Source organism: Onychomys torridus, chromosome 7 (assembly GCF_903995425.1).
Source record: "Onychomys torridus chromosome 7, mOncTor1.1, whole genome shotgun sequence".
NCBI lineage: Eukaryota > Metazoa > Chordata > Mammalia > Rodentia > Cricetidae > Onychomys > Onychomys torridus.
In genome coordinates, this window is record NC_050449.1 from 104,473,582 (window position 1) to 104,761,939 (window position 288,358).

Below are 288,358 nucleotides of genomic sequence, written 5' to 3' on the forward strand. Positions count from 1 at the left end.
TGAGCTGGAAATGTGCACCATACTTCTTGACACCAAAAGCAGTTATCATCAAATTGTCAAATGTCAAAGATAGCAAAGATTAAAGGCAGCCATAGGAAAACAACTCTTTATATCCAACAGGTTCCAGGTGGAACCAGCAGATTTCTCAAGTCCCCAAAGCAGCACAACAACCAAGTGAAAACTAAGTCATTGTGTAATGATTACTTCTCAGTGACAGAGAACAAGTGTAAGTCTGTGGAAACATTAGTTATGAAAAGCAAGTGATGATAGGACAACAGGGGACAACAGAACCCAAACCAGGAGATTTAATTCCTCAGCTCTCAGCAATTGCTAGAACTCTGAGGCCAAAATAAAACCACCAACTTTACAGCAGAAATAGCATCTATAATAAACGAATATTATAGGACAGAAGTGTGTGTGTGCATGTATGTTTGTATGTGTATGTATACATATACTCTTCCATAAACAGCAGGTTATACATTATACACTGTTACATAGATATAAAATACTTTCCAACATGCATGAAATGATCACAAGGAATCTTTTAGCAAACGTAAGGATGTTAAAGTCATCCTGTATCTTCATCGTCAAGGAGGCCTACAACAGTTAGAGAAGGAAAAGCTGATGTCTGTGTGGACATTGTACACTGTACCTTTGAACAGGTAGGTCAGAGAAGAAATCAAAATAGAACTAGAAAATAATTCAAGACAAGAATAGAAACACAGCATCTCAAAACTTACATGGTATAGTAAAAACAGAAGAACACTAAAGATGATAAGCTATAGCAAAGAATACAAACAGAGATCTCAAATTTTCACCTCGGGGAACCAGAAACATGAAAAATGCAGTCCACATTTCACAAGGTAGTAAATGATGAAGATTAAAGCAGAATAAGGCGAAATAGAGCAGAGGAAGAATGAAAAATGAATGAAAACTTCAAGCTTTGTGGAAAAAGGTTTAAAAATCAGCAAACCTTTTGCTTGACAAGAAAAAAAGGAGAACTATTTCAGTCAATACAACCAGAAGTAAAAGGACTTTGCAATGGCTGCCACACAAAAAGGAACACGGGAAACATACCTATGTGACACACGTGATAACCTAGGGCATTTAGATGAGTCTGTAGGAATATATGATCTTCCAGGACTGAATCGGGGAAGTACAGAAATTCTTCACAGAATAATGATGATTAACAAGATGAATCCAGTAGTCAAAAGCATCCCATCAAAGCAGAGTCCAGGACCAATGTCTTAATGGTTCAAATGTACCCAAACATCTTCCATTATTACAACATTTAGTCAGCAATTTTATTTTCTGAAAGTCATTGTATGAGTTTAAGATTATATACATATATAATATAATATAATATGATATAATATAATATAATATAACATATATAACACACATATATATAAAATGGAATGGCTCTGGTTTAATTTTTGGCCAGACAAATGCTCTGAGATACATCCATAACTTGAATAGTAGAGGAAAAAAAATCTGTGTTCTCAACTAAAACTACTAAACTAAATTGAAATCTCCAATTAGTGTTTTAGAAGTGGGAACAGTTCTCAATTTATTTCAGGAATGCCATTTCACCCTGACAGCAGAGCTAGACAGAGACAATGCAAGATAAGGACCATCACAAAAAAAAAAAAAAAAATCCCAATGAATGTAAATCAAAATCCTCAACTATATGGCAGCAAAGAAAACCCAGCAGTGCATTCAAAAGTTTGGATACCATGACTAAGTTACCTTTTCATGGAATGCATTGATGGTTCATCATATAAAACAATGCATTGAGAGATGCAGAAAAAATATTTTACAAAATTCAAATCCTTTTGTCATAAAAACTCTAAACAAACTAGGTTTAGAAGGTAGTGCTTCGTTATTTAATTTTTTCATCTAGTAAATAGGCCTCTTAACATCCCCCAAATAACCTTTTCAGGATAATGGGTGCCAATCCCAACATTTGGGTGACTGAGGTACCAGGGTCATGAAAATCAGGCCAACCTGGCTGAATTATAAGATCCTGTTTCACAAACCTAACAGAACAAAAGAAGAGCATGGCACAAAATGAGTTCCCCATTAAAAACAAGTAGATAGAAGATTCCAGTAAGGATTGAAACCAGCCAACTCAGAAAACAAGCAATAGACAAATTATTTATCCTCTGAAATGTCAGCTAGAGAACATAAATTATATGTCTGTTTTAAAACAAACTTTCGTAGTGTTTTAAGATGTGAAGAGAGAAACAAATTCTTTAACAAGGAATAATATATAATGAATATGACAGATATTTTGGTAAAGGTGTGTGGAAGATTTCTATAAATTAAGACCTGGGAGATAGTTCAGTCAATAAAGACTTTGTCACACAAGCATGGGGACCAGAGTTCAGACCTCCAGCATCCAGGCCAGAGACTGAGCTTAGAGGCAGTGTGTCTGTTGCCTGACTGCTAGGTGTCGTGACAAAGCCAGAAGCTCATTGAAGATCATTGGCCGATCATCTCAGTCAACCAGTGAGCTCCAGATTCAAAGAGAGACCCTGTTTCCAGAAAAGGTGGAGAATAATCAAAAGAGACACAAGACATTAACCTCCAGCCTCTACACTTATGAGCACAAATGTGTACATGCATATGCTCACACACCATGCAAATGTATATATATCTCATACACATCTACACACACTAAAAAAAGATATTTTTGTAATGTAAAAATATATCTGTTGTAGTAATTCATAGAAATGGTTAAAAAAAAAAAAAAAAAAAAAGAGTGAATTAGCTAAGGACCAGAAGGAAGTAGGAAGAAGTTTCTAAGGAAGTTGTATCAACTGCAATGGTTAAAATCGGAGAGAGATTAAACATCATCTGAGGCAGATCAGAAAAGCAAAACATTCATTTACTCTGGAAATTACCAGAGTGATATACATATGCAGAGCATATAAGCCACAGGAATTTAAGCCACAAAAACTCATACTAAGAAATCCCAGAAACTCTAGACCTGGATAAAGACAAAGAAGCCCACATCTAGATATCTGATTGCAGATCAGCACAAACTTAATAAAAGGAAAAGGCCCCAGCAGCAGGTAAAAACAGTACAATTGTCTGAAAGTGGAAGAAAAAGACAGCTAACTTTTCAGTAGTAAAAATAGAAACTAAAAAACTGTCAGGAATGTCACAGAAGTGCTGAAAGAAGCCTTAAGTTGTTTAAAGAGCCTAAGATAAAGATGTGTCAGGGAAACAAAAATGAATTTTCTTGGCAGACATCTTCATTAAAAAGCCTGCAGAATGAAAGAATCTCTAAGTGACTCCATGGTGCCAAAAGAATAAGGAACAAAAGGAATCATGGGTAAATGTTAATAAGCCCTGGCAGTCAAGATGGATGTTTTTAATGTCTAATTTACAAAGAGTAAAAAAATACAAAAACTATAGATTTTAATGTCTAACCCATATATTACCTAGGAATAGCACAAGATAAAAGATGGAAGGCAATGTGGAGGTAAAGTGTCTGGTGTTCTTGCATTGTTTGAGAAGAGTGCAGGAAAGGTGATCTGAACATTTTTGGAGTCATATGCTGTAGATTTTCAAAAGTGAATGCTGAAGGACTGCTCTGCATATTTAAACTTTTCAACCCATTGAGGAAGGAATGTAGCAAGAAAAACCTCCATGAATTTAAAAGGATAAGAAACCATAAGAAGTTGAAGAAATATTAAAAAAGGAAAAGGTGGGTACTCCTGTTACCCCAGTAATAATAATCTCTCAAAAGGGACCGTTAAGGTGTTTAGGTGGCCAGATTAAGTGAGAATGCATTTCTATAGGCAATATAGGGAAACATGAGTTGTAAGCCAACAACCAAAACACTAGAAAAATAAAGGGAGATGCCACCTCGAGGTGGTGATGGGCTAAGTGATCCTGGCATGTGTGCACTGGGCGATCCACTAATTTTAGCACTCAGGAGGTGCACACGGGAGGATCAGGAATTCAAAGTCATTCTCAGCTACATAGGGAATTTGAAGCCAGCCTAAGTTATTTGAGATATGTCTCACATAAGGAAAGGATGGGCTGGGAACACAGCTTGATAGAGTGCTTGCCTAGCAAATGAGCACAAAGCCTCAGGTACAATCCCCAGTAGGAATAAACTGTGCATGGTCATGCACGCCTGTAATACTAGCTTGTGAGGTAGGGATATGATGATCAGGAGTTCATGAACATCCTTGGCTATGTAGGAAACTTGAAGAGGTAGAGATACCAAAGACCCTGTCTTTAAATAAAAAGAAAAAGAAAGGTCAAACTGCATCATTGTGATACTTAGGAATTCACCAAATACTGTCAGTTTTGTTGTGGGATATTTAATCATGCTGTATGAAGATACTGCCCTTCTTCACCTGCCTAAGGCACTTTCTGATTGGTTAAATAAATAGCTAAATGGCTAATAGTTAGGTAAGAAAGGATAGGTGGGACTTCCAGGGAGAGGGAGAAACCCAGGGCAGGGGATTCTGAGAGGTAGAGATTCACCAGCCAGACATGGAGGAAGTGGGACATACTGCACTGAGGAAAAGTAACACGAAACAGCACCAGTGTCCCTCAAACAATTCTCTGAAATAAAGAGAATGGATGCTTCCACACCCATCAAAATGCCAGGATTGCTCTGACACCAAATCTTGAAAAAGAGCAAAAAGAGAAAGCTATGAATATGAGTGCAAGAAGCTTGAATTCATAACCCTAAAAACCTTACACTGTGATCAAGTTGATTTCATTCTGTACATGCAAGGATGGTTCAACATATTTTACTCAGTAAACACCACACATGAAGAGGAGATGAATCTCCTCTTAAACATATTATATTAAATTATTTTATTAAATTTATTTTATTTATTATTAAATTATTTATTATTAAATATATAATACATAAAGCAAAGGTAAAAATCACATGATAACTCTAACAGTTCTTGACACTAGATGATCCTTCTTCCTTCCTATCTCACAGGAACATGCACAGCCACGATTAGGGAAAATCCTAGCCCCACTTAAAACTTAAGGCAAAGGTTACAACTTGAAGTCTGTAAGTCCCTATGTGTTTCAAGGTACCTTTTGTATAACCCTTTTTATTCAGTTTGTGAGTTATGTATTTCTTGTACAGTGTGGGAGTGTCACAGTGTCAAGTTTTGTCTGATTTGTTCTTCCACCTTCAGAATTTGACTTGGTCCCTAACACACAAAATAGCTCAATGATATGAATTCACAGAAGTACATATATATGGCCTTATCAAAATCAGTCACATTTTGGTCTCATCAGAGTCATTATGCTTCCCAATGCTTGAGTATTACACTCTCTTGAGATGACAGGAAGTGGTTGTTCTTGTTTTATATCTTGTAGGCCACCTTCATGAAGGTTAGCCAGCTCATCTTGGTAAACACTCACAACAGAAGGGATGTGATCATGTCACATAATAACTGAACCCCAAGGCATCTCTCAGAGACTTGCCAGTCAGGAAGAAGTCATGGGATGAAGCTTCAAACTCCAGACAATCTGACAGCTGTAGACCCTTGTCTGCCTGTCACACTGGAGTCAAGGACCTTGGGGTCTTGGCTGAGAGTCCTGCTGACTGATGTTCCTGGAATCAGCCCTACTGGCACCTGCTCAGATGTTTCATTACAAGGCACATGCAATACAGCTGCACTTGGTTCTGAGATTGCATTCCACATTTCCTTTATTTCTTCACAACAGATGCAAACCTTTTATAGCTCCGAATGTAAGGTTGTGGGAATTCAAAGCTGACATTGTCTAAGTCAGGCGTAAGTCCTGGAATGTGGTAGGAAATTTCTGAGGAGCTCCAGAGTTCTGTGGCATGAATCACTTGGTTCTTAAAGCCCCTCCCTCTCAGCGCTGTACTTTCAGCTCCTCCAGATACACTGACTCAGTCACCACTTTCTGCATCTTTCTCAGCTTCCAAATTTAGCTACAATGGCATTATAATTCTCCATCAAGTTCGTAAAGGAATTGAGAGCAGTGGCAATTACCTGCAATGTTTGGAGGGGTCTCTTGGACCAAAAAACCTCTAAAGGAGGTACAACATGCCAGGAACTAGGCCTTTTGTTTGATAGCCAATGGCTTTGCGGGGGACACTAACTCCCTATGGGGTAACTCTAATTAACTATATTTTTATCTATGTATTCCTATGTTACTAACTAATAAAAAGTGCAAAGTACAAGCCCTTCACCAAATCCAAGTACTCAATGAAAGGTCACTAATAAACCATGGCTCACACGGGCTAATTTGTTTGCCATGATCTGCACAGCAAATTATACTTAGTGTGTCACATGATCACATTTGCTTTTAATAAAGCACTCCGAACAGACATCAGACAAGGAAATTTCACTGAGAAATGTAAGACTAACTGTGTCTGCTACTGCAACAATAAAATCTACCCAGCAACCGTTTACTCACCTCATTTTATGTTTTAAACTGAGCTTCTCAAATTTGAGCGATGCTCACAGAGAGCAACACCCTTTCATTTAGAGCGAGGGATTTCAGAGGCTCCTCTGAAAATATAAGGTATTGGGAATTCCATAAATGCCATCACAAAGACACTAAATGCAGCAGCAGAGACACTCAGTAGCTGCTCTGGAAGATCTCTACAGGTTGTAAATAGGAGTTACTGTCCATGGATTGCTATTTAGACACATGATAAAATCTGTTGCCATGAATGGTTCCAATATTACATTTTCTTTCCCATATGGAAAGCAAACAAAAACAAAACAATCTTGTTTTGTATAGAATAGTATTAATGACTCTAAAATGAACTCAGGCAGTAGAAGCATTAACAGGCAAGAAAATGATAGAAATATCTATATTTCTTGGAAAGCTTATAAAATAGTAGCTTTATTATGGGGCTTCCAGAGTTCATAGCATTATTTATCCTTCCAACCCCAAGTTTATGCTCCCATCTGCTCTCCTTTGCTTTACATGTCCACCCAGCCCCTGCCTGCCCTTTACCTTGCCATCCATTCCCCATTTAAGTCTCCTACGGTTCTTCCTGTCTCCACTTCCTTAGCATTGAGATCACAGGCACATGCATGAACACCTGGCTTTAAAAAAAAAATCTTTTATTTTTGAGATTATAATTACATCATTTCTCCCTTCCCTTTCCTACCTCCAAACCTACCCATATTCCTTTCCTTGTTCTCTTTCTAATTTGTGTCCTCTTTTTTCATTAACTATTGTTAATGAAATACACAAATACAACCTGATCGGTCTGTACAATGTTATTTAGATGCATATTTTCAGAGCTGAGCATTTGATACTGGATAGACAATAGGTGGATTCTTCCCCGGGGATGACTTTGTTTCATGCTCTCAGTGTTCCTTAGTTGCATGTAATTCTTTTTGTAGGACTGAAACTCACAACTGTCACTTTACTAAACCAGTGTAATTCCAAGCATCTACCTTTTTCTTGTGGCTCCTGGGGATCATGCCTGTGTGGCAAGCACTTTCCTCGCTGAGCTGCCTCTTCAACCCAGTGTTAAATGTTTCAATTCTCCTTTTGCCTCCTCTCTTGTTCCTGCTCCTCCTCCCCTTCCTTCCTGCCTTTCTCTTCTTATAATACCTTGGCGTGACCATAATAAAAAAAAAAAAAAACTGCTTGTGTAAAGAAGTTACTTAAGTCAACTTAAATCTAAAAACTATAAAGAGGCAGAGTAGTTTTAGCTGTTGTATCCTTGTGTTCTAAATAAAATGCTCCTCTAAGACAACTCTTTTCTTTCCTATTCTTCTTACAGATCCCAAAATGTCTTTATCAAGAAGGATCATAGTATGTTTCTATTGAGGTTATTGCTTCTTAGGGTGCACACCTTTTACAGAATAGGCAGCTTGTAATGGTTAGCAACAAGAAAGCACAATATAGTTTCACTATGGTTTGTAAAGAAAACAAAGGGTGGCATGTACCATTTTCTTGGTAAAGAAAAATCACTGTTTTGATTTCACTGTTTCTACCATACAGTCTAGTTTAATATCTTGACTTTGTTGGAAAGGCAAGGATTCTCACATTCCTAATTCTTTCTTTCCTATCATACAATGGAGTGCACTGGTAGCCCAGCCTTCAGCAGCACTTCACAGACTTACTGATCTTTCTGGCAAGATGATGTAATAATTGTCTACATGAGTATACATCCAACGAAACAGGGGAAATGGAAGGTTCTCTGTCAACCTCATTTTAATCGGTTTATTTAACATATATATATATGTATATATATGCATATATACATATATACAACATTTAAATACATATGCACATACATAAAATTTTATGTATGTCTATGTGTGTATGTAGGGAGAAAAGTAGAGAAAAAGTAATAAAAATGGTAACCAGGCATCATGGCACTCACCTTTAATTCCAGCACTCTGGAGGCAGAGGCAGGAAGATCTCTGTGAGTTCAGGGCTAGTCTGGTTTACATAGCAAGTCCCAGGACAGCAAGGGCTCTATAATGAGACTCTGTCTCAAAATTAAAACTGTAGTGAACTGAGATGAACACCTATGAGAACATATATCACAAAATTTCACTGTGTCATATATAACCAAAATTAACCAGGATTTTATCAACATGACAAAAAAATCTTATAAGAAATATTCCATTTATCTTCACAAGGACAGTGAGTAACACAATAGACCTAAGGCAAATATACTGTTATTGTCTTATGTTCAGATGTGAACATCTCATAGAAGACAGCATTAGGTGTCTCATTTGAATATATTATGCAATATGTGCCTTCTGAAGTCTATGATACAAATGTGCTCAGGAATTAATGTCACCTCTTGTTCTCCTGATGCTGTCAAATGCCTATCACTCTTTTATTTTTGTATTCAGTTATTTGATGGGAGTGGGGAGAACTTAGTAGAAAGTACAGTTTCAGACATTAAAACAGTCTATGTTAGCTTTGGTGTGTGTGTGTGTGTGTGTGTGTGTGTGTGTGTGTGTGTGTGTGTGTGTGAGTGTGTGTGTGTAGTATTCAGGGGGCATACAATATTAAATCATGTTTCACATCATAAAAGTGTGTACTTACAAAATCAGCCTTAGGGCATTTGAGCAAGAGATATGAGCAGCATTTTTTGTGTGTGTCTCAAAAAACAAACTGTGGACAAGAGGATAACATGGGTAAATCTTTTATGATTCCTTTGGATCATAAATGGAGTCAGCACTTTATAAACAGACCATGGCCAGTCTACGCATTTATTTCTGTGCCTTTCATATTATATGAGGTAGAAAATAGGCAGAAGAAGCGCCCTTCCAAAGACCCTTCCTAGGGGAGCTGCAGGACCCAAACCATCATTGTCACAGACTCCACTCCATGTGCAGCAGAGCGCAAAGGCTTTTGTTTGGGGTAGAGAAATAAAAACGACCACGGACGCAGAGCACAAAGGCAGGCCAGACTGGGACGGGGGATGCATTTGAAGGATTTTCTAAGATTGGGAAAGGAACAAATGCAGTAGTTTTTCTATGAACAAGAGACAATCACCCCACTGCAGGGCTCCTTCAAAGCACAGGACCTGATACAGGAAACAAGAGGACTATTCAGTGTAGATAGAAAGAAGAGAGTGTAGAACTGTGGCTGTGGCCTTGGAATCTGAGATAAAAATCCTCCATGATCAAGATTTGCACAGGTATAACTTCACCTGAGCTGTTCTCCTGAATAAAATTGTTAACAGCAGGATTCTGTCACTTGCCTAATAAAGATGGATGCCCCTGTTCATTCTTTCTTTTTGGCATATGTGTATTTGTATATGAAGCTGTTCATATGCATGTGCACTCATTTGCATAAGGAGGTTATAGGCCAACTTCAGGTATCATTCCTTTGGATACTGCTAATGAGCCCCAGAATTCTGCTTGTCTCTGCCTCCTTAGTGATAGTATTGTAAGTGCCTCACTGGGCCTGTTTTTTTGTTTTTTTGTTTTTTTTTTTAATGTGGATACCCAAAACTTATACATGAGACTAAGATCTTCTAGAAGATGAGCCACGAAGGACCTCAGACATACTTTAGGTAACTTGGTAAAGTGAAGGAATATGGTGTTTTTATAACTGTGATTGTGAGGCAAAATGTGTGGCAATGATAATATTTATTTTGCACCTACGCAAATCTTCTGGAGTCATACTGAATTAGATACTTTTACTAAGGAGTGTGAATGTGGTGGAGGATCAAACTATCACACGAGAGTTACTGGACCACTCATAAAACAGAAGTCAGTCCAAAGTACCATGCAGTAAAGTGGGGATCAGTGAAGGGAAATGATATGGAATGGATTTTGGAAGACAACTAAATGAAGGCCAAATTCCATCATGAGAAGTACAAACCTGAGGGAAGCTGAAGATGATGATGAAGAGTTAGGTGAGTGTGTGTGCACTATCTTGAAAGACAGAAACTCAGCCCAAAGATATTCTTAATACTGACCATGTCTCTGGGATGCTAAAGATAGACTAGCCATGCTCAGACATAGTTCTTTACCATGACTGACCTTCCCATCATCTGAAATTGGAACTAGATAATCTTTCCTCAAGTTTCTGTCTACATGTGAAGGATCTGAACACAGCTGTTAAATGTCTCAGGTAATTCAGTCTGGTGAACGATCCTGCTGGGTCTCAGGGCCACCAGATGTGTCACTTAGCAGGACTCAGATATGAATTATCAACCTTTACAGCACTGTGATGCAGCTGAGAACAGCAAGATGATCAGGATGGTCCATTAGCATAAATACTCTACCCATGGCTTTCAGAGCCACCCTACAACAAGGATAGGAGTCTTTATGTTATTCTCTCTCCCTAGCCCCCAGTGCACTCAGTAGCAACTGGAAGCCTATAAGAAACAAGAATCATTGGTTCTAACTTGACGCCTCTTCTCCGTCTTTTTGATGGAATCTGCTGGTTCTATGATGGAAGAGCAAAAGATGAAACATCAGTGTTATTTTTCCTGTCATTCACACTCAAAGTAATACAACTATTGGGGAAATAAGTATATGTAGTTACTAAGAGAAATCCCTTAAAAAAGATAATGTGCTTAAGACATCAGGAGAGATAGAGTGAGTGAGACCTTTAGTGCTAAATGTTACACATGAGCACATGGGCAAGGCACATGAAAAATCACTTTTTATTGCAAGTGAATCTCAACCAAAGTAGAGTGTTGCAGGAGATGATAGAGAGGGGACCCTGAAAAAGCCCATTGTGCATTTCCATTTATTTTCATTATGAAGTCTACCAATCTAAAGCCAGACAAAAGTCCTCTAGGCGTAAAGCTTGTGCAGGAATAGGAGAAATGATTGATCTGGAGGGATAAGCAAGACCAGGCTGTAAATCACCTTGAGTGCCAGTTTTAAAACTTGGTGATTTCTTTGATGGGGAAGTTGACAAGAATCAACTACAGAGGGAAAAGTCTATTTTGACTCACAGTCCATCATGGCAGGGAAGGCTTGGAGGTAGGAGTATGAGACAGCTGGTCACGTTGTGTCTGCAGGCAGAAAGCAGGGATAGCAGATAGGAAGTGTGTCCTGGACATAAAACCTCAAGGACCACCCCCCCCCCCAGTGACTCATTTCCTCCTCTACCTATTACAGGTTCTACAATGTTCCAACACAGTGTCACCAGCTGGAATGGAGCATTCAGATGAATCTACGAGGAACATTTGACTTCACACCCACACTCTATCAAATGATCATTGGGTGCTAGCCAACGGATAAGTCATTTACAAGCTTACTTTAGTTCTCACAACAAGCTGAAAGGGGGTGGATCGAGCCTAAGTTTATTCATAAATGAAATATGAGTGTGCTTGACTGCCTTCCCTGATGTCCTGTAGGTAGCAGCTTCACACACCAAATTGCTGATTTTAATGGAGTTTTATTTGTGAACACCAAAGAGTTATTTCGGTGAAAGTGTGGCTGATCCTTGACTGGTTATACCTGATGCCCATTCATCTACTTACCTGTCACTCAGCAACAGTTATTGAAAACACATGACCTATGAGCAAACTCTCTTACTCAGTCTGTCTCCCAGCTCGAAAAACCAGGTTCCCGCTCCATTGTGTTTATTTTACTTGAGGTTTATATTCATTAATGTGCTTCCCACTCTGGCCCAGAGGTCTATTACAAGTATATGCTAGTTATTTCTAACAGTAATACAGGCTGAACAATCCTAACCTGAAAATTGAGATCAGCAATACACTCAAATTGCAGACCATTAAAGATTTTGAGTTTGAGGATTAGGAATGTTCATCTATAAAAGTCTATAACAAGTATTTCAGAAATACAAAAGGCTTAAATTGGAAACAGTTATGGCTCTAAACATTTCAGATATGAGGTATTTAGCTGGTAAGATAGAAGCAATTGTGACCAAAATAGACACCCAAAGACTTCTATGTTGGCTGTTGCTAAAAATTGCACACTTAAACTGAAAATTATAGAAATGCAATCTTCTGGTCCAGAAATGGACATCAGAGTGAGGCTTTGTTACTCTGAGAACCACACACTAGACAGGACGTGACCACACTCTTGAATGTATGTGTGATTAAATGCAGGGGTGTCTTTCACATACAGTTCCATTTTCAAGAGCATCTGGGCAAGAGTATAAGAAGGAGAAGATGACACCTCACAGTTCCCACAGTCCCTCTATTCCATTTTCATTGTCTTCTCCCCCAAACTACACCTCACTGTGACAATGTCCCACCAAAGGAAGAAGAGACAGTGCTTTAAAGTCTCAAAAAGTTGCACGTGGGTATCAATATAAACACACATCTCTCACACCAAGATGTGGGTAGATAGTTTATTCTGGAATCAAATAGGAGGAACCATGGCTTAGGGACACTATTTTTTGTTTTCTCAATTCCATATTCCATTGTGAAAGTTGTTAAATGAGGTTTTATTAGTTACGGAACAGAGAAAGTAGTTGGTCAAGGCATTTATCAAACCCGTTAGTGCAGGTCACAGGTAGATGGTTACAGTGGAATGGATAAAACTGCTACAGGTGCTTCATGCTGTCGTACTGGTAGCCACTGATGGCCACTAAGACCAAATTTTAAGGTTTTGATAGCCACAAGAACGGTAGATCAGACATAGGCGTGGACAATGAGTAGCTCTCAAAAGTTCTAAAGTTGCTCATGATAATTTATCTGTGTTCTGCGATGTTTAACATTATCTTGAATTTAGTCATTTGACCTTGTAGAATCTTTAATACAGGTTCAACCTGCCTATCTCCCTCCCTCTTTCCCTCCCTCCCTCCTTCTCTCTCTCCCTCCCTCCCTCCCTCCCTCCCTCTCTCCCTTCCTTCCTTCCTTCTTTCTTTCCTTCCTTCCTTCCTGTCTTTCCCATTTGGGAACTTTAGTTCTCAGGGGCTAAAAATGAGAAGATCTAGCAGAGGAGGTACCTAAGTTTGAACCCCATAAAAGAGCAAAATAATTTCTACAGCTTACCTGCTGTTACTCAGGTAGCATGATAGATATTAATTAAACATATTTTCAAGTTGAACAAGATCGAGATTATAACTGAAATTCTCTGAGTGTTTTTCAGTATGTACCTTTGGGTTGGTATGATGTTGTCAAGATAGGGTGCAATAGATGACACATAGAGTGAATCACAAGCCTGTATGTGCCATCACACAGCTCATGATTATTACTGATGGCAACAACCTCAACATAACCTGTTATGTCTGCTCTCTGATATTTTGAGGCTATAAATGAATAGTGGCTTGGCACTTCACAGAGGAAGAAGTTCTGAAGGCTTTATCTTATGCCCTGGATGGAAAAATGCTTTCATCTCACAAGTCTGCCTGAGTTCATGTTCCCATGGTAACACATCCTGAGATGAAAAGCTGTAACAAAAGAGTAAAAACATCTGGCCTAACATCTGGCCTTGCACAGAAAATAAATACACGACTATAACCATACATATGTGTGTGTAGATTCATTGATCTGTGTGCCCACCTGGACACCTTCCTTGCTTCCCTCCTCCTTCTCCTGAAGTTGTATATTCCTGAATTTTTCACTGTTGACCTTCACGACCATGACCCCTCTATTCACCCACCCATTCAATGAGCTTCCTTCAAGTGGCTCTTTGAAGCTTGTTAAATTTGCTTCCAGTGCCTGTCTTTTTGATTCTCCTCTCAAATAGCCTCCAAACCTGGAGGTCCCTGACCTTGCTCTTTCTGTTGACTCTAAAGTGGGGCCTGCAGATAAGAGAACTCCCGATAATGAGTTTTAGCTTAATGATTCCCCAGTTAATCAGACAGCCAGTCCATCTCACAGTTCCTGTAGGAACTCTTCACCCAGATGACTGAAGTCTAGTGCATGTGAAGCTCAGGCCTGGGCTATTTCAGATGGGTATGCCTTGCATGCTATGATCTTGGAAAGCCCCACTCATGTGGTGAATGTGGATGATTATTTGCTTTAACAAGGTATTCTGAAAACCAAATGGTTCATAGCCCGATCACCTCTTAAAGGTTTCACTTCCTAATAGCATTATAATTATAGCTAAATTTCAGTCTCATTTTAGAGGGAAAATGTTCTCCCTGTACATACCTGTCTATCCTCATGCCATGTTAAGACTCAGGGTTAAAGCTCTCGATGAAAGCCACTGCCGTGTTCTTGCCCCTTAAATCAAATAAATTTTCACCATTTATTAAATAAAAAAATATATAGCTTGGGAATTAGTGACCTTTGTTTCTTGAGGTGGCAGACTAGGCAAATTAAACCAACACTCTTTCGGAAAACAGTTACAGTCTCTGGAAATGAAGCCTACTCAGAGACACTAAATTGATAACAATGCTAAGAAGTTTCACCAGAAAAGAATACCTAGAGAAAGAAGAAACTGAGAGAGGTAAACACTGTTATTCCAGGCTTTCACCTCAAAGTCTCGTGCAGAAATCAAAAGGGAACCAGAAACAATACCACAAGCCTATAATCCCATACTCGGGAGGCAGAGGCAGGAGAAGGAAAGGCTGCAAGCTTGAGGCCAGTCTTGGCTGAGTAGAAAGTTCTGGGTCAGCCAGTACTACATAGTGAGATTTTTGTCAAGTAAAACAAATTAGAGAGAGAGAGAGAGAGAGAGAGAGAGAGAGAGAGAGAGAGAGAGAACGAGCCACTCATAGGATGGACTTTGTCTATTTGTAAGGTCTTTTAAGCAAATTTGTAGTTGTGTTGAAAAACCAAGTTGTCTGCTGTGTGGCTGGGAAGTTGGGGCCAGATGGTTATGGTCTCTGCTCTGCTTTATGTAACTACAGAAAGGACAGTCCTAGTGTCCCTAGGGAGATTTGGAGCAGACTAGCCTTTTACAAACTTAAGATGATTTTTAAGACAGGGATGGGGTAAAACCTAGCTCTGCCCTGGAGTTCCTAAAGGTAACTAAGAAAGACATCTCTGGCCATTTCGTTTCTACATTTCTTTCCTTGGAATCATGGTGTATTGAACACAGAGATTGTGGCTGTGGCCAGTGAATGTGTGAATGAGCAAGAGCTCCTTGGGGTGAATTTTGGATTATATAAGAGTCGTTTCTTTTTGCATCTCTGTTTTTCCCTTCCTTTGAAAATGAAGCTATGTAAAATGCAAAAGTTTTGGCGAAATGGACTAATGGAAAGCCAGGTTTTAGGCTGACCAGTCTCAGGCTATATAGGCATTAAGTGATAGAAACATCAGTTGTGAGTTTCCTTGCTGGTAGAATGCCTTCTTTGCTAATTCTGGAAAGTGAGACAGAGAGAAAAATCTTATTACAGGATTTACAAATTATCTCATATTTTAAGGCAAGATTTTAATAGCCAAAAATGCTTTATATTGATGAATAAAATAATTCTAAGTGGTATTCATTAAAATTTTCTTTGATTATCAGTATGGGTTTGTTTAGCAGAAACATTTTTTACATAGAAAAAATGCATATTGACTTTTATTACATAGATGACAGATAAAATGATGAATATGTATATATAATATTATATATGTGTGCTTGTTAAAGACCTTTCATTAAATTTCCTTTTCAAAATAAAAGTTGAGTAACTTTTTTGTTGCTGTGATAACGTGTCATGACCAAGACAACTTAGAGAAGAAAGAATTTATTGGGCTTAAGGTTCTGAAGGGGTTAGAGTTGATCATGGCGGGGAATCAATGCAGGAACTGGAAACTGAGAGATCACATCAGGAAGCAGAGATGGAGCTGGTAGTTGGGCAAAGCTTTAAAGTCTCATTGCTCACTCCACTGACGTTCTTCCCCTAGCAAGGATGCACCTCTCCATGATCACCAACAGGGAACCAAGTTTTCAAGTGCTTGAGCCCATGGGGGCCATTTTTCATACCAATCACCACGCCTGTTACTTTGAGGCTCTATGTTAGTCTACTCTGTGTGCAATAAGGAGGCCTATCTCATTAAGTCTTACCAAAATGAGAGAAACTAATGTCTTACACTGAAGGAGTGCTTCAAACTTTAAAATGAACTTTTATTCAATGGTCAAAAATATCTCTAAACTGTTAGGCAAACAGTTTTTTTTTAAATATTTATTTATTTATTATGTATACAGAAGGGGGTGCCAGATCTCATTACAGATGGTTGTGAGCCACCATGTGGTTGCTGGAAATTGAACTCAGGACCTCTGGAAGAGCAGTTGGTGCCCTTAGCCTCTGAGCCATCTCTCCAGCCCAGACAAACAGTTTTTTTTTTTAAGGAATTGGTTCTATATAGACATACTTTTGTGTTATTTTTAGACCTTGATCTAGTCCCAAATGGAACTCACACACCTTGTTAATGTTAAAATGTGATAATTTTACATTGGCTTACTCACTAATATATTCAATTATATAATTAAGTATCTTTATATCTAGGTATGTAAGCAGGGACCAGGTTTCTTTTGTCATACCTTACTTAGTCTTATTCATGGGGAATTTGGAAATGGACTCAATTAAGAACCCTCCAGGATCATTTATTTTTTATATTTAAGAAAGGAAAATTAAAATAGAAAGGCATGCTTACATAGCTGCCTGCAGCTGGACATTCTCCTGGATCAGGGGGAATCTGATTGGTCAGTCGGTCCTGAGAAACCCCAGCTATGCCCTGGTCAGTTAGGCTGCTTGGCTCCACTGCCCTGAACACATAACATGTGTTGTTGGCTCCCTCCAGTCTGGCGGGGTGGGGGGAACCAAACTGTTACTTTCCACAAGATGAGAGGGAGTCCTGATAGCTGCTGAGTGGAAAAAGGTAGGAGATCATTTATTTAATAAAATAAATTAAACAGGGCCAACATAAGAAGTATATATAAAGAGCTTGGGGAAAGGGGTGTTTTTCAGAGAGAGCTAATTTTAGGTGTAAGGGATTCTGGCCTGCATTCCCCCCGCCCTCCGTGCTTTGCTTGCTTTTATATTCTGTCCTCAATTATCAGAAATTTTAGGTAATAGTTTGAATTCTTCCTCTCCACATTCTATGACTGGGTGTTGTTCAACTGTTTACTTGACAACTTGCCTGGATAAAATTTATGATTTATGTCTTTCCTACCTTGTGACTCTGACAGTGTCACTCTTGGGACATTCCTGTTCTTACACATTCACCTGACATTGTAGTGACTGCTTCTGTGACTTGGGTGCATTGGGTTTTCATCCACAGACTTGTTAGAAGTTGTACTCACATACAGAAAACCACTAAGGCTTTTTGTTCTCAGCTAAGTGATCTATTTGCTTGTAGGTCTGGGATCACATTCAAATTTCAGGTCATTTCCAATCCTCCCTAGATTCCTATATCTACCCAGTACAAGGTAATATGAACTAAAGATCCTAAGAGAAGCTGTGGTCCATTGGATCTTCTACAAAGGTTGATTGATGAGAACACCTACATTGTAGAGGTGTTGGAATGTTGTAGGCCCAGAACCTAATTACAGTTATCTTGAGTTACCTTGGCGCCTTGAGCTTCATTGTCTACCTTTATGTGTGACCGAACACCCTGTAATTATCAGATAGATTGCCCAAATGTATATTGAAAGATCAGTGAGAAAGAAAACCAGACAAGGGAAGGAGGTACTTCAGACAGTTTAGGCCTTTATTTAGGGAAAAGCCTACAGAGTGGATGTAGGGGATTGGTTGGAGAACTCCACAGAGCTGGCTCAGGACATACCCAGACATCAAATTCTCAGCTCAAAGGAAATTTATTATCCTGGAGGGCAGGCATATGTGCAGGGCCAGCAGGTGGAGGTGGGAGGGTAAGGGGTGCCTCTGGATCTGGCAAAGGCAGACAGCAAGCAGCAGGTGTTTTTTGTTTGTTTGTTTGTTTTCTTGCAAAGGCGGGTTTTTAATGAGAAAGGGGGAAATCTTTGCTAGCGTGAGTTGGTAGTCTTGATTGGACATGTTAGCTAGTGTAGCCAAATAATGAATTTTGGTTGCTGGATCTTGGTGTTTAGTCTCAGGAATAAGTCAGTGGCCAAATAAGGGAATGGGCCTTTGTGCTAGCTTTAGGAATGTAATCTAACATGTATTACATCTTTCTTTATATCACTAGCTTTCAAATAATGACATAGAGACTTTTTATTAATTATGGAAGTTTGGCTGTAGCTTAGACTTGTTCCTAACTAGCTCTTAAAACTTAAATTAACTCGTTTAATCTATGTTCTGCCACCTAGCTCATCACCTCTCCTCAGTAATGTACACCTGATTTTCTCAGAGTCTGGCTGGTGAATTTCCTGCCTCAGATTCTTTCCCAGATGTCCTCCCTATCCTCTCCTGCCTAGCTATTGGCCATTCAGCTCTTTATTAAACCAATCAGGCAGGTGAGGTAAAGCAGAGACATATCTTCACATAGTACACAAAAAGATTATCCCAGCATCAACATTTTAGCAAGGGAGAGGAAAGGGGTTTGGCAAGACCTGTCTTCATTGCTTGGACCTGTTTAGTTCCCACACCCCAAGTCCATGCCAGTCATGTATTAAACAATGTCAACCTTGGAGATGTAGAAGAAAACCAGTGTATTTTTTGCCAACATTCCACAGAGCATTAGTTGGAGCAGGGCTCAAGAAAGTAGTTCTCCTGTCTACAAAGCTGACCGAGTTCAAGAAAGTGTCTAGATTTAGCCAAAAGCTCAGATTGGACCATAATGCCCCAGATGGGCTCTGTCATTCAAGGTCTCTGCAAATGTTCTAAAGCTTATTCCAGCTTGTCTTTTCTCAGACATGGGAGAAAATCTCCAAAGAAGAGGGAGCAGAAACTGCCTAAATTCATAGGGCCTGCCTCAGAAGTTCTGGACTGCCACTTCTTTCTAATGATCAAAGAAAGACAGAATGCTATAGCCCTTCTTTAAAAGGTAGCATTTACATCAGGATAAAAGAGATTTATTCTAAACTGTCTGGAGACTTTCTATTTAAATATATACTCTAGAAGTATTGCCTTCTTGAATCATTGTTGGCACACTTCCAAACAAAGTGCAAGTCTTTATCCTCAGGTTGTATCTCAAGTTAATCTTTTCAATGTATATTAATTTCTTAGGGCTTCTATAGCAACACAACACAAACTTGGCTGTTTATAAAAACATCACTTTATTCTCTCATAGTCTAGAGGCAGGAAATAAAGTCTCAAGCTGTTAGAAGATTAGCACTAAGGCTCTAAGGGGGAAGGTGTTTCATAATTGCCTTGGATTACCTCAGCTGACAGACACACGTCTCCAAATTCTTGTCCATGTTCACAAAGCTATGTCCCCTCATCTCTGAATCCATACATTCTCCATTGGTTGGAGACACAATCTTGTTAGACTGCAGTCTATCTTAATAGACTTTTGGTACAAAGATGCTATTTCCAAGTTAGGGTCACATTCTGAGGTGCTGGGAATTATAATAATCTTTTGTGGGGAGATCATAATTCAATTTGTCATGTATTAGACCAGCAGATATGGCATTAGGATGTGTGTATCATCTACATCTAAAAATGTTCTTGAACATGCACCCACATTTTTTTTCCTTCTTTATAAAGTTGTTCTTCAGAATCAGGATTTGGGGATCTCATATAATATTTCATATCATTTAGCTTGGTGCTAAACAAATTAGAAATACCTGGCTCTGCCTCTCAAGTGCTTAGAAATTAGAAGGAAGGTAGTTATTTATGATCAAGTGACTTCTGAGTTCCTATGTAACAAGAAGAACAGATTTTCCCAACCCTCACTGCAGAGATACATAAATGCACACATGTAAAATTCTCCATTTTCTTGATTGATGATTAATGTGGGTGGGCCCAGATTACCTTGATGGGTTAGTAGTCCTGAGTGCTACAAGAAGGCAGAGTGTGAAAGCCATGGGGATAAGGGTCAAGTCAGTAAGAATCACTCATCCATGGTCTCTGTGTCAACTCCTGTCTACAGGTTCCTGTTCTGGTTAGTTTTTTTCCTCACTGTTTTTGATGATGGACTGTGAGATAAGGAAATGTGAGTGATATTAATCCTTTCCTCCCCAAGTTGCTTATGGTTATGGTGTTTCATCACAGTACTAGAAACCCTAACTAGGACATTTTCTAAGATTATATTTCTCACTGGCCTACAACTCCCTAAGTAGGTGAGGTTCTCTGGCCAGCAAGTCCAAATGATCCACTTTTGTCTGGCTCTCCATTTCTGGGGCTGCAAGTGTGTGACACCACATCTAGCTTTTCTATGTGGCTTTTGGGGGATTGGAGCATGTCCTGATGCTTATATGAAAAGTACTTTGCAGACTGAGCTGCCTTCCCAGCACCCATAATGTCATATTTCTTAATTGGTACCATCAGCCTTTTTCTTTCTCTTTTTTTTTCTTTTTTTTTTTTTTTATTAAGAGATTTTTCTATTCATTTTACATATCAACAATGAATTCCCCTGTCCTCCCTCCTCCCACCCCCCAGGCTTCCCCTCAAAAAATCTACCCATTACCACCTCCTCCGTGGCAAGGTCTCCCCTGGGGAGTCTGCCGAGACTGGTACATTTAGTTGAGGCAGGTCCAAGCCTCTCTTCCCTGCACCAAGGCTGAGCAAAACATCTCAGCATAGGCACTAGGTTCCAAAACACTGGCTCATGCACTAAGGACAGGTCCCAGTCTCACTGCCTGGGGGCCCCCTGTACAGTTCAGGCTAAACAACTCTCACTTATCCAGAGGGCCTAGTCCAGAACCATGGGGGCTCCTCAGCTATTGCATCACAGTTCATGTGTTTCCACTAGTTTGGCTAATTGTCTCTGTACTTTTGCCAATCATAGTCTTGATAACTCTTGCTCATAGAATCCCTCCTCTCTCTCATTGATTAGACTCCTGGAGCTCCACCTGGGACTTGGCCATGGAGCGCTGCATCTGCTTCTATCAGTCACTGAATGAGGGTTCTATCATGACAGAGTGTTCGGCCATCCAATCAGCAGAGTAGGTCAGCTCAGGCACTCTCTCGACCATTACAAGTAGTCTATAGGTTTGTAGGCTAATGGATGGAACTAGAAAATAACATCCTGAGTGAGGTAACCCTGATTGAGAAAGACAAACATGGTATATACTCACTCATAAGTGGATACCAGATGTAAAGCAAAGGATAACCAGACTGCAACCCACAGCTTCAGGAAGGCTAGCTAGTAAAGAGGACCCTAGGAAAGACACAGGGATCACCCAGCAACAGAGAAGGGGATGAGATCTAATGAGCAAACTGGGGGTGAAGGGGAGGTAATGGAGGACAAGGGTCAGGGAAAAGAGCTTAGGGGAGCGGGAGGTCCTAGCTGGATCAGGAACAGAGTGGGAGAACAAGGAAAGAGATACCATGACAAATGAAGACACCATGGGAACAGGGAGAAGCAGAGTGCTAAAGAGGTCCCTAGGAATCCACAAAGATGACTCCAACATCAGCCTTTTTCTTAAGAGTATAAAATCTACTTATTTTATTATTGATTCAATACTGATTTAAGAATCGCCTTTGTAAGAGTCTGTTAGTTTGAAAATATACAAAGACAAAAGCACAATCCTTGAATTATTAAACAGAATCTCTTGAGAATCAATAATTCAGTACGTTTTCCAGTAGAAGGTGTTGACCAAAGGCCATTAGCGCTTGAAAGATCTGAGTTTAGCTTGAGCCAATTTGACATTCACATGGTCTGATATTTAGAAATTCCAGCTGTTTATCTTGACAAGTATGTATGTGAAAACACACCCTGTTTAAAGTGATATAGCTGTTTACTGGTCTCTGCAGACTTATTTCCCCATGCCACAACATATTAAAATGAGCTCAGTGACCTTGGAGAAACAGCTATCCTCAGATCAGGCATTTGCACACTGATGAACCTCAATAAAATCAATGATGACCAAACACTCTTTAATTCCAATGCCATTTGTAAATGTGTCCTTTTATTTCCATTTGAACAACAACAAGACCTCTTCTTAATTACCCCCTAGTGGCTTTGAGTACAGAATGGGAGGTCACGTTTATTAAGAGTGGAAAGATGATAGTGTCGGGTTCACCATCTCAGGCTTTTAGGTCCAGACTCACTGCAACTGGGAAAGGTGTACTGGGAAAAACCATGGTCTGAAGAAATAGGGTAGAACAAGGTTAATGTTCTTGGCTTACTCATGGAAGTAGTTCCCTAAGGTTCACTGAGGTAATCTCTGCAACATTTCCCCCTCAGTTCAAGGCACAGGATCTCAACAAGATCTGGCAAAGGTGGAAAGAATGAGGCGTTCAGTTGGATAGCCTGAGTAATTGGTGCATAACTGATTTTCCTGAGGTTGAGGATACGTTGACCTGTTTTGCAAGGCTGTAGTAGCAGGGAAAGAAAGTTGTACTTTTTCTAAGGAGGCACGCTTTCAAGTGTGGGGCTAATTCGTTTGAGCGGCAGTGACTGTTCATGGAGAATTTAGCTCAGCTCAGAGTGTTCAGGTCTTGGGTAGAGATAGCATTTCCAAGGTCCCAAGGAGATGCATACTGGTCACTGGTTTCCAGAAAGCCTTGATCTTCTAACTTCATTCCTCACTCATAGAGCACAGGAAGCATGTTTTTAGGACAATTTTTTAAGGCAGCATATAGATAATCAGTTACTTCCATCCTGAAAGCTCATCTAGGTCTCTTGTCCCTTTCTGTAGCTCTCACTGCTGACTCCAAACACATTTTATTATCACTGATTAGAACTGCCATCCATCCCTGAGGTCTCAAAAGGCATTGAGGAAATTATATTTGGTGGCTGTCATATATGAGACAGCAGATGTAAGTATTACCTTTACTTTGCATCTTTTTCAGGGTAGGCCACTGCACCTTGCTCTTCCTGTTTCTTCTGAACTCACTTATGCATCTCTGTTTATTGTTAGCACCCATACTCTCTGTGAGGGCAAGCAGAGCAAACAATAATTCCCAGACACGTATGAAATTATTGTGGGAAAGAGAATCTAGGTCACTTTCCTCACTGTTCTAGTTTGGTTTCTGTCACTGTGCTAAAACACTGACCAGAGACACTGGAAGTAAAGCGTTCATTACATATTGCAGTTTACAGTTAGTTCATCTGTGAGGGAAGTTGGAACAAGAACTGAACACAAACTTTGAATTCTGCTTATTGGCTCCCCCATGACTTAATTTCTTTCTTAGTGTCCCAGGACTACTTGCCCAGGGGTGCCATTGAACACAGTGGACTGAGCCCTTGATATCAGTCATCCATCAAGACATGCCTACATGCCAGTCTATGGAGACAATTCCTCATTTGAGGTTCCCTCTTTCCAGGTGACTTGACTTCATGTCAAATTGACAAAAACTATCCACATATCCAACTTTGTTCACAGCAGTGGTGTTTTGTTATTATTTTTTATTACATTTATTGATTTACTTGTGTGGCAGACAGAGGCTAACTTTCTGGATCTGTTCTCTTCCACCACATTGGTCCTGGGCATTGAACTCAGGTCCTCAGTCCTGGCTGCAAGAGTCTTTATCTTTCTGCTTCAGGAATGGTGTTTTGTCACTGAAAAATGATACAAAGCCACTTAGTGACAGGAAAAAGATACTGACATTGTTAAGAATAATGCTACCAATGTATTCTGGTTGCTGTTAAATTTGAGGCATTTAGGGCTAGAGAGATGACTCAGAGGTTAAGAGCACTGGCTGCTCTTCCAGAGGTCCTGAGTTCAATTCCTAGCAACCACATGGTGGCTCACAACCATCTGTAATGAGATCTGGTGCCCTCTTCTGGCCTGCAGACATGCATGCAGACAGAACACGGTATACATAATAAATAAATAAATCTTAAAAAAAAATTTTTGAGGCATTTGTAGGCTCCAAAACAAGGGTGATTGCTTACACCTAACCTTTGATTACAGTATTGTTAGAAAAATAGGTTCAAAAAACCATCACCAATTGAGAGCTGGGAGTAGGGCAGCCTGCATCCTATGTCTGTGGGTGGAATCATACTGAGTCACACCCTTTATGTCTCTCAGAATCTTCTACATGAATACTTTTTTGATCAGTATGTATGTGGGGGGAGGGGGAGGAGGGTTGTGTGCATGAATGGGGTGCATGTGTGCCATGATACACACTGAAGCCCCAGGACAAGCTCAGCTGTTTGTTTTTATTTTCTAATTTATTCTGAAATAGGACTCCCTGTTGTTTTTGCTGTGTATGTCAGGCTAGCTATCCTGAGAGCTTCTGAAAAACTCTCTTGAGTCCATCCTCCATTGTGACATAGGAGCTCTGGGTTTACATGCTCTGCATCTGGATTTCTATGGCCTCCGAGGATCTGAACTTGGGTCCTCAAGGTTTCATGGAAAGATCTTTATCCACTGAGCTGTCTCCTCTGCTCCTCCATAGTTATTTCTGAGTCACCAAATCCATAGGCATTCTCTCTCTGAGTCAAAAAGAGAATCATTTCTTCTAAGCACATTTTTCAGTGTCTTAGAGACATAAATGTACTCCCTACCCATCCTCCTGATGTCAATTAATATATACCTCTTAGCATGGTTTCATATAACTGTCAATATCCAACATTGTATAACTTTACTGTCCAAAATCCAATGTTCTAACTATGGGAAGCAACCACAGTTTTCTGATAACCCATACACTTTTTGAAACTTTGATATGACATTTTTTAAACAATCTAGTTCAAAATTGGGTTAATCTATTTATTAGCCTTTATCCTAAAAGTACTTAGAGTCAAAGACTGTATCTCAATCATCATGTTTCATTTTGACGCCTGTTGATGACTTGAACTTGATCAAAACCAGTATATCCATGGCTTTGCTCTTAGTAATATTCACTCTTTATTCTAGGCAGACGCAACATGAGCCTTCCTATATCTTCATTCAGTTGCAACACACCATTGCTGAGGCAGACTGCTGTGGGGTGGTCTTTCTGTACACTACGAACATAGGTTGCTACCATTGGCTAATAAAGAAGCTGCTTTGACCTATGACAAGACAGGAGAAAGTCAGGTGAGAAATCCAAGAGAGATACTGGGAGAAGAAAGTCTAGATCAGGGGAGACACTGAGGGCTGCTGCCTGAGAAGCAAGATGTACTAAACACAGCTAAAGCCATGAGACATGTGGCAATATATAGATTAATAAAAATGGGTTAATTTAAGATATCAGAGCTAGCTAGTAATAAGCCTGAGCCATAGACCAATCAGTTTGTAATTAATATTAAGCCTCTGAGTGATTATCTTATAAGCTGCTGCAGGACCTAGTGGGACACAGAAAAGTTTCCTGGTACAATTGACACCCATCATCAGGCATTGATCCACATAGACCTGATTAAGCTTAAAAAGGATTCTTAATGAATAGAAATGGAGCCACACTGGGCTTCCTGGTCTTGTAGTCTCATGCCATCAGCAGTGCAGACACATCTCCCAACATCTGCCTATGAGATGGAGCTGGCCACCAGTTGCCAAGAGCTAGGTGGTGTGACAGAGTTCCACTGTCTCTCCCACATGCTATGATACAGAGAGGCTTCTCCCAGCTGCTGCTTGTAGGGTTGAAAACACAGCTGAGGTCATAAAAGGATGCTGCTTAATACAGCTTCCCAGAACTGGGGAGGTAAGCTTGACTTGTTGGTACCTTGTGCCATGTTGAAAAGCCAAGCAGGGAGGAGCCAGCAGCCAAAACTGGCTTTTGTCCTAGCTATGCATCTTAACAGTTTAAAAATCTCTCCTGGTCAGAAAAGGATTAAATATACATAATAAAGACAGACTCAGATAGAAGAGACCTCTAAATGGGTTAAAAATATACATAGGCTTGAAAGAGAAAAGAAAAAGGGTAGAGAAAGTTCTTAAAATTGAATAGAGTAATAAAAAATATAATAAGCCACATAAAGCTGGAAAATACAGGGAGTCTGGATACTATGTATTATTGTGTTGTCTTTGGGATTTTTTAACTGCAGAGACACATTTAATTGTAGAGGTTGCTAAGTCAAACACACACACACACACACACACACACACACACACACACACACACATCTTAAAGGTATCTTAACTTCAAAATTTGGGTCAAAGGATATGTTGCTTTGGAAAAGAGGTTCTGCTTTTGTTTCCACAGAAGATGAGAAGCTGTAGATTCCTTCCAGATTAATATGGTTCCATCAAGGAAAAACACCTGAGAGGTGTCCAATGGGATCTATGTCCCAGAGAAGCCAACATCCAAAACAGCTTCAAGGCAATGGGCTGAGATGATGCAGCCTCACAGACGGCTACAGTCAGGGCTTGACCATAATGCTAAATTTTCTCAGGACCCCACAAGGTTTCCAGTGCTCCAGTCAACAAGAAGTATATGAAAAGCTATGCCCAAATACCCAAAATATTGTTTATACATGTTTGTTTTTATTTAAAGAGGGTTGCTTATAAATGCAACCTCTTTCCTAAAAAAAAAGGAAGATATGATATAGAAATGATAAAAAGATAGATTATTGAATATACTTTGATCCAAAAAATAACTATTAATCTCAAAATAGCTTGCATTGATATGGATTTTGGCTTATTAACATAAATTTAAGGTTAATTTTGTTATGCTGTATGTATATTTCTACTCTTGTTTAAGGTATTATGTTTATGCAACTAATTTAAAATTGTAATGTATCATTAAGAAATACAGATTAATAGTCATCTATGATAATCAAACGTATAGTCATGTTAGTTAAGTTTTCTAGGTATACAAAGATATATTTCAATTAGATAATCTTCAAATACTTCAAAGACCTACAGAATATGGCATTTAAAATGTTTAAAGAACTTAGACTTTTCTGGACAGTGAGATACATTTGCTCCTGGCAGCACCAGTTACTTCAAAGAGGATGATGGGCATTGAAGAAACTTGTTATGGAGTTTGCTTACAATATGAAAAAGGCTAGCCATTTGGGCAAGAAACTGCTCTTGCCTTGACTGCTTGTCAATATATTGCATAAACTGGACATGGAGGACCCATAGGAAGGTAACCACTGAACTTTACCAAAACAAGATGGTCCTTCAGGTTCCTGCTTCACAGAAGAAATTGCCAGACATTCTGAAAGACACAGAGAAAAGCAACTGATGAACTTTGCCAGTAGGTGGAACAGTCCTTCAAATTTCCTGCTTTACTAAAAGATGTGCTGGCGACTCTAGGCCTGTAGGCTGAAGATATATGTCCCACTGTTACAGAGGAACATTGAGTGACTGTCCAGGCAGCCAGCTATCTATGTCATTTCTTACATATTCTGGAAGTTGCTTGCTTGAATTTCCTGTTCACTCAGATAATACTATTTTCCTTCTCAGGTCTTTGATGATGTTGAAGACTAGATAGCTATAATTTTCCTTAGTCATGATAAAAGATAAATTAGATATAAAACTTTAGACTTAAAAATAGAATAGATGATAAAATATTTTCTTTACCTTTGCCAAATACAAATTAGACTAGATATTATAACTGTAATTCTTGCTTGATAACTGTTTTGTTATATGTAATTTTACTATGTAAAAATGAAAACCTTCCATTTTGATTAGACAGAAAGGGGAAGTGCTGTGGGATGGTCTTTCTGTATGATGTATATAGGTTGTTACCATTAATAAAGAAGCTACTTTGACCTATGGCAAGACAAGAGACAGCCAGGCGGGAAATCCAAGAGAGATGCAGGGAGAAGAAATGCAGGGTCAGGGGCGACACTGCATGCTGCCTTCTGAGAAGCAAGATGTAACAAACACAGGTAAAGCCACGAGACATATGGCAATATAGAAATAATAGAAATTAATAGAAATGGGTTGATTTAAGATGTCAGAGCTAGCTACCAATAAGCCTGAGCCATAGACTAAACCGTTTGTAATTAATAATAAGCCTCTGTATGTTTATTTGGGACCAAGCAGCTGCAGGACACAGGAAAACTTCTAGCTACAGATAACTTTTTGGAGAATCCAATTCAACCATAGCAGTAGTGAAACAAAACAAACACCCCATCCCCCTAACAAAAACAACTACATATTATTTTGGAACAGGAAAGTTCATCCTTCTAAATGCTATGTATGGTAAATGGCCTTGGGATTCTGATGATAGTTTCAATATATCTGGGAATGGACTTAGATTCTGACATTTTGGTGCTGAGCACCATGCCTGGAAACATAGAATTATCTTAGTGAGGGCAGAGGATCACTGTTGTTTCATGCCTGCTGCTACAAGTGACTGAAACTAGTTCCAAGATTGAGTCTCAGCCTGCAACTGCTACCTTAGTAACTAAAAGTATATCAGAGTGTGGTCATGCCAGAAACCAAAACTGTATGCCGATTTTAAGTTAATTAACCAATTAATTGATTTTTATTTTTGTGTGTCTCTGTAGTGCATTTGTGAATGCCTGCATGTTCATATGTGTGCATGCCAGTGCATGCATGCATGCATACATGTGTGTGTGTGTGTGTGTGTGTGTGTGTGTGTGTGTGTGTGCGTGCGTTTGTATATTTAGGCCAAAGGTCAAAGTTGGATGTCTTTTCTATCATTCTCTATTTTATTTTCTAAGACAAGGCTGTTCAATGAACATGACTTCCTCAAGACTAACCAGTAAGCTGCTGAGGATGTCTTTCTGTGTGCTGTGAATGTGTTGCTCTGATAGGTTGATAAATAAACTGTTGATTGGCCAGTAACCAGGCAGGAAGTGTAGTATAGGCAGGATAAGCAGAGAGAAGAATTCTGGGAAGTGAAAGGCTGAGTCAGAGTTGCTGCCAGCTGCCACAGCCATGAGAAGTAAGATGTAAAGATACCGGTAAGCCACAAGCCACATGGCAACTTAAAGATTAATAGAAATGGGTTAATTTAAGATATAAAAACTAGATATCAGGAAGTTTGCCATGGCCATACAGTTTATAAGTAATATAAGTCTCTGTGTGTTTGCTTGGATCTGAGTGGCTATAGGCCTGAGTAGGACTGGAGAAAACTCCAACTACAGTGAGCATCAGGGATCTTCTGGTCCCTGTCTGTCCCTTGTCCTCAGCAGGAGGCTCACACATGCAGCCATCATACCCAACATTTTACATGGGTACTGGGGACCTGAACTCAGTTCCACATGCTGTATGTCAGGCACTTCATTATTGAGCCATCTCCTCAGCCCACTATGCTTAGAAGCAATAAAGACAGGCATATTCAGATTGGCTCTGACTGAGACACAAGGGAAAAAATCATACCTTACATACCTAAAGATACTAGGTTAGTTAATTCAAGTCCCCAAAGAGCCCTACTGTCTTCTTGTTTGGTTCATGAGATGCAATTATCTTGCCAAGGAAGTGTTGATTATCATTGACTTGGACTGGGAAAGTGGGGTGGAGAGAGCAGGGGACACACAAAGGCTGCCAAGGCTCAAATCCAGCAAAGGCTATATTGCTGTACATCTTGCAATCCAGTAAGAGCAAGACAGGTATCTGCTAAACACACTAATTTACGAAGTACATCTTATCTGACACAGAAGAAAAAAAAGAATTCTCCAGGGCTTTAAAGACATGCATTGCTTCACTCAAGAACACAGAGATAAAATGAAAATTTCAACTGTTGGTGAGTGGCTTGTTTGTTCAGGCTCACAAAGTCCATTTTATCCCCTGAGTGACCCTTTTTACAAGTAGAATCATCACATGTTCCAGTGTAACTACCGAAATTGAATATGTGTAAGCCACAGACATGGTTACATAGCAGTCTTTCAACTCCAGAGATGGAACTACTAATTTTATCATCATTATAGGTGCTCAGCCTCCCCCACCAAACATCCAGAACTCATTTTTTCTCATCAAGAAATAAAATTACTGACCACTTGTGAAATCAAAGTGTAAGATATAAAAACTGAAGGGAGTGTAAAATATAGCTTGCAGGCATTCAAAATTAGTTTTCTAAATTTCACTAGCTGGACTGCTCCCTTGTCATGCACTTGTTCTGCATACCTGTGGTGGGATTATGTTCCCCAAAATATTGTAATAAACCCTAATAAACTTATCTGGAGTCAGAGAACAGAACAGCCACTAGATACAGAGGCCAGAAAATGGTGGCACTCACGCCTTTAATCCTAGCATTCCAGAGGCAGAAATTTGTCTGGATCTCTGTGAGTTCAAGGCCACACTGGAAACAGCCAGGCATGGTGACACATGTCTTTAATTCCAGGTAGTGATGGCAGAAAGCAGAAAGGTATATAACGTGTGAGGACAAGGAACTAGAGCTGGTTAATCTTTTAGACTTTTAGCAGCAGTTCAGCTGATTAAGCTTTTAGGCTTTTGAGCAACAGTTCAACTGAGACCCATTCAGATGAGGACACAGAGGTTTCCAGTCTGAGGAAAGAGGATCAGCTGAGGAACTGGTGAGGTGAGGTAGCTGTGGCTTGTTCTGCTTCTCTGATCTTCCAGCATTCACCTCAATACCTGGTTCTGGGTTTGTTTTTGTTAATAAGACTCCTTAAGATTCATGCTACACATACCTATTTCACAGCCATGTTTCCAAGGCACAGTCAGAAGTTGTTTTCCATTTTGTCTTACTGGGAGTAAATTGCAAAAATAAGATTTGAACTGGCTCCTAGGGAACTGGTTGGATATGTATGTGATGGAGCCATGGAAGTGATAATTCAATGAAAGGGATACAGTGTGAACAGACAGGACAGGATGAATTTTGGGAAACAGTGAGTAACTCTTCACTGTTGAGCCATAGAGTCTCACTAGTCAAGCTAATGCTATAAAAGATACAGGTGTAGAGATTTGCTTTTGGAGATGTTTTAATGTGTGTGTGTGTGTGTGTGTGTGTGTGTGTGTGTGTGTGTGAGAGAGAGAGAGAGAGAGAGAGAGAGAGAGAGAGAGAGAGAGAGAGAGAGAGTGTGTGTGTGTGAGTGCAGAGAGGTTCACTATTAATATGGAGAGAGATGGTAGACAAAGACCATAAATATAGCTAGATGAAAGATATATAGCTGATAAAAGATAGATAGTGGGCTGATGATAGATTTATGAAATATGGGATGTGAGGTGATATACAGGCAGATTATAGGTAGATGAGATAGATATAGGTGAGATATCATAGCTAAGAAAATAATAGATACATAGACAGACAGACAGATGGAGAGAAAGACAGCTGAATTTAAAGCAGAAGGGAAATGTGAGAAGGGCAAAGGGAAGAAGATGGAAATGAGGGATATTAGCCATTTTTCTGTTGCTGTGATGAAATGTCATGACCAAAAGCAACTTATAGAATAGTTCATTGTGGCTTATAGCTCTGGAAGGCTATATATAGTCCACAGTAGCTGCAAAGATGTGGCACTTCTTTCCATCAGGAGCAGGAAGGTGACTGGTCACATTTTCATCCACACATAGGAAGCAGAGTGAACAGAAAGTGGGTCCAGACTATAAACCCTCAAAAGCCACTATAGTGATATTTCCTCCAACAATGCCATGTGTCCCAAAGGTTTCAATATCTTCTCAAATATCGTTACCAACTGGGGACCAAGTGTTAAAAGCTATGGGCCTATGAGAGATATTTCTCATTCAAACCACTATAGGAAGGCGGCAAATGATGCTTTAAAAAAGTTTAGGATTGCATATATGCCCCTTTGATTTTATCTGACTCTGTCTTCTTCAGATGATACAGGTCGTCGGGGTTATTAGAAATTTAGGATTATGTTGTTGGGGAAAAACAACATTTTTGAATAATTTTCTTCCACAATTTCTAGTCAGTCTACCTTTGTAAATGTTTCAAAGTAAGGAGGGGAAGTATTGTAATACAGTAGAAAACATTATCTAATGTCATTTAACATACATGAATCTCAATCAAGTATGAGGGTTCTTGTAGAGGCTCTATCAACCAAGACCTCAGGATCACTCTGACCCCAACATCTTCTAAAGTTCATTCTCTCTAAAGTCATAGCACGTGTCCTTGCCCATCTTCATTAGCGTCCAACTTTACCAAAATCTTCTCCATTCTTGGTTTGACCAGCATCAACTATGGTGGCTTTTCTGGGTGTGACAGTTAATACTGTCAACTCGATGGGAGTAGAGACACCTAGGAGATACACTTCTGGTCACTTCTTTAGGAAGTTTCTAGGTTAGATTAGCTGAGGTTAGAAGACTAACCCTAGATGTGGGTGGCATCATTCCATGAGCTGGAGTTCTGTGTTGAATAAAAAAGAGAAAATGAGCCCAGCACCATTGTCCATCTCTCTCTGCTTCCTGATTGTGGATGCCATGTGGCCAGACACCTCATGCTCCTGATGGACTATATTCTTGCACTATGAGACAAAACAAGCCCATCCTTCTTTCACATGCTTTTGTCGGGATTTTTGTTATAACAAGAGGAATAGCAACCACTTCAGTGGCACACTTGGTGCTATCTACAGCCCTCGATTCTCTTACACCTCTCATTGGATATTTGATTTCTTGATCTTTTCAGAACTGGCTTTCACCCCATAAAAGTCCTCTGCTGGCATTAATATGATAGTAAGGAAATATTCTTAAGAGATCTATGTCCATATGGCTGATACTTTTAGTGAATGAACAAGTTCCCTGAATATAATATGTTATAAAATTTAGGAGCTGCAGATAATTTAATAGAATGTTACTTAGTTTCGAAGGGTTGCCATTTCAAATGATCATAAACTTGGTGTCAGCAACCATGCTCCTTCTCTCCACTTGCTAGAACCCTGTGTTAGTTACTGTTCTACTCCCACACAGAGGCATGATGATCAAGGCAACTTATAAAAGAAAACATTTAGTTGGGGGATTGCTGGAGTGGTAACTGAGAGCTTTCCATCTTGCTGTACAGGCAGGAGAGAGAGAAAGAGAGAGAGAGAGAGAGAGAGAGAGAGAGAGAGAGAGAGAGAGAGAGAGAGAGACAGACACAGAGACACAGAGACACAGAGACACAGAGATTGGGCCTGGCAAAGGCTTTTGATACCTAGAAGTCTACCCCCAGCAACACACTTTCTCCAACAAATCCATACCTCATAGTCCTTTTAATGATTCTCAAACAGTTCCACTCCCTGATGACCAAACATTTAAATATATTAGCCTATGGGGACATCTTCATTCACAAACTTGGATGTCTCAAATGTACAGGGCATCCTTCCCTTCAGTTTCTAAAGGGAGGTTCTTCCTGTCTATTCCAGGCTGTGGAATCCTAAAATGGCTTGTGGATACATTGCTTGTTCTACTGTTTTTCACAGTATGATATTACCAGCATATATTTGCTTGTCCTTTTTTAATAAGAATGCTTACATTAAAAACAACATTCTCATCTTGTTCTTTACATGAATTACTTATGCAAAAGTCATATTTTAAAATAGAGGCACATTCTGAAGTTCTGGATAGATATGACTTTTACAGGATACTACATATTCACTGCAGTGCTCTGTTTAAAGGACTGGAACAATTATAGGATATGTTGGTCCAAAAGAAAACACCAGACTATAGTGATATTTTATTTGTACTGAAATGTGATTTTATTTGTATATTAATGAAGTTGCCTTGGGGTCAGAGCAAGCCATAGCAGAAGCTGGGTGGTGGTGGAGCACACCTTTAATCCCAGCACTTGGGAGGAAGAGCTAAGCAAGATCTCTCTGTGTTCAAGGATACAGCCAGGATGGCGACACACGCCTTTAATCTCAATATCAACCATAGAAGACCTGGAGGTCTGTACAGACAGGCAGTGACGAGGAGGTCATGTGGCTGGGTTTACAACCAGTGAAAAGCCAGAACAGAAAGTCTATTTAAAAGACAGGACACAGGAAGTAGGTCTCTTGCAGAAAGGAAAGTCAGAGCATCAGTGAAGGGTAAGGTTTTCAGCTCTCAGCTATTGTTCTGACCTCTTGGCTTTTAACTCTGCAATTGGCTCTGTGTTTCTTATCTAACAAGATGGTTACATCTACACCAGACCCAATGATTTTAATTCTAAATGATATCACATATTTAAGGAAAACAACATGATGTCATTTCTCTACACTTCTTCTAGAAAATAGGGTCAGAGAGAAAATTTCCCAACTTATCTTACAAAGCCAGCCAATAAAGATGTCACATGAAAATTATAGACAAGTACTTGTCATTGAAATGCATTCACATGCTCATAATATAACATAACATTAGCAATTCAAATACATAGGATACACAAAAATTTTATACTGCCATTAAAAAAACTTTATTCAGGTATGTAATACTGGTTCAATATTTGAAGTTAATTGATGCAAACATCCCATCAACAATCTAAAGAAGGAAAATCATAATATCACATTGAATGATGAAGAAAAATATTTTACAAAATCTAACAATTAATTTGTGAGAATGTTCTGAACTTTAAATTGAACTTGTACAATAATTTCTATAGCTGATGTTTTTTATTGGTGGAAGGGAACACTATGTATTACCTACAATTAAGAATAATTCAGCCAGGCAGTGGTGGCACACGCCTTTAATCCCAGCACTTGGGAGGCAGAGGCAGGCGGATCTCTGTGAGTTCGAGGCCAGCCTGGTCTCCAAAGTAAGTTCTAGGAAAAGCGCAAAGCTACACAGAGAAACTCTGTCTCAGGGGAAAAAAAAAAGAATAATTCAACAATAGTTTTCCATCACACCAATTCCAAATGTGAACTCTCATGTAGTGTGATAAAATAAGAAAGGAAAGGAAATGTACAACTACCAGACATGAATACATGCAATCATATTTACTTACAGATAGCATGATAATCTATGCTAGAAACTCAAACAAAAAGTCACTCCTGTAACTAATCAGCAAACATAGAAAGGTCTTTTTGTTTTATAAAATTTATATATTTTTATTTCATGAGTGGTTTGCCTGAATGTGTATATATATATATATATATATATATATATATATATATATATATATATATATGCACTGCACACATACCTGCTACCTGCACAGGTCAGAAGAAACCATCAGACTTCCTGGAACTGGAGTTACAGACAATTGTGATAGACAGTTTACATGGTAGGACTTGAACCGGAGTCTTCTACAAAAGCACAATTGGTCTTAACCTCTGAGCCATCTCTCTAGCCCCATTTCTATACCAAAGACTGACTCATCTTTGTCTTTTATAAATCCTTATAAAAATTCATTGTACCATTTGCAAATCCTTAAAAAGGCAAGTTATTTGATAGAGTCCATGCTCATTATATGATGGAAAAGAAAAAAAAAAAAAAAAAACCACACAGTTCAATTCCACTAAATTATTCAGACAGTCTCACTTGTGTCTTAATTTCTAAGCACATATGATAGCTAGACCCTGTGAGATTAATTTTACATGAGTGAGGCAATTGATGTCAAAGGAGGAGAAAAAAATCAACATGGACTTCACTTCTGATTTTGACACATGTATTTTTCTTGGGCCTGTGGGCATCAAAGCCTCCCTGGCAAGCTTTGATGCTCCACTTCCTCACTAATGAAGATCTTCAAACTCTGCTTGTTCACACATCCAATCTCCCTCAAAAGATGTGAACAAATGTCAATTCCTTCTCTCTCTGTTCGTCATGCAAGATGTCTGGGAGCATACGGTTTTAATGAACACCATGTGAGCTCCTGGGCCCAGGATCTCGGCTCTCTCCCTTTCTTGGCTCAGGGCCCAAATGAACATTGCCTGGATGGTGTGGATACAACAGAGCCTGTTGAGCAGATGTAATCACAGACCACCCTCCATTTAGCAGTCAATCAATTTAGCTGACACCAAATCCTCTGGGCTAGATGTGCATGGAGGTGTGAGCATTCTTGACTGTCTGTGAAATTCCTTATCATATTGATCTGTTTTTCTAAACACATGCAGGGCTTATGTTTCTGAGTTCACCACACAAATCTTCTGAAAAGTCCCACTACATATGAAAATCAAAGTCCATTTCATTCTGAATTTGCATTTTTCTGGGTGACAAGAAACACAAACTCAATCCTGTTGGTGGTTTCCATTTTCTGGGAATACTGTTGGGAATTATAAGCATTTTTATGGGTTTGTAGTTTGGGAGAGTGGGGCTGGGAGAGTTTTGTCTTTGATATAAAGTAATATTATTAGGCTCTTAAATGCTCATTGGAACTTAGGAATCACCAGTCAAATATGAATAGCTTCTTTTTGATTCCTCTCAAATGCACATCTGTTGAGGTGACTCACAACTAGGATGCTCTACATGTTATAATTTATTAAGTTGGATGTAAAATAAAAACAAAGAGTAAAGCCCTAGTTCTAATTGATTAAGAATTTCATGGTGTGTGTGTGTGTGTGTGTGTGTGTATGTGTAGAGATCATTAAGATATGCTGTGACATCATAGGGACTGAGTGCCTATATAATAAGCTGAGTAATTTACTAATGCCTTTTATTCCAGCTCTGAAGGACACAGTGCCCTTTTCTCTTTTCCCATAGGTACACAGGCACATGCACCTCTCCACACGCCTGCACATACACTCACACAAACAAAGACACATGTGAATAAATAAAAATTCTTTTTTTTAGAAAGTAATTTCATAATGGGAATGTTTGGGATATGGCTTAGTGGATAAAGCATTGATGTCTAAGCATAAGGTTCAGAGTTTAGATCCTCAGAATCCACTTAAATGCTTAGCAAGCATAGGGGTATCCCATTGAAAGGACCAAGCAGACACCGTAACAGGCTGCTCAGTCTTCTCTCAGAGATCAGGCCTCAATTTCAGTTTCCTGAGACTTGAGCAAGCAGTTTCTGGGAGGGCCATGACATAGTCCTTGCAGTAGCTCCCTTTCTGTACGTACTCTGACTGCTCAAGGTTCAAGGAATTGTTTACTGTCTGGGACCCCTCACCAACTTACAGCTATGTACATGGGTCAATGTGAATTTGTGAGGCCAACCGGCCTCATGGCAGCTCAAGGACAAAGCCTGAGACTTGTCCAGGCCTGCTCAAAATGGTAATTGTAACCCCCAACCAGTAAATTCAAAGGTTACATTCCATCACCCAATAATATGATGCAAAGGTTTGTGCCACCCTGTTTGTGGTTTTTCCCTTTAAAAAACCCTCATGCTGAGAGCTCAGGGCTGTCCTTCTTCACCTGGCTAGCCAGTGTGTTGGACACAGATCAAGCCTGGGCTTGCTTGTTATCAATAAACTCCTGTGTGTTTTGCATTGGATATTGGCTCTGTGGTGGTCTTGCTTGGGAGTCTTGAGATGTAGGCACAATATCATCTCTCATCCCAATACCCAGGAAGTAGAGATGGGGTTAATCGCTTGCTAGTCTGGGTGAGTCACTAGCAGTAGGTTCAATGGAGAGACCCTGCCTCAATATACAAGGTGCGGAGTGAATGAAGAAGATATGCAATGTCAACCTCTGGCCTCTATACCCATGCATACACCCTCATACTGGTGTTCTCTCACACATGTGAACAGGTACACACATACATGCATGTAACCCACATATACAATTGAAAAATAAATGCATAGAAATAAAAGTACATAAACTAAAAGGAGTTTTATGATGAGCATGGCATCTCTTTAAACTTAATGCAGTTTCATTTATGCCCAGGACTGTGGGCAGATTGTGTGACCCGGAAGTCTGCCCTGTGACTTCTCTGCTCATTAAAGTGTTCCTGTGAACCCAGAGAGTTTGTTCTCCATGGAAACTCGTCTCTGCAAATTATAAGATTAATGAGCTTGCCAATAATCAGTTGGTTGGGGGTTCTTTTTCTATATCTGGATTGATATCATGAATAGGCAATAAACCCTTGCAGTGCCAGGGCCTGCCATCTTTTGCTTCCCTCCATGTTTGGCAACAGTGAGATGCAGCAGCCATAGGCAGGTGGGAGCAGTAGCAAGAGGCAGATCTAATGTCACAGTCCTTGTGCAGGCCTGAGGTACTGGGACTCTTGGCTCTGATGACTTGGCAGCTTTCTAGAACTCCTCTGAGGACCAGGTCCTTCGGCTTCTCTTCTCTGGTTCTTACTGCCTTTTATTAACATCAATATCTTGCTGTCTCCCATAGCCTCTGCTTCTTTTTGCCCTATCTTCTTGCCCTGACTGCTTTTTCAATGAACTCTGTTGACCAATATCATGTCTTTGGGATGGGAAGGTGTTGCATTAGGGAACTGTGGTCTGAGTTCAGGCTTCACTGCTGCTTAGGAGCCAGGGTACCAGGTAGGCCTCAAGAATTGATGTGGTAATATTGTATCCCACAAAATATTGTGTACCCTAATAAACTTATCTGGGATCAGAGAACAGAACAGCCACTAAATAAACATAGAGCCCAGAAAATGGTGACACACACACACACATACACACCACACACACACACACACACACCTTTAATGCTAGCATTCCAAAGGCAGAGATCCATCTGGATCTCTGTGAGTTCAAAGTCACACTGGAAACAGCCAGGCATGATGACACATGCCTTTAATCCCAGGAAGTAATGGACGTAAACAGAAAGGTATATACTGTGTGAGGACCAGTAACTAGAATCTAGTTAAGGTTTTAGGCTTTTAGTAGCAGTTCAGCTGAGATTCCGGATGAGGACTCAGAGGCTTCCAGTTTGAGGAAACAGGATCGGCTGAGAAGTTGGCAAGGTGTGGCCAGTTCTGTTTCTCTGATCTTTTTTGGGAGGGTGGGGGTTAAGGGTTTCTCTGTGTAGCTTTATGCCTTTCCTGGAACTCACTCTGTAGCCCAGGCTGGCCTTGAACTCACAAAGATCCACTTGGCTCTGCCTCCCGAGTGCCAGGATTAAAGGTGTGCGCCACCACTGCCTGTCTGTTTCTCTGATCTTTCAGTGTTCACCCCAATACCTGGCTCCAGGTTTGTTTCTATTATTAAGACAATTTAGCAATTCACATTACAGATTGAGACTCTGTTACTCCTGCACAAGACATCTGAGTCACCTATTGGTAGGTGGGGCCAGTGGGCAAATGGAAAGGAGTAGTAGGCAGTTTATGGCTATCACTCCACATTATTAGGCAGGGTCAGTCCTGTTAGTGTTAATAGTAGGAGGGTCTACGGCCTTGAACACTTCTTGAGCAGTAAGACACTGTTGCTGAAGCTCTGTGCTGGGATGTGAAACAAGTAGGGCTGTTAGGGAACCCAGAGTTCAGGAAAAGAAGCCACGCTGTTGTACTATGTAGTGTGTAGTATGTAGTATGGTCACAGCCCATGGGGGTTGCTGTTGAGACAGCAGACATGGGCGTGAAGAACTCCTTGCTGCTGAGCTTGCTCCCTATGACTCCAGGTCCGCCCTTTGGGGCATAGATGGTGCTAAAGAGACCCTTAGTTGTTACTCTTCCTTCACCACAACAGCTGCAGCTAATAGTGTTAAGTGCTTTGCCCACACTACTGAAATATGTAAGCACAAAACAGCAGGAGAGAAGCCTATATGGGCCCTACTGTAGTTCAGGGGGAATGACACAGGAAAGTGCCTCTATCCAGCCTGAGGTGGGGTTTGGGGGCCAACTGCAGCCTTGCCAATTAGCACTAGTCATAAAGTCACTCCACAGGGGCAGTGCTCTCTCTCTCTCTCTCTCTCCTTCTTTCTCTAGCTAACCAGGTAATGATTCAATGAGGCTCTGACTGCTGTTCAAATCTCTGTTTAAAACTGTTTCACACAGCCTTAATTATGAGTGGGCCTTAAGGATCATTGTATGGCTCTCTCATGGAATGTTCTAGAAGAGTAGTCCAACTGACTGTTAAGTTCATAGTCTTTGACTCAAGGCATCTCAGGTAGCAACGACTGCTAATTAAGACATCAATTGCTCTACCCCTGAGTCTTTGCTTATTTAGAAGAGAAAGCACACCAGAAGTCATGCTCATGCTATAACTAGAAAATACTTACCATAAACACTAGCAGTGACCTTAACAACCTTTAAAACAATGCTTAACATCAGCATGATGCCCAGGGAAAGATGACTCCTCTCATCTTTCCAAGCTACAGATTTCTTTGCAGGCCAGAGGTCTGTCCTCCATGATGGACAGTTCTTCCTTTCTAATCTCCCATTATCTGCACCTGCAGCCCACCTTCAGGACCATCTGTCACTTTGGCTTGTCAGGGGATATTGAGACCTAAGGATTTTGCTGTTCAGAATGAGGCCTGCTCAGGGGGAGGCATCACCTGAGAGCTTGCTAGAAATTAAGGTAGGTCCCTGTGTACCAGACAGGTCCATTGAAGCAGAATCCACCTTGTCACTAAGTCAACACACCATGAAGGCTTCTTAGAGCATAGTGAGGTGGGTAACTAGAATTGACTGTGATGCTAAGACTAAAGAGAATGGAAATTAACCGGTAATGCAGTAACAGGAAAATAGAACCTCCTTTATAGAGCAGAGTTGCAAACTGAAAGTTTGGAAGGCCAAGATGATGACCTAAATGAAGGGAAGCTATTGTGGAGGTGGTGGGATGATGGCTCCAGGGTTGTCTTGCAGAAGTCTTCTCATCCAGTCTTTCGGTGCAGCAGCAGGTGTTAATCCTGAAGATGGAAAGACCACTGACCCAAATCATCATGGCCAAATTACTTAAGCCAGCTTTGTTATTCATGTACATGGGCTGCTTCCCTCTAAGGCAGGGTTGAGAGCTCAGGGTAGCAGGTTTCTAAATGGGGAACTTGGCAGGCAAATTAGGCAGGGTTAAGAGGAGCAGAATATAAGCAGAACAAGTTGGTCATAATGGGCCCGAAACAAAGAGGCGGGCCTAGTTGCAAGATAAGCATAATAAAGCAGTCATAACAAGGCAGTCATGGATGGTCATATGACCTTTTAAAACAAAGGTAGGGTTGCAAGATGGTCATCAAAATTTGAAACAGACATGATTGTCATTTCCTGAAATGGACAGTACAGAACCATTTGTAGCTAAGGTTACAGGAGGAGCATAGCCCAATCCTTGAGAAACAGAGGTTTAATCATAAACAGGAAAGAGTCTAGTTTGTCTTTACTATAATATGGCTTTTAAGCCTAAAATGGAGGCAGGCTGGTTCATCACAGGTACCACTTTGGCCTGATTCTGATGAGAAGACAAGGTTTAAATATTGTGTTGAAAGCTCCAACAACATTGAAAACTTTAGAAAGACCTAATCAAATAAAACAAGGGAGTTATCACTCAGGAGAAGCTTTGTAATAAATGTTTGAGGTAAGAATTCAAAAGGCAGAATATTAGAAAAGAGTTGAATTGAAGTCAATTTTTTTTTTTTTTTGAGATGGGGGTTCCATGTATTCCAGGTTAACCTTGACCTTCCTACACAGCCGAAGTTGACCTGGAATTTCTAGTCCTTCTATCTTTACCGCTGCCCCCAAAGTGTTGAGATTAAAAGTATGCACAGCTATATGTAGTTTATGTAGTGCTGGGGATTGAACCCAGAGCTCCAGCATGCTAGACAAGTGCTCTCTACAAAGCCAGCCCAAGAGTTAAATCTTAATCTCATATCCTGAACTCTGATTATATGGCATCCTTTGCTGTTGGTGTTCTCATTTATCAAAACATAACCCAAACTCCTACCACATGTGGGAGTTCCTGCAAGCTCTGCTGCTGGTGGAGAAATGAACCATGAGAGGCACGGAGAAAAAAAAAAAAAAAGGCTCAGTTAACCAGGTTGGTTCAAACTTCAGGAGTCTGCTCCCAAGCAGTTTATTTTTGACATAGTTAAGGACAATATAACTTTGTGGAAAAAAGTTTCCTTGTGACAATTATCTCAACAAAGTTTATAAATCTCTTTAACCAAGCACCTGTAACCTCTCCCATTAGAATGGGTTCTATTGACTGAGAAACAATGTTCAGGAGTCTGGGGGATTTGGTGAAGCCTGGATCTACAGAATAGAAAGGATCACCTATTAACAGCATCCACTCCAACCATCTATGAGATGAAATGGTCAGTGTGCTGGCTAATTTTGGTTGTCAACTTGACTACATATGGAATCAGCCAGAACCCAAGCAATGAGCCACTCTTGTGTTAGATTTTCTTAACTGTTAAGAGACACCATGACCAAGACAATTCTTATAAAAGATAACTGAAGGCTTGCTTACAGTTTGAGAGGGTTAGTCAGTGATCATCCTGACAAGAAGCAGACAGGCATGGCACTGGAGCTTTATATTTTGACCAACAGGCTATAGGCAGATATAGTGATATTTTATTTGTATTGAAATGTGATTTTATTTGTATGTCAATAAAGTTTCCTTGAGGTCAGAGCAAGTCAGAGCAGAAGCTGATGGGTAGTGGTGCACACCTTTAATCCCAGCTCTTGAGAGGCAGAGCTAGGTAGATCTCTGTGTGTTCAAGGACACAGCCAGCATAGCAGACACATGCCTTTAATCTCAACCATAGAAGACCTGGAGGTCTGTACAAACAGGCAGTGACGAGGAGGTCATGTGGCTGGGTTTACAACCAATGAGAAAACAGAACAGAAAATCTATAAAAAAAGATAGGACACACACAGAGGTAGCTCTCTTGCAGAGAGGAAGAACAGCAGAAGCAGTGAAGGGTAAGGTTTTCTGCTCTTGCTCTGACCTCATGGTTTTTAACTCTGCAATTGGTTCTGTGTTTCTTATTTAACAAGCCAGTTACATCTACAGGCAGAGAGAGAGACTGAACCTTGAACAGGCTTTTGAAAGAAACCTTGAGGGCTACCACCAGCAACACACCTCTGCCATACCTCATAATCAATCCAAACAGTTCATCAACTGGGGACTAGGCATGCAAACATGTGGCACTACAAGGGGTGTGAGGTGGAGCATCATCCTCATTCAAACCACCACCAATCATTTGAGGGGGAAGACCCGCTAAATCTGGGCCACATCTTCTTGTGTCAGGCCATGTAAAAGGACATAGAAAGCCATCCTGGAGTTGTGTAGCAGTCTAGTCATCTTTGTTTTACATCTAGTATCCTCCTATGAGTGAGTACATACCATGTTTGTCCTTCTGAGTCTGGGTTACCTCACTCAGGATGATTTTTTCTAGATCCATCCATTTGCCTGCCCAGGGATCACCCAATGACAGAGAAATGGATGAGATCTACATGAACAACCTGGAAGACAGTGGGAGTAATGAAGGGCAAGATTTGAGGGAAAGAAAGCTTAGGGGAGCAGGAGATCCCAGCTGGATCAAGAACAGAAAGGGAGAACGAGGAATAACAGACCATGATAAATGAAGACCACATGAGAACAGGAATAGGCAGAGTGCTGGAGAGGTCCCCAGAAATCCACAATGATATATCCTCTGTAGACTGCTGGCAGTGGTCGAGGGAGGGCCTGATCTGACCTAGTCTGGTGATCAGATGACTAAACACCCTAGCAGTCATCTTGGAACTCTCATCCAATAACTGATGGAAGTGGATGCAGAGATCCTCAGCCAGGCCCCAGGTGGAGCTCCAGGTGTCCAACTGTCGAGAAGGAGGACGGACTGCAAGAGCGTGAATTGTTGAATCCAAGATTGCAAAAAGCACAGAGACAAATAGCCAATTGAATGGAAGCACATGAATTATGAACCAACGGCTGTGGAGCCCCCAGCTGGACCAGGCCCTCTGGATAAGTGAGACAGTTGAATAGCTTGATCTGTTTGGGAGGCACCCAGGCAGTGGGATCGGGACCTGTCCTTGGTGCATGAGCTGGCTGTTTGGAACATTGGGCTTACACAGGGACACATGCTCAGTCTGGAAGGAGGGGACGGGACCTGCCTGTACTGAATCCACCAGGTTTAAGTGAGTCCCCAGGGGTGTCTTGGTCCTGGAGGAGATGGGAATGAAGGGGAGGGGTTGGGAGAGTGTGGGGGGGAGGGGAGGACAGGGGAACCCATGGCTGATGTATAAAATTAAAACACATAATAATAATAATCATAATCACAATAAAAAAGGACATAGAAAGAGGAAGCTTTTGCTTTTGACTGCTTGCCCTCACTCTTGCTGGCAAGTCCATCTGTCCTGATTGTGAGGCATTACTTTGATGGTGTTAGACTTACTTCTTTGGGATTCCAATGTGTAATGAAGACCAACAACTCTTTAGGAATTCCCTGGGACTCCAGAACTATATTGGTACTGCTGAGACATACAGTCTCATGGATTTAACAACTATCATATTCTTGGACTTCCAATAGGAAACAGCTATTGTTGGGCTACCTGGACCACAGCCTGTAATCCATTCTAATTTAATATTTTATACACACACACACACACACACACACACACACACACACACACATATATATACATATAAACACACATGTACACATATACATATATATACACATATACACACATACACACACACACACTCACACACACACACACACACACACATACACATGTACACATTCTCTCAGTTCTGTTCCTTCAGTGAACCCTAAAGTTAGTATCTGCAGAGGGCTCTGGGTTCCCTGGTTAAACATCAGTACAGTATTCACAAAAGGTGTGATTATTCTCATGCCCATATCCAGTCTATACATGTAATTCTGTAGTTCACTCTACCAAGAAGTGAAGACTGTTTTCCTACTTTCAGAGTCTGGCCTGGGCCCTGCCTTTTTCTATGGCTGACAGAATGTGCTAGATAGGACACTGAGAGCTGCCTTTCCCGAGCCTTCCTCTTTGTGAATCCTGAGTTGTTGCTGGGATAATAAGCAAGAGAGCTTCCTCTCTGAAGATGAAGATGCACACAGAGCAGCCATAGTCCACCCCAGTTCAGATCACGTGGGCCATCAGCCATTCAGCGGACCAAGCAGCTGGTCATGCAGATCCGTGAGTGGGCGTAACCGATAGCAACTGGAGTGCAGCTGAGCTCTACCCACACAGCTTGTGATAGTGCCATTCTGTTGCTTTGATAACATGTCTAGACAAAAGGCAGCTCAGGAAGAAAGGGTTTGTTTTAGCTCACTGTTCTAGGTGACATTCTATTATTGAGGGAAGTTAAGGTGAGGAGAATTTGAAGCAGCTTGTCACAGTCACACCTAAGAGCAGAGAGGAACAGCACCTTACTGCTTAGCTGCCTTTCTCTTCGTCAACTCAAAACCTCAAAGCAGGGAATGGTGCTGCCACTTTCTGTCAAGTTGGTCTTCCCACATCAACAGAGGCAATAAAGACAATCCCTCTGGGTCATTCCCACAGGCCACCCTGATCTAGACAACCTCCGAAGGAGATTCTCTTCCAGGCTGATTCTAGGTTGTGTCAAGTTGACAAAACAGATCTCCGTGGAACCCAAACAATCATAAGAACTTTAAACGAAACTTCATTAGATTTTAATCAGCTTCCTCACTGTGTTGATGATTTCAGCTTGTTTAGAATACCTAGTGCTGTTACTCCAGTTATTACTGACTCTTTTCATCCTATTCTAGTACCAGGTTCCCATGCAGAACATCTGCGTGCCTGTCTCCTGGGCCACTCTGCTCTGTCATCAGCTTCTTGCCTACCCCTTCAATTCTCTTTTCTCTTCTCCCTCTCCGACTTCACCAATTCCATCTTTTTCCAAATATCTCTTTCTACCCATCCAATAGCTTTCAAGTGCAGATATTATATTCCGTTTCAATTCGTGACATTCATTTAATTTTTGTTTCAGGGCCCAGGCTTCAGGGAATAGTCTTCACCTTGCCAGCCCCTTAAACAATCTGCATTAGGCCAGTGACTCTGATATAGCCCTTTGAGGGATGTGCAGGGGCAGGGGAGAGTGTTGCTGCCTAGATTATTTACTTTGGTCATTATAAACTTTTCTATCAACACCTGTATATTAATTATCTTTGGATTGACCCTTTTCTCAACATAATTTTTTTCTTCTTTGCATCTCTTAGGATTTTTAATTTTTAAGCTGGCATTTTCAATTAAAAGTATAGAGGCTATTTCATTTCTTTTTATCTCTGAGAGGATGGTGGGACAAATTCATTTTGGAATGAATGAAAACTGAGAGACAGCACAGGACATCAGCATTCCAGTCCAACTCTCACCAGGAGCCTTCCAAACCTACCCTCAAGGCTTCTCAGCTAAAATGAGCCACTCTCCACTATCTTGTGAGATATGAGAATTTACAGTTTAATTATTTCTGAGGACTCAGGAAACTACAAAATGTAGGAAGGAGAGCTGTACTGTGCTCAAAACCAACATCTTTCCGTGATAAGGAGATCTGAGCTCCAAATTGATTAACTTCCTTGGAATTATGGAAATGGTGCATAAATGCCCAATTAACTTCACCAGTGGACATTTGGAGTCAGCAAGGGAAATGATCCAGATATCAGAGAAGCAGAGAAGGTACATTTTGGGGTTAGAGGGCAGACTGGTCGTTTACATAGTGAGAGGATATGTGTTTTTCTTCCTTTCTTTTTTAAAAGCCCAACAATGAAATGCTTAAAACTATATATTTTTTGTTCAGAAAATCCTCCATGTAGATCATTGGATTTGAGGTTGTGTTGTTTCCTATGATCTGTTTTATCTAGGTTGTGAAACTTGTATTGATAAATCTTAAAAATACTATTTACAACAACAATAAACTAAAGTTGACATGTTCATGGAATTGTGATAACTGGTTATAAAGTTCCAACAGTACACCAATGAAGAGAAGGTTCTGAGAAGTCTAGCATTCACCTTATCAAATAAACCAGATCCTAAAGTGAAAAGAAATATCACAGGAGAGAGAGAGAGAGAGAGAGAGAGAGAGAGAGAGAGAGAGAGAGAGAGAGAGAGAGAGAGGGAGTTTTTTCTTTCTTAAATACAATTCTGCCTTAACCTGTTTTGCTTAAACATTCAAATACCAAAAGAAGTAGCCACTATCAGGAGCAGCATTTCTTCTAAAATAGGCAAAAATAAAATCATATGAAATAAAGTAAAAGTTGGCAGTGCCCATGGATGAACCATCAGATCACCACACCTTCTTCTTCTTAATCAACTATCCTGTTTACAAGAGGAGAAGTAGGCCATTTCTCAGGGCAGTCCACCATATTGAGGGGCAGGAGGGCAAGGAAAAGCAACCTGTTTAGCTATGTGTATGTTAAAATACTGCACATGGGGTAACAAAGAGGCATTGCCTCCTTTCGACTTCCCTCAGGTCCCAACCAGCAACTGTATCTGTTCTCATACTCCAGAAGGAGAATTCACACCAGTGCCAGTAAGTAATCAAGCTTTATTTCTGGCAGATGAGAAACCAATTACAGGGGACCCTCTAGAGCAGAGAGTGGACAAAGCTAGGGCGCAGAACCAAAGGGCTGCCTCTAGGGTCTGGACTCTTCTCCATCTACAATTTCTCCCATCCCTGCCTTCCTTGGAGTAATTTGGGGTGCTCTCCCTACCAGAATAGGTAGAGGCTTTCTCAGAAGCTGTCTATACTGACAATTCAGGCTGCCAAAATGCTGTGGACAAAGGTTTAGCTGTCCATGAAGTTGGGAAGTTATTGGGGAAAGACTTAAGAGGTTGAGATCCATGAGCTCAAGGGCAACCTGGGCTCCAGAGCGAGACCATTTATCTAACAGAAGAGAAGGCAGGGGATGAGAGAGGAAAGAAGGGAGGGCAGGAGGGAGGGAGGGAGGGAGGGAGGGAGAAAGGGAGGAAGAGAAGGAGGATTGAACCACCTAGGTTTGGAAAGAACTGTTTAGAAAGAATTCAACCATCTGGATTTTGTAAAATTATTACTTTCACATTTATTTCATGTTACTTTTTAACTTTCATATTTGTTTAACTCTTCGGTATATTAAAAAGCTCTCTCTATTCTTCATTTTTATCTCCTCAAGATTAATCACTGGCCTGGTATTCAATACTTATTCTCTCCATGCATATTTTAGTTCATATTTTAAAATATGTGCTATGTATCAATATTTATGAGCCATTTGTGGAGTTACTCTGAATGTTTTCAAATTTATACAAGTATCACATTTTAAATATTCATCTTCTAGTTGCATGTTTCATCACAGACTTAGGGTTGTTTTTTTATAGTTTTCTGTGCTAGTTGCAATCTCAGCTTCTAACAATCATTACTGTCGAATTATATTTCATTGTGTGACTATATTAATTTACCCATTTTCCTACTAGTTGGCATTTAGGTTGGCTCGCTCCCCCATTAAGCATTCTTGCAAGCATGCTACTATTCCCTCTTGCAAAATTCAATCAAGAAACATTCCTGTGGGTGGGGTTGGCACATCCTGGGTTGTGCTTATTTTGAACTTCATAAGTTATTGCCTTCTTTTACCAAAGGGTAGTTTTAATTTACACCCCACCAACTCTGAATGATCCTCTATCATCTAGCATCCCCACCCAAAGTTTGTGCTGCCCAAGTTATTGGTGGCTAATGTAAATATCTGTCATTGAAAATTTGTCCTCTCCCTCAACATTGGGGACAACCCTCATCACTATGGTTAGAGAGTCCTTTATAAGTCATGCTGAAATTTAATCTATGTAACCATGCTGACAGCTGGTGGTCCTCAGAGGTGGCAGTTCATAGGGACACAGCCCTAGAAGTTCATATTGTCACCCCAAGAATGAGCTGCTCATCTCAAGAATGGGCTTGTAGTAAAGACTAGCCCTCCTTCCCTCTCTCCTGCACACTCTCAGAACATGGATTACATGCCTCCATAAGCCCATGACAGCAAGAAGACTCTTTTGTTGATTTGCCAATATCCTTTACATACGTTAATAGATATACTACATATATGAGCATTTGTGTGTATGTACATGTGTACACGCCATTGGTCCTAATCACAATCCTCTCTTTATACCTTGCCATGGTGATATTTTATAGAGGAATTTTAAACTTCATGGTGATCAAATTTTATTAAAATTTTTTGTTTTACTTTTATCCTGTGTGTTCTCTAGAAAACTCAATATATACCCTGGGGTTGTGAGGATACCATTTTATTGCTCTTCTGACACTTCATGGCTTTGCTTTTTTCATTTACAATTTACTCCACCTCAAGGTCATTTCCCAATACTTTGTGAGATAGAGGTCTAATTTTATTTTTCATAGAGAATTTTTCAATATTGTTTTATTCCTTTGGGTAGGTAGTTTTTTCTACAGTTTGAACTGAAACATTTTCATATGCATCTATTTCTAGATACTGTGGTTTATTTGTTTGGCTATATTACTTTGTTAATGTGTTGATACTGTGAAGCTTGTGCGTGTGTGTGTGTGTGTGTGTGTGTGTGTGTGTATGTGTGTGTGTGTGTGTGTCTGTGTGTGTGTGTGTGTGTGTGTGTGTGTGTGTGTGTGTATACTTCTAAGGATCAAACCAGAACTTTTCACATGTTAGGCCAATGCTCTACCAATAAGCTACACTCCATCCCTACCTGTCTTAGAAAGTGTCTTTTATATTTAATAAAATAATTTCTTCATCCTGTTTCTAAAAATTCATTATCTTTGCTCATGACAATTCCTTATAAATATGAGGATACAACACATCTCAAGTTATGATATCAGCTATGCAGGATGGCTCCAGCTGCTGCAATTAAACATCAGTTACCAGTATCTGATATTTAAAATTTGAATATTCTGTCATGATGTTTGACTTTTCATTTATTTTCAAGTATTGTTAATATTTCTTTTTCCATCAATTCCATCATAACTAAGACATTTTATTAACCTGTTCATTTAGCCCCAGTTTATCTTAAGAGACAGAAAACATCCACTCTTCACTGAAGTTTGGCATTTCCTTTTACATATTGTAGAGTCATGGTATCCAAGTAGCTCTCTTCCCTGGCATGTATCTTCCATGTAGTGAAGTGTATTATGTGACTGGTCCTCAGCAGTATGAGAAAGACCATGATGATTGGCATGAGAAAGGAGGAAATTCACTTTACTGTGAGAGGGAGTCAATGGAGGAGGAATCAGGTAAGGGAATGTCTAGTTGGCACGGGTATGTTACAAAAGACCTGCAAAAGATATCTTCCATGGGTAGATCCTGGGATGAGATATCACAGTGGCTAATGAAGATCACCATCATCATCGAGGTTGGGCTATTGAGAAGACATCACCCTCAAAAGACCATCAGTGGCTGGCAGACGGCAGGAGCAGTAGAGAGCTAGGTGTACCAGTGAATGGACTTAAGAATAACGGTACTCTGGGATGATGGCACCAAGTGTGGTGCTTAGCTCCCAGAAGTTAAAGGCCGTAGGTGCCGCTGTAACAGGTATGTGGGGGAGGCCCAGGACATTGTCTGATGGAAGATTTGAAAATGGTAATTAGGGCATGATGTCTCTTAGAGAAAAATGGATAGACCAACTAATCTACCATTAGAAACAGCAAGAATGGAGCTGAAGGCACTCACTTCAGCAGAGGATAAACGCTTGTGCTCGGTTCCCGGACATGAACCCAGTTCTTAGATCCAAAAATCACTGAGTGAGCCCACAGATTTGTAAAACTCTAGTATATACGTGCAGTGTTTATTAAGACCAAATCAAACAAACACAATGGTCACAATACTTACACTACTGTGCACTTCTGTACAAGACTGTCAAGTGCATGCTGCATATTGATTTGCACATTTTGATTCAGGCCACAGGAGGAAAGAGCCTGTCTTTGTCCATGCTGCCTGTAGTGAACAGAACCTCCTGCACAGACACGTATCTCTGCACTTCCTCTATAAAGAGAAAGTAGGCTTTCATGGCTAAGATGATTTTTAACTCCTGTTTATTCTTGGTGTTTTATTGTTTGCTAGTTTGAAACCTTGATGTCCTCATTAACCATGTTACATTTCCATATCTCATGACTTAATTTTGTCATGGTTTCCAGGGATACTTTCTCTATTCCAGAATCCAGTTTCTGTGTTTGCTGTTCATTTCAACACAGTGTATGAGTAGGATAATCAGCTGTGGTTTAACGTTTGTCTTGTGGTTCTCACTCATCCTCTGACTCTGAGATGAAATAGCTCTGTGATTCCTTCTTTCCTTCTGATTAATCTTCATAGATAACTGTTCTCAAATAAACTACCAGGAAGATTTCATTTTTCTTCCCAAGGAAGTAGCATTCTTCTCTCTAGTGTACACAAGCTGTATGTGGCTCATCATTTTTTCCCTTTTTGCTTTGGCTGCTGGGAAGCCTGGTGTTGGTGTTTCATTCTTAACAATTATCCTAGCATCCCTCAACAAGAAAATTTTAATTTAGTTTAGTTTTCATTCTAGGATTACCTTTAATGTTCATTTCTCTTAAGATGTATTTTTATTATGTGTGTATGAAGCAGGAACTGAAACAGACACATTGTAAAGGGCAGCTGCTGACTGGCTTGCTCCTCAGGGCTTGCTCAACCTGCTCTCTTACACAACCCAGAACCACTTGCTCAGGGTGGGACCACCCACGGTGCACTGGGACCTTACACATCAATCATTAATGAAGAAAATCCCCAAAAGACTTGCTAACAGACCCAGCCGGTGGAAGAATTTTCTCCATTGGTATTCCCTTGCCTTAGATGACTATGGAATGTATTCATTGCCAAAATAACAAAACAAAGAACAGAAACTAACTAGCACAGTGCATGTGAAAATCTAGAATACTTAGAATTTCGGCTGTTGGGGAAAGGATGTGACATAGAGAGATATGAAGGAATAGGTGTGTGTGCACCTCTCCTCCATGTAGCAGGGAATGGTCGATAGTGACTAAAACAAAGTCCATCACTACTGCCTGTGAGGGCATTTAAATGAGATTGAACATAGACATAGTAGTCAATCAAAGTCGATATTATGTAAGACAACATGATGCTCATGTTACATATTCGTGTTCATATGTATGCAGTCATGCCAGAGTATTCTACCATACCATCAACACAGCTTCATCACAAATGCAGGCTCCACATCACCTCTTGCCTTTTCCTAGCATGGTCTGAAAGCTTTAGATTTTGCATTGAAAAGAGTAGATCACAGACATCTGAGTCTTCCAGAGGCCGGATGAGTGCTCCCTGGTGTGACCAATCTCTGTGATTATTACATCAGGGAAGAAATGATGTTGTCTGAGTCAGGTAAATCTCCAGGGCAGATGACATTCAGGCCACTAAGGCAATCAATCATAAAATGATCTTCTGGCAGACTCAGCTGCCAGGGTTTTCATCTATTTCCACTTAAACAACTGCTTTAAAAGCATCTCACTGTGTCTCCCTTAGGAAATTATTTCATTGTATAATTGCCCTTGCTTCAAGTGAAATTTTCTTAATGTCCAATTTGAATGGCCTATTTTTTCAGTCTCAGGCCATTGCTCTCTATTACATTACTATTAAGCACCTTTAGTAATTCCTATTCCTTTCGGAGAGGGTGAAATTGGCTCCCACATCTCATTTGAAAATGTGGCCTCATGCTTCTAGACAAAAAATGGACAACATGGGAGAGTGACAGGGGATCGTGCCGTCTGTGAGAAAGGCAGGTGATTTTCTTGCTTCTGAGATTTCACCCACTTTTGAAAGCAATTTGTGGCAGTGCTGCAGGGAGCCAAGGGTATGTCTTGCACATGCCCTTTTTCTGAGCGTGCTGAAACGGCAAGGCAAACACCCTGAGCCTGTGTTAACCTCCACTCATGTTCTTCAATGAACTACTACTTTCCTTTCCCAGGGTGCAGGAGGACCAGCTGCAAAGGGAAACCAGAAACTAAGGTGGAGAGAGATGGCGAGTCTTTGGGCAACACTATGGCAACCAAAGCTTGAGAACTTCAAAGTTTTCACCACATTCAAGTTCTTCTGGGGCACACAGATTAAGCTGAATGTCTCTTTGTTTGTCTTTTACATGCATATAGATCTGTCACTTTGGGACATTTTTATGGTGTGCTGGAAGTAGAAACATGATTCTGAACTTAATAGTAAGCTTATATATAGTGTGTGTGTATGTGTGTGTGTGTGTGTGTGTGTGTGTGTAGGTGCATTTGCCTGTGTAGGTCATGTGGACACCAGAGAGTAACACTGATATTTTTCTCAATTGCTTCTTTGTCTTTCATTTTCAGACAGGGGTTCTCACTGAGCCTGCAGCTCACCATTTTGGATAGTCTGGCCAGCTAGCAACCCCCAGCATCCTCTTGTCTCTGCTTCATTGCATTGGAGTTAGAGGCACACACATGCTGCCATGCCTGACTTTGACATGGGAGTTGAGGATGAGCATTCAGGTCTTCATACTTCTGCAGCAAATGCTCTACTCACTGAGATGTTTCCTCAGTCCCTTGCTACCTTGTTCTTAGTTTTAGGACTTTTGTGATTCCGGCTCCCAGTTTCTCTCTACCCATGTTCTCTGTGTTCTCAGTGTCTAAATGCCATCCCATCCCTACAATGCAGCCTCAGAAACTGAAAGGATGAGGCCTCTAGATGAAATAAGAAAATGGCATTTCTTGGTAGGAGGTGCAGTTCAGGAGTACAGGGCTTGCTTATTATGTGCAAAGTCCTGGGTTTGTGGTTCTTAGTACTGACAGTAAATAATAAACAAATAAATTGAATGAATGAGAGAATGAATGAAAAAACTAATTAATTAATTAATAAGCAAAGAAATAAAATGTGGTTCTGTTCTCAGCCCAAGTAGCCTAGGCCTATGCACAATCCATCCGTGCATTCATTAAGCACCTTATGAATCTGGGTTTCTTCCCAGGCTGCATGCCAGATGCAAATAAAATCTCCTCCTGATTGACAACTCCTGTCTGTTCCAAGTCTGACCTCTTTTCATCCTGAAGAGTAAAATTCAATAAAGACTAACAACACAAATCAAGTAGCAAATGTAAACATCAGGGCCTTCTCCTTGGTGCTGTCCTCAGGGCTACTGGCACGTTGTCTCAGAGGAGTCCTCACAGAGCACAGGAGAGTGATGAAGATAGCTTTGAGGGCAGATCTTCCTCTACCAAAGGTGACCATCAGCTCTCCCAACTCCATGTAAATCAATGTCAAAGAGCAACAGGGCACCTGCTCCTGGGGTTACGATTTTTGCCATTGATGGCACATAAATAGTGGCAAGCCTTTCTATATTTATTTGAGGTTTGGGACCTGGCTAGAAGTTGGTAGAGATTTAAATTTGAAACAAACATTAATAAGAACTATTGGAAAAGAGAGAGGGTTGATGGGGGTGAGGAGAGAGTGGAATAAAGCAAAGAGCCCTGATCTTATGTGGAAAAAATTGTGCTCATAGGAGTAAAGAGGCAAAATCCTGAGCTGTGATGGGTAAATATTCTCATCATTTTCCAGTACAGGATCGCAGAAAATGGCTACCAGATTTCATTGTGTATCAGCAATAATCAAATTGTGCTGGAGGCTCCACTACCCTCCCATGATGTCTCCAGTTCTGGCTCAGGCTGTCTCAGACTCTGACAACTTACTTTCTCTGTGCTCTGACATGCAGCCTGAGGTAGATTTTCTGTTGCTGTTCCCTCTGGGTCAGATGTGTTCTCTCCCATCTTGAATGAGAACATCTGGAATCACGGGCATGGCAACCTCAGGAGATCGGTCCTATCAACATTCCCATGGGGGAGGGGGTCAATGCCTTTGAGTCACCCACTCTCCTGTAAGTCACAGCAATAAACTCACTGGGTCATTAAGCTGGACTTGGATGGAATCTTTTCCATGGTCTGTCAGGGCTCTGTGCTCTGTTGGTGAACAGACATTGCTTTGTGTCTCTATGAAAAGTCAAACAATTATAGGACATTTTAATGTGCTGACTCAGAAGGCTCTAAAACTTTGTTGTGCCTATGATAAAACTGTTGAGGCTTCCAAGCCTGGAGATGAAATGCATTTTAGTTTGTTCCTTGATACCAGTAGTAGCTGTGGCATGAAGGAAGACCTTAGCTATTTGTGTTATCTATGGCTTCTGAATGAAGACTTTTCAAATGTATCCCTTCTTATCTTTGGAGGCATATATTCTTTTAGGAACTGTGGGTGGTATTGTACTGCTTAAGATTGGGAGATTTTCCTAAGGTGCCTGATATCTGTTTATTCTGCCTGCCATTCTTGGTCAGGCCAGCCAGAACCACTGTGCATTTCCCCAGGATGCATTCCTCCATAGATTTTGCTCAGTCACCCCCCACTCCAAACACCCTAAATCCTATTTCATGTTTTCTTGTGTTTCTTTTCTCTACAGTCATTTCTCTTAGCTGGGGTTATGACACATCCACACCCATCTCTGCAAACCCAAATGCCACATATCCAATACAGTACAGGCTCATAGAACCACAGCTAAATAACTTGTCCCATTCTTTGAATTGCTATTTTTATGTTATTCTGTGGATGAGTCCCATAGCTAATGTATTTTTATTTACTGAAACTTAAAGGTAGGGGCTCCATGAGCAGTGTCTCATGATCTTGAAATTATGGAGTAGCATCCCAGTTAGCTTTCTATTGCTGTGACCAACACCATGACCAAAACCAGCCTGGGAAGGATTTTTTTTTCTTATACTTCCACATCACATTCCATCTTTGAGGGAAGTAAGGGCCAGACTGTGCACTGGAACCTATGGAACCTAGAGACAAGAACTAAAACAGAAACCATGGAGGAACACTGCTTACTAGACTACTCCTCATGGCTTGCTCAGACTGTTTTCTTACAGCAGCTAGGAACCTGCCTAGGGCTTGCACTAACCAAAGTGAGCTGAGTCCTCTCACATCAATCATTAACCAAGAATATTCTCCATAGAGAACTGGCCCACAGGCCAAGCTGATAGACATATTTCCTCAGTTTAGAACTCCTCTTACCAGATAATTCTAGCTTGTGTCAAGTTGACAAAAGCTGACCAGGGCAGTGAGGATGCAGTAAGAACATGGTAAATAAATTGTACCATAAATCTCTGTCATTGCATTTGATCACATAGAGGGGAGAAAGACTCATCAGAGACAACAATATTCACACACTTTATATACCTCTGTGACCACGGACTCATAGATATAAATGTAGAGATAAAGTCCTTCAACATTAGGAATTCAAAAGTGACAATTCAGAAATATGATATTACAACATTTCCCTCCAGATTCATACTCCATGTTACCATGCAAATGCAGCAACACCAGAAACTGGCAGAGTGGTCGGGGTATTGCATTTAGACATAGAACGTTGTTCTACTGAAATTAAAGCAAGTTCTAAATAGGTTATTATTTTAGGATTTTCACATGTATAATATATGAATTATATGCAAACATATAATAATATATGCAAATATGAATGATCTATCTATATCTGTAACTCTCTATACTTACCCATACATACATATGACAAGGTCTCACTATGTAGATCAGGTTGGACTTGAAGTCAGCAATCTGCTTGCCTCTGCCTCCTCCAGTGCTGGATGTGAGCCACCATGCTGACTTGTGATGCACACACACACACACACACACACACACACACACACACACACACACACCTGTTTAAATGGAGGCCAGAAGAAAGCATGAGAGTCCCTGGGACCAGAGTTACTGATAGTTGTGAGCTGCCATGTGTATGCTGGGACCTAAAACCAGATCCTCTAGAAGAGCCACAGGTGTGCTTAACTGCTGAGACATCTTTCTAGTTCCTTCCTATGTATTTTCTTAACTAGTTCCTCATAAAATTAGTCTTTTGATATAGTCCGTGACTGAAGGTGACTTTTTGGCAAATTTATGGAAATTATGGCTGCCCTTTGGAAATTCTTAATATAAGTTAATATATTAAAGGTTTCCAGAAACCATGTAGCTTTTAACAATATTAATTCACCTTTATCACCCCTTCCTCTCTATACTTGCCCTAGAAACCACCTATTTCACATAACAGCTGTAAGTAGCCTGGAGCAAAAAAAAAAAATGTTCTGGGCTCAAGGAGATGTTCAGTGGTTGAAATGTTTACTGTACAAATGTGAGGACCTGAGTTTGGGTCTACAACATCCACATAAAGCTTTGTGTGGTATTGCACATGTGTAATTGCGGCACTTTGACAGACTGCAAGGGTGGAAGTGGGCACAGGAGAGTCCTCAGGGGCTCTCAGGTCAGTTAGCCTGTCACTCTCAGCAAGGACCAGGCTTGATATGTAAGGCGAGGCCTGACCCCTGAGGTTGCCCTCTGATCTCCACACGTGTACCACAGTGCATGTGCCTGTTTTATTATTTTAGAATTTATATAGATGTATGAGATTGGGTAGGGCTTGAATTCAGAGATCTGCTTGCCTCTACCTCCTCCAATGCTTGGTTTGAGCCAACCAACATGTGTAGCTTGTTAAAACTGGGAGCATGTATGCATGCCCCTACCTCAAACATCACATGTATACAGATTTAAAAAGCAAACTGCTCAAGGAAAATATTTTAAGAAATAAGAAACTTACATTCTGCTTATTTAAAATATTGTGTCTACTACATTTTGAGAATTCCCAAAGATCTATTTAGCTTTACTTTGAAGGTGAGGCATTTCCAGTATTAACTTTGGTTTGTAAATGATCAGGCACCTATGATATAAGTGCCAGGGAACAGGTGAATGGTGAAGCTGAAAACCGTGTCCGCCTCATGGACCTGGGTGTGGCACAGATGGAGGAGGAGGGTGGAGTGCCCACATATCCATCACAATTTGACTATTGTCAAAAGTAGGTTCAGAATCTAAATACACCCTCTATGAAAGCTCAAAACTCCATTTCTGTTGCCTCCTCACTGTATTTGATTTTTCTAAGTCATTCTTTTTAAAAATGTGTTTTTCACAAAGGACTAGCATTTTTAATGGTGATTTACAGCTCTATTTCAGTCTTCAAATTATATTCACGGTTATGTAATCTTATTTCTGTATTGCTGGTACACTCTCTCTTGCCCTACCTCATATCCTGCAGAAATATATTAAAACAACAGCACCTTAATATGCTAGTCAGAACATTTACTACCAACTCTCAGAGCATAGTCAAGACAGAAGCCACAAGAGTAAGGCAAAGCACCTCACTGTGTTTGGTCCTGAATAACTAGGATATAATCAACCATGTAATGAAAGTTTGCATAAGTTGTCAGTGGGCCCCTTTACATTCATATAGAGGTGTAGGAGATCATTAGAGATGCCTTTAATTATCTGTCCATGTGCTTATTTTTCTAAGTATCTGTATATTAATATCTCCACCTAAAACTTATAAACCAAATAATCTATAATTAAAACATGATGATAAAATTATTAACCAACCTGAAAAACATTTTGAATGTTCTCTTGACAATAAATTAAACTCTGAATATGCTTCACTTACACAATCATTATTCTACATAGCCAATTTAAATATTCTAATGCAGGAAAATAGAGGCAAGGCATGGAAATAAATTGCATTTAATCCCAGCAAGGAAGGCAGAGGCAGAGACAGAGGCAGGTAGATCTCTGTGAGTTTGAGGCCAGCTGGTCTGCATAGTGAGTTCAAGGACAGCCAGAGCTACATGATAAAACTTGTCACAAAAAAAAATTTAGTGAAGACAGGAGGAAAGAAGGTTTGGCATTAAACAATATTGTAAAAAGAATAGATAAATACAAAACCTGTCTATACTATTAGCATGTATAAGGTTTAAATGCGCAGAACCACAGAGTCTCAGCAATTCTAAGAACCATAAAACAAAGGCCCAAATTTCTCAGAGTTGTATTGAATGAAGGTAAACATTGTACCTCAGAATGAGAACACTTGCCTTTAGAGTCAATGTGAAGGTCTGAAGACTAAGGGAGATGTGTTTGCAAAGTGAATCTGGGCTGGTGAGATGTTCAGATGTAAAGGTGGCTTGCTATCAAGGTTGGGGAGCTGAGGTCCATCTCTGGAACCCCCATGGTAGAAGGGGGGAAATGGCTCCTGCAAGAAGATATGCTATGACTTTCACATGTGCACCATAGCATGTGTGCACATGTGTGTGCATGCATGCACACACACAGAGTAAATAAATACATGTAATTAAAAAATGAATCCACATTGGTCAAGACCCTCCTTCCATTAGGAAAAGAGATTAGCTGGGAAAATGTACTGTCCTCAGTGTGGTTATAGGTTCGAATGGCTCAATTAAAAAAAGATATATAACACTTTTTACGGTCAGGGATTAGCTTGATGAAAAAATAAGTAGACCCAGATATGGAAAAATAGAACAAACTTCACAAGGAGTGAACTTAATTAGACTATCACAAAAGCTCCCTTTGAAAGGAAAAATAAACAATAGACAGAAAGAAATGGTAAGCTACTAAGCAGGGTTTCTAAGTGCTTAAGTCTACCCATAATAAACAACATGAAAATGGAAAACCCAATGTAGAAAATGTGATCAAATGAAAACCAGTGAGAATTTTCCTGATACCATTCCTATAACTCATTTTTTGGGGGGCAGGAAATACAAACCATGAAGCAATTATTATACAGTGGTATTAAGATAAAAGCTATGAGGTTTTATTCCCTCAAATAAACATTTTCCCAAGGGTCAATCCTCAGAGTCTGGAGTTCAGTTATTATTTTTGAAATGTTGTCCTAACTCAGTTTTTTCCCATGAACTCCATAGGGAATTACACATTAGGAGAATGGTTAACCATCTTGTATCTATGTACAGATGTTCTAGCCTTTGTGATTAAATCATTGCTATGTACATTCTTTTTCAGTTACCAGGTCAAATGTTAGCACCTTGGAGTTGTTGGCTTACTGTCAAAACCAGTGGTAGTTTGGAGTGCATGCTCTAGTACCTCTTCCATATTACTATAAACAAATTTATCTTCCAGGTACATGGTCGAACTCCAGTAAAGACAGAACAAGACTAGGTGTGGGGTAGGCATTCTTACTAACATTTAGAATTTCCTAGTAGGTACAGTATTTCCAATATTCCTATAATTAAAAGCAATGGCACAAATATCATCTTATGTTCAGGACCCTTATAATAATCTCAAGATGAGGGGCTATTGTTGGTAAAGTGTTTGCTGATAGCATCTCTTGGAGAGACATCATTCAACTGTATATGCCTGGGAGCCACTTTTCCATTCAGCATTTATGAGATGATGCCCAGAAAGGACAATGGTGACACTAATAAGACACAAGCTGATATTGAATGCTCAGTTGTAAATGTATCTTCTGTATCATTCCTCTCAAAGCACAGTGAACACCACAGAGGAAGGGATGCAAGAACGCAAGAGCTGGAGGAAGAGGTGGAGTGTTCTGAATACCAGCTTCTAGGCATGAAAGTGGGGCACAATTGATGTCACAGAAGCTATGATTACCTGCACAAAATGGGGCCTGTCAATATCCTATCACAGGAGAGGGAGGCTTATGAAACCCTGCTCCCCGAGGATTTGTAGGCAGTTAATGGTTGATGGGATGGTGACTTTCCCCTAAATGAGTAATCATGTAAACTCCTATAAACAGTCCCTATCTTTGCTTCTGTAAGAAGCTCTGATGAAACCCATTGATTCATTAAAAACAAACAAGCAGGCAAGCAAGAAGTGCCATGGAAGTAGTAGAGCTGATTTAGAAGACAGAGGGTATGAGAGTGTGAGGAATCACTGAGGTTAAATGTGATCAAAATGCATTCTCTGCAAATATTAAAATGTCACAATTAAGCTCAGTCTGTATAATTGACATCTGCTAATAAAAACATTCAATAAATAAGTAATTAACATATCAAAAGAGAGACTGAAACAAACTGGTGGTAAAAACATGACCTTCCTCCACAAGGTCAAATAAGCTTTTATTTTGATTAAACACTACAATACCATATATATCCATTTAAAAAAGAAAACTCTATAGTGTATATAAATTATTCCTTCCATTCCTTAGCTCTTTTCTTTTCCATTACAGCTTTGGTACAATGTGATTTAGTTTATATATTTTTAAATACTTTAGCATCACAAACTCAACACAAAATACAAAACTAATCCGAATCAGGGATATTGTAATCTACACAGTGGTATTCAGTGGTAGGAGAAAATCTTACCTTGATGAACTCATGTCACTAGCTAAGCTAGAAAGGCATACCTAGCAGACATGACAGAAATATGCACCATTAACCAGCTAATGTGTGTATTAGTCTTTGATTAGTTTGTACAGAACACCAGCAGCAATCATTTGAGTGTTGAGTGAATACAGAAGTCCTTGGCCAGTTGCCCTAGTCTCCTCTTCCTGTGAAGGCCATGAGTTAACATCTGATGGAGTGGACTGCAGGCAGCCTGAGTTCTCAGAACTTGACCTGCCAACTCGCCTTGCTCATGCTTGCACAGTTTGTCCTGCAGCTAGCAGTCATGACAGGGACCGTGCTGGAAGGGCAGTGTGGACCCATCAACCTTAGGTTGTTCTGAGGGCTTGGCGGCGTGACATTACAGTACACAGGCATTCCGGTGGCTGGGAGTGACCCTTGGCCTGCCTGATTGGGCAGCATGATTGGCGGTTGGTATGTCTGCTGGGGCACTGCTTGAGAACCTTGGGTCATTGGCACCTGAGCAAGACACAAACAAAAGTGTATGTGAAAAGGCTGCTTTGATGACTTCAATGAAGGGTACGATGTCATAAATATCACTCAAGTGTTGGAGTTGGACATAACAGGTCTCTAATCCTATATTTATCATTTATCAGCTATTTCACTTGGAGAAAGTCATTTGACCTTTCTGACTTTACAACTTCTGATATTGTTGCATGCTGTCACTACTGATGATATATTATGCTACATTCACAGGTATCCTGGGATGCAGGTAGCCTGTGGGCCATAGGTTACACATGCATGGATATACCATTTGTATAACTTCATCTGTGTCAGCAAACCAAAGACCTACTGGAAGTATGGCAGAGACAGATCCCAGGCTGCAGCAGATGTTTAGGTTCATGGACTCTGAGAGTCTCCTTCTCTCCTCCCTCCCCTCCCCTCTTCTGTCTTCTTCCTTTGCCCCAGGACAGCCCCTCCAGCTTTCTCTCAGCATGGAAAACCATGCCCCTTTCTGGTTTCATGAGACGTAACTTGGAACCTACTTTAGTAAGGAGAGGGTTGTCCGAGTAGATGGGTTGAGTACAGTTTCTTTAAAGCTAGAAGCACCCAATACAGCTAGTTTGAATGACTGAATCATTTTACTCACTCCTCATTTCTTCTTCTAGAAGGCTTCAGGTTACCAACTACAAAAGCATACATGATATGTGTTAAAGACTCAAGTTGCTCTGATCTGGAGAATGGAACTGTGCTTGTATTATTGGGCTTCAAATGCATCTGAGAAGCCATTTAAAAATCCATGATAACTTCAAACTATAGTAGAATAAAGTTTACTTGGGTGAATACAAAATATACTTAGTTTGCTACCAAGTATCATTTCAATAGAGTGCACGAAGGGTCTTCCTGTGCAGAATATTAAAGAATTTTCTTCTATGAATAGAAAGTTTATATGGAAGTAAATTCAGCCCAGACATTTGGAATGGCACCTGCACACTATTTTCTCCTTCTATTTCTCAATTCAAAGTCAACTAATGAATGGGTGGGTCAAGCATCCACAGCCCTACTAACCACCCAACACAGGGAACTTCCTATAGTGTTTACTTGGAAAAGTGTGAGTTTGTGGTCGGGGCTTTCCCTGTTGCTGGCACAAACCTGGTAAGAAGACATGGTTGGGTAGGAGACCATCACGCCCTGCACTGGGGCTCCTTGCTGGCTGCTCAACACACCCTGGCTGTGAGGTGACTGCTGTACTCCCATCAGGCCTTGGAAACCCTGCTGACCAGACAAGACTGGCTGGTAGCCTGTAAAGGAAAGAAAAAAAAAGACCCTTCTGAATAGATTGTAAGAAGTTATAACAGAGAGAAACTGTGGCATTGCTTTGGGTGTGAGCACTTGTTCCAAAGTGAGTCTCAGACATCTCAGTCTCCATGCTGTGAATATGCTCTCCCAGTGTTTGCTTTCTAAGAATGAAAAGTTTTCTAAAAGAAATATTGAAGTATGACAATATTATGATTTCAAAAGGTCTACTGACATTTCCATTGTTACATAAAACAGTCCAATAAAAATCTTCTGATATTTCTATTGTTACAAAGAATGATCTAATGATAATCCTCTGACATTTCAATTGCTGCATAGTATACTAAAAAACATTCTGACATTTCTATTGTTACCCAGAATGGACTAAAGAAAAGCTGGTATTTCTGCTGCCACACAGACTCATCCAATGAGCATATGTGACTATGATTAATTCTTCACTACACAGAGGCCTCTCTTGACATCATAAATTATAGCTTTCATGTTTGGCTTCCTCAGTGGTCTCAATAATTTCAGATGGCTACAGATGTTTTAGCTTAAATGACTGCTTTACTTATTTTCCCACTCTCCTGAATTAGCTTTATGTATGAAGGGACCACAAAACAGTTTATTTACATAGTATGGATTCTGCTTGGTCATGTCCTAGTGAACAAGATGACTTTCTATGCTGAGTAATTGAACATCCACTGGGGAAAATAAAGTGTTTTTATTCTGTTCAACAATTAGCTCCTAAGATAACATTCCAATAAAACAGTCAATAAATAGTCATGAACAAATATTAGATAATATAGAATACAGTCATTTTAAAATTTATACATTTTTTATTAATTTCTTGGTTGGCCTCCTTTTCTTTCTTTTTCTGAAGTGATAGAGAGGATTTGATTCATTTATTTTTTTGTCCTCAAAACAAGTAGTTGAAAATGCATTGTAAAAATATATTGATAACTGTTCTTATAAATGTCAAAGAAAGTTACAACTTAGATAAGATGATACAGTAGTAAATAAACACAGCAGCTTCAGTTCCTGCTGTAAAACAAGGTGTGTCCAGAGCTTACATAGTATACTGCCTGAGAAATTGAGGAGAAGAGAGGAGAATCTTACCCCAGACACTGAAATAAGTTGTACAAACTGAGTCTAAAAATGCAACAACAACACAGGATGAATATACATTGTTAATAAACACCAAGTATTGAGTAGTTGTGAAAGCTGTAACTTCATAGTGAGGAAAAAGAAAGTGATAGCCTTTCACAGAAGGAAACACTTGGCTGGATAAATATACATCTTCATTGGTATCAGAAATATCCTGGAAACATGGTCACCGAGAGTCACTGCATTGTGTTCTCCAAGTCAATTTGGAGCAAGTTGCTAGTATGGAAGGCAGCAGATAGCAAGTTTAGGGACTAAGTTTGGAGGTCTGGCCAGTGACTACAATTAGAGGTTGAATCAGTGTCTATTCTAAAGTTACCTTTTAACCTGTCTTGTATACCCTCCCACTGCACAGCCTGTTCATTATTACAAAGGTTTTTAATTTATTAAGTTATTTTAAATTCTTGTAAGGACACCACATATCACCAACAAAATTAAAGGCAATGGCTGCCTTTCTGCTCTGTCCCCACCACAATGCATACTCAAAGCTTTCCTTAAAGTGCTCAGAGTCCTACATAAACCTCAAGTCCTATGTAAGCTGAGTTAGCATCTTGAAGGGCTCACAGCTATATAGTGTATGTAGCTTAAAGGCAAACCCACCTGACTTGGGTTAAGGAATACCACATAATACCTTGCTATTATTAACACTACTTCTCAAAAGGTCTTGGATGAAGAGGTGCTTGAATACATTTTCTTTTAAATGCTTTCTGTTGGTTGTTAGCATCTGCATCCTCCATTCTAATCCATACATTAAGCCACCATGAAATTTCCATCATGGGGTTGGCAGAGGAGGTGAGTGACTTAGCAAAGCGCTTGCCTTGGAAGCATGAAAACCTGAGTTCAGTCCATAGAACTATTGTTTAAAACACACGAATCTGGCTGTGATGACACATGCTTGTAATCTCGGTGCTAAGGAGGCAGAGAAAGGCAGAGCCTGGGTGTTGCTGACTTTCCAGCCTAGTCTGAGGGGTGATTTCCAGGCCAGTGAGGGACTCTAAATTAAAAAGAAAAGTGGTAACACCTGAAGAATCACACCCAAAGTTATTTTCTATTCTCTAACCATACACATGCGTGCGCGCGCGCGCGCGCACACACACACACACACACACACACACACACACACACACAGAGAGAAAGAGAGAGAGAGAGAGAGAGAGAGAGAGAGAGAGAGAATCCACATACACAAAAGAAATATATATCCTGAAAAAAAAAATCTGAGACTATTTCACCATTTCATCTGAGATCTTTGTAGCATGCACTCTTGTGCACATAAGAAAATATCTTGATATGGTTGTGGGAGAGTTACAATCAATTATTAGCTGGATTCTCTCTTACCATTTGCTTTTGTAACAGAGAGCAGCAGGAAATGTGAACTCACTGTCAAGGTCATGCCACTGTCAAGGGAGTATTATAACAGAGGAGAATTTATGATTGAAACCTGAGGGCAATCTTTTAATATTTGGGATCTCAATGGATCTTTTACTGACCTCATGTAGCTGCTAGATCAGTGGTTCTCAACCTGTGGGTCATGCCCCCTTTTGGGTGTTGAACAACCCTTTCATAAGGGTAGCCTAAGACCTTTGGGAAAAACAGACATTTACATTATGATTCACAAGAGCAGCAAAATTAGTTATGAAGTAGCAATGAAAATAATGTTATGGTTGGGGTCACCACAGCATGAGGAACTGTGTTAAAGGGTCACAGCATTGGGAAGGCTGAGAACCACTGCTCTAGACAAATCAAATGAAAAGATGAAGAGGAAAGGAGAGGTGAAGAAGAGGTGAGGAGAATGAGGGAGAAGGTGGCCTGATGTCTGAAGCTCATTTGCATGTTTGTTGATGGAACACTCATCCTTCCACAGAGTCATTGTGTTAACAAAGTGATGTGGCTGAGAAGAAATTCATGTACCAGCACAATCTCTAAACCAAACTAAGGTGAAGGGGAAAGAATAGAAGTATAAAGATGTTGAGTGAGACACACACACACACACACACACACACACACACACACACACAGAGAGAGAGAGAGAGAGAGAGAGAGAGAGAGAGAGAGAGAGAGAGAGAAAGAGAGAGAGACAGAGAGAGAGAGAGACAGAGAGATGGAATTCCTTTGTAGAAGAATATAGGCAATATCCAAGGCCAGGCAAAGCATGTGGGGGCTGAGTTGCCTCATCTCCATGTAGGGCACAGCCTGCTGCAAAGCAATACATCCTTTCTGGGTGCACAGGTGCAGCAACATATAGCCTCTCCCTCCCCAGGCCTCATCCCAGGATGATTTGTGAGAGTTAGCATTTGGTTATGCAGAGCAATATGCTACCAGCTCTGCACCAGGGTCCCACAGTAAACACACTTAAGGCAAATAAGGATTTATGTTGGGAGGGGCGAATAGTCTTCAATTTCAAGATGAAAACTGAAGTGTAAGGGAGGCTCAATTTATATTCATGAATCCCATTCGTTTCTCAATTCGCTCTCCAGGCAAGAAATTTACATCTGGAATGGTTTAATTGGAGGTACCCATTTCTTTAAATTATGTCAGGGAAGGTGGGCCACAGAGGGGTCCCTAAGACAGGAGGCTGCTGGGAATGTGAGCTGAGCTCCCGTGCAGATGCATAGAACTAAAAATAACATAGTGGTGACCCAAGAATGAACCAGCAGCTGCCTGGGACAGCCTTTGTCTGAGGCAGAGATGGCACAGCCCCTGGCAGCCTGCTTATCTTGCCTGCTCAAATGAAAAATGTGTTCCAGTTTGTCAATGGGTAGCTGTGAAATGATCACTCTTTCATATTTATTGAGGATTAGTCAGCTATAATATGTCTTACAAAATAAAAAAAAAAAAAAGCAACACCCTGCTGCCTGATGGGCTTGCTCAGGAAATGATGAAGACATTAGCTGTTTTTATTATTTTATACTCAGTCAAGATTGATTCAATTTTCAAGTCACGTGTGCCATTTATTTTTCTGAAAGTGAAAAGGTTAAGGGTGGTTAGATGCCTCCTGGCCACTAAAGAACCAACTCTACTAAGTGGAGACTTTGCAGAATGTACAATGTCTGGTCCTTGTAAATCTGAGAAAACCAGGCTTAAATTACATGCAAGGTTGAATGCTGTGGGCAGTTTGAGGGACTTGGTTAATAGTCAAACAACAAAAGTTTGTCCCGATGCAATACAATGAAAAGTCAGAACATGATACATTGTTGCAATTGCTATTTTAACTCTTACTTAAAGGATCTGTTACAGACAACACTTGGGAAAGAGTGAGAGGCAGCAGTAGTCATCATTTGGGGATTTAGGTTAAGCTTGCTGCTGTTGGCTGTGGAAATTGAAAACCAGGAGAGTGGTAAGAGAATGGATTGCATACAAAGTTAGTTCTGGCTATCTTAATTGGTTAGAGCAGTGTGATTTACATGTTAAGCTATTAGTGAAGCATTCCTAATGTGGTAGATGTCTTTTTCTACTATTAGTTAACAATCTATGTAATATAATGATTTTTTTTTCTATCTGGAGTGATAGCTTAGTGAGTAGAATGCTTGCCATGCAAGTGTGAGGACCAGGGTTCTGATCCCCAGAACTTACACAGATGCTGGGTAGGCAGTATTCTGCCTATATTTTAGCATTGGGAAGGTAGAGACAGGGGATCCCCGGAGCAAGCTGGCTACTGAGACTAGCCATATCAATGAGCTCTGGGTTCAATAGAAAGGCCCTGCTTCAATGAGTAGAGTGAAGATCAATTAAAAAAGACTGGTAATGTTGACCTTAGGCCTCTATATGTACACAAACATACACCTACACCCACACAAACATATACTCATGCACATATACCACACAGTTATCAAGATGAGCCAAGGTACATATATCCCTGCATTCCCAAGGAATTATCTCTGGAATAGCTTGCTTCTGAATTCAAATTCTGCTCTTTTGTCTAAGGTAGAAGGTAGGATCACGGCAGTTCCTAATTATGGAAAAGCTGGTTAGGAAACTGAAGACAGATTGCTGATCCAGGACTGGCTCCTCCTTTTGTAGGTTACCATTATCTGAGGGTTCTTGGCTGTGATGACTCTGCTTAGAAATCTTCCATGGTGCACCACCCTAACTACCTAGGTGTTGCTCACCCTGGCTCAGACCCGGCGTGAATTAAGTGCTTTTGCATGATGCTGCAGAATGCAGAGAAATAATAACTATCATGAAACGCCTTTTATGGAAAATGGTAACTTTGAAGGATGCAGTGAACCATTAAAGAGTCAAAGCTACTAGGAGAGACTAAAATTTATGCCATGCTTCTGACCCTGTAGCCGTTTGCTTTCTTTCTCTCTCTGGAAATGCTATTTATTACACAGGCCTCTCCCTCTCTTGTACCTAATATAATCTCTCTCATGTGGCAGGTATTCAATGAACATTTGATACATTAATTATTTTATCAATAGTTAAAATGGTTAGATGAAGAGGTGAAGAGATATGGCCCACAGTTTTTAACCAAGTTCCTCTTCATATGAAAGAAAGAAAATCAAAGCTGAAACATGGTTGCCTCGTAAAAGCTAACTCTTACCCCTTATAACTGCCCTGAAGGATAGTTGTGCAGATGGTGGAACAGTGGGTGGAACTTCAGGACGTAGAATGAGGTTGGTGGCTGTTCAAATAAATGGCTTATACTCTGAAGATCTTGGGAGAGCAGGCAGGGCCATCTTCACTCTCTTGCCCTGACCAAAAGCAACTCAAGGAAAGGAGTTGATAGAGCCAAGTTCTGTCCACCACTGAGGGGAAACTGAGGCAGAAACTCAGCAGCTAGTCACATAACACTCAGTCAAAGCAAAGAGAAGGGAATGCACCCATGCTGCCTGCTTGCTTGCTGCTTATGCTTAACTAGCTTTTGCATTCTTAACAGCCCATGAAAGGATACTGCCCATATTTAGGATGGGTCTACCTACCTCAGGTAACAATCAAGATAATCTCTCACAGACTACCCACAGGATGAACTGATCTAGGCATTCCTCAGTTGAGGCCCTCTTCTTAGGCGATTTTAGCTTGTGTCAAGTTGACAGTTAAGACTATCCCAGATAGCTCTATTCTATGAGATATCAACTCAGTCAGAACTCTCCTGAACAACTGGCCAACTCTGCGTAGAGTGCTTGACTGTTGGAGATGGAAGCAGTATTCATAGTATACCATAGTGTGCTATATCATATTCAGAATATATTCATAGTGTATTCATCTGGAAAGCAATCTAGGACCTCACAGGGAGGGCTTGAAAAAGCAAAAGTCTCTCTACTCCAGGCCACTTGAAGAGCTCTGTGTTTTGGAGCATATGCCGTTGGTATGTGTTCTCACTGTGCAGATACTGTGTGTTCCTTAGTTTCATTTCACTGCAGAGGCTACATCTCTAGTACATGAAGTCCTTGGCAACTTCAGCAACCACAGCCTCTGTTGTTGCAGGGGGCTGTGGGGGAGGAGTGCAGGTACATAGCTTTGTATTGCAGCATCACTGTGGGTTCCTGAAGTGGACTACTACCTTATGCCTCAGAGAGCAGCTTTTGCCACTTCACTGACAGACATCTCCACCTCCATCCTGCATGAGGAGGTCAGCAGTCCTGAGCTTCCCTTATGCATCTTATTTCACTGTTTTGGATGTCTCTGTACAACTCTAACACAAGCTCCAGATGGTTGATCCCTGGTCTAGCAAGCTAGTCCAAGTGAAAAGCAAGGTTTGAGTCTCTAAGACATTTTGCTCCATGCCAGGCTGGTAGTGCACATGATTCAAAGCCCGTGCCTGGCCTTTAAGACAAGGAAGCAGAGTACACAAGATTGCCTTTTTCTTTTGTTGTTGTGGAAGCCCATTAGGAGCGGTTTCTTCTTTGATGGAAATGCCCTCTTTCACCTTACTTATTGGTAATCTCTGCATCCATTCCCTTCTTTTCCCTTGATATTTATCATCTAGTGGCTTTAATTCCTCAGGAAGGGGGTGCCTTGGCCTGGGAGGAGCCTGCATGGGAATGTGCGAGGCTCAGCACACTCCTGCACAGACCCACCAGTCCTAATGACTTTGAAGGGAGCCATGACAGGTCTAAGTGGAACCAGACTTCCTGAAGAGCTGCTTCTCTCCACACTTGCTCCTTTCCTCATTAGCTTTCATCCTTCACAGTGAGTAATTCTTAAAAGCCTCTTTACTGTCCCCTGAGAACAACCATGCACAGGTCATTGTCTGATGGCAGCACACATCAGAGGAGCCGTCCTATTACTCCCAGCCTGGGGGCCTCCTCACTACAATTACACTACCCTGATCCGCGTTATCACAAATACAAAGCTGGGTTCCTTTCTCTCTTTTCTTTTCTTTTCTTTCTTTCTTTCTTTTTTTTTTAAATCAGGGCAAACATGAGAGACATTGTTAAATGACTAGAGGAGTGGATCATGCGTGGAATTTCAATGAAGGCTCTGAGGGAAGCAGAGCTGAATCCCATTTTAAATGGAAGAGGCTGTCATATTATTGAAGTAATTCTCTGAACTTTCCTGGCCCAGAGTGCTGTGCTGACAGCCGAAGATATCCAACAATCTGGAGGGAGGAAGGCTGCCTGCAAGGCTTACCAACATTTTACTTTCTTAATGAGGGTAAGGGCTCAGAGGACAACGTGGCATTCCTGTACCTCACCTGGCCCCGTTAATTTTATGATGCTGCAGACTCACCTGGTGGGTAGCAGGGCACTGAGCCAGACAGAAGGAGCATTTTCCACAAGCAAGCTGGGAGCAGGGCAAAGAGGGAGATGGAGGAGGCTATGGTGACTGGCTCTTGGTGCCTATTTCCATAGATTTAATCCATTTCACCAGGAGGCTGTAAGCCATGAAGTCAGCATTAGCAACCTTCTGTATGGCTACAGGGTGTAAGAATGTAACCAAGCCTAGCCAGCCACCTCAAGATAAGTACTACAGTTGCAGATTCAATCTGTAGATAGCTATCTATGTCTACAACTGAGAGACTTTTTCATAGGCAACAGATAATGCCTCAAAAGTACCCTTTGGGGCTAAGAAGATGGCTCAGTCGATAAAGCTTTTTTTTGTGCAAGTGTGAGAATCAGAGCTCAGATTCCCAGAACCCACATATAATCTGGGAGGGCATGTGAAGCCCACCTGCAATCCCAGCATTTAGGATTTGGAGGCATGGAATTCTCTTGGCAAGCTGGCTAGCAAAGGCTACAGAAGCTATAGTCTCTATGAGGGACCCTGCCTCAGCAGATAACAACCTTGGAAAAACAACCAAGGACGATACTTGCCATCAATGTCCAGTCTCTACAGGCACACACACACACACACACACACACACACACACACACACACACACACACATACACATACACACACAGGGACATCATTTGTGTGGAAGCACATATGCAAAAATAATGCCCTTTTGATATAAGGAATCTTTGTATGTTGTTATTTGCAAGCAATCAAACAGACAATCTTGTTCATTTCTAGACTAATAGGACTTGGTCCCAAATGCTAAACTTAGATTTAGCAATAACATTGGTTTAGTGTTACTGGGCAGCTCCAGCAATGAGCAAGGGTAGAGACAATTATGATATGAGCTAATGTAGAGATGGCACTAATCGGGCAGGGGACACAGAGACACACTCAGTGAGTGTCTGATCAAGAACCATCATCTATGAGATCTGCCATTGTTGTATGCTTGAGGAACATGGAAAAGGACTAACGGGCTTCATTTTAATCCCAATTACCAGTGGTCTTTAGGAAGCTCCCCCAACCACCCTGCCCTCTCTCCCTTTCATGTGCTGGTGATTGACTAAACTCCTGGCCTTGAGCTTGCTAGGTAAGTGCTTTGCCACTGAACTAAATCCTCACTCCAAGCTGGGAAGTGTCTGTGTGTTCAAGAAAGGGAAATCCCTGTGGACGACACTTGCCAATTTCTGTGGTGCAAATATTCTCACAGTTGCTGTTTTTAAACTACAAAATCCTTTTGAAACCAGTTGGCACAATTTCTGATTATTTAAAAAATGATATTTCTTGAGCATATATACACATATATGTACATGCATGCATATCTGCATTCATGGGTGCATGTGCGCTGCACACCTTATGCGTGTGAGCATGAGTGTGGTGGCTAGAGAACAACTTCAAGAGCAGTTCCTCAAGAGCCATCCACCTTATATTTGAAAGAGGATTTTTCAAAGACCTGAAGTTCCTCAATAAGGCCACTCCAGCTGATCACTGAGCTCTGGGGATCTACCAAGTTCTCTCTCTCCAGGACTGCGATACCAAGCCTATGCTAAGACATCTGGCTTTCCGATCTGGGTTCTGGAAGCTTGAACTTGGGTCCCCATGCTTATGGAGTGAGCACTTTTTGAGCTCATGTGTCTCTTCAGCTGTACGGTCCCTGATGTTTTAACAGTGGCTCTTTAAGCTGACAGGAGATACCTCTGGCTCACCCCTATGCTAATAGTCAATGTCATGCAATCTCATCTGACCTTCACTTTAATTTCTGTTCTTTTTATCTTCCTTCCTCAAATTTGTTCTTTGCCATTTAACATCTGAGTGACCGTAAAGCCATGCCAGGGCTTCTGTGCAGGCTGGAGATGGCACTAATCAGACAGGGCAAGTGGGAAAGGAAGACAAGTGGGAACATGTCTTAGGCTGTGGAGAGCACGGAGGAAGAAACTGCTCTTTCAGGCATTTTTACTTCAAGCAGGGTGTGGGGATAGAAGGCAGTGAATGGAAGGCTTCCATGTGATTCTTTGACAATCCCTGATTCATTGAGGCTTAAAACTGTTCCCTGAAAAGTCCTTTTCAACTGAATTTTTTTTCCAGGCTTGACTCAGAACCTACAGGTATATAAAGTCAGTACACCAAACATCTATTGATAACAAACCATAAATATATTTCTTTAAAATTATTCATTATATAAACAACTTTAATGTGGATTACAGATAAAAGAAAACTTGCATACTGATGATATGGAGTGCTTATTTATAAAAACAATTGAAAGATATTCTAATGCCATACCTGTAACCTGAGGAATGAAAACAGAAAAATATTCAAAGTCTTTGTTTTCCATAATTAAAGCATCATATTTCTATAAAAGCCGATAAAACTTTGTATATACAAGCAAAATACTGTCACTCATAACATGCCATAGTCTAGAATTGGAGCCAAAGTGTAGCAGTGTGATTGGTGTTGGATGGGGTGATGGTGTTCACAGTGTGAAGTATAAATGCCATCCATTGACAAGCAAGCCTGCAGTGAAGTTGTGTGAGGCAACATGGGTGAGCATGCTCAGGAAACTCTTGGATTCACTCCGTAGTTGATTTTGAGTTCACTTTTGTCCTCATGCACTCATCATTTTTTTGCTGCTCATTATTTTCACAACCCACCCTCACAGTCACTGATGGGATGACATGATCCACAACTTAAGAAGCTTCCAATAGGAAGATGAGGAGATAATGTTAATGGTACAAGATGGGAAGAATCAGGATCCACATATGCAAAGGCTAGAGATGTGAGAAGTTCAAAGGTGGTCAGGTGGAGGCAGGGATAGTAGAAGATGACAGAACTGGAATCAGGCTCAAACTGTAGGGCCTTAAATAATATCCTATAAAATGAGATTTACTGCTGAAAGATCTGATCAGCTGCAAAATGGTCATGTAGATACAAATGGAATGGTGGAATGATGGGTAATTTTGCAAAGAAACCCCTGAATTCATCAAAGATGCAAAGGTGAAGTTTGGGAGTCTGGGGACAACAACAATAGCTCGAGAGGAACAATGAAGACATACACTGATCCAGGGTAGTTGTGGTAGAGATAAGGAGCACACCAAGAGATACTTAGAATGCCAGCTGTTGTAGCCTGCCATCCAGGGGCAGAAAGCACATAGAGAAGGAACCCCAGCCCTAGGGTACATAAGGTTTGGCAGCCACTTAGTTGGAGGCACAAAAAGGACCAGTGCATATTAGTTATCAGTAAACAAATGAGCAAAAGGCTCCAAAGTCATTTATCATGCTACATAGATTTGGAAGTCACTAGGACATGACTGCTCTTGGTGATACTACATTTATGAGTCACTGCCACCTGAAATGGCGATTGAAATGGACCTATAAGTCGTGGTCATACTCAAGCATTGAGTTGTGGAAATGAAAACTCAATAGAAGTGTGAGGAGAGGTAGAAAAGCTAGAGAACCAGAAGAGACTGGAATCCTGAAACAGAGCGGGAAGGGTGTGTGAGGACAGAGAAGAGGGAAAGGAAGAGAGCTGAAGAGCTACCATAAAAGAGAAGTATCAAGCCTGAGTTCAGCAAATCTAGTGACCTGGATGGAAACAAAGGCAGCAGAAGACAACTGTTCCCATGAGAAGAATCACAGTCAGGTCAGGTACAGGGCAGAGGGCCAGGCAGAGCCAGACATGAGGGCTTGTTTGGACTTTGAAGGTTTATTTTCCATGCTTTTGAAACATGGGATAAAGGTAAGGGTCTTTATATTTTGAAAAGGGGATACATGGGAAATGGTTAAAAATCAAGGAGAGAGTAGAATAGACCACTCTTCTAACAGGCTCTCTGTGGTAACACACATTACACACCAAGGGCCATATACAACCAAGAAGGTTGGGGGCTGGCAACAGAGAACCTTCATTTTTCTCTCTGAGTGATCTGAACTCTCTCTCAGTCTCATTCTCAATCATGCAGGGAGCTTTCCTGGCTCTTTCTTCTCTACCAGGTTGGGTGAAGACACTAGACAACTCAAAAAACTTACAAGGAGTACAAAACAGCGCTGCATGATAATTCTAGGAAGTCAACACAAAGCACCCAAGACAAGCTCTTGCAAGAATATGATGGAAAGCATGCTTTTTGTCTAATTTGGGGATATGATTAGTGTTCTTTGATTCATATGAAATTGAGATAACTCCCCAAATATTGAGCAGAGATCAATGAAAAAGTCCATTTTCAGATGAACTCTTCATTCAGAATCAATTCACAGGGCTTTTGACTTGATGGGACATTCTATAGTTGCTATGAAGTTGGATAGTCAAGTTAATTTCCAAACAGAAACTATAGAAAGAACTGAGAATATGTTATCAGTTATGGCATAGACATTTTCTTTGAATATATATTTTCAAACTAGGATCTGGCTTCTTCTCAATTTTTGTCACGGTTCAGGGAAGTACTTTTTTCCCCATAGGTTCTGGAAGGTTTAACTCAGGTATGACAAGCATTTGACCTCCTGAGCTGTCTCCCCAAGCCAAGGCTGAACATTTTTAAAGTTGTCATTACAGTTACAGATGGAAACATGACTTCTGATTCCTTGTGATTTTGTAATTACATCGATATCCCAATAGACAGGACCCCAAAGCAAATGCTTCTGGACACCAGATGATATCATACACTCAAACAATAGTCAAGAGACAACTTTTGTTCTTCTGTATAACCACCTAACTCATAACCATCACTGATAGAACAGCAGTAATGGAGATCTTTCATCCTTTGGATGAGAAACTGTTGTTTACAAGTGTCCATCTGTGTTTATCTGGATCAAGGCAATCACCAGAAACCCACAGACTTGCCCACACATATACAAATTAGTTTGTCTTGCGCTGGTGAGATGGATCAGAGGGTAAGTACACATGCCATATAAGCTTGATGACATGAGTTCGGTCCCTAGAGCCCATTGTGGAAGGAGAACCATCCGATGAATGTTGCCCTCTGACCTCCAATCATGCATTGTAGCATGCAAGCACCAACAACAAGCACACCCCTGCAGGACTCTCTACTGCATACTGAGCAGCCTCACTTTTTAATGGCCTGCTCCAGGGTAGGGAGAGAAACTGTTCTGATCAGTCACTTGTTAACTCTTGCTGTCACCCCAAGGCATTTAAGGCTAACACCAGCCTTCCATCATGGTTAAAAGTGATTTATAAGCTTCTAGCTGGAGCTTCTAAAGATGGCTGCAAGCTCATTGCCTGAAGTTTTCTTTTAGATGGCAGAGTACTTTCTCCACAAAGCACAGGCAGATCTATCAATTTTGAGGATAATAGAGGCATCTTTTGGGTCTAGTTTCTTACTACATCATCCTAGATGGGCACCCAAAGGTTTTCATGTGAGGTTTATTGTGCTGGGCCCATCCATCCAGAGGCTTGAGACTGACTTCTCAAGCAGTTCTTCGTTTACTACTCAAGCCAGGCTCCCCATTTTGCTTTTGTTTTTCCTGGTTAGAACATTGCTTCCTTTGGGTCAGTGGTCTGCAGGTTGGCCTGTTTCCACAGAACCTCAAATGCCTGTTGAAGGGCAAACTGCAAGGTGCTGGACCTTAGTGACTCTACTACAGTCAGGTTATGCCACCGCCTGAAATGCGGTTTTTCAGAAGTTGATGTTGATCTTGAGATCTCATTTTGAGGGTTGGGGAAGATAGTTCAAAAATGCTTGCCCTACAAATGCAAGGACCCAAGTTTGAGGCTCCAAATCTACATTAAAAATGCTGGGCATGGTGGCCTGCATTTGTAATCCCCAGGCTGGGGGAATGTATATAGAAGGATGTCTGGGGTTCACTGGCCAGCTAGTCAAAATGATTGTTGGGTTCCATACCAATGAGAGATTCTGCCTCAAAGGCATTTGATGGTGTTCATGACACCCAGGTTGATCTTTGGCCTGTACATACATCTACATCTATGAACACTCATGTGCCTTAAAAAGAGAGAGAGAAGAAAAGAGATCTGATTTTGATATTCACTGAACCTTCATGACTTACATAGTTAGTAGTTACCTGAATTGAGAAAACAGTTAAGTTCCAATACACACTTCTGCCTTGAATTCCTACCAGTTACTATTTATTAATTTTCTGAAAACAAAATGAAACACAAACAAACAAGCAAACAAACAAACAAGCAGAACAGCTCAGTTCTCTCTAATTTCATCCCTTCTCTCTAATTTCATTTTACTTCTTTGTAAAATAGGCCCAGTCTTTGTGTTGAGGAGATCTGGGTAGACTTACAGCCCTCTTGTGAGACAGGGGCCAATGGAGAATGGTGGTCAGTGGTCAACATATGTCACTGCCTTGCTTTCCTTTCTGTATTCCTACTGTGCATGATCTTGAACCACTTTTTCACTTCCTTGGAGAAATATTCCTTCTTCCCAGGGATATGTTGGCCTTCTTAACAAAGAACTATATCCTTCCCTCCCTGCCTGGCCTTGATTCTTCACTTAACATGATGGTTTACTGTTAATTGTCAACTTGACAGAATCAAGAGTCACCTGGGAGATGGTCCTCTGGGCATGCCTATTGGGTATTGGTTTTATTGCATTAATTAAGGTGAGAAAACTACCCACTGTGGGAAGCATCAATCCCTGGTTGGGAACCTGAATTTTGGAAGTTATTTGCCATCAGGCAATCTAAGGTGATCATATTGTAGGTGAGCAGAAGCCACACTTTGATATGCTCTATGGAGAAATTAAGCATTCTCCTTTCTGTATCCTGGTTGATGTGTATTCATGTACCTTACCACCCTCACTGGCTTACACAGTTTATGAAGTAGGCATGGTCATTTTTCTCATTTTACAGGAAATAAAAATGATGCAGAATAGCATGCTAAGGTCATGAAGAGTTGAGCAGAGGACTCTACCAAAAATGACTTATTTCTCTCACCTCAGGACCCTGTCCGGCAACTGAAAGGCTAGAACAAAGTGAGAGCTGGAGGAAGGGCTGCCTGTGAGAATGAGCAGCATCCCACTACAAGAAGGTCTGCTGCCTTTCACTGTTCCTCTGCCCTTTGACCTCTGTCAGGGCATGCCTTAAACTAGCATGATTTACCTAGAAGCCACATGGCAAAATAAGCTGAAAGAGGCACTCCGTGAGGTTAGGAAAGAAGGAGGTATTGGCAAGTAGGGTAACTACCACACTTTTTCCCTTCAGAAAGCACAGAAATGCCACATGAGGAAGTGTTTCCCAAGCTAGTGGCCAGTCTGTACAAATGAAGCTATTAGCATACTGTGTTTGCTTTCTTTTTTTTAAAAAAATAAAGATTAATTCATTTTATGTCTATGGGTGTTTTGCTTATCTGTCTGTCTGTGTATCACATGCATGCCCGATGCCCATAGAGGCTAGAAGTTGGATCCCCTGGAACTGGATGTATAGACAGTTTTGAGCCTCCATATGGGTGCTGGGAACAGAACCTGGGGTCTGCAATATAACAAGTGTTCTTCACCTCTGAGCTATCTCTCTGTACTCTATTTCCTGGTTTTATAGACCTTTCCCTTTCTCAAAATCCAACATATTAATATCCAATAATATGTTAGACTGCACTTAGCATGACTGCTTCAGCAATTAAATAAATGTTAACTCTCAAATTTATGTGACACTCGGCGTTAGGGTAGAGTATTTGACTCCTTGTCCTAGAGCTTGCCTCTCTCTCTGGAAATAGCAACATCAGTAGGGAACTGACAAAAATATAGGGAGTATTACTAAGTAATGTCACTGTCTAAATATCCTAGGGGAGAGAGAAAAAATATATTATGACTCAACTCAAGTTGCACCACTTGTTTTGTTAAATTCGACATTTTCTTTCACTTGCAGAAGCAGAGGGCTGAGCAAATGTTAGCAGTGGGCGAGGTAAAGAAAGGATGGATCATGGTCTCTATTTCTGCCAGCCTCCACCCATTCTTTGATTTCTGCATCTCTGCTAAGAAAATGTTCTCTAACTTAGTCTTAAGCTTATAATATATTTAGCCAAAATTTGCTCCTTGTTTACTTATTTACTGGTGCTCTGGCTAGACTCCAGAGTCATGTGCTAAACATGCTCTACCACCAGATTGCACTTCCAGCCCTGGTCAACCACCAGCAAGGTGAGACTGTATGAAAGAACCCTTGCATGCAGCGTGTTGACTCTGTAGTCCAAGTTACCATGTGTTTACCATTGGAAAAAGTCACAGACTAATTCCCAAGTTGTTTGTTTGTTTGTTTTCCTACAAACCTGAAGCAAATGATTTCCCAACCTCTACTTCCTGGGGCTTTTGTGAAACTCAGGGTAGAATGCAGAGTAAATAATTTCCTCAACACATGGCTTTTTCTCCACAGTGATGGGCCTTATCAAATGAGTCGGTGGAGGTGCTTTTACTCACTCCATAAATTACACTTTTAGTGAGAATCAAACTGGGTATCGGGAGTATCCAGTGCAGGACCTCATCTTTCAAAAACAAACCAACCAACAAAAATCCTATAAGTATTCCTTCTAGCTTCCAGCATGCAGGTTTCAGCCTACAAAAACGCCATGGGACACTAAGCAGTGCCAACAGAAGGAAGGGACTCTGACAAACTCAATGAACATGCTGCTTTGCTTATGAATGATAAGAACTTGTTCATCTTAAATATTTCCCTGGTGTCTAACTCAATGGAACCCCTCTCACCACCCTCTCCTCAGCTTTTCCAGCAGCTGTGCTGGCCAAGGAGCAGTCTCCAGCTTCTGCAATGCTTCTTGTCACTTAGCTTGCCAGGAAACTGGGTCAAGGTCAGACTTTCACTTCACAAGTCATTCCTAATCTATTCCCTTTGCAAAGTTTTGTATGAGAGGAATAATTAATCTTTAAAGAAAACATAATGTTTTCAATTAACATGTTGTACATTCTCTTTTATTCAACTTGCAAATGCAGCATTAAATAATACTCATTATCTGCATGAACCAGATTTACTTTTTCACATCTAGCAAATGATCTGTGATGTTTTAATTTACTTTTTATATATTTTTTTAAAAAGTATCATGAAGACTGAGCAGATATATTTTGAAATGTTGGCCTTGGGAACAGATGAATAATAAATGAACGTAAAGAACTTTGAAGAATAAAAATATGATCTTTTAAATCAGTTTCCTTGAGACATGATTTTGCTATTTTCTTGGCTACTCTAAAATTCACTATGTAGCCCAGGCTGGTCTTGAATTCACCCTGGTCCATGTACTTCAGTCTCCTGTGTGCAAGGGACAATACCAGACCCAAACAAGGCTCTTGCTAATGCTATGCTTTGTGCATTAGAAAAGCCAACTGGTTGATTCTGATGGATTTCGTGTTTTGTTCCTAATTCATAAGCAAAGATAAAAGGATCCATGCTGCTCACTGTACAGTTCATGCTGCATTATGGCTTAGAGACAGCCTTCACTCCTTCTAAAGAGAAGCCACATGGTTGTGTCACTGTTTTTCTCTCTTGAACTTCTTAAACATTTCTTTAATATTAATCATTATCCTCTGATTTAACACATTAAAAGATACATTACATAAAATGGAGATTAGAATCTACATATCTTGGTTCTGGTGCTTTATTTAAATGTAATTATCAGTAGCCTGCCTCCTCTTGGGGCTGGGAAGTTGCCTTGAAGTTTGTTGCTCTTGCGGAGGACCCAGATTCAGTTCCCAGCAACCAGATTGACAATCCACAGCCATCTGTAACACTAGTTCCAGGGATCCAATGCTCTTTTCTGGCCTCAATGAGCACCAGGTACACATGTCGTGCACAGACAAACATGTAGGCAAACACACATACACATAAAATAAAAATATGTCTTTTAAGAGTCCCTCTCAACTGTGTATAGTTCAGAGAATAAATTACACAGTTACTATATAGCATATAGGCACATCACACACACATATGCACATATTTGCACATGCAAGTATATTTACATATATGCGTATGAATGATTATATGAATACAATAAAATTCATTGAAATGCTATTCATTTTGTGATTTTCATAAGTTACATTACAGTATTTGCTTCCCTTTATCCATTTATTTATTGGTGTTTCTGAGATGGGATCTCATTACACAGCCTGGACAAGTGGGGTTTTCAACCTGTGGGTCATGACCCCATAGGGGTTGTATATTAGATATTTATATTGCAGTTCATAACAGTAACAAAATTATAGTAGTGACAAAATAATCTTTTTTAAAGATTTATTTATTTATTATGTATACAGAAGAGGGCACCAGATCTCATTACAGATGGTTGTGAACCACCATGTGGTTGCTGGGAATTGAACTCAGGACCTCTGGAAGAGCAGTCAGTGCTCTTAACCTCTGAGCCATCTCTCCAGCCCATTTTTAAAAAAATTTTTTTAAAGATTTATTTATTTATTATGTATACAGCATGTATGACCAGAAGAGGGCACCAGACCTTATTACAGATGGTTGTGAGCCACTATGTGGTTGCTGGGAATTGAACTCAGCACCTCTGGAAGAGCAGTCAGTGCTCTTAACCTCTGAGCCATCTCTCCAGCCCGAAATAATCTTATGGTTGAGGTCATCACAACACGAGGAACTGTATTAAAGGGTCACAGCATTAGGAAGGTTGAGAACCACTGGCCTAGACTGATCCCAAACTCATGATCCTTCTGCCTCAGCCAAGATTGCCATCCTGTGACACTAGACTAAGCTCTCTTTCAATCTTAACTCGATTTAGTATGTCAAAAAACATGTGTGGGGGGAGCTGGCTCAGGGGCTAAAATGTTGGCTGTGCCAGTAGGAGGACCTGCCTTTGAATCTCCTAAGCCTACATACAAGCTAGGCAAAGTAGGTAGTGCATGTCAGTGACCTCAGCACTCCTGAGGGGATGGAGACCGGAGGCTAGTCTGTGCATTGGGCAGCAAACAACCTGTTCCAAACAAGGTAGAAGATGAGGAAAAACAGCAGGAGTTATCCTCTGACCACTAGTGTGTGGCCTGGCAAGTGTGCATCTGCTCTCACACTCAGGACTGTGTGTGAGCATCTAGCATGCACACACATGTACACACACTCACATATACACATACACATTCACACATACATACACACACCTACCACATGCAAATATACTTATGCACACACATACACACACTCACTTATATACATACACACACATAAACACACACACACACACACACACACACACACACACACACACACACACACACATACATGTTTGGTGGCTGATTAGGTGGCAAATGGTGCCAAGAAGGTTAAGTGGTGGAGTCAGTGCTGGCTCATCTGACTTCCATTTACTGGCTACTCACTAAGAACACATCTTCAAAAACAATGTTCTTGACTGTATGATGTTATACTAATTTAATGTATTAATCCCCTTTAAATTGAACAGAAATTCCCAGCAAGACTTAACCTTAAGCACGGGGCTAGTAATCACTGCCCAGTTTTCTCACTAATCTTTGAAAGAGAAGAACAGGATTATTAAAAAATAGGTACCAATGAGAAAGGGCAGAGCCATGACACTGCATGCTTAGGGAGGCACACAGGGATTCAGTGAGCTCTGGGAAGTGTCATTTCTCTACTAGTTAGTTACACTCTGGGTCCTATGCATGACATTTCCCTGGCTTTGAGAACCCCACAAGTTCAAGTGTCAAAACTGGAATACAGAACACCTAATCTAAAAGGAAAGATGAGGAGTCCACATTTTGTACCTTTCAAATGCAGCATAATTCTTTTTAAAAATTGTTACTTTAAACTATTTTTTATTTTATTGTTAACTGTATATACACAGAGAGAGGAGGCCACCTGACTTGGGACTAGGAATACAACTTGGTTCCTCTGCAGGAGCAGTGCATGTTCTTAATCACTGAGCCACCTCTTCAGCCCCTCCTTTGCTCTTCCACAGGCTCATTCATATGCATATACTGTTCTTTGCCGCCTTTATCCTGTCTTACCATCACCCTCTCCCACCAGACCCCCTTTTCTCAAGTCATCCTACTTTCATGCTTGATTATTTTTGTTGTGCTCTTTTGCATTTAACTGCCATTGCCTGCACAAGCAAGGGTGGTGTTTATTTGTTTAAGGTTATTATTTATAACCTTAAATAAATTTATAATGAAGGTTATTATTTATAACCTTTAACTGCCGATAGCTCCTTAGGGAGGGATGGGGACTTACGATTCCCTCTCCTACCTGTGATGAATTATTGACTTGGCTTGGCCTAAGTCTTGGGCAGGTCTCACGCATGTAGCTACCATGGCTGTGAGTTCTTGGATGCCACAGCCCTGTGAGGGGAATGTAATGTAATGCAATGGAGACTCCCACATTTGAATATGAGGCCTTGCAAAACTCTTAGTGTTAGAATGGAGTGGGGAAGAGAGCATGAGGAGGAAATGAGGAAAAAGAGTAAGGGATGGAGGCAAGGAGGGAACCAAGGAGAGCACAGGCTCCAGGAGAGAGAAGGAATACATTTGCAACCATAACGAGCAACTCACTGTTACCAAGATGAGTTTTGGCATCTATGAGACTCAGGAGCGACCGTGAACAAAGTGAATGAAATGTACACGGGGAGTTTTCCTGAGAGAAAAGACTCAAAATACAAAATACATCACTTGACATTTTCTCACATTTAGTAACATTTTCAGTCGTGTTGTTATTTTAATTTTTTTTTAGAGCTATCCCTTCTCCTAGATGTCACCGTTATTAAATCTATAAGCACTTTTCCAGGAATGCTTTCTGTCTTCCCGAAGCTACATTTACAAAGAATACATAATTGAGCAGTTAGGCTTTTAAAGATTGCCATCAATCTGACCTACAGGGGAGACAGGATGCACACCCTGCCTTATGCCTGAAATCCTGGCTCTTGGGAGGTGCACACAGGAGGATCAGAATTTCAAGGCTAGTCTTAAGGAGTTTGATGCCACCTGGGCTATACATATTTTACTGGAGACAGCAGAATCTTGAGCTAGACTTCAGCTTAGGGAACTGGGGAAATGGTCCAGTGGGTAAGAGAGCTTGCTTTATCAAGAATGAGGACCTGAGTTCAGATCCTCAGCACCCATTTAAAGCTGGCTGCATGTGCCTGTAACCTCATCACAAGGAGTAGAGTGCATTCTGTAAGTTCTTTGGCCAGTTAGCCTCCCCCAAAAGTTGCACTTCTAGTTTAGTGAGAGACCCTGCCTTCAGGGAACAGCCTGGAGGGCCACAGAGGATATCCTGATCTAGCCTACCATTGTGAGCACAAGCACTTACATATGGGCACCATATATACATATACCATGTAACACTCACCATAGAGCATGCACACACATAGACACACACACACACACACACACACACACACACACACACACACATACACACACACACATACACATACACAAACAAGAACCTCTGCTTCACGGATACTGCCTTGGCAATGACTTGAGACAACACAAAGCTACCTGTGTCCACATCTAAAGAGATGTAGCCACAGACGAAGCATATTAATTACCTGTGTTATTATCTTACTAAAACACATATAGTGACTTCTTTTGAGAATCAAATTTTAATTAAGGAAAGCTGGTATTTCTGCAGGTGAGGCCCCTTGGAAGGCTCAGAAGATGAAATTTCATCAACAGTAATTCCTCAGTGGCCTGGCATTATCAACAAGACTGTGATGAAGGTGGGACAGCTTAAAAATAAATGTTGGCAGCAATAGCTCCCCTCTGAGTAAGTGCGGCTACTTGATACTCAAGAGCCACCACAATGTGTCTAGTGGTGTCCATCAGGACGCAAGCATCTGATGGACTGGCCGAAGCTTGTTGGGGAGTGGAGGGCAAGCATAATTCCTGTCTTTGGTTTGGTGTTTTTTGTTTGTTTGTTTTCCTTTTGAAGGCCCAAACTGTCTTTATGAGACATAACATGTTAAAGACTCAGCCTTCTAAACAGATAACTTTCATATCCTGAGGCAATGACTCACCATGCTAGGCCAAATCTCTATTTCCATAATCTATACTCAGACAATTGATGGCCCCAATCTGATAGGGTCTAGTGAGAATCAACTAAGGTAGCAGCCTTACCTGTACTATCAGCTATACAGAAAGTGCTTGATTTGCTTAGGATGTTTTCATTCTTTTTAAATATGCTTGAGGGTTTGCTAAATATATGTATGCACATGACATGCATGTACTGCTTACAGATGCCAAAGGATGGCATATGATCCCCTGACACTGGAGTTTCAGATGGTTATGAGAGGTCACATGGGGGCAGAGAACCAACCCTGGGTCCTCTATAAGAACAGCAAGTGTGTCTTTAACCCTGGAGCTGTTTCTTCATCCCTGCTAGATTATTTTTCCCTCACGCTTTGAAATTAGTAATTTGATTACAGCTAAGAGTATACCATGGTCAGGTTCTATTCCAACTAATAGGTCTTATCCTTGAGGGATTTGCTCCTTGGTTTGGTTTTGTGGGACAGTGTCTCTCCCAGGAGCCCAGACTGCATTCAAACTGGTGATCCTCCTGTCTCTGCCTCCATCTGCCACCACAACCAGTTGAGGGGATTTTTAAGGTACCATTTCAGTATCCCTAATAGTAAGCAGCATTATGCTTATGGTGAGGATATGCCAAGAAAACCGAATCCTGTCTTAGCTAGCTTCAATAAAACCTCAAGTATTTATGAAGGGCAGACTGCTGTAGGCAAAGCAGTCACAAACTAATTGATGTCAGCCTCAGTCACAGCAATCAAGTACTGGAAGGTCAGCCTACCAAGGTCTTGGCACGTGCCCTGCACCCTGAGGCTGCTATCAATCCAGGAGTTCAGGAAAAGCCTAGGCTGCTGTTTCCAGGCACCCAAAGATCTTTAATTAGCATGCATGTGGGAAGTCCATGACTGCTCTGTGGAAGATTGCCTACAGTAAACCGAACAACAAGAAGGGGTTATTTCCTGGGGAGCAGGTGCACTGGACAAATACAAACATGCTGGCTTTGGATGTTTTTTTTCTTTTTGAGACAGTGGCTCTATAGCCAAGTCTGCCATCAAACTTCTGGCAATCCTCCTGCCTCAGCAACCGAGTGTTGTGGTTATAGATTAGCATGGTTTTATAAAAGGCATGATAGTAGTGATATGGTGAACCTGAGATTTAATGGCCACTCAGGAAGGTGTTGAATCCCCTATGAATGAAGAAATGAACTGAACTGCTGGAATTGCATCATTGAATTGGCCGCTCACGAAATACCTGTCAACTGGAGTGTCATCTCACACATGACTTAGAGGTATGTCCGTGTGGGTCTTTTTGGTTGATTTCCTCACTGTCAATGGGATATAAATTCAAGTATCTGGGCCATGAATCAGTTTGTGATCACTTCTGATTAGAACTTCATAAAGTCCAAGCACAATAGCTTGGACAATTAGTTTCTAATAAATTAGAATCAATTTCGTAGACTCTTAGAAATCATTTCCACTTAAGAATCTTTTTTTTTCTTACATCTAGGAATATATGCTGACATTTGATACACAAATGATGCCCACCCCTTCCTCAATGCTGACACTTAAACTTGTCAAACCGATCAAAGATCCCATTTGTGAATGGGAGTAGATGACAGCCACCATCAAAATAAGAACTTTAGTAATGATTTAAATATCATATACATCTGTTACCTACCTGAACAAAATTTGATATTAAGTCATTTTAAAAGTTTTTTTTTCCTGATATAAACTGGATTTTCATGGAATCTATTGAAGTTCATCTATTTCAGTATCATTCATCAGATAAAAAACAAAACAAAAACTTTGATCTAAACTATATATAGCCTAGAGGACATTAAAAATGTTTTGCTAGTATTTGGCTATCCAATCATTTTTAGAAGTTTCTTGACTTTAATTCCCTTCCCATGTAGCTTCTTATTCCTGTTCCCTTTCTGCTTACCTATCATACCTGCCAAGTAGAATAAGACTGGCATAGAACAGATGAATATAAATGTTTTGCCTTGCATAACAACAGTGTTCACAAATGAAGCAGAGTCCCTTACTGAGCAGTAACTTCTTCCCAAAGAGTAGAACCAGGTTGTAGCAGGTGGAGGGGGCATAGGACCCTAGCATGTCTCAGGGCCAAGAAAACTGACCTGAAGGCCAGGGTAGGAAGAACTGCCATCATTCTGCCTCAGTTTCCCAACTTCGAGGATAATTTACAGCCCTATAATATTACCAGACATCTTGGGGAGTACCAGTAGAGTCATCACATATTACTGAGGAAACCAAGGGTCCCTCTGGAATTCTACTTCTACCACGTAAGTTCCAGGAGTTAAGCTCAGGTCATCAGGTTTAAGGCACATTTACATGCTTCACCATTTCACTCTCCTCTAGATGTTGTGTCCTTAGTTGATGAAACTCCACACAGGCCACTTTGAAGTTCTGTGATAAGAGGGCAGACTCTTTTAGTGAATGGGTGGGTGAGATGGTGGTCACACTTCCATGGTATCCTAGAACTGGAACCTGTTCTTATGAGAACTGTTGTTTCTCACTCATTGTGTTTCAGGCTTTATCCTTGTTGGCCATTCACACTTGAAGAATTGCTGTGCAGGCTTTTCCTTCCTCAAGACTCAGCTATATAATCTCTATCTCATACACACATGCACATGAATACATGAGGAAAGGAAAAAGGAAGAGAGAGGGTATATGTGTATCAGGGAAGGGTTTCTTCAAGATTACTGATCATTGTGGAGAAAAGGCTGTGACTCAAAGATCAGAATGTGAACAAGTCCCCAGTACAAAGCTGGTCCATACAGCACTCCCAAACAAAAACCTTGGTCCACTCTACCTAAAGAGCAGAGCAGCAGAATGGCAAAACCAAGCAAACAAGTTACAATATGACACCCCAGAGCTTCTTTCATTTGCATGCCAGGAATTCCATGATGGGGAATCACATACACCTATAGCTCACCCAAATCAATCCAGTACTCATTACAAATGAAGATTCCAGCAGTTTTTTTTTTTTTCATGCCATAGGTGGTTCTGCTGTTCATGATATGTTTGTTGCTCAGTGAAGTATACTATGTAAGTTCTCCATTGATCTAAAAGGTGAATCCTTTTTATTAACCACTCAGCCTTCTTTGGCCCCAATTATCATTTCCCTCTATCTTCCATATTGGCTTAGAAGAGATTGACATGCAAGACACAAATTTTGTTATTTTATCCCTTTGGAATTTTACTTATAATATGATATTACTAACTCTTCAATAAACTTTCTTTTAAAAATGAATTTAGGATTGGAAAATGCCATGCCAACAAAGAACATGCCAACAATTTGACAATAAAGTAGTGTTTAATGATAAAAACTTTTTTGTAATAATACTATAGTTTGTCTTTTCACAAAAGGGCCACCTATACTGCCTCTAAATGATAACCATGTTAGTCATGCCCAGTTAAACACTTACAAAATGTAGAACTCAGTATGCCAAAATAACATTCTTAGCAAAATAGTCATCCCCAGAAGTGTTAGGGATTGAACCTTGGGCCATGTGCACTCACAGCAAGCACTCTACCACTAATCTGCACCTTCAGCCCCTAAAGCCAAGTTTTGGATGGGATTCATAATTGAAGACCACAATCCTCTACAAAGTAACCTCATTATTTTCAGTATATAGTTGTCACCCTTTACCCTCGGGCTCCCTTTTTGTAGTTTCCATAGTTTCAGTTACCCACAGTTAATTAAGTTCAAAACTGTTAAATGGAAAAGTCCCAAGAATACCTAATTCATGCATTTTAAACTGCCTCCTGTTTTAAGTGGAGAGACACAGACTTACACTTCTCCTATCTCAGTGTCCAGCATATCTGTCACCCTCTTAGCTGAGTTTCTGTTGATCAGATCTAGTACTGGGTGGGAGTGGTGGTTCAGGATCTGTGATCAAATGCTCTAGCTTGCTTTCTGTTGCTGTGATAAAACACTGATGAAAACCAACTTGGGGAGCAAAGAGTTTATTTCTGCTTACAGGTTACATACAGTTCATTACCTAGGAAGATAGGACAGGCACTCAGGCAGGATCTTGAAGCAGAAACCATTGAGGAATGATACTTATTTTCTTGCTGCAAGATTCATGTTCACCTACCCTTCCTGTATAGCCTAGAGACTCCCTGCTTGGGAATGATACCACCGACAGTGGGCTTGGCCTTTCAAATTAAATTTAGCAATCAAGAAATGGCTATAAGCCAATCTGATGGAGACAACTCCTCAGTTGGGGTTCCCTCTCCCCATTATGTCAAGTTGATAACCAAGATTACCATGACAGCAAGTGACCTGCATTTGACTAAGACATGTCCCCAAATGCAAGAGCAGTGAAGCCTGAGATTTAGACATGCCAAACAGAAGCCATGAAGTGCTTCTTCCATATGAAATGAGCAAAGATCTAGACCCAGTAAGAAAAGACAGTCATTATGCTGACATTGCTAAGATGCATGTAAAAGGACTCTCTATCCATGCTACTCTTAGGAAGGAAAAGGAAGTCTTTGCTGGTTATACTGCACACCTCAACCTGCAAAAGGTACCCACTAGGATGCACAGCAAGTGCTTACTAGGAGGGGAAAGGCATGATATCTGTGGGTGAGAGACATAAATAGAAGACATGTTCCTGTTACAAACACCTTGGGAGAAAGCGTTCAGCTTAGAGACGACTCCATCTAGAGGTCCCTGAAATGAGTGACAATAATCCCATTAGTGTGAAGAAGCCATTTTGCACAGATTCAAAAAGAGGTTTTAAACTACTCACACTATAAAAATGGTTGCTGGGTTGGGGATTTAGCTCAGTGGTAGAGCACTTGCCCAGCAAGCACAAGGCCCTGGGTTCGATCCTCAGCTCAAAAAAAAAAAAAAAAAAAAAAATGGTTGCAAAGGGTTTGGCTACTTGTGAAGCCAATGGTATGTTTCTGACTGAGATGATATGTTTAGCTAATTTACACATTAAGATCTATCACTGGTATGGGTTTAAGGCAGGGATACCAATTCTATGGGGTGAAGAATGATTTTGTCTATCTACTGGACATGTTACAATGAATCCTCCAAAGGTGGGCATGGGATGTTCCTCTTTCTTCTCTTTCTTGCAAAGATAAATTCCTATTAAAATTAATGACACTACCATGAACTAAATATTAGCCCCCCTTTCTCTCAATAGATATAAAATAGTGGTAATCCAAAATAATTGGTTTATTGGGCAATGCCATGCTGCTGTGGGATGTTCTGTATGTTAAATGTGTTGCTCTGATTGGTTAATAAATAGAACACTGATTGGCCAGTAACCAGACAAAAAGTATAGGAGGGACAAGGAGAGAGGAGAGTTCTGGGAAACAGAAGGCTGAGACAGAGAGCCCCTGCCAGCCACTGCCATGAAAAGCGAGATGTAAGGTCCTGGTAAGCCACAAGCCACGTGGCAACTTATAGATTAATGGAAATGGATTAATTTAAGATATAAGAACAGTTAGCAAGAAGCCTGCTTCGGCCATACAGTTTGTAAACTATATAAGACTCTATATGTTTACTTGGTTGGGTCTGAGCAGCTGCAGGACTGGTGGGTGAGAGAAATTTGTCCTGACCATGGGCCAGGCAGGAAAACTCTAGCTACACCATGCTTTGTTATTTGTAATTAAAAATTGAAAACAATAATTCTTAATGTTTGGGATAATTTTTTTATATTGAATAACTTCTAGAAAACAGGGATTCAGCCCATAGCATGCACACATGAGCACACACACACACATGCATGCACACACACACACACACACACACACACACACACACACACACACAGCACCCTGCAGTCTGCAGGAGCATGAGCTCTGTTTGACTTAGACTTTAGAGATAGGAAGCCTCAGAGAGAGCCAGAAACTCTCCAAGGAAGCAGAAGAAATGGAAAGACAAAAGTCATAGGACAGTCCTGATTGTCCATGGAGCTGTGGTGCTGGCATTTATGGTCTAGCCATTTAAAGGTAAAGGCAGCAAGCACCCTGTCTGTCTTGAAGAATTCTAAGATGAGGCAGGGGAAGGCTTGTGAGGCTCTGAAGTTCTTCATAATGGCCACTGAGCGTTTTGATGTAAGAATATGCATATTAAGATGTGTCAAGACCTGAAATTCTGTCAGGCCACATGTGTCCATCTTGTTAATAAATGTAGAAAGAATTCAAAGTAATTCAAACATACTATGACTGGAGATACTCTTATTTCTCCATCTCTTTCTGTTTCTGCCAATCTGTCTCTCTATCTTTTCCAGTGTCTCTGATTCTCCTTCTATTTCTAGGTCTCTGTATCTCTTGTTGTCTCTGTCTCTATCTCTGTGTCTCTTTGTCTCTGTTACTCTTTATCTGTTTGTCTCTCTATTTCTCTCTCTCTGCAGTGGTGGGGATTGAACTCAGGAGATAACGCATGCCAGTCAAATCTCTAACACTCAAGTCTCTTACACTGAGTGGCATCTTCAGTAGAATGAAATAAACAAAACAAAAACAACAAAGACCAAATCAACAGAGCAAATGGCTTCAGAACAGATACAGCAGTTGCTCATTCTAAAAGCTAGCTTGTTTCATTTTCTCACAGTGAGCTATTGGTGCAATTACAGGCAAAACCACTTTCTTATCACGTACAAAGTGATGGCAGATTAGTTTACAGATACCAAGCAGCTTCCCAGTCAATCCAATAAAAAGAACAGACTTTATTGTCCATCATCCTGAATAGAGTCCCCAAACAATATCAAAAGTAGATTGCATTTTCCTTATTGGGAAGCTCAGACACTGTGTTGTTATGTAATACATTTATCTTCCCAATCAGTGATCTCAAAGATTCAAATCAGATGCATTCTGAATCTAAGTTTGGTGAATAGGAATGGACTGAGAAATTCAGAGATGGTTCCAGATAACACCATGGGAAATAATTTGATTCTATAACTTGACTGATTGCAAAAGTTGTCTAACAGAACTGACAAGGGGTAAAAATATGTTAAACAACAATTTTTTCAATCTCTCAGCATAGCATATCTAAGTGAATTGTGTGTGTGTGTGTGTGTGTGTGTGTGTGTGTGTGTGTGTGTGTCTACTAGGAGTTAATGATGGGTGCTTTCCTCAATCACTTTCCAGTTTGTTTTCTGAGACAGGGTCTCTCACTGCAGCCAGAGCTCAGTTGGCCAGTGAGCACGAAGTATCCACTTGTCTCCACCTCCTCAGGGCCAGGGTTACAGGTGTGCATGCCATACCTCACTCCTTATGTTGGTGCTAGGGATCTGATCCTAGATCCTTACAGAAGGCAGAGCTACCTCCCCATTTTCTAAGGTGAATGCCCTGTGCTTAGTCATGCTTCCTTGTCGGCTGTTTCCACAGAAACACTGGGGCAATAAAGAGCCAGACAAAATTTAACCCCAGTTACAGGCATTTAATGTCCACATCACCATGGTAATAATAAAGAAATAAAATACTGCTATAAAACAAAGCAGAATCAAGTGTTCTCTTTCTTCATTGACTCAGACATTATCTTTGGTGTACATTCTTCTGTGTTAAAAATACACACATCGTGGGCTTCCTAATTTCATTTTAGGAAATGGGTTATGATGCATTATAATTTACACAAATAAAAGTCTTGGAGAGCTTGTGTCTCCAAAGCATGAAGATAACTTATTGTCCTGCCAAATGATAAAGCTGCTTACACTGGCAGCAGTGATTTATTGAAGCAATTCAAACATACTTGGAAAGTATATTAGCTTTGCCTCTGCCCACAAAGGGCACATTTGAGTGGGGTAGGACACTCCTATGATAAATTACAGAGCAGAACCCCAAGTGAAAGCAATTGGCACATTGGTGGCCTGGAGGCTCCAAATTCCAACAAGAATATATGTTCCATGGTGATCCGGCACAGGCAGAGACATCTGGGGCAGGCCAGGAAACAAATTAATGCCTGATTGTGATTGTTTGATTTCACAACAGTGATGCTTCCTCTCCAATGGCAAAACTGCTTTTGTTTCCAGCCTTAACGAGATTGGCACCTCTGACAGTATTCAACATTACCTGCAGGCTACTACAATCCCAGCTAGTAGACACCTACATGTTAGTTCCAGGTGGGAACTTGGCAGAGCCGTGGCTACATCTTATCCAGTGGATAAAGCCCCCAAACATCCACTTTCCTCTTCAAAATATAAAGTTAAAACTCAAGTTGTTAAACATTTGAATGACCATAAGTTAAATTTTTATTATCATTTTGTGTTTATATATGTGTGTGTGTTCATTCGTGAACACACATATGCAGCCAGATACCCATGTGTGAAGGTATGTGTGCTTATGTAGATGCATATATGTGGAGGCCAGAAGTTAGTTCATAACATGTTTCTAAGGTACCACGCACCTCTACTTCACCACTTTTGATTTTTTGGCCTGGAAATGAGTAAGCTAGGACTCTAGGCTGAGGAATCGCTACCTGAGTGCTGGGATTACAACTGCTTACATGCCTGGATTTTTTTTTTTTTTTACACGTGGGCTTTGGGGATAGATCTTAGGACCTTATGCTTTTTGGTCAGTGGATATTTATTTTCATAAGTAGGAAAGAGGGCCTTGGAATGGGAGGTCTTCAGAATCCCTCTTTTTCTCTTCAAAAGATGTTCTGGGGCACTTGGGGCTTCATTATTCTCTAGGCATTTCGCTCTCTATGTCAAGCACTATGTGCCAACAACTTAACTAAGCAATTCACTTGCATTATTGCATTTAAGCGCTGAGGAGCGGGTCTTAAGATCACTTTCTTTATGTGTAAGAACACTGAGGCAAAGTGAGATGGATTTGTTCAAGGTCACACTGTTGGACATGGCGCAGGTTTGATCTCGGGTCATCTAATGCCTTTGTTCTCAGCTTAACTATTCCATTACATAGGGTAAATAATTTATATGTAGTAATTATTGAGGCCAACCTATCTAAAGGACATATTTTTGTCTTTCTCATTTTTTATCTCAGTAGGAGGTAACTACTTACTTGCAATTTAATTTAATAAGCATTGAAAGCACTTTGCTGAATTTGTACATTTGCATGTCACCTCTTTGCTTCTTGGAATGGTTGAATTTTGTTCCCTAGCAAGAAAACATGAGTGAAGTTATATCCCAGCTATACTCAACCAACAAGTTTTCTCCACTGACTTCAGTACACAGATGCCTGCTTTTGCGATAAACAAAAGAAAATCCAGTTAAGTGCATGTTACAGCATATCATACTGCCCCATGCCTTCTGCTCATCACTCAGATCCCACCTCAGACACATTTCTAACAGGCTTTGCCATGGCTCTCTCAACCCAAATTACAGTAGAAAGAAAGAGACAGATAGGAGATGGTCCTGCTTTAACATTTGACATCTGGACAGATGTAAATCAAGAAAAAGGGAGTAGAGCATCAGGAAGGATTGGCAACTGACTTCTGAGCAAAGAACAGGCAAAGTGGCAGAAGAAAGAGATGCCACAAGGATGCATGAGTGGGTAGCGCAGGTGCTAGTGGACAAGCACATGTACCTGTGGGTGATGATTGCAAGTTTCAACTTTAAAGCTGACTATTCTCCATTTGGAAGAAGCTCTTGGTTCTTTGAACATGCTGTAGAATCCTGGACCATCTGAAAGGACTCTGGGAGGAGTGGTGGAAATAGCTTCAGTGTGTAATGGCCCCTGGGGCTCTCTCAGCAACCATCATTGGATTCCTGCCTGGCATTATTTGGGGCTCAGTATAAAATTGGTGTTGTGTTTTCATTTAGAAATAACACCCTCAGAAACAGGGGCCTGCTGTGAACTTTTTACTTGGTAGGTGAACACCATCAGGGGCCAGTTGCCACAGTTCAACAGCTCTATTCTTTCTTGGCTCGATGCCTTAGAAATTCATTTTCCCATAGGTTTCCTTTGCTATCATCTAAGAATAAAGAACTTGATTGGTTCTTAAATCTACTGAGATTATTTTTTACTTGGAGTGATAAAAATATGCCTCTAAAGGTTGGGTAAGGAAAAAAAGCAACAGAGTGGAACCTAGCTTTGCTGCCAGCCTCCTTGAGTGTCCTCCACCAAGGAACCCAGCACAAGAAGTAGATGTTACAGGCACTTCTTGGACTTCCTGCTGTGGTGATGCTGTATAAGGAAGTGCCCATGAAGACTCGATAGCTTATGAATGACTTGCCTCTTAATAACCCAAGCCTGCTACCAGATCTCACTTTTTACTTACTTTGTACTTTGCTTCTACCTGACTGCCCACCTTCCTACCCACCAATGTCTTTGAACACACTCCTAAAGCAAGAAGGCAAATAAACATTTGCTGTATCAGATGATATTCCTGGCAACTGGAAAATGCTGTTGAAAGCGTGGGTGAAAATTCATGCTCAGTTTGATCCCCATGGCGTTCCCTCCAATGGGGGCTCCCTTTGAACATTTGAAAAGAAACAAAAATCAGAAAACCTTTAAAAGTCGATTTCCTTCAGGCCAGTGGTTCTTAAATATTAATGCCATATTAATTGCTGAAGAATGCATTTTAGAGAAACTGACCAGTGTGAGTTTTAGAATCCATTAATTTAAAGAGAAAGGAAGCTTTTGAAAAGAGTGAAAGAATGCATCTGCCCCACCCAAACTAAATCATTTTTGGTTAGACGTTGGTAATTGGGGGAATTTGGGATTCCCCAAATCCCCATTTATTAATATTCTTTATAATCCTTCCACACACCAGTCTGAAAGCAGATGCAGTATGTTTTGAGGAGCCGTTATTTAGGAACCATCAGATAACATTTTTCTCATAGTTAATTTCTTTAATCATTGATGGGCATGGGGGTATGGGGGTGGGGAAGTGAGGCCGTGTGTGAAAGCCATCAGCTGGCTTGTGTGCCTTGCTCTGAAAGTCAGAGGACAACTTCTGGGGTTAGTTCTCATCTACTTTGAGACAGGAACTCTTGTTAGCTACTGTGTAAGACAGGCTACCTAACTCTCACGTTTCTGGGTATTTTTTCTCCACCTCCCATCTCACTGGAGAAGAACTGGGATTACAGATGCACTCTACCATGGCTGTCTTTATGCGGCTTCTTGGGATCTGAACTCAAGTCCTCATGGTTGTATGGCATGCACTTTACCCACTTAGTTCTCTTCCCAGCACTCTAATTTATTTGTTTGTTGGCGCTGTGGATTGAAGCCAGAGCATTGCACATACTAGGTGAACATTTTACTACTGAGCTCCATGCCCAGCTATGCCTTGGTTAATTGGTATCCCATTAATGAGCTCTGCCAGAGGATGAGTCCCCTGTCTGCAGGGTGGTGACATGCTCTTTTATTTCAAAGTCTTCACAGTTTTAATTTGATTCCACAATGTCTCCAAATTCTTCCATGTACGTAATATAGTTCCAGTCAATCATGAAGTTCATATCAAGTTCCTTTAGGACTAGCATGCATACAACTCCCAGCTGGTGTGTCTTTCTACTTCCTGCTTCTACTCCCACGTCTGTTAGCTCCTCAATAAAGCCATCTGTCGTGATTCCTCAGAGGCTCATCCTCCCCACAGGCTTTCCAAATCCAACCCAGGCTTCTGCTACAACTATAACAGCAACAGCCACATGGCAGCTGTCCCTTTACAAGTGCTACCTGTCACTCAGAGGCAAATGGAAATAATTCAAGTAGACAAGTCTTTAGAACAATGTCACAAACCCTCGGGGCTGGAAGCTGAGGCAGGGGGATAGTTCTTGGTGAGGCTGGGAGCTGGCATTACTGAACTACATAATTTATACCCAGCTACTGTCACACAAGCCAATAATAAGGAGCAAAGGGAGGGGGCTTGGAGTCTTGTTAGCCTGCTTCTCATAGTCTCTTTGACAAACCCTGACTTAGTATCTTTTTTTGTAGGCTTCTGAAATCTGCAGTACACAAGCTTGAAAGGATTTTTTTTTTGTAAATAACATCTGATTACTGAGGTGGAAGGTGATTCTTACAGTACTGCAGTGTTCCTGAACAAGAGGGGACATGAGTTCACTCTTCCTATTTGGTTAATTTAAGTTGCTGACATTTTAATCCAAAAAACAAGTGCTTGTTGACTACACTGGAAGGATACTTAGCCAAAATACACATTGATTTTCTACACTGAGTATCTTTCTTCATTCACAAAGAATGGGCCCACAGCAGCAAGTCGAGACACTTTGGGAGACACCAAATCTGACAGCAGACTCTGAGCCATAGCCTTGGACCCTCAGAGTCTGAGAAAATAAATTTCAATTGTTTAATCCACATGCAAAGAAAGGTAGGGATGGGGAGAGAAAGGAAGATAGGAAATGGCTATAACTAATTCTCTTTTTCATCTCATTTTGTACTGAGAGGTTCTGCAAAAGAGTCAATAGGTGTCAGCAAGCTCGAAGTCCTACAGTGGCAACCTGAGCAGGTGGTAATTCCACCGAAGGGAAGAGAAGGAGTGGTAACAGCTGTCTTTGTTAGATCTTGTATTGCTGTGAAGAGACACCATGACCACGGCAACTCTTATAAATGAAAACATTTAATTGAGGGGGTTTGGCTATAGTTTTAGTGGTTCAGTCTATTATGGCAGAAGCATGGTGGCATGCAGGGCAGACTTGGTGCTAGAGTTGAGAGTCTTATATCTTGACTCAGAAGCAACAGGAAGTCTACTGACTCTCTAGATGATATCCTGAGCATAGGAAACCTCAAATCCCACCCTGACAGTGACACATTTTTCTCCAATAAGGCCATACCCACTCCAAAGAAGCCATATCTCCTAAAAGTGCCACTCCCTATGAGATTATGGGGGGGCAAATACATTCAAACTACCATATTCTGCTCCTTGACACCCGTAAGCCCCCATAACAATATCATAATGAAAAGTGCATTTAATCCAACTCTAAAAGTCTCCCTAGTCTATCGCAGTCTCAAGAATGTTTAAAAGTCCAAAGTTCAAAGTCTCTTCTGAGATTTATGCAATCTCTTATTTATAGTACCCTATAAAATCAAATCAAAAAATAGATCACATACTTCCAACAATATGATGGTATAGGATATACATTACCTTTCCAAAATGTAGGGAAGGGAGCATGGTGAGGAAATACTGGACCAAAGCAAGACAGAAAGCCAGCTGGGTAGACTCCAAAGTTTGCATCAAAATGCTCTTCAGCTTTCCAACTCTGTTTGGTTTTATTGACTGCAACACATTTCTTTATCTTGGGCTGGTTCTAATCCCTGTTAACAGCTCTCCATGGCAAGTATCCCATGACTCTGGCATCCCTAACATCTTGGGCTCTCCAACGCAATCCAGGCTTCACCTTTACAGCTCATGCAATGGCCTCTCTACTAGGCCTCCATTCAGGGACACCCCTGACACATGCCTGGCCCCAGTGGCATTCCATAGGCACAGAGAAAGATTCTGTAACCTGTTCCTTCTGTCCTTAACTCTAAAACCAGAACCATGTGGCTGAAGCTGCCAAGTTCTGCTTCTTGCTGGGACTGGAACATGGCCCCCTTGTTCAATTACACCTTCATGTGCTTTCTGTTTTCCACCCTCATTGCCTAAGCTTGGCTGTTATTGAACTTTCCCTGTAGACCAGACTGACCTCAAACTCAGAGATCCACCAGGCTCTGCTTTCCCAGTGCTGAGATTAAAGGTGTGCACCACCTCATCTGGCTCTAAGCTTTTCTTAAATTCCTTTTCACAAGTTGGACACTTAGCTGGATGAGATCTGCTTGCTTCTGCCTCCTGAGTGCTGGGACTAAAGGTGTGCACCATCACACACAGATGAACACTTTTCTTTAGTTCCTTTTCATTACAAATCTTCATTAAAGTTATCACCAAAAACCATAGGACCGAGTCTATACTAGACCATTTTGAGATTTCTTCTGCCAATGGAATTAATCCAAAATTCTTCACTTTAACCTTGGGCAAACTTTTCAGACAAAGGCAAAAAGCAGTCACTCCCTTCACCAAAATATCATAAGAATGATCTCTAGGCAACATACTAAAATTCTTCTCCTCTGAAACCTGTTGAGGTGGCTGCCACAGTTCATCTGATCATACTCAGAGCCACTGTCTTCCATGTTCCTACATGAATGGCCCATTAAGCAATGCTTAAAGTATTCCACTGCTTTTATAACCAAAGGTTGATTATCACTCCCAAAAAAAAAAAGCATGGTTAGGCCTATCAAAGCAATGCCCACTCTTGGTACCAACTTCTGTCTTAGATTTTTATTGTCATGAAGAGACACCATGATCACAGCAACTCTTATAAATGAAAGCACTTAATTGAGAGGCTCACTTACAGTTTCAGAAGTTCAGTCCTTTATTGTCATGATGGGGAACATGGCGGGTAGTAGGCAGGCAGACTTGGTGCTGGAGCTGAGAGTCTTACATCTTGACTCAGAGGTAAAAGAAAGTTGACTGACTCACTGAATAGTATCCTGAGCATAGAAAACCTCAAAGACACCTCCCCTCCCAACCCCTGGCAGTGACACATTTCCTACAACAAGGCCATACCCACTCCAAGGAAGCCACACCTCCTAATAGTGCCACTCCCTATAAGCTTATGGAAGCCAAATACATTCAAACTACCATACCCTTCTGTGGCTGACAGGCTCAGTAGTGGGGTACCAGAGAAGCCAACAACCTTTTGTGCACATCTTCTGAGGAAGGAAGCAATCAGAGTAAGAAGGATCAATACGCTGGAATGAAGTTGAACTTCAGATCCAAATGATGTGGGTTTATTGATTTCCCAGTATTCCCTGGGAGTTGAGTACTCCAGATCACTCCATTGGTCTGCAAACTTGCTGTGCAGAATTGGAATTCAGTAAGTTCACCTTCTAAGAATGTTCCATGTCTATGTTTTCTGTTTGTCTTACTGTATTTTATCTTTTTTTTTTTTTTTTTTTTTTTTTTTTTTTTTTTTTTACCATATATCCCAGGCTGACCTCAAACTCTTCACAAAGCCAAGGATGACCTCAAATTTCTGATTCCCCTGCCTCCACTTCTTCAGGGCCAGGAATATTGTATATCCACCATACCTGGTTTGTATGATGTTGGGGTTTGAACTCTGGACCTCAGGCATGCAAAGCAAGCATTCTTCCAATAGATCTATATTCCTAGAACCACATCTTATCATTTTTAATAGAGACAAATATGTAGAGCTCATTTAGAAGCATGCTTAATAAGTATGTTGTGAGTATTGGCAAATTAATACATTATTTTCATAGCAGTCATCAAACATGCCACTCTATCCCATCAGAGTCCAAAACATCTTTTATACAAATTTCAGGGCCTGAAAATAAATGTAAAAAACAAATTTTATCTATCATTTAAAAGCAATCCATCTGGACCATCACATTTAGATTTGTGCACACACAAACTTCACTGAGCCCAGTTTTTTATCTCTCTACTTAAACTCTATGAAAGCCAAAGAATGAAAGAATGCCAATTCTACCACTGAACTGTTTTCACTAAGGAACAAAGCAGAATCGGGGATTTGTAGGAGAGTCTTTCAGTCAGTGGCTAAGCTAAGGACCATGTAAGCAAGGGAAGTGTTGAGTCTGCTGAACAGAAGTGCATTGTGAGGAGGTAGGTACACGTTTCTGCATGTATGTGTGTGTGTGTGTGTGTGTGTGTGTGTGTGTGTGTGTGTGTGTGTACATTTCTATGCCAAGAAAACCACCTTCCTGTAGTAGATGCACAGAGGCACTTGGAGTAGTGTGAGCATTCCAAATGCTACCATCCTAACAATAAAAAAGATTTTAAAAACAATAGCTTTTGACAGAAATAGAAAATTACCCTGTAACTTCCATGGACTTCTCCCTGTTTGAGGGGAGACTGCCAAGCCAATAATGACATTTTATGAAATATTCACTCAAACTGGAAGCTGAAGAATCATAAACAAAAGATTTCCAAGCTCAAGTATCTTCATACTGTGTATAGTGGTATAAACATCCAAAGGCCACCTGGAGAAGCATCTCTCAGCAGGAGTGCTTTCACTCCTTAAGATTATTGTGTGGAAGACTGGGGGGGTTCCCTTGAGTGGTACTCATTTGAACAAGACCTTCCTGGACCACGAGTCAGAAGGACTATCACTAATACTGCCAATAAAAGCATGCCATGATTATAAATTGATTAAAAACCTTCCTATTTGTCACTACTGAAAAAAAAAAAAGACTGCTGGTATTCATATATGGTTTTTGTGCTCTGCAACACTGTAAAATTATTCTTACTAGTTCTAGAAACTTATTTGTAGATTGCTTTGAATTGTTTTTGCACAAACCTTGGTGGAACCATCAAATACAGTTTCACTTATTAAATAGTTGAGTCAGAAACATTGGATGAGTCAGTACACATACAGTGTAAAAGGTTAAACAAATAAACACTATAAGTAGTGTTGTAATTAAGAGACACAATCCATTGTTAAAAGCAGGTTCCATCTATGGCATGCACATAGTCTCAAAGGCAGAAAGGAAGAGAAAACAACAAGTCCATTGCTGTGTTAAGATGGAGATTTCTGTCCTTTACTAAAAGTGTTCTTTCCCCCTCACAATGTATAAAATGTTCTGCCCATCAACCAAAACACTAGACAGTACCATCTGGGTCATCTTCTATCTCTCCTAATTCTTGCACAGTTTTAAGGGATACTGGGGTTCTTATAATTTGCTTTTTGTCTTTGTATTGCTCTTCCTGACTCATCTCCACACACCCGGGGTTCGGGACAGCCAGGGCTGAGCCTTTGTTTAGCAGGCAGAACTATCTGATCTCAGATAGGGTCTCCATCTCACATCACTGGAGAAGAATCAAACACTCAGAACTCTGAGGCTTGTCCTCTCACATGACTGCACAGACTTTGAAGACTAGTTTAATGGCATGCCTTTAGAATTTGATTTCCTTAGGTAAGAAAAAAGAATGAAAAACCACGTGGAGCCATGTTGACCTGCCATAGGCATTCTTACCATGCTTCAAGACTTGGGCTTCTCTGAAGCATGGTGAGTTTTGCAACGTGTTTAGGGCTCTATTCTGCCCCCTTCTTTCTGTACTTACTTTTATTCCCAGAACAGTTATGATGTTATGGCTTATAACTCACATCTTTTATGAGCCATGGATTGTTCTCTTCGACTCATCTGCATCTCCCTAGGTCTGGGACAGCAAAGCTGAGGTTTCTCTAATGAGCAGAAACCAACAGCTCATAAAATGTTCCATGGTGCTAGAATAAAGAACTTAAAAAAAAAAAAAAAAAAAAAAAAAAAGCAAAGAGGTAGGAATATTTTGAAGAACTTTAAAAATCCATTTTTTAATGGATCTCTAGGAACCTTTAAGGAAACTGTTTTGGAAGTCAAGGACAATGTGTCACCAGGACATTATTGACTGATGGGAATCTTTGGGCACCATAGTCATCTCTGAGGACCCTGCAGAAAGCCATGGGGAAAACCTGTTGAGGCTTCCAGGATCAAGTAAAAGCTTAAATGTGGAGACTGTCCAGGTTACCCACACCCCCTGGTGGGCAGGCAGGTGAGGGCTCTGGGTGTGAACAATTCAGTTAGGCTTCTCTTCTGGTGACCAGATGGCCTGGGGCTCACCAGCTAATGACAGCGTGTGAGATAAGGTGTTTCTCTCAGTGACACACATGCAATTCTGTGGTCTCCCTGGGTGGCAGTGACTGACAACTATCTCTGCTGGTGTGGAAAGACAGCTATTCCACTTCCAACCTGGAACTGGAAGGACTGGTTAACACTTGGGTGCCATTCTGGTGGTGGGGAAGGAGCAAGCTGGGATGTGATAAATGAAGTAGGTTCTATCACTGGTTTTGCTGAGATGACATTTGTGTCCCTGCAGTGCACATTCACCTGTTACCCCTGAAGAGAGTAGTATGAAAAGGATTTTTTAAAAATGCATCTTTCATAACTACTTAATTCTAAGGAACAGCCCTTTACATCCAGTGATTTGCAAATTACTTTATACTCAAAGTGGGAAGACCACCAATAATTTTAAGCAACAGTGAATTCAGTGGAAATAACAAACATGACCCTTTCCCCCAATCTAACAATTTTGTCATGGGTACCTGACACCTCTGAATGTAGGAAGGAAGATAAGACTCATCCCTCACATTTCATAACTGTGGCTCTCTAAACACAGTCACAAACACAAGGGCCACTTTTCAGCTGGATCTAGGGATGGCCAGGCACTCAGAGATGGTGTGATAGGGCCGAGTTCTCAAAGTAAGGAAGAGTATGTGGGCTCCAAAGGCACATAGTCAAATGAGAGAGAGGAGAGAGAGAGAGAGAGAGAGAGAGAGAGAGAGAGAGAGAGAGAGAGAGAGAGAGAGGAGACATAACACAAAGAGTGTCTAGAGTTCCCAGTGAAAATCATGCCTAATGTAAAAAAGAGAAAGCAAAACTCTGGTGAACTGGTCCGGGTTTGGGTGGGAGGAGGAAGTGATGATTATGAGGGATTTCTGAAAAGCTGTTTGGAGAGACCCTTGGGACTGAAAGTTCATAATGCAGGTAGTATCAGAGCCAAAGACATGGTCAAGAAACTACCAAGAAACCAATAGAGGAGGAAAAGGAAATAGACGGTCAGGCTGTACATGCTCAGAATAGCTTATTTTCTCTTAAATTCCTTCACTAAAGTCGTTAGTAAGCCAGGTTCTTCAAACAAGCACATGTCTATAAAGCCTTCAGAACTCACTCATAAAAACACATTTATTTTTCCCTTGTTGCATTTCCTTCCTTGTTGCCCAGCTCTCCTGCCATTCTTTCGAAAAGCTGCTGCTCTGCATTTTCTATTGTGTAATTAAAAAGCAGAAACTGCATGGTTTGTCATCCTGTGCCACACACACACACACACACACACACACACACACAACACACACTCATATACACATACCACACTCACACACTCATGTACGTACATTACACACCACACACACACACACACACACACACACACACACACACACACACACAATCAGCGAAACATCTCCACACCCATGATAGAAAATGCTTAACAAATGAAAATACAGCATCTAAAGATAAGACAAAGGCAGAGGGCTAAACTGTTGTCATTTACTCAACAAAGTCCTTTCACTATAAACTCCTACTGGGGTATTGGGAACCCAGACATTTACATGTGGAAACATGTAGGATTTTTCATGCCTAAAAATAATGATTCCTGTCATCAGCTCTGAGACCTGTTAACCTGTCCCCTAATCCCAATGTGATACTTCTCAACCCCATTCCTGCAAATCTAATAATTAGGGCAATTAATGAAAGAAACATGGGGACATTTCCATAGAAACCTTTCCAAACTATTATTTTTTTGAACAGTATGTTCCACAAGGATTTATCCATGTGACTCCTATGGCTGTTAATAGAAATTGGACAGACCATTAAACCCTCATGTTATTCTCTTGTCATTTATCTTTCTGCTTCTGAAATCACAAGGCAGACACAAAAATCACACAGCATGTCCCTAAGGCTGTCAGGTGTGACAGCCTTCCCATTGTTTCTCTGAGTGATTGTGAACATACTATTTTCTCAAATTAAATATATAATATGTATATACATACATATAAATTGAAGAGTTTTGAAAATTGAAATGTATAGAGATTATAGATAAAATAAATAAAAACCCTTTTTAGAATCATCAAATCCCAGGGAGGAAAAATCCAAACAGAAAAATAAAATCCCAATGGCTGTACATGTACATCAAATTATCATTTTCTTTGTCTTTTTCGGGTGTGTGTGTGTGTGTTTGTGTGTGTGTGTGTGTGTGTGTGTGTGTGTGTGTGTGTGTGTGTGTGTGTGTGTGTGTGTGTGTGTGTGTATGCATACAAGGAGGCCAAAAGTTGACTTGGTGTATCTTCCTTGACTGTTTTCTGCCTTATTTTTTGAGGCAGGGTCTCTCACTGAGACTGATCCTCACCACTTTGTCTAGCCTGGCTGAACAATGAGCCCCAGAGATTCTCCTGTGGCAGGCTTTTTATGTGGGTTCTGGGGGTTGAATCCAGGTCAGTATGCTTGCATGGTAAGCATTGTATGACCATGCCACCTCACTAACTCCAAAAATGATTGTATCTTGTTTATCACACCACATCACACCCGCTTCTGCCACTCTGTAGATCCCTCTTCTCTCGCTCCATTTCCATCCAACCCCAGGAGCAGAAAGCCCAGGCATGAACTGCAATGAGTAAACAGAATGAGGAAAGAGACTTATTCAAAGGCAAAACCTTTCCCAAATGACATTGGCACCAGTTGTTAAGTAAGTTAGACTGAACATACAGGATTTGCTGTCAGCCCTGTTTTAAATAAGCACATAGATTCCATGGTAATGTAATTTTCCCAATTGCAAATGTACTTCAGAACATTAGGGAGGCAATAACAGTCTTATTAGGGCTGATAACAGTAACAGTATGCCATTACAGTAGAATAGCACACCTCAAGGAAGCGACCAATAAAGCAGACACATCCTTATTTTTAGAGCTTTCATGCAGGCGTGTTGGGAAGGGGACTGTGGCTTTGGTCTATTTTCAAACATACTCATGCAACAGGTAATTGGATGTTCTTGCCAGAATTGCCACTAAGATGGTCCCATCCATCATTCTCTCCCACAGAACACAGAGTGATTGGAGGAGGAATGAGGGACCACACATTGACCGTATGGGTTCTCAAGATCCAGTCACTTCCTATCGTCTCAACACTCAAAATTACTGCTTCCTATTTTTTAGTTTCCTCAGTCTCCAGGCACTGCACCCCTAAAAAGGTGCAACGTGTGTATTTGCTTGTTGAAGGGAACTGATTTGCTCAGCTGTCATTCTTTTCCATTCAACAACATTTAATTACAGCGATAATCTTGTTATATCTGAATTGAATGGCTGAACTGTTTCCATTTAGCTTTTAAATATTCACACTTTTTCTACCCACCCCACCCCCAACCAATCCCTCTGTAAGACACACGTATTCCCTGTACACACCAAAATGAACACAGATACACAGAAGTGCTGCTATGCCTAATCTAATGGGCTATCTTTAAACTAGTATTTCCTATAGGCTGACTCCCTCCTACTCTGCAATTCTTCCCCAAAGAAATCATTGCACACCAGTGGCTCCTCAGATGCAGGGTAGAGGTGTAATCTTTGAGATGTCCCCAAACTTCAGAGCACCACCTGGAGATTTCTGTGTTATTCTATTATCATATTATTAACTGGCAAGATCAACAGAATATACATCCCCTGGCCTGGTTCTCCCTTCCCTCAAAATTCCTCAAGAGTCTGTTATTGACATAAGCCTACAGTCAAGTGTGGCCACATCTCAAAGGCACTGGGGATGTTTTCCTACTCTCATTGGCTCCTCTCATTGCTTGTCTGTCTCAGTGGTTTCTAGTTCACAGATTCTGGGACTAGGTCATACATAGTAAGCCTGCATGGTTTTTGAAAGCTACATTTGGTTTTCAGTCTGAAAGTACTGAAGTCTCAGGAGCTTCCCACCATCTCAGACCAGGAGGATGACACTGGGCAGAAAGCTGATCTAGGCTCAGTGTCTTCACTGAGCATCATCAAATGTTCATGCTCTGCTTCGGGTGCATACTAGTCCTGTGTCCTGATGACTGGTAGGCAGTATGGATGAGAAACTCCAAGGGAAATTTATCTCAAATTTGAGGAGGCTGAGGTAGAAAGATTGAGAGTTTAAGGCCAGGCTAGGCTGTAGATTGAGATCGGCCAAGGGACAGAGGGAGGGGAGAGGAAGGTAAAGAAAGCCTTCACCATTGTCTTTGAATATTTCCCTAAATATTTCAAGGAGTAGTATTTATTCAACATAAAGGCTTAAAAACAAAGCAGAAATGCAGTAAATAAACACAAAGAATTCTTGCAAATCTGCTTGGGTTTTGGAGTACAATACATTTTCTCCCTCTTTTTAAATTATTTGACAATTTTATACATTTTCTGAGCTTTGAATCTCCTATTCTCCTCACCCTGAATTTTTTTCTTCCCAGCAAGGCCCCTCCTATGTTGATATATTTATTAAAAAATACATTTATTTATATTTTATATGTATTAATGTTTGTCTGCATGTGTGTATGTGTACCATGTGCATGAAGTTCCCACATAGGCCAGAACAGGGCATCAGATCCCCTGGTACTGGAGTTGGCAAGGGTTATATGGCACCATGTGGGTGCTGGGAATGGATCCTAGGTCCTTTCCAGAAACACTAAGTACTCTTAACCTCTGAGCTATCTCTCCAGCTCATTTTTTTTTAACTTACTGAAACTGGTTATGGTTGTGTAAGTCTAAGTGGGGAGATATTTACTGAATTTAACTCCATGTTTTACATCTTAACTATAATTTGAAATAAAAGGCATTTTCATAGACAGATCTCTATCTGCAGGGTAGTTTTGGCTCCAGAAAAGTCATTCAGCAAATAGTTGGCAATGAGGAAAGTGCACAAAGCAAATGATTTTACGGAACAGAGGTGAACAACACCTAGAAGTCAGCATTTGGAAAATGGAGACAAGAGGATCAGGAATTTATAATCATCTTTGGCTGTAGAGTGAGTTTGGAATCAGCCTAGGCTATAAATAATGTCTATCAATACTCCCCATCCAAGGCTCAGGGAGCATCATGGAAAGTGGGGCATGAAAAGATATAAGAACTAATGAATGAGGTGGAGATCTGTGAGACCCTGTATAAAAACAAAGTAAAAACCAGGCAGGAAGTATCTCCCAAGGGACAAAGCTCAAGGGCTAAAAACATATACTGCTTTTATAGATGACACAAGTTCAGTCCCCAGTGTTCACATCAGGGAACTCACAATAACACCCTTTACTGGTCTCCACAGAGAGCTGCTCTCACATGCAACATACTCCACACAGAGAGATAATTAAAAATAACAAAAATAAACCTGAAAAAAAGAATCATTTCCGTAGCTGTGAAAATCTAAGGGGAATCACCTGTAGTGGTTATTAACATAATCTCTCGTTTTTTGTTTTTTTTTTTTCTCTTTCTGTTCTGCAACCAGGAAAGCCTACGTTTCGTGACATGCAAGAACATAGGCTTTCCTGGTCTACTAGGTGAGCAGAACTGTGGACTGTCGGTTGTTGTCATCTTTATCATTTTATCTAACCCTGAAGCATATTACTACCATTAACCAACAATGTGTAAAAGCCTATGAGAGACTAGAGACTTGTTTTGCTAAGTGTTCATTCTGTCAGACTTCCTTTTAAATATTTACACTTGTGCCCATGGATTTGTGTTCCCCTCAGCTTCTGTTGGGGAAGCTTCCTTTTTGCAATAGACAGTAGTTACTGTAGCAACTCACAGCAGTTAAAAGTACTGAGATGAAGTCATTGCAAGTACTCAGCTGCAGATCAATTACATCCTTCAATACTTCCCCTTCAAGGCTCAGGGAACACTATGGAAAGAGGAGTGGAAGATGTGAATGTTAATGACTGAGGTGGAGAGCTCAGGAATCAGGTGCAATGGCCAATGAACATATAAGCTTATAGCTGCAATGGCTGTCTGCAAAAGACCTGAACATGGTGGCATCATGGATGGACCCCACAAATGGTGATGAACTATTAGCAGTTGACAGCTGAGGGAGCAGGGTCTCTCTCCTTTGGGGATGTGCTGTGGGTATGCTATTCCCCTACCCCATTGTTAATGGCCCCATACCTGTTAGTATACGAGTATTAATTGGTCTCAGGGCTTCATGATTAACGGCAACAAAGATATTAACTTGGGAAGAACATGGGTATGAGGGAGAAAGGTGGTGGTGGTTGGATATGATCAAAACACATTGTATAAATTTATGAAATTTTTTGAAGAATAAATAAAAATTATTTTCAGAAGTCTGACACACATACAGAGAGTGAGACAGAGAGGGACACAGAGAGACACACACAAAGAGAAAAAGAGACTAATTTAAAAGAACTGCTCTCTCAAACCTCACTGACCAGAGCCTTTCCCTTCCAGACTCTGTGGAATGTTCTCATGTTCTTTTTGAAGGGAATGAACTATGTCTCATTTGTTTGGGAAAGAAGCCAATTGACAGCAAGCCCTGTGTACCTCGAAGGCTTCTCCCCTGTGCTTGGATGCTGGGGAGATGGGGTATCCCTCCCCTGGGTGTTTATTTCAGATCTGTAGGAAATTTTATGCCTGGTGTGATTCCACCTTTCAGGAACTGTCAGAAGTAGCAAACACAATGCCAAGAAACACGAAACACAGGGGAGAGCGCACAACAGCAAAACAAGCCAGCAAGATCTAGATGTCATCTGTAGAACATGGTACCTAAACATCGGCTATCCAGTTTCCCCAAGAGTTCACAGAGCGCCATGAAGGGAGAGTATGGCCATCAAAGCAAAGCCACCTCCAAGATTCTAGCGGAACTAGAATCACACAAACTCTCTACCAAACGGTAACAGAATTAACTTACAACCAATAGCAGGAAGTCAAGAAGGAACTCCAAATCCTTGTACATTAAACAACATGGCACAAAATAATGCATGGGTCAAAGAGGCAATACTAAAGAAACTTTAAAAATAAGTACAAGGGTAGAGGTACAACTTGCTGATCAAATGCTTGTCTAGCATTCACAAGATCCTGGGTTTGATCCCAACAACATGCAAAAAGACCGAAACCAAATCAAACCATGAAAATGAAAATATAACCCGTGGAAACAGGAACATAGAGGCAGTGCTTCGCTGTGAGGGGAGCAGAGCACCTCATGCTTACAGTAAAAAGAATGAAATGTGCCCAGTTAGGTGAGTCTCCTGTCTCAAGAAAACAGAATACAACATCAGAACAAACCTGACACGAGCAGAGCAAAAAACAGAGAGAGCAGAAATTGAAATGGTAAAATAATAGAGGAAGAAATCAATGAAATGATGACAATTTGAGTAAATTTGGTAAATACAGAAAGAATATTCAAAAATAAAGAGAGGAGTTGGGAATGAGCAGAGCATGAGAACGGTGGGGATGAGAGTGAGGAACTATAGCTCAGGGCCAGAAAGCTCGCTCAGCATGCTCACGACCCTGGGTTCAATCCCTACTGCTCCAGACACAACAACAACAACAACAACAACAACAACAATAATAATGATGGAATACAAATAACAATGTCAATTTTATGTTCCTGAATTTCACAGCTTTTAAGAAATGACCTAATTCCTTGAGAATAAGCTTCCCAAGTGTGAAGTCTGAGTAGAGTAACAGTCTGAGTAACCCTCTAATCACAAACAAACACAATTATGGAGCTGGAGAGATGGCCCTGTAGTTAAGAGCACTTGCTGATCTTGTAAAGGCCCTGGGTTTGGTTCCCAGCACCCACATCAGAAACTCACAATCACTGCAGCTTCAAGGGATGTGACATCCTCTTATGGCTTCTGTGTGCACACACAGTACACGTACATACACTCAGGCATGCACACATATACATACAAATTTTAAAAGAGATACAATTTGTAATTTAAATTCTCTGTTATTTCCCATAAAATTATTAGGAAAAGATAATGAACCTGTAGACTGAGTTGACTTCACAGCAGAATTCTGTCAACATTTGAAGAAAACATAACACCAAACTCACACAGTCTCCTCAAAACAAACAACAAAGCCCCAAGCAAACAAATAAATAAACAACAACAAAAACAGATGAGGAGGTTCAGTTCTCAATTCCTTTTAGCAGGCTAATGCTTCTCAAATGCCAAACTCAGATTCTTTTCAAATGCCCATTTACAAATATGCACAAAACACATAATATTCCCATAGGAGAGATTCTGTAGTAAAGGTTTATAATTTCCAATATAAGTAACTATGAGATCCAAATGTCATTTTGCAAATATCCCCATTTGACTTCTCCAAAACTGCTCCCTATCCCTGGTCTGCATTAATCACCATTGCCAGCCTGGGATTCTTCATTTTAATAGTGCCCATCAACAGGGCAAAATGAAGGAAATCATCAAGAAGAATCTTGTCCCCAGTGTGACTAATATCTGTGCACCCAGTGTCCTGCTCTGTCAGTTGTAAGGACTCCAGTTTTCTTTATAAGAATTCATTTTTTGTGTTGGGGAGATAACTAAGTGCAGAACATACCTGCCAGGCAAGCATTGGAACCAGAGTTCTGATGCCCAATTCTCCAGTAAATGCCAGATAGGTTGGCCTGTAATTTCAGCGTTGGAAGGTGGGGTCCAAAAGATGCTGGCTAGTAAGATTAGCCGTATCCGAGAATAAGGCAAAAGAGTGATGAAGGATTCCCAATATCAGCCTTGAGTAGCTGCTTGCCACGTGCACCTACAAACCAGTTTGCCCACACACATGCATATGTGCACATATAAACACATGCATGTATGATACATACACACGCGTAAATGAAAAAAGATACAAAATAAATCACTACATGGAGTTTTAAGGCCTAGGAAAGACATAGTAACTGTCAGGAGGATCCAAGAAGGTGGAAAGGAGAGAGATGATTTTATTACAATTAAATATGAGTGGCAGAGTATCTGGAAGCAGAATGGGGATGAATCTCACTGGCCTTAAAGGACCAAAATGTTGCATTATGTGAGAGCCCAGAAGACAGGAGGAAGGGTGAGGGAGCATGTCTGTAGAGTGGCACTGGGTCAGAATTAGTCCAGAACTTTTCTCAAAGATGGTAGGAGTGTGGTGGGGGATGAGGGTCAGGGTGGCATTTCACAGCTCCTCCAGAAAACATAGCTGTCACAAACCATCTAAAGCAGTGGTTCTCAACCCTCCTAATGCTGGGATCCTTTAATACAGATCCTCGTGTGCTGATCACCAACCATAAAACTATCAATTATTTCTCCTGGGCTGGGATTACAAACTCAAGTCATCACACTGCTTTTTCATTTTTGACCTGGGTTCTGGGGATCAAATTCAGATCTTTATGCTCGTTTGGCAAGTATTTTAACAACTGAGCTTTCTCACAGCCCTAAAACATAATTTTAAACTAAACATTAGGAGACACTAGGAGACAAAGATGGGAGAGTTCAGCATGCAAATGCTGTCCTGCAGGATTCAGCAGGATGAACAGCACAGTCCCTACCTAACACTGGAGATTTCCTGGCAATTGCAAAATGTGTGATCCAAAGCTTTCCTTAAAAATAACTTCAAACTCTTTGGTTTTTACTTCTACAGAAGTACAAGGGCCACTCAGAGGTCCCAAAGGAATACAGCATTTAAACAAAAACTGACGGTTGTAGGTTCCTCTAATTTCTCTTCCAAGACTTTAATTAGGCCATAATATGAACTCAAGAACACATAGCCATCCAAGGTGCAGAAGAATTCGGTCTCCAATCTGGATCCGGCAAAGCTGTAACATCATCAGCATTGGAGATCTTGGGATGTTTGTGTGTGTGACTAATCCTTGTCAAGGATTATGAAGTTTTTTTTTTCTTAGCTTATAAAAATGGCACATATCTTATCCATGTCACCCACATGTGTCTGTATGTATTACATATTTGTGTACCCATTTACCCAGTGCAGAAATCAGATCTCAGAGCAGGCATTCATGGAGGAGCGCTGCAGCAGCAGGAGCCCGCTCTTTAGTGTGACCTACTTACAGAGGCAGAGTCTCCAAGCAGGCATCCTCAGCATGACAATTAGCAGTTTCCCCCTGCAGTTTGGTCAGCAGGAATGACAAAGAATTCTGCCTAGTGGCAATTCCCTCAGCCCTGCCAGGCGCCTGCTGCTCTCTGGATAACGGCCTTCCTTAGGCGTGTGACACAGCAGGGAAAGAGACCGGTTCACTGTGAGACCTGCTACTCACTCTCTTACAGTGCATCGGCCCCCCTTCCCACTGCACAGTGGCTGCTGGGGCTCTGGGTGGCAGGCATGTGGCCATCGCGACAGTGAACCATGGAGTCAGAGTTTCCGTCAATGCATGCTGCATAGTCAGGAGCTTTCTTCTAAAGACGGTGCTGAGTTTTAGGACAGTATCAAAACACCCTGATTTGGCTTGTTGAGAACTGGGAGATACTTTCTTTAAATTGAAAAGGAAACAAGAATGCACAGGCTGGGAAGATAGGGATGGATTTGTCTTGATGCTTGAAAATAACCCAGAGGATGTAAGAATAGCTTGTGGGGAACAACTGCACATGCATAGGCAGGCATGCACCTTGGCTCCTTCTCGTACCTGTTAATTTCCCACACAGTGAATCAAATGCTTTGTTAGCGTCCCCAGGTAGGGAAAACATGTGGCTTAAATTGTCTCTTTGGGGTACTCTTCCAGTGAGTACACCTATGAAATTCACCATCAAAAATAACCAAGCCAGAGAACAGAAAGAAAACAGATTTCACCTACCTGCCTGCTGTGCTGTCTGTGGAACTTGCTGACTCCGCTGAGCGCTGTACTGGACTGAGGCCAGGGGTCGGTACTGCTGTGTGGTTGAGGTAGGGTACTGACCAGATGGGTAGTAATAGATGGGCATCTGTGGGAAGTGATGGGAGGAAAAGCAGGATGAGAGCTGTGCACCGAAAATGTATTTTTCTCATAAAACCTACTTCTGCTATACAGTGTCATTTAATCGAGGCAGATGGTAAAGGTGGGCCATCATCTTCCTCTTCCACACCTGTTTCCATACGCAGGCTCTTTCTCCCATGACGGGAGACAGCTCCTGTCTGGAAGCTGAGGAACCTCCATGACCTGCTTTGATCCTTGCAAAGAGGCAGAAGTGAAGTCTGGGATTCCTAAGCCAGAACTTGAAAGGGGCTTGCAGTCTGGCTGCTGGAGGAGGGATGTAGTCACCAGGGAAACACATATCTACCCTGCAGCAAGAAGAGGCCAGAGGCTCTCCACTACTGGTGACCCTCAGTCTTTATGGAATAGAAATGAGCTTCTTGGGAGGAGTCCTGGCCACTTGATGACTGTGTTGTGAGCAGCAAAAGGCCACTTGATGTCTAGCAACGGCTTCAAAGAGTGATTTACATAAAACCTGTCTCAAAATATGCAGCATATATAACACAAATGGAACCTGTGTTAAGATATTGTTTATGTATCTTCTGCAAACTTATTTTTGGCAATGGGGATTGAACTTAGGCCTCCATGCTTGCCAAATTAGAGCCCTAGCAATCACCTAGCTATACCCCCTGGCATCTTATAGATGTGTATGTATATATACATGTTCATGTATGTGAGCACGAGTATAGAGGCCAGATGTCAACCTTAGCTATATTCCGGGCATCTTATAGATGTGTATGTATACATACATGTTCATGTGTGTGAGCACGGGTATAGAGACCAGACGTCAACCTTAGATGTCATTCCTCAGGCACTGTTCGTCTTTTCTGAGACAACAGTTCCATAGACCTGAAACTTGCTGATTGAGTGAGAGTGACTGGCAAGAGAAACCCAGGGAACTTACCTCTGTCCACTTGCCCAGCTCTGCGATTCCAAAGTGAGTCACTATGTCTGGCTTTTTAATGTGGGTTTAGAGGATCAAACGCAGGCTGTCATGCTCGCATGGGAAGTGTGTTACTGACTGACTGATTTCCCCAGTTATTATGGGGATCTTTATACTTTTCATTTTAAGAGAGTCTTGTATTAAGTTGCCCAGTCTTGGTTTCATTCTGTAGCCCAAACAGGCCTTGAATTCATAATTGTTCTGCCTCATTTCCCTCAGAGGGTAGGGATATAGGTCTGTAACCCTAGGCCTGTCTACCTTCTGTATATCATTTAATGCCTGACAGCTAGTGAAAACATCCGAAATCTTCCCATTGGAATCAAATGTTTTCTGATGTAGAAGACTTCTTTGCCTACCTATTAATGCTATGTTATGCTGTTTTCTTGTGGATTTCAGCTAACTCCTTCTATCCCCAGGCCTCTGGCTTTTCTCTTATCATCTTCCTTAAAGGGAGAACAGTGGCAGACTGTTTTACACCCAAGTGTTTACAAGCTGTGCATGTAAAATAAGATTATGAGCTGGGCAGTGGTGGTGCACACCTTTAATCTCAGCACTTGGGAGGCAGAGTCAGGCCAGCCTGGTCTACAGAGTGAGATCCAGGACAGGCACCAAAACTACACAGAGAAACCCTGTCTGCAAAGACAAAACAAAACAAGATTATGAACCAGTTGCTTCATAGCTCTGATTTTTCTGCCTATTTTATTTTCTGATATGCTTATGTCAATGAGATATCAATTTTCCATCTTTCTACTAAAGTGTGTCATATGTCCCCTACCTTTACCCCAAGGTAGAAGAAAAGAAAACACTGTATGGCTGTGGTTCTGGAATGTCATGGAATCAACATGAAATTTATTCTCACTTTCTAGTATTGTAGATGACCAAAGGAAGGAGCTGGAAGAGCCTAGAACTATTCCGCCTCAGTGACCAACAAACATCTTACTAATTGTGTGCATTGTGCATGGTGATTTAGCCTTCCTCTCTCTCTCTCCCTCCCTCCCTCCCTTCCTCCCTCCCTCCCTTCCCCTCTCTCCCTCCATCTATCCATCCACCACCCCCTCTGTGTGGGAGTATGGTGGTAGTAGTGGGGGGATGTTTGTGGATGTGTGTGTGCACATATGAATGGAAGTACCTGTGTATTGTGGAGACCAGAGTGTGATGTTGGGTATCTTCTTCAGTAGCTCCTCCTTTAAAAAAAATGTTTACATTGCTCTTTGTGTATGAACACTTTGCCTGCACATGTGTATGTGCACCATGCTACCATGCTTGTGTCTTGTATCTGTGGAGAGCAGAAGGGGACATCGCATCTCCTGGAACTGGGATTATGAATAGTGGTGAACCACCAGGTAGGAGCTGGTAATTGAACCTGGCTCCTCTGCAGAAGCAGCAGGTGCTCTTAACCAATGAGCCATTTCTCTAGTCCATCCACCTTACTTTGACACAGGGTCTCTCACTAAACCCTGAGGTCAACAACTCGTTTAAACTGGGTGACTAGAAAATCTAGAAAACTAGGGATCCACTTGTTCCTGCCCTTGGCCTTCCCCCAGTTACTGTGTGGCAGACTGCATAGCCACACCCATCTTTTACAGGTCCTGGTAATCCCAACCCAGGTCTTCACACTGTCATGGCAAGCTACACCATCTCCACGGCTGTTTGCTCTTTTTTATAAGGTAATTCAAAACAATAAAAACATAAGGAATCCCTGAGTAAATGGATGTAGTTAAAAGTCATATATTACATAAATGCCCCACAATATGAAGAACAAGGGCAACACTGTCTAACTTATCCATCAGCATTGTATGTTCCCATCTGTTATTCTTCCATTTTTGTTTCTTTAGAAAAAAGATTGTGTTGTTTAAATTATAAGCTCATGAATACAATTTCCATCCTTTAAGGATACTTATTATTACTGTGTATTCATAAGTATTTTGTGTTTGCGGGAAAGTGGAGACAGATGTGGGCATCTGCATGCCATGGCATGGATGTGGAGGTGAGAAGACAATTTGTGAGAGTCAGTTCTTCTCTCCCAGCGTGTGAGTCTCCAGATCAAACTCAGTTTGGCTTGGTGGAAAGAACATTTACTCCTTGAGCTAACTCGCCAGCCTATGATATCTATTCTGTAGTCTTCTAGCATTCAATATAAAACAAAAACATTTTCAGAGATAAAGGGTGGAGTTCAAATGCTTGAAAAATTCCCAATGAGCATTCATAATCTGAAAATCGTTGAACTTCACATGTGTAATTTTTAGAAGCTACTCGTTTTTGTTTGTTGCTTATTGTTGTTGTTTTTCCTCTTCCTCTTCCCATTCTTATTCTTTGAACCTAGCAGAGGTCTGGACAGCTGTACCTAGCACTTCTCCATTGTGCGTGGGTCATTGCTTACTTCTTAGGAATGCTAACATCAAACATGAGAAGCTAATGAGCACTTGGCCCATCCTGATCCCTCCATTCTAGCAGAAGGAAAGTGAACTGAGCCCAGAGAAATATTTTGAAAGACCAGTATGAAAGCTTTGAAGGGAGGAAGGAATAAAGATGGCCTCAAGGGGTATAAATGTATGAACTGACCCTATTAAGATGTGGGGAATCCAAAAGTGTATAAAAATAGGAGAGAAATAAATCATAGGAAGAAGTAACCAGGAGTAACAAATTCTTCTTCCATGTCTGGTCCTCAGGTTGCTTTTAGCCTCACTCCTACATCTTGATGAATCCTTCTAGTGGCATTCAGGAAGTATATGCAAGCCATGGGAAACAAACATTCAAAGGTTATCCTCTGAAGAAACTGAACACATTTCCATAACCATCTGTAGACTGACTTGGTTGAACTCTTCCCAATGTTGCATAGTTGGCTAGCTAGACTTTAAAATATACATTGGAAGTCACTATGGGTTGTGACCTACATCTGTATCTATGGGTCTGTTTGTTCCCAATAATAAAGCTTGAAATATTTAATTTATTAGTAAAATAATTAATATATTAATGAAATTATTCTCCTATTACCTAAAATTGTTTTAAACATCATTTAAATCCCACTAGGAAAGAAGTATCACTGAGGTGGTGACTGGAGGTGCACTGTTAATTAACCACTCAGAATGAACAACGGAGGGAAAATCATTTTCTGGTGTAAGATTTTGTGTGGCTTGAAGAGAAAATAATTTATTCAAGATGTGAAGGCAGCGGAACAAACGGCACCATGGTGACATGCACTTTAAACAGCACCTTCCAGGCTATACTTCATAATTAGGGTGGAAGCTGGTTGGAATGTGTGTGCCTTGAAAATGGACCAGAAAATGCTGGTGTGCGTTTTCCATCTTGACAGTAATCACTTCCAATATTCTGCAAGGGATACTCAGGAGAGCCCCAGAGATGTTTGGGGCTGAAAAGGAACATGTAATCAGTCTTAGAGAAGACAGTAAAAAGCAGTGATCTGTGGTGTCTTACATGCTCCAGTCAATTAAATATGATTAATGGCTACCTGTGAGGTTGGGTATGGGCTCTGTCTCCCCTGGGGAAGAGGAAAGGACAGTGGGTATTGGCTTTCCTCTGTCTTTTGTACTCACAGAGACAGGCCTGTCTGCTGCTTAGATCCAGAAGGTGGGTATGAATTGATGAGAAGGGAAAACAAATTTCTTGGGCAGCAAGGGAGAGAATGTAAAGTGTCCTGGTTCAGGATATTCCCTTCCTGGCTTCCCCCATGTAAACATCACTTAGAACCCAATCCCCCCCCTCTCCCTTTCTCTCTCTCTCTCTCCTCTCTCTCTCTCTCTCTCTCTCTCTCTGTGTGTGTGTGTGTGTGTGTGTGTGTGTGTGTGTGTGTCACATATACATGTAGAGGTCAGGAGCCAACTTCAGGTGTCATTTCTCAGGAGTCATCCAACATATCTTTTTTGAGATAGGGTCTCTAACTGGCCTGGAACTGGCTGATTTGGCTAGACTAGCTTGCTAGTAGGTCCCAGGGATACACCTGCTTCTGCCTACTCAGGTCTAGGATTACAAGTGTGCTCCACCATATTCATCTTTTTAATGTGGGTCCTAGGGATTAAACTCAGGTCCTCATCCTTGTGCATAAAGCACTATCTAAGTGAACCATTTCCTAACCCAAGTCAATTATTTCCATCCTTAAGCCAGCAGAATGGAAAATGGGTCACCTCTGGGTTATCCCCTCTGGGAGGTTCATTTGACTCACTTTCTGGACCCCAGGACTGCCTATCTGGTGAAGTGGACAAAACGTATTGGTGATGGTGTCATTAGTATGATCAAGACAGTAGGCCATCTGTGGTGAAGGAGGGAAGGAAAGCCCACACCTACCTGTGCAGGTGCAGGCTGCTGTACAAATCCCTGGGGAGAGGGTGGGGCCTGAAGGACTTGCTGGGACATTGGAGGGCCAGAGTCTGTGAAGCCCCCTGTGGAGAGCTGCTGGCCTGCAGAAGTAATGACGTAGCTTGGTGGCTGAGCTGGTTGTGGCATGAGGGAAGCTGGGTAGACTGTACCAGAGGGAGGTTCAGGGGTGTCTCCCGAGGACTGCCGGCTCATGCTCAGCTGGCTGAACTGTGCGGCCACCTCTTCTCTCTGTGCCCCAGGAAAATAAAGGAACCACTGGTGAGGTAAACCGAACCTGGCTGTGAGTGAAGCAAACTGGGACAGTCACACACTCACACTTGAGAGTAGAGGAAGGAGGAGGAAGCACATATTGGAAAAAAAAAAAAAAAGGAACAGAAGAATCCCTCAGTCAGATATAACGAGAAAAATCACGTAAGAAACCAAGCTTTGTTCAAGAGTCCGGAGATGGGAAGCAATTTGGCTGAATCTTCTTCCTTTAATGGAAGGAAGTTCCTTTATGAATTCCTTTATGGCTGAGGGGTGGGACTCCAAAGAGGAGGCACTGCAGTAAGGGGAGGTTGGGTGTCAGCTGGTCTCCCAGAAGCAAGCCTGGATCTGCCTCCTTGAGAAAAGACAAGCCCTCCTTCCAGAATGGGAATGGGATCCACATACTCATCTCACAGAACATTGGTTCAATGGACCTAACCTGATACATATGGACTGTGTGCTGTTTCCACAAGGACTCACTGCTAGTCAGGGCAACATATAAAGGAAATAGGGGGTTGGATTCCTAGGGAGACCAGCATCAGGAGCTTAGGGTAGTGATGGCTGTATCCTGCCTCAGAGTTTTAGATAATTCTGATAACTTTACAGCAAGATCATATAACCTGTTTGCTAATGACCTCAAACTCTAAGGACAATGTAGATATGCTTAGCTGGTAAACTTTTTGTTTGTGTGTACATATGCAGGTGTACATATGCGTAAGAAGTCAGAGGTCAATATTGGGTTTCTTTGCCTGACATTTCTTCAGCTTATGATATGAGACAGGGTCTCTTACTGAACTTAGAGCTTACCACTTTGGCTAGACTGGCTGTCTAGGAAGCCCAAAGGGTCCTCCTAATTTTTGCCTCCATTGCACCAAGCCTACATGTACTCATCACATGCCTACCTTGTTGTTTGGGTCCTGAATATCTGAACTTAGTTCCTCATGCTCAGCAAGAATTTTGCTGACTGAGTCATTTCCATAGTAAACTTTAAAAAGGGTATCAGATTGCAGAAGTATTTAACTTAGGGAAAACAGGTGGAAAAAGAAAGGAAGTTGCTTAAAGGGATGGAATGTGTCAGTCAGGCAAGAGACATTCACAAATATTCAATGACTTCACAGTCAGCCCAGGCCATGCATCCAGTGTCATCTATAGCTGAACAGGAAAACTGCAGAACCCATGAAAATTCTGTGTGTGCATGTGTATGTGTGTTATGCATATGATACAGTACCAGGGGGAAGTGCTGTGTTGGCGACACAGGCAGGAGATGCTGGGCAGGGAAAGAGACCGCTGGATATTGAACAGACTGGGAAGATGGCTGCAGGCCCTGGACAGACTGGAGGGAAGAAAACACTGGTCAGGTAACAGGAGAGTGTGGGAGGAAATTCCACACTTAACAGGTTCTCTAGGATCTCTCATTGCAGAGAGGCACATCAACCACACCAGCAAGCCTAAGGCTGTGTATGCCAGAGCCAGGGAGCCTTGGTCTCGAGGGAGCTCAAGAAAGCACACCTTTACAAAATCAGTGCTGGGCATTTGATGTCTGTTAGATGCTCTGGACCTACATACGTTGTTCAAGGACTAAGAAGTAAAAGCATATAAAAAATGAGGCTCACCCAGGGAGCCTGCTCAGAACCCCAGCTTCTGTTGTGCCTCTCTAGGGATGGAGGCATCTCAGGACCTTTCTCAGGGGCCCAGGGATGAGCATCCAGGTCATTTTCGGCTCAGCTGATTCCTGCTCTTTCCACTGAGGAAGAGCTCAGCACTGATTCTACAGACGTGAACATTTGCTCTGTGATGGGTAGGAATGAATTAGCTCAAAGTCCAGGAAGGGATTATAGACTGCGTCTGTAGCTTTACATCAAACAGCACTTGGACCTAAAACACTGTGCATTCATTTCCCTAGTACCTACTCTCACTCAGTAGACGCTTGTACTGGGTATGAGCTCTTAATATGAGGTCAACCAATGATTATACTCTGGGAGATTTTCCCCCAAAGCCTGATGGGTAGTGAGTCTCCACAAGAAATCCTGGGTCCAAGATGGATTGCTGACCTGAAGCCTGGGCAGCTCTCATCTTCCATCCCTTCTTCTCCCTCCTTGCAGCCAGCTCCTCACCTGAGTGACCAGTGGCCCTGCCATCTGGGGCTGTGATGGTTGGACCTGCTGCTGAGGCTGAGGCGATGGCTGCTGCTGTGGGGGCTGCTGGGGCTGCCCACCAACAGGGCCACGCAGCGTCTGCTGGCTTCCGGGAGGATTATATATTGCAGGAGTTCCATCCGGGTTCACAAAGGGCTGACCTGAAATGAAGCCATACAGAGCCTGGCTCAGATGAGTGTCTCACTGCTTTTCCTGCAGATAAAAAAGCACTCTCCTAGACACTGTTTTCCCTGCAGAAAAATAAGCACTCTCCTAGAGCTCTTAAAATACCCTAAAGTGAAAGGGTGTGCAATAGGAATCAAGGCATGGACCCTGCTCCAAGGACAATGTGTTACTGCTTGTGACCCAAACTAGTTTAAACTGGACAACTGGGTGAGGATGCAGTAATTTAAGAAGCCACAAATAAATCCACCTCATTCAGGGAGATTTGGCAAGGTAAGGAAGGTGTGGACAGTGGAAATCAGTAGAAAGGCCTGTGCAGAAGCAGTCTTCATGCAGCCCTGTGGCTCTCACAGCCATCAGGGGGACAATGCATACTGAGCAATAGCAGCTACTTCCCAGTTACACCGTTCTGACTACACCCAGTCACAAGCTATCTGCTAAAACACTGATTTTGCTTCTACTCAGTCTGGCCACCAAATAAGAATTATTACAGCCCCACAAATGCATACACAAAACAAGGGAATGGAACGAATCCATCACTCATTTCTCTAAGCACACACAACCTGAGGTTCTTTGTTCTTTCACTTAATTTGTCAATGAACAAGTTTCCCCATAGCATTTTCTTACATGCTTAGCTTTGACCCATCCCCCATCTCTCTTATGTTCATCCCCACTGTACCCTCCTATTCCCCTTATTCACCCCTCTAGTTACAAATTACATGTATTCTTTTTCCTCACCTACCTCCCTCTCTTAAAATATCATTTCTCACATCTCATGGGCCCTTTTCAGTTGCCAGACATCTACCCACACTTACCCCCACAAAGCTATATACATATTACAAGTGAAAGCCAGGTCCACATGAGAAAATATGCACTATTTATCTTTCCAAGCCTGGGATGCTTTATTTAATATACTTTCCCTGTTCTATCCATTTCCCTATAGATTTTGTAATTTTGTTTTTCTTTATAAAGTTCTATACTTCTAAAGTGATGTGGACCTTGCTTGGGAGACAGTGTTACAACCAAAACTATCTTAGGCTAGATCCAAACTCACAGGACCATCTTTTGAGATAATGGCATGTTCACTGTGATGTTGTTGGTTGCTTAGTGACTGTGTGGCTTTGAAGTTTAGGAAAAGATGGAGGCTCACAAGAAGGAGATGGAAGTGAAAGTCATGCTGTGGTGAGTGGAAGGCAGGAGATAGAGAATGGGACCTGAGGGGTAAACAGAGAACACATTTCCAGTGTGGCAGGCAGGAACCTTGCACACAGATCTTTCAACAGCCCTGTGAATAGGCATTCTCATTTTCTCCTCAGCAGAAATAAAGTTAGCCTCAGAGAGACCAGGCAACTTATATAAAATAAACATCAGCAGCAACAACAAATAAACAGTAAGGGAGAGAGCCAGGAGGTGCCTCTGCCCAGTGAAACTCCACATCAGTTTACCTTCCCAACATAACTGACTTACCAAAATACACATAAAGAGTTCATAGTACAACCTGAACCATGACAGTAACAGTGAGAACTGGAAGACATCGCCAATGCACGAGGATCCAGGCAGGCAAAGTGGAAGCCATGGAAGCTGTACTTCCATGTAGCATCACAGCAATGTTGGCAAAACAGGAGGGGAAAGAAATGGTACAGGAGGAAACCGACTGCTTCCCTTTCCCGTACCCCTGCAGCCCCCTGGAAAAGAGAGAGCTGAGGTGTGTGCTTCTCTACCAGATGAATTCAGAAGTGCAAAAACCTAAGAAAAATGCATACACAGAGAAAGACTCCCTGGACCCATGCTGTGCTCTGGAGAGAAGCCTTCACCACCAGGTGTTGGCAGACAGTATGAGCAGAGAGTTGAGCTCCCCTGCAGTGTGTATTCCAAACCTGAGTCTGTGCATTTTACTGAGTACACAAGGTTTTCGGGAGTGTGCTTATTTAGAACTAGAAGCATCATATACAGGAACCCTGCCTTGACAGTCTTACTCACATATAGGCAGAACAAGCTAGGATTGGCAGTCTCATGGAAGAGAATTTAGCCAACAAGAAGTGAACAGGAGGGGGGGGGGGGCAGAAGGGAGGTAAAATTTAAAAACTGACTCAGAGGAAACAGAATATTCTAGTTGAAGAGTATACATGTGACCCTCATAAAACAATGTACTGTTATGAAATAGGAGTAAACAAATTAACTCAGAAATGTGAATCATGGCATATTAACAAGTATACCTTGCAGGACTAAGGAAGTTATGACAGTAGTCTCATAATGAAACCACTGACTGCTACAGAAAATGAACCAGGGGTGCACTCACAGAAAATATGTTGATTAAGATGAGTGATTTCTTTTGAGGTCATACCCAGCTGGGTCTGGAACCCTAGGACACAGAATCTGTCCAAATTCATGAATGCTAGGATTATAGGCATGCACCACCAGACCCATTTACTTTTTTTTTAGGTTCTTAATGTTCCAGGAACCTGATTTTGTTATGGAATATTTGTATACTGTATGAAGATATATTGCTGTGACTGGTGTAATAAAAGGCTGAATGGCCAATAGCTAGGCAGGAGGTGTAGGCAGGACTTCCAGGCAGAGGGAGAAACTAGGAGGAGGAATTTCAGTGTGTAATTTCACCAGCAGACTCAGAGCAAATCAGATGTGCCTTACTAGGAAAAGGTAACTGAGCCATCTGTCAGAACGTAGATTACAAAAAAAAATATGCACTAATTAAGTTATAAGAGCTAATTGGGGAAAAGCCTAAACTAAGGCCAAGATTTCATAACAATAAGTCTCCAGGTCATTACTTATGGGCTGAAAGTCTAAAGATAGTCTGACAAGAAAGCTTACTATACAATTCTTACTGTTTCCGTTTAGTTTTAGCTACATTTTGTTATGTGAATTTTTTCTTTAAAACTAAGTTTTTGTTTTGTTTTTTTCTAGATTCTAGACATGTAGTCCATTGTTCCCCAAAGCTAGCAATCTGGAAAAGGCTAAAACATACTTCAGTTTAAAAACATGTGTATCAGCCTTTTGAGTTTTCACTCAGTTTTCTTGTAACCCCAGAGCTGGGGAGGTGGAGTCAGGAGGATCCCTAGAGTTCCCTGGACAGTGAGTTTAGATTAGTCAGGTAAGCCTCAGGCCAATGAATGACCTTGTTTCAAAAACGAAATGAATAGCCACCGAGGAAATACACCTGCTGTTTGCCTATGGTCTCATAGGACGGACACACACACACACACACACACACACACACACACACACACACATTCACCCACACACATGGGCCTACACCTGCACAAACATGTGTACCCATATGAACACTTACCCAAAGTACACATATATGAACATACACTAGCTCTCTCTCTCTCACACTAATGGATCCCTTTTTAAATTATGACCTAGCTTTTAGCCACCATGGCTAAGACATATGAAAATCTACCTATAATTCCAGCTAGATATAACCCCAAATGCTCAGGTGTCCTTTGTGATAGATAAACTCTACAATCTCAGCTTGAAATGTGATCAGCGCGCTGTGGTGCAAAGACAGAGAAGGTTGAAAATAGTGCCTACGAGAGGCCTAACGATCCCCGAGATAGAGATGGCCGGGCCTGGAAAGGGAAGGAGAAGCAGAATACCAGTTTGGTGCCCCCCCCCCCCCAGGAAAGGTGGCAGAGCTGAGGGAAAGCCACAGTGCCAGAGAAGAAACCAAAGCTGTTGGCTTTCAAGTCAGGCGACAGTAACTCCTCTGTGTCTGACTAGTTCCATCAATCCAGATACAAAATTACACTGATCCAAGCAATTAGTTTGAGTGGCAGCTGCTGCAGACAGCAAGGGGAAGAAAAGCCGGACTGGGCCTGAGCTCTTTCAGTCTGATGGAAGCGATTGTGGCAGAAGCCGCAGGAGCAGGCCCAGTGGGCCACAGCATGCACACTGGGCACAGGGAGGAAATGCTTGATGTCGGAGATAAGCTGGAGTGCCTTTAGTTCAAAGCAGGGGAAGAGAAAGGGACTGGATGTAAAATATACATTTCTTTCAAACACATAATATTAGCAAGTTTTCCACAGTCCACATCAACATATCAGCTATATTTCAATATTAGGTAATTATCAGATAATTACATAAGGCAGAACACTTAGTTATTGTTGCAGGAAAGCATAAAATAAAAAAAAAAACACATTTAAAATAATTGACTATAAAGCAGTGAAATGGCTCAGCAGGTAAAGGTTCTTGCCATCAAGCCTGATGATCTGAGTTCAGTCCCAAGGATCCCCACAGTGGACGGAGAGAACTGACTCCCAAGGTTGTCCTCTGCCCTCCATAGGCACTGTGTGGCATGTTTGTATCCCCCAGTAAGTGTTAGGGAGCAAAATGTAACTGCAAATGCCCCCTCCCTAGAAAGATTTATAAATATCTTACTAACAAGGAAACAAACACAAGGAAAGTCTCATAAGAAATAAAACAGTCATCAGCTCTTGAAACCAAAGCATGTCTGCTCTCCACTTCATAGAATGGTAATGGGGCAGCTTTTGTTTTCCTACTGTGTAGAAGGCTATGTATGCAAATGTTGACAAATCCTGTAGGCAAGGATTAACTCAGCCCTTAAAAGACATCTTCACAGACAGTGCACCAACATTTCAGGGCACGTTTGAGCACAATGCAGAAGCACTTTGGATAAACAGAAGCTGGGAATCCTGGTGAAATTCTAGGATTATAGAAGCCCAGGAGGAGCATCTGAAAGAGACGGTACTGAGAGCTTCTCCAGAGTGAGGACCTCCCCAAATGCTGCACCCTTACACAGTCGTGGTTTTGCACAAGATGAAGAGAAAGCGTGACCATACATCAGCTGGAGTGTGAGCGAGGCTGCCTGTCGGTATTTTCCGATTGCAGTGAAGATTCTGCTAGAACCATCCAAAGGAAGCTGGGGTCCAGGACAGCTGAAGGAAGATCATGGCGAAGATTCTGGACTTGCCTGGCAGAGACAGTCACTTTGTGACTACCCACTCACCCAGGTCCCTGAAAACAGCCAGGAGGAATCAAAAGGGCCTGAGTGAGGCTGAATGAGAAACATCTGTGGTCAAGACAAAATTCAAATCTCTGGGGGCTCTGGGAGAGGGTTTAGTAGATAAGAGTGCTTGCCAAACAAATGTGAGGACCTGAATTTGAACCCCTAGCACCCATTCAAAAAGCTGGGGTGTTTGCATGCTTGCATTTACATCAGTGCTTTGGGAGGTAGAGACAGGAGGATTGCAGCAGCTTGATGGCCCCTAGTCTAACCACAAGCTCAGAGAGAGCAGAGAGAAAGGGAGAGAGAGAGAGAGAGAGAGAGAGAGAGAGAGAGAGAGAGAGAGAGAGAGAGAGAGACTTTGTCTCAAGGGAATAAAGTGGAGATCAATAGAGTAAACATCTGACATCCCCGTCTGGCTTCTGCCCACCTATGGGTACACACACCACACACATATACCTTCCTAGACACATACCACCTTGTACTCCCATATACACAGGCAATTCCTCTATAGCTGTGGCTGTCCTGGGGGAGCCACAGGAACATACAGGAGAGTTTTTAATATGCCCTATGTCTAAGACATGGCAAAAGTTCAGTTCACTATACAAGCAAAGGATGTTCTACTCTGTTTCATGCAGTAGACACATGACTAGGACACACATGTACCACACATCCATCAGCAAATCAAACAATAACTTGTAGGAGTCAGTTCCTTCCTTTCATATGAGTTCTGAAGATCAATCAAACTCCGATGGTCAGGCTTGGAAGCAGGCACTTTGGCCCACTGACCCAATCTTGTAGGCTCAGCCAATTCTAATTTCATACATGGAGCACATTCTCAAATATATGACATTGGGTGGAAAATCACTCTGCTATCCAGAAAAACCCACATGATGGCTGGTAGATATTATTTCACCAGTAACCATCTAGTACTTGTATTGTACCAGAAGTCTGTCACTCATTCTAGGGATTTAAAAATTAATTAATTAATAGTACAGTCTTTCCCCACAAATTTAAAATATGCTAACAAGGAAACTTGCCCAAGGACATGGGGAACAAGGTACCATTGGTGCTTAACATGAAAGTACTGTGTCATATGCTTGGTAAGATATGAAGAGAGGTCTCTCATCCATGGTTACAGCAGCAAAGGATGGGTTTCAGCCCAGGAAACATAGGTTACAGTAGAGGTCATGGAAGAATCATATGCATGTATCATTTGTGGACTTACAGGCACACATACACATACCACCAATAGGTGTGCAATATGTATTACATACTTTAAACACATGCATGTATTTTCCTTTTATTTGTTTTTTTTTTTGTGTGTGTGTGTGTGTGTGTACACATGTACCTATGTGTGTATATGTGTGTGTGCCCACAGAAGTTAGAGATGTCAGATCCCATGGAAGCAGATCTACAGATGTTTGTGAGCAGCCTGACCTGGGTGCTGGAAACCAAACTTGAGTAGTCAGCAGGAGCAGTGTGTGCTCTAAACCACTGAGCTATCTCCCCAGACCTGCATGTATAGATTTTTAATCAATAGAACTAAAGGCACTCTAGATAGAAGAGATGTTTTGATAACAACCTTAAGTGACCCCAGCCATTGAATAAGAATCATTGCATCAGCAGAATCCTATGTCTTTGCTAAATAAGTGAGATTACATATGATAATATATACACAGATGCAAACTCATGCTATCATTGCTAATAATACTCTACAAAACATACTGTTGTGCCTTTTTAAAGACACTCCGAAATTCTTCTTAAAACAAATCACACACACATACAAAAACCCAAAAACCAAAATAAACAAACAAACAAAAAACCCGAAAATTTCATTCCCACTCCTTTCTGCAAGCCATCTATCTAATCTACAGCAAAAGCTATTCTCCAACAATCAAATCATCCTTCAGTCGGAGCCAGAGTAGTGGATATGATATTCGTGTCCTTTAATTTCTCTTATGAAGCTTACAATAATCCCAATAAAACCGGAGCCATTCAGAAACGCTCTTTAGAAAAACCCCGTCAGAGGCTTTCAAGTGGCTTTCGATAGAATGATTACGGTTTCTGCGCTCTCATACTTAAAGCACTTTCAGAATGTCTCCATCAAATCCCGTGCTCTGAGAACAGGCCATGTGCTTTACGAGGCCGTGCGTTTACTCCAGGAACTATTCTACCACAGTCCTCATATTGCACGGAGGATCCTAATTGCCAGTACCACTCTCTGGGCGAGCAGAACCAGCCAGATAGATCACTCATGTGAGATGCTCAGCTGTTGTATTTTCAAGCTTAGATAACTGAAGTAATACTCTACATACCAGAGCTAAACTTCAGACTCCTTTCCAGAGAATTCCATTCTTGGCAGTTACAAATAAAAAGCTCTTAATGTTAAGTGTGCCAGCATAGCTCTAATAATATTCTGGACTCCCAGCTCTCTGTGGTGGGGGGACTTTGGTCTGTTTCTTGGGAAGGCTGGCACACTTCAACCAAAAGAGTCCTTTTCCCTCCTGAAATCCTAAAGAGTGTTGACAATGAGGTCTTGGAGGGGGCCTAGGAAGACTTCCTTCAGGATTCTCTTCAGTTTATCTACTGAGGTTGGATCCTCAATGTCCTAGGTTTTTTTGTTGTTAACACAGAGTTATCTGGTCCCCTAGGGAAATTGACTATTCATCATGGAATGAGCCATAATTATGGAAGGGACAGTTTTCCAGCCCTACCGTAAGTGGCCTGGGTCTATTTTCCCCATGAGGAGATATTTAATGGTTTGTCATTATTCTCTTTACTTATGTGGGTCTTCTAACTCTGCAGGAACTGGGTAAAGTTCTATAATCTTCTATAATCAGGGAGCTGGAATGGATCCAAGGAATGCCTTGCATTATTGAATGCCATTGAGTGAAAAAATACATCAGATAAAATACTGAGCATTAAGTGTGAGAAACACCAAGTTTTGGGTGGTATATACTAGTTCAGAACACTGCTGACTCTGATCTTAGGTCCTCAGAATGGGATAAAACTCTCCATAGCCAAGGAAGAAGGGACCAAGAGAAAGGGATGCTACCTCAGCTGCTGTCTGGTGTCCTCTTCATCTCCTTCTTCCTCTACTCCTCTCTTCTTCCACTTCCTCCTCATCCTCTCCCTTTTCAGGGCTTGGAATTAAATCCAAGGTCTTAGTCATATCAGGCATGTGATCTACCATGGAGCTCCAGCCCTAACCCTTGAGAAAGGGTCACTCTTGGGACGTCTCTGATCTATATGAATGTTGATGCATTTGCACACATAGCTGTAATCCAGATTTCCCCAAAACCATCACCAAGTAGTCCCCACACTCTGCCCCCTACTCAAACATTTTTCAGAAAACTTGACAGCAAATTTCAATTACCAAACAGAAAAACAAACCTTTAACAACTCGTGTCCACAGAAGAGCAGGGGAGGACTGACCTGTGTGTGGATTAAGAAGGATGCTTCCAGGTGGAATACCAGTTGCAGTTTCAAGTGGAAGGAGGATGTAGCTGGTGCTGCTGGGAGTGACCTGGCCCCCCATTCCATTCTCTGAATAGGGCATACAGCCAGGAGAACCAGCTGCCACACTAGAGGTCAGGGCGGTGCTCTGCAGAGGCGGGTGAGTGCGGGACAATGATCCTGAGGAGCCTGCGCTGCTGGAAGACTCAGAACCTGGCAGAAAGATAGGAATCAACAAAGCATGTGGTACCCAGAGAAGTAGAGAGACAATAGCCAGACATGAAAAGGCTGACTGCTTCATAAGGGAACATTGGAGAGTTTAGATGTGTGCTGAAGGATAGGGTTAGCCAGTGTCTATTCCACATCTTGAGCTTGTATTATGGAAATCTTTGCTTCCTATTTCTCAGGTGTGCCAATTTTTCTAGGGAAGGGTGGATTAAAGACAAACATTCCTTCAATATTTGCATGTACACTCTAAGAGATAAACTGGTACATGGGACTCAAGTTATGCCTACAAATTCTCATCTCTTGAGTATTTAATGACACCTGAAATACTTCTCTTAGTGAGACTGACAGGGAACAGGGACAGGGTAGAGGATAAAGACATGCCAATTTGGGGGTCCAAGGTCATGATGTCCCATGCATGTTTCTGAAGTCCCATTTCCCATACAGCTAAATTTAAAGGGGACTTATAGGAACTGATATTTATTCCCTATGAGCAGAGAACTGGACAATTTCTGTTGAGAACACAGAGTAGCACGAGTAGGAATTATTTTTATTGATGTTGGAGAGCGAATCTAGAAGAGCTGTAGCTCTGAACTAAACCTGTAACCACAACTGAACAAATTAAAAATAAAATAATATTTCCTCTAGGGAAAGGGTTGACTTAGGAGAACAGGTATAGAATCAGGAGTTGAGGAGAAATAGCTCCACATAGATTCTAACATCTTTCCAACCTTCTGAATGGGAGCAACTTTCAACGTTATGGAAATATCAGTTTCCGTGATGGATCATAGCTTCAGATTGTGAGTCCAAATATTTTGTTCACAGCCATGACAAAATAAACTGATACAAAATTAGCCACAAAGCCAGTGCATCTTAGAAGCTCTTTAAGGTTAGCTGTATTGTTTGCTTGGGCCAGTTTGTGAGCCTCAGTCATCTGGAACAGGGGCAGTGATAAGCTACACATCTGCACCATTGAAATACCTGACTACAAATGAACATTCACAGGAATGATAATGGCTCAGGGTGAGAAGTGTTCCAAGGTTCAAATCATATTGAAATCTACTTGAAGACTTAAGAGTTTTAGATTCCAAGAGTTTCAAATGTTTCTGGCTTCGTCTTTCCAGGGGCTTAATGGAAGGTAGGGCAACTATTTAAACACTATGTTGCTGTGACAAGCACCATGCTTAGCACTGTGAGTGGTCTAATTTCTACAGAAACCTAGTGCTAGAAATCAGAATGGGTCCCATATTTGTCAGATACATTTTCCAGAGTCTGATCACTGAGTCCAACTGACGCAACTTGACTCCCCATGCAGTCTAAGCTCTAAGCCTGCAGGCCACACATCCAGTTAACCCATGTAGCTCAAGTGGCAGCCAGGTAGTGTTGGGCCCTGACCAAGCTTGGCCAAGTTCTAGAAGATGCTAGATACAAAGTTACTCCTAGAGGGGTGCGTAACAGCTTCCAGGAAGCAGGGGAGGGAATAGACAGCAGAACAGCTGGAAGAGAAACTCAGTGTACCCTCCCCTCCAGAGAGATTTGGGAAGAAGAAAAGGGAAAAATCACAAAGCAAAATGCAGAATGAGGAAGTATGGGGCAGAAGGGTAAGCACAGGAGGAAGCGGCCTCAGCTCCAATCTGCGCTAACACACCCCAGCTCTCCAGGAAGTGTTTTTTGCTTCAACCTTAGACTGCTCTTCTGTCAATCCTCCAGACTGGCTGGGAGCAAGATGGAGGAGATGGTGTCTTTTCCCATACTTGACCAAGTTTCAGAGACTGACTTCTTTTTATCTCATTTTCAGTGTTTCTGTGCATTTAAGACAAAAATCCCAGTCTCTTCCTACTTTACTACCCAGGCTGCCTTTCTTAGATGTGGGAGCCATTTTCATAAAACATTGCAAGTAAGTGAGGGGCTAAATCGGCAGGAACTGAAAGTGGGAATTTTACTCTACACAAAACAGGAAACATTTAGATGCTTTGAAATATTAGACTAACTTGAAGCTATGGTGCTTAAAAACATGAAAAAGTAGAAGAAAAAGAAGGAGAGAAAGAAGAAGAAGGAAAAACATGGAGAGGAGGCAGAGGACAACACAGAAGGAGAGAGAAGAAGTGATAGAGGAGGAAAGTAAGGAAAAGAGAGTGGGCGGGAAGGAAGGAAGAAAAGGAGGAAGGAAGAGGAAGATTAAGAAAGACGAGGAGAAGAAATTGGAGGAGACAGAGGGAATGAAGTGCTCTGCTCAATGGAGACAGACAGACAGATGAACACACACACACACACACACACACACACACACACACACACACACATTTCCCCAATGACCAACCTACAATACACAATGTAAAACTTCCTTTTAGCTCCATCAGGTTATTTTGTCCACAGCTTTATTGACATATATTTTATGTACCATACAGTTCATCTTTTGTAGTGTGGAATCTCATATATTTTAGTATATTGCTGAAGTAGTGCAAACACCACTACTGTCCCATTTTAGAACATTCTCATTACTCTAAAGGAAGTCAGTACGTTTTAGTAGTCACTAGTCAATTCCAAATCCTTATCCTAACTCTACATACATAATGCCTGATCTAAAGCCTTCATTTATAGGTTGTCTGTTTGGATATTTTTCATAAATACAATTGTAAAACATGTGTAGACATCTTCCTTGATGCAGTTAGAATAAGGCTCAAGGCACATACACACTGTATTATGCATCAAAACTTCATTTCTTTTCTTAATTTGACTCTATTAAGGTCAGAGTGAAAAATAAAAATCATAGAGTAGATATATGTATGTATGGCATACACTGTGAGGCTAGTTCTGATACACTGTGAAATGATTAAATGTAAATAATTAACATAAAATGTTAGTCATCAAGAAAAATGATATTCTTATACTTTAGCTGCAGGCCATGGAGAAGACAAACTGGAACTGAACTGGAGAATCCCTCCCTGCTGGCCAGATTTTTATAGTGTTGGAAGGCACTGTACAGGATGCTAACAGAGAGAAGATATCGAGTGTCCTACCCAGTTCTTCATCCTGTGTGCTGTACTACCAACACACCTGGTAAGATGTACCAACTAGTATAACAGTGGCCTGACTACTATGAATTAACCAGCCACTTTGTGGTTGGATTTGTGACTCACTCCACAGGAAGAAAGTACTTGGTACTGCAGATATGGGCAGAAGCATGAATAAGTAAAAAATAGTGTTCTAACTCATAGTGTTCTGTACCCAATATTTCAAATCAAGGTGTAAGGGATGGTAGAACATTACCTCAATTAGTACAAATTAATAATTACATCTCAGGGATGACCTCATCATAATGACCAACCTCCTCTCTATCATCATTGAGCACTTTCCTCCTCTTATCCCAAGCCACAAAAGTCTTGTTTCTTAGTTAATAGCTCTAGAAAATATTTCTAGATTTGGGGGGAGGGTCAGAATTCAGCAGAATTATCTAAAATTTCCACTATTATTAGGAGAAAGAAAATACCCAAGCTGTTCCTTGGAGTAACCAAAGTAAAGAAGAGGAGGTGGTATAAAGATGATGTATTTTGTATTTGAACTAGAAAATCAAAAGTAGGCCATTAAAATTAATGTAGGAATATCAGAAGCAATTCTTGGAGGTTGACATGGAGTCAGCACCGAAAGTGAATGACATCCAGAAAATAAAGTCATGCAGACACTCCAGTTATAAAAGTGAAAGGATATCTTGTGTCTATAGAGAGGTTATTTCAAAGTATAGATGGCTGCATCAACTATTACCTGAGAACTTGCTAAAAAGGCAAAATGCCGGCCTCCACTGGACGCCTTGACACAGAAGCCTTGGAGGAGGCATGCTTTGAGATGTAACTAGTCTCTCTGTCTCAGATTATGCCGAAGTTGAGAACATGTCAGACAATCTTAAAACTTCCCATTGCTGTGGCGCTCAACAGTGGGGGAAAATGACGACCAGTGTGGTCCGTCAGGGACACAGCCAGAAGAAAGTGTGTGCCTAAGCTCAGCCATCCTGCCAAGCCCAAGGGGACAGGCTGCAGTACAAGGGCCATCACAAGAATATACCCAGGATCAGTGTGTTCGCATCATGCTCAACCTCCATAGACTCATGCTGGGCTTCTGGCAAACAGCTCCAGCCTCCAGCGACCCCATGTTTGCACTCAGTAATATGCTTTGTGCTGATGTAGGACGATGCTTCCAGCATGGAAAAAGTCTATCACCTAGAAAGAACAAGAACCTACACAAGGAGAAGAGCAACTTCAATGTCCCAATTTCAGAAAGCACATTCGGTCTCTGAAAGACCTTAAACGTTTTCAACTCTGCTACAACAATGAGAAAATAAACCGGAAACCTGTGCTGAAGCTGATCATAGTCAAACTGGCAGGTTTACTTCATCAAACCATCCTGGGAAGTTTTAAGATTGTTTTGACATCCTCTCTTGATATTCTTTAAAAAAAAGTTCCTTTCTCTTTTCCATGTCTGCACCTTGACAAGCTTTCGAAGGCAGACACTTAAACTGGAAGAAGAAAAAAAAATGTCTGAAGCTCTTATAATCGCTAATGGTTCTCCAAAGAGTGTGGCGCTTTAACATCCTTGAAGTGCTTTAAATGCTTCCGAAGAGCTACGCTTTGGAAGTGACGGGGGGGGGGGGGGGGGGGGGGGTGTTGGTTGGTTCATGGAAAATGGTGATTAATTTTAAAATGGTAAGAGCTCTTTTGGGGTGCTGGAATTTTTAAGTGCACCATTTAAGGTACTTGTTTTCTGCTTCTTAAGAACTAAAACTGTTTAACCTTTCTTAGTTTACAAAAGTTCAAGTGCACCGCAGTGGTTTGTGTGGATTTCAGATGCTATGATAGTGTGATAGGAGGGCAATTAATTAGAGTCGGAATCAAGAGCTTAACAGAGCTCTCAGGAAAAACACCCACCCACCTGCGCTCTCTAAGGAACACCATGATGTGTATATACTAACAGCTCTGAATAAACGCTATTAATTTGCCTTCTATGTAGGAAAACATGAGATAATTTCTTAGGAGGAATTTGTCAACAACGTAATTACGCAAAACTATCAGCATAAGGGACCCACATTTTGTGCAAACTCCCCTCCTGCTCAGCATGAACCTGGAAAAGCTTTTAGTGCAGGGCAGCGATGTCTAAGCCTCAACTGGGGTTCTCCATCCTCTGCCTAGACCTTCCACTCCTGGACCCCAGTCCTGACACCTAGGGCCTTTTGGAATCACAGTTCAAGTCCCAGTGACAGTTAAAGTGGCAATGCTGTACCCCGTCACCCCCCATCCTTGTGCCTGCACACATATGCATGTACGTGGGTGTGAGTGTAAGAGTCAGAAATCAATATCTGTTATCAATTCCTCAGGCACCATTCACCAATATCTCTTGTCCTGGAGCTCACTAAGTAGGCTAGGCTGCCCGGCTACTGAGGCCCAGGGATCCACCTGTTTCTTCCTTCCTACTGTTGAGATCACCAGCACATGCCATCAATCTAACTTTTTACTGGGTCTGAGAATCAAATTCCAGTTCTTATGTTTGCACAGTAAGCAGTTGACAGATGAAGCCAGCCTTCCCAGCTGCGAGTCTGCTCTTCTGGAGTGAAACAACTTGTGATTCTACTCATTCTAAAGCTATGGTTCAAGTGAATTTTCTAGGTCACTCATCATCACTTCCAAAGCACTTTTCATGTTCCTTAAGTTGTCTGTCTTAAAATATTGCTGCTTCCCCAGGAAGAATAAAGCAAAAATCATAAAGAAACAAAAAATTACCTTCACTTCTCAGTGAAGTTAGGAAACACTAAACATTCCAGAGATTGGCCTTCCTCATCTGCAAATTAGGGACACAAACATTCCATGGCCATAATAAATGTTAGTGATCACTGATTGGGCACTTGGGCACTTGGCAACATGCCAGTTACACAAATTGCTTTGCATGTATTGAAGCTTTTTGTCTTCCTAATAACCATTAAATGTAGGAATGTTATCATTTATATACCTCAGAGGAGGAAATAGGTACATAGAGTGTAAATAATAGCAGGTCCAGGATCCGAAGAACAGTGTGCTAATACAGGTACTGAATCTATTACTATTATAATGACCTTACAAGGCAGTTGCAATGGGTATGTCATAGCATTACATTTAAAAACAGTAGCTAATTTTTGTTAAATAGTTGTCATCTGTATTTGCTTTCTTTTTTAAAAAATGGTGTCATTTAAACTTTAAATAAATAAACTGGGTTCCAAGAATATCCTGTGATAACATGTGTTACCAGAAAGGAAATTAAGCAGTAAGAAGCTTAATGATGTGTTTAACATTTGTGGCTAGCTAGAAAGACACAGTAACTCACTTAAATACACCTCCTAATTTCTAGAATGGAATGGAATTCATAATCCTGCCACTAGTTAATTCAAATTCAAGAGAAATGGAGCGTATATGGCCTGTGTAGAATCCAAGAAGCACCAGGGCAGGGACCCGTTCAATAATACCTACCTGTTTTGGATAGTTTCCCAGCACTCCTGGTACTGGATGTGCTGTCGCCCCTGGTCAGCACCGTGATGCCCCCAAAACTTGCTGTCTTGGTCATGGTGGGCTTCAGATTGCGATTGGAGCTGTCAGAATCTGTGCTGCTCCAGGCCCGCTGCTGGTCAGACCACCTGAGCTCAGTCTCTGAGCTGCTCTGTCGGCTCCCAGAAGTTCTTCCCGAACTGTCTCTGTTACCCCTGCACGGCCATCAGAGAGATTCATGTGGACAGAGTTATGCATCATGATGGGGTGGATGGGCTTAGGGGCCCTTAGAAGAACTGTCTCCTACACTCTTCTCATTGACTTTTTAAACAGACCCCCACACACACCTTCAACAGTGTGACAAATACCTGAATGACATAAAGACACATAACATATGACACATGGCACACATTATACATGGGAAAACTACATGATCCCTCTGCCAGTGAAGGAGACACAGTTGAGGACAAGTGCTATAAAATATAACTGTTAGCTTCTCTCTCTGAGAGGAAAGTGGGTATGCTGTCCTGACTCGAATCAATAATGAATTCATATTCAGAAGTAATTATCATCTTACATAATTCTAAAAATAATTCCCAGGAAAGAAGGTTTTTTTTTTCTTCTTTAGCATTAAGTAATTGGCCTTGGAGAAAAGCTATTTATTAATTCATTTTCTAACTTTATGTTCTGTATGATATCTTTGTCCAGCAAGATTTTTACAAAAAAGATATCACAGAATTACCATATGAACACACACTAAGGATTTGCTTTGAGAGTTTGACCTTAGAAGTCTAAGGAAACAACTTGTTATCTCTCTCGGGTAGAAAAGTTTATGAAAACACCAGAGCTGACACTACTTTGGCATGAGGTTTTCCAAGGGCATCAGCAGAAATTTCAAATGTCTCTTGAAGTGATAGCACACATCCTTTCAAAATGCAGCTAATATAATGAAAGCCAACCAACAGCTAAAGCTGAATTTCCAGGACTCCAGAGTTTCTTCGAGGAATATGCAAATTGGCACATGTTTTGTGAGGAAATTTGTAGTTTCATTGGTTCCCAATCTCCTTAAGGAATACCTTTGTGTGTGTTTACAAAGCTTTTGCTTTTTTCCCCCCTGTGGAAATAATGCATTATTAAAGTACCCTGGAATTCTCCTGGGCTATAACTGAATGAAGGGGGCATTAGTCACAGATAATAAGCCTAATTGTACCTTCACATCAGTATGTGATGAGGTACAATCAATGCTTGAATCAAATCTCAATCCCCAATCAGAAGCTCTGTTTAAAAGCAGCTCTTTTTAAGCTAACTATGTCCTGTGGAGCCACTAGAAGTGTGTATAGATATCTGATGGAAATACTCTGGCCAATGAGCAGAAGCAACACCAAAGTTTTAGCTCCAATTTTAACGTATGAAACCTTGGTTTGTGTCTGGGAAGATTAAGAAGGGAAATGGATTTGAACATTAGTCAGGGCAAATGGGAACTTTGAGAAGCAAAGGAGGAGTTGAATGGAGAGATCAGAGAATAAAAAGCATTTTCATGAGGCAGGATGGATAAAAATACTCCTCATCAATGTTTTTTGTTTGTTTGGTTGTTTTTTTTTTTTTAGATTTGTTTTGTTTGTTTGTTTGTTTTTGGTTTATTTCAAGACAGGGTTTCTCTGTGTAGCTTTGTGCCTTTCCTGGAACTTGCTTTGTAGACCAGGCTGGCCTCGAACTCACAGAGATCCGCCTGCCTCTGCCTCCCAAGTGTTGGGAGTAAAGGTGTGCAATGTTTTCTTCCAATGTCTATTGTCAGAATCTTGAGGATAGTTGGTTTCAGAAATGACAGGCACCAAAGATGAGACGTGATATATAAAGGTTCACCAATAGCCAGGTGCCTTTAATTTATACACTCTTAGAAATGTAAGGAAGCTATTGGAGCTGTTGTACAGAAATCGGTTCTCCAGTCCAGTTTATTCTTCAAAAATCCAAGTTCAAATGTTATTTTCTTGTATAATTCTGATTATGTTGACCCATCTTTGACAAAGTACAGCCAAACCATTCCTTAACAACTTCTGAATGAACCAGGAATGGGACCATAACCTCTTTTGTAGATGATCTGGGAGATTCATTATAGGGAAACATTGGCTTAAAGATCTGGAGTGCTCCTCAACATGCTGAATGAGGCAGAAAGAAACCCTCCAGATAGGGGTGATCATTTGTCCATCACTGACCCTTCTTCTATTTGTGACTTCTGCACCTCCATGGCGGGAATATAGACTTGAAAGAGTGCCAGTGTGGCTGAGTGTCTACTCAAAGGAGGTGACCTCCATTTTTCCTGGGTTGTAGTTGATACCTTTTGGCATGGTAGACCTGTTTCTAGCAGCTTTATGAGCTTACCAGACTTGAACTACATCCCTTCATTCACAAACTGACCTAAGATACTCTTCTATTATACCAGCTCAACTCATCATCCTAAGCCAGGATCTACGCATTTTTTAAATGGGGAAATTTAAGTTTCTGCTCTTAGGAGATCCCATAAATAGAATTCAAATTAAGATGCATCATTATTTATGATTTCTAGACATTTACAAATGTAAATATAACTCTTATTTTTCTGTCTATCGGCTATTTATCCCAATAATAGCAAACTGGGTTCTAAGTCTACTTGAAATCATAAACATTACACAAGAGCACTTACTCAAATGCTTTCCCACTCTTTAAAGTTCATCTTGGTCTTTTCCAATCAACTTCTAGGAAAATAATGGCCACTGGAGTTGATCCTTTTGTAGATAACTAGTATTCTATTCCACAATAGTCATAAAGCAGATATACATTTTATATTCTCTTTCTCTGCTTATTGATAATTGCTTATATTTTCCTTCATTTGTGAAAAATTATGTTTTTATTTCCTCCAAATTAGGGTTAATATGTACTCAGAATCACCTTTACAAGGATCTATGTGCCCTGAGTTTCTTGAACGTAGTGACTGGGGTAAGTGATGGGTTCCATATTGCGATTGCTTCCCTGATTATACCACAGCTCTGCTACAAGGTAACTTGGGAGCTGTGTCAAAGGAATTGGCTTTTAAAAGGTTTGTGTCTAAGCTGTGTTACAAAGTGTGTGAGCTCAGGGACTGGGCTTCCAATGGAAAAATTCAAGGTCATTCTCTTAAACATTGAAAAGTGCAAAGGGGGAATATCTAATAATGTGCAAGGTACTTGCTAGAACAGTGTTCAGCCTAGGAAAGTTAGAACTGAGGAAACAAGGTCCCACTTCTCTTTTTCCACTAATGCCTGATGGAACAAGAGACCTCCACTAATGATGAAGACTTCAGTTCAACTCCTAACAAAAGGCTTTGCAGAAGCACAGTTAGTCCACTTTTCTTCGTTTTTGAAATTGATAAGAGTTTGTTTGGTGTGTTAGCTTTCTTCTAACAGAGTTGATCCCTGTATTGAGAAATGTATCCATACATACACAATAGATTCTGACTATTTGAAATATTTTATTATAGTTTGTGTATGTGTGCATGTACTAAGTCGTGTGTGTGTGTGTGTGTGTGTGTGTGTGTGTGTGTGTGTGTGTGCAGGTAGCAAGTTCTGTGTGTGTAACTCAGAAGACAACATACAGGAGTAAGTTCCCTCTTTCTATCATGTGGGCCCTGGGGATCATGCTTAGCAGTAAGCACCTTTATTCCTTAAGTCATCTTGCAGTACCAGATAATGAATGTTTTTAATAACACTGTTTACAACTGGCCTTATAAAGCATGTCAGGCAGACATTTAAGAAGGTGGTGAAATGTGGGGATGGCTCGTCTGCTCTCACAGAGGTGTTAGCCTAACATAGAACACACATAAAAATAATAATTAATTCCTTCCCCCCACTCCACAGATCTTGGTTTAAATAGTCCATTATAATTGAACGAAACTTCATAATTTCCTTTTAGAAATTAAGTAGGTGCTTAAGATAATGTTTGAAAACTACCAGCCACCCTAGTAGAGTTATCATCAATTTAGTTTCTGGTATTGAGAATGTACATATATTTGTAGCCTTTCAGAGAAATGTTAACTCTGCTTAATTTGTAAAAGTGGGTTTGAAAGTGTTCAACCAGTTTAAAGAGAGAATCATCCATAGAAAGATACTTCTGAGAAGAACCCAGAAGGAGGGTGCACAGAGTTATGGCTTCCCGGTGCTACTTCCCACCCTGTCTAGTTGTGTAACAAATGCTACAAGAAGAGAACTGAACAAATTTTATTCCATGAACAGAAATATTGCATACTAACACTTATATTTCACACGATTCTGCCACATCATCTGAAAACACAGTTTACAAAAGGAAACCATACCAACCGAAAGAGTTGTCTTTTCTTATAGGTCTCATTGCATATGTGAACGCCTTCTTGGAGCCTACTGGGAATGAAAAACATCATGTTTATGACACAAAGCCTAAAGGTATGCAATGCCCTGTGTGGAAAGGGTGTACACTTCACCGCAGCACACCTTGCTTGTAAATCAATCCCACATATTAGGATTTATCTGTGTGATGTTCAAGTTTATATGGATGAATTCATGGCAGCAGGTAAGGCTGTCGCCCCTATCCTATGCTAGATAGTAAGGGAGAAATGTGGAAACAGAAAATGGGATATGAGAGCCTGGTAGACCCAGGACAGAAATTTAATAGACACATTTGTTGAGATTTTCTTTAAGATAATCATAAAATTATTTGTTAATCATTTGGATTCATGGGAAATACAAATATTCCAGAAGTAAGTGTCCAATATTCAATTTATTTTTCCTGAAGGGACTTTCAATTTGCTATTTCCTTCTTGGACTATCAGGACATGTTCATATAGGCAATGGACATATATGACCAGTTATTAGAATGCTGAATATGATCCAACTTGAATATCTAGGACATTTAAGAATCTGTGACTAGGACTAGGGAATATTGTAGGGAAATGATCAGTTAGATGACTTAGAAATATGTTTCCATGGAAGTGTACTGTCTATAATCAATGTCTCCAGTATGGATGTAAAATTTTGAAATGCTTCAGGTCATCACCAAGGAAATCAAATTATGGACTCTCAGTTTTACTAAAAATAGGAAATAGGTGGTTCAAATTGTTTTAATTTAGAAGAACATATTTTACTTTTTCCACCTGAAAGATGTAACCCTCTCAACATTGCCAACTGCTAATACAGTGACTTTTTTTCTTCTAGTTATTAGTTATCTCTAATGTCGGGTTTAAATTCTGAATACTAGCATTTAATCAGCTTCAATTTTAATCAGTCTTATACAGACACCCATTATGCTGACACCTGAAATCAAATTAACAGCTGCTTTATTTAGGAATCCTGTGTTTCTAAATCAAGTTCAGATTTTGATTAATGTTAAACGTGGTTAGTAGTCTCATGTCACTTCCTTCATTTGTCTGGACTCCACAAAATTTAATCATGGGAACATTTTAATAGCTGTGACAGTTTTAAACTGTTTCAGAGGGGTCCGTTCTGAAAGGTCACATTTAAAATGTTTGCCCTTGACCCCAAGATACTCTATAAACTCCATAACACGTAATTTATCAAGCACCTTACCCTGACTAAGGCTTAAGCAAGCCTGACAGATAAACGTGAAATGCTTTACATGAACTTTTCACATCAGCCCTTTCAGGGAGACTTATAATTTGAAATTTAAAATCATAGTAATCTGTTTCTTTTTTTTTTTCATAGCTATTTAAGGAGATAAGACATATGAAATGGCTGAACACACTTTCAGCAGCCTGGCCAGTAAGCCAGAGGAGCTGAACGCCCACATGGTTTCCGTTCTTATCTTATGTCAAGGCTGCAGGGATTACACCTTCAGGAGAGCCAGAAACAGAGACTTTGATGGAAAATGCTTCCGCCTCTGTCTGGAAGAAACTGAGAAAACTTCTTCCCCATAATCAAACTGTTTTTAAACATATCAAGTAACATATATGTGATATATATGCGTGTATACATAGATATATGCATGTTCTCATACATATATTCAAGTACACACTTATATATGCAATACATATGAACATGAGAATGTATAGGACACAAGACAAACCATTCCTCTAAGGACACAAGAAACATAAATTTCATTTTACCTGTTGTCCAAAAATAGGCTTTCCTGGGAGCAAACTGACTGAAAAATAAAAATAAAAAAAAGGCACCATGTCAGATGTGCTGGATTGGCCGAACTCTCTCAAATCCTTGCCTGATTTTAAAACTACTTTTCCTTCCTAGAGGAAAAATATTAAGAAAATTATGTACAAAAGATGAATATTTTAAAAGGAGAAAAATAGGTTAGTGTTGTTGGCAGAGTAACCAGCTCTCAGCAGCACAGGGTATTTTCCCCATCAGGAACTCTTCAAGAATGAACAGATTAAGTTCCAGGTCAGGATCAAGGTCAAAAGAGAAACGTGAGTGAAACAGCTGGAGAGACAGGAGACTGCCGAGTCCGCAGCAGCCATGCAGCATCACATACCAGCAAAGGGCACGGGTTCAAATCAAGACAGGAGAAGCAGATTCAACATGACCCTCCTAGGGACAGCAGAGCTGTGAAACCAAATCCTGAAATCCCTATCTCAGTGGGATACATCCTCATGGAAGAGAGAGACTACAAGTCTCTCAAAATTGAAGAAATGTCATCAATTATTCTTCTGAATTAGAGGGAAGGAACAGAACAGAAGACAAACATTGGCCATTAGAAACTAATTTTAAAAATGCTATCCAGTGTTTTTTCCTCTGGTTTTTCAGAGAAAACCAACAGCTTTCTTGCTTTACTTCCTTTACTGACCCAACTCTAGGGAAGATAAAGTTCTACCATCTTTATCTGCTGAGAAAAGATGAATCAGGTTGAATTTAAACAAAGGAGAAGTCTATGTAGAGAGGTACTCAAGCAAAAGCACACTGTGCCTGGGAAATAATTCAGAACTGTATTCAGTGTTAGGTGTCATCTGTCTGGCTGTGTACCATATTCTGTGTGTAAAATGAATAAGTGACCTATAAAAGGGATAAATAGGAACCTAAGAGATCTGCTGCACTACAGAAATAGCAATGACTCTTGGGCAACTCTTTGTGCATGTAAGCACATATCCATGAATGTCTGTGCACATAAGTATGTGCATGTGTGGAAGCCAGAGGACAAGTTCAGGCATTGTTCCTCAAGGGCTGTCTATGTTGTATTCTCTTGGCTTGTTGCTTAGAAACTATTTTGTATTTGTGTGTGTGTGTGTGTGTGTGTGTGTGTGAATTTTTGAGTATGTGTGCATGCCAATGTACACATGTAGGGTTCACGTCCTTCACAAGTCTGCATCTGAGTGTTTAGAAAGATTCTCAAAAGCAACCTCCCCAGGGTTCCCACATTCTCATAAGTGAGACAGCTGTGGGCTGTGACTCAGTGGCTGGTGGAAATAAACTTTGGAAAAGGGAGTATTAATAACTTGTACATTTAATGGCAGAGAAAGATGAAAGTGTCACAGTAATTAAGTACAACATTTAAAGCTGTCACTTATGTGCATACCTGAATATTTAAAAGACTTTTTTTTTCAAAGAAGAAAATGCTTTTGCTTAATGGATTAGAGTTCTCCCCCACATCACACCCCCACTGTGCTCACAGCCTGTGCCCTCTCTGCAGCTTTCAGAGGACAGACCCCACACTTGCTGGAGAGTCCAGCAGGAGCCTTCTGAGAGCCCTATGCACATACCAATGTCTTCAGCAAAATTCCTCCCAGGCGAGACAGGCCTTTCTCAAATACCCTGCTTTGTTAACCAGTCTTCCCAAGGTTAGTAACATCAGGTGAAAAGGATCAGAAAAATGATTCTCACCAAATAAATCATTATATTTTCAAATATTACTGACAATAGAGACATACTGCTTTATTATTCGAGAGCTAAATTTGTCTGCACACTTACAATTATTTGGCTCTCAGGTAGCAGTCTTATCTCAAGATATCAAGCTCTGGAAACCATACTTGAAATTGTTTCTGGCAACATGCCTATTATGTTCATGTGGTTGCATATATATAAACACATACAGGCACACATGCACACTGCTTCTCAAACACTCACACTCACATCAGAAGCACCAAGTCACTTCCTCAAAACACTCAAGAACATTTCTAATTTTAAAATAAACTTGATTTTTGCTAAAGTGTAAATAAGATGTCTGAATTCTCTATTGTTAGCTCAAGAAAATGTACACACATATTTGATATTTGAGTAGCCACTATTTAAGTAATAATTGCTGAGCAAATCTAGTTTGTTCATTCTGTTTTTTTTTAATTTTAAGAAAATAAAATCAAAGAATAGTTAGAGTAAAGATTAGACTTCTAAAACACAGGGTCCTTATGCTGGATCCTTTGTATTGGTTTAATGGTTGGCTTAATGTAAAATAACTATTATTTTGTGAAAAATAATCTTTTCATTATGAAAAACAATCAACAGTGTGAGTGGTGATAATGATCAGTCAGCTAGAGAACTACAAGGACATAGATGAGTGTCCCATGAAGTGGGTTGTCAAAGAGTGAGTGGTGAGGAAGATGTGTAAAGGTGTATATGTGTTCAAGAAAGTTAACTGGCCATGTTACATCATTGAAATATTGAGTTGATAGATGCTGTGACAGCATCTTGTGACTATTGACGTCTTATGATGACTACTGATAAGTCACCTCTTATCGTCTTCCTTGTTAACACTCACAGTCTTCCCACATTGGCCTGAGGTTGGTCTGTGTATTCCACAGTGACAGTACACAGTGGGAGGGGAAACCTTGTCGCCTCCAAGATGACATCTTAAGAGACTGTTGCTTCCATTTGCCTCATGACTCACATTCTCTTGGGGAAGTGAATTGCCATTTTCGGAGACATGCAACAGTCTCCAGGGACGTTCACCTTGAAGAAAATGACCAACTCTAGACTGGTCTCTAGAACAGGGTGGTCTGCCAGTCACCACATGAGTAGATCTGGAAGCAGCTGGCAGTTCCTCAGTCAAACCTTCAGCTAAGAGCTGAAGGGAGACCTCTGTTACAGATGAGGCGTTATAACCACATGCCGAGCTGCACCTGGTGCCTGACCCATAGAGATGGTGGGGTCCTGAGTAGTTATTGTTTGCTTTATGCTGCTAAATTTGGGATTTACTTGTTCTATTCAGTAAGGAGGTAACCACAGAGTTCCAGAGTCAGGAGTATCTCTGTGGGCTAAGGGAATGACAGTGGGCATGAGTTTTCCCCTTTTAGGCTTTGAAGGATCAAGTGAACTTACAGAAAAGTATTAAACAATGAGAAGATTTTCCCCCCTTAGAAACACAAACAACATCATTTTACTAATGACGTTAGGTGTCACTCAACTGTATAGTATCTGTGAGTGTATTTTGACTGAAGGACTCTCATTTTATAAACCCTGCCCTGCATTATCAGGGTGCAGGTAGTGCCAGAAACAAGCTGGCAAGATGTGGGTTGAGGGTCAGTGAGGGACTTGCAGTAGCTTGGCACCCAAGCTCTGTCACACTTAGATCTACTTTTTAGTTGAAAAGAGTGTTATCCATCCCTGTGGCCAGTGAAGCTTAATGTGGCCAGGAGTGCCCCAAATATTTTTCCTGGTCCCTCTCTCTCCTATGAAGGAAAGCCATGTAGGCCCCTTTTCCCTGTGGCCATCTTCCTGTGGAGTTAAGAATCATGGGTTCCATTCTTATTCAGACAGGCATGTGAAATGGTGTTTCTTGGCACCTAGCTCCAACAATGGAGCATAACTTTATTAAGATAATAACAAAAACAAGGTTGTTTATGCGCTGTCTGTATGATGTACATTTGCTTCTCAATATATTGACATATTCTCAAAACCCTTGACTTGTCAGAAGCAAAGCATGAGGGAAAACTGTTTGTATATCGGTAAGGACACATATAAAAGAGGAGGGGGTTAAAGACTAAAAGTCAAATGAACATTCTGGAGAAGTTGTCTCTGTGAAGGTCTTCAGAAGCAGATGGGCTGCCTCCCAGCTCACTACATTCTCTTGCCCTCTCATGACCAGGGCAAAACTTTTCATCATTTTATTTTCTTATCTAGTGAGAATATGTCTCATGGAACATTCTGACCATAAAAAGGATGTAAGTAGACCACACATAGTTTCTAGACTTGCACCCACACCTCCAGCTATGCTAACATTTGTTTTCCTATCTCATGTTCTCTTAATTTAAGAGCTCTGGACCAGAGTATTCAATCAATTTCTATTTCGGTGTGTTCAAAAAGAGTAGGGATATAAGGGCAAAACCTAAATGGCAGGTGTTGCCTCTTCTATGGCTTCAAGCTATAGAATTACCACAAGTGGGGGTTGCTGACACTTGCCCTGGCTTGAGGCAAAGCCCAAGTGTCCTGCTGGCTTGGTGTGTCCTCCAGCAACAAGCCACAGCAACAGAGATTCAGCCTGACTGAGCATACTGGAAGTGTTGACCTCAGAAGACCACACTGGAACATTCTCTACAGCCTGCAGAGATCGGGCTCCCTGACACACGAGGAAGCTCCCAAGGGCTCCACAGAATAGAAAGCTAGGGAAGTTTCTTAGTGTTTTAACTTGTTTGAATTAAAATCCAGTTCTTAATTTTTATATTTTAATTTTTATCTAACTGCATGCACTTGATCTTGAGCATAATGGGTAAAAACAATTTTTTAAATCCCAATCACATTTTCTTTGTTTTATTTTGAATTAAAAGATTTTTTTTTGTGATTGTTGTGATTATTTCCTTGACAAATTGTTCATAGATTTGATTTGATCTGAAATCAAGAGGGGTAGTGAACATTACCATCTAGCTCTTGCATAATGAAGTGAACATATTTGCTAAGAATTCAGAAGATACTCTGTATGTGCTCCTGAGCACACACACAGGCATCTGTGCAAGCAAGCCTGTGTGGTATTTGCACATGTGTATGCTTGAGTACTTGTGAGGAGACCAGAAAGTCACACAGATACTTTCTTCTATTGCTCTCCACCTGGCTGTTTGTACTCAGAGTCTCTCCATGAACCAGGAGCTTACAAATGGACTAGACTGGTTGGCCATTGAGCTCTCAGGATTGACCTGTTTCTGCCTCCCTAGTGCTTGTGTTACAGAAGCTTGCCCCCATGCCTGCCTTTAACAGGGGTGCTGGGAATCCAAACTAAGGCTCTCTCATGTTTTCACAGTGAGCATTATACTCACTGAGCCATATCTGTGTCCTTAACATTGATTTTTTTTTTTTAATTCACTAGTAGGGGATCTGTTGCTTACTATGGATGTAAAGGAATTTCAGAATTGACTGTCTCTTTCACTAACCCAAATCCCATCTCTACCCCAGGAGCACATGCAGACTCTTGGCCTGTTTCCACCACATCCCTGAACCAGGTTCTTTCCCAGAAACATTTGTGTTTTCTGCTTTGTGACTCTTTCCTTGGTCCCAGCCTCTGTACTCCCTGACAGCTTCCTATCTGAGAAACGAGGGGCCTTTCTGCTAATGGAAGGACCGTACTCAAGAGGCAATTAAAACAACTACTCACATCATGTGCAAATATTCTCTCCCTCACTCTCTGATATTCCTCTTCTCTCTCTTCAATTGATTTACTTCGTCTGTCATCTCTAAATGGATGCATTCTGTTTTGCTGAACAGAGAAAAGAAATCAGGAGGGTTATCCATGTTGAGCTGTTAAGCAACTGTCAATTGAGAATAATAAATGCTCATTTAGATAACTGGAGCCTGACAAGCCCCACCCCCTCTGCTCCCTGAGGAGGCTAGGCCGGGGGATATAAACTTACATATATATGTCTTTGTGTGTGTGTGTGTGTGTGTGTGTGTGTGTGTGTGTGTGTGTGTGTTTATATGTGCCTGTGTGTATGCATGTGTGTGTGGTATGTATATTTGTATGCCTGTGTGTATCTGTGTATGATATGTGTGTGTATGCTAGTGTGTGTGGTGTTTATATGTGTATGTATCTGTGTATGTGATGTGTGTATGGTGTGTATATGTGTGAGTGTATCTGTGTGTATGACCTGTGTGCATGTGTGTATGCATGTATATGTGATGTGTATATGTGTATGTGTGTGTTTAACTGTGTGTGTTTGTGTGTGTGGTTGTATGTGTGTATGCATGTATGTCTGTGTGTGACATGTTGACATAAGGATGTGCTACTCCACGTTAATCCTCTATGAAGGAAAGCAGAATGAATATTATAAAAATGAGCAGCCTTACATATGCCTTAGGAATTGGACCAGAGATGGGATGGCCAGGAATAGTCTTTTTTTCCCTTTGCTGTATGTGTCTGACAACAACAGGAGGCAAATTGTTGATGGAAAGAGTGAAGAGTGAGTTCATGGGGCCTGAGGGATGAAGTGGCTGTGAATATTTGGGATCTCAAGAAAGAACAAGAAAACAGAGAAAGTGGGAATCTGAAAAGAACCTGTTTCTAGTCTCTGGCTCCTAAGGTTTCTTTGTTCGCTCAGTGGCTGACCTGTGAACTGCCTGGGGAACATAAGCTTGGCCTAGAAAACATGTTTGTTGATAACGGTCAATGCCAGTGCAAAGAAAGCCAAAATAACAATCCAAAGAACCCAGCATGAGAACTACAAGTCCTCACCCTCTCTGACCCACTCTCTGCATCTCAGCTGCCCTCCCACCTATTTGCCATTCTGGACAAAATACTCTCTGCACTAAGTGCATTCATCCATACATTCGCCAGACACCCACAGAGTATACAACACAGGCATGTTTTGGAGTCAACAAGAGCCCCAGTGCAGCTCAGGGCTGGGGGCAGCAGTGGTGGGAGACAAGAAGGTACAAATGAGGAATAGAATTTTTACATATCTATTTTTTTAAAAAGCACATTCAGAGATGCACACGCCGGCTCAGGGTGACTCACTTTGAGTAATTAATATGAGATCTTGAATAAGATACATATTGTCTTACCTTTATGAATTTTAAAGCAAAGGCATGTTTCAAAAATATCTATTTGGATTGTCAGACACCAAGTACAATTGTCAGGGAATCCTCCTGACTTTCTGATGTTCTTATTGCCATTATTATTGTTTTCTTTTTTGATTCTGTCATTTACTTAGTCGTCTTGCTTGTAACCTCCCTCCCTCCTACCCACATAGAGGAGAGATCCAGTAAGGTCTCTTTACCTTTGCTCAAAGACCATGATTAGGGCTCTCGATAGATAGAATGACATAGTGTTTTGTCACAGGCAAAATACACAGGGATCAGTTTCTGCTACACTTCATGCAAACGAGCAAACACGTTACATAGACCATAAAACGCGGGAAGAAGGGTGGGAGACTAGAACGCAAACTTGATGCTTTTCTGTGAAGACTTAATTTTAGGATAGTTGCAAAATCCTCCTGTCCTCACCATAACAAGGTATGTTCTTTACAGCTACAGCGGTGGCTCATCCGTCCTCATTGATAATCCAGCTCAAATTGTGCACAACGGAAGGACAGAGCTGTAGGGAGTGGAGCGACTGGCAGAGTTACACAGACATCTGGAAATGCAGCTGACAAGCTTATCCCCACAGCTCGGAGCTTGCAGCATCCCAACCCCCACCAGAACATGCAGCAAAGACTGCGCCAAGCACCACCCATGCATCCCAACACAGAGCTTCTGCTAAGCAACTAGGGCAATACCATGTGGCTACCCGCTGAATGCCAGAGGGGGAGGCAATGGAGGCCAAAGGGTTGGAGAGAAGGCAGCAGTTGTCAGAGGCAGAGGGGAGGGCTGGGAAGCAGGAGGGGACCACAGAGGGACAACAAGAACATCAATCAGCCCACCTTCAAAAACAACAACGTCAGCCACTCTCAAACTTGAGAACCAACCTGATTGTCTTCTTTATCAATACTAGAGTTATCTCGCTTCAAGATAAACCGCTTCTGGGATTCTTCACTTTTTTCATCTTTTAAATGTTCACAAAACCTTTGCTCTGGTCTGCCAGCAAAGTAAAACATATCAATAAAAAAAGTATTTTTTCCCATCTGATTAAACTTAGTTCTTAGTGTGTTTCCCCCACAGTGGCATTTAACTTAAAAGAGAGGGAAGGAGAGAGAGGACAGGGGTTTATACTTGGTTGTGAAATTGGAATTGTTGGCAATATACAGGTAGGTCAGAACATGTCACTTTACATGTGGGTTACAATACCTTTTGTTATTTCCAATTCAGAACCTTGCTTGCTACATGCCCATCACCAGGGATGAACTTACAGAAACAGTAAAGCTCCCAATACATGCAGCGCTTTGATGTTTTTCTTAGTTGTTTTGACCTTTGGTAGTTCTCCAACGCAGAATTTCCCCATGCAAATATGCAGTTATTTTTAGTGCTCCTATTTTCTGGTATTGGGGATTGAATCTAGAGACTCTAGCAGGGTCTCTAAGGCTGAGCTGCATCCCCCGCCTTGCCTTCTTTTTCCTTTTCATTTTGAGACCTAATCTCCCTGAGTTGCATAGACTGGTCTTGAACTTACTTTGTAGCTCAAGTTGGTCTTGAGCCAGCAGTCTCCTGCCTCAGTCTCCAAAGTGGGTGGGATTACAGGTTGTGCCACCAGGCCCAGCTAACTACAACAGACTTAAAACATAGCATCTGCCCTCTCACTCACATCTGGCCACGGCCTCTTAGCACACACTGAGAGTCTTTGGGGTCCACTCTGAGAGTCTTGTTTACAGCTGTTCCTCTTCCCTTGATAATGAATGCTCTGGAATTTGGCTTCTTTAGCCCCTGACCTTCTGGTCCATGTTTTCTAGATCAGGTCAGTAATTAAGAAAACTGACGGTATTTAGTTTAAACAACTTATTTGTGATTGATGTGCAGGGAAGTCTCTAAGAGAGCTCTTGAAAACAGCTGTCTCATGACTTCTGGAGTTCCTGCCTCTGCTGGGTTCCTAGTATCAAAGAGGAAGCCACTTTGTAGTGACTTTGTTCTAAAATGAGTGACCAGCAATTAAGAAAATGTCTCCTCACAGACAGCACTTTGGTGACAAAGGAATTAAGTGTCTAGTTCAAGTCAGAATGAGAAGGACCTTCTCCTCAACACTGGTCCATACATTAGGACAGCAGTGACAAGCAGGCAAGGGGAGTAAAGCTCAGCTTGTGCCAGCTACACTGCAGAAGATTTATGAAGTGATGCCATCCTCATGTCCCATTGTGTTGGTAAAGGTGGGGTGCAGAGGAGATGGCCTTTTTAAGATGAGGAAAGCACCCCTCAGTGATTATTTTGATTCCATAACTATAGATTTGTCCATGAAACCACGGTCATCAAACTGTGTTGGTTACATCCCCATGGACATGGTGGTGCAGTCCCTCTGACCATACATTGCACAAGGGCCTGGAGGTGAGTCTTGGGGGGGGTCTCACCCCTCAACTTAAATAACCAAGGAGCTCCATCACATCATCTTGATGATCAATGTAAACATTTTCCACCAAACTTAAAATATAATAAAATATAACAAAAGATCTGGAAGTGGAAATGGGGCATTAGGAATGAACAAAGTTAATATAACGTAGTCAATGTACACATGATTTCCTTACTGTACAGTGAAGTCTTATGATGGCAACATGTTCAGTTATAATTTGGGGTAAATAACAACTTCCCCAAATGATTTGCTATCTTGGAATTTCCGACCAACATTTATTTCTTTGGCTGTCCTATCATTTTCTCCCCCATAGCAATTGAAACGAGGATGTCAACTTAAATAAAGATGTTGATTACATCAATGTTAATTACATTATATCGGTGTTAATTAGTCTCTTCTGATATCCTCAGGCACTAGTCTGTTAAGCCCTAATAAATGAAATTATTTGCCTAAATCTACAACTATCCTTTTTGTATTTGTTTCTAACAGTCTGCAAATATTCATACACAAATGAGAGGACTTGAGAAGATGGACATTTTGAGGCATGGGCACAAGGTGAATTTGTTTAGTCTAATTTCTTCTTTCAAGATAAAATATATTTGAGTGAGAATTCAGAATGCTAGCTGGTAGGTAGCTTATGTGGGTTGAACACTATTTCCTTACAAACAGTAATCCTTAGTGGCCATACCCAAACCCGGTGCCACTTGGCTGAATGAATGAATCAATGTATGGACGAGAGACAATTTCGCTTAGCTATGTACAACTAACTCATTATAGCTCAGGGACTGATCAAGAGTCACTCAGTCAAATATGAAGTTACAATTTCTTTAATTACAGAATAGGACATCAGAGAGTTTGGTTCACTGGAGCATAAATTCAAATTGAAAACAGAAAGATCATTAAACATTGAATTTATGTTTATTAATCATTAAAATCTTCTTATATAAGTCTGAGTTTTTTGGGTAGGGAAGAAATCTCAGTCCTCCTTATTTTTGGCTTATTCCAAGAATATCTTAGTGTAAAGTGTGATAGACTTCTATTTCAGCATTCCTTCTGAAATCTCATTTCATCATAGTGCTGTGATTTATAGCAACATATATCACATATATGTATGTGTGCATGAAAAATATTTGATAGCATGACAAAACTTAATCAGAAAGTGTGTTGTTATAACAAATATGAAGAATATTTCATACTTTGAATATATTATACAAAATGCATTCTCACTGATTGATTGGAAAGTTATCTTCTTTAATTATATTTTCAAAAGTTAGAAAAATATTAGCTACTTAAGGATTCTTGAAAAATATTTTAAATGCTCATAAAATGATTTTGAAATTTGTTTAAGAATAATTAAGCAAGTGTAGTAACATTTTTTTTTCAGGTTGGCTTTATGGAGAACTGTTCATGACTTTAGACCTAACTAAAGCATAAGTTGAAATACTACGGTAATTGAATTAAAACTACTGACAATGGGCCATTGAGGCACAGCTATTTTAAAAAATCACTTTTACAACTAATTGAGCAAGTATTATTTCTGAGTCATAAGATGAATGACACTAAAATAATACATTTAGGGATGGTATTTCAAATGGTAATGAACTGCTTTTAGTCTGTGAATACAGGGATGCAACTCAAAAACAATTTTCAAAGCTACAGAAAAAAAAAAAGCCACGCATTTATTAAATGATGATAAGTGGACTTTGCTATGTCCCTCATGGACATGTATCAATTTGTCTCTTTTTTTTAGAATTTGCTTCATGAGATATCATGTCTACCTTTCTATATATCATTGCCAAAATGCATAGGAAATAAAATTAATGCTTAGTTTATATGAGTAATAGCTTCCTTACCACAAGATAAAAAAAAAAAAAAAACATCTTATCCCACAATCTCTAGCACATATGGCAGACGCCCTGCTCCTGGATAGTGAATATGCCTGCACCTGCCATCATGCTGGCCTCTCTGGGGGGAAATATGAATATTTAAGTTGATTCTACATTGTTCCTCCTTTGATGGAACTCCTGAAAAAGAGGGTAGCTGGTGAAGATAACCAAATGTCTCTTCTACTCAGTCAATTCCAATCTTAGTCAAACATTTTCCCTAGAATCTTTAAAAAGTGGATATTCATTATTACTACTGTTTTGAATCTTTTCTTATCTTTAAGTATTTTAAACAGTTTAGCCTCACTATTAAGCTGTTAAGACCAAACTTGTCACTCTTCTTCCAAATAGTTCTGCTGAATCTTGTCCTCCCTACATAGAAAGGAAGAACTGAACTCTCTTGAATGGGGGTGGGAGTGGGGGTGATAGTTGATAGTGGGGGTGACAGTCAGTAGTGGGGTAGGATAACAGAGGCCTTGGCATGTCACCTGGACTACAGAAAGAGTGGAGCTGAACTGATAGGGAATATATCTCAATAAATACCATTGCACAGAGGCAATAAACAGTATCAGCTGGACAGAGAAATAAACAGTAAAGGATTTTGATTGTCAAATATAAATAAACCTAAGAAAACTGTGAAAACGTCCATTAAAATGTTCACAGTGGTGGATCTGTGACTAAAAATAACTAAACAAGTCCTGCGCCTTTGTTGAATAAGCATATTTCACCATTTCTCCTATCAGTCTGTCTTTTTATCCCTTTCATTTCCTTTTGAATGAAATTATATGCTATACTTTAGAACATGGAGAAGTGTTTTTTTAATTTTATATATATACTTATTTACTGTTTCCTTTGTGTGTACACATGGGTACCACACTGCCTGTGTGGAGCTCAGAGGACAACTTGCTGGAGTCATTTCTCTCCTTCGACTATGTGAGATCTAGGGATCACACTCAGGGCATTTACAGACTGAACCGTTTTACCAACTTTTTGTACCTTTTATTATTAGAATTTTTCAAATTTGTATATAGAATTTTACATGTTTTCACAAAATCATTTTCTTTCTTTTGTATATATGTATAGTGTATGTATATACATGTCCATGTGTATTCATGTGTGTCAGGTTACACATACACCCATGTACGTTTTTGGAGGCCACAGGTATACACTGGATATCTCCCTCAATTGCTTACCACCTTATACTTTGAGACACCATCTCTCTCTGCATCTGGCGCTCACTGATTTGGCTTACTAGACAGCACGCTCCAGGGGTCCTCCAGTCTCCTACTCCCCAACACTGAGACTATAGGTATGGAGCCATTCATATCTTTGTATTTGACTTCTGGAGATCCAAAGTGAATTTCTCATGCTTTATGTAAATCAAACAATTTTGCTAATCATTTTCTACCAAGTTCTTTTAGTGTGATTAAGTGTTAATGGACACACAGGCTAACAAGGTACCATGGACTACCACAAATGACACTTAGCAAACTACTCAAAGGCAACTTGGGTCTGTAAGACTCTTAAGTTGATGTTTTTGCTTTGGAAAAATTACTGGGCTATATGGATGAAGAAGTTTAAACATGCTGATTTGCCTTGATATTTCTAAGGAGGAATCCAAAGGAAATGGGTGTAAATGAATACCAAATTCCATTTCATAACAATAGTGGAGTGAAGATCTGTCCTGTACTGCATGAGGAACTTGAGGCCTGTTAGAGTAACATGAAGTCCTCTAAAACAATATCCAATAATATTGACCAGCAAGTAAAAACACTGCATAAAAGCACAAATACAATTTGACTATGTTGATGTTAAAACTACAACACATGACAACAGGAATAATGTTAGCAGAAGGCTTATCCATGGATGGTGAGCTGACAGGCAGCTTTACTTCTAGCCTTTCATGGATTTGTAATTATAATAATCACATATTATTTTATGACAACAAAATAATGAAAGCTATTATCTCAGATAGATAGCAAAACAATTCAGCAACTTAATAGTGACTCATACCAAATCATTGGATTATAAAAAGTTATTCTTATATTTTGAATATGTTTCTCTTTCATTAAATATATTATTTAATAATCTGCTGAATTGGGGATTTAAATGGTTTGTTTCATCAAATTATTTTTAATCATTCTATTGTAATGCAAGGTTAAGATTAAATGTAAGATTAAATTTTGCTCTTTGCCCCAGTCAGATTTTTTTACACTAAGATCCTCTAGTACATGAAAACTCATCTCATACTACCAAATTCCCATGTTTATCTGTGTGTTCTTCTTGATTTGTATGAGTAGAAATTTTACCAGTGACAAAATAACAAGCAAATGATAACAGTCACCAAGAAGATTTTGTGTGTGTGTGTGTGTGTGTGTGTGTGTGTGTGTGTTATAATGATGTTATAAAGAAGACAAAACAATAATATAGGAAAAGACTTAAGGGGCTCAGAAGGATGCGATAAAAATTTAAAAAGTAAAATAAATCACATACAGTTAGGGCCTGATACGGTATTCTTAGTTTGTGTGGCTAGTTATTCATGAACTGTATTGAGCATGGAATTACAAAGCTGCCAAATAGGGATACAATCAGACCACTGAGCTTAAGGACACTGGTATCATTCTTCAAGTTTATCTATAAATCAAGAGTTTGCACAAATGGGAAACAGTATCTATAATACAGGAAGAAAAAAGTGCTTCAAAAGTGATACGTGGATGATTTTACATGCAATGCCTATGAAGTATTGTTAATTACTATCTTCAGATACAAAGGCAGCGTGCAATACACACTTAGGTTCTTGAAACTATGCAACCGTTCCTATGTTTTATCACATAAGACCAAAGAATCTGCAAGGAGGACTTCTAGTGGGAAAAATTGCCAATTTTAGGATTACTGTTGGTTCAGATTCAGGATTTGCTGAAGATAACTTTAGGATTCTTTTATTTCAGAAACCTCAGTGGTATTTTTTTAAGTAAACCTATGACCCAATCATGTAATGCCCACAGACACATGTGGTACTTGCTTCAATCTACTCATCCTTCCTCCCTCACCAGCTTCTGCCCTGACATAAGACACCCTCTGCATGTGGCTTTGACATGCTTTTCCTTCCAACACTTCATTAATGAGACTTTTTTTTTTTGTTCAGTTCCATCATATTAATTTATTGAAAGTTTTCTAATTCTAAGCTTTTTCTCAATGGTAATAAACTTGTAAGATGCCTAGACCTTCAGTGTACCTTATCCATCTATTTCTGTCTTACATGAAGAATTTGGGAGGAGCAAAAGGGAAGAACTTGAGCTAAATATGATCCAATTACATTGTCTGAAATTTGTTCAAGTTAGAGTTTCTATTGCTGTACTGAAACAACATGGCCAAAAGCAATTTGGGGAGGAAAGGATTTATTTGACTTATACTTCCACATCATTGTTCATCATCAAAGGAAGTCAGAACAGGAACTCAAACAGGGCAGGAATCTGGAGGAAGGAGCTGATGCAGAGGCTATGGAGGTGTGCTGCTTACTGGATTGCTCATTTCTGCTTTCTTATAGAAACCAGGACCACCATACTATGAGTGGTACCACCCAAAACAGACTGGACCCACCCTGAACAATCACTGATTAACCCTGCAGGCTAATCTTAAAGAGGAATTTTCTCAATTGAGGTTCCCTGTCTCAGATGACTTTAGCTTGCATCAAGTTGACATAAAACTAGCCAGCACTAAATTCTCAAAGATTTAATAAATATATTTTTAAATGTTGTTATAGTAATGTATCCAATGACTCTAACTTCCATTCCCTAAAACAAAATCCTAGTGCATTTCAAAAAATGCACCAATGGCTGCAGAAGAAATGATCATACATATTTACTGTACGGTATCATTAATATTAAAGTGCTTTTACTATACAGACAACACTGAAAAAACAAGCCTAATACATCCTGAGTCTTTTCAGTCATGTATCTTATTGACTGTGTTATTATTATTATTTCTTGACAATTTGATAACTCTCCATAAAGGAGGAGTCCTGCTCATTTGCTTTGACATGCATAGGAGGGAAAGTAGATGCACCCAATCCTGGTGAACCCTGAAGTGCTTTGCCCAGTACCAGTGAGGGTTAAAATACCAGTTTAGAAAATCTTATTTACTGTTTATGTTTTATAAATATGCAAAATTAGTAGACATGTCAATAAATTATACTTTTTTATTACGTTTACTTATTGTGTGTGTATGTGTGTGTGTGTGTGTATGTGTATGTGTATGTATATGTGTGTGTGTACATGTGGGTGAAGGTCATAGGGCAACTTGTAGTAGCTAGTTTTCTCACTCCACTGTGTGGATCCTGGTGATTGCACTCAGGTTGTCAGGCATGGCAGCAAGTGTCATGCACTGAGATATCCCTTCAGTCCAGAGAACACCAAGAAATATTTAACGAACATTCTCATTGGGGTTAGAGATAATATGAAGTATGATAGATCTGATCTGCATTGTGATATTTGAATAATGTTTGATTCATGAGTGTCCAAATGGGCCAGTCAGGTGTTTATGAAAATAATTCTGTCTTCGAAAAGTGTGAAAGATAATTGGTGTTTTTTGTAATGAAGGGCTTTTTGTTTGTACATTATAATGTTTGTGTGAATTGGCCCATTAAAACTTACAGCTAAATATTGTATTTCCACTAAGGAAGAATTGGCATTGCGATTCAGTTGACAAAGAACTGCCATATTTCTTGTTTGCTTGCTTTTTTGCACATACAAAGAAAAACTATGATTTTTCTTTTTCCTGATTTGAAGGAGAGGGCAGGTGAAATAAAGATTGGGAAGTTTGGTTCTGTGCTCCTCTGCATTCATGGTGGGATCTGGAAGGGGCTGAGGTGAGAAGACGTAAGGTTATGGGATTAAAGGTATATTTTATGTGCTCATTTCTTTTGGTGGACTCCAATTTGCTTGAAGAGTCAACTGAGCTTTACGGCATATTTAACCTCCACATCCATGACACACTTGTCTTTAAGTGTTCCCTAAAATCACTCAAGACACAACTGTCAATGCTGTAGGCAAATCTAGAAGCTGCAAGGTGAGCCCTCAGTATTGAGCCAATTCCTTCTGTCTGCAGTGAACATCTGTGCATTCTGAGACTCAGGTTAGAGCAATTTAGCTTCCTCAAGAACTATTATACAATTGGGCCAATATTATAGGTAGTATGCATTGTGTGGTATCCTTTCTGTGGTTGTCCTGAACACCTAGTATGCATTATGCACTAAACCACACACACACACACACACACACACACACACACACACACACATAGTCTTGGACTTATGCCCTGTGGGTTTGCTTGCACACTTAGACATTCAACCTTTTTTTTTTTTTCTTTTCTCAGAGCTGAGGACCAAACTCAGGGCCTTCAGCTTGCTAAGCAAGCACTCTACCACTGAGCTAAATCCCCAACCCCGACTCATTCAATCTTAATGAAGCTGACTTGCCACACAGTGAACAGAAGATGGCTAAGTACTTAGATTTTCAAAGCATGGAACTTCAGTACTGAAAACTTGGAAAGTAATACTTTTCCTAACATTTTAAGGACATGAAGTCAGGTCTTAACTTACTAATAAGTGTGCTAAGACAATTAATAGTTTTACCACCAACTTTATTGTTAACATTTTTTTTATTTCAGCTCCTTTAACATTTTAGTATGTATATTCAAGTATGATGTGTATATGTGTATGTGTGTGTGTATATGTGTATGTGTGTGTGTGTGTATGTGTGTGTGTGGTGCATTTGCATGTGCATCTGTGTATGAAGATCAGAGGTCGACCTCAGGTACCATTCCTCTGCACATGATCCATCTTGGAGTTTTGTTTTGTTTTGTTTTGTTTAATACAGGGTTTCTCACAGGCCTAAAATTTTCCATTTTGGCCAGGCTGGCCATCTAGTGAGCCTCAATGAGCTTCCTGTCATATCTCCCCAGTTTGGGGATAAAAGCATGCATCACCAAGCCTGGCTTTTTATGTGCATCCTGGGGATCAAATTCAGGTATTGATGCTTGCATAGCAAGCAATTTTCTGACTGAGCATCTCCAAATGCCTCTGCACAGCTTTAAAAATAATCAAATGCAAATAGGAGTTTGAAAGTGAACCAATGCCTAGCAGTGAAAGAATACTGCTTAATTACTCTCTTGCTTTTTAGCATAACTTGACATTAGTGACTGTGAATGGTAATTCTTCTCCCCATAACCTTTGAAAGGTTAAGAGCTGAGAGGCTCCAGACCTTTGACCATGCTCTTCTGTGAACTGACCAGGTAAGACAGACTTGGGCTTTGGTTCCTCTCCTACAGGGTGGACCAGCTTGACATCCTACAATCCTGAGAGCTAACTGAATAAATAGTCAAACAAACAAACAAACAAACAAACGAATAAATAAATAAATGCCTTGGATGCATCATTGTGTCATATAAAATCTCCTTAAAATTATCATAATACAGATTCTGTCTGTAAACAAAGTATGTGCTTGTTTTGTTTCCAAAATTCAATAGTAAACTCTATCATACAATTGGAAAAGGGAATACAATAAACTTATTTTCCTCCTGCTGTTTGTTTCCAAGATCCCTCTCTCATGCACAAAGCCTTATACTCTCAGAGGAAAAAGCAAGACAATACTATGGAGACAACATAATGTTTCAGGGAAATGGCACAGAGTTGGACCAAGGTCAACAAACAGTTCTGAGTCTGAGCTTAAGAGATGATTAAGGACCTAGGTGTCTTCCCAAAGAAAGGGTAAAATGTTTAGGGAGATGAATACGTTAATGATTCTGATTCTATCATTAAACAATAGATACAAGTGTCCCAACAGCACAGCATCTCTGCCAATCAGATAAGGAACAGGAAGTGGAATGTGTTCAGAGTTTTACTGAGAGCAATGCAGTTTTAGGCATTTGATCTTTGGATTCCAGTCAGATGATTGGCAGCACCATCCCTACAAAAAGCTTGACAGTAGATTCACCATGTTTTAGAAAGGGCAGGGTGCTAACCAACCACTCCAAGATGCACTTAAATAGATGGATGCTTGGTTCTCTTCAGAGGCCTCAAGTAAGCATGGACTCAGCATGCTGCCAGTGTGCTTACAGCGCTCCTTACAGCTCTAAACCAAGGACAAGAACTCCACGAACATGGTAGGAAGCCCATGTCTGTTCTTTGTTTTGTTGTGCTTCAGTGAAAACATAGTCACCTGGAGAGTATGAAATTCCCCGTAGTGGACACCCAAGAACCCCCATGTTAAGTCTCAGTGGTTCAGGGTACTCAGCAGAGCATGTGGTCCTTCGCCTGTCCTGGGTCTGTGTCCTAAGAAGCTGGAAGGCCCAGCATCCTGTGGCTAGGATAGTAATGATCTTTTTCTTCAGGGATTCTTAGCAAGGACCCTTCATGTCATGTATGCCATCTTTTAGAGCAGCTTTCTCTAGCTAGAACAGGGTTAGTTGTTGTTGATTTCCCGATTAGATGTCTCAGTTAACTGTGTTTTCTGGAACTGTCACTCCACACCCCACACTGCAAGAATCCTGGGGTTGACTCCTAAGCACTTAATTCTCTCTTTGTTTGTATTGCTTTGGTTTGTTTTTGAGACAGGGGCTCAGTCTGCAGCCAAGGCTACCTTTAAACTCATCTTGTAGCTAGGTGGGTCTGAGACTCACTATGTTCCCCAGGCTGGCCTCAAGCTCATGGAAATCCTCCAGTGATTTAGAGTATCCTTTGGACCACTGCCCCTATCTCACAGTTTGCAGAGAGTGAAGTACAGTCCTCCAATGCATTTGCTACTGCCATGCTCTGCTCTGCACCCTGAAGGGTAGGGAATTTGAGGCAAGGAGAGTGGGCGGATGTGAAAGATGAAATGGAAATTGTTGAAGAGATGACAACCTTTTAACTTGAAAATTATCAGGGACAAGTTAAAAGTTGATCTGCAATATGCAAAGATACCCAGGCAGGCATGGGTAAGAATCACATTGTTTGTGGGAAATGTTAGTATAAGCAGATGCTTTCCAGTCTCCAAATGCTAAACTCCAGATCTACATTCTTTCTCTGGGATGAAGAAAAGAATAAGGAGATAACAAAAGAGCATGGGGAACCTCCAGAAAAAGAACAATGAACATCTTTCTGCTAAATGCAGAAAAATAATTGAAAGAGAGAAAATGGAGATCAGGGAGACAAAGAAAAGCACAAAACTTCTAATATAACAGGTACATACTTGTAACAGAGAAAAACTTGACAAAATCACTTTCAGAGTTTTAGTTTTCTGCCTCAATGTGCAGAAGATAACATTAGTCCAGAATGAGTCTCACGCTTATGATCACAGCAACATGGGAAGCTGAGGCAGGAGCTCACATACTCAAGCTCAGCTGGGGCCACACAGTGAGATCTTGTCTAAAGACAAACTAGGAAGAAAGAAAGAGGCTGGAAATGGGGGCTGCCGTAGCCCAGGAGCAGAGGTCTTCCCTAGCAAACATGAGACTCTGGGTTCCACCTCAAACATCACAGAAGAATAAAAGCAACATTATAGAGAACAAGCACATGATAAAATCTTTGGTGGTCATCAAGCTGCACAGAACCCAGGCTCTGCATCATGGATTTTCAGTGGGTGACACTATTGAATCTGATGGTCAACCAGAAGTCCAACGATGGGAAATACAAAGTGTTGCTGTCAAACTTTGGAGGGACAGGGCAATGGAACCAATTGAACATGAAAAAAACCAAGGATAACAACAACTACAAAAATGCAGGGCCTAATTTCAGACACAGAAATGGCTGTTTTAAGAAAAATCCAGACAATTATAATGGGAGGCCTCCTTGGAGACCCAGTTGATGTACCAAAAAGTGTGCCTAGAGGCAATTGGTCACATACTCTCACCTGCTCTTTCTTGGTTAGTTCTGAGGTCTAGAAAACCTGCAACACTACAGGCCAAGATTATTTTATAGTTCTCTAATATACATAGTTTTGCTCAGACGGCAGGGCCATCTTGGACTGTCTCTCACAAGAACTCCACGATAATTCTCTACTTTCCCTAGGCATCCTAACTCCAGCCCTACAACTTGGTGATGGAAACATTTGGCCAAGCCTCCCTATCCCTGTCACTATTCCTCTCTTGAACACATCCTACTTGTTCACACCACACTGACTTCCCTAAAGCATCATGGTTGCCTATCAACACTCCTAAAGCCTTAAGGGCTCTCTCTCTTTAACATTCCAGTGGATCTCCCAGTGACATTCTGTGAAGCAAAGAATCATTGCAAAATCCTCAGCCTCGAGGGCAAAGGGTCAGAGCTGGACTCCCGATGGTAGTGATTAAAGCATCACCTTGGCTTATTCCCTCTCTCCCTCTCTCCCTCTCTCCCTCTCTCCCTCTCTCCCTCTCAGCAGATTCCCTATCCATTCCAGGCACTAGTGTAATATTTAACATAGTCTTTTGTTAGATGGCTATACGAGCTAGATGCCACCATCTCTGAAGAAAGCTCAGCTCTTTGCCACTGCTCAATAAATGAAGAGTATTAGCATACATTTGTTTAGATGTATCTTCCCTTCCCTGCATCTACTTGACCACTGGTTCTCCTTAGTTTTGTCCACTGCTACAGGGCCTGGAGAACACAGCCTTTCTGCTCCAAAGCCACATGTTCTCTGGGGATCTCAAGAGTACTGAAAGTATTATTTCAAAACCTCTGGTGACATGACTCCAACTCTTAACATCATGTTTACTTGTTCCCCATGGAACTAAGGCTCCTGGGCATCTGAAGAGAGTCTAGGGCTACTGATAGCAAAGGTTTTGTAAGAACACAATGAATAGATTATCTTGTATACTAACATTATTGATAAGCATAACTCATGGATGTTCTCCTTCAACAGGCCACATATATTAGCAGTAACAAACCAGAACAAGACAGCAGGGACTATCAAATTATAGAAGATTCTGATGTTTACTGATAGGAATAAGAAAGTCTTCAAAATATCTTTAAAATAACAGCTCTTCAATACCTATTTCTTATCAGATAACAAAGGAATTAAACAGTTGGATCCTGGCACACATCTTGAAGACTTGGCTCAAGAGTTAAGATGATTGAGCTTGAAAAAAATCATCACATTATACACACTGGTTTAGATCTGAGTCCTGTTAATTATTCTTTCTCTGTAAGCCCCAAACTGAAATTCTCTTTGTAGGATTAGATGTGATGTGATAAATAAACCAAGAATTAAAGCACAGGGTATAGTGAACACATAGTAAGTGTCATGATTCTAAGTAGGAGATGGTTTACTCTCAGTTTACTCACTCAGGAATGCGGCCGGAGAACAATTCTTTCCATCAGGGGAGAGCTAATGGATGCTAACTGAGGGTATGACAGAGACTGGCAGACAGAGGCCATTCATTCTCCCACATGGTACACAGGGATTTTACTCATGACCTAAGAAGACTGAATTTCACATAGAACTATTTTCTTTCTGTGAAAAGCTTAACAGTCTCAAGTCACTGTTTGGAACATCTGAAACCATGCCTTGTCCAGAAAACTAAGGCAGAAGGTAGCTGCTGACTGTGTTTTCTTTGATACTGTGGTGTGGTGATAATGTAGGCACTGATGTGACAGGGGCACCTTGCAGAACCTTAAGGACTCGCTGAAGAAAACAAGCAACAAACCAACACAAAGAACACTTTCTTTGAGTGGTGGTGGCACAAGTCTTGAATCCCAGCACTTGGGGGCAGAGGCAGACAGATTTCTGTGAGTTCAAGGCCAGCCTGATCTACAGAGCAAGATCCAACCAAGGCTAACCAAAGAAACCCTGTCTTTGAAAACCAATAAATAAATAGATAGATAAATAAATAGATAGATAGATAGATAAACAGATAGATAGATAGATAGATAGATAGATAGATAGATAGATAGATAGATAAAAGCCTATCTCTCCCTTTACTTTTTAACCCATTTCCATAATCCATCCAATCAGTCACATTCTGGACCTGTTCTCCCAAGGCACAATGATAATTAAACTGTTTATTTTCAGAGATTTGCATGGGAGCAGCAGAAACCTGCACACATTAGAAAAATACTCCTTGAACACACACATCATTTACAGGGTACCATCCCAGCTCTCTCCCTTCTATGAGTCAATGTATTTCCATCCAAGAATACTTCAGAATTAGCCTGGCTCTTATTGACTAACAGTTGCTCTGGTGAGGCAACTCTTCATGTTTGCAGAGAATCCAAATTTCCCCATCAAGGCACCTAGATCTTCAACAGAGTGTTGTGAAGAGAATGGCCCATTTCTACCTGCAAACCAAGTAGACAGCTATAACATACATACATTCTCATGAAGCAACAGGCTTTGCCAGGACTACTACTATGATGCATGTCTTGAAAATTGCAATATGCCACCTATTTAAAAGAGCTTTTGTTTCATCCTCTCCCCTTTTTGCTCCTTTGGAGGTAGCAGTTTACCCTCAAACTCTGCCACTAGCCTCCTTCCTTCTAAGAGCCACTTAAATGACAGGGTTAGAAACATGGTAGCTGGGATGAAGCAAGAGAGTTTAATGCTCCGGCTAATGCCTAGAAACTCCACAGCTCACAGTGGAGTTCGGCATGGCTTGACTCAGGGAAGGATGATGGAAGGTGGCAGATGGGGCTGCCAGACAGGATCAGTTAGTGCTGTGATCAAAGCAGTCACCAACCCCCCAGAGGTGCTGCCTGCCCACATTCACTGTGCACTCTCCTGAAGGTGTAAACATGCACAGCCTGTTTAACAACGCCCAGGACAAATAAAGCTGGGGGCTGGAGAGAGGGCATAGCAGTTAACAGTGCTTGCTGCTTTAGTAGTGGACCCAGGTTCAGCTCCCAGCACCCATACTGGGCAGCTCACAACTGCCCACAACCCTAATCAAGAGAAATCTGATGGCATTTCTGGACTCCATGGCAACTGCATTCATGTGGTTCACATAGATAGACACACACATGTGGAAGCACCACACACACACACACAAGAAAACTTTCTAAAAGTGACCCAAGTTTGTGCTTCTCTGGAAGAGAAAAGGTTTAGAGATAGGACTTCTGTTAGTCAGATAATGGAAGCCTTCATGACAGATTGTATCCTGCAGTGGTGCTGGAGAACTCGAAGGAAACACAAGATCTACTGAAGAGTTAAGAAGTTTCTGGAGTCATAGGAATGTTCTGGATGTGTTCTGACTTTGTAAGCAGTTGGAATATGACTAACCTGATAAAGAAACTGAATTTTAAAATTCCAATTGTATCTCAATTTAAATGTAAATGGTCATATGGAGCTACCACAGTGAAAAAGGTAACTTTGCTAAACAGCTATCAGGAGTATTCACAGAGGCTCAAGATCACCAGCAACTAGTATATAAACATGGACTGATATTCATGACTATGAGACTGTAAAACCATTGGAACTATTCACAAATCCATGGTCTGCAAGCTGTAAATCTATCAGGCTGAATCTGCTCCATCTAGGTACTGATCCACATTTCCCATGGCCTCAGAGGGAAATACAACAGACCACTTAAAAGAGGAAGTCAATCACTTCTCAGTTTTGTCCTCAGTGAGTCTCTCCCTGTTTTTACGGTACCTGCAAGTCACAGAAAAGCTAGAATGGAGAGTGAAAAACATAAACAGTACACCAAAACCAGCTGGGCACATCTGATGGAAAACAAAGACGTGGTGGCTTAAAGTAGAGTGACCTTTACTTTCCATGACAGTCAAAACAGGAGGCACTAGAATCAACAATCAGATGAAGTGGAAAGTTGCTAAATTGTGAGATGTGTTTTGCCAGTGCAGTAGAAGGCAACTGCAGGACCCAACAATTCTGCAGCTTCAAGAGCCCTTAAACATTATCCACTTCAAACTGTTCTACAGATATATAAGCAATTTGAAACTCAGAGCCAAAAAGCAAAGCACTCAGTGTCCCTTAGATAATAGCCACTCTTGGTCTCAACTCCTTACTCAGTGCCCCTCCTCCTAACTGTCTCTCTGCCTCTGCTGAGCTTGGGAGGATCTCTGAGGAGATGAGGCTTGAGGCCACCCGGCTCGCCCTAACCTGTGGTGAGCAGAAAATAAAAGTGGTTTAACTGTGAGAGCTCTGTTCAACACAAAAGTGCCCTGCACTAACATCCAGACATGAAGACCATGTGATTCACCGCTCACCAAACACCTCAAAGGAAGAAATTCATTTCTTTTAAAAGATGACTTACTATCTTTTGAGGATGCCACACCTTTTGTTAAAGAAGTGGCTTCAGCCCTATTCAAAAGCTACACGGGTTCAAAGGAGACAGTTGCAAGTGTCGAGACAAATGGCATCTCCTATTACTACGTTCTTGACGACTCGGTGGGACGACGGGAAAAGATGCAAAGATGAAAGACTGATGATCTTGAGAAAAAGCAGGCATTGTCTTCTAAGGGCAAAAACTTAGATATCTGTCAAGCTTAAACCTCTTGCTGGTGGAGAAACCAAGGTGGCAAATAGCAAATGCAGCAAGCTGGTTGGCCCAGTCATCAGGACAGGGTTTAGAAGCAAGGTTTCTGTATCCTTTTACAGAACTCTTGCCTTTACATCAGAAAAAAGGGAGGAAGAAAAGGACAAATGTCTCTGTGTCTCTGTGTGTCACAGCTTTAAGAATCCTATCCTTTATCCATCCCTTCCCCTTCCTTCTGCCCTCCCCCCACCCTTCCTTTTTGACAGAATCACTCCATGTATCTGGGACTATCCCCAAACTCAAGATCTTCCTTGCCTCACTCTCCAGAGTGCTGGGACCACAGGCGATGCCACCATGCCTGGCTTTGCAGGAAGGGTTTATTTATCTATTTACTTACTTAGGCTTTATGCATTTGCAGTACTGGGAATCTAATGAACTGTGCATGCTATGTATCAAGTCCTCTACCCCTGAGCTACACTCCCAGCACAATGCCTGTTATTTTCATCTGAATGCTAGTTTTAAAATCAATCCCCACCATCTTTATGTGTAATTTCACAGAATGCTAATAGAAAGAAGAAAATCATGAGCTTTGTAACAAACAAACAAACAAAAACAGGAAATAAGTTTGCTTCACTGCCTAGAGTTTGCACATGTCCCTGGTTCTCATGCAGCCTTCTACTGCTCTACGTCACCCCACTGCTGTAAACATAGAAAGACAACCAGCGCGGCTGCACATCTTAGATGTCATATGCTTTGACATGTATACTGTGATCTTATGAACCAATTCCTGGCAGAAAAAGAAAATTCCAAACAAACTCCAATATGGGACTTACATTCTAGTACTACTTGTCTTGTTGATGATGACAGATTTTCCAGTTTGATCCACATTGTGGTCCAATCCGAAGTAGGCTGCCACCCGATGGACCAGCATTCTCTGATATGATGACATCTGGGGGAACTTTTTATAGTGGTTACTGGAACAGGATTACAGGAGGAGTGAAATCAGCATCTTCATTGTATGTCTGTAGGTTTTTACACATCACTGTCTCCTTTTATCCAGAAACTCTGGCCCCCTTTCATTTCAGCATCACCCGATGTCCTCTCCCACAGACACATTTCTACTATCATCGATTTATTGATCAAGCTGCACTTGGCCTGGCTGTTTTGCAGCCGCACATTCGTCTCATCTGTTACAAAGTGTTCTGGTTTAGTTCATGATACCTTATCAACAGAGGCAGGCAGAGGACAGACTACACGACATAGGAGAGATTGTAGATGTCTATCTGGAGATGTGTCATTACCCAGTTGACACCAAATGAAGCACAATTATTTCTAGGCATAACTGACTGCAGCCAGCTGGAGCCCATTAAAAAACTATAACAAAAATGAAAAGGGTTGCTTCTTGTTACAGCTCCTCCATGCTAATCAGTGTCCCCCTGTTTATGGCCATTTTGTCACAAATTTAACAGGCAAGAACACACATGATCCAAGCAATGACCACTCCAGAATCCAGTGACTTCTCCATTTAACATACCAAGAACCGTATGAATGGATGTTTTATCTCTCCACAACTCTCTGGCATGAATCATTAACTCAGATACTGAACTAAGACATGTCATCAAATTAGCTAGCATTGCCATTGAACATACTTGCTGTCACCAATGAAATCAATCATTTCCTGCTCCATTTTCAAGAGTATCATCCTGTCCCTGAAAAATAAACATTCAAAGGAAAGGTCTCATGTACTTTTCAGTTTCCAAAGGGCAAATAAAGTTCATCAAATGCAAGGGAAAAAAAGAGAAGGCCAACGTCTATCTAATTCATCTTCAGACTATGTTGACTCCTTGGTTTACAAACCATGATTTTGAACTTAGGATTTTGTTTTAATCTCACTTGTTAAGTATTTGGTATTGCTAAATGTTATTATTTTAATGCTAATTATGACATGTAAATTTTTAATAATAAAAATACAACTGATAAATCTTAAAGTCAAAAGAAACTGGAATGACACAAAGCTAGAGTACTGAATATACGTGGATATGTGCCTGCACTGAGGCATGATTGATTGATGTACTTTATCTCCCTTTTCCTTCAATCTTTCCTTGGGTTAAGGGAGCTAGGGCTGGCACACTCTAACTTAGGCAGTGGGTAACTATGTAACTATTAGGGCTAGCCATCCACAGGCAAAGTTCAGCAGAGCTATCAGGGAAGGCCATCTGTGTTTTATGCTTGATTTCTTAGAGGTATTTTGATTGATCACTTTGTAATATTCTATCTGAATCCCCTGCCCCCAAACCAAGGGCCTGTGTCACCATTTACCTGGTATTGTTCTTCAAAGTGTTAATCAGGAACTCATGTAAGTCTATGCCGGTGGAATCCGTGTACTCTTGGCTGCAGTCTGAAACAGAGCAGGACAAAGTTGAGCTGTCAAGGTTGATGATGATGGGAATGCAGGGGTGGGAAAGCGTTTGCAACCTTTCTGATTTCCTTCCCACTTAGGTCAATTTTAAAGGAAGCCCCCCCTACCCCTCACCCCCCCCCCCCCCCCCCCCCCGTGTGAAAATACCCACTACCTGGCAGGATAACATCAGAATAAAGATGAGACTTAGGGGTTGAGATGTTCTTGACTGTGGGAAGACCCTGGTGTCAGGGGAGGGGAAGTGTGCACACTGGCGGTGGGGGAATGTCAAATCCCATGCATTCTCACTATGCTGAAACCCAGCGGGGCACTGCCTCCACATGACAGGTACATCCAACCCACAGAGACCTCAAGAGCTTTCCATCCCTTGACAACATTTTCTGTTCAAGAAGAGTAGTTTAAAAAAATGAAACTTCTATTATAAAATATCTAAAAATTAATCAGTACAAAATATGGCAGGTGATAAATATTTTCAAGTCTTTCTGGTCTCCAGGTGTTGGATAAATCCAGGTTTACCCAGGTTGGATAAATACAGCCATTTTAGAGATTTTAACTTCTTTCTTCTTATACACCATAAGCATGAGATTTTTATCCAGACAAAAGCGAACCATCTGAAGCAGGGATATATTTGCAGGGCATAACATTAAGAGTAGCTACTACCCCTAGGCTGGTGGAATTCCCTGAGCTGTTTCCAGCCTGACTCTCTTCATTACAGCTTGACTTAGGTCTACTTTGTGCAATTGAAAGTGTATCAGCAGTCTCAAAGTTCTAGACTGTAGGCCTGTGGCTTTAGAAGGAAGGGCTCTTTTCCAAATGGAAATATGATTCTTATTTTCAAATGAAACAACACAAAATAGTATACGAATGAACAGATCAAAGTCCTCTGTGCCAGGGAGTCTACTGACCTACACACCCATGTGTGGCTTACTGTGGGAAGGTGCTGAAGTCCTTGCTGTCTTTCTTTTGAGGTAAAAGTGAATGAAAATATAAAGCTGTGTATCACCGTTGTTCAATAATCTGAGATAATTGTCAGTGAACCTGAATGCAAGAATGTATTTGAATTCCCTCTTTTGCCTCAGCTTGTCATGTAGAACAGGAGATTCAAGAGTAAATTCAAAGAAATAAGTGATTCTAAAAATAACCTTTCTAGCTATACAAATAAGGGAGCAGGAATGACAAGACAGTGAGGGTCACATTTTTTTTTAGCACCTACAGGACAACTTGGAAAATGAGGTACAGAGTGCCCAGGACTGTAAGACTTGTTCAGTTTGCAATGTCATCTGGCTATGCATGTGCCCAAATTAAGCAAGGTAAGGAAATGTTTTTCAAATTCACCTTTTGATAACATTCTGATCTTGGGTTTCTCGGATTTATCTCTGTTTTTATCCTTTTCTTTTTCTCTCTCAGAATCATCCTTCCTAGATTTATCCTCCTCTTGCAGGCTGGGGAAACTGGAAAGCTGTAAATGAATAGATTCCTGTTGGGGAAAAAATATAATAATTTAGGGCCAGCTATAATTCCCTCTGCCTGGCTTCTGTTTTTTCACAGAAATTCATAGGTATTGGAAAATGAGAGCCAGGTATGAATTCCTGTTTCTTAAGTGGTTAAAAACAATTAAGCCTGTCAGATAAAAAGAACACTTGCCCTTTAAGGTGAACTGAAATCCAGGAGTCAGCGGGAGGTCAGAAGACACACCTAGTATTAAACTTTGACTCATGAGTATTAACTTTAATCAAGCTAAACTCATGTAGATCACAACTCTTATTTTCTCTATGGTGTATTTTTAAATGTGTAGGGGAAAAGTTCCTCTATCTGCTCACACTGGAGCCACTGTCGTGTCTAAAAAAGGCTTCTCCAATTTCCTTCCAGAGTTCCTTATAAGGAGAAACGTGCACACAGACAGACAGGTTCCAGGAGGCATAATTACAGTTAGAACCAAGAGAAAGAACACACCCAATAGCCAATTTACAGCAGAAATCCTATCATGGGAGCCAGATCAGGAAGGATGTCCATGCTGTGGAAGACTGAACCCTGCAGCTGTGAGAATCCTAGGCCTGGGGTCTGGGGATTGCTTATGGATATCATTAATAGTTTGTTATGATTCAGTCACAAAAGCATTGCCTTTTAGAAAATGTGGTGAGTCCGGCATGTTGTCATAAGTCATCTATAAATCTGGGTTTGGGTCGATTTAATTGCAGTTAATTCTTTCTCAAACAGACTCTCTGAAGCAGCTGCTTGATACAGATTACAATGTTGAGCTGGATCTACTTTTGTGTCCACTCACTTTATTATTATTTTTTTTCTGGAATCCAATCCGCTTGTATTGATAACCACGCAGTAGCCATTACTTTGATTGCATATTTGCTTCTTTGAAGCAGGGTGCACCAAATGATGTTTTGTTGGGAATTTTAGTTTCTGCAAAGCATATGCTGACTGGAGTTACAGTGACTTAGGGAGGATGAGGCTAGGTTGTGCAGATATGAGAGATCACATGGTGGCTCTGCTTCATGATGTGGGGCATGGGATGGATAATGTTTCCAGTGAAGAAGAGTGTTTCTCACAGAAATTTTCCTGCAAGCTCACCTGACCTGTGACCTGTGACAATGGCCTTTAACTGTACCCAGATTGGAATTCATAATGGCTCTGATCAAATCTGGCGAATTGAATAAGCACAAGGTAGCACTCCTCATAGTGAGCTGTATGCTTTGGGAGGGACCTCATTGGAAATGATAACTGCAGGGAAGTCACCATGGTGGCCAGAGGGGAAAACAAAGACAAAAACCCTCTAACCTCCACAATAAAGAAGACAAGATAACAAATTCCACTGTCATAAATTGTTAACTAAGCCAGGGTTTCTCACGCCCAGGAGTTTATTCTGTGGGTGGATATGTACAAGATATGTAAAGCAGAGTGAGATTCTATTATGGTCATTCTTTGTATGATTAAGGACAGAACTATTACAATCAGTGAGGGTTCAAGTAGGATCTAGGATTTTGATTTTACTTTTACTTTCTCAGGAAATCTCTGGGACATTTCCTGCTGAGATGTGTCTCAGGATGGGATGAGAAGAGTCAGTCCATCAGTAGACTCAGAGAGAAGCTGTGAGTACATGAGTCACAAGAGAATGGTCCCATTCCTTCTTCAGAACTGTTGGAACCATCCAACCCTCTCTAAGTTGGAATCTAAAAATCATCATGTTGGCAATATATTCTATACATATAAACAGAGGCCAAAAACATCCACTGTAGAAAAATGTACAAATTGATGCTTTGTGTTGACAAATGCTACATTCAGAATAAAAAATATTTTCTACACATAAATATACAGTATGGTGTAGAAAGAACACACAAAAAGTGTTATAGAGTTGGTAAAAAACAATCTGTTATTTTTTAAATATTTTTATTGATATGCTCAATATTAAAATACAAGTGTTAATAAATAAATACATTGGTACAGGATAAGTTTATACCCAACAACAGTAAAAGAATGATTCAAGTTGCAGTAACACACTGATCAGTAAATAATATAACATTAGAAAATCACGCTTCCTTTAACTCAAAGACAGACTGAACCATCCATCCGGTGTGGGTCTGAGATCAAGTAATACAGGGAACAAGAGTTTTCCCCACACAAGAAAATGAAGGCAGTTTTCCAAATACTGTGAATATACAAACATGGGGGAAGCAATACATTCCATATACTGTATACTTCTCTGGGAGTCTATCCACACACTTTCTAACTGTGCAGTGATATCCAGTGAAGGCATTGCATATAAACTCTAAGATGGGACCACTTGCTTATACATGTATCCATTGGTTTTCTACCAACCCCTAATTCCCATCATCCTTTGGCTAGCCAACAGAAAGCTTGAGGACCCTGATTCTCTCCTCCAACACTAACCTTGTTTTCTGGGTTCAGAGCCAGCAGGAACAAAGCACCGTTTGCACCCACTGTGTGAGAGTACCTAGACCTGCCTATGGAATAGGTGCTATGATACAGGTGACCTGTACCAAAATGCCTCTTATTCCTTGTCAAAGGAGACAAAGAGTAGATGAAGTCTACAGAGGCTGGCCTCCTCTGCCTGGCCTTAGAAGTGAGAGACAACTGGGCCATTACTTCTCCCAGAGTCTGCCATTCTACTGGGTTTCACACAAATCATATGGCGTACATTAGAAGCCATCAACCCACATTGATAATACAAGGCATAATATTCACATCATTTCACCTTTTCCATCTCCATTAAAAATAGATGCACACATTAAATGCTGAAGAAAAGCCACATGTTTCTCAGAGCCCAAGGATTTTTTTTGTTGTTGTTTTTTGTTTTTTGTTTTTTTTAAAGGCTGTATATGAAACACAGTAATGGCAACTGAATGACAGCTCACCCCTGCCTCTCCACATGAGTGGTGTGATAAAAAAATGAGACTAGAAAAGAAAACACTCTTAGAACAAAAATCTATAAGGAATTTCTTTTTTGGTTCTTTTAACGAAGGTGCTCTCCATGTTCTCTGTGTCAGTAAAGAGAATGTAGAGGCTTTCAATTAATGTGAAAAGGGAGGTGGGGATGAAAGGCAAAACATTCAAACAAAAACTAATGATTTTGCAATCAATTTTCCCTCCCCTGGGCTCAGGCAGATCATCTGACTTTTGTCTTGACTGCCTTTGGCCTCTGATAAAATAAGCAACATTTCTGCATCAAGACTGTGATTCTCAGAAGTAAATATGATGGTTGGGGGGGGGGCATGAAGGACTTCATTTGGTCACGAAGCATTTTCCTGGACTTTTAAGTCTGGAGTGCCTACTCATCTTGCTGAAAGGAGCAAAGACAAGGATGAAGACACGCAGCAACTGATCAGTTTCCAACTGACCACCAGCTCAGGTGCTTTTGGGGCCATTTTTGCAGTGTTCACCTCCCTCCCTCAATCCAAAATTTAAAAATCTCTTGCAAAGGCCATAAGGATATTTCTCCAAAGCTCAGGGCACCTTAGCCACTATTTCTTAAGTCTCATAGGCGCCAACAGTGGTGTGTTTTGTTTTTTGTTTTTTGTTTTTATAGGCAGGTGCATTTGGGGAGTTGAGAGGTAAGTTATCTCCCTAAAGACAGAGTGTTTGGGGTATATTTGGTTCCGCCTTATCAAGAAAGAGCCTTGGTGGACATCCAGCACTATTGTGCTTACTTATCTTTTTTTTAAATTAAGTTTTAATCTAAATTCTTTTGAGTTCCTTTCCATTTGCAGTTTTCAGAGAGTCTGGAAAAGAAACAAATGCAATATCCTGTGTTATACATTTAAACTAGTTGTGTCTGGGGGTGGGTGGGTGTGTATGTGGGTGTGAGTCTATTTGCATACTTGTGGGAGGCACACCAGGGTGTATGGGTACATGTGCACATGGAATCAGAAGACTACTGTGGCTCTTTCTCCTCTGGTGCCATCTACCATTTTCTTTTTCTTTTTTTTTTGAGACAGTCTCTCAGTGGGACTTGGGGCTCACTGGCTGAACCTCAGGCTGACTGGCTCTTGAACCCCAGGAACCTGTCTATTTGGCTCTCTTTCCCCCAAACTGAGATGGCAAACCATGCCCAGCTTAAGCACATTCTGGGGGTTGAACACTGGCCCAAATGCTTATGTGGCAAGCAGTCCATACCTGCTAGGTTATGGACCCAGCCCCAAATGTCTAACTATGCAGAATATCTCAGAAACAGGGGATGAAGCAAGAAAATGCTATCTTTCTCCAATTCCCATTTTCTTCCCTAAAACATCCTTTAATGTCAAAGTAGTGATTGGTTATTCACACCGAAATCTAGTCATGCAAGTCCTTCTCAAAGCAGACTTTATACCTGGTCTTGATGACTGTCCCCTCCAGGTCTAGCTGAAGACTCTTCGCAGACAGCCAGGCTTCGGGTCAGCTTCCCTTTGCCTGCTCCTGACTGAAAATTGAGGAAGGTGGGTAAAAAACAGGAAACATTCTCAGTCTGTCAAAGCATGGCCACCACATTTGCACAGACATTCCCAAACCAGATTTCTCAAGCCAGGATCTAAAGTGCTGTGTGATTCTGTGCACAAAGCGCTAAGAAAGAACCAGAAAGCCCCATGCCAAAGGAGAAAACACAAACTTATGCAACAGTTTTTCACTATCATGACGCATGTGCATGAAGGGTGAATGGATGCCGCATTTGTGAAAATATCAGAAGAAATGCCCAACAATGAATTTCCATTAAAACTAAATTAGAAGATTCCACAAAGGAGGTGCTCCAAGCACTGAGCAACACTGCCCAGTTATTTCTAGGTAGAAATCACTTAGAAGATTGAAATGTCTACTCTAAATTTTATCCAAAAACAAACAAACAAAAGTTCCAGTGGATGTAAATTGAAGACTGAACCTTTGGGTGTGAAAAACAGAGAAATTACAATACTACAGGTGTTCAGTTTGTGAACAAGAAGCACCCATATCAGAACGAAAGGTTGAGGGTCACAACCACACTGTAACGGGACAGCCAGGACCACCCCAGCCTCTGGGCCATGGGCACATCTGCAGCTCTGATGAGCAATGTGTGATTTATTGTAACTGGTAGTGACTCCTGGAACCTGAAGATCCCTACCTTGGACTTTCTTCTCTCTTGGTTCTGAGCCGCCAGTCGTCGCTGCAAGGTAGAAACAGAAGAAAACAAATGGTAAACTCCAGAGAGGCAGGGAGGAAGCCGGAGAGGGATTCAGGAGAGAAAAGGAAATGGGGAGCCATCATCATTGACAATGGGCATCTCCTCAGTGGAAGCAAAGGTATTCTGACCACTAGGAAGGGCACCCTCCTGGCCAAAGTCCCAGTGTTTTGACATATGTCATTGACATAGCCCTTTCTCCTCAGCACAAACACAGGTGAGAAGAGAAGACAGCCTGGCTGATGGTACATGATGGAATCATTGACCTTTGACAAGAATGAATTGTGGAAAATGCTAACACATGTGTAAATCAGTTCAAGGAAAACCTGTAGTATTTTCAAGCTCAGTTGTCCTTCCCTGGACCAATACTTGTTCTTTGTAATTCACTTCCATATTTAATCCTGTCTCTCTCCCGATTCTTGCATAGAAAGGGAATCTATGTCAAGACTCCAAGAGCCTCCAGCCCCATCTGTAAAGGCCTTATATGCACAGCTTGCAATGGTCTAGCAAGGGATACTGGGCTCCTGTATGCAAATTCAGTAATTAAATATGCTCCTTTGATGATATTAGTTTTCATTTCTAAAGGTATTTTATGGAATCATTAAAAAAACAATTGGATGAGGATTTTTCCATTGATCTCCTGGATCCTTAACTACCAGATTCCTAAAGCAGTTTTAGATACAACCTGGAGGTGAAAGGCCCAGACAGGTCCCTCTGGCTTACCTGGAGTTCCAGCTTCTCCTCTTCATCCAGACTTTCTGATTTGAGGATGCCATTTTCTGGGGCAGACTCTGGCTCAGTCCGTCCTTCCTCCACTATGGCTGGGTTCAGTTCTCCTTGCTCAGACATTCTCCCAGATGCAAATTGAAACAATGAGGTTTTAGGCCCTAAAAGGTTACAGTATCAGAAAATAATATCAGTGCAGGGAAGCGTTTCCAATTACTCTTGAGCTCTCTTGTGCCTCCCTGTGAATTCACATCCAGAGGTGCAGCCCAGCATCCCTGCCAACTTGACACACTCAGGAGGATAGAGCAAGACAACATCAAGTAGCAAATGCAAACACAGGACGCAGGTGCGTCACCTCAGGCCCAGCCCTTCCACGCACACACCGGCATATATGCATGCACCTTCTGTCGAAATGAATCAACTCATCTTAGCTGAGACGCGTTGCTCCTACTCAAAGGTTAGTCCCCACATTCTGCTACAGAGTGAAAGAGGAATGTGGATAGTCCCCCCTGCTTCAACAGGTAACCTCTAACTTCCGAGTCAAGAGGTCTTACTGATGGAAGGTGGTACCTCACATACAACTCAGAAAATTGTTTTAAAGTTTCAACTATGGAAACACTTCCCTAGCAGCAAGGGACACAGTGCATCATATTCAGGGACAAATAAGTGGACAAAAGTCAGATGGAAAAGTTCTGATTTGGTACAAACCTGGGATCTACTTTTAACCAAGAACTTTCCAGGGTCAGCACATTTAGGCCTCAAATTAACAACTAACAGGAGTAGCAGCAGCAGGAGCAGTAGCCACCCCCCCCCTCCTTTAGGTTCCTGCCAGGTGCTGCTGCTGCCCCTGCCTCTCCACACTCACAGCACTTTGCTCCCCAGGCAGGAAGTGACTTTGTTGACTTTAATTCCATTATTGTTTCCCCCACCCTAAAAATCTCTGGCACTTCTTTCTCTGACGTGTTCGTGCTCACAAATCATTTATCGTTTACTTGTTTACTTCCTGCTCCTTTCTTTAACTATGAAAAAGTAGAGGGAAGGAAGGAGGGATAGAGGAAGGAAGGAAAAAGTGACAGGGAGAGAAGGGAGGGAGGAAGGGAAGAGAGGGGCAGGGTTGGGCCAGTGGCAGGCGCTCAGAAAGTCTTTTCTTTGTAAATGTCCCCACTACTCACTGCCCCGTCCTAACCATTAACTGGCCTTGGACAGCCTGATGTCTCTGAGGGGGGCTGCATTAGCATTTGCTCATTCGGTGACTTTAGTTTCTGCTAGAAGCAGAAGGCAAATGAACACGGTGGCAAATTCATTGCTAATTTGCTAAAACCTACCCTGCCAGAGTAGACGGCCTGTAACAAAAATTTTTCAAGTACACGGACCTGTTTGGCAGAGGACTGTGGGATTGTAGAAGGAAAAGGCTCCCTAAAGGAGGCAGAGGTTTGAGCTCGTTAGTTTGCTGGTTTTAAATTTGGGAAAGTTTTAGGATTTGCCGCCTTTGGGTACATTTCTTCTATCTCCGTGTCAGCCAGCATATGTGGCTAACAAAATAAAAGTTTCATTTTCCCATAGGTGAACAGCTTACTTTCTCTGAACAGTGTCTAGGGCGGGAGGACAGAGAACTTCTGTTCCCCTAACTCAATTTTCAGAGTGTTTCAGATAGAAGAAGAAGAAGAAGAAGGAGAAGGAGAAGGAGAAGGAGAAGAAGAAGAAGGAGAAAAAGAAGAAAGAAAGAAAGAAAGAAAGAAAGAAAGAAGGAAGGAAGGAAGGAAGGAAGGAAGGAAGGAAGGAAGGAAGAAAGAAACAGTGAGGAAACTGAGCTCCAATTTTCAAAACTACAAGCCCAACGACACCCCAGCAGACAGGTCCTGACTCTGAGGGCTGCATGTGGTGAACTAGTCTATGCAGACAGGCATGGCAGTTCAAGGAGAGCAAGGAGAAAATATGGAGCTGCAGCCCCGCAAGTGCTTTACCTTTCACGCAGAATTCCAGCTGTAGGTCTGGACTGGCGGCTTCTGTCGTTCTGCCCCAGGAGAATCCACACAAGTGATCAGAGGTGACCGCCGTCCCATGTCCCCATTAGCAGTTCAGAATGCCCATCTCCAGGCAGTTTCCTTACACGGTTTGACACATGGTCGACAACCTGAAAAGAGAGCAACAGTAAATCATCATGGCAACAGTTGTGGCGGTCGGGAGAAGCACACAGTAAGTAAGACTGGGTTTCTAACACTAATGACCAGCTTCCAGCAAATCCCTCTCCCAGCTTGCTCCAGCTCCACCTGTCCCAAGCTGCCGGCTTCTTCTCCAATGAAGGCTACAGCCGGCTGTTCAAGTCAGAGCGGCACCCACGCAAGGAGCTAAAATTAACAACTGAATTATGCACCGAAGATTACTCACTTCAATTTTAACCTTTTTTAGTGAAATCTCGCACTTTGTATTATAAAAAAAAAAAAAAAAAAACAAGTTTGTGTGTTTGCCTCAATGAGAATCAAAGTCACCTACATGCCAAAGGTTTGTCTTTTTTATTTCTAAACCAAAGCCTTTGTCTAAATTACAGGTGGATGTGATATGCTTTAATTCTTTGTCTATGACTCTTCTGTGAGAGGTATCTTCATGCAGTGTATGTATAGGCTTTGTTTTAATGAGGCCTTGTCTGTAAAGTTTAAGTGAGAGAGAAGAAAGCAGAAAACGTTCGCACTGGCACAGTTGAGAGAGCACTTTTCATTCCAGACAGTTTGCAAAGCATCCCTTACATCCCCTTCATGGTGAACAACTCTCCACTTCCCTCCTTTCCCTCCCTACCGGGACAACTCTGCCAGCTGAACATTCCCTGTGACAGCAAAGAATTGCTGTCGCAGCAAGCAGCAGATTGGCACACTCCAAGCCCCTTGCAAACAATGCACGCTCTAATGTTCACTTTCTTTTCTAGTAACTCCTACAGGAGCAGCTACACAGACAGCTTGAATGCAAACAGAGAGTTGGGTTCCTGATAGCATTTGCCAAAAGCAAACCGCAGCCCAAACCCAGCCTCCGGGAGTGGGGGTGGGGGCGGGGGGCACACCCGCTGAGTCCAGCAGCAGACACACCTCTAGAGTCCTATAGCCTGTGAAAACACAAGCTGCATCCAACCACAGCACTGAAGGTTAGGAACCCTCTCTCCTTGCCTTCCTCCCCACCAGCTTAGATGAGCCCGGCTGGTTCCTTTCAGATTTGGTAGTGATGCTGTTAGTAGCATATTGGGTTACAAAGCCATTTGTGACACAACTGTTGAAAACACAACCAAGCATCCCATCGATGATTTCTGATGTGTTCATCTTTTATACCAAATGGATATCTTTGTTTTAAAAATATACACCTTTTTTGTTAGAAATCGTATAGCTATTGGGATAGGCAAGCACACATCTCCCACAAAATAGATCACTAATTGAGAGTCAGTTTTTATTTTTCTGTTCTGACCTCCTATGCCATGGCTACTATGACAGATGCCCGATTTTAATTAAATAAAAACTAAGAAATGATCGATTGCTTGCAAGCCCATTATTTAGAACAAACACTCCTGTTAGATAAAGTTACCAGGTGTTTTTTGTGTGGTTTTCCTTTTCCCAAAGTGAATGAAGTTATTGTGAATTATCACAAGCCTTTGCCTCATTTTCCTGTCCCTCACATTTTGCACAGGGCCATTTAATCCAGCAGGCAAATGACAATGGAGTTTCAAAGCTAAGCCTCAGATACTCACACTGGCTTCAGTAGGAGGATGTAAGATATAATTTTTCCCAAGAAGACTGAACAAACTCCTGTTCACGTAACTACCCAAGTGCCAACAGCCTGGATGTCTGTGTGTGTGTGCGTAATTTCCAGGACGTGTTTTGAAATAGAACTGAACTCTAAAGTCAGCGAGGTATTATTCTTACACAGCTGAATCATGAAGTCATCATCTCCCAAGATAAAAGAGAATATGGGCATATGGGAGTGAGCAGAGAGGAGCATATGGATTGCAAATATTTTTGTAACTGATTAAAACTGTTCTCTTTGCTGAGGAAGCAATGCCAGCAATCCAGACCTACTCCAGCTTCCTGTGGGCCAAACAACCCCACTCATGCATTGCCATTTCATACGGATCGGGTCCAAGTGTTCACATTTTTATCAAGAACCCAAACTATATTTAACAAATATATTTTTCTTGGCAAAATTCTGTTAATAAATTTTGTTATCAAATTTTAATTTATATAATAAAAGGACAGAAAGGGCTTTGTTATGTAATATGTAGTATATATAATACACAAAAGACAAGTCACTGGAGTTCTTTTACTGCCATTGTTATTATTATTTTACATTGAATAACTTTTAGGCAAATGTGTGTATATGGACATGCATGTCCCACAGCACCCCTGGGGCAGTCAGAGGACAACTTATTGACATTGAGTCCCTCTTTCCACTAGGTGTGAGCTGGGGACTGAACTTGGATTGTTAGGATTGCCACAAGCACCTTTATCTGCTGAGTCATCTCAGAGCCCCAGAAAGGCTATTTTAATCATGAGTTTGGAAGTATTTCTTAGCAGAACCCATCAGTGTAATGAATCTACAGGAAACTGACACAATGCTCTCAACTATTTTATAGAGAAAACATCAAATAAAACAATGATCATTTCAAATTATATTAATACTGCTTTCTTATGTCTCAAGCTTGCTTTAGAATTAAAAAAAAAAAAAGATAGCATTTGGGATCCAAAGGGAGAGAAAAGAGGGAGAGGAGATAATAATATAATTCAAGGCATATGTGTAGTCTGTATATTATTCCCACCAATAAATTGCATGTCTCCTGTTGTATGTATCTTTGTGTTACATACTCTAATCACTGCAGAACCATGTAGAATTTGATTTGAATTCCTGTAGGATCTTCCATGTCAGGGTCTATCTAAACGGGAAGTTAAAGTTGAATTCTGTCTACAATTTGCGATGCTCACTTCATTAGTCACTCCTTCCCAATATGTGACAAATTAACCCAGGGATGACTAAGCTGAGGCTAAATTAGCATAAGTGTTTCATGAGAAGACAACAGAGTCAAGTGGCAGGATGGTCCCTCCCACAGGCTCCAGTTCTCCGGGTCCCAGATCTGCAAATGAAAATGACTTGCATTTTGAATGACAGAAGTGACTTGTTGGTCTCCTTTGTAAGGCAGAAACGTGGCCTAACTGAAACACCATCCATTCTCTAAAGACTTACTTGATTAAAGCTTATAAAGGATTTTTGACATTTCAGATTATGTGTAAAGATGGTTGAATTTTGGAATGAATGCCCTTCAATATTGAAGCTGTTTATATATCAATATCTTCAGAAAGTCTGAAAAATCTTCTCAAAGTTGAAAGAAACATGGAATTGTAGCATAAATTTAACAATAGTCCCATAAATTTAACTTCCCAATGATAGACCTAAGTTCTAATATACATGTGCGAGGCACTAGACCAGGAACTTTAGCCTTTGGTTAAATTGTTTTTGTTTGTTTTGTTTTGTTTTTGTTTTTTGTTTGTTTGGTTTTGGTTTTGTTGTTGTTGTTGAACCAAAACACAACAAATATTTTAAGACGATTAAGCTTGCATGCAAATGAGAAAATTGAGAAAACATTTTGGAAAATAAAATTAGGAGAATACCTCTACATTTAAGAAAAGAAATGTTCCTGCTAGAAGTCTAGGAAATTGAAATGTTCTACAAATATCCTTTTTGCAAGGATATATTTCATGAACCTATTTTTATTAAGTTTTTTTCATACAACATCATATGTATAGATCTATGCCCATGTGTGGGTATGTTCACCTAAGAGAGAAAGGTGTGGATGCCAAAGCTTTGGAGACTAAAATGTAGCTCCATGAATACATGGATGTCTTTAAAAAATGAGGAAGATCCGTTGTCAATGAAAGCGTCTAGGGGGAGAAAAGTCAAGTATGGAGCATTTACTTCTTCACATAAAACAAGCCTTTATCAAGTTCCCACTATGTCTGGAGATAATCTTCAATAAGACCTGATATTCCGGTCAAATGATGCAGCTTCCCTTGGAATTTGTTTTTTGTTTATTTTGGATATGATATGGATAAATAATAAGCAAATTGCTATCCATTGTGAAAGATCAAAGGTAGAAAATGCAAGCACAAGAGGGAAAGCTGCCGTCCCGCCTTTCCAAGGTTCCCCAGGCATCTGAGTGACAAACACGAACAAAACAGTTCTGTGGTGTAACCTGCCCTGTCTGGGACTTGGAAAGTACATCATCCTCATTACCTTAGCCATCTCACCCATGTGCTATGCTCCTTAGTTCTTTGTCAACTTGACACAAGCTAGAGTCTTCTGGGAAGTGGGGATGTCAATTGTGGAATTGTCTCCATCAGCTTGACCAGTTGGCAAGTCTGTGAGGCATTTTCTTGATTAACGATTGACCCAGCCCACTGTAGACAATGCTACTCCTGGACAGGAGGTCCTGAATTGCATAGGAAAGCAAATTGAGCAAGCCATCAAGAAAAGCCAGTGAGCAGTGGTCTCCATGCCTTCTGCTTCTGTTCCTGCCTCCAGGTTCCTTCCTTGAGCATCTGTCCTGGCGTCTCTTAATGATGGACTCTTACCTGTCAGCTGAAATAAACCCTTTCCTTCCAAGTTTGGTTTTGGCTAGTGTTTATCTCAGCAATAGAAAGCAAATCAGATTGTGCTCTTACCCACCCAGGACACCAAGCACTACTCTGACAAAAAAAGACAGCTCTGCAGTTCCTTTCTCCTTCAAATCCAAGGAGTCTGGGTGTAGTGCAAACTGTCAGGAATGGCAAACAGAGCTGGGTGGGGTGAAGCAACTGATCAGTAGCTTTGTTATGTTTGTGACCCAAGCTTTTTAATACAGTTTTTATTTTAATTGTAGGCAAAATTTATTGAAACAAAACGAATCAATGGCCCTGCTACCAAGACTCTAACAGCACTGAGGCTAGTTCAGTTTGACTGACAGACTCTTATCTAGTTCAAAGGTTTTTCAAATGGCCTCAACTTTCATACAAGTTACTTCTGTTTTTTGTTTGGTCATTTCTTTGTTTATATGTATGTGTTAAAGTACATGCTATGGCATCTGTATGGAGGTCAGAGGACAGCCTTAGGGAATCAGCACTCCTTTCTATATGTCTGCACTGTCAATCAAACTGAGGTCATCAGGCTTGGCAGCATGCACCTTTGTAAACCTAACCATCTCACTGGCCCCATCACCCTGTATTTCTAACATCATTCTATCAAGATGCACTGGTCCATTGACTTCCAAGCAAATGTAATCTTTCATTAAAAGATTACATTAATCAGAGAGTAATAGAGTCACTGCAAAGCACAGCTAACAGACATCAAATCCAGGGGCTTAAACAGGACTCACTACCAAACAGTAACAGACTGAGTTCACATCAATCATTTGACCTGGGGTGTCGGAGATCTTTTCAATCACTCTTGTTCCTATTATGCTGGCTGCCTTGGCAATATAAGCCATATTTATTCAAGCAAAACAATTCACTCACAGGATATGGCAACAGAGGGCCTCACGTATATTTTCCCTGTGGCATTATCTTCTACCTCATAAGTGAGCCATTTAACACCACATGGACACTGCACCTCAGTTCCTGATAACAGCAGTTTCTTCCATTATTTTGTCCCGAGTTCACAGGCATAGTTGGGCTAAACATTCTGCTCAGTCTCTGACTATCCTGGAAGCCATATGCCCCAGGTATCAGAATGCCCTAATGTCTGTGTGTAAACCTGTCTATTCCCTCCTTCCATGTTCAGAGCCCACAACATCGTCCTTCCCTCCTTCTCTCCCTCCCTCCCTTCTCCTTCCTTCCTTCCTTCCATCTTTCATTCCTTCCTTCCTTCTTTCATTCCTTCCTCCTCCCTCTCTCTCTCCCTCCCTCCCTCCCTTCTTTCATTTCTTCCTTTCCCTTTCTTCCTGTAGGTGTGATATATACATGTAGTACAGTATATAATGCATGAATACATATATGGGTAAATACACATGCTTATATATGTGTAGAAGCCAGAATAGAAAGGTTGGCATTCCATTTTATCACTCTCCACCATTATTCTCCTGAGACATGGTCTCTTACTGAACTTGGAGCTAGGCTAGCAGCCAGCAAGTCTCAGCAATATTCCTTTCTCTGCCCTCAACACCACTAGTATTGCAGGCATGAACCTGGGCCACACACAGCTTTTGAAGTGGGTGTTGGGACTTTGAATTCAAGTCTTCATGCTTGCATAGCAAACACCCTTACACAGTAAGCCATCTTTTAAACCCCAACACCATTTTCTCTAGAGGTTGTGTAGGAAATCATGTCTTCCTGATATCCAGATCAAGTAGGCACAGAGGTTTCAGGAACACATGATCACTTTTCTAATGTAAACGTTATATCAGCAGGCCACGTGCACCATCTAGAAATGAGTGTCAACCTAATCTTGAAGCAAAATGCTAGGACCTCAGGCTTCTGTGGCACCCTATTATTCTGAGTAAACGTAAAACAAATTTCCTAAAAACATGTCTAATGCTATCACATGACCTTGCTTAAACATATATTTTCTTAAACAGTTATCAGGGTCACTGTAATGTGATCTTCTGCACAAAGCATCAGTTACCTTAGCGATGGGAAGGGGTGATGAGGACCAGAAATGATGCTTCCGCTTAGTCCATAGACCTAAGTTCAGACCCATACAACATTTAAAATAATCCCCCTTCTATAGAGGCTAAGAAAAAGACGTTTTTCTGTGACTTTTATTGGTTATACTTTATCTCGGAACAAAGATTTATTATAAAATCTATGCCTTCCATCCTGGCTTAAAGAGTTCATAATATGAAATTCATCATCACAAAGAGGAGAGGCAGTTTAAAAGGAGAGTAAGTATTAATTTTAACAACCATTAGCATGTTTGACATGAACTCTTTTCCCCTGCATTCCTACATAAGGTGCAAAGCACCTGTCATTTCAGAACAATGAAGCCTGGCACATGTGATGCTGTTCCAGAGGGAGCGGGCGGGGCGTTTGCAGGCTGAAAATGAAGGAAGGAAGAGAGACTTCTACAGCATGAGCAAAATCAAGAAAGCCACTATGAACTGTTATTTGTTGGAGGATTGAAATGACCATAGTCCTGGTTTTCTTCCACATTTTTAAGTTAGAAGAAATAGGAGAACTCCATTAGAACTCCAAAACTCCATGGTTTTGCTATGGCAATGCTTAGCATTCAGTATCACAAATGAGTAGTTCGTGTCTCAATGTTGCACTTTCAGAATTAGTATCAACAAACATGTCTTTGCTAAATATCATTGCAAAAAATCAACATGGGACTTTAAACCATGCACCCAAGACCTTCATCCCCAGCCCTACAGCAAAAGTAATAAAGGTTCCCTAGAAGCTAGGAAATGAAAGGACATCTTCCTGAAGTGAACAGATGCAGTGCAGGTCTAAAGGGACTCTCTGGTTATAGAAGCTCTCATGGTATAGATGGGATCCACTCTCAGAGTAGGAAGGGGGGTGGCAGAGAGTGAGAGTACTGAGTGTAACAGAGGGATGCAGGATACCCACAAACAGCATATGAGACTTCTGGATGATCACATAGGGTGCTTTTACTAGCATTTTGAAAGTCAGTCAATTTTTTTAAATTATGTGTATGTTATGTGTGTATGTGTGTGTGTGTGTGTGTGTGTGTGTGTGTGTGTGTGTGTGTGTGTGCAGGTATACATTCATGTATGCATGTGTATGTGGAGAACCCATGTGAACAATATCCTTTTACTCCCCAACACCTTATTCATTCAGGTAGCATCTCTCATTCAATGTGAGAGCGCACCAATGTGGCTAGTTAGGCTAGCTAGGTAAGGAAGCTTGCTCTGTCTTTGCCTCCTGAGTATTGGAATTACAGAGGAACCAGGATGTCCACCTAGCATTAGCGTGGATTCTAGGAATTGGGACTCTGGTCCTCACACTTGCATGGCAAATCTTTAACCACAGAACAATCTTCTCAGACAGATAGAAAATTCTTTGCAAACAACTCAGTATCTATACCAACAGAAGCAAATACCTTTGATTCAGTGTTTACAACATGATCAATTTTGACTGAGTTCACAGTTACTCAATTTATACTGTGCCAACCCATCTATTTTTACCAGTCTCCATGAAGAAATGCCCTAACTCTTTAGTGCTAATCCAGGTGACTTGGATCCCCTCTGGGTCCCAATACACATGATCACTCTGTAGCAAATTTCAGAATTTGAACTCAGGCATAAAATCCTTCTCATCTCACTGTTACATAAGCTGATAGTCACCAGGGTTTGTACCTGCCTCGTCTACCAAGGGCACAGTGCCTAGCACACACTAGCATTTGCTCTTCTAGTGAATAAAGCAAGGCCCCAAAGATTTTCTGGCTACATAGTCAGTGATGGTCAGGTATATTTGGACCATGTTTGTGCTTCCTGAACCTGTAAGTGAGGACCTCTGGTCACTCTCAGACACCTGAGAAGCAACTTGATGAGTTTAACTAATACTGGAAGGTACTCAGAGACAAAGTCATGGCATGCTCCTGGATCCATGGATGCATTATTTGGCAAACTCTGTAGTGCTAGGCACTGATTTAAAAGTGCATTTCATAGGAACTCACTACATGGAGCATTATACAGCCCTGGAAGAGGACAACAGAGAAAGGAAGAGACAGTGTACACTTGAAGGGGTCATTGAACAAACAAGAAAGCAACCTGGAGGGCTGAGGAAATAATAAGAGCATGGAAGATAAGAAACATCTTTTTGCCAGCGGTGGTAGCACACGCCTTTAATCCCAGCACTTGGGAGGTAGAGCCAGTCAGATCTCTGTAAGTTCGAGGCCAGCCTGGTCTCCAAAGCCAGTTCCAGGAAAGGTGCAAAGCTACACAGAGAAACCCTGTCTCAGTAAAACAAAAAAATCAAAACAAAACAAAACATAAAAACAAAAAGAAAGAAAGAAAGAAAGAAAGAAAGAAAGAAAGAAAGAAAGAAAGAAAGATCTTTCTTCTTTCTGTGTAATTTTCCTTTTTCTCCATACCACACAATGCACTATTGCCTCAAATTCCACACTGATGATGCTATATACATGGTTATTAAAATGCATAAGCCATCGTACTGGGATCAACATAATTTTTAGAAATAAATTAAGTACTAATAAATCATATTCAACAATCATTCTTTTTCTCAGACATCCTATAAGAAGGGGCAATTTGAAATTCAAGATACTTGAATATACTTGTCATTGACTAGCTTTATCTATTTAATTTTGTTCTGATGGGTAGCAGCATTTGTTGGAATTTTTCTATCACAGTTAAACGTTTAAAAATCTACTCAGGTGGTAGCTGCAAGACAGTCATAACAGAGTTAGTTCAGAATGGCTATGGATACACTAAAGAAAAAGGTTCAGTTCAAGATCTTGAGTTCTGGCGAAAAAGTTATGGGATGGTGTATGGGACATTTTTTTGCCTGTCCTAGGAGATAGCTGGGCAGGAGAGTTTTATGTCTTCAGATGGAAGTTGTCATGTAGATGTTCTGGTAGGACATAGGCACATTTTATGAAAGCAGATATGCAGAAGAATGTCTCTAAGTCCTCATTTCTACATTGAGTATTTAGCTTATATTTGTATTGGTCTTTAAATATAAATGTTATAATAAAATTTCCCATTGACAAATGTGTGCACTGGACTCTAAGTTCCTTGGACAGGAGGTCCTCTGGCCAGTGTATCCCTCAACTGTTGCTTCACACTGAGCAGGTCCACAGCTAGTACCAGTTGTCTGAGAGGAAAATCAGATACAGCCCTGTAAGGACACCTTTTCAAGAAATATGCAGCACATTCATGGAGAAGAATCAGGACTAACATCATGTGCCCAAGTCCTAATCAAAAGGTATTTCCTACTTCAGGTGCTACATGATGTGTATTTATTGAGATTAATAAGTACTGGGATTATTTAGAAGCTGTCCCTGGAGATAAAGCTAGGCTCCTAGTTGCCCTGTTTAGAAAGTCACTCAAGAGGTCTCTTTGGTTTGTCGTTTCCTAGTAAAAGTTGGTTTGTTTCCTGTCGCTCTGTGCCAGAACTCTAATTACATGGTCCAAGACTGAGTGTGGTGACATCATTCCCTCACTTCTCCAAGCCTGAATTTATGTAATTCTCTCCAAGCAAATGTTGCTGCTTTAAGAGTTGGCATTCAAAGCTGATGTGTCTGCATGTGAAATTATGTGCACCATGTCTGAGCAGCTCCTTTATCCTGACAAAGTGTAGCCTAGGAAAATGGACGTTTGCTCTTCTCTGTTCTCCATGTCTTAAACTAAACACCACGCGTTAGTGACTTTAGGAAATAACAGCTTGCACAAGCTCTGTAAGCTTTTAAAACCCGATAGCATTATCTGTTACTAAAGACACGGGGAAAGTTGGCTCTCGTTTCGTTCTAGATGAAGGAACTGCCAAAATTCAGGACAACACCAGAAAGCACAAGGTCAGCCTAGCCTTGGGCAATGAAGATGGTGCGTGACTCTACAGTGTGTGTAGTGTGTAGCTTCCTTGAAATTAGGACTTTAAAAAAATGTCATTTTCAGTTCCCTAGAAGAAATATCCCTCCAAGGGTAGGTAGAAGCTGCTCCCCCACATCTCTCTGATCCTTGCTGCCACACCGAGAAACCACAAAGCCAAGGGTGGGAAGATGGCTGGGGGGTCGAATGCTTACTACACAAGCATGAGGACCTGAGTGCAGATCCTTGACACCCACACAAAAGCCAGGCCTGGTGGAACGTGCTTGTGATACCGGCACTGAGTCAGGAGCACAGGGCACAGACATGCAGATCCTGGGGCATTGCTGGCCAGCCAGCTCAGCCAAACCCATGAGTTCTAGGTCTAGCGAGAGATCCTGTCTCAGAACTAGAAGTTGGAGAAGTGATTGAGAGAGCTAACCAGGTCAACCTTTGGGCTCCACACTCACTTGAACTGGTAAGAGTGTTTAGCAACACATATTACAATAAATACTGGTTAATTCAGTTAACTAGTTAATTCAGTTAACTAGGTTAATTCAGTTAATCACAAAACTAGAATTTCAACATACAGTTTCCTTAGACTCCTGCTCACAGCCAGGCTGAACTGATTTTTATGTATACTTTTTGGGTTATCTCCTGTAAGCTTGTCCGAGTTTGGAAAGGTCAGATTAGCTGCTCTCCAAGTTTGATCACAGTGTGAATCAATTCATTTGTTTTCTTTTTATCAGATTTATTTTTATTCCTGTTAGGTGAGTGATAGCAACCATGTCAATAGAACCCAGTCAGGGGCTTCAAATTCAGGCCTTTTATTGGAGATCTTGATGTCAAGGTCATGGCTAAATGATCCTATGACTATTGATGGACAAGTCAAGATGTGTTCAGGGATTCTAGGAGTTTTCCTGATGATAAGGTTGAATATTTGAGGACATGTAATCACAGAGTTTACCATGCCCAAGCTAAAGGCTTGGAAAGGACTATCGCCCTTGCACACATGTGGCATAAATGAATTGGATAGTTATGATGTGTTGTTTTTTTCTCTACATCTTCAACTAAAGTAATCTGCTGATAAGATTCTGAAAACCAATATTTCAGGAAGAAATACATGTACTTGCTTCTTCTCTCTCTCTCTCTCTCTCTCTCTCTCTCTCTCTCTCTCTCTCATATCTCTAATGTGCCATCATGCCCTTACTCATCAAATGTGGAATCCCTGCCACAAGGCAAGGCATCCTGGCCTCTCCAGTAGAGGTTGAGCAGCTGACCCTCTATCATGGAGCAGTACATAAGACAGCACAATTTTTAAAGTTTGAAAGTCCTCATATGTAGGCTATAGTAATGGAAAGTTCCAGGTCTAGACTACCCAGATAGACACATCACAGAAATGAGTTATCTGTCAATCTTGAAGGATATACAAATCTCAGTTTTTAGACTATGGACTTATTTGTAAAACCTTTGAGATTTTGAGCATAGATTTAAAAAAAGAGAAGTCTCCAATCTACAGTTTTTCCAATGTGGAGCCGTTTTTGTGACTTACTATTTCCTAACTGAAAGTCTGAACATAGGAAAACCTATGTGATGAGGAAGAAGAGTAACAGTGGCAGGAAGAAGGTGAAGGACACAAGGGAAGAAAAGAGAAGGGGAGCAGGAAGTGCAGCTAGCTACTTCCCCAGTAGAGTTCCTACAGAGAAGTAGACAAAGGAATATTTAGATGATGAATTTGTGATAGAACCTGTAACAAAGTTCAACTGAAATTCATCAAGCCAGGTAACTCTTTAATCCCAGCACAGAGGCAGAGGCAGAGGCAGAGAGAAGCAGAGGGAAAGGCAGAGGCAGATAGATCTCTGTGAGTTCCAGTCTACTTAGTGCTGCTTTGTGAAACCATGTCTCAAAATTTTTTATTTAACTTTTGTTAATAGTGTTAAATTTTGTTAGTCTTTGCTTAGTAGTGTGTGTGTGTGTGTGTGTGTGTGTGTGTGTGTGTGTGTATTTATGCATGTTTGTGTACGTGTTGGTGTGTATATGAGTCAGAGGTGAATATCCTCAGTACTCCATACACTTCTGTTTGAGACATGGTCTCTCACTGAACCTGTGGCTTGAATATTAGGCTGACTGTCTGGTCAGGGTGTTCTAGGGATCTGCCTGACTCCTCTTCCCAGCACTGAGGTTACAGGTACACACTACCACACGTGGCACTTTACAGGGAGACTAGAAGCTGAAGTTAGGTTCTCAGCTCATGCAGTACTTTATTGACAGAGCATCTCCCCAGTCCCCAAATGTAATTTTTATGGAGATTTAAAATGATGACAACAAAGGATGCCATTGGGCCTAATCACCACCACCCAGCAGAAAGGACACCGTTCATAATTATAGATAAGAAGCGAGGTAGAAACGCTGTTGCCACTGAGCTATTGAAACATAGGATACAGGAGCATGTGTCCGGCACTTTAGATAATTCACTTATTACTAATGAAGAGATTGACGTGGGAGGCAAACAAAGAACATAATAGGATTCTCCATGACGACAAGGGAAGCAATTTGAATCTAAAAGTACTGAAGAATTTTAAGCTCCTTTATATAGATGACTACAGTTTGCCTCATAAGCCATTATTGGAATCCCAATTTAAAATATTTGGATTTGCATAAAATGTGGGTGAAATTTGAATCCTGTCTATTTTGCAAACCTAGATGTGTCAGACTTAAGGTATTTGGAATCCTGTGTCATCTAAAACTATCCTCAGAGCTTGGCATGTCCTGGCTTCAGTTGTGTGAATGGTCGCTGGCATGGGTCACTGACTTTCCTCACTGTGGGACTTGGGCATGCTTGATGATACGAGGGTCAGCTCATACCAAGATTTTCTCTAAACATCAGAGCCTCAGCAGGGCACGAGGATGAGGGCAGGTCACCAGAGGAGCACATCTGCCACAGATGCCACCAGAGGGCCACTGAGTTCCTAAAGCACCAAACTCAAGATCGCTTTGCAGAACTAAGGACAAATTTGTATAGTGCCTGCTGTATCCTGCATCCACAATCCCATTAATGTACACAATACCCCCATTTAAACAAAACTCACTTTACAAAGTGCTTTCTCTTCATGGCCAGGTGAACAGGTGTGTTTTGCTTCTGAATTTTACGTCCTGAAGGGAAACTAGCTAGACCATTAGGAAGCTTCCTCTTTTAAGGTATTATGTAACACATGGACACACACACAGAGACACATACACACAATCACGCATACACAGTCACACACACACATACATGACAGTCACACACACACACACACACACACACACACACACACACACACACACACACACACACACACCAAGAGCCTAGAGAAAAACATCTGATGTCTTGGGTCTTGCTCTGGTACTCTGCCTTATTCCCTTGAGAAAGGCTCACTCAGGAAACCTGATGCTAGTCTGGTGGTTAGCAAGCTGCATTGATCTTCCTGTCTCTGCCTTTCCCCTGCAACAAACAGCTCTGGGGCTGCAGGCACACCACAGCTGCAGCCCTACTGGGTTTGTTTATCAAGTGGGTGCTGAAGGTCTGAAGTCTGACCCTCAAGCTGTACTGCAATTGCTCTGACCCACTAAGACACCTCCCAACCCTTCTTTTCTTTTTTCAAATCAGCACAAATAAACCAGGAATAACTTTACTGTTTGTTGATGTCCCCCCACTTTAAAACAATAGATTTTTTTTGTTTGGCATCTCTCTGGTAGATTTTAAAAGATAATTGCATGGCTGGTCTTTTTGTGAAATAACACCAGAGCAGAATTGAAGTAAGTTGTTGGAACCATGTTCATATATATGTTGGAACCTTCACCTATATAGCCTTTGGACATTTTAATATAGCCCTCCTTTTCAGATATCCATCGACATATCCTCACACCTGGGATCTAAATAAAGGCTGTAACAAATACAGTATTTATAAGCAAGTGACGTGTTCGGTTTTCCTTGGACACAGAATTTTAGACTCATAGTTTCCTTTTCTAAGAACATGTGCCTAGGTATTTGAGACACTGTCACTGAACAAGGTCGAAAACGAAGAAGGACATTTTAGGGAGGATCTTCATCAGTCCCTTGAGAGAAGACTTTCTGTTTACCTTTGCTTGACTTCAGGCTTCTTTAAGAAAGGAGTTTCTACAGGTGATATTCACTTTACCAGGGCTGGTTCAGGTCCAGGTACTGGTACATTAAAGCCAGAAGCCCATCATACGAAGGCCTGTTTAGTATAGCTTTTGTTTGTTTTAAAGCCAGGGTGTGTTCATGTTGTCTAGAGGTGTGTGCCACAGCTAACTCTTCGAAGTGCATTGTTGGGTAGTCCTGTGATAATGCTATTCTGAAATGCTATTAGAAATGAAATTGTCGGGTAATATAAGCCTATTGAAGAAAAACCATGCTTCTTTAATTGGCTACAAGGTATTTCACATGCCCCTCTCTCACTTTCGGCTCCTGCCTCTCCACAGGAGGCTGAAAGCAGAGCTGACCACAGATGGAGCCCAATTTCCAACAACCATAGCAAACCCCTCTGCTGTTTGTTCAGGATGACTTAGGCTATTTTCAAATAACTAGCCCATGCTGATTGATTCCTTGGCTGATGGGCTGATTTTTGAGACACTATGTTGCCCAGGCTGGCCTAGAACTCACTATGTGGCCCAGGCTGGCCTAGAACTCACTATGTGGCCCAGGCTGGCCTCAAACCCCTCCTATGCTGGAATTATAAAATAAGCCACTACAACCAGCCATAAACTTTTTAAAGCAAAGACTACTCTTACTATTGTTGTTCTGAAGCAGATAGTAGAGTACCTGACCTTCAGTAATGGCTGGTTAAGTTACTAAATGAATTAACAGGTAAAGTTCTCTATGAGATTATGAAGTTTAACCATAGATAATCCACTGCCATCTTATTTCCAAACCAATTGTCATTATCACTGCCAAAACCACCTTTGTAAATACACTGGCTTCATTTTGTGCAGTTTAATACTTGACATAGGAATAAAGTTACATAGTAACAGTTGTTGGAGTGTTTGGCTTGCAAGCCCAAGATCCCATGAAAATAGTCCAGGGGTGATGGTACACACTTGTATTCCCTGTGCCTTGCTCATACACACCAGTGTGCACACAGATAAACACACCCCCATAAAGCAAAGAAAAGAAATAAATTGAGCACAATCTTAAAAAGCACTAATAGAGCTAAAGTGAAATATAAGTGCATGTAATCAAATGTTCAAGAAAAGAAACTTTGTTAATAGAAAGCAATGTTTTAAATAATTGTTAAAGGAAAATGCCTTAAACACAAACTGAGTTATTTAATGAGTTGCCCAAAGAATATTCATACTTATTAAATAATCACTTAAATTAACATAAAATATGTTTTTGTGCTTGGAATAAATATCCAAACCAGAATGATGCAAGTTTACAGAAGAAAAAGGCAAGGAGAGCTGTGAGTGTGACTGGCCAATAATCTGAATATTTTTAAGTTACCTCCTTCCGTAAGATACAGATGTAAGAACTGCAGAGAAAAACAAGCTTCTAGGAGTGCACATGGTGGCATGTTTAGAAGAAAGAGACATGTGGCACCTGTGACCACTTGAAGCTCAGGACTTTGGAGGGAGTAGACATCACAGGCATGGCTAGAGTACAGCCTCTAGGAGTCTCTTCAAGTTGTATTAATTCTGTGAAGATGGGTTGCGTGTATTAAACACCTCTTCCTTGACAGAAGCATTTCTGACTGGGGGATGGGCCTGTGGACTTGTGGAGTCGTCTCCAACAAAAGGCAGAGGGAATCTCAGATGTTCAATGTAATCCTTTCTCTCCAAATGAGGTAGATGCCACATAAACCAACTTTAAGGCAATCTTATGACATATGGGAAAACCCCAGACTCAGAATCACTCCAGCGACATGATGAAGCCAGCAAGGAAGGCTTATATGTATCTATGCAAATGAGATGCTGAACAGAAAAGGTGTTGGGAACATGGGTGATTGTGCAGTGGGACACGGGTGACATAAGGGGAAAGGAGGCTCAGGGAAAACAGAGGTGTACAAAGGAGGGGGAGTCTGGTAGAGGAGGATGAGAATTAATGAAAACATATTTTGTTTGTTTCATGCCATAATGAAAGTTAATGCTGTGTACAGCAGCTAAATTATTTAAAATAACTAAGCGTATAGAATGCCGGTCCCTTTGTCTTATACAGGCAGTCCAGCCTTTCTCTGCAGGGTTGACCTATGGCCCTCTCCCCTTTCCCACCACTCTTCTAGAGCAGTGTTTTTTTTCCAACATGTGGGTCGAAGGACTCTTTCACAGAGGTTGCCTAAGTCCATGGGAAAACACAGCTATTGATGTTAGATTCATAACAGCAGCAAAATTAAAGTAGCAATGAGAATGGTTTTATGGTTGGGATCAGCACAGCATGAGGAGCTGTACTAAAGGAGTCGCAGCATCAGGAAGGCTGAGAAGCACTAGTCTAGAAGAAAAAAAAAGCTTCCATTTAAGCTTTTGACTAAGAGCTTCTCCTATATCCTATTTCTTTCTATGATTACCAGGTTAGAAGTTCTTTTGAGTCCTATATCAGTGACTACATTTGAAAAAAAAAAAAAAGGTTTGGTGGTACATAGATCCTAGAAGCCGAAGTAGGTAGGGAAATCAAGCTCTGTTTGAGACCAGCCTGAAATACCTACCGAGTTCAGTATCAATCAAGGTACAGAGCAAACTCTGTTTCAAAACAAGTGGTGTTGGCTCTTGAGTTGAGGTCAGTGGCTAAAGATGCTAGCCATGCAAACCTGGCAACCTATATTTGATTCGCAGAGCTCACATGAAGGTATAAGGAAACAACTGTCTCCACAAAGTTCTCTCTGGTCTCTACACATCTGCCTTGGCATGCCCACTGCTTACAACACACAATTGTATTTTTCTTAAAAGGAAAAAAAAATGTCATTGTCCAGAGTCACAGTCTCTTATTTATTACTGATGGCCCAGCTTTTTTCCAAGGTGCTTTTGCTTGTATGGAGACAGACAGGCAGAAGCCAAGCTGTGTGTGTGTTAAAGTCATGTGTCTGGGTTAGGATAGAAGACTCAGTTTCTTCTTTACAAGCATCCTTTTAGAATGTGCAGACTCATTGGCCTCCACCAACCTGGATGCCTTTCCGTTTTTCACTGTCAGAAAATTTCTCAAGAATTTGAATATTGAGAAGTATCACTTAAGCCACACACACACACACACACACACAACAGCTGGGTTAAGTCACTTAAGCCATAGTATTCAAGTGACATTCCTCTGCTGCCCCTCCCCAAATGCCAGATCAGGCCACAAGAAGAACTGGAGATGCTTCCGCTCAGAAAACAGAGAAGCAGCTGCTGGGGGTGGGGGGAAGGGGGTTGGCTGCAGAGTCTCAGCTGTACTCCTGGCCTCCTGCCTCCTCCAGGCACTCACTGGGGCACATGACCAAGGAAGCAGCTGAGCTCCCACCTTAAAGAGGAAATGCAACAGCCTTGTCCCCCATCCCAGGCCACCTGCTCTAGAGCCTACCAACCAGCAGCAGCCTGTTCTCTTTTCATGGGTACAGCAGCTGCTGGTTCTCTCAGAAGCGTGCCTGGGCCCTTCACAATAAGGACAGAGCTGGGCATGGGAGGTCATCTTGAACACTTTGGCCAAACATCTGTGGTTTTGAATTGTGGGGAGTCAAAACTATGTGTTCAAGTGGTAGGGCTCATGTGAGATTCCAAACACTGCTCTCAATATTCCCTGCAGATTTTCCATAACACACTACACTCCTTTTTCCCTAGCAGAAATTTTCATTTTGGTTTTTTGCGGGAAGGAAAATCTGCCAGAAACATAGGGGGCTGTTCAAGTCACTTTTAGGTTCATCTATTTCCAAAGGAGGCCTCTCTACTATGCAGCACAATCACACACACACACACACACACACACACACACACACACACACACACAGGACTGGGGAAATGGCTCACTTGGTGAAATGCTTGCCTCGCAATGGTGAGGACCTGAGTTCATCCCTAGCAGCCATGTAAAAAGGTAGGATGGCAACACATTCTTGAAATCCTACTCTGGGTAGGTAATGACACACAGATGCCTCATGCTGGCTGGTCAGTCAGTCTATCCTAGTCAGTGACTTATTGGTCAGTGAGAAAGACTGTTTAAAAAAAAGGCTGGCAGTTTCCTAGGAAGGACACCCAAGGTTTACCTCTGGCCTTCACACACACACACCACACACATGTGGACACGCGTGGACAAGAACACACACACACACACACACACACACACACACACACACACAAACACGCAGACAAAACAAAACACACAGGATATCTGTGCCTTTGTGCACTCTCAGACTCAGAGCATGATGTCTTGGGTGCCACAGGACATTGAGGAGCCTCAAGTGTCAGAGTCAGATCCACTTCCCACGGCTTCTGTAGAGTCTGAACCTTGAAAACAAAGGTAGACAGCTTGTCCTGCCCAAGGGCTGTGTGGTAGACGTCTCAATTCTTGGAACTGTGGCTCTGACGCCTTGACCCTTACTCAGCTCAATGTAACTAAGAGATATGCCTGATTGCAGACACTAGCAATCCCCTCCGTGCTCTGGAACCACACCCTGTGTGTCATTCAGCCAGCAACATGGTGGCTGTGCTTGGTGCTGTTAAAAATATGTCTAGAACAGAGAAAGGCAAAATACTGATACTCTTGTGTGCATACAGACATTCAGAATAGATAATCCTATTTTGTGCATGTGCTGACATTTTCCACAATAAAAGGTTTGATGTCTAAAATTTAATCTTTGAGATTAAGTTATAGAGATGCATACACTATGCTCAGCTGTAGGCCAGGTGGGAGGCTCTGTTCTGCAGGTGAGTGAGTATGCTCAGGGGAAGTGTGAGAGGCTTGCAGACCTCTCATAGACAGATGCTTTGGAAGCCTGCTATTCCCCAGTCAAGGATTTTCTTCCCGGTGACCAGGTAAAGGAAGTGCGGTTTAACACTGGCTTCAGATATGCTTGTGCTCAGATGTCACAAAACACCTGGTGTTGGTTTTCACCTTTCTGGTGAGGGTTCAGGTCATAAACACAAATCTCCCTTCTAGGACAAGTGCCCCTAGATGTGTGATCATGTGTGCCCTTATGTGTGCCCGTGCGTGTGCGTGTGCGTGTGTGTATGTGTGTGTGTTTGTGTGTGTGTGTGTGTGTGGTGTGACTATGTATGTGGCTACATGTTTGCATATGTGTGATCATATGTGGAGACCAGAGGTCAGCCTTGAGTTTCATGCTTCAGGTGCTGTTCTGTAGCAGGAATCTTAGAAAGTCTTATTAATAAAATCAAACCTGAGGCCAGGTATTGGCTTGAATGCTGGAAGATCAGAGACACAGAACAAGCCACAGCTTCCTGACCTCACCAGTTCCTCAGCTGGTCTTATTTCCTCAGACTGGAAGCTTCTGAGTCCTCATCCAAATGGGTCTCAGCTGAACTGTTGCTAGAAGCCTGAAAGCTCAACCAGTCAAATGCTTCTAGTTTTTGATCTTCACGCCTTAGATATCTTTCTCTTTCTGCCGTCACTCCCTGGGATTAAAAGCTCACTTTCTGGGATTAAAGGTGAGTGTCTCCACACTGGCTGTATCCTTGAACACACAGAGATCTGCCTAGCTCTGCCTCCCAAGTTCTGGGATTAAAGGCGTGCACCACCACCACCCAGCTTCTGCTATGGCTTGCTCTGATCCATTTTCTAGCCACCATTTTTGGCTCTGTATCTAGTGGCTGTCTGACCCCAGATAAATTTATTAGGGTGCACAATATTTTGGGGAACGCAATACCACCACACTGTTCACTTTTGTTTTTTTGTTTGTTTGAGACAAGATCACTAACTGGAACTTGCCAATTAGGCTAGGTTGACTGGCCAGTGAGTCCCAATGACATGTCTGTCTCCATCTGCCCAGCGATGGGATTCCCAAAGCATACCACAGTGCCCTCTCTTCTTTACTTGCTTCTGGGGGTTCAAATGCCCAGCCTCAGGCGTGCACAGCACCTCTTTCCTGAGTTGTGTCAGTTGAAAGAGCCTCTCCAATGCTGAGTCAGCTCACCTCAAGCCAACTTTTCCTCTGCTGTCAGCTTGATTGGATTGAGAATCACCTAGGAGACACCTCTGTGAGAGGCTTTCCACAAAGGTTTGCCTGACTGGGGAAGACCCATCCCGAATATTAGCAGTTCCAACCCACGGGCAGAATTAAAGGCAGAAAATGAGGCTGAGCATGGCAGTCATCTCTCTTTGCTTCCTGACTACAGACGTAGTGAAGTCAGCTGTCTCCTGAGCCGGCCACCACGCCTTCCCTGCCAGGATGGACCACACCCTCGGCAGTGAACCAACTGAATCCTTCCTTCCTTAAGTTGCTGTTATTGTAGCAATGAGAAAAAAATAACTAATCCAGTAGTGAATACCAGAGACTGGGAATCCACAGTCCAGAGGCCATTTTAGCTCCACACCCTGTGGGGCTGGACGAGGTCATGTTCTACATAGTAACTCTGCAGCTTGTTCTTTCAGTCTTTCCAGCTCCTTCTCCTCTCAGCCCCTCGACCATGCTTATCTCCAGAATGTTCCTTGGTAAACAACTGCACAGTGAGCTCCATTTCAGAACTTTCTCCAGAAACCCTATTTATGGTCACTCAAAACACCCTTCCAAAGACTCTTCAGTACTTACAAAACCCAGGGGTTGTACATTACCTACAAGGGTCCCCAAAGGAAGACTGAAGGCTCCTGATTGCCTATCATAATTTCTGGTTATTCATTCTCATGTAACCACACATTTCATTCTAAACAAACTAACAAGCAAACACATAGAAAATGTGGTTACCTTTAATGGTATGCATTCTTATCGACGTGTGCAAGGTTATTCTGGCTTTTTGTTTGTGTGTTTTTGTTTTGTTTGTTTTCACCTTAACATTCAGAGGATATTTAACCTCTTAAGTATAAATTTAAACCCTGCTCTTTCAGATGTCTCAAAAATTACACTCCCAATTCCAAACCACCAGCAGAAAATACTACATTAAAAACATAACAGGACCCTAATATTGAAAGAAATAAGAATGACGAGTTAGTGCCTCTTGAGGAGCGTGGCAGTTAACATGATCACTGTGGTCAGAGGTTCCCACACAAACAGCTCTTAGAGAAGACAGGTATATTTTAGCTCATGGTTTTGGTGAGCTCAGTTCTTCTCAGCAGAGAGAGTGTGGCAGTCTTGCTCACTTCACCACATGTTTGCCCAGGAAGCAGAGAGAAGAGAATGCCCACAGTTAGCTAGCTTTCTCATTTTTAATTTTTCTGTTCACTCTGATCTCCCCAGTTCATGGGATGGTATATCACTTAAATCCAGGACAGTCTTTGTCTCTCAGTTAATAAAGGTTCATACAGACATAACCAAAGGGCTGCCTCAATCTCTCAGGTGATTCCAAAACAAGTCAACATTTAAGAAGAACCATCAATACTTCAAAGCAGTGATTCTCAACCTTCCTAATGCTGCAAACCTTTAATACAGTTCCTCATGCTGTGGTGACCCCAACAATAAAATTATTTTCATTGCTACTTTGTTACTGTAATTTCCCTAATGTTCTGAGTCGTAATGTAAATATTTTTGGAGCTAGAGGCTTGCAAAAGAGGTTGCAACCCATATATTGAGAACCACTGCTCTAAATAACCATTGGCTTATAGAATTATTTCATTCAGTCCACCCAAACACTGCCAGGCCCAATACCTTTCCCAACAAAGGTCCGACAAGTTCAAAAGCACCCTTTCTCCTGAGACACCAGTGTTATTAGCAGGAAGAAACAGGGCATACAAACGTAGAGTTGAATATTGTTGGTTTTTAAAAATATGTAATGGATAATTTGACATTAATGTATTCTTTTCCCTCTATTCTGTATGCATTTCCAAGTTTTAGTATTCCATGAAAAATATACACAGAACCACTCCAGAATTCCCCAGGAGAAATGGCCTAAGTAACTCTAATAGCATCTACTATGCCATGTTCCTGGGTGCTGAGCAGAACTGACATTCAGATCATGACACTGTTGCTAAGGACCTGGAGTCTCGTTCTCTCTCCACTTTGTGTTTTCCCACTCACTGCTACCCTTCTCTGTGTGGCTTCCCCTGGGGTGTGGAAGCTTTAGTACCCAGTTTAGGCATCGTGCTCAGCCCCACAATTCAATGACTGATGTCCTGAACATGGCAAAGAACTCACAGAAAAATAAGTCGGAGGCAGTATTTGATGTTTTACAAGGTCGAGAAGGTTGTTCACATTTAGACTGGATTGAGAAGGACCTGGCTTTAACTGTCAGGGCAGTCTGTGTGTCCATCGACATGTATGTAAACAGACTCCAATAATATGGGAGGGGGGGGGGGCTTGGGGATTTAGCTCAGTGGTAGAGCACTTGCCTAGCAAGCGCAAGGCCATGGGTTCGGTCCTCAGCTCTGGCCAAAATAATAATAATAATAATAATAATAATAATAATAATAATAATAATAATATGGTGAACAATGAAAAGTGGCTGTGAAATCAGCTCCTAGTGGGTGTCCCACAAGTTGTAAGGGGCATACTTTCTTTAAGAAATTTGCACTTGGGACTGGAGAGATGGTGGCTCAATGGTTAGGAGCACTGGGTTTGCTTGTCTGCATTCACATGGCAACTCACAACTCTCTGTATCTCCAGTGCCAGAGAATTCTAATGTCCTCTTCTGGCCACCCGAGGCACCAGGCACACACACATACACATGCGTACATGCGGGCAAAGTACTTATACACATAAAACAAAAAAGAGTCTTTTTTAAAAAATAAAATCAGCTTCAAACAATCACATGACTTTGCTCATACTAATTTTGTTTTTAATAAATACTGTAGAAAAAATTCTAAATAAATCCTTAATACACACACACACACATACACACACACACACACACACACACACACACACACACGCACACGCGCGCGAGTTTCCTAACATTCAAGGAAAACAGACTAATCCATGATTAAAATAAATAAAAACAGAATCTCTCTTACATCTAATAGCATGAACAGTTACTTAGCATCCTTAGTTGGGGCGGGGGGGGGGGGGGAGTTGGAATCCCAGCAGGAAGAGAATTTGAAAATGGTGTGACCTGTTATTATATGCTGAATAGTCGGTGGCGGCCATCCTCCTATCCCCTACACCTAGTCCAAGTGTGAATCTCCTGCTCTAGCCCTTTCTTTAGAGATGGTGTGGCCACCCTGTAGCGAGGGCACAGGCTGCAATGTCTGAGGAGGCTGCAAAGAGAAAAAAGGAGGTCAAAGCTGACACCCAAACTTAGGGTCTGCTGGCTTCCAGAAAGACTATGCCAGCAGCAAGGTGAAGCCAAGAGCAGGAGGTCCTCTGGTGACCTGCCACCTGTTACAGATGTCACCATGCTCCTTTTTCAGAGGTGCGAATTGACGAGTGTCCCGTGTCCCCTGGAGAAAATGAAAACAACCATTTCCGTGCAAATGTTTCACAGAATCTTTGTTCATGTGGGAGCGATGCATCATGATTGCCTCTGAAAATATCTCTAAAAAGGCTGTGTTTAGAGAAGAAGGTCCCGAGCCTGAGTCTGGGAGAATGAAACCAGGAAGGCCTGTCCCAGCGGGAACTCTGTTCTGCCCCTGGCAATGAGTCTCTTGCTTTCCTGTGCCAGCAGATGGAGCAATGCACACCTGTCATAAAGCAATCTTGTTTTATTACAAGACCTTACATGAGTGAGTCTCTATGTACACAGACGTCCTTGTGCCTCCAGGCCCCCCTCCCCGCCCTCGTCCTCCTGTCTCTCAGGGCGTCCTGACTGAGCTGCCCCTAGAGGGTACAGGCTTTGGGGAAAAGCACTGAGTCTCTGTGCCAGGTAGAACTGTACCTCTGCCATCTCCAACCTCCAGTTTGCCCTTCTCTAATAAATCCATCCCACTGTTTGTGACAGATGGCTGTTCTGAACCTATGCTAACCCACAGAGTGACTCAGGAGTCACCTCCCTAACAAATCCCTTGCCTGTCCCTGGGTTCACCCTAATGTCTCTACCAAGCTTCACATCTCTACTTTGCTTCAGAGACAGGGTTCTAGAGTGATCAGGGAGGTCATATGCTTCCCAAGGCCAGTAACCAGGCTTTCTTACATCTGGGTGCCAAGGATCTAAGAAGAATCTAGACTCTACTGGGAAATTAATGTTTCTAAAAATTAAGGTTTTGCATTTGTTTACCTTTTGGCTATTTGTAATTTTTGCTGTCACATACTGAGGTGGAGTTTAAAGAGATAAACTAATCTGAGCTTGATGCTGTGACTGAAGAACATAATTGGAAGCATGAAATATCTTTCAGGCATGTGTGGACCCACACACACAAGAAATCCTTTACTGCACCCAAGTTTCCCCAAATAAGTCCTAAATCTCATCAATAAATACTAATTGAGTGACTAGGTGTGATTTTTGTCTTTAAAGGTATTCACTCTGTGAGAAAATAACAATTCTGATCAAGATTAAGATCCTCTTCTGACCAGAAGAGTTCTGTTCTGAAAACTGTGGGAGACCAGAGGGGACCCTAGGCAAAACCATGTGGGGTCACTGTGTTTCACTTAGGTGTGGCCTGTGAACACACCATGAAGATTGGCATTTTTAAATTTACATCCCTGCTTTCTCTCCCATCTTTTTTTTTTTTTTTTTTTTTTTTAAAAAAAAAAAAAAAAGAGGGTTTCACATATCCCACAACAGTCTTAAACCTGAGGCTGAGGTTGATGTCAAATTTCAGATTTTCCTACATCCATCTTCCAAGTTTTGTGGCTGCCCTGCCCTGTTTCCTGGGTGCTTAGGGTAGATCCCTGAGTGGGGATTCTTTCATGGCATCTACCAACTGAGCTACATCCTCAGCTGGGTATTTACAGAAGTAAATAGAAACCACAGATGGATGTCGAGGGAGTCTGACCACAGAATGAGAGTTAGAGCTGTGAGTCATAAGGTTTGGACTCACATACGTGTGTACAAGTGTGTGTGTGTGTGTGTGTGTGTGTGTGTGTGTGCCAGAATTCCAAATGAAGAATTTGTTTTTAATGGATGTATCCAGAAAGAGTTTCCTCTGTAGATCTCAGCATATTTCCCTTTCTGTTTGAGATGAAGGCAAATTGATGGAAGATATATATGCACATCATGTGTTGATTTCCAGAGTCATCAAGAGAAAGAGCGAGCTATGCTGGGGTTCCCACCATGAAATCCAAACACTATTGTGTGATTCAAAGGCCTTATCATTAAACTATGAGGCTGGATGCTGCTGCTGAAGGCAGAGCATCTTAGTGAAAACAAACAGATGATTATCTTGGACAGCAGCGTCAACAAGACCCTAATTCACGAAGCTGCTAATTGCTCTTCCCAGCTGCAGAAGATTGGCTGGGTATTCTCTCAGCACGTACACTGTGACCAACGTTTGCAGAGTCCTGAACACCAGCACAGAACACATGAGCCATGCACCCTAGAGTCACAGCCAAGGATGGGTTCAAAACAGACCATGGTTTAGATGCTCTCAGCCTTCACAGATAAATATGTGTTTACCTCCTTGGAAATCTTGGGATTAAATTTGTCTAGGTCACTTCTGTTCCTCACCAGACTCATTGATGTGCTTGCTCTAAGGAAAAGAAACATGAGTCCATTCTTCCTACATAAGAGAAAAGGATGCTGTGTATTTGTGACAAAGTGAACCACAGCATTGGTCAGGGTTTTGATGGTGATGATCACAACCCCTGTAACTGTTCATATTTGCTTCACCTTCAGTACAGAAGCATTTACACATCCCATAAAAACAACAGCTATTGTGGCTTCATTTATATTTCATGCGCCAAGTGCCCAAAGGATCATTTTATATATGATGTTTGTAGTGCTTGATACAACTTTCTTATACATAATAAAGAAAGGGAAATGAAAAAAGAGTAAGGAAAAAAAGAAGACTGACCCGATGACTCAGTGGTGGAGATGCTTGCTGCCAAGCTTGATGACCTGCGTTTCATCCTGAGGAAGCGCATGGGGGAAGGACAGCACTGACTCCTGAGAATTGTCCTCTGACCTCCTCATGAGGCATGGCATGCATAAGTTTTGCCACACGCAGATCAATTAATTGGTTAATGAGTGAGTGAATGAATGAATGAATGAGTGAACGAATTTAATTTAAGACAAAGAAAGGGGATAGAAAAGAAAGGAATGTGTAAGAGGGTGGGAAGAAGAAATCAGAAAGGAGGAGAAGGGAGTGAGGGAGGTGAGGGAGAAATGGAGGTAAGGAAAGGAGAGAAAAGGAAGGAGTCGTTGAGATTACAAAGTAAGAGTCCTTATCCAAGGTCAAAAGAAACTGAAATCATCCACTGTGGTCTGGAAACCCATGCTCTGTCCACTGCTTTCCACCACCTCCTTCCATGTACACACCTGGGTTGTGTTTTCTCAAAATGAATGCAACGGCCACACACACAGCCATCATTACACATTGCAGAAAGAGGAAGCCACCTCACAAATGCATCTTGTCTTATTAACCAGTGTCATTTCTGCAACCCAAAGAAACACACGATTGCTTCTAGAAGTGAGGCTTTCTCACACACACAACTGAGGCACACACCTGTGTCTCCTGTAGAAGGGCTAACAATATGAAGCCGTCAGTCACAAACACCTGCTACTATTAAATGCATGCAGAGCCTCTAGGCTAAAATGCAACCGTGTTTAGGGGAGGATTTTCTAATGTTCACCATGTCTTACCTTGACCACCATGCTTGATGATTTCTTTGAAGAGTTAGACCCTAAGATGGAGCTGACCTCAGTCCATAGCCATCCCCAGGGACTGGGTTGACCGAAGCTGTGTCAGATGAACAGGCTTCTGTGGGACCATAAGAGAAACCACTGGCTTGCTTTGAGCCTAAAGAAACTGACACTAACATCTGGATAGCTGTCTCATTTCCTTCTAGCTGTTCCACCAGATGTGTCAGAGGGAGTGAGGAGCCGGGCTTTCTTGTCTTGTGCCTTCAGGTCCCGCCTGATCATTAATTGTGAAGTGGAAGATGCCAGGTGTCTTGCCCAGCTTCCTCTAGGATGCACTCTTTACTCTGTTTTTGAGCGTCTGCTGTGGCTGGCAGAGAGTGCCCTGCTGGTTATACAAGACAGAGCATCCCAGGACATCCTGTAGCGTCTGCTCCTCCACCATGGAGCCCTCTTGTTACCGGGTGTTTCCTTCTGTCACAGCTGTAGCTGCGGCTACACAGATGAATGCACGGGCAGACCTACTTTGTCCACCAGCTTCCTGTGTGATAGGTTCAAACAAGAGTGTCTGAAAATTCTCCCCGGGGCGTCAACAAGATCAGTTCTGCACAAGGGCTTACAGGTGCCATCAGATCTGATGGACTGTGTGTGAACTGGAAGGGAGCATTAACAAGGATATCAGGCTTAAGTCGTAGGAGAAGAATGCAGAGAACGTGTGTTGTGTTTCAGTTTCGAACCTCAAGTGAGACATCCAGGACCGGAAGCCTACCTCCACCTCTGACTTAGCAGTTGCCCTCTGTGCCTCAACTTGCTCATCTGAAAATGGGAACCCTGAGTTCCCATCTCACCTGGGTAGCATTGCATATGGCTTAGCCACAGCCTGTCTTTCACTGAGAAAACTGTGTGCATCCATTCGGCAGTTGTGTGTCCCCATTCTGTAATTACAGCTTTGGTTACAATGGACTTCAAACCCTTCCAGAGACCCTACCTTCCAGGCAGTTCTAGAGATCCCAGCGGCTTCAAATACTTCAGTTATTTCACAAGGTCACTAGCTTCCTTTGGAAAGTGTCTTTTGCATGTTCCTGGGTGTGCAGGCATGAGCTACCATGCCAGGCTAGAAGCTGGTCTGTTTCTGAGGTTTTTACATTACTTCTTTAAGTTTTCTGCCCCTGACATTATAGGATTCCATGGGTTATGCAAACTCTGCATTCTGTGAAGAAACTTCAAGTTTTAAATAACTTGCTCTCAACTTGTGATTCCTGGACCAGTAACACTAGCATCCTTTGGGATCCTGTTAGAAGCTCAGCTCTGAGTCCCATCCAACTCTCCTGAGATAGAATGCCCTGTATTTTATAAAGCCCTTGCATCTGCTGACACCTGTGCAGGTTTGAGAAACACTGCTTCTGGTATGAACTCTCACGAGTGTGACAGAAGACAAAGTGTACTGCAGTCGAGGTTTCCCCCAGAGACAACCTAAGGAAACCCACGGGGTCCATTGCACTAAGACTCACTTAAGGAAAAGCATAGCTCACAGGGGCTAAACTATGCCCCCCCCAGGTCAGCAGTGAGTGTAAAAGACAGAGAACAGCGTTCACGTTGGTCACTGGGGTTGGGGATATAAAATCAAACATAGCATGTGGGCATATCCTGAATCTGCTGTGTGAAATTTCCCACCTTCTATTTGGTTTTCCACTTTACTGGGCTGAGGATTTGGAACATGCAAACTCTCTACCCTCCTTGATTCTGTTCTGTGACCTTGTTAATGGGCTATTACTCATTAGTCATCACATAAATAAACGCAAAAGGACCCGAAAATCAGTGAGCTCTATACCACAGACTCTAGAATAGCAGAGATTAATATGTCCATAATATAATGAAGCTTCAAATTTATACATGTATATAAATAAATTCCACTTTGTAGTTTATATGCAATTTATATACAACACATGCATGTGTAGATATGTGTGTTTATTGGTTTATGTATATGTATTGTCTTTTCTTTTCTCCCTTCAAAAAGAGTTTCTTTACATTAAAATTAAACTAACCTACTCATATTGGGTTGATGCTTATGTGAGTAGTGTTAGCTAATGCCAAGATGAAACAGACAAATGAAAAATTTTGAAGCAATGTGTTATCTGTATATCTTATTAAGTATATTGCAGAAAATAAATCTATTTACCCTTAATGAATATTTCTACAGTTCTGTATTTCTTCAGCTTAGCTAAGTGGGAAAAATAAATAGGATTATTTGAGTTGTTCTTTTGCTTCAGGTCATGAAATAAGATTTAACATCTCATTAGCAAAAATTAAGCACTGTCTTTGAATTTCTCTGTTAGAATATTTTAATAACGCTGCCTTTTACAAACACTTGATAAACAGGGCCACCATACCCATTACACTTAACTTTTACTTCAGGGTCCTGCGGTGACTTCTGTCAGCATCACCACTTCCTTTGTCTGAGGAACCGACTCCTGAAGGTTAAAAGGGAGAGACAAATACCACATTGACCCTGAACATCTGCAGAGTAACCGTCACTCGTGTCAAGCTCAGGCAGAGGGCCGATGCTCTGCGAAAGCACAGGTGCATCCCAGGTGCTGGTGGGTTGGCTTGGCAGTAAACATACTGAGGACTGACAACATCTGATAGAGGATCAAGCTGGCTAATTCTCAATTAAATGTCCTGGAGGATAATGCTGGGAGAAGGAGGTCATTTAAAACAGGTAACTTCACCCCCAGTATCAACAAAATGCATCCATACATGTTGGTACCCAGATAAAAATAAATTCTTCTACCTGCTAATCACAGCTCTTCTGCATGGCACAGAAGGCAGGTCAGAGATCAACAATCCATCTTTTTTTTTTCCAACTAGAGGGAGGGATTGTTTGGAATGTGTATCTACAGGCTCAGGCAATATGCCTTCACTGGAAAGAACCAAAATGTGGTACCTCAAGGCACTAACTTGAAAGTCTTAAGTGTGAGAACCCTTTAGAGAGAAAAATTGAAAAGATCATTTTTCTTTAAATATCACTCTTTACTTAATACAAATCTACAAAACCATTTATTTTTGAATTTTGCTCATTTCCCCCCTGAAAAGTTAATGTTTTTCTGTAATTCCTTATTCTGTGGGCATTTATTTGTTCCTAAGTACAAACTGTTATATTCCTAAACCAGCAGCCTGAGTCAAGTTAGTCTTCAGGGCAACTTCAAATGTTGATTTGGAGCACAAGAGTCTTTTTCCTCTCCTTTGTTGTTGCTGTTGTTGTTATTATTATTGCAATTCTATAATATAGTGCTAACACTTTTCAGAAACAAGGCTCTGGCCACTCCTTAAGTTCACTTCCTTTTTTCATTTATCCATGGACAGATAACATAGCATTCTCAGACTATAACTTTATAGCATTTAAAACAATAAAACATCACATCGTTCTCTGAGTTCTCAGATCTTCTAGTTTTTTTTTTTTTTTCCTCCTCTTTTGTGTGGTACTGGGGATGGAATCTAAGGTGACCTTGAACATATTCAGCAAGTGGAGCTACATGCTGGTCTGCTTTCACTGACAGTCCATGAATAGTAAAACCAAAGAGGTTTTATTCATTTATTTATTTAGTCCTAATTACGTGGGAAGTATTTATATACAAAACTACTTAAAGGACCCCCAAGCTCCCTGTGGCCATCTTGGGCAGATGAAGAAAAGGAGGGGCTGAGTCTCAAACCAGATGGGCACATTGCTTGTCCACAAGCTCAGGAGAAACCATAGAAGGAGGACAGGTGAAACTAGCAGCCAGTGCAACAGGGCAGTACACAGGTCCAAGATGGCAGCCACTCCAGGCAAAAGCAGCCCACTTGTACCTGTTTTCTTTCTATACCAAAATTCTGTTATGTAACTTTCCTTGACCTTGGGATTTTCAATGTCTCCCTTCTAGATTATACCACATAAGTGTTTGTGTTTTTTTAATGACAATTATGTAATACAGTATAGTTCCTATCACAAAGACAGATCATTAAAGGAGTAAAGCAAGCTTTTGTCTTATTAACCTCAAAAGAAGAAAAAAAGAATATACCATACCAGAGATACTAGCATTTTGTGATCCCAACCAGAAGGCAGGGCAGCTATGACATCTACCTCGCCGCCCCCCCCCCCCCCCCCCCCCCCCCCCGCTCCAACACACACACCAGTCTTAAACACAGAACAACAGAGGCAATGTTTTATGCCAAGCGATGACTCTGTAAAAAGATCTGATCACAAATGACTAAAGGGAAATTCAGAATCAATAGAAAACACAGAATTTTACTTATCTTTGTCCATGTGGCCTTAGTAAGTAATTCAAACAGCCTATAGACATTTTTTGGTTCTCCACATTGGCCATATTTTTTTTTTTTTTTTTAACCTGGAGCAATAAAGTAATTCAGAGCACAGAAGGCAAGCCATTCCCACAGAGCAGAACAAATGCTTCTAATGAGCGAGTCAATGCAGAAGCAAGCAGGGTTGCCACTACAATGGCCACAGGTAGCTGCCCTAACCAGCCCAGAAAAACACCACTTTCTTCCTTTCCTTTTCCTTGTCCTTCTCTTTTTTAAATCTTCCCCAGTATTCATCCATGAACTTCATGGGCTTTCCCGTTGATTCCATACTCTAAGTGTAAGTTCATGTAGACATTGTAAAATGCATCCTGAGACCCAGATCTGCATGTTGGGGTCTGTCTCTCCATGCTGCACACACTGGCAAAGCAAGCAAACTGTGTAGATGCAAAGATCTAATCAATCCGCAGGAAAAAAAAAAAAAAGCAGTTGTTTCTCATCTTAAGACATTAGAACATCTATTTGCACAGTGAGGTCAATACAATGAGGTCATGTTTTCTGGTGATTTTAGGAAAATATAAATTTAGAGCTCTCTTGTCTGGCTAAATCCAATGGATGAATCTGATTTTACAAACAACTTGAGCTAGTTAGATTCATGGGTTTTCTCTGCCATGGCAGGAGTTACAAACGAATGGCCTGTTTTATTCGAGATCATTTCCATCAGTTCTTAGATAGTAACCCAAATCACTCCAAGAAGGGTATTAGAATTGAACTCAATGTTATCACAAGATGTGTCTGGGAGGAAGCCTGGTTAACTTCCTTTGTAAATTAACAAAAAGACATGGTCTCACCCCAGATGAGTCAGGTTAGCAGGTAATGAAATGCTGTGTGGAATTCTGTGTGGGTCGGGAATTCTGAATCATCCTCACCCGGATCTCTTTTTCAAGATGTCTCTGTGGAGCTAGCTTTAAAAGGTCAGGGCATGCCATCCACTCGAGGGGGTGTCTGCTAGAAAGATGACTTAGACCTCAGGTGGCCACCGAAGACAGACTCCCGAGCCACTAACATGTGAGTGTGGCTGTGCTAAAAATGGATTCCAGCTAGGCATGACGAAAGCACCCAAGCAAAGCACGGAAATATGAGGACCAGGAAAGAAATAAGTAAGCCCATCGCTGGCTGGAATAAACACTATGTAATTAATTGTCACAGCAATCTCACTCTAGAAATGATGTAGCCAATGCAAAATGCTTAGGAAATGAACTGTTAACCTGCAAAGTTGGACCTGAGCCCAGTTCTTGGGACCTCACCTCCTGATTTCTTAGCTGACTTATCTTGATAAGAGTACCACCTAAACTATTACTCCTATTTCCCAGCACTGTGATTGCTTTCAAGCCCAAAGGAGGAAAACTATAATAACAATTCATAAACAATACCATATAAAAACAGACCCATACTTATTACAATAAGAAATGGCATCGAGTCACGGAAATTATAAACTAAAAGAGATCTTAGAAATCACGGATCACTTTATAGGCACTCCTCAAAATAGGTGTGTGATTTATTTGTTTGTTTTTCTCTTCATCGTCATGTTCTGCGATCAGGACTTAGCAGTGACTCCAGATGCCAATTCCTATGAGGACATCGCGAGACTCCAATTCCCAGGTTTTAGTCACTGCTTTTACTTGATCCTATGAGCTTCATATGAATAAAGCAACACCCTGAAATCCCACCCAGAGAATGAGTTCATAAAGGGGACTTCTGCCTGGGTGTTTTCTCTCTGCCTATGGAAAGAACTGCTTTAAAAAAGAAGAGGGAGGAGGAGGAAGGGGAGAGGGAGGAGGAAGGAGGGGGAGAAGGAGGAGGAGAGGGAGGAGAGGGAAGAAGGGGAGGGGAGGAGGTGAGGGAAGAGGGAAGGGAGAGGAGGAGGAGGAGGATGACAACTAGGACAAGGACAATTATGAGGATGACAGGGAGGAGGGGTCTGGGAGAGAGAGCTGCTGCGGAGTGGATCAGCTGGTCAAGTTCTTGCTGTTTAAGAGTGAGGACCTTCATGAGCTAAGGTGAGGTAAACAGGAGATCAGATGCCAGTGAAAAGCTGGGCATGGTGGCAGGTACCTGTAACTCCACTGCTGGATTAGACAGACTGGCAGGTCCCAGGAGCTGGCTGGCCAGTCAATCTAGTTGAATCAGGGAGCTCGAGGCTCAGAGTTAGAGACAGAGACCCCGTCTCAAAACATCAGCCATCCCAGTGCCAATCTCTGTCCCACCACATACCAGCATACACATGTGCACACACAGGAACACATACACAAAAACTAAAACGAATAATATCAAATACACACACATTATAGTATGAGATAAAATGCAATTATCTAATGTGATTGCTGTGCTTGGCAGGTAACCTTCAGGTTAGACCATCCTTTCCTCTGGGATTCCCTACAGAACTGTATCTAATTCTACCTCCTTTTAACCACAGACAGCAAGCCGCTGTCTATTGAGAGCAGTTAGACAATTTTTTGGTGGACCCATTTTTCCAATGTCTGTTCTCAAACACATGGACATAAAAACTTCCAACAAATTTAAAGAATGAGCTCTCTTTAGAGCAACCTACAGTTTAATTTGAAATAGTCTCATATATATACATATATACATACACATATGTATACATACACATATATGCACACATATATGTGTGTATTATTATAGATAAGCATGCATTATATATAAATATGTTATCATTTATATCTATCATCTGTGTATTTATGCAGCCATCTATCTCAAGATCACCCTTACAGCTGAGAGTAAAGCAGTCATCAGTAGTCCTGGGACGATTAACACACCCCTTGGCATTCAAGCCAGGTGAACTCTATCAAGATCAGTCTGCTGTGGTTTAGAAAAGGTGGTCTTGCCTGTGGAAGGCCTGGTGGGCAAGAGCTCTCTGCTGTCTGCCACTGAGCTTGCCTTCTGCTACACAGTTGCCCACTTGCCCAGTCCTTGGGATTGACCCTTCCCCCAGAAGCCACACTTAATCCCTTCCTAAGCACACATCCGAGAAAGGCCAGATGTCTCCAGCATGTGAGCCAAGAATTTAAAACAGTGTGCTTGCCTGTGCCTCACCATCTCCCAGTACTGGGTAACTGAGTATTAACTGTAACTTTCTCCCATGCAGGTATTCATTGGGTTCAAACATGTTGACCATGGAGGGCCTTATGATTGCCACAGAATTCCTACTTGTTTGAAAAGGCAAGAAGAAATCTCTAGTGTGGCTACCTATGTTACATTTAAGGATATCATTGTGTTCTTATACAGAAAGATGACTGTCAGATCTGCTAGGGCTGAAATACCATGAAGAAAATACAATTAAAACTTCATGTGGGACTGATTAGAAACTCCCCAAATATGAGCTGTAATCAATAATAACAAAGGTCCAATTCAGTTTAATTCAGTAAGCTTTGGTTAAGTAACTGCCATCTACAATCACTATACTAGACTGAAACTGTTTAGGACTATGAAAAAATATTTGAGGGAGTTAGATTTTGGGGGTTAAGTGTGTTTTGTTGATTTGAACACACACTCTCCGTATTTGTATGCATCTATGTATCCATGTATTTCTTTTATTTGTTTCCCAGCAAATCTTGTATTAGGAAAGATTTGTAAGCATACCCTTAGGCTCCTGAGAATTTTCATTGGATAACAGATCATATTATTTCTCCAGAAAAATGTAAGATATCCAAATTTCAATGGAAAATACAGTGCAATTATCAGATGCATTTACTGCTCTGTGCGGCCCTCATTCTTCTATCCTCAGTGCTGCTGGTGGCTCTCTGCTTCCTGTTAGGGGAACTAAGTGGGGACCCCATCATGACAGCAGTGTCCTTCCTACTCTGGCTGTATTCACAGGCCCAGTGCTGACTCACTGAGCAAAATTACCCACAGTGGACTTGGGATCAGAGGCCGTCTCAGCTGCTCTGTCCAAACAGCATGGGGACAGGAAGCCAGAGTCTGGGAGAATGACAGAAGCTGCTTGCAAAACCCCATAGTGTACTCTCTTTGTCCTAGGTTAGAAACTTGTTTTCATCTCCTAGGCCACCCGAACTCTGCTGAGTTGGCTCCCCCTACCTAGGATTGACTGCAAAGTTGTGCCTTCATCTGCCTTCACCGGGTCGTCCCAACCACCAACCTGCTCAAAGATTTGAGAATTGGGCCATCTGTTTTAGTTGTTGAAATTTACAAGTAAAATGCCCTGAACAGATAATAGGTTTGGGGAATCTTAGTCAGACATCTCTTCCCTTAGGAACTGATAAATGATAGCACCTTAGGAAAAACTGTGCTCTTTCCACAATCAACACCCCGAGATTTAGTTACTAACTTGGCTTCGACAAGTTATATACAAAAGTATTAAGCTGCCCATTAATTTTAACCACCAAAATTGGTATTCATATTTGGCAGTTGGGCATGGTGGCATGTTTGCAATTCCAGCATCTGGGAGTCATGAGGACCATGAGTTCTAGGCTAGCTTGTGATACACACCAAGAGCCTGTCTGAAAATCCAAAAATGTAAAAGAAAGAGAGAAAGGAAGGAAGGAAGGAAGGAAGGAAGAAAGAAAGAAAGAAAGAAAGAAAGAAAGAAAGGGCTATTAATGGAAAGGCTCTGACCCTAACTTCCTTTTAAAGTATTTTTTAAAGGGAGTGTGTTAGATCAGGAGCTCTGGTTGCTCTACCAGAGAACCCAGGTACAGTTCCCAGCACCCATGTGGCAGCTCACAGTTCCAGGGGACGTGAAACCCTCTTCTGGCCTCTGCAGACACCAGAATGATACTTGCAGGCAAAGCATACACATAAAAAATAAATAAGAGAGCTGTGTTTCATTTAAGAAATGAAATGGATCTGTCTAGAGTTCTTATGTGAAAGGATAAAGGTTTCCTTTTAGTGGATTCTGCTTCCTGTCCGGGATGGTTAATCCCAGAAGGCGAGCCTGGGAGGAGGGCAGAGTCTCCTTCCACTTTCTAAATGGGAAATTGAAGCAGTTAGCAGCCAACTAAATTGCTAGATACTTTAGATTAGACTAAGATTAGAAAGCTAGTGTACGGGTTAACTACTAAGCTGAGGAAGAAGCCAGTTAATTACACCAAATATCAACTCCATTTCTGGAGGTGAGGTGGAGAACTCACCTGGAGGTGTGCTGAAGGCAGGCTTTATTTTACTGAACCTTTGATTGTAATGCAAATTCTGTTTACAGAATCTGAGAGAGGCCACAAACACTTCCTGGGGAGCTTTTTCTGCTCTTGTCACTGGAGGCCCTAGCCTACCTGTGAGCACATCCTCTCCACTAGTTCTAACCTGAATTCTAATCCCAAACTCCACTAAAGTCAATATATATTTGCTTCTAACTTCCACACAGATGTAGAAAACATTTGTAGAAGGATAATTCTATCAAGGCCCTGGAAGATGTGTAGTTTTTAGAAATGTTTACGTTCTTTGTTTTAGTATGTTGTATATGTGTGCTCACATGCCATCTGTGAGTGGCCTTCAGGAACTATCTTGCAGGAGTCCGTTCTCTCCTTCCACGTGTAGGTCCCGGGAATGGAACTCAGGTTGTCAGTCTTGGAGGCAGCGACCTGCACTAGCTGAGTCATCTCACTGAGCCTAACATTTTTGTGACACATTAACTGGTACATCATGTCTACCCTCCGAATGCCTGATGCTGAAAAGAATTCCCAAGCAGAAGTTATTTATAGTTCTGGGAGAAAGCAACAATTGTGAGACTACACATGCATTCCTTACAATACACATGACATTGTGGGGCGAGCAGGTTTCTACAGCAAGCTCCTGCAGCTTGATAAACACTGCATTCCTGAATGTTTCCAGAACATTCATAGTGAATATGTGAAAACCTCAAGACTGAAAAGGATTTCAGTCCTTATAAAAGAAATGTGTTAAGGGAAATATTGAAGGGGTCAGGAAATGAATAAAACAAGAGGTCATTAGATCAACTCTGTGCAGTGGAGTTTTGGACGGGCCTCCTAAAATTCTTCCAACACCAGTACAGCTAAATAAATTTATAATAAATAAAACATAAACATGTAAAGCTATGAAGCTGTGCAGTGTGAGTGTGATAGCTCAGCCATTCCCCAGCATAATTCTCACAACTCATTTGGGAGAATTCAACACAAGTTTTGACTTCGTACCATATTGGCTTGAGGAGTCATGATCTGACAATAAACTGTGTAGACTCATTTCCTAAAAATAAATAAATCCATGTGTAAAGTGTACCATTTCCAGCTACAAAGTTGCTTAACATCCATTTAAGAATTTGTTTCAGAGAAGCAGTGTGTAGCTAAGGCAAGTGCTGCAGAAATATTCATTCTGCGGCGGATGGAATCGGCTTGTTTTCTCCTCAGCTGATGATGCCATTAAGCCATCCCCGCAGCAGCCAGCAGTACTGGAATTCCCACTGAAGTTACACACAGTGACAAGCAAAACATGAAACGAAGACATCATTCATTGTGTTTTCCTACAAATAAATGCTAACACTTCCTGTGAGAATTTTGTCTGTGGTTTTAGAAACATGAACATCATTGACAGTTTTTAATTTTCCCATTGAGCTTATTATAGGCAAATTCAGAATGAAAGAACCAGGACTAACCTCTGGATTTCAACGAGTTAACCTGCCCCTTCTTTAAATTCTGTGGTCCAGGTCTAGATTTTTCTAAACTGCTGTCACATTGAGGAAATCTTCTGAAAGCAACTTGAAATGTTGAGAATGTGGATGGTCTCCTTACTTATCAAAAGATCATTTATTTAAACTGGTGAAACAAATTGATGTTTCATGTTGTACTTTAAAGACATTAAAATATTTTATCTCATATATGTTGATTCCTTTTCCATAGTTTTAAATTACTGTCAGATTTATTTATTTTGTACATATGAATGTGTTGCCTGCATGTATTATTATGTATATATGTATGTATGTGCACCACAAGCATGCCTATGGGTAGTTGTGGGCTGCCATGTGGCTGCTGGAAACAGATCTCAATCCTCTGTGAGACCAGCAAGTGCTCTTAACCACTGAGCCATCTCCCCAGCCCCTTCTTTATGGTGATTCTTAATCTAAATCAAAATGCCAGGATGAATGAGCTCATTTTCTTCTTCGTGTAAAGATCTCATGTGCTGGAATGTTCTGAAGTAAGGCTTGTTATCTAGGCAATGCGAAGGGAATCTGCTACGAGTCAGAAAACCCACCTTCCTGGCTTGTTTTTGGGTTAGGCTTTCTGCTTCTATGTCCTGTATTTAGTATATAATAAACAAGCAACCAGTGACCTGGAAATAAAAGAATGCAGATTATTAAGAACACCAACACTAAATTGGATGATGAGGGCAAGAAACAAGAAATCAATCTAGACTCATTTAGGTAAATAAACTTGGTGAATTTGTCTCTAGGAAACAGCTATAAAGAGATGATTTGATATTTCAACACATTATGTGTTTCTGCATCAAAATATAGCCCACAATGTGTCCAGTAAACCTCTACAAAATTTGCTAAAATATTTGAAATTTAAAATGATGTCACTGTTGTCTTCCTAAAAGTCCTGAGTCCTCTCTTTAAAGCAGAACTAAATTTTGCATGTTTTTACCTTTAAATGAATGCCACTTAAGGGATTGTAGACTTTAATATTAGCAGAACTATAATAATTTATATATTTTCCCCATTATTTTTAACCTAAGAACTGCATATATCATCTTGAAATCTTATGAAGATAGAGAACGTGCTAGAAGCCTGTTGATAAGAGAGACAGTTTCTGTCTTACCTTTCCTGGGGAAAAGGCTAATGAATATCTGTTGTTAAATAAGTGGAGTAGGAGTGGAGGTAATGCTTATAAATGTGATGTGAGTTTATGGATAGGGAACAATTATGAACACATGCCTTGAATGAGACACTCCTAGGTAAGGGATCATCAGCATTTCAATAAGTTGCAATAGCCATTTTGATTTTACAGAGCATAAACACCTTGTAAGTTTGTCATATTGTTATAAGCATTAAGTTGTGGTTATAAACACTTCTGGGAGAGATTTTCCTGTGAAAAATGAATAGATGGAATTTAAAGCATCAATTTATTGTGACCTCAGATGATGGTTAACTTTATCCTCTCCCCACCTGGCAGTGCTAGGAGATATTCTGGCAGTTAGAAAAGAAAAAAGAAGAAGAAGAAGAAGAAGAAGAAGAAGAAGAAGAAGAAGAAGAAGAAGAAGAAGAAGAAGAAGAAGAAGAAGAAGAAGAAGAAACAGCAGCAGTAGCATTGCATAAACCTAAGGATCCAGTCTGAAGATAGAAAGCCAATACCATATAGTCAAGACAACACCCATTTCTGTTTTTCATTGCCTCTTCAATTGCTTTGTGTATCTATTTCAATTCACTTTCTGCCTTGCTTCCATTGCTTTTTTTGTCCTATCACACAAATATGGCCCAGCAATGACACACTCAAGATGCTATGCATATGTTTTATGTACTAAGAAAATATCCCCAGACAGAAAAGGATTGGGGACCATAGCATAACAATCTTGTCAACATTAAAAACTGTTGCACCAGCTTGATACTTAAGGAATTTACTCTTTATCAAGCTTAGTAAATACATGGTGACTTATGTCGTATCTCATTTCATATTGGCTCTTTACAGATATGAGATGTCTGTGATGTAAATATACATAATCAACACTTTAATATCCACGGCCAACAATAATCTAACATGATCCAAATTCATCTAAGACTGGAGTGTGAAAAAAAATCTATTTTTAAGAACTTACCATGAAAACATCTTAAAAGAAACTCAGAACTTAGAAGCAAAGATGCAAATAAGTTCAATCACGTAGTCTTGTTTGTGTTGTCTCTGTGTGTATGTGTGTGTTTTTCACACTCCACAATCCTTTAGTATATACCTATAATCGTGCTTAAAACATGTTCTTCAAATTGAATGTGAAGTAGAGAGGTGAACAATACAAAAAGTAAAACTTGCAGAAACATGGAACCTCTGAATTAAGCAATTCTTAAAATACAAAGATCTTCTGTCTTAAGGAAAGAGGCAGATGTTTTACAAATACAACATCATCAATTTAAGTTATGTTGGAGACTTCCCAGGTGACCCGATGCATTGCTATGGAAGCCAGGTCCTTCTGTGATCAGGAGAACCACAGATTCCTAATGCACAACCCCGTTCAAATGATGTCAGTACTTACCCCTGGAGAAATGGCTTCCCGTGTCAACTACTGCTTCTAGGTCTCCTATTCTTGCCTAATATTGGCACAGACCAGATTCAAATTAAACTGACTGATGAACAAATAGTTAATTTGCAGTATTCAGCTCTGTGGGCTTCACACTGTCCTCCTTGCCCTAAAAGAATTCTCCATCATATCCATGCCTGGCTACCATCTACGTTGTGTCTTCAGAAGCTGATTCATGCTAAGCTCTGCTCAAATAGCTTATCATTATCTTGTCCAAAGACAAAATGCACTTTGAATTCGGATTCGAATGCCCTTGAAGTTGAGAAGCTTGAGAAAGGCACCAGTACTCCAGAGCAAAAGGCAGAACCCTGAGGGAAATATGAACAGCCAATGTGGTTGTTTCTCCCTCTAGAAATACCAGTTGGAAGACAAATGAACAAAAACAAACAAAAATTTCAATATCTTCATGCAAAATATTATTCTTGGTTGTTTGTTTTATTTCAAACTTAGTCACAGTCATATTGACTTTTTAAGTTCTCATAGAGCCATTAATACAAAATGATACAACTTAGCCCCCTATTTCATATAAACTGCACACATTCTCTTGTGTTTATTAATTTTGAAACTACTTAAATGTTTTATCTAATGAGTTTCACTTTGAGGAAAAAAATTAGTGACCTGATAATTGCTTGCTGTTAATGCTAAAATGAGCAAGACACCTTTCTGATTGAACATTCTCACTTTGTACCTTCAGACAGGTGTACTGTAGAGGCAACAGCAGTGCAGACAGACAGCATCTTGTATCTTACATGCTATCATGTGAAGATACTTTGCCCCCAAGGATAACATTCTAAAGGTGATCAATGCTACCTCTGAGACACACATTTTTAAATATGTAGTCTTTAGAAAAATAAATGTGGGTTGTTTACCTCAAACTTAAAGGGAGGAAACAACCCAAATATTCTATTGCATCCATCTAAAACTCCCTGCTTCCCTTAGTTGTCATAATTTTGGAGCAAAGTTTCAAGTCCATGACAAAAAAATTAAACAATTCCCATGGCAGAAATTCAGATTACCACCCACATCTGAAGATGATGGTAGTTCTTTGAATCTCAGAATGTTTCATAAGGTCCAACCCATCTGCCACAGCAGAACAATGATTCAGGAATTTGAAATTATTTCTGCATTCATTACCCAACATTCTCACAGTCTGTATTAAAAATAGTAGACACACAGGAAGTCCCCAGTTAGCATCTCCTTCAAGTTTTAAGGAACTCAAATTATTGAGTCTTCTTTCTAAGAACCAGTGCAGAAGTCAAAGCAAGACCTATCCAGCCATTCAGAGAGAATTATCTCACCCAGACCAATGGATTCTCATTCATAAGATATGAGAATTGAATTCAAATGACCACCTCCATAGCCTGTCTTTACCTTTCCTTTTCCCTCTGCTCTGTAGTCTTCACAGCCTCACAGGACTCTGCATTTTCTCATGCTTCTTTCATCGCAGAGTGAGCTGCCTGCTCCTTCATTAAACAGCATTAAAAACAGACTGCAAAGAACTCCCCAGTGCAGCAGCATGCTCTAACAGGGCGATTGCTACAGTTCGCAAGGTAATCACACTCAACTGCGATCTACTATGACTGTCACTGGGAGATTGGCAATTTGCAAGTCTAATAACACACACACACACACACACACACACACACACACACACACACACAGCCACACACAGCCACACACACACATATACACAAAGCCTCCCCCCCACACACACACGCACACACTTACTTGTCTGGGTCTGAACTGAATATGACCAAAAAGAAATGTTAGTGAAATTAAATCACTGAGAAAGCTAGGTAAGTTTCTTTAAATATGCCTCACCCAAACAAAGTACTGTTAAATAAGCATCCACGAAAGTAATAGATACTTTATCATTCCGATGACATAAATCATACCCAGAGAGGAACTAAGATATGTATAACATGATAGTCTAAAACAATGTCTTTAACATTACATTGAAACCAAATCATAATAATACAGACAAGCACAGACAGCAAGAGATTATCTTTTCCAGTCTTTGTAACGAAACCAAAGTGTATCTATCACCTTAAAATGCATTTAGACTTACTCTATAGAAACATAAAAATAACCTGCCAGTCAAAGCATTTAAAAAGTAAAGGAAGATGAAGACAAAGGAAATTGAGAATCAAACATAAGCAGTTACATACCTTGAAGAGCTACATAACCCGGAGAAGACAGGGTCTCTCACAGACAGCCCCACATTAAGATCACTCCGCTGTTTGAACGACGCATAACCAGAGCATGTGCCTTCCAAATGACTGTTGTTGCTGTTTTTTTTCATGAAAGTAACATTAACTAAAATGTTATTCAGACATCCCCATCCTATGGCAACATAATACTGAAGAAGAAAGGAGAGAGTCTATGTGTGCTGAAGTGTGTGTGTATCAAAGGTTTTCTGACTTTTACAGAATTAAAAAAGAATGGATGTCTGCCTGTCATGTCTCCTTCCTGCTTACTTAAAGCAGTAACAGCAGACTTGATCTCTAAGGCAGATGAGAAGGGGTGGGCACAGTTCAGATTTATTCTGCATTGGAGCAAAAATTAAAAAAAAAAAAAAAAAAACAGATTCATTTCAATTTTGGAGACTGTCCTTCTTGCCTACAGAGCTGAGTATGTTGAGAAGTCAGACAGTGAAATCACTGTCTGATCTGTAGCACATTCTCAGGAGGGAGGTCATTCCTAGCAGCCTTGCCTTGCACCTCCCAGCCCACCATCCCGGGACTTTCCTCTAAACTGACATGCTGTCCTTATTCTGTATCTGCAGAAGGTGACCAAGATTTGAACTAAACACATCCCTGACATAAATACCAACTCATAATTTCTCTTCCCAAGAAACTTTTTTAAACGCTAGCCTAATTCAAAGCCAATCCTACTGGCACGTTTATCACCGGAGACTTCTAACTTTAAATTGGAGGCTGCTATGAAAATGATTTCAAGATTTTAAAAGTAAAACAAAAACATTACCACCCGCCCCCACAACCTCTTGGGACCTAGGACCTCTGCAGTGAAGAAGAAAGTAAAAACTACATTTTCTCTGCAGCTCTTTCCCAACTGAACTAAGAGAATTTCCAAACTCTGCCCTACAAAACCCACATAAAATCACTGGGAACTTCCGTTACAGAAATCATCTTCCCTTTCAATCCTCTTCTCAGCTTTCAACTTCTGCCTGATTTGGGGGAAGGGAAGTCCACCCCTGCCTTCGGCGAGACATGGAAACAGAAGAGAAACAACACAGAGGCAAACAGTTCCATGGGAAAGCACACACAGATGGTAGAAAGAAGGGGAGGGGGCAGTGGAAACAGAAAGCCCCAACAGTGAGACACAAAAGGGGTGCAATGTTCACGTCGCAAGAGTTGGCGTTTTACCTGAAGGAACAGAGTGGAGTTACCCAGCGTCCAGGTGCCTTGACGGACTGGATTTCGTTTGGGGCTTTTGTGAATAATTATTGTTTCTCAGTGAATGCTTTGGGTCAGTTGGGTTTGTGGCTCGCCTCTGTTGTTTGGTCGATTTATTTAACTGCTAGCGAAAGGAGCCCTCGGCTTGGAGGCAGGGGTCCTCGCGCAGCCCAGACACAGCACTGGTGGGCACCGCGTGGCTGCGGCTGGCGGACTGTCTCCGCTCTGGACGCTTGGAGGTCGTCGCTGCTAGAGTGCTTGCTAGCCAATCCAGTCTGCTGAGTACCCGCCTGTCTGTCAGTCTGTCCGCACCAGGAAGGGTGTGTGTCGGGGGTGTCCCGGCTTTGCTTCACTCCTCTCTCTCGGGAGTAGCCACTGTCTCCGGTTGCCAGTCCTTGCGCTGATCTGTCTGTCTCTCCACGTCCTGCGGTCCCACCAGCACTGCGGGGGACCAGGTTCCCGCAGCGTCTCTGCTACTTTGCGCTCCGGCCACTTCTTGGGGTTGGGTGGGCGGAGGTGACTGCAGGAAGCGTGTGTGCCGAGCTGGCTGTCCTGTCCCTCCCTCTCCCTCTCTCTGCCCACTGAGTGCTCTCTCTCTCTTTCTCTCTCTCTCTCTCTCTCTCTCTCTCTCTCTCTCTCTCTCTCTCTCTCTCTCTCTCTCTCTCCTTCACTCTCTTCCTTCCTTACTCGTTCTCTGGGGCTGTGTGAGTGCGTCCACCTGCCTGTCGCTCTCACAGTCCCGCTGGAGTCAGCAGCCTCGCTGGGCCCTCCTGACCGCCCCGCCCGGCAGTGCCCTCCCACGCGACTGGCACTGCTCCCAGGCGGCGCCCATCTCCTCCCCACCAGCCGAGAACGTGTCCGGCCAGGCACTGAGAGAGAGCACTGCCCGTGGCCCTTCAATGGCCCCAGCCCTAGACCCGTGCCCCTGACCCCTCGCGAAGGGAGGTGACCCTGTGGGGATGCTTGGGGATGCCTGGCCGCCGTGCCACCACGCGAGGCTGAGGCTTGAGCGCTTGAGCACTGCCGGCACCTGCTCGATGCGCTGGGCGCTGCCATCCCCACCGCTCTCACCACCCCTGAGCTGGAGACAAAGCGCATGAGCCACGCGCGCAAGGCAGAGCGAGCATCATTAATCAGAGAGGAAACTGGCGCGCTGCCCCGGCCCCGCCACCCCGCCTCTCCTTCCCATCCATCGGGCGCGCCCCGGCTCCCAGCCCTTGCCTACCTTGCCGGGGTACCACCTCCAGTCCTAGGGATGGTTGGCCAGAGCTTCTGGCGCTCCCGGAACCCGCGCTCACTCTCCTGGGCCAAGTGCAGAGAACGGCCCTGGGCAGCAACACTTCACCCCACCCTCGAAATGATTCCCAGCCTTGAGCTCTTAGAGATGCCTGGGCTTTGGAGCTGAGAGGGACCACAAGTCCAGCTGCTCAGCGAGGCTGGTCTTCTGGATGCAAGACCGCCCAGATCACTGCCGCCTGCCTGCTGAGTGAGCGCTGGTGCTCTGACTGAGAGAAACCCAGCCTTGCAGAGCCCTGAGGGGGTAGGACTGGGGCAGGGAGCAGAGTTGACACCTGAAGAAATAAAAGCGCTGGTTTACCCATTTGTTTGGAGACATGTACTATTTTTATTATCTGCAATTCATTTATTATTATTATTTTTTTTATTGTCTAAGGGCACACTACCAAAAGGAGGAAAAAGTACAGTGAAGAGAGTGAATACATTTCCGGAATACCGCCCACTCCTGAGCAACTATACACCCTACTTTCCCGACAGTATAGGTCACCAGCCAAGATAGACCATTCTAGCTTTCTACCCCCAACTGAGAGCAAGGCATTGGATTCCAGGCTTCTTGACTAGGTTGTTATTAATGGGTAGCAAAATTATAGTTGTGCACTTCTGTGTGGAATTACCAAAGATCATTTTGACAATACCCAACACCCGAGCTTCTGAAATGCAGACTGTGGTTAACTGTGGATCTACTGCAATACACAATACATTGAATAAGGAAAAAACGAAACAAATCAAAACAACAACAAAAACCCAACTCTTGTCAGTGGCCGTTAGTAACCCCATAAACAGACCACAAATATATAACTACCATAAACTATGCCATGAAAAAAATCTCATTTTTTTGACTTCTATGATACCTGCCTCTAATGGTAGACTTTAAACAAACAAACAAATAAACAAACAAAAACCAGGCTTATAAAAACACGTGACTTCCATGCAGTTCCAGCAGAGTGATTTGCACCATAAGGTCACGCTTCCAGGCACTAAGATACAGATTACAGCACTCCCTGTGTGTGTGTGTGTGTGTGTGTGTGTGTGTGTGTGTGTGTGTGTGTGTGTGTTTCTAGAAAGTGCTATGGTGGAGAAGGTTGGGCTGGCCCTTGAAGAATAGATAATTATTCTCCAGCTGTTAGATTCTGCCCCTGGGGTTCCACTTCTGGCAGGGTGAATCCACAGCAGAAATTTTCAGGCAAAAGGAGACGAAAGCTTTCAGGATGCCCACTTTGAGCTGTAACTCCATCTTTCCTACTCAGGCCTCTAAAAATGCCTTGGTAAGTGTTTTCCAGCCATTTGGGATGTAACAGAAAAAAGAAATTAAAATGTTTCTTATCACATCCCTGGTCTTTAAACTAAGTGGCTTCCTAACAACAAAGCACTATGTTTCTTCTTGGGAAATTGCATTAAATTGTGTTGTCACATACCCATCTAATTGAAGCCATATTTAAAGAAGGACAGTCAGAATGGGTAATCTCTCCTAAACAGAGACACCCTGGACATACACACATACCCACCCATCCACCCACATCCAGAAGTCAATCTGTAAACTAGAGTAGAAATTACAGCCTTTGAAAAGGGAAGGGAATTCTGTGAGGATTCTTCTTTAAAATAAAAAAAGAATCCAGCATTTAGACCAATGAAAATAATTCTAAATCTTAGCAATATATGGACAAATTGGATGATGAGACAATGCAAAATCTCTTATGGACTTTACAGCTCTGTTTGAGAATAAGAAGTACACTTGGAATTAAAACATTAAAACTCAATTCCATTTTCTATCTTTTCTTATAATATTTTTGCCAACAAATCAGTGGCCTGAGAAAGCTCAAGTTTATTTGAGGCCATGTTGCTAACTGGTATTCAGATATCCAATTTTAAAAATTTGTGTTCCAGTGTGGGACTGGAATTTCCTCTTGGGACTATTAGGCAGGTAGTGAGCAATGTTATTATTGTAGGCTTAGAAAGTGTGCACATTTCCTTAAATGATTTGAATGGTTCCTAACAGTTCAAGCCCTTGGCCTGACATGTTAACAGATCTTGAAGTCTCTAAAATAATGTCTTCTGTTTTGGAGCTCTGGGTCCCAGTGGCAGTGATATCCTCAATTTTGAGATGTCATGTAGGGGAGGCAGGATATACTGTTACTCCTGGTCTGAGGGCCCTTGAGTGTTCATTGGCATTGTGTTTGAAATGAGGGAGCATGCTTGTAACCAGGTAACCTCAGCTTAGGGAGTTGAGCTCACCTACACACTGGCAAACATCTAAGACTGTTGACAAGCTCCTTTAAACACATATTCCCTGAAGATGCTAAATTAGTGCCCTTTAATGAAGCTCTCAAATTGGATTTTCAAAATAAGGCAAATTGCTAGAATAACCCAGCTACCTTTATGAGCACCTTTTCAGCTGAAGCGAGAAGTAGGATTTCCGTGCTGTTGAACTTGCAACATTTCTCAACAATTAGGCTGTGAGGAACTCCACTTAAGGGCATACACCCCCTCCACCATCAAGGCCCACATATTCCCTGGAGAGACTTCTCATCTGTCCTCTCTCCAGCAAAACTGGCTAGGGTCTATTAAATATCAGTTTTGGGTTTGAGTTTCAAGCCTTAGAAATATACATGAGGATGAACGGTAAGGAGAAAGATGGGGAGGGGTAAAGGGTGGGGGGATGGCAAGATTAACATTTCAACCAGAAAAGTTGAGAGTCCCATTCTTATTTTGTACTAAGCCAGAATAACTCTAAAAACACATTTCAGAACATCAACAAAGAATGTTACATCATGTATGCATCTGAGCGTGAAGAAATGTCACGATCAAAAACAAAGAGGACTTGGGAGATTAGAAACCAAATGTTCTGATGGCACAGATCCCTTGGTGCCAGCTCTGTCTCCTCTGCGGTAGGCTATGTGCATGTGAGAAAACTATCCCTGTGAGCAGGCAGACCACAGATGACCCCTGACCTGCACACCCATGAAGTGATGCTGTTTCCAAAGCTTCTCAAGACATTTCTTAAAAATAAATGTGTTTGGGGCTTTCATGGAGCTTCCTCTCAATCAGAGGAGGGGAAGTGGAGAGGCATAGGAGGAATCTGCTAAAGAGAGGTTTGGAAAACCTGTCACAGAGAGATCTGAGCAACAATAGACCAGGAAGGCTGCTGAATAAGTTACGTGTTTCTTTTCAGCATCCCTTGGCCAGATACATTACCACTCAAAACATACCTGCCTTTTTTTTTTTTTTTTTTTTTTTTTTTATTCATCCTGGCAAGCAGAGCACTGTGTTTGCTCATCAGCATCCTGAGAAGCCCCAGCTCTTATGGGGCTCTGGCAAGGAGACAGAGGCAGGAAGACATTCTCTCTGCAGAGCAGGGGTAGGATGCCCTTGTCATCTACTATTCTCGGACTATTTCTTCTAGAAATACAGCCCCCCATGGAACCTACTAAAGGCATTATTGTTTTCCATTTTGCTTTTATGTATGTGGTTTGTGTAAGTATGCATTTTCACATGTGTGTTGGGGTACACATGTACCTAAAATTCACAGGAACTGTATGTACATGTGTATGGAGGCCAGGGGATTGATACTGGTGTCTTCCTCATTCGGTCTCCACTTTTATTTATTAAAGTAGGGTCTCTTGCTGAAACCAGAGCTCACCAATAGAGCTAGTCTAATTGGCCAGCTTGCTCAGGGCATCTGGCCTTCCAAGCCTATGGGTTCTGGGGATCTGAACTCTGATCCTCAAGTTTGCACAGCAAGCACTTTCATCCACTGAACCATTCCCCCAGCTGAAGATGTTATTGATTTAAAAACAAAAATAAAAACAAAACTTAGCCTAAAAATGGAAATAGAGAAAAAACAGAAGCTTTAGGAGATGATGTGAGAAAAGAGAGATCAATATTGTACCAGAAAGGACACATTGTGTGTGTGTGTGTGTGTGTGTGTGTGTGTGTGTGTGTGTGTGTGTGTATGTCTATCTGTACAGTTGATACTTCACACACACACACACACACACACACACACACACACACACACACACACCACTTAGGTCTTACTGAAAACCTAGCTGTTGTCTCATAGCCAACATCTCCAGAAGAACAACATTACAGAGAGTTCTCTGCATAAATGTACAATTTGTTCTCCAAAGTCACTCCTTAAAGAACATTTCCCCTATCTTTTCAAAATAAAATGTACATTTATGCAATGTATAGAGGCATTCTGAAGGAAAAATCAAAATCAAAGGGAACATAATAAATACATTTCCCAGAATACAACCACCTAAACTGCCATGGCTTTTTGCTTAGCTAATCTCTATGCATATGTATTCATAAATCCGTGGATCTGTTTTGCACATATAGATTATAGAATATGTGCTATTTTATAATCCACTCCCCTGTTCCCTGTTCCCCTCTCTACTCTAGAATGAGACATTAGAGTTCTTTATATAGTTTCAACTATATTGATATGTTGATGATAATACTATAGTCCATTAAATCCTTGAATATACCTACATTATAAGTAATAGAATGCATGAGCTCCAACTTGGGAGATTTTCTCTTTAAAGTAAGTGAATTTACCTCCCTGAGATTTTCTGTAGCCCAGGCTTACCTCAAAATCATCATGAAGCTGAAGATAGCCTTGGATTGACCCTCTGCTTGTACATCTTATGTACTTATATTGTAGGTTTGTGCCACCACATGCAGCATATACAATGCTGCTGATTAGATGGAGAGCATACTACATGCTAGGCAAGCATTTTTACAGCTTGAGATCTTCATCCAAAGAAGTACCTATATTTTATGTTCCATACAACCCTAAATTAAAATTACTATACTAGTTTCTAAATATCATCTGCTTTTATTATTAATATTTATTATAGAGTAGTTGGTTGGTCTTTTGTTGTTGGTATTGATTATATATAATGAATGCACACCACAAACATTTAAATAAATTTCATGCATCAATTGGATCTTCAAGATATTTTAATTATTTTTATCTTGTGTGTGTATGTTAAGAAGACAGCATGTGAGAGTCCATTATCTCCTACCACTATGTGGGTCTCTGAGATTGAACTCCAGTCATCAGGCTTATCAGCAAGCACCTTACCTGCTGAGCCATATCATTGGGACAATTTTTTTTTTAAATTAAGATAAAAATCATTTTTATGCAGTGAACAAAACAAAATATGAGTTTACTAATGGTCACTTTCTCTTTGGTAAACACTTTTAAATCAAACTGAACACATTCATGTTCTGGGATGTTCTGTATGCCAAATGTGTTCCTCTGATTGGTTAGTAAATAAAACACTGATTTGGCCAATAGCCAGGCAAGAAGTATAGGCAGGACAAGAGAGAGGAGAATTGGGGGAAGTGGAAGGTGGAGGGGAGAGACCAGCCAGCTGCCGCCATGACAAGTGAGATGTAAGGTACGGGTAAGCTACAAACCACGTGACAAAGTATAGATTAATAGAAATGGGCTAAATATAAGAGTAAGTCCTAGACAATGGTAGGCCTGAGCTAATGGCCAAGCAGTTTAAATAATATAAGCCTCTCTGTGTTTATTTTACAAGTGGGTTGTAGGACTAACAGGGCTTGGCAGGGGCTGGAGAGAAGGTCTCCAGCTACACATTCAGACCAAGAAGTGAGGATTTGGTGGGCCAGAGATCTGCCTTCTTCTCCTTCAGAAATAAAGCGGATCCCCCATCCACAGATCTCTAAAGTTATCATTTCTTTTCCCTATGGCCATAGTCATTCGTGAGAACAATCCCAGTCTAGAGTCTGTAGTTGTCTTCTCTTGCTTCCTGAAATTGTAACACAGGCTCCCCCAGATCCGCCTTCTCTCTTTCCTGCATGTATCTCTCTCAAAACCCCCAGCCTTCTCACAGTCTGATGAGGTCATAACAAATGGACTGATCAAATACCATGGGAATGGTCTGTATCACACTTTGACAAATGATACTTCTCTGTGGTGTTCTAGGTTCTTCTTCCTCCATAATGACACATAGGTTAGACAGGCATGGGATTATGAGATCTTCATGAACTTGTTGGGTCTCTGAGGAACCAGATTCGATGGCAACCCAATCAGACACAAGGACTAATAAATTAGCAAGGACTAATACTGTAGTTTAAGCCACTGAGACCTGGCGCTTGCTAAAATGTCCATGCAGATTGTCATGATTTATAAACTATTGATGACACAACATGAGACAGACATGCACTGCAGTAAACAGAGCTGAGTAGGATTCTCAAAGCCAGAATATTGCTATAGAATCTGTCACCAATCACCATGAGACTCAAACAAGTCATTTTTATCTGTGAACCTCCATTGTGTCCATTATTTATATATCTATCTATATCTATATTTACATCTATATCTATTTCTCTCTCTCTCTATACACACACACACACACACACACACACACACACACACATATACAAGGAAGAGACTGTTTTCATCAAAACAAGCCCACACTGCTCTCTTGACACTTTACAGTAAGGCTTGGCATCTGCCCAGAAGGAGCTCATTCTTAGCGTACATTAACATTACCCCAGAAATATAATCACATTACTCTTTTCCTTGTTTGAATTCTAGAACTACTTTAAAAATTCTCATAACCTATCTTAAAGGTATTTACTTTAGAACTGAGTTGAAGGAGAGTAACTTTTGAGAGCTGGTGCCAGTTTTTGTTGTCTTTCTAAATGTGAAATCTGAATTAGCTCCCCTGTTTTTGCATATGGTAAGGGTTTTCAGTATCTCTCACTACTCATCTCTGTTACTTCTGTTCATAACCTCCCTCATTTCCAGATTTAATTGTTAAACCTCTGACCTATTTTTACTAATATTATCATAATTTTTGATAGTAGTTCTCCTACTAGCCATTGTTATATAAAACATTATTTACTATTTTATTTTTCATTTTAACATTTTAGGGGTTGTTTAATTATCATTTTAACCTCTTAAGGAGTAAACTTAGCTCATTAAATTTGAATGTCCTCCCCTGCTGGGTACACTTAAAATATATACCTAGACTAACCTTAGCGTGAATTTACTGCACACCAAGGTTGTTAACCATTGAAGTTGTATTAACATTTTTTGTTACACCATAATTTGCATTATAAATCATTTTCATTCCACAACAACTTAGAAATATTATACCACTTACATTTAACATAGAATGACTTGTTTTTAAAGGATGCCTCACTCTTTACCACAGAGACTTACTTTTGCTTTATTTCAGTCAGTGGCTTTGGTTAGATGAGCTGTCCCCTAGCCTCTGTGTAATTTCCTTCAATAGTTCATGTGTTTGGACACAACATATGCCCCTTAGTGCAGAGTTCTGTGTAAAGCCATTAGTTCAGTTACACAAGAGCATACCCTTTGCACTATTTAGAAAAAAACTTCTGATGACCCTTACTTCTGTTACATTGGTCTTGTGTCTCTGAATGGAAAATGCTAACCTGCTCTCTTATTCCTAGAAGCTTGCTGTTTTTTCCTGTAAAAATATTGTGGTTTTTGGTTTCTTTCACTCTGAATATGCTTTATGAGACAAAACATTAAATTGTGTGTTTTTTGCTAGTTTTTAATAATCATTAACTATGCATCTTTTTTTTTTCTTTGTCTATTTTGCCTGTCATTAATATAGTCAGGAAAGTTTTCTGTTGACCTGCCTGTGTTGATATACACAACATTCATTTCACATCTTCAGTATTGTTACTACTGTATAATCTATACTGTGGTAATGTTTCATTTAAAGGTACACAACTGTTGGCCTTTAAACAAATATAACATGGGGATTAATCTGATAGATCCACCTTCATTTATACACTACCACACCTGTTATACACTCTATTGCTTTCAATGTGAAATCTCTTCCTGATTTAGTTCTGAAAAATTTTCTCTGGACTATGCTTCTTCATTTCTACCCCCTGAGGCTTATATCAGATATGAACTGTGGTCTTTTACTACTGAAAATTGTTCCATTTTTCTGTATGTGTTTCTTTATGGCTTTCTTGTGTCTTACTTTGATATTTCTCTTTTACTTTTCAATCTGTGATTTAAATCACTTCAATAATTTTTATTTTAATTTTATTTATACACATTTTAGAAGTTCTACTTTAGGACGTTCATTTTCTAATGTTTTAGTCCATGTTCTAGAATGGTCTATTAATGCTCTTCTATGGACTACCTTAGCATTAGAGGACCAGGTAGAATCATTTAAACTGCTAACTTCCCATCTTTCTTGATCTTCTATGTAAATATAATGTGAATATATGCAAATATAGTGAATCACCTATCTTAAAGAGCTGATCTTGAGAGCTGGAGAAATGGCTCAGCAGGTAGGAGCACTTGCTGCTCTTCCAGAGGACAGAACTTTGGTTGCCATTGTAGGTCAGGAAGCTCATAACCACCCGTCACTTCAGTCCAAGAGAATCCAATCCCTCTGGCCTCTGTGGGCACCTGCACTTATGCACACAAATATGCATGCAAACATACATACCTACACACAATTAAAACTAATAAAAATAAAGCTTTAACCTGTGCTTGATAGATTTTTAAAAATGAAGGATCAGTTTCATTTCAATATTTTCATATATTTATGTTACCTAGCTATTTGTGTACTGTTTTTAACTTTATGTATCTCAGAATAATTGATTTTCATTTGCATATTCACCCTATTAGAATATAGCTGTTCAGTTTTTTTTTTCCTTGAAAACATAGCAAACAACTGAACTGCCACTCTGCATACTTTTAAATATCTCTCGTTTGGTTGCCTGCCTTAGTTCCTTTTCCATTGGTGTGACAAAATGCCCCAACAAAAGCAACTGAAGGAAAAGGAGAGGGCTGTTGGCTGTAATTCCAGAGGAATCTAGTCCATCATGGTAAGAAAACATGGCAGCAGTGAGGGATGCCATGGTAGCAGGAAGCTGGTTGGTCACATTGCTCAGCACTTGGGAAGCAAAGAGGAAGCAGGACGTGGATCCAGGCTGTACAACCTCAGTCCTGCTCCTTGTGATCCACTTCTTCCTGAAAGGCTTTGCTGTCTACAGGTTCAGAAACCCGTCCAAACAGCTACATTAGCTGAGAACCAAGGGGTCAAAATGGGTACCTAGGGAAGACACTTTACATGCAAACCACAACACTAACAATATTTGGGAATGAATAGAGAGTGTCAAAAGTCCATCTTCTCATGGCTACTAAAACACTGACTACTGAGGGTTGCACCTCCATTTTGAACCTGTGTGGAACTCTTTCTTGCTATTTTAGGAGGACCCAGATGGTTTCCTCAATCTAATTTTCTTTTCAATCTATACTTCCTTTGTCATAATTACTAAGCCTCCAAGAATGCTCTTTCTTCTGTAAACTTGCCATTTTTATGAACTCAACTAGAAAAGATACATCAGTATGAATTGAGCAGGCCATAAAAAAGGAACTAAATACTTATTCCAAAAGAAGTTTTGTTATATTAGTATGTCTTATTCTTTTTTAATTTAGTAACCCATCAACTCCAATTCATGCTATTTATATACTTTTTGGTGTAGAACATAACTGATCTACTGGAGTCAGAACCTTAAAGAAACTGCCTGCCTCAGAAGCTGTCAACTGTCCATAATCCCTGTCAGTTGAAAAACTAGAACACATAACACTTTTCATAGATTGTCCTTAGAAAACAATAATGCAAGGCTGGTTTATAGCAATAAGACAAAATTTCATATAAACCAATGTTTTCACACATGTATACTCTTACATATAAGGCTTATAGACTAAATTGCCTGTGTATATATTATAGCATATTGTATAGTACAATATATTATATAGTATATTATAGCATGAAGTATATATAATATAGAGGAAGACTTTTCAGTGGGTTTGTATGATAGCTTCGAACACTCATATCCAACCTCATAATTGTCTTCTTGGTTGTGCTAATGTGCTTCCTAAAAAATTCATTGGTCAGTATGTAAGATGCATACATAGTATATTGTAAAACACATTATATAGCAAATATTGTACACAGCATATGTTGTTATACTATATATGTCTATATAGTGTTTTGTGGATTAGGTTTGAATTTTTTAGATTTATTTTATTTCATGTGCATGAGTATTTTGTCTTCATGTATGGATGCAAGCCACATGCATATCTGGTGTCTACAGAGCTCAGAAGAGGGAAGGTATTGTATCACCTGGAGATGAAGAGACAGGTGGTTGTGAGCTGCCATGAGTGTGTTGGGAGCTGGATCTGGGTCCTCTGTAAGAGCAGCATGTGCTCTTAAGCATTAAGCTATCTCTGTAGCACCAATTTATAAATTATATTGTTTTAAATGCCTGTCTATTTAACAAATGAATGTTCAAAAAGTATTTAATGCATTATGACATGTAACAGAGATCAAATACATATTATATATATATATATATATATATATATATATATATATATATATTATATGTAATGATTATATAGAAACATTCACATGTATACACATACATGAAAACTTGTGGCTGCTTATTCTGATGGCTGGAAAGTTTATTTTATCTATGAGTTTAGTAGTATTGCCACTTTCATACTTATATATTATTTAAAAAATATTTCTTTCAGTTTCTGAGATTCTCTCACAGTTGCATCATTTCCCTCTTCCCTGTCCTCCCTCAAAACCCTCCCAGGTACCCCTCCTTGCTTCCTTGCTCTCTTTAAAATTTGTGGCCTTAAAAAAATTAACTGTTGTCATGTGTACATGTGCGTGTGTTGTGTGTGTGTGTATGCATGTGTACATGTATGCCTAAATATATTAATGTAACCTTCTTAGTCTGTACAACATACTTGTATGTATGTGTTAAGGGCTGACAATTTGGTACTGGATAGCCAATTGTGTTTTTCTCTGGGAGAAAACTGTTTTATCTGCTGTCAGTATTCCTTTTAGAAGAGGGGTTCAAGAGATTGTAAGTGCCTTGTATATTCTCTAACTCTTTTAGGAACAACACAGTCTCAGAACAGCTGTAATTTGAAAATTTAGATGTTTTCAGCTTAGAATTAATTTTGTTGTTTTCCCACATCTATTTCTTTTCTCATATTTCTTATCTTTTCATTCATTAAATATATTTTCATTGCTCTCATTTGGCTTAATTATGATAACTGCTTTAAAGTTATTAGTTACTAATTCTAAATCAGAACAATCTGAAGGTCAGTTTATATGCCATTTTACAATTACTAGTTGAGAATTAGTAATATTTTGCATTAAATTATAGACTGACTCAATGTCATATCTAGTTTTTATTCTGTTTCGGCCCAGTGACTGGTGTGGATATTTTTGCTTTAGGAGACACATAACTGGGCTCAAGTTTCCTACTCAATAATTGACAATTCAGATCATTTACCTCTCTCTTCTATAGCAAGGTCTGCATTCTGTGCAGTGTACACAGGATCTAGATCACTTGAGATTTCCGATGGGGTGGATGAATGTGGGCTCCTCTATGTGAGCAGCTCCTTTTGGAAATTGTCCACCACTATCTATGAATCATGTGATTAAATCTACGTGATTTTGAGTAGGATTTCAGCTATCACCTAGAACTCACTTTAGATGGTTGGCCAACTATAAACATTGAAAATGTTTAACTTCTTATCTGATGTTCTTCTGATTCAAGGATTGGTTTCCTTCAAACATCTATTGACTTTTATTCCCCAAAGTTGACGATTAGCATTGCAGAAAGGTATTGGTCTGTTGGGGGCTTGCTTAACCACACCCGAAAGGGAACTCAAGTGGACCATGGATCCAAAAAGGTAGAAAGACAAACTAGATGATACAACAAAAATGCATACACCTAAGTTTTTAAATGCTGGAGACGAGGAGAGGTGACATCTCCAGGCTCTTCTAATATCCTGCTGTCCCAGTGCCATACCCATGTGTATGGGGGCCTAAAACAGATACATGGTGCCCTTTCTATGTTCCCAAGTAAATATGAGGGACAGAGATAGACAATTGTGGTCTTATCCACCACCTCCTTTTTGATTTCTAAATTTGTCTCTTGCATCATATTTCCTCAGAAATTTGAAAAAAGAATCTTCATCTGAAGCACAAGCATGTATTGACTCACCCCATAAAGTTGATGAGGAGAGAAGACACATCCAGGTAGCTAACTGGCATATTTTATAGTAAAAGCACTTGAAAAATATCACACTAAATATTTATAACAGAAAAAGTTCTTTTCAGGGCTTTTGAGAAAAAAAATAACATCTTCCTGTTGGATCTTGTTCTTAATTCAAGGAAGATTAAAAAGCTAATCTGTTTTTTCTGCTCAATTTGTTAGACATGCTACTTAGGTACCATCATTTTGGAATTGCTTTAAAATACATTAAATTTGATGTATTCTTCTTCTAGTCATTGCCATTCAAATTCCTTACTATCAATAGGCTTAACTGAACAGAAAGAATAGAGGGAAATTTGGAGAGATGGCTCTGCAGTTAAAAACACTGGCTTCTTTAGCAGAAGACCCAGGTTTGCTTCCTAGTACCCACTAGTGGTTCACAGGTGACATTAAGTCCAGTTTCAGGGAATCTGATGCCCTCTTCTGGCCTTCATGGGCACTGCACACACATGGTACACATACTAATGAGCAGACAGAATATTCATACACATAAACTAAAAATGGATTTTTAGAAATTGGTATGTGCCTCATCCTGTGCATAACTGGCATATAATACAAGACTGTTTTGTAGGAGTTTGTCTCATTTACTACAGAACACAAGTCCCTCACCTAAGCAGAGGGGTTGTTCAATAAAATGAAGTGAGGAATACAAGGTCGCCACCAGACAGCAGGTATTTGGTATAAATATTATTAAGGACAGATGTGACAGAACACTAACAACAAATTGAACATTATATAAATAGATATGAATAGATATGTTATTCCTCATGTGAGCTGTGGTCAGAGAAAGGTCATGATTAGAAAAATCAATGAGGATAGGTAACTTGAACAGAACCAACAGTCCTCCAAGGAGAGGAAGGGACATACTCAGGCAAAGAGAATCATAGAATTGCTAAGTTGAACCATGTTGGTACTTTAGTTAGGCAGTAATCATTACAGAGAGCAGTTCAGAGAGATCATTCAAGGGTTGAGTATTCAGTTATGTGTATGTTAAGATCCCAATGTTGGTCTTAAATCTAGCACAAGGAAAGATGCCACAGCCACTTTTGCTGCTACCAAAGTTTCCTTTGCCTGGAAGAATTTCAATATACCCTGATACCGACTTCACCTTTTAAGAGTTGGGAAACTCTACCTCTATCTAGCTCCAAGCTTCAGGAAAAATGAGTTGACAAAGAAAATTAGAACCAGTTTCAAATGTGGTATACTGGAAATTCTCAATTTCAAAAGAATGGACATAGAAAAATTCAGAAATATGATGGACACACTCCACATGGTCTGAGTCTCCAAAAGAAAAGATTACCTACTAAGGATGTCTGGACTGAGCTGGGGAGATGGTTTTGTGGGTAAAGTTCTTTCTTCACACAAAGTGACACAGTTTCATTCCCCAAACCTGGCATATCGATATATTGGAGATGCAGGGACAAGCAGGTACCTGGGATTTATTGATCAGCCTGTCTAGCCTACTTAAGGAGTTCTAGGTCTATGAGAGACCCATTCTCAAAAACAGGGTAAATGATATTTGAGGAGTCATACCCAAAGCTGTCTGCTGACCTCCACATGTGCAGGCATGTACATTCTTACACACACACACACACACAAACACGGACATGCACAGGCACATGAAGTATGGAATGATCCAAAGAATAGAAACAACTTTAAATTATTGCATTGATAAATAGAAGATGGGAGAGATTAGCAGACACCAAGCAGCTGTCTTACAGAGTCCAATTCTAGAAGATCACAAGTTAAAACTGGGAAAGAATGTGAGCTGATCTGAGGTACAGCAGCCAGCACAGCTGTTCATAAGCTATTTAAAGGGAGGGGTGCCCCAGTACATGACACCTGGTGACATTGAATATAGCCCCTGCTGTGGTAAGTCCTGGAGTTGGTTGTGAGCTGTCAACAAAATATCAGATATTGATTATTTTTTCTCTCATTTTCAATGTCATTGAAGACTGCTCAGTACATGTCTGAGGTACCCCATCTTCAGTGGTTGCAATGGAAGGTCATTCTCTTGGACACATGGAAGAACTATGCTTTGATAATTCCTCCTGGCCAGGAAAACACAGCTCTCACATTTAACCCCAAAGCTCAGAGGCTGTGGCTTTTTTTCCCTGATGTATTTCTGATATGTGGGGGAATGAGGGAGGTTTTACAGCACCTGTATGTAATGAGGAAAATGAAAGTTTGCAATAGAAATCTTTGTACTCTCAGTGCCAGTACCCGAGAGATTAGTATAGGAGGCAGAGCCTTCAGGAGATGACTCTATATCATGTAAGAGGAGGCTGCATGAGTGAGTTTGGTATTCTGATGCAAGAGACCCCAGGGAGCTTTCCTGTCCTTTTGCTCTGTGAGAATGTGGAAAGAACTTGGCAATCAGGGGGCTGAGAAAACGGTTCAGTGGCTAAAATGATTACCATGCAAACATGAGGAACTGAATTTGGATCCTCTGAATCCATATAAATGCTGGGTTGTATTCAAGGTAGCTCACTTATAACTAAACTCAGAAGGTGGAGCCAGGGAATCTCAAGTGCAAGCTGGCTTGCAAAGACCAGCTGTATTTGTGAGATCTGGATTTGATCTAGAGTCTCTGCCTGAGTGAATGTGGTGGTAAAGTGTAGCAGGAATCTTAAAGGTACTTATTAATAAAATCAAACCTGAGGCCAGTTATTGGGGTGAATGCTGGAAGATTAGAGAAGTAGAACAAGCCACAGCTTCCTCACCTCGCCAGTTCCTTAGCTGGTCTTGTTTCCTCAGACTGCAAGCCTCTCGGTACTCATCCGGAATGAATCTCAGCTGAACTGTGCTGCTCAAAGCCAAAAAGCTTAACCAGCCAAATGCTTAACCAGCCAAATGCTGCTAGTTTCTCGTCCTCACGCCTTATATGCCTTTCTGCTATCTGCCATCACTCCCTGGGATTAAAGGCTCACTCCCTGGGATTAAAGGCACACGTCTGGCTGTTTCCAATGTGGCCTTGAACTCACAGAGATCCCAAATGGATTTCTGCCTCTTTGAATGCTAGGATTAAAGGTGTGAGTGCCACCATTTTCTAGCCCAAGTATCTAGAGGCTTTTCTGTTCTCTGACCCCAGATAAGTTTATTAGGGTACACAATATTTTGGGGAATACAATACCACCACAGTAAAGCGAACAAGGATGATCCCCAACATCAAGCTTAGGCTTCCACATGAATGCACACAAAAATGTGTGTTCATCCAAACCATGTGTTCCTCCACACATGCAAAATATGCAAACACATCTACACACAAGCAATAAAACAAGCAAACAAACAACAGATAAGTTGTTTAGTCTATAGCCTGGCCTGGAAGAGAGCTCTTACCAAAGCTCACCATGTCAGGTCTCTAATCTCAGACTTTCCATCTCCAGATATCTGAGAAACAAAGTTATATCAGTTTTGAGGTAGTCTGATCTGTGGTATTGTTGTTATGGCATCAGGAAGAATCTATGACGTTAGCATCCTCATGTACAAAATCCTCTAGGATATCAACTCAGACACGGCTGCTGTTTGACTCTTCCGTACTCAACACTGTACACAAAAACTAATGTTCTAGGCCTTGCTAGTTTTCTTTCTCTTCCTTTAGTCATCAAAAGTTTGTGTTAAGCTTATTACTTTATGGAATTCTTGACCCAATTAGCTACTACATTGCCAAAGATGAGGACCTTGGACTTTTTACTTTCCTTCCACCATCTCCCAATCACTGGGAAACTGACCGATAGCCTTGTATACACTAAGCAAGCACTCTGCCAGAGTGTCATTCAATGCCCCTGATTAAAAGTACTTGCTGTGTAGAAAATAACTTACAAAATAGGCATGAACTTTAATATGACATATCCATCACCCAGTGAATATCTAGAAAAGTCCCTAAAATCTTATTGTAGGTGTTGAAATGTAGAAGGCTTTTTTGGACTGCTATCTCCCAAATCATGACACAAAGACTTATTAATAATGAAATCTTGGCCTTGGCCTAGGCTTATTTTTAACTAGTTCTTACAACTTAAATTAACCCCTATTTTAAAATCTACATTATATTATGTGGCTTGGTCAACTTTACTCTGTACTGTCCACCTGGCTTCTACTGTGTCTGGCTGGTGACTCCTTCCTTCTTCCCAGAGCTCTATGTCCCTAGAAGTCCCACCTAACCTCTTCCTGCCTAGCTATGGCCATTCAGCTCTTTATTAAACTAATCACAGTGACACTTCTTCACAGAGTGTAAAGGAACATTCCAAAGTATTGAAATCTATGTCTGGAATTCTCCAAATCTCATCCCATCACTTCTCCATCAAATTTCATCCCTGACTTCTCTTTTCTTTCTGTCTCCTCTTCAGCAGTGTAAGTTTCTGTGTGCTTGTTTCTCTGAATCATATGCTCTCGCCTTGCCTCTTATTTCTCTTTCAGATTTGTATGAAAAGTCATGCAATGCACATAAACTATATGTCATTTCTCAAATATATTCTTTTGTGGCCAGAATCACATTTCTGTGATATATCTGTTTTCATCCACAGAAGGAAGGGGCTCTACTTCTTACCTGTTATGTAATACTCCATTTGTGTAGTTATTTATATATTTTTTTTCCTGTAGAGGACATTGATTTGTTTCTGGTTTTGGCTATTTTTGGCAGCAAGTTCTTCCTGTACCACTCTATATCTCAGGGACTGACTCCTCAGCAAGTGTTTCAGGAACGAATGTGGGAGTTCATTGATGGTTAGCTCATACCCATGACTGTGACTGTAAGGGTGAGGTCTTGATTAATGGCTGGTGTGGGAGGTCCCAACCTACAGTGGACAATGCCAGCTCTCAGCAGGTGGACCTGATCTGTATACAAAAGCTAGATGAGCAAGCCAGAAGGACCAAGACAGTTTTCAGCATTGCTCTGTGGTCTCTGTCTCAGCTCCTGCCTCCACGTTCCTGACTTGAGCTGCTTCCTTGATTTCCCATGATGATGAACTGTAAACCTGAAGACATAAGGAACTCTTTCCTTCCTCAATTTGCATTTGGTTGCAATTTGTCTAGAAAGCAAACCAGAACAGCATAAACACCATTACAGATGCTTAGTGTTTTGTTGTATTTGTTTTTACAAACTCTGACTTAATTTAATTTCATCCATTTATTCTTTGTTTTTCTTTGGTAGGATACTGAGGATGATCCTGAGGTATTATGGTAGCTAGGTTTCATGACATTAATCATATTTATCTACATATATCATTATATTTTTTTGACTTTTTAATAGGCATTTTCTAAAGTTATCTGGCAATCAAGTAGTGGGGAGGTCATGTGACCTGGCTATAACTATAAGGCAGATAAAGAAGCTGACTGGGAAAATTCTGAAGAGACTTTTACAGAAATTTAGAGAAGAATTTGTGAAGAGAGAAAATACCACCACTCACATGTGAAATTTCCACGATGTAGTTATATACTGGACTTATCATATTATAGTCTCTTTAGAAATGCTATGGGGACAGCCTCAGGAAGATGTTCTATGTGGTCTTATGTTAGCATGGTGAAGCAATTTTCAGAAATCTCCATTCTTCACTTAAAATTATTTTTAACAGAATATGCAATCCATAGAAATACAGCCTATAATTCCTTCTCTCCAGACCCATCTACATCATTCAGAAACAGCTTCCTTATCATACATACCACTCACTTTTAGATTTTTCCTTATTTTTGTTCCTTACCCTAACATCCATTCTTTTTATTCTCTGCACGAATTTCTAAAGGCTTTGATTTGGTATGGTGTGGTCCAGGCTGGCCTGCAGTGGAAGGCAAATGAATGTTTTAATATATACCAAGAATTGCTTTATGACCCAGCATGTGGGGCATCTTGGTCAATTTTTCATATACACTCATAATGAAAATGTATTAACTGAGGCCAAGTTTTCATCTTCCTTCCTTACTTGGCCACCTTTTATTCTCTCAACTATCAAGAGGAGGGTCTTGAAATTTGGTTATATTACAACTCTTTCAGTTTTACCATTTTTTTTTTTTTTGCTAAATATATTTATAATAAAGCTTCATTTATGGACACATAAATGTTGCACCTTGTCTTGCCCCATGGGCCCCCTTTATTCCTTTTTATTATTGCATTTGTGTGCTGACTCTGTTTCACACAGAATGAATACTCATTCTAGGTTTTAAAAATCACTGTAGTTTGGGTAGAGTTAAGTGGTTAGAGATGTTTGCTTCCAAGTGTGACAATATGACTTGAGTTCATCCTGGGGATACAGATAGTAGGAGAAAACTTATTCCCACTGGATTTCTCCTGACTGCCAGAATCACACACACACACACACACACACACACACACGCACACACGCACACACGCACACACGCACACACGCACACACGCACACACGCACACACGCACACACGCACACACGCACACACGCACACACGCACACACGCACACATGCACACGAATGAAAAAGATTAGTAAAAATGAAAAAAATAAACCTATGGTAGCTTGTAACTTGTTTGGCAACTTTCATATGTTTTTTTCAGTGTTCACTAACATCATCAACATTTTATAATGGTCATGCTTTGTCCATCTTTGTCTATATGTACCCTAACAGGCACGGATGATACCTCAGCATGGCTTTAATTTCATTTTCTCTGATTAGCAGTGTCAAGTAGTTCTACATCCATCTTTTGGCCATTTGTCTGCCGCTGTCTGAGAAATGTTTATTCAAGTCCTTTGTCCAGTTTTCAAGAAAACAACGTGGGTTTCTTTTGATATTGTGCATCATGCATTCTTGTATATTTTACACACTCACACTTTGTGCTGTTCTATAGGCTTATCTCTTTGCAGCTCTTTCTTTGCCATATAGAAGCAATGCAGCTTGAAAAAAATGATATTGATCTATCATTGTTACTTGTGCATTCGAGGTCTTAACCAAGCAGACTATGCTCAGGTCTGGGTGATGAAGTATTCCTCCTATGTTTTTTTTCTAGAAGTTTCAGTTCAGTTTTTCAAATAGAAGTCCTTAATTCATTTGAGCTGAGATCTGCAGATGATTAGCTACATGGGCCTAGTTTCAGCTTGAATATGAATATTGGCTTCCTCCAACATCATTTATTGCAGTCTGTCCTTTCTTCATAATATCTCCTTGGCCATTCATGAAAACAAGTTAGTAGAGAATATATACTTTCTCCCTATTGTTATGTGTGACCATTGTTAATACAGAATCATGCATTAGTCTAGAATAATTTTATGCTATGTTTTGGAGCCAGGCAGTATGATGCTTCCAGGCTTGTTTTTATTATTTGGATTTTTGTAGTTTTTTTCTTTCATGGTTTCACATGGATTTTAAGATTATTATTTATTTATTTTTTACTCCGTTGAAAACTGTTTTTGGTATGTATGGGGAGAAGCATATAGGGCTGAACTCCACTGATATTTTTATAGAGATGATATTTGATTTCTAGATAACTGTCTTAGTTACTATTCTGTTACTATAAAGAGACACCATAGCTCTGGTAATTTATAAAAGACAGCATTTAAATGGGGCTTGCTCATGTGGCAGGCAGGCAGGCATGGCACTGGAGCAGTAGCTAAGACCTTACATTCTGACTTTCAAGCAGCAGAAAGACAGAGAGAGACAGATAGAGACAGAGACAGAGAGACTGGATCTGGAGTTGGCTTACCCCAGTGACATACCTTCTCTAACATGGCCATACTTGCTAATCCTTCCAAAACAGTTCCACTAACTGAGCATTCAAATACATGAGCCTGTGGGAACCATTCTCATTCAGACTATCATAATAACTACATTTGGACTAGCTATTTTAATAGTATTAACTTTTTCAGTTCACAAAATTGTGTATTAGCCCATTCATTCGTGTCTTTGTCCACCTTGATCATCAGTGATTCATGTTGTCATTGTGTTCCCTCATCATCTTATTTGTTAAATTTACTCCTAAGACATTTTTATACTCACTCTAAGTGGGATCATTTCCTTGATTTGTATTTCAGATGATTTTCCATTAGCAAATGTATACACTACTGATTTTTCCTATTGATTTTGTATCCTGCAACTTCATTGAATTTGTTCATTAGTTCTAACAGGTTTTCACTGACAGCTTTGTGGCATTTTATTTACATAACCATTTTATCCACAAGCGGCAATTTTACTGCTTTCTTTACAATTTATGTACTTTATTTATTTCTCTTATCATTCTGTCTAGAACTTTGAAAACTATGTTGAACAGAAGTGGTGAAAGTTGGCAACTTTGTCCTCTTCTGGATCACAGAGGAAATTTTTATTTAGTATGACATTAACTGTAAGTTGGTAAACATGGCCTTTCCTGTGTTGGGTCTTTCTGTTCCTAATTTGTTGAACATTATCCCCCAAAGAAATGATGAATTTTGTTAAATGTTTTTCTGATTTTATTGAAATGATATAGTTGTGTCTTTATGTCCCAGTCATTGGGATGAGGGATGGTGCTTCAGAACACAGGGAATGTGTTCAGTTGTACTTATGGTCTATGTGTACTGAACTGTCTGTGCATTCCTGAGATGATTCCTACTCACTTGATTTGAATAGTCTCGTGATGTGGATTTAGTTTGCTAGTATTTAGTTGAGGGTATTTTCATACATGTTCCCCAAAGATCTTCTGAAGTTTTTCTTCCTTCCTTCATCCTTCCCTCCCTCTTTCCCCTCCTTTTCTCTCTTCTTCAGTGCCTTCTTCCTTCCCTATGTTTCCTCTTTCATCCCTTCCTTCATCCCTCCTTTCTCCCCTTCCCTCTCCCATGTCTTCTGCTTCCTCCCCTCTCCCTCCCTCCTTTCCCACTCTCTTCCCCTCCATTTATTTCCCCTTTCTTCATTCTTCCTTTTCCTTCTTTCCCCCCTTCCCCCTGTCCTCTATCTTCTCTGCCCTTTCTTCCCTTTCCCTGCTTGCTCCTCATTTCTTTCCTTCTCTCTCTCACTCTTTCCTCCCCCTGTCCACTCTGATCTGTCCCCAGGGTAGCTTGGAATTCAGAATCACGATGGAAACATCTCCTCTACCAGCACTTGAATTGGAATTGGTTTTTGTTCTTCTTTAAAATGTCTGGTAGAATGGTAGAATTTAGCAAGGATGTCACTTTGTTACTGGATTTGCTTTGACAGGAAATTTTAAGCCTTTTTTTTTTTTTCCATGTAGAACAGTGCTGAGTTCTTCCCCACTTAGTTAAGGGGGCTGGGCTATCTTCAGGCTTCAGTTGGTTGAAGTTGTGCTGCACTAACTCAGAAATGCCTTGGCCCAGACAAGGCACTCAGATCCTGCTCACAGTTCACTGACCACAGCTTGTAGCATCAAAAGCAATTTTAAAGGAATTGGGAAGCTTTGGGACAAATACACAGTCTTTATGTGAAGATGTAACATATGTCTTCTCTGGGTCCCAGACTTTACAGCAAGCAGAATTTTGTTAACTCATGCATGTGAATCCCCATACACTTAGCAAAGACTCTAAGAGCCCAGTGCTATGCAGTGTCAGGGACTTATTGCAGACAGGTATGCAGTCACACTCTACATGCATGAACGTGACTAACACCATTCCAAGTCCCATGCGGAAGAGCCTGTCCCAGGACTTTTACCCTATGACCTAGATATAAAGAACAACTATGTTCATGCATCTGGAGAATGTCAGGTTTGCTGACCACGACAATGGGTGGTGTTTCAGAGTGTGGGCAGGATCTGAGCCACAGAGGTGCCTATGTAAGAGAAGAGGGGACTTCTTGCAGGTCAGATGTATTTCCCCTGGGTATGAATTCAGGGCTTTGGACACTTGCTGACCCATTTACCAGAGTTGACCAGTGTCTGCTGTTTGTTTTCATCTAAGCAGTAACTCCTTAGGTGTTTACCTTCATGTATCATTGTGTTAATTGACATGATTATAGTATTAAAAATTCCAGATGCCACTGGGAGGAAGAATATGCAATATTTACTTTCTACCCCATTATCTTTTCATATTTCCTCATCCTATTTCCCTCTTCATTTCTATCCCTTCTCTCATTTCCTCATCCCTCAGTAAGTAGTTCCCTTTCTGATTTCACATATTTATGCAAAATCGAGATTATATATATATATATATATATATATATATATATATATATACATAAACATATTTAAGGGTTAAATTATACCCAGTTTTACATCTAAAAACTGATTTGAGTCATACAGATACTATAATACAAATTATTTAAATGCTCTATTTTATTTATTTTTTTACTTATAGATTTTAATACCAAATTATGAATATTTTCGGAGACAAAATGACAATCCTGAGGAAACACACTCTATATTTTTGAATTTTGTGTGCTTATTTCATTTTCTAATTTATTATGCTTTACATGTGTCTGTACTGTATATTTTAGCTACATTTAATGTAATTATATTTAATTTAATGTTGCCACATTAAGGCAAACTGAAAAGCTCATAAAACAAGAAATTATGGACTTTACCTAAAGAAAGGGCAAGAAAAGCAAATCTTATACACTAACAGACAAAATATTGTCTTTATAAACTTCTGTCTTCAGCATCACCTGTAGATGCAAGCAGTGATCATTAGGTTAACTGTGGATGCCTTTGATTCTCAGCCAAGTGACTAAAGGTTTCCTACCACTGGTCAGCATTTATCGTTTCTTCTTTAAAATTGCTCAACTCTCTTGTTTCATGGGGCTGCCTTCACCACCAGGCAGTTACTTCAAAGTCTATGACCCCTAGTAACATGTAGCAGTCACTTCACCAAGACAAGAAAGAGATCTAGATGTAGTTCCAGGAATCTGTGTGTTAGAAGAGGGTGTCTGCCCCCTGAGAACCTGACTTTGGAGATAGTTGTTGTGCAGACAGCAAATACCACAATACACACTTGCACCTGCAAGGTGGATGATAGGTGGTAGCCAACAGTTAGAGGCTACAGGGATTCTCAGACTCCTACGCTCTTTGGGGCTGATGTTCTTAATGCCTGAACCCCTAGGTGTTGCAGACTATTGTAGCTTTGAAAATCCTATGTCACTGACTCATTGACAGTAGTCCTATCCATCCCAAATCATCCCAAACAATTCCAACCCAGGGATATCCTGCTTAGAATATTCACTAGATAAAGGCCTTCCTTCTTATGAAACATCTCAGATGTTTTCCAGCTTGATAATTTATCAATATGTTTACAAGCAACACATGGGGCCATTAGCTTTTTTTTTTTTTTTGTCAGTGACAACATCCTCCCGATAATTAGAGATATATAGACTATGGGTCAGCTGGCTTACTTCTTCCTAGTAATGTTTATAATATCTATTAACGAAGTAGAACTTGTATTCATTATGGCCTGTAACTATAATTGGTTAATGAGATTTGGATGGATTCCATTTGCCATGGTTTATCTAATATAGGATTGTTCATTTTGATTTATTTCTTGGTTGTTTGGATTCTGTTACATAGTTATTTCTAAAAGGTCACAAAGATGTATTGATATTTCTATATTTAACAGTGTTGGGCAAAACAACTTGTTTTGACCAATATATTAGTTAAGAAAACACTGATTTGATGCTTCTATCCCAACATGCAGACACTCAGTTTTACGTTCTTTTCTTGACTTGGTGACGTTTTAAGGAGGGAAGGCAAAAAGGCTGTACTTGAAGGGCACACTGTGATCAGTCAGTAGAGATGTGTTGGATCAGTGTGTTCCAAAGAGCATCTGGGCTCTGTGGGGAGGAAGACTGTCATCAATTAGTGATCTCTGGCAAAGGCTCAGGAGGGAAGAGAGATGATCAACACACCTTCTCCAGACTAGCTGGAAATATTACCTTTTCCAGGATACAAATGAATCCTTGCCTAAGGATGAAATGTAGCTGCAAGAGAGAGCTGCAAAAATGTCATATGTATAGAAACACACACGTAACTGAAATGGAAGAATTCATGAGAGAAACTGGTAGATAAAAAGGAAACATGGTAAAGATACTGAGGTTAAGTGTCAAAAATAACAAATATGACCAAAAAGCTTTAGAAAATGTTTTATGACCTCAAAGGAAAAAAATCTGCATTCTTCTCAAGCACCTGAAGCATTAGAAACACAGATACTACATTAGGAAATATGGAATTAGCTCTAATTTAGAAGAGATTCAGACTATCTGCTAATCTTGATGAAATCAAATTAGAAATCAATAATGTATTCATGGCTAATGCCCTCCAAAATATGTAGATATTAAGTTGTATATTTTTAATGATTAACTGACTAAAAATGTAACCATAGAAAGTATCAGGCCACTTCAAGTCTGTGAGATTTAGCTTTAGCCAGGCTCAGAGAGGCCGTGCAAGCATAAATATCCAAGTTCAATTGCTGTGGGATGTTCTGTATGTTAAATGTGTTGTTCTGATTGGTTAATGAATAAAACACTGATTGGCCAGTAGCCAGGCAGGAAGTATAGGTGGGACAAAGAGAGAGGAGAATTCTGGGAAGTGGAAGGCTGAGTCAGAGAGACTCTGCCAGCCACTAACATGAGAAGATGTTAAGGTGCTGATAAGCCATGAGCCACAAGGCAATTTATAGACTAATAGATATAGGTTGATTTAAGATATAAGAATAGTTAACAAGAAGCCTGCCCAGGCCATACAGTTTGTAAGCAATATAAGTCTCTGTCTGTTTACTTGGTTGGGTCTGAGCAACTGTGGGACTGGCGGGTGAGAGAGAATTGTCCTAGACTGTGGGCCAGGCAGGACCAGGAAAACTCTAGCTACATTCAGTAACCAAGACCCATATACAAAAGCTATCTCTTTCATCTTGCACCTGAAATCCCAGTGGTGGGAAGGTGGACCCCTGAGCCTCTCTGGCCAGCCAGTCTAGCCTAACTGGTGAGCTCCAGGTCAATGAGGATTTTTATCCAAAAAAGGTGGATGGCATTCTTGAGGATGACACTGGAGCCTGTCTCCTGGTATCCATGACTCAGCATATGCATGAACATGCACACACACACATGTACACACTCATATGCAAGCATTTATAAAAGCAATCCTATATGTGCAATGGGAATCTGAGAAAAGCTACTTTGTTCATACCAGAAGTTTCTTGAAGTATAGAGATTGTTGACCTGAAGATCACTGCCTACTATATGTAGTGTTGTAACTTACACAAGATGTTACAAATTTGGTATTGAGGAGCAGAGATGAATCACTCTTTTATAGGACCTTATTCTGAAGAGTTAGAGCAGGATTTCATAGAGCCCCAAATGGTAGGAGAAATCATTTGGTTATGAAGAAAAGCTTGATTAAGAAATAGAGCCATCATGGATAGCATGATGGTGGTTCTGAAAAGAGAGACACATACTTCAGTGCCACAGGAGAAAGGGAGTTGCTTGTTCTAAAAGGTTTTCTGAAATTGTGTGTGTGTGTGTGTGTGTGTGTGTGTGCTTTTGAATGATGCAGTGGCCTTTGAGTCACACATAACTCCTGAGAGTGGTTCTAATAAACTAATCAGCTCATCAAGTTAGACTTGAATGGAATTATTTCCTGTGTCTGTCTTTCTTCCACCTATCTGGGGGTGAGGAGATATTTGCTCATATCTATCTCCCCAGGAAAAGTAATATGACATGAATGCTTACTGAAAGAGCACCTGGCACTCACTCCCACACATGGAAAGTACTGCATAGTGTCAGGAGGAGGTGAGCTGAAATGTTGATCCAGGACAGTGCTAGCCTGTGCCACTCCCTACCTGTCATGAGGCCCAGAACTGTGATCACTTTTTGGAGTTCTTCCTATTGAGTTGAGATGTCTAGGCTTCTATAATCCCACAGCCATCTGTCATCAAGTATGGTCAATCTCAGGTGTGGCTGTGACTTTGTATGAGATGATTCTTGGCCACCAAAACAAGCCAGAAGGCTGGCAAAGGAAGACTTTCTACTGATAGCCTTCCTACTAGCAGGAACAAGTCCACTTCCTTGTATTCAACTCTGGGCACAATGCCCACACATGCACTACAAAACCCACACTTCTAGAGCATGACAGCAGAGACTTCAACATAAGGGTTTGACTAAAGGCTTCAACATTTACCAAACGTATCACAGCTGTCCCTTTGGGGTTGGTCCTTGCCCCAGATGACTCATATGAGGGGGAACTTGGTGCAATGAGAACCAAAGAGAAGAATCCGATCTGAGTTTTTCTAAGAATCAAGCTGCACTATGACTTTGGGTATGACCACCACTGGAACTAACAGTTACTCAGTACTTATGTACCAATGACCACCTTAGCTGTTTAGCATGTATTTAACCACCTGAGACTTTGTCTTCCTGATTGTAGGTAATAATACCTAGTGAGCAGTTTTGCAATGTGTGTTCAGTGAACTAACATATTTGCTAATTCTCTTTGTGTGCAGTGGGCTCTATATCCATAGGAACTCCTCCCTTCCTCTCCCTCATCATGTGTGAATAATTCTAGATCTCCAAATACACAGCATGCTCCATCAGCCTTGATATATGATAACAATAATGTTTATAATGATAGTTATTATAGCTCTCCTTTATTGAGGGCTTACCATTTTCCAGTCAGTGTACTAAGCTTTTGATGTATATAGATAGATTCATTGTGTCCCCAGAATACCCCTGTGTGGCAGGAACACGAGACTCCTGGTTCTATTCTGTCCCTCAAAGAAAACCCTGGATAAAACATTTCCCTTCTCAAGCAATCACTTATTTATCATGTCCTTTCTTTCTTTGTGTGTGTGTGCATGCATGCACATGTACAGTGCACACATACATATGCACACACTTACACATGCTCATGCACTCACATAGGTGTGCAAGTACAAACAATTTCCTTCGGCTTAATTATTTTTTAACTGCTTTAATTTTTTCTCTTTTCTCCCTTTTCTAGCCATATTTAATTTCTTTCTTTTGTTTTGCATTCAGAATTATTTCATGCTCAAAAAAAATTACAGTCCTGTAGAGGAAGCCAACACCCGTTCCCTCAGCAGAGCTCAGCACGAGTGGGAATCCTGCCATTGAGCAGTCTGTCCTCGTTCAATTTTAGCATCCTATAATTTCCTGCATAATTGTTTAAATGTCCTCATTCTCATCCCTGTCTCTCTCCCCAAACTTTGCTATTTTTTAAAGAAGGCACCCAAGCTGCGTGTCTGCTTCAGCAGGGGACTTCACAGGCTCCATGCCAACAGCACCATATACCTTGAGTTGCCATGGTACCTCAGCAAGCTTGCTGAGCATCCACCATGGAAGCCCTCCAACCTGTCCTGCCTGGGTCACCTTCCCCCTCTGCCAGCCGCCTAGAGGCCAGGCATGCAGAAATTCCTTATGTGTTGATGACATTCGATTCCCAAATATCACATAACCAAAAATATTAAAATAAACCGCTCATAACATTTTCCTGAATGCCATCTGGGCCCCACTGGAAGCTGACACCATCCGTCAGACCCAAGATAACCACATTTCCCCTCCTTTGTATGTGTTAATGTTGTCATAATGGATTTTACTTTAATGTCCCAATTACATTTATGACATTCTTTCATCCAAGTGGCACTAATGACTTTCATTATTATTTATGCTCCTCCTTAATTATAAGACCCTCACCTCTCTCATTACACACACGCCTTCATCCCTCCCCACTTGCACACATGCTCTCTGGTATGAAGCTAATGTTCCTTTGATTCCCATTGTCACAAACACAATGATTAATTACTCCTGTTAAACCATCCCACCCCAGGGCGATCAGACTGGTGAAACAGGAAGGACCAGATTGCTGCTCTAGAGGATTTCTGGGGACACCTGTCAGAGAGGAGAGAAGAAGAGGAGCCCCTACCCTTGAAATAAATAAATGCCTGGTGGTTCTTGCCAGTTTTAGCATTGGGATTCATCACTAGGAGAAGTAATTTTAAGTCAAGATAAAATAGGTTGCCAGCTCCAACTGTCTTGCTTTGTGGATAATGATAGCATGACCCAGGGAGATACGTAGAAACCATGGACCACACAGCTTTGTCAATTAGTGTCATCTTCAGAGAGACCTGACCTGCTATGATATGTGGCCAAATTGTACCAATTATAAGTGTTCTTATGTTAAGAGGAAGATTTTCATTTGACCCTTTCAGCCTAGACAGGGCTTATGATATGACTGAAACAAAAGGATAAGGCAGAGGTGGTTTTATATTTTATTTATATTTATTTATATTTATATTATAGTTATATTTATTTACCCCCAGGGTGACATAAGCAATGTCTATCCTTTCCCTACAGCCTCAACAACAAACCAAAGTGCATCCCATCCACATTTACCCTGGAGAACAAATGAGATCATTGGGTTAACTTAGTGCAGGGATGAAGAACCACTTACAGGGGTGTGGTGACCCCACAACAGTTGTACCATTGGAAACTCTCACCATAGCATAGATGATGGTTTTCTCATAGCTATATAGATAGTTACCTACTTCAGCTGTTTCTGCTTACATATCCAAGTGTCTCCTAAGATGAGGAAACCATGAGCAATTAGGTAGAATTGCACACAAATGTCTGAAAGGTAGAGGAGGGAGTGGTGGGAATCTCACATGAGGATCCAATGACCCTACCCAGTCACTCCTTCTTTGAGGGAACATTGACAGTCAACAGGCCTAATAGAGATGATCTTTTGCAAGAAAGTATAGCTAATGATGAAGATGACAGCTATTTTGCTCAAGGACCAAATTCTATAGCATATTTGTCCCTAATCCAGACTTCAAGGGATCTAACAGCCTCTATTCTGCTTTCTTGGTACCCTCATCATTTCCATGGGAACAAACCTAGGCTCTCCATGTAGACAGGGGCTCAGATGTTCCATGCAACCCTATTGACTTCCCAGCTGATTGGAGATGTAGAAGCAAGGCCAGCCAAGATTAGCCAAACCATAGCAACCGGCCAGCTGCATCCAGTCCAAATTGCCAATCTGTAGATGCAGGCACTCGGGAGATGGCAGTGACTGTCAATGTTGGGGGGGGGGGCTCATTAACAATACAAGGTGATGGATGTACTCATCAGGTGAAACACATTTTGGCATGAGGACTGTTGTGTAAGTTAAGAAAACTAATCATGAAAGAATTTCCCTTAGCTCCAGGTATAAAGTAGTTCTCCTAGTTCTTGTTTGAGCTATCAACTTGACACAGCTCGAGGTAATGGGATATCAATTAGAAGATTTTTTCTATCAGCTTGGCCTGTAGCTATGTCTGTGCAGCATCATCTTGATTGCTAATTGATGTGGGAAGGCCCAAGCCACTGTTCCTGGTATATCACTAAGGAGGTTGGACGGGGCTGTATAGGAACTCTGGCTGTCAGGCTAGAGAGACGACTCATTGGTTAAGAGTACTGAATGCTCTTCTGGAGGACCTGGGTTTGATTCTAAGAATCCACATGGCAACTCACAACTCTGTAACTCCAGTGCCATGGGATCCAGCATACCCTTTTGGTCTCTGAGGGCACTTTGGCATGCATGTGGTGCACAAATATACATACAGGCAGAACACTCATACAAGCAAAATGAAAGTGAAAGAAAAAATTAGAAAAGAAAAAAATCTAGATGAGTATAACAAACAAAGTAGAAGAGAGAGACAGAGAGATAGAGGGAGAGAGAGAAAGGGAGAAGTAAGTAGCATTCCTTTATCATTCCTGCTATGAGGTCCCATCCAGACTTCCCTAAAAGATGGACTGCAACCTAGAGGTGTAAGATGAAACCAACCCTTTCCTCTTCCTTTTGCTCATGGCATTTGCCAGAGCAGCAGAGAGGAAACCAGAACAACAGTGAACTCAGCACTCTGAAAGGGAGAAGGTATCATCTTTGTCATTATAAAAAGGAGGAAACCCAGACTTCTGGGCTCCATAGACTAAACTTTAAGATGTCCCAGAGGCCAAATCAAGGTTTTACATCTACCTACATTGGTGCCAGAGACAACACTCGCTATATTGGCCAACATCTCACCATCACACTATTCTTTCCTCATTGCATTAGACAAGGCTAGCAAAAAGAGGTAGCCTGGAGCAGGGCAGAGAACAGATAGCCAGGTCTCTTTCATTCTCTCTTGTGATATTTAGTATTGTTTACCACCTCCATAGAACCTAGAATCATCTGGAAGACACACCTCTATGCACACCTGTGAGGGGTTATTTGACCAGGTTAGCCTCTAAGTATGTCAATGGGAGACTATCTTCACTAATTCATTTAATTGAGGTTATAAGATGCACTGGACTGTACAAAAGGAATAAAGCGAATTGAGCGTAGACTCTCTCTCCTTCACTGTGGATACAACTTGACCCCACTGCTTCACACTCCCATTGCCAGGATTTTCTTGCCATGATGAACTGTACCCCTGAACTCTGAGCTAAAATCAATGGTCTCTCCATTAAGGTATGTGTACCAAGGGAATATATCACAGCAACAGAAAAAATAACCAAGGCATCCTCATTAGGTACTAGAGTTGGCCCTGTCATGCTCCTTTCACCAGAGCTTCTGGATTGGGAAGAGGTGGAGGAAGCAGCTTAAACAATAGCCAGCTCATATGCACACAGGGCGAGAAATGCTAAGCAAGGTTACATTATATGAAAGTGTATAAAATACTTTTGTTAATAATTATGAGTCAGGGGCTGAAGAGACAGCTCCATGGTTGTATTAGTTACTTAGTTATTGATGTGAAGAAACACCATGACCAAGGCAAGTTATAAAAGGAAGCTTTATTTGGGGCTTGCTTACATTTTCAGAGGGTTGCTCCCTGATCATCATGGTGTGGGGGCAAGGAAGCAAGCAGGCAGGATGATGCCAAAGGAACAGTAGCTGAGAGCTTATATCTGACCCAAGAGTTGCAGGCAAAAACAAGGCCTGGGCTTGAGTAAACACCCATCCTTAGTGACACACCTCCCCCAATAAGGCCACACCTGCTCCAACAAGACCTTGAAGTCTCCCCCCCCCCAAAGTGTCAGTTCTCATAATGTTGGAATGGGTTATAAAAGCTACTAATGGAGAACAGTTAACCAACAATCTAACCCAGCTGTAATGCCTGAGGACCACAACACTAGGACAGGCAGGAGGTCCTCAACAGTGAAATAGTGGCACTTTTATCTTGGGGGCAACCAATAGCTGTCTAATTGGATCGAAAGCCCACTCAATTGGAAGGAACTCATTCCTGCTACTGTAAATCTAGCTAAGAACCCATTACTTGAGAGGCCATAGGCCCTGGAAAAGAACCTACTGCTGTCCTATTACTAAAGCAATAGCTTCCAATTGCCTTTTAAGTATTGATCTTTAAACTCAAAGATCTGTAGAAATCTCAGTTATCATCAAAGAAGCTTCTTTCTGCAGGAGATAGAGGCTATTATGGAGATCCACAATCAATCAAAAATGCAAAAAAACAAACCAAAAAAACCAAAAAAACAAAAAACGTGAAGTTAGTTTGTCCAGCTGCCAAAGGGACACCTATAGCACCATACTACACCTAAGGCTCAGGAAGTGGCACTGCCATATCTGAATGGAATGGTAGAAGTCATAAAGCCAGCACAGCTGCTTGACAAAGATCCAGCAAAGCTGAGCCACATGATGGCTGCCATGCCACCTTTGGTTTTCATCTCCACCTGTTACATACTTGGGGCACTTCTAATATTTGTACAATTTGAGGATATTGGGTTGATGGAAAATTCCCTATGAATCATCTATGTCTTCTCTAAGGAATGCTGTTTCTAAGCTCATCCAGGAAAATCCTGAACATACTATCCCTCCTCACTTTTAGGGAGATATCCTTATCTACTTGAAGGTCTTCCTTGTGCTTGGAGGTTGTGACACATAAAGAAGTCAGAGGTCTCTTTATGAGGTTATGAGACATTCTTGAAACATCTCACCCTGCACTTACATTGGAACAAGATATTCAAAACTAAGTAAATTTAAAAAGGTCAACGGGATTTGGTGGGCTAGAGGAATTGTCCGCAGTTCAGATTATAAGCCTCTTCCTGATGTACACTCAGACAATTATGTGACATACAACTCTGACCTATACAGAGACATATTGATGAGCAAAGTATGGAGTGGAAAGATGATAAAAGTATGAGATGTCAGGACCTCCCTCTGTTAGAAGTTAGCTCATGTAGAGCCACTATAATTTCATATGACCAAGGAACAACCAAATACCAGGATTAGACATATAGACAAATTCTAAAAGGATATAAGTGTAAACATTGATTGTATTATGCCAGAATTTGAATAATAACTGCATCAGCTTTAGCCTGAGGATTTTTCCTGGGCACTCTGACCACTAAGAATTAGTAACACACTGCCTGAGACATGGCAAAATGCCCAGGGTAACTTGAATATTTTGTTTTGGTCTAGTGTCCTTGAAGCAACGAAAACAACCAGCCTGAGTACAGGCTGTTATATGCCTCTAGATTCTCAAAAATTGGGTTATGGGATTAATGAGTAAGAATGATAACTATGTTTATTAATGATGTCAAAACGTGAGGAAAAATGATAGGAAATGATAACTCTGTTCTATAGTAGTTTATTAATGATGACTAAAAGATGAGCAAAGGGAAGTGAAACACATGTTCAAAAACAAAAATGATATGATCTATGTTTTGGAACATCATGAATGTATTCCTGTAGTGGATAGCCATCCCAGCATTGGCCTGGAAGTTCCAACCCCCATTGAGGTTTCAGTAATGATCACGCCCACAAGGCGGGGCAGAGGGGGGAGCGGAAGACAGAAGACCGAGGATCAAGAGGAGGTCGCTCTCTTGGTTCCAGGATGCTGGATGCTGGAGGTAGACCGAGCAGAGTTCTCCAGAGAACACAGCAGGACTGCACTATATCTTTGCCAGACCCTGCAACCTACCTGTTCATTTGTAAGTTAGCCCACAAAATAAACCTCCCTTTTAACTACGTGGAGTGGCCTTAATAATTTCACCAATATATTCCTGCTAACTAAATTCTGTATAAATAAGGAAACACTCTGGCTACTAGTGAGTCAAGCTGCAAGATTCTCTCTGACCACCATGGCCTGGCTCACTTCCTTCTCCTGCCGACTCTTTACACCCTCAGCAGGACCCATCCACTACTGGATGGCTCCCGGCAACTGGCACACGAACAGGGACTTGCAAGGTAATCTACTTGTGGTAAGGATTAGACTTCATCCAAATGGTTTTAAGAGGCCCCTCAATAAGAAGTAGACCAGGAACTAGAATGGGGAGAAAAGATAATAATTATAAATAAGTCATGGTCCATAAAGAGTTTTTTAAAAAAAAGACTATTGGTGAAATTATTAAGGCCACGCCACGTAGTTAAAAGGGAGGTTCATTTTGTGGGGTAACTTACAAATGAAGGGGTAGGTTGCAGGGTCTGGCAAAGGTATAGGGTAGTCCAGCGGTGTTCTCTGGAGAACTCTGCTCGGTCCACTTCCAGCGTCCGGCTTCCCGGAACCAAGAGAGCGACCTCCTCCTGCTCCTCTGTCTTCCGCTCCCTCCTCTGCCCCGCCTTGTGGGCGTGATCATTACTGAAGCCTCAATGGAGGTTGGAACTTCCAGGCCAATGCTGGGATGGCTATCCACTACAAAAGACTTTATAGATATAAAACAAAACTTTACGAAATGAGTCTAATTTTATATAGTATGTTCAGGCCATAATGAGTCTAAATAAGAAAGATTCACTATCGATATACTATAACATATTCAAAAAAAGAAAAGAAAGAAAGAAAGAAAAAAGAAGAGAGATTAGGATCCATTTTAGCTGGCTTCAGAGTTAAGTTTTACCCCTTCAGATAAAAAGTCTAATACTTGCTGATGCTGTGGATTCCTTTCATGCTCTGTGCTGAGAGAGGCTGGACCTCCAGGCAGCAATACCTGGCACATCAGCAACAGAGATATTGAAAGGATAATCAAGAAGACTGTCCAGGGTAGAGCAGCAGCTCTTCTTGGAGATTGTCCAAGATGGAGGCATCTCCTAGGGATTGTCCATATAAAAAGAGGCAACCCCCTAATCATCACCACAGCTAGGACCTCACTAAGGGTGCTACAGACCCCTCGATATAAAAAAGACTGGGTGAGAAGAGAAAAAGTAAGTAAAAAAATAAAAAATATAAATATGAAATGGACTAGTTCCTCTGAGAGATAAATATATATTGATATCCTTAAAAATTTCCCTTAAAAAAGGTATTAAAGTTCAGAACACAGTTTGTTAAAATTTTTAAGTTCATACAAAAGACTAGCCCTTGGTTTCAAGACCATAAAACTTTAGACTTAAAAGTTAAAAAAATTATAAAAAAAAAAAAAAGCTGTTGGTACACTTGGCCCTAAAATGGTGCTTATTCAAACAGTTTCTTTGTGGGTACTTATCAAACAAATTTTGTCTGCAGAAGCAGGGACAGATCTCCCTGACAATGTTCCTAAAGAAATTTCTCCTGTTAAGGGATGTGGAACTGTTAAGACTCCTGTTCCTATAAAACCCCCTTCTAAGCCTCCTTTACTAAAGCATGGAGATTTAATTGATCTGTTAAATGATGATTTGGCGGAATCTGAGGATTCTCTTCATAAGCCTTTAGATCCTCCTGATGCCTCTGATTTAGGAAAAAAAAAACTACAAAATAGCATAATAAAGATTGACCTCTGCTCCTCTTAGTGATGATGATGATGATGATGATGATGATGATGATGATAAGGGAGAAACTTAAACATCATAATCCATGACTCTTAGACATATCTGGTACTGCCTGTGAAACAGTTTTATCTGGAGACCCTCTTTTAAGATAGTTCCCTGTTAAATTCTAGAAGATGATCCTCCACCCATCCTTACGTTAATCCTAACAGTTGAGATAACTCTATCTTCTCACTTCTCCAGCTGTTTTCTCCCTTTTCTGTTCTGAGCATTTGTCTCTCCTCTTCTTCTGGGTAAGTGTCACTATGGAGCTCCCTACTTTATTTACTTCTTCCAAAAAAAATCACACCGGTGTGTCAGGAAGCTTCCTTTATTTCTACCTCCCCCCATCACATGGAGAGGGACACCTCTCCTCTGTGATTTGAGATATTTTTATCTGACAAGTCTTTCAGTCTATTTGGAGACATTCCAGATTAAAACTCTTGTTACCAGGACATTTACCCTCTCTACTTCCTCATAATTCCTCTCAGCTTCCTCCTTTAACTTCCTTACCTCTCCCTAAAAAATACCTACATTCTTCAGTTCTCATTTAACCCTGAGAATCTTTCCCCTTGACAGTTTGGAATAAACTTTTTCTCCTATTACCCATAAAACAGCTATTTTGATTTCTTTACTGTACCTGTTTTTATTCATGGTACACTACAAAAATGTTAATAAAATTTCCAGTCTCCCTATATTTTATACTTATGATTAAAAGGTTTTGTTTCAATACTAAAATGACTTCAATTCAAAATAATTATTTTAAAGTTAAATCTAATAGGGATAAAACAAAGTTCCAAATTTATAAAGACAACTAACTTACAAATTGTTAAAAAAAAGTTACTTAAATTATAAGCTATTAAGTTACTTATGGGGACAAAAAAGATAAAAATAATAAGCCTTCATGGGAACCACTGCCTTACAAGCTTGGTAGGAACTAAAGGAGACAATTGCCAGTTTTGGTGCTACATCACCTTATGTTATAACACTTTTGACAAAATCTAAAAAAAAGCAATTGCTCTTTAATGTTGTTACAGAGGAGAGAGTGGAAGGCTGTGAAAGCCAGAGGCTGGGATAGTTGCTGCATGATAGTTTTTATCTGAATAGGAGAGGAATGTTGTCTCCATGAACTCCCACAAGTACAATGTCAACTCCAATAGATATGTCAACACTGATGGAGAAAAACATCACAAGGTTCTACCCTTATTTGAAGAAATATGGACAGTCAAATGTTTGCTGAGGGAGAAAGAACTAGGGAAAAGACCCTGAGCCTAAGGGGCCAGTTGCTGTCAGATGCAAATAAGAACAATGTTAACTGAACTAAGCAGACTGTATATATACATACAATATGTATATTCATACACAGGTCAAAAATATAGCAGAAGAGGTCAAGAATTAAAGACAGGATGTCAAGGAGACCTGGCAAGAGTTGGATTGGGAAGAGGGAGTGTGGAAAATATGTAAATACATCATGGTTGGGTATGAAACCTTGAAATAAAAAATGAAATAATTATGGAATAGCCCACTCCAAGATCCTTTTAAGTCCCTAAAATGAATTATTTTATAATCAAAGGCATACCTTCTTTGCCTCCTTGATGCATTTTTAAAAAATTTAAATATTATGAAGTTAAAATATGCATATTGATCTTTTCCAAGAGACTTTCAGAATGCAGTTTTAATATTCAGGCCAAGTCTCTTGGCAGATTCTTCTTGACAGATGTTTACATATGGAAAGATAATTGAATGAAGATATCAACAAGGCTTCTATCAACTTTCCTATTGGAAGTTGTGGTCACATGATAATGTATAGGAATGGACTTTGAGTAGAAATCTATAAAATGAGGCTAGTAGGAATGTACATAGATAAATCAAACTGTGTTGATAGAATTCATAAATAATTTCCCACACATATGGTCATCTCATGCCTGTAGTAATAAGTTAAATAACAGACCCATATTCTAAGTTCCAAGATTTTATATGATACACATTACCAGAGCCAGAATCACAGTTCCAAATCCCAAAGACCCAGCTTGGCAGGGTGTCATAAAGTCATCTGGGAGGTCTTACAAAGGTTTTGATCTAACCTTCTGTCCCAGGAAATTTTATTTTATTAATTATGCAGTGGGATCCAGATTGCTAGCAGCATGCTTCTAGCAAACTCCCAATGCTTTGAGATTCATTGTTCACAGGTTATTTGACATGAGGAAGAAAAGAGCTGAAACGTGGGCTGGTGAGATGCTCAGCAGTTATGAGCACTTTCTGCACAATCATGAGGATGGAGTTCTGATTCCAGTACCCACACCATAAGCTACGTATCGTGTGCACACCTATAGCCTCAGCTCCAAGGAGAAGCAGATACTGGAGGACTGCTGACTTCAAGCCTTGTTGAAGAAATAGGAGCCACAGCTTCAGGGAAAGATCTAGCCTCAGAGGACTAGGAAGAATGTGATAGAAGAGGGTGTCTGCACTTGCACAGGTACTGGAGTTCACACAGGTGCACACACACACACACACACACACACACACACACACACACACACATAAACAAGCAAATTCAGAATGAGGACTAGAGAGATAGCCCATGTTCAGATACTTAACACCACATGAAAGTTGGGCACAGAAACATATGCCTTTAATACCAGTATTCTTACAGTGAGATGATAAGCAGAGAGCTAGTCTGGTGATCACAGTGACAAACAAGTGTCTCTGTCTCAAATAAGGTAGAAGGGAAGGACTAATATTTGAGGCTGTCCTCTTACCTCCACGTGTGCTCCTCCTTGGGAGGTTTTTGTTGCTAAAGGAACATGGACAACAACTATGGTGCAGTAGGAGATGACATGAAGCTTGGGTAGCTGTGACAACTCTTACCACATAGCCTTAGATCATGGATTAGCTTCTCTGCATATCCTGGCTATCAGTTTCCTTGCCTGTAAGAAGTGGGCTAGAGAAGAGGATGATTTCCACTCTCTTTTGTCATGTGGCAGTCTGTCAGAGGAGCATCTGGGGTCAGTGCAGGTACAAGTGTGAGCTGTTGTTGATCAGAACATGTTATACTAGGGCTTCTCAAGTCCATCACTCACTTCTGATTTGTTTACAGTGTCCAATAGGATTGTGTCTGAAGAAAGTCTAGAGGCAACAGCCTGGACATGATATCTCCAATCCTGGCTCTGCTGCTCAGTGGTTCTGCACAAATAGCCATTAAAGAGAGAGTTATCCCAGAAACGGCTCACTTGAGAGAGATGGTTGATGACACAGGTAGGCCTTCTGTTGTGGAGCAGTCAATAGCAGCTCCATCAGAATAACTTTCAACAGTGTTTTCCCCTTGATTTATGTGGCTATTAGAATGAATGACTGGAGCAGAGAAAACAAGCTGACAATCACGATTAGAACTCAATAATTGTTACCCATGACTTACCATGCTATACATGTGTCGCTAGATCAGGCAGAGCACTACCCATGGCTGCTGGACAATGATATCTCATCTCTCAGAGCTCTTGTAGCACTCAGAGATGGACAGCTTTGGGAGATGGAATACCCTCCTACTGATCCTTGATTTTTTTTTAAACCTCTTGAAACCATTTCGATCCCATCCATCTCACTCAGGAAGAATGTGTCACCCACAAACCTGAGTTTTCAGTGTATCTGATGATAATCATAAATAAAAATGATGATTAATGAATGTAATTTCCTCTCTGGGTCAAGTTTCCTTCCTTATCCTGAAGAATCACTCACATTTTACTCAAATAATAACTGGGCACATGATCACTTCCCCTCGAATCCATCCTTCTCTGCCATCAGACTGAGCACACAGCTAAGCTGAGCAGCCAGCCTTCTTGCATGGAAGAATAGATGGAGCTTCTGTGTTTTTTGCCCTTCTTTCCATTCCATTGTGGAATACTTGTCCACAAATCGAGAATGTGAGTGCTCATTTAGTCACTAGGCTGTGAATTCACCAGAACGAAAGGCCCTGACATATGCCAAGGTAGACTCACACACTAGATACTTAAACCCCACAGAGAGGCATATAAACTTCCAGAATCAACAGCTGGTGCCAGTGCTGATGGGGTATTGAAGAGTTGAACTCCTTGCTTTCTGTGTCTATCTTGGGACCCCTCTCCTTCAAAATCCATGACTCAACACTCTTTTCATACTTATCTCTTTTAAAAATAATTTTATTGTTTGACAGCTTCCATAAACATATACAATGTATTCTGACTTCTCTGTCCACACACTCTGTCATCCCCCTCCATCTTTGCCAATACCCCTCACCCCACCAATCCTTTGTCATGTTCATGACTTTGGTTCCATTTTGTGACCCATGTAGTTTAACCAGGGCTCTCCATGTGACCATCTTGATTGGACAAGTCTCTTTCCTTCCAGCTCCTAGAAGCCTGTGAGCTCTAAGATGGTTTTGCTGTAGAACTACTTGCAGAGTCACTTTCACACGAAGGTACTGTTCCCTGAGGACTCAAAGCACAGATGGAGACAGCGAGACAACAGAAGTGCTGAGAAGTATTTGACTGGCATAGTGGCCGTCATCATAAAGATGTTTTGGTTTACAATGTTAAAATTATTTTAACTAAAAAGCGATGTTTCCATTCCTGGTATAAATTGGTAGAAGTGTGACTTTGGACAAGTCCTCTTTGATGTCTACAACTGTGTGTGTGTGTGTGTGTGTGTGTGTGTGTGTGTGTGTGTGTGTCCGTCCCAAGTCAAGCACAGTAGCAGGTTGCTGAACTATGCTCTTTTGAGTTTTTTATTTTATGTATATGGGTTTTTTGCCTGCATATATGCCTACGTTTGCCTGGTGCCCAAAGTGGTCAGAGAATTTGTTTAATCCCCTTAAAGTAGATTTACAGATATTTTTGAGCCACAGTGCTACAGTGTTCATGCTGGGAACCAAACTCAGGTCCTCAGCAAGAACAGTGAAGGCATCTCCACTGCTGAGCCATCTCTATTCTTGCCTACATCACATTTATTTTGCTTGTCATTGTCCCTCCCAAGGGGAATTACTGCTGTGTCTGTCAAGGGGTGGTTTGTTGACCACCCACACATCTGTTTTGATAATGTTACATATTTGTCAAAGTTGGATTCCTTTAATTGGTGCATAAGCAGAGAGATAGAACTTGGAAGGCATGGGCGGTATCTTCTGGTCAGCCACTCTATGTGTCATCAAAGAAGTGCAAAGTAGGAAGATCAGGAAGAAACAGGGAGAAGAAGTTGCAAGATTTAAAAATTAAATCAGCTTCATGGAATAATGTAGGAAATGATGGAAATCCCAGAGCATGTGAAATTTATATCAAAGGTAATCTCAGAATGGAGTTGTGAAGAACACAGAATTGTGGCTTCATAACTTCAAAACAAAGTGTTGTTTAGGTGCTGACAAAAAGCTGTCTGTAAAATTCTGCTTTGAAGATCACTGTAAAAACATTGTGCTGCACAAATTGGATGGTTATTGGCATCATGTGGATGGTTTGGATGAGAAAGGGTCTCTCTCCCTTCTCTCCTCATCTGGCTTTTTGGTCTAAGAAAATGTACCATCCAGGAAACCTACATGGCAATGTGAGTTTCCACTGCTCCTCCGACTTGGATGGTGGGGTCCCCACACTGAATGGCTTGCTATTTCTTCTCTCTTTTTCTTTTACTTTGTCTTGTTTTCTCTCACTGGAGTTTACTTAAATTATTTTTTCTAAGAATGCTAATGAAGATTTAATATCTGAGTCCATATTGAATTTTTCTTTTTTTTCTCCTTTTTAAAATTTATTATATTTGTGTTTTAATTTTACACATCAGTCATGGGTTCCCCTGTTCTTCCCCCTCCCACCCCCGCCCCACCTTTCCCCCAGCCCCTCCCCTCCATTCCCATCTACTCCAGGGCCAAGACTCCTCTGGGGATTCAATTCAACATGGTGGATTCAGTTCAGGCAGGTCCAGCCCCCTCCTTCCAGGCTGAGCAAAGTGTCCCAGTATAAGCCCAAGGTTCCAAACAGCCAGCTCACGCACTAAGGACAGGTCCGGGTCTCACTGCCTGGGTGCCTCCCAAACAGTTCAAGCTATTCATTTGGCTCACTTATCCAGAGGGCCTGATCCAGTTGGGGGCTCCACAGCTTTTGGTTCATAATTCATGTGTTTCCATTTGTTTGGCTATTTGTCTCTGTGCTTTTCCAATCTTGGTCTCAACAATTCACACTCTTACAGTCCCTCCTCTTTCTCGACAATTGGACTCCTGGAGCTCCATCTGGGGCCTGGTTGAGGATCTCTGCATCCACTTCCATCAGTTATTGGATGAGAGTTCCAGCATGACAGTTAGGGTGTTTGGCCATCTGATTACCAGACTAGGTCAGATCAGGCTTTCTCTCGACCATTGCCAGTAGTCTACAGTGGATGTATCATTGTGGATTTCTGGGGACCTCTCTAGCACTTTGATTCTTCCTGTACTCATGTGGTCTTCATTTATCATGGTCTATTATTCCTTTTTCTCCCTTTCTGTTCTTGATCCAGCTGGGATCTCCTGCTCCCCTAAGTTCTCGTTCCCTCTAACCTTGCCCTTCATTACTCCCACTGTCGTCTAGGTTGTTCATGTAGATCTCATCCATTTCTCTGTCATTGGGCGATCTCTGTGTCTTTCCTAGGGTCCCGTTTTCTAGACAGCCTCCCTGGAGTTGTGTAGCAGTCTAGTCATCTTTGTTTTACATCTAGTATCCTCCTATGAGTGAGTACATACCATGTTTGTCTTTCTGAGTCTGGGTTACCTCACTCAGGATGATTTTTTCTAGATTCATTCATTTGCCTGCAAACCTCATGATGTCACTGTTTTTCTCTGCTGAGTAGTACTCCATTGTGTATATGTACCATATTTTCTTCATCCATTCTTCAGTTGAAGGGCATCTAGGTTGTTTCCAGGTTCTGGCTATTACAAACAATGCTGACATGAACATAGCTGAGCAAATGCCCTTGTGGTATGATTGAGCATTCCCTGTGTATATGCCCAAGAGTGCTACAGCTGGGTCTTGGGGAGATTGATTCCTAATTTTCTAAGAAAGCACCATCTATAATCACAGGGCTCTCTTCTACCAAGGAAATACCTTGCAGACATTCCTACAGGCCAATTTGGAATTTCAGTTGAAATTCCCTCTTGCAAATGACTGTAGCTTGTGTCAAATTGTAAAAAAAAAACTCACCTGGACACACACACACACACATCATAGTTCATAGAGCATTCTTTAAAATATAACATATATATGCAGCAAGATATATATATATATATATATATATATATATATATATATATATATATATATATATATAAAAAATCCCTTATCAAATACAAACAATATTTTTTTCCCCTGGAGCTGAGCACCAAACCCAGGGCCTTGTGCTTGCTAGGCAAGCACTCTCCCACTGAGCTATGTCCCCAACCCCACAAATAATCTTAATAACTGGTTGTATCTTTTCAGGCAATGGATGAATAATACTAGAGATCAATAGTGAGGAAAACTATAGAAACTACATAAATATACAGAGACTATATGAGCTTTTGCAGGAACTGGGGGAGGAGATTTGAAATTCCTAGGTTTCAATGGAAATGAAATCATAGCTTACCAGACTCTTTGGGATATGCAATGCAGTTTTAAGAGGAGGGTTTATAGTTTTGAGTTCCCACACTACAATTAAGAAAAATATCAAAGAAATAACCTAATGGTATATCTCAAGGTCCTATTAAAACAAGAACAATCCAAGCTCAAATGCAGTAGAGAGCAAGCAGTAATAGTGATCAAGGTTGAAAATCATAAAGGTTAAAAATATCATGCATAGATTCAATGAATTGGAGTTGGATCTGAAAATTTAACAAGATTGGAAAAGCCCTTAAATATATTTAACCTAAAGAAAAAGAATAACCAAATGAATAAAATTGAAGATGGGAAGAGGACATTACTGCCTATTCCACTGAATTTCAGGAAATCATTAGGAAATACTTTGAAAACATTTCAGAAAACGGAAGGAGAGTAAGCATGGGGAATTGCAGTGTGCAGGGAAATTTGACAAAAGCACAGTAACACGTCGGTGTGAAACTACCATCATGAAAGCATTATTCTTTCACTAATTAACAACAAAACAATAAAAGGAAGAGTGATGCGGGCATGGAACCATGGCTTGCTCATTAGGAAAGCTGATTTTAGCAGATGGCCCCTGTACTGCTTTTTGTTTGTGATGGAGAGGAGGGCATGGGGACAAGGGTAACAGTTTACATACAGTTGCATGGAATGTAAGTAGTAGGCACTTAGCACTGCAGGGTGTTTCCAATGCTTATTTATTTATTGATGAGAACAGAGTTACTCTTCCTTCCTAGCCCACTCCTCTGCAGACAGTGATAAACGATGGAGAAAAGCTACATGGCAGGTATGTGGTGGCATCAATGTGATTTCAAGTCTGATTTATCAGACATTGATAGAGCAATGTCAACTTGTTTTCAGCTGCTATTGAATACAAAGAAGCATAAAGGGGTCTCTGCTATGGATTAAGAATGTATGGAACACAGTATGGTCCATCTGGGACTTAGCTTAGGCAATTTATATTTTGTCCTTAATGTTTCACTATCTGTATAATCAAACAATATAGCTTATTTGAGAGGGTCTTGTCTATGTTTTTACATCTCAGTGTCCTATTTCTCAGGTTTAAAGGACTGCATCCCAACAAGAAAGATGTTTAAGCTTGGCACTTTTCTTTTTTCTTTTTATAGGATGTATCTATAAATGGAAGATTTGAGCACAGGACAAAGAAAAGTAGTCAACTCTGTGAGCAATAGCACCTATTTCATTTTTCCATAGTTGACACAGGTGTTACTGAAAATGACCCACTTATTTCTCAGAAGAAAAGCATAAAAAGACCAGTTGTAGGGATCTGATTTTTACAAAGTTCTCATTTGGGAGACTGTTAGCTAGCAGACAGACTCTATCTTTAACCACTAGATTATTTTAAATGTGAAACAATCATAATGCTGTCTTCTTCACAGAAACCCCACCATGCCTAATTTTTATACATGCATTTGAACCACTCATTCATATCATTTGGCCACCTGAGCATTGGACTCATACATTGATGAGTGTAGAGAAGTATTAAATGCCCCAGCTTTGGAATCAGACTGCAATACAACACACTCCATCCAGGACTTTAAGTAAATATGTGGTACTCAACCCATTTATCTGTCTGCATAATTGAATAACATAACTCCTTTGAATTGTTGTGCATATAATTCCTAACACAGTGTCCAGTGCAGGCTCTCCATAATAGTCACTATGTGCTGCATTGGTTCCAGCTGTCATTAAAAGCAGATGCTTTGGATCCAAAGCACCAACACTTCTATCCTTCTATGATGCTGGAAGTTGTTCACCCTTGTTCTTCATTGCACACTAATTGGTCCAAAATGCAATCGAATCTAGATCCACCTCACATTTCAGGTCTTTTCTACAAATGTTTTTAGTGTTCAAAATTTGTTTGTCTCATATACACTTCCTTGAAGAGGAGGGGAAGTAGATGTTATCAAAGATCACCAGCTCTTATTTTATTAGACTATCTTCTGATAGTATTTATTATTATCTTTATTATCTTACTTAGTGCAATGACTAATGTTTCTAAATCCCCTCTAATGATCTATTTTTTTTTTGTAGCTAAAAATATCATTTCATGATTCTTAGCTTACTGGAATATTACTTGGATTTAACATTGAATATACAATATACTAATTTAAATCAATTTTTATGTTATTTTTTTCTGAAAGTTGTGTAATCTAATGGCATGTCCTTAATCAAAAAGCAGTAGAGGACTCGATAGTTTTAAAAATGGTAGACTTTGTCCATGATGTCCATGAGCCATAACAATGACCAATGTGGCATGTAACGACAGGGTGAAGTAGTTACACTCATACCTTGGCAGTAACTGACAGCTCTCTAGTTGGACTCAAGACCTGCTCATTAAGAGAAGAGGGAAATAATGCCTGGCACTAGAAACAGAGCCAACTCTTCAGTACCAGTGAAGTTATGAATCTTGTAGGAGAACCTATAACCACCACTTTACTAAACCAGCATAATTCTTAACCTCATTCCAAATATTCATCCTTAGATCCATAGGCAAGTGGGTCTTCATCAAGGAAACTTCACATTTAGTGGAATGAAATGAGGATGGAAGTCATGAGGGTTTTCTAGGCCTTTTACAAATGTCTGAAAGTCTAATGCCTCATTAATGGCATGGAATAAGCCCTGTAACCAAGTCAGTAACTGTAGAGTATTCCATGTTGATTTCAAGGTGGTGACTTTCAAAGTAATATCTGACTCCTCATACTGTGCATAAAATCAGACATTATGTCCCCAAATATCCTTTTATTTAATAAAGGAAAGAGTAGACCTCAGTGAATTCACTTGCTGTTGTATTTTGCTACATTCTACTGGATTGTTTTGAGATAAGAATGACTTGATTAAATGGGATGGCAGTCTAGATCCTAATGTTTTGGGGTCAATACAGTGTCAAGTCTTCAATATGATTTGCCGTGATTCAGAACATTAAACACAATGAAAACACAATGCTCCCTTGAATGGGGGCTAATGACAAATTTTTTTCTCTTTGCTTCATAAAGAAAAAATATAATATAAGCAGTATTTCAGATTATAGAGATGATGTCCTTGTACTAGTACCGATACATCACTGCAGACTTGTTCTCAACTACCCTCTCCCATCAGCTCCAGATGCCTTCACCTGCAATGCATGTTAGCCGCAGGAAAGTGTTCCCCTGCACAGACTGATCTCATTGTGAATTTATGATCTGAAGATTTCAGGAACATTCGTAAACAATTGGTAGTGTAATGGCTTAGACCTCAGGCTCCAGATAGATCATGAATCTTGAGTTTACATCCTGGTTGTGGTAGTAAATAGGCAGATGACTTTGAGATAGTGACTTAATTTCTTTATGTCTCAGTTCCCTGCTTTGTAAACTAATAATTAGAATTAGAGATTTTATGAAGGAAGAAATAAAAGTGTCTGTTTGAATACGATATTATTGCTTACACACAAAATATGAAAGAATAATAATAATAAAAATCTCCCTAAACTATTGTGATTATGGAAAGGTTGCCTAACACAGAGTAAACTGATCTTATATATTGTAAATTGTTTTCCTATTTCTCAGCAAAGAATCAAGTGGGATTTGAAATTAGAATACAATGTAATTTATATTACTATCAAAAGGAGAAAAGTTGAGAACACGCTGAAAGCAAATAATAAAATGTGGAAAGATTACCCTATGTTTGTGCAAAGTGCACATTCACTGTCAAGTTCTTCCAGAACCCCTCTCCATTTCAATTTAGTCCCAACCTAACTCTCAGGGAATTATTTTGTGGATCCAACAAATTGACTCTAAAACTGATACGAAGAGTTAAAAGATACAGAATAGACAATGGTACTAAAGGAAAAAACTAAAATCAAGGGATAGATGATAGACAGAAACTAGAAATACATTTATAGTTTAGTTTTAGATGGAATCTCATCACATTGCTTAAGTTGGTTTTGAACTCATGAACTCAAGCAACATTCTGCCTCAGCTCCTGGAGTAGCTGGAACTACATGTGTGCACTACCAGCCCAGCTTAGTTAATTGATCTTTTATGATGAATCAGGCTCCAGTATGGCACAGACACAGCCTCTTCAACCAATGGAGTGGGAACAACTGAAATTCCACACAAACAAAGAGATCTAATAAGTCCTTGAGTTCTTCACTAAAATTGAGCGAAATAGGGTCACTGACATAAATATCGTAGGCAAAGCTTGTAGGAGATAGCAGAGGACATAACTTAAATGATCTTGGGTACAGCAATGATTTTCAGATGTGATTCCAAAAGCATGATCTATGCAAGAAGTAATTAAAAAGCAGTAATTCATAAACAATTCTTAAGCTTTGGGGGCCAAGGTGATAGGTTTTTCAATAAAGTGTTTGCTATGTTAGCGCAAGGACTCATTGTCCCCTAAGAGGCCAAGAGTGGAGGTGTGTGCTTGTGCTTTCAGCACTAGGGAAGTGGAGAAGGCTAGACTGCTGGGGTGTGTTAACAGCCCAGCCTGGCCTGGAAATTTATGATCTCAGTTGGAAGCCCTGTCTCAAAAACAAGATAAGCAGTTTCTGTGGAATGACACCTGAGGCTGACCTTTCTCCTCCACTCCCATGCTCACACACACACACACACACACACACACACACACACACACACACACCACTCAAAAAAGTTTCTGCTACATGAAGGATAATAGGAAAATAAAAAGACAAAGAGTCAATCAATGAAGAGGCAGTATCAATAAGATGGAGGAACAGAAATTCTGATTCCACAGAAAGTTCCACCAAAGATGTGCTCTCTTCCTTCACATGAGGGTCTTAAACAGGGCAATAACTTGTATATTTTCTTAAGGTCTACTGCATTATGTTAATGATAATTAACAAGAATAGTACATTGCATAATATCTACATAGTAAATTCCTTATCACAAAGGGTTTTTTTTTAGACTTTGAAGTGATTAATCTGTCAGCTAGGTTAATTAAATTAAAATAAAATAAATGCAGAATTCTCTTAATTTGACATTCTTCTAATGCAGATCACTTTGTATCTTGTCAAATCCACATGATTATAAATAGTCAATTTACAATGAGTTTTTTTAAAGTAAATAAAACATAGACTCAGAAAAAGTGTTTTCAAAGACATATGAGACAAAGGGCAGCTTTTGAAAAATACACAAAGAATTCTTAAAATAAAAAAGAGAGAAGACTCCCTGGAGTTGTGTAGCAGTCTAGTCGTCTTGGTTTTACATCTAGTATCCTCCTATGAGTGAGTACATACCGTGTTTGTCCTTCTGAGTCTGGGTTACCTCACTCAGGATGATTTTTTCTAGATCCATCCATTTGCCTGCAAACCTCATGATGTCATTGTTTTTCTCTGCTGAGTAGTACTCCATTGTGTATATGTACCATATTTTCTTTATCCATTCTTCAGTTGAAGGGCATCTAGGTTGTTTCCAGATTCTGGCTATTACAAACAATGCTGACATGAACATAGCTGAGCAAATGCCCTTGTGGTATGATTGAACATTCCTTGGGTATACCCAAAAGTGCTATAGCTGGGTCTTGGGGGAGATGAATTCACAATTTTCTAAGGAAGCGCCATATTGATTTCCAAAGTGGCTGTACAAGCTTGCATTCCCACCAGCAGTGGAGGAGAGTTCCCCTTGCTCCACATCCTCTCCAGCATAAGCTGTCTTCTGTGCTTTTGATCTTAGCCATTCTGACAGGTGTAAGGTGGTATCTCAGAGTCATTTTGATTTGCATTTCGCAGATAATTAGGGATGTTGAGCAATTCCTTAAATGTCTTTCAGCCATTTGAACTTCTTCTGTGGAGAATTCTCTGTTTAGTTCTATAGCCCATTTCTTAATTGGACTGTTGGGCATTTTGATGTCTAATTTCTTGAGTTCTTTATATATTCTGGATATCAGCCCTCTGTCAGCTGTGGGGTTGGTGAAGAACTTTTCCTATTCTGTAGGCTGTCGTTTTGTCTTGTTGACCGTATCCTTTGCTCTACAAAAGCTTCTCAGTTTCAACAGGTCCCATTGATTGATTGTTTCTCTCAGTGTCTGTGCTACTGGTGTTATATTTAGAAAGTGATCTCCAGTGCCAATGCATTCAAGAGTACTTCCTACTTTCTCTACTATCAGGTTCAGAGTAGCTGGATTTATGCTGAGGTCTTTGATCCACTTGGATTTAAGTTTTGTGCATGGTGACAGATATGGATCTATTTGCAGCCTTCTACACATTGACATCCAGTTATGCCAGCACCATTTGTTGAAGATGCTTTCTTTTTTCCATTGTACATTTTTGGCTTCTTTGTCAAAAATTATATGTTTATAGGTGTGCGGGTTAATGTCAGGGTCTTCAATTCAATTCCATTGGTCCTCATGTCGGTTTTTATGCCAGTACCAAGCTGTTTTTATTACAGTAGCTCTATAGTAGAGCTTGAGGTTGGGGATTGTGATGCCTCCAGAGGTTGTTTTATTGTACAGGATTCTTAGAAAACGGGACCCTAGGAAAGACCCAAGGATCACCCAATGACAGAGAAATGGATGAGATCTACATGAACAACCTGGATGACAGTGGGAGCAATGAAGGGCAAGACTGGAGGGAAAGAAAGCTTAGGGGAGCAGGAGATCCCAGCTGGATCAAGAACAGAAAGGGAGAATGAGGAATAACAGACCATGATAAATGAAGACCACATGAGACCAGGAATAGGCAGAGTGCTCGAGAGGTACCCAGAAATCCACAATGATATATCCTCTGTAGTCTGCTGGCAATGGTCGAGAGAAAGCCTGATCTGACCTAGTCTGGTGATCAGATGGCCAAACACCCTAACTGTCATGCTGGAACTCTCATCTAATAACTGATGGAAGTGGATGCAGAGATCCTCAGCCAGGCCCCAGGTGGAGCTCCAGGTGTCCAATTGTCCACAAAGAGGAGGGTCTGCAAGAGCATGACTTGTTGAATCCAAGATTGCAAAAGGGGACAAATAGCCAAACGAATGGAAGCACATGAATTATGAACCAAAGGCTGTGGAGCCCCCAGCTGGATCAGCCCTCTGGATAAGTGAGACAATTGAATAGCTTGATCTGCTTGGGAGGCTCCCAGTTTGTGGGACCAGGATCTGTCCTTAGTGCATGAGCTGGCTGTTTGAAACCTTGGGCTTACACAGGGACACTTTGCTCAATCTGGAAGGAGGTGACAGGACCTACCTGTACTGAATCCACCAGGTTTAAATGAATCCCCAGGGGTGCTTTGATCCTGGAGGACATGGGAATGGAGGGGAGGGGCTGGGGGCAGGTGGGGGTGGGGGCGGGAGGGGGGAGGACAGGGGAACCCATGGCTGATGCATAAAATTTAAAACACATAATAATAAAGAAAAAAATTTAAAAAAAAGAGAGAGAAGACAATCATTTCCATTAAAATAAGACATCACTATTAGAACTGATACATTAAGAGAGTAATGTTAAAATATACAAAATTGGCGGACAAATTCAGCAACATTTTCATACACCAATACCAAAATTACTAGGAAAGAAAGTATAAAAGAGTTCCCATCACCAGCACCTCCAACCAAATAAAATATTCAGGAATTAATTTAAAGAAGTTGAAAACCAATCTCTGCCATGAAAAAAATCACAAAACCTTGAGAAAAGAAATCAAAGAGACATGAAGAGATTGAAAATCTCTTTGATGGTCAATAATTAAATAGATTGATATTGCTTAAGTATTTATTCTAATGCTGGAGAGATGTCTCAGTGGTTAACAGCACTTGCTATCCTTGAAAAAGACCTGGGTTTGGTTCCCAGCACCCACATGGCAGCTCATGACCCTCTCTAACTCTGGGCCCAGAGATTCAACACTTACTTCTGAATTCTGTGGACACCAGGCACACAGGCAGTGTATACACATACAAACAGGCAAACACCCACACCATAAAGAATAAATATAAATAAATCAAAAACATTTTAAAATGTCCTCCCACTTGAAAAAAAAAAAAAAAACCTAACCCTAACCAAACAAAATCCTTAGAATGCATCAAAGCACTAAAGTGTAAGACCTGAAATTCTAAATTTGATAGGAAAAAAAAAAAAACATAGAGGAAGACAGTGACAGCAATTGTTTTGTAGATAAGACACTAAAATCAAAAGAAGTGGAATCAATAACAGTAATAATGGAAAGGAAATAAGTTTATAGCAAACTAAAATGCTTCTGGAAAGGAAACAATCAACAAAATGAAGACACAATCCACACGCTGAGAAAAACTGCATAGTGTGCATCTGACTTGGGATTCAAATTCAGAGTGCAGAAAGACATTACAGAATTCAGCACCAAAAAACGATCCAGTCAAAATTCAGCAAAGGCTGTGGATAGACACTTCTCATAAAAGATATTCTGATGACCAACCAATTTATGGAAAAGTTACGTGTGTTTCAGTTTGGGTGTGAAGTGACCCCCAAAGGCTCAAGCTTAGATTAGCTGGTGGTGTCATTGACAGCTAAGTGGGAAGAACTACAGGTGACTAAAAGTCATCTGTGCTCTCCTGCCAGCATTGATGGGGCCAACTGCTCATAAGCAAATTTGCTAACTTGGTAGACCCTGGCTGGTGCCTTGTGAGGAAGTCTATATTCAGAAGTCTTTGAACATCTACCCATTAGCCACAGTTATTTGATATGGCCATGGACCAGTGTAAACCTGTTCAGGCTGTTACATACATACAGTTAATTCCCCTGGAGCCAGCAGAACGTACCAGCTGGAGTGAGCAATCTGGGAGAACACTGGCCTCTTTTGTTTTCTCTTGTTCTAGCTGGCAAATCACTGACAAATTAACGAAGGGCTTTATCTTTAACATGAAGCACTCGTCTCTATAGCTCTGAGGATGCAGATAGTAAGAAAACAAAAATACACAAAAAGATGACTGGGTAGGAAGGACAATGAATAATGAGGCATGATGTTACACAGGTTAACACTCCATGCTAACATGTCAGACAGGGGCAGCTTATTTGACAATCCATTTTCCTGGGCAGTCATGGAGTATGTGTTGGCCAGCGTCCAGTTGACCAATTTGATAGTTCATGGGAAAAGACAAGACAGTAACTGGCCCATACTTGAAGCCACAAATGACATAACATGACAAGCCATCTCTGCAAAACCCACAGCTCAGAGGTTCCACCATAAAACTCATTCCACCAGACAGCCTATCTGAAGTACTTAGACACATTCCCAGGAAATACTCAAAGTTCTTTGGAGTCCTACAGAGAGTACCTGTGTAGGTCTGTTCTGAACTAGAAACAAAGTTGAACAGTCAGACTAGCCCATTATCTTGTGGGGTCTGAAACTCAGGGCATCAGATCACAGCACACATACTTTCTGAAATATTTATGCACACAGAGATATTCTATGAGAATGAGCACTGAACAATTGCACCAGAATGCTCTGCTAAACAGAAAGAGTCCTGGGGGTAATTAAATTTTCACAGAAAAACACAATCTGAATATACCAAGGTCAACGGGCTCAGACTACATTCCCTTGATGGTATCCCAGCTAGAATGGAGACATCTGTCATGAACCAGAAATGTATTCCCTATGAAAATTGCTGGGTCAATCTGACTTTATCATGTTCTGCCTAGATAATTTCTGAGGTGGAGAGACACAGGTATTCCCATCACAGATCCATGATAATATTTCATCCAACATGAAACAAGGCCTTCTTGTGGTATTGGAGGCCAATAGTGTAGGGTTTAGATTTAAGCAAACTCTATGCACCTAGAAAATTAAAGTGGCATTTGAGATTCTCCAGTTGAGACCTTCTGTTTATTGCTGTGAGTGAATGATGAAGACAAACTTAGATGGTCAGCTGTGACAGCCAAAGCCCAGTGGTCCCCAGAGCTGGACAGTGGGTTCCTCATCTGAATGCCAGACACTGACCTCAGTATTACAGAGTCTAGGACTCCTGCCATCCTCAATGTGCCAATGCAGTGCATAGTAATGTTTGCGATGAGTTTGCTAAGAATCTAAGATTTCATTATAAGTTACATGTTAATAGCTGTTGGCCTTCATTAAATTTCTTGTTATGAACTTGTTTAGGATATATTTGAGTGAATTTCACCTTCTAATTTTTCTAAATTAAAGTCATCTTAATTTGCTATGTTTATATGAAAAAGTTAGCCTCAACTGTCAATAACTGTCTTAAGTAGTGTGACAATGAGGAGCCTCTCAAAGAAGCAGGACTACTGACATCTACATGTGAGCATAGGTGTGTCCTCTGTGCACATGGATATTTGTTACAGAGATTGTGTGTGTGTATGTGTGTGCAGGCATGCAACACACATAAGTAGAAGCCAGAGGTCATCCTTGGGTGATCTTCATCAACCATCATCCACCTTATTTTTGAGACTAGGTCTCTCACTGGATGGGAGTTCCTCACATAGGTTGGCTGGCCAGTATGTCCCAGGAATCTGTCTGTCTCTCTCTCCCCAGTCACAGGGTTACAGAGTACATCACCAGGCCTGGAGTTTTTATGTGGGTGCTGAGGATTGAACCAACCAAGGATCTTCTGAAATAGCCTTTAGGATCAGGAAGGATTGACATGAATCTTTGGGAAATTAAATTTCTCTTTGCAGCCAAGGATTATTCAGTTTAGGTAAGAAAACAAGTCAAAATTAAAATGAAAATAAAGCATTAAATGCCACTTGTCGCTGGTGCAGCAGAATGGAATGAATGCTGTACAACACTGTATAGGAAGAATGTTGAAATTCCAAGGTTTAAAAAAGTATATTCAGTTCTATAAATGGATAGAAATGGATTCTAATTTATGAAAACAATAAAAGAAGCCTACATGCACAGTTTTAGATCTACTAATGTTAAGAAAGCTACAGTCTTCAAGTGTCTGTTAGTAATGTTGTATGCACATGCCTGACTCCAACACATCTCAGAATCCCACTATCTAGCTTCTCATGTTGCATGGTGCAAGCTTGCTGCAGGCCTCAGCACCCTGTGCTAGAAAGGAGAGTCTGTGCCCCAGGCTGTGGCCCCACTGTCTCTGGATGTCTGTCCTTCACTGCTCTCCTGAAGTTTTTAGACTCTGCTCTGTTCTACCTAAGAATTCCTGTTCTGCACACCATTCTCTTTGGTGATCTCTTCCAGCATTTAAGGTGGACAATGCAAAAGCAAGTATTTCTAGTAGTGATAGACTCAGAGGCTTTGTTGTGTTTGGCTATTTTTTTTTGCCAGCATGTAGGGATCCAGGTTAGAAACAGCCTTGTATGCTTTCTAGGCTGTTTCTGGTCTTTCAGTTTTTAATGTTGAAGTTGATGTTAATGTACTTTTCAATATTTAATTTTCCATTTTCCCCCTTTTAGGGTTTCTGCCTTATCTTCAGTTTCATAAAATATTCATGTTAATTCTTTTTAAAAAGTTTTTTACACTTACATATTCATTTATTTGCTGTGAGGAGGTTAGAAGATAACTTGCCACATATGGTCTCTCCTACCATGTGGGCTCCTGGAATTAAACTCAGATCATCAGGCTTGGTGACAAGCTCCTTCACCTTGGGAAATATCTTATTGGCTTCTTCTGTTAAATCTTGAGAGTCCGATTTTTTCCCACTGTTGTACATGACTTTATAGTAATAATAGATATTCTATCTAGCTTGTTTTGAGGGACTTTTACTAACTTTCTTTTGTTTTCTTCACATTTTCTAAATACTAACATGGCTTAAGTTGTACTTTGTATATTAATCCTGTAATTTTATACTGTAACACATTTCTAGTTTTTATATTTTTGTTCAACTTAGGAAGAGATGACTTTTAGCTGATTTATCTACTATCAATTTGCTATTTGTGATTTCTATGCATGTCTTCTTGAGCTGTGGTCATTGTTTTTATATTCTTGTTTTCTTTCATAACTGCAACACCTTGGCTATTGTTTTACAAACTATAAATGAGGAAGGTTTAATTGGATAGTTTGTCCAGTTTCCTAGACATTTTTCTATTTCCTCTCATAGCTTTTTATTTATCTTTTAACATTTTTCTCAGTTTTCTGGGCTTCTCAATATTGCTACTATTGGAAGCTTGTAGTAATATTTTTGATTAATGTTTATTTTTATTGGAGATTGAGACACTAGGCTCTTAACTAGACTTTTTGTGTATATAGTAAAGGAAAAGGAGATTGTGTTACCCTAGTGGTGAGATAAGAATGAACCATTGTATGCACATTATTGTGTAGGACTGACCCTTCCTGTTTAGTTTCAGGTCAGCACTGTATCGATTATTCCAACACTCCACAGTATTTTTGCAGAAATTGTGTTAGTCCTATTGATTTGTGAGAGGAATTGAGTATCAAACCACCTTTACACAAGCTGCAATACTACCCTCTAGATTTATGACTGACTTGATTCTACTAAGAGCAGTCCTGATCCATTGTTCCAAAGTTAATGGTGTTTTATCCCCTGCCTACTCTCTGCTTCTCTTTGTCTTGCAATCATTTCTGTGGGGAAAGATCAAAAAGTGCGTTTGATGTGAAGTTCTTACTTGTGGTGTTCTCATGTGATAATTTAACACATATTCTGCAAATTGCAGAGAGGAGGTCCAAGAAACACACAGGTATAAACTCCAATCAGACATTATGTCCTCATGGATGGTGACATTCCAGAGCAGACAATGATACTTCTTCATCTTTCTTCCTTTATAATACATAGCAAGATTGAGGGAATTATGTCATTCTTGCTGGTGTTGAATGTATATTCCTCATGCTAATTAAATGCTACAGTTACATGCAACTTTCACTATTCAAACATCTTGAAGCTAGTTCAGCAGACAAAGAAATTCAGTAAACTAGAGGTTGGTAAGGTCAATGTAAGGGTTGCAAGTTCAGTGAGGGGCCCTCTGCATTTTCTAGGGCAGTCTTTACAGCTATGTGAAGGGTACTGTATTAGTTATCTTATGTTGCATAACAAATAGATCCAAAGATGAGTGCTTAAAAGAAAAGTAAACATGTATTGCCTTGCACAGTTTCTATGAACCAGGAATCAAAGATGTGGCTGGACAGCACCGCTTGAAGATTTGACATGAGACACATTGAGATATTGCCTGGGCTTGTAGTAACCTGAGCCTGGCTATAGAACAATTTCCCGAGGCTTATACGTGGAACTGGATGAAACCAAGGGGTTTGGGTTATTCTCCACATGTGCTCCCAATTGTCCTTCACCATGGTGTCTGTTTCTTCTACAGAAAACACTCTTAAAGAACACAACAGAAATGCATTCACCTTTATGGTTAGTCTGGAAGTCATAAAAGGTCATTCTTGGATGAATCTGAAAAGCATGGATTGGTCTAACTACCAGCAGACAGGAGTCTTTAGAAACCTTGCAGGAGGCTGGTTACAGCTTATGTGAAACCCATCTGTAGATAGAGAATGTTGCTGTGGAACCAACAGTAGGAACGTATGGAGTTAGGAAGTCATGGTGAGGACTACAAAGTACAGAAAAAGGAACCATGTAAAAGTGAGCAGGGTGCTGGTGATTATATGGCTGAAGCTTGGTGTTAGTGGAAAGCATGGCACAATGTAAGTTCAGACTAGTTCACAAGGACCTATTGGTTGAGCTTCCACTTCAGGAAAAGCATGATGATGCTCCATAGGAGGGGATAACTCAATGGTCAAAAGTGCAAGGCATGTTAAAGGTGAGGAGATGGTAGGAAGTAGAGGAGACATCAGAGAGCTCATGCCCCTTCCTACTAGAGGAGACATCAGAGAGCTCATGCCCCTTTCTATATGTGGTATTTGTTTTGGCTTTGGTTTGCTGTGATTAAAAATGGATGGACCTTCTGAGAGTATAAGAGTCTTGGAAGAAATACTTTTTAAATATTTAAGAATTGCTTAAGCCTTGAGGAATGAACCCATAGGAGTGTGTTGGTGCTCTGGAAAGGTGTAAACATATTTTATTGAAGGTGTGACACAAAACCTCTCCTCCAGTGGTGTCAGCACTTATTTTTGGGTTATTCCTTTCTCAGTGACCTATCTTCAAAACAACAGGGCCATCTGAATTGTGATATGGATAATGGAAAATGTCTAAGGTCAGAACCATAGCCTCCATGATGAAATGAGATTGGGAATGCAGAAGATTCCCAGAGAGAATTTTTGTTTTAGTTCAGATAGATATAGAATTAATTTCCTGTCTGTCTGTCACCTGCCTGATTTTTTTTAACTGGGTGTGTAACTAAATGGAGAGTGAGAGAATAGGTGTCCTTACCAGTTCAGAGCGTTATGCAGAGGATTCTCTGACTATCTTGCTAACCACCCTATTTATTTGGCTTTATTCATTCATTCGTTTGTTTGTTTAGTATGTGTGTCTGTTCATGCACACACACATGCATGAACATCCTCTGCATCCCCACTGGGAGCCGCCATTGGTTGTCCAAGGTCAGGACTCTCCAATCTTCGCTCTTTGAGCTATCTCTCCAGCCTCCAACCTCATTCTTTCACATATTTCATTATAACGATGCACACATACTAAAGCTTACTTTTGCAATTGGGATAGAATGAAAAAAAAAAAAAAAAGCAGTGAAATAAGCATTATTCCTTCATAGCTACCAGGCAAACTGTGTTTTTATGATCTGCTTACCCTGTGCTGCCTCTGGGGATGGAATAGCAGCATTTTATTACATAGGAAAACATACACATCAGGGATACAGAGCTGACTCCATGGTGGGCGGCTTAGAATCACTATTGCTGTGATGAAACAACAGGACCAAAGGCAACTGGAGAGGAGTTGTTCCACTTAACAGTTCATCATCGAAATGAGGACAGGAACTCAAGCAGGGTGGGAACCTTGAGTCAGGAGCTGATGCAGTGGCCATGGAGGGAAGCTGCTTACTGGCTTGTGTCCCATGGCTTGCTCAGTCTGCCTTATTTTGGAACTCAAGACCACCATCCCCAGGGGTGGCATCTCCCACATTGGGCTGTGCCCTCCCATCATTGCTAACTAAGAAAATGCCCCACAGCTGAATCTTATGGAGGCAACTGAGGCTCTCTTCTCCTTGATGACTCTAGCTTATGTCTAATTGATATAAAACTAGCCAGCACAATGAGTAAGAGTGCTTGCTCTGCAAGCATGAGGACTTGGGTTTGAGTCTCCAGAATCCACAATGTCAGGGGATAGCCAGGCATACCTATAACCTGAGCATTGGTGCGCAGAGATGGGTGGTCAGAGATGAGATCTTGCTGGGTGGGCATCCAGTCTAGCCAAATGATGAACTCTGAGTTCAGTGAAAAACCTTGTCTCAAATCAATAGAGAGAACAATAAAGATACCAGACTTCCTGCTCTGGGCTCACATGTGCACGTGGGAGGAGGTCCACCCCCACATAAAGACAACACACACATCATTGCATCCAGCCAGAAGCTATCCACATAGTGCTAACTGTCCAGGGGAGGATGATAGACTTGTCTGCTACAATTGAAAAATGAGAAATTGGGTTACACGAGTTAGAAGAATTCACCCCACAAAGAGGTAATCTGCCATAGGATAAGGAGCATCTGACTTTGCTGCAAACTATTTGACCTCAAGTTATATAATCAACCTAGACAGACAGACAGATAATGGCCTCTTCTCATGTAGGTAGAAGCTGAGTTTCATTATGGTCCTGTCTTTGTCCAAATACAAAACTGAAATTTTCTTAAGTCTGTGATTATTTCTTTCCTGTGTTATCTGGGATTTTCAATATTAGTGTAAAGTCAATGGAGGAAGCATATTGTAGACATAAAGTAGACAAAGCAGATATTTTCAACATCCAGAGAAAAAGACACAGAATGAGAACATGGAGACAGCTACTTCATTTTTTATTTTTAAATTTGATTTCTCTGATAGAACTTCGCTCTGTAGCCCAGGCTGGCTTATAACTCAATAGGTAGTGCTGGTCTCCAAATTTGCAGTGGTCTACCTGCCTCAGCCTCCTGAGTGCTGAGATTTCAAATGTGAGTCACCATGCTCAGTAAAACTTCTCTTTAACATGTAGGGCCCTTTGATCGGTCTGTGCAACTCCCTGGCAGGAGAGAGCACAGAGGGCAGAGTTCCCTAGAGTCTACAGAACACTTGATTTTGACTGGACTGGTAGAAGGAAGACTCATCTTTGAAGATTTGGGGAAGGGGAAGTGGCGTGACTAGATTGGGGAGTCCTGACCTTGGACAGCCAATGGCAGCTCTGTGTGGGGATGCAGAGGACGTTAACGATTAAGTATGACTACACTGCAGGCTCTCCTTAAGCAGATTCCTTGTGTGAGTAAATGAAGGAGGCCAAAGCAAGCAGTCCCCACCACCTCCTCCTCCTGGCCCTCCCTGAATCATTCTCACAGTTGTGCTTTCCAAAGATCACATCTTCTAACATGTGCAGGCTCTGATGTGCTATTTGTTCTCAAACTGAGTTACTGAAACAACGAAATTCCAGATACACTAAGCTTCAAAAAGTATTATCTGGGGCTCTTTGTTAAATTTATTGAGAGAGAGAGAGAGAGAGAGAGAGAGAGAGAGAGAGAGAGAGAGAGAGAGAAATTTGTGATTTAGGGCAATCTACTTATAACTTGTGATCAACAAAGGAATCTACCTAAGGCTTCAGAAAGAAAATTTAAAAGAGCTTATCCCATCAATATACCAACTGTACCAGTTAGGAACACACATCAGCATGTTAAAAATAAAGACTTGGAAGTTACTACATGAGCCAAAGGACATCCAGTCACTGGGGAACAGTTTATAGCATAGCAGTAAATAGAATTTTTATAAGAAATACAGACAAGCACATTTTAATAGACTTTTCCTATCTATATCAGGAATTGGACTCTTCATAATTTTGAAAATATAAGATGCACACAGATGATAACATATACCACCCCCTACTACAGATGCCATTATTGAGCTGTGTTCATTTTCGGCATGCTTAATCACAACAGATACAAGGGACAGATACAACAGTTGTGTTTTATAAATTACTAATCTTTTCACAAATATCTAACACAGTGACTAAAGAGTAGAACAGGACTTCATCTATGAATCAACATTAATGGCAAATTCTTGCTGAAGGTTCTCCCAATTATTCATTAGAGACTCAGATTGGCAGCATGGTCAATATTGTCTAAGAAATCTTCTGCTGTCCATGATGTAGTTCTAAGAAAGTGACTCTGAGGCTGATATATTGACATTTGTGCCCAGCTTCATAAAGTGGGACATTTGACAGAAATGTGACTGCCTTTTGTTTTGTTTTGTTTTGTTTTTTTGACACAGATTTTCTCTCTGTAACTGCACTGGCTGTCCTGGAACTCATTTTGTAGACCAGGCTGATCTTGAATTCACAGAGATCTACCTGCCTCAGCCTCCTGAGTACTGAGATTAAAGGCATGGCCCACCACCACACCAGGCTGCCATGACTGCCTGATCTTAAGACCCTCCCTTGAGTCTCCAAGGCCAGCAGTATGTTCAGTCCACAGACTTTGGCCGGGCACCTTTTTGAGTCATTTTATTTTTAAAAAGGAGGTATTTATTTATTTGTTTACCTCACAGTAATTCTCCAGTATAACCACCACTTAACAACACTTATTGAACAACAACACTTAGAATGTGAACAAACATCATCCGGTATTATAGGTCTACTTAAACAACACCCTTTACATCTTTGCTTTTTTTAATATCTGTTAATTGATAATTTTTCAAGTTACTTTTGCTCTATGGAAATCATATTTACTGAACTTTTATAAGATAATAGCATGCTATCGAAATTTATATAATTGGCCTGCTATTATTATGTATAACGAGCAGCTAATAATTTATACTGTGTTCAGTGCAGCCATAGACTGAGAATGATGCTATCATCTATTTTCCAGCTTTACTGAGACATAACCAACAAATAAAATTTAAATAAATGTATAAAGTATACAAAGTGACACATGGTTGACTACCATGGTTATGTTTGGCTCTTTTGCAATATTATAACCAAAATACTGGACTGAAAAAAATGTAAGGAAATCTTATGCTTTCAGAGAGATTTCAGTCCTTCATAGCATGCAAAAAAAGGTGATGAGAGTGGGTGATGGGAGTGTGTGATAGGAGTGTCCCATACAGAGGAAAAGTGGAGCAGAAGCTTGCCCACATGGTGGCAGACCATGTAGAAAGTTCTAAGTTAGAACCAGCTTCCTTTTGCCCACCACTGTTGACCTTCTTCCAGCAACCAGGTCCATCTTTGAAAGGCCCATAACCTTCAAATTAGCGCTACCAGCTAATGACTATGAACACTCACATTGTGAGTGCCTGCAGGACATCCCAGAAGCAGATCTTCCATGTGGACATAGTCACACAGCTACCTTATTTTGATAATGGTGATAGCATTTAAGATCTGCTGTCAGTAAATGTCAAGTCTACAGAACAATGTTTTCTGTATTCACCACATTGTCCATCAGATCTCTAGAACACATCTATGCGGACTGGCTGGCACTCAGTACACCAAGCATCTCTGTTTCAGGCTTTTCATATTCAGCTCCAGCAACCATCATTCTTTCCTCTGCTTCTTAGAGTCTGATTTTTCCAGAATCTGCAGATTGAGATGAAGCTGTATTTGCCTGGAGTATTTCACCAAGCAGAAACTGAGCCAAAGTCCTTTAGTTTGATGCAATCCCATTTATATATGTCTCTTTTTGTGCACATGTTTTTGAAATTTCCAAGAAAAGTGTTGAGAACTCTTTTCAGTATGCTTTCTATTGGAGTACTTTTAGTTTCTGGTCTTTCATGTATGCCTTTAATGCATTTTGAGTACAGTGTGGGGTAAGGGCACTGCAACTGGAAGCCTACTTTCATAAGAAGAGACTATTTCTTTCTCTTTACATATACCTGGCATATTGATTTGTCCAGGATTATTTGTCTGTAAATGCTCACATTAATTTCTGGATTCCATATTCTGTTTCAAGCCCTCTATGCGTGTTTGTATGATTTTGCATTATATCTTGAAATCAGGTTTTATGATACCTTCAACTTTTTTTTTTCCTCAAAATTACTTCTGTGTCTTGAGGTCCTTTGTGAGTTTGTATAAATATTGTTTTTCTATTATATGAAAATATAGAAATTTAGATTTTGACAGGAATTGAAGTGAACTTCATCTAACTCCAGGTAGCATGGACATTTAAAATATTAATACTGCTTTAAGGACATGCGTGTCTGGCCAGTTGTGTATGTCTTCTTTCATTAAAGTTTTACAGTTTTCAGTGAAAAGATATTTAATCTTCTATTTTCATTTATTTACTAGAATTCTGAAATTGTTGATCTTATTGGAGATGGGAATTCTTTCTTAACTTATTTTTCATCATTTTTAGTAAAAACATACAACTGATCATTATTGCATTAAAATGCAACTTTTATTTTGTGTCTTGTAAGTTACCAGCACTCATTTCTTGCTGTCTTCTTGTAGAGGCTTTAGGATTCTAGGTAGATTTGATCTGCACGTAGGAAATTTTATATATTTGCTCCAATCATGTGTTGTTTTATTGTCATTTGTTTGATTGTTTGGTCAACTTGTCCCAAACTAGGGTCATCTGTGAAGAGGGAACTTCAACAGAGAAAATGTCTCTAGCAGACTGTCCTGTGGTTATATCTATGGACACTCTTGGATTGATGACTACTGTGGGTGGGTCTAGCTCATTGTGGATGGTGTCATCCCCGGGCAAATGGTCCTGCATTGTATAAGAAAACAGATTGAACAAGCTATGAGGAACAAGCCAGTAAGCAGCTGTTGGCTCCTGCATTTGTTCTTTTCTCCAGGTTCCTGTTGAGTCTCTGCCTTGGTCTCTCTTAATAATGGACCGACTGTAAGCTGTAAGCTGAAATAAACCCTTTCTTCTGTAAGTTGCTCTTTGTCATGGTGTTTATCACAGCAGTAGAAATCAAAGTAGTTCAGAGTAGGATACCCTTTTCTTTCTTTGTTTTTTTCCTTCCTTCCTTTTATCCTCCCTCCCTCCCTTCCTCCCTCCCTTTCTTCCTTTCTTTTTTCTTTTTCCTTTCTTTTCTTTATTTTATTTTATTTTTTTGATACAAGGTTTGGCTGTCCTGGAACTCACTCTATAGACCAGGCTGGCCTCAAACTCACAGAGATCTGCCTGCCTCTGTCTCCTGAGTGCTGGGTCAAAGGAATTCATCACCACTGTCCAGCCCTTTTCTTTCTTGAATAATTGCTGTGACTAGAATTTCTAGAATTTATTGAGAAAAGACACCACCAAATGTATCTTTCCCTCATCTTGCTGCTGTCCCTGAAGAATATGGTGTCCATACCAAGCTTATCATACCTTATTCTGTTGAGTTACCTTAATTTATACCTAACTCATTGAGACATTCATTAGAAAAGCAAACTGGGTTTTTGTCACAGACTTTCTGAACATTTTTAGACAGAAAAAACCTGGTGCCTTGGTTTATGGGGCAATTCTAGAACTTAGGTCTAAATGGGTAGTTAGGGTGCTACAGTTTATAGAGTTTGGGCTGAAGTATGGGTTCTAGGGGGCCAACATCTCACTAGGGTTCTGTGTAGTGAGTCTGGACCCTGGGTCTCCAGGAGATGACCTGAAGCCTGGGTCCCTAGTGACTGACCTGGTGCTGAGTTGGGATTTAAGACTGGTCCACAGAGCTGTGACTGGAATGAAGCCAGCCCTAGTTTATGGGTCTACTGATGGAGGGGCTGAAGCCTGAGTCTTCAAGACTGAGCCTGGAATCTGAAGTGTCAAGTGCCATTATTTGTCAAGACTATGGGTGTTAGTCTGGCATTGTCAGGAACCTGGACCTAGACCCACAAATGCTTATATGGAGTTGTACTTTTCAGGACTCCCATGATGGTATGTGTTCTGAGAATTTGTGTCTGAGGCAGTTGTCTCATTTTTAGGTTTAAGTAGGCCAGGCCTGGTTCTAGAAGCCATGGAGAACTTTTTCCCACTTCAATTTCCTTCTTCTGAGAAGCCATCTCTTTGCAAATGGCATAGTGTATATAAAGAGGAGCACACTGGCTAGTCTTCCTGCCCTATCCAATGCATCCATATTTTTGTGCTCCACCAAGGCTTACTTGGGTTCCTTAGCTCCAAGGGAAGGTGTTTTCATTCATCAAAAGTTGTTCAGATCTGTGTTCCTGTGAGGGAATGGCTGCTAGAGACTCCAGTCCTGCCTTATTATTAAAGTTACCCAGAACACCTTCCTTAAGTACTAAGTCCCCTCACCCTCCACAGTGATTACTGGAGCATGTGTTCAGCAAAGGGGTCAGCCTTTCATAGCAATTTGGTAGAATAAACATTTCCACTGAGCCAAACACATTTTGTTTTCTCTCCCCTCTAAGAGTGAAGCTTTCTCTCTGCTGCTCAAGGATAAGGCTGTGCCCTCATCATCCTGACATTGTGGGGAAGCTGACCCATATACAGAGTACACTGCAGTATGGCAGTGGAATTACAGAGGAAATACCATTAACTCAGGAAGGGGTTGTGGGAAACCATTTGACTCACAGAATCATCCGAACTTCTATGCTTCTCTTACTGCATTCATTTGATATCTTTGTCGTCAAGGTGTTCATTACAGAATAGTTTTTGCTGTTGTTTATTTTGCTTTGGATTTTTTGAGTGAAGCAAATAGAATGCAATGCTATCTAAATGTAAGAAAGTTGCTTTCACAAATGTGGCTGGTTAGAAAAATTGACACAATACATGCTTAAGTAGATCTTGCTATTGCTCATGTGTGCTTGATTTAGTTGAATCAAGACAGTTTTGCAAGGTAGATCGTTTTACTTTTAACCTCCTTTTACACTAGAAACAAG

At 40.8% G+C, this 288,358-nt stretch overlaps 1 protein-coding gene across 24 annotated transcripts; it reads right to left on the bottom strand.

The window, feature by feature from the left end:
• Nucleotides 1-60,784: 60,784 nt before the first annotated feature.
• Arpp21 (cAMP regulated phosphoprotein 21) lies at nt 60,785-224,476 on the bottom strand. Of its 24 annotated transcripts, none has more exons than XM_036194186.1 (21): nt 224,135-224,476; nt 178,596-178,765; nt 176,629-176,792; nt 175,849-175,890; nt 175,087-175,176; nt 170,586-170,727; nt 169,151-169,229; nt 168,481-168,540; nt 167,665-167,805; nt 149,977-150,085; nt 147,672-147,773; nt 142,255-142,292; nt 140,477-140,533; nt 136,134-136,363; nt 129,400-129,633; nt 120,771-120,952; nt 119,885-119,989; nt 118,378-118,638; nt 112,977-113,103; nt 62,717-62,865; nt 60,798-61,582 (listed from the first exon to the last, which is right to left on the bottom strand). In XM_036194186.1, the coding sequence occupies exons 3-21, from the start codon at nt 176,752-176,754 to the stop codon at nt 61,325-61,327; spliced, it is 2,532 nt and encodes an 843-aa protein (XP_036050079.1). In that variant the 5' UTR covers nt 176,755-176,792; nt 178,596-178,765; nt 224,135-224,476; the 3' UTR covers nt 60,798-61,324. The 24 variants fall into 24 exon arrangements, with proteins under 24 accessions (XP_036050089.1, XP_036050088.1, XP_036050090.1 ...); XM_036194179.1 differs by having other exon boundaries at nt 140,477-140,536; nt 224,135-224,394; XM_036194176.1 differs by lacking the exon at nt 224,135-224,476 and adding an exon at nt 222,880-223,506 and having other exon boundaries at nt 140,477-140,536.
• Nucleotides 224,477-288,358: the final 63,882 nt, after the last annotated feature.

Bases quoted from the DNA above. Each gene is read 5' to 3' on its own strand.
- Arpp21 (XM_036194179.1), bottom strand. From the start codon at position 176,754: ATGTCTGAGCAAGGAGAACTGAACCCAGCCATAGTGGAGGAAGGACGG. The intron at 119,990-120,770 runs GTGAGGAGCTGG...TCTTCCCTCCAG, and splicing joins CAGGGCCACTGGTCACTCAG to TCTGTCCAGGGCCTGCAGCC. The intron at 62,866-112,976 runs GTAGGTGAAATC...TTTCCTTTACAG, and splicing joins ACAGACAGCACAGCAGGCAG to GCTACCAGCCAGTCTTGTCT.